Consider the following 210812-nt stretch of genomic DNA (forward strand, 5'->3'; position numbering starts at 1 on the left):
CCCCTCTTTCTCTGTCCCCCCCCCCCAGAGGGATGGAGGGACAGTGGACAGGAGGGGGGGAACAGTGGACAGGAGGGGGGACGACAGTGGACAGGAGGGGGTGGACATGAGGGGGAGGCAGTGGACAGGACAGGAGGGGGGGGCAGTGGACAGGACAGGAGGGGGGGGCAGTGGAGAGGACAGGGGGGAGCAGTGGAACGGGGGGGGACAGTGGACGGGGGGCAGTGGACAGGAGGGGGAGGGACAGGAGGGGGGAGGACAGTGGACAGGAGGGGGGGGGGGGGGACAGTGGACAGGAGTCACCCTTACCGCACAATTTCAACTGTGCACCCCTCTTACCCTATAATAAATATAGCCTTCTCTGACCTGACCTGCAGCTTTCCTTCCCCCTCGGCACGCCTTCCCCCTTCAACAGGGGGGAGCAGGGCAGTGGCGGCCACGCGGGACATGCCCTTCCCTCCGAGATGGCCACGGGGGGAGGGGCAGAGCAGCCTCTTCCGATCGGCGCCCATAGGGGGGCACAGTTTAAATCGTGCGGTAAGGGTGACGACAGGATGGAGTAGTACGGAGCGCCATTTAAATATTGTGAGCCGGTGGCATAGGGGGGAAGGTGCGCCGAGGGGGAAGGTAGCGGGCAGGTGAGAGGGGGTGATGGTGGGGAGGGGAGCTGTAGGTGAGGGGGGGTGATGGTGGGAGGGAGCCAGCGGGGAGGGGAGCTGTGGGTGAGGGGGGGTGATGGTGGGGGGAGCCAGCCGGGAGGTGAGCTGTGGGTGAGGGGGGGTGATGGTGGGAGGGAGCCAGCGGGGAGGTGAGCTGTGGGTGAGGGGGGGGTGATGGTGGGGGGAGCCAGCGGGGAGGTGAGCTGTGGGTGAGGGGGGGGTGATGGTGGGGGGAGCCAGCGGGGAGGTGAGCTGTGGGTGATGGTGGGGGGAGCCAGCGAGGAGGTGAGCTGTGGGTGAGGGGGGGCGATGGTGGGGGGAGCCAGCGGGGAGGTGAGCTGTGGGTGAGGGGGGGTGATGGTGGGGGGAGCCAGCAGGGAGGTGAACTGTGGGTGAGGGGGGGTGATGGTGGGGGGAGCCAGCGGGGAGGTGAGCTGTGGGTGAGGGGGGGTGATGGTGGGGGGAGCCAGCGGGGAGGTGAGCTGTGGGTGAGGTATGGTGGGTGTGATGGGGAGAGAGTCTGTGGCAGTATGTGTGTGTGTGTGTCACAGTGGAGTAGGTGTGTCTGTGATGTCAGCGTACCTGTTGGCCAATGAGAGTCGTGGGGGAGGCGGGCCATGGGCGGGCAGACCCACGGACCAATCAGATTCACCAGATCTACTAACAATCTCACAAATTTCAATTATAATGATATAGATTGTTTATTATATATTTTATATCACCACCATATTAGTTTTATATCTATTAATGATATGTTTAAGCCATGTTCTTCTATGTTTTATAAATATTTTATAAACAATTTGTATAATAAGTGTGTATATGTTCTATTTGTTTTGATCCTTCTGTATTAGAGTCTATTGTATTAGGATTTTATTTATATGTGTATAACTATCATTATTCTCTGAGATCTCTTAGTCCCTTTGAACATTATGGTGCTCAAATTCTCTTAAATGTACAAAATTCTCTTATATGTACATTTATCATGTTCTCCATTACTCTTAAAATGTATTAGTATGATGCTCCCCGTTGTTGAGTAATCAATACTATCCCTTATGATACAGGGTGCAAATCCAGCACTGAACATTAACCCCCATAGTGCAGTAAGAACATTTGTTTCATATGAACTAATTAGTATCCAAGCTATATATAGACACAGTGTAGTACTAGACTTCGCACTCCTGATGAAGCCGACGTGATTACGTAGCGAAACGCGTACAGTGGGAGTCTTCTTTCATACGGAGCAGTCTGGAGAGGGATCACAGAAGGTCCAGCTACCACCGGAGAGCAAAACCGGATCTGACGCCAGACGCCAAGCCGTGCGGTGACGCGACGGAGCAGGGGCAGAGACAGAGGTGCACTGGGAGCCGCGGGACGGTGAGCCGGCTGGCTGATGATCTCCACCTACACTTATTCAGGGTGACATGCCCGATTTTATTTGTAACATTGTGAGTGCATTTTTTACTTAGATTAAATCGTTTTATATCTTGGTTGATCTGCGCTATGCAAGTTTTTCCTCTCTCTCTCTCTCCATACCTGGGCACCTGAGCCACCTTGATGATTTCTACATTGACATCCACCACTGACTGATTGTCCACACTGCTGTTTTTATTCTTACATCTTGTAAGTAGCCACTCTACAGGAGCCAAGGTTTCGGAAGCTCATTTTCCATTGCCCATTCATACTGCACTGAGATTTGTTTTGCTTGTGTTTCTTCCCTCATGCTCCCACTGGGTCCAGTGTAAACCTACCCCACCCTCCTATAGCACACCTAGCGCACTCCCCAATGGTAAACCTACCCCACCCTCCCATGGCAAACCTAACCCACCTACCTTCCCAGGGCAAACCTAAACCACTCCCCAAGGGCAGAGGAACAACACCCTTCCAGGGCATACTAACCCCACTCCCCAAGGGCAAATATACCCCACCTTCCCAGGTCAAACCTACCTTACCTTCTCAGAGTAAACCTACCCCACACTCTAAGGGAACAAACCACTCACCCTGAAAGCTATACCTACCCTAAACCAGAACAAAGCAGCTAATGCCCCGGGCGTGACACGCAGAGAGATTGCAGCAAAGAGACGGAACTGAAATCTGAAACTTAGAAGAAAAACACCAGAGAATGAAGTGACGTAGAGAAAAATCCAGAAGAGAGTGAAACAGAGCCGAGGTAGGGAGCTGTGATAGGGGGTGCACGGGGGGGATGCAGGGGGGTATACAGAAGGTACAGGTGAGGAAACGGGAGTATATGGAGAGACACAGGGAAGTATATGGGGGTGTATATGGGGGGAGTATATGGGGGTATATGGAGGGATACAAGGTGTATATTGGGGGATACAGGGGAGTATATTGGGGGATAGATGGGAGTTTACACGGAGATACAGAGATTATATGGGTGTGTATATTGGGGGATACAGGGGAGTATATTGGGGGATAGATTGGAGTTTACACTGAGATACAGAGATTATATGGGGGGGGTAATGAATATGTCAGAAATTATTAAGTATTTTATGCAATCTGGCACACACGAGGTTAACATTGGTTACAAATACATGACTTGCTGGTGGGTGTAACCTCTGCCCATGCCTAGTTATATCTGCTGGTCTCAGGATAAAATATATCTGCTTGTGTAAGCGGGGGGGGGGGGGGTTGCAGGACCCTTTAACATGAACCTTGAAAGGCATTCTCTTTGGGGGATCTGCCAATACCAGAGAGGGGGTGGGGGGGGGGGGGGGTTGGGCAAGAAAGTATTCCAAAAATGTTTGTGATGTTATTAAATATGGAATTCTGGATCTGGCAGCAATTCGCAAGAATAACAAATAGATATTTGTACCAATTACACAAATCAAATGCTACCAAAAACCGGGGTTTCTATGTATAACCTGATATCCAGTGGCGGATTTTGCTGTTCGCCAGCTGTAGGTTTGGGGGCGGCCCTGCTCCTCTGTGTATGACATCGCAGCAGCACATGACGCCATGTTGTTATAGCAACGGACGTCACGCGGCATGTGACGTCATGACCACACGACGCTACAGAAAAGGTAAGACACACATACAAACAAATTGGCTACCCCAAAAAATTGCCGCCCCCCCCAAAAAAAATTGCAGTTGTAGGCTATAGCTTACTCAGCTTAATCTGCCACTGCTGATATCTGTTTCTCATGCAAGAATAGAAGTTATGTGGTCATATTTCATATCTAGGCGAGTATATTAAGTACACGGACGCAACAGTGAAGATGGCGTTTGTCTAAGTATTGTGGAAACAAAGTTAGAATGTCTTTTATATATTGTTGCAAAGTTTCAACCAAGAAAACAGGGTTTTTTTTGTCTTTTAAAGCTGCAGACCAAGCAATATCCATGTGTTTTTTTTTTATAAATCAGTTCTGTACTTTGCGAAAATACTTGTTGCATTTAAAAAAAACACAAAAAAAACCCCCTCTGAATTACATTTTTAATGTATTATAATGTAACAAGCATTTTTGTTTCTATAACCATTTACAAACCATTTGTTTCTATAGCAACCATTTACAGGCTCTGGCACACCCCTTTCTGAGCCCTGCCCACTCTCTAGCAGTGCACCAATTGTATCTAGTGACTGCCTGGTCACATGATCTTCCCCACAGAACTTTGCATCTTTGGTCCTCTTCTGCTGCACTGACAGCCATTTAGTGAACCCCCGAGCCGAATCTTCAACGATCGATCACAGGAGAACGGATCGATCAGCAACTTAGCTAATTACTCATCATTGTGTGGATTGTATTAATGTGCATATTAATGGGGAGGAGAAAACAAATGGCAGCTTGGAAAACTATCATTAGAGATTGATGAATGGGGTGGATTGAAAACACAGGAAGGTGGGCTTCTCTTGTTCTCATTGAAGGGCACTTAGTTTATAAAGTCGTACATTTGAATGAGGTGTGTTTTAGGATCAGACACGTACATTCTCATATTTCCTACGCCAGTGATCTCTCTTGGAAGAACCTATTACATGTTGTGACATAGTCCCAGGATCGTAGGCAGCTTTCTGTCTGATCCATAGCAGAAAGTGCAGATATAGTGTGGATGTAATCCACCCCACAGATTCACAGTCACGAAGGCTGGTGGATTGGAAATCCATACCAGACTTTACAATGGTTCTGGTTTCCCTCACCTGCTCTCCTAATTACGAGAACGGGTATTTACAGCAGAGAGGGTTGCTTCTTCAGTCTCTCTCCTGGAGCATGGAGGCTGAGAGGATGCTGCTCCCCAGGATCCAGTTCGGGGTAGACGCCCCCCCCCCCCCTCACGTGTGGCAGCATCTGAGAATCTATTGGGACGCTGCCCCCATCTGACAGTTAAGGATTCAATGTTATATCTGTGTGTTATTTAAAGTTGGTAACTGGCTTACCCAGCCAACATTGCAGATAGGGATATGTGGTGCGTTAGACTCCTGATAGGAGTAGATGTTATTTTTATGATTTCATTTGTTTCTTAAAGTGACAGTGTTTTAAATGTTTAGTGTCACTAATGGAAAAATTAACCGCTAAAGGTTGAGGGGTGAGTGCCTCTTGTGTGTATACACGTGTTTGTCCTCCTTTTCTATAAATAAATCCTAGAAGACTGCGTCGCGAAGAGCCTGGGGAAACGGCAGCAGTACACAAAGGGAGCCGTTTGCCACAATGTGGTAATGTATAGAGAATTCTGCTTTTAAGAAACGGTCTGCATTTATTATAACTGTAGTTTCTTGTAACAACCTTTTTCTGTAACCTATGCACTGTATTTTTGAATATTGAAGCTAAACTTTATTAAGTAATACTTTGGATTCTGATTGAACTGTTGCACGATTTGTAGCGAGTAATATGCATTTTTGGACACATTTTGCTACAACAGATTTCTATGTTAAGTGCATAGCTTTCTTAATAAACAGGAACCGAAGACTCTGTACGTACTTTTAATTATTCTTCGGTGGTGGAAGCGGGGCAAATATATATTGTAACCGTGTACAGGTAAATAGTAACTCATTGAAAGTTCTTTGCGCAAGAGAAAGGTGTGTTGGCTAATGTAGCCGTGTGTATTAAACCTGGTTGCATATATGTCACAGACGGTGTGCCGTTCGTAACAGATGGTATATTGGGACGGATTGAGGGGGAGATGTTATTCATTTGAGGCACCTTGCAAGGTGAAGATTGGATCAGCTAGAGAGCTGTCAACTGTATTAACCATTGTCCCATATACAGGTCACGTGTTGAAGTGTGCCATACGTGAAAAAGGGAATATGGGGGGGACACAGGGGTAAATGAAGTGTACTTTATTTCTTACCCTCACAGTCTTCCCATCCCGGGATAGAGTAAAATGGCCGATGTATCAGTGATTCACTGCTCTCATTCCCACCTTCTCTCTTCCCTCAGTTTGACCTCTGACGCCAGTGAATGAAAGATGGGGAAAAGCAAGAAATCTGCCACCCCTGCTCCCCCTACCCGGCACGCCCCGACTCTGCTTCAGATGGCTGCCTTCCTATCCTGCCCAGCAACCCACCAATTACCCCTCCCAGCAACCCCACAACTACCCCGCCCAGCAACCCCACAACTACCCCTCCCAGCAACCCCAAAACTACCCCGCCCAGCAACCCCACAACTACCCCTCCCAGCAACCCCACAACTACCCCGCCCAGCAACCCCACAACTACCCCTCCCAGCAACCCCACAACTACCCCTCCCAGCAACCCCACAACTACCCCGCCCAGCAACCCCACAACTACCCCTCCCAGCAACCCCACAACTACCCCTCTCAGCAACCCCACAACTACCCCTCCCAGCAACCCCAAAAATACCCCGCCAAGCAACCCCAAAAATACCCCGCCAAGCAACCCCAAAAATACCCCGCCTAGCAACCCCAAAAATATCCCGCTTAGCAACCGCAAAAATACCCCTTCTAGCAACCCCAAAACGACTCTGCTCGGTAACCCCACAAATACCCCACCCAACAACCCCACAAAAGCCCCACCCACCAACCACACAACTACCGCACCCAGGAAGCCCACAACTACCCCATCCACCAATCCCACAACTACAACTCCTACCAACCCCACAACTACACCTCCATCCAACCCCACAACTACACCTCCATCCAACCCCACAACTACACCTCCATTCAACCCCATATCTGCCCCACCCACCCAGGGGAATCCTCCCTCATCCAGCACCCACTTACCTTCCCCATATGGATACATCCTACCTATTCCTTCCTGTGACAGCAAGCCCATCCAAATCAGCAACAGGGAGCCTAATCTGCCCGGCAACAGGGAGCCTATTCTGCCCGGGAACAGGAAATTTTTTCTACCTGGCAACACCACACTTGCCCCTACACTGCAACATCCAACCCACCTCCCATGGCATACCTTCCCTGCCCACCCATGGCAAACATGTCCCACCATCCCAGGGCGGACCTATCCCACCCTCCCAGGGTAATTCTACAGCACCCTCACATGGAAAACCTACCCCACTCCCCAAGGGCAAACCTACCCCACACTCTCAGGGAAAACCTACCTCACCCTACCAGGGCAAACCTACCCCACTCCCCAAGGCCAAACCTACCCCACTCCCCAAGGGCAAACCTACCCCACACTCTAAGGGCAAAATGAAAGAAAACCAGAAGGCCATACCTACCCATAACCAGTGCAAAGCAGCTAATGCCCCGGGTGTGACACGCAGAGAGATTGCAGCAAAGAGACAGAACCGTACGCGAGTGAGAACTGGGAATTACCCCAGCATCTGGAGCATAGTTACCCCCTTCAACCGCAAGAAGACCCCTCCCAAATCCCACCGTAGGCCTCTGAAGGTCCCCTACTGGAGTATGCGCTGCAAGAACCGCATCACGGCGTCCGCGGTGCACAACATCATACATAGCGGGTTAACAAATCGGCCAACCAGGCAGGCGTCCCTCCCACAGCTCAAAGCCGCGCTGAACTCGGGCGGCAGAGAGTGGCGGACAGCCCGGGCCTGGACCCTGAGCATGGAGGAGGAGGCCCTACACAAGTACAGGCAGCTGAAGTTAGCCCAGGACAATCAGAGGGTGAACGTGGGAGACTGGGACCTGCTCACCCACCCTGACAAACACTGGCTGGTGAGCCTCAGCAGGCTGGTGACAGACAGACGCACCAAGGACAGGTGGCCCCTGCTGGTGAAGTGTCTGCACAAGCACCCGGATAGCACCCTGCGCCAGGCCTGCAAGCACCGCTCGTTCTGCCTGAGGAGGAGCGGTGAATCCTATCTCCTGAGGGGGGACCATGCTTACTACACCGAGATACAGTGCCACATGGCCGTCACCGACGCGGTGTACGCGGAGCTGCTGGTGCACACGCACAAGGAGACCGCCATTCTCCCAGTCTGGTTCGACTTCAACTTTTGGGAAGAGATAGAACCCAAACTGGACAGATTCTACATGGAGACTGTGCTGCCCCACTTACAGGAGAGGGGTTGGGGGTTGTAATGTTGAGGGCAGACAGCAGCCAACTGCTCCACTCCAATGCTCCAGCGACTCATTGCACTCCCACTGCACGCTGGGCACTAGCTAAACTCACTCTAATGAGGTTCGTAGGCAAGACTTGCAATGACAAAAAAAGGGGGTATTGTAAAAAAAGTGGTGAAATAGTTACCATGTGTCTGTCTTATACCCTCCCGTCCTCTTCCTATCCTGCTCCCCTCCTCCAATACAGGTGGCTCAGTCGTTGATTGAGCCACCTGTGCTGAAGCAGGGATATCCTGGAAATCCGACCTGTTGGTGGCCCTTGAGGACTGGAGTTGCTTCCTGCTGACATACACAGACAGGTGCACACAGGTTTACAGGCACACAGATATACAGGCACACAGATATACAGGCACAAAGGTATACAGGCACACAGGTATACTGGTATACAGGCACACTGGTATACAGGCACACAGGTATACAGGCACACAGGTATACAGGCACACTGGTATACAGGCACACTGGTATACAGGCACACTGGTATACAGGCACACAGGCACACAGGTATACAGGCACACTGGTATACTGGTATACAGGCACACTGGTATACAGGCACACAGGTATACAGGCACACAGGTATACAGGCACACTGGTATACAGGCACACTGGTATACAGGCACACTGGTATACAGGCACACTGGTATACTGGCACACAGGTATACAGGCACACAGGTATACTGGCACACAGGTATACAGGTATACAGGCACACAGGTATACTGGCACACAGGTATACAGGTACGGTGTTCATGTCACCAATGTTCTCCCTTTTTAATCAGTTTAAAACACTGCAGTTGGAATCACCTCTGTCCTAGAAAGGTCTTTGCTTCTCTCCTCCTCAAACCCCTTTCCCGGCCCTGTCACATTCTGTAGGTTTTCTCCTCCTGTTCCTCAGAACATTACAATTCTCCGCCAGTCTTAGGCTGAGTCCCCACTGGCGCTGACCGCGGTTCAGCCAATGAGGGCGAACCTTCCAGGTGACGTCATGGCCGCGCCCCCGTCACGCCCCCCCCGGTCTTTCTTCCTACAGCTCACTGCAGACCGGGGAATCGGCTGCGCGCGCCGCCAGACTCGCGGGCGCGCGTGCAGCGGAGATACTGGGACCTTAGCCTTAGGCTGCGGTCCCAGTGCGTTCTGTAGCATGCGCGCCCGGCGGGGTGGTGGGGTGGGCGTCGGCGCGTGCACAGCGCTTCACCGCAGATCACGGTCCTGGGAGAGAGGGAGAGTTTGCGACGGGAGGGGGCATGCCGGGGTGTAGCCATGACCTCACGCGGCTGAACCGCTGACAGGTGCGTGGCCACGCCTCCGTCGCAAGTTCCACATACAAAAAAATTGTATGTGTGAAAACTTGCAATACAGCGCGGCTGCTACATGCGCGCCGACGCATGTACTGGGCCCGGATAGATTGGGGGGCGGTGCTTGTGCGCACAGCGCACGCCGAGGCGTGTGCTGTAGAACGCACTGGGACCGCAGCCTTAGGCTGCGCTCAGGGTGCCGGCGTCGCGACGTAGATTGTGCGCGCCCGCCCTTGTACTGGGCTGCAGGAGATTAGGGAGGGGGCGGGGGCATGGCGAACGCGTCACGGAGCTGGTACGCCCTCTCTGGCTGAAGCAGCTCACGCGACTGCAGCCTGCAAGACAAATTCACTTGTCTTGGCAAAATGTCGCAGCGTCAAGGCGCAACATGGCCGCCAGGAGAAGCATTTAACTTGCTATACCTCATTGTCTAACATTATAGAGTCCCGATCGTGCACGTAAGCGCGCGGACGTCGCTCACCGCTGGCACGCTGAGCGCAGCCTTATGCCCACGTTCTGCCTCTGAATCCCCCCCCCCCCCAATTTTGTATTATAATTGTAATGTGTGATACTTTGTAGAATATAATGCCCCGATCGGCTGCTTAGTCTGCATTATGGGCAGTGATCTCTGGGGGTATCTGTTTGTATTTCGGGGGGAAGTTGGGATAATAAAATATTTTATACAATCTACGAATGTATTATTTGGGCAAATGTAACCGCCAAACTGACCAGTGAGTTTCCTCAGCTAATGATCAGAGACTGGACACGGGGACCTCTATTTAGGAAGCTGTGAGTCCCTTCCCCACACTGGAGAAGATTTCAGTCCCATTGATTATTAGCTGATGACTTCTCCAGCCCGGGCAAGCGGGGTCACCGCTTCTCCAGCCCAGGGAAGCAGGGTCGCTGCTTCTCCAGCCCAGGGAAGCGGGGTCACCGCTTCTCCAGCCCAGGGAAGCGGGGTCGCCGCTTCTCCAGCCCAGGGAAGTGGGGTCGCTACTTCTCCAGCCCAGGGAAGCAGGGTCGCTACTTCTCCAGCCCAGGGAAGCAGGGTCGCTACTTCTCCAGCCCAGGGAAGCGGGGTCGCTACTTCTCCAGCCCAGGGAAGCGGGGTCGCTACTTCTCCAGCCCAGGGAAGCGGGGTCACTGCTTCTCCAGCCCAGGGAAGCGGGGTCACTGCTTCTCCAGCCCAGGGAAGCGGGGTCGCTGCTTCTCCAGCCCAGGGAAGCGGGGTCGTTGCTTCTCCAGCCCAGGGAAGCGGGGTCGTTGCTTCTCCAGCCCAGGGAAGCGGGGTCCCTGCTTCTCCAGCCCAGGGAAGCGGGGTCACTGCTTCTCCAGCCCAGGGAAGCGGGGTCGTTGCTTCTCCAGCCCAGGGAAGCAGGGTCGCTGCTTCTCCAGCCCAGGGAAGCGGGGTCACCGCTTCTCCAGCCCAGGGAAGCGGGGCCGTTGCTTCTCCAGCCCAGGGAAGCGGGGTCACAGCTTCTCCAGCCCAGGGAAGCGGGGTCGCTGCTTCTCCAGCCCAGGGAAGCGGGGTCGCTGCTTCTCCAGCCCAGGGAAGCGGGGTCGCTGCTTCTCCAGCCCAGGGAAGCGGGGTCGCTGCTTCTCCAGCCCAGGGAAGCGGGGCCACCGCTTCTCCAGCCCAGGGAAGCAGGGTCGCTGCTTCTCCAGCCCAGGGAAGCGGGGTCGCTGCTTCTCCAGCCCAGGGAAGCAGGGTCGCTGCTTCTCCAGCCCAGGGAAGCGGGGTCGCTGCTTCTCCAGCCCAGGGAAGCAGGGTCGCTGCTTCTCCAGCCCAGGGAAGCGGGGTCGCTGCTTCTCCAGCCCAGGGAAGCAGGGTCGCTGCTTCTCCAGCCCAGGGAAGCAGGGTCGCTGCTTCTCCAGCCCAGGGAAGCGGGGTCGCTGCTTCTCCAGCCCGGGGAAGCGGGGTCGCTGCTTCTCCAGCCCAGGGAAGCAGGGTCGCTGCTTCTCCAGCCCAGGGAAGCAGGGTCGCTGCTTCTCCAGCCCAGGGAAGCGGGGTCGCTGCTTCTCCAGCCCAGGGAAGCGGGGTCGCCGCTTCTCCAGCCCAGGGAAGCAGGGTCGCTGCTTCTCCAGCCCAGGGAAGCGGGGTCGCCGCTTCTCCAGCCCAGGGAAGCAGGGTCGCTGCTTCTCCAGCCCAGGGAAGCGGGGTCGCCGCTTCTCCAGCCCAGGGAAGCAGGGTCGCCGCTTCTCCAGCCCAGGGAAGCGGGGTCGCTGCTTCTCCAGCCCAGGGAAGCAGGGTCGCTGCTTCTCCAGCCCAGGGAAGCGGGGTCGCTGCTTCTCCAGCCCAGGGAAGCGGGGTCGCTGCTTCTCCAGCCCAGGGAAGCGGGGCCACCGCTTCTCCAGCCCAGGGAAGCGGGGTCGCTGCTTCTCCAGCCCAGGGAAGCAGGGTCGCTGCTTCTCCAGCCCAGGGAAGCGGGGTCGCTGCTTCTCCAGCCCAGGGAAGCGGGGTCGCTGCTTCTCCAGCCCAGGGAAGCGGGGTCGCTGCTTCTCCAGCCCAGGGAAGCGGGGTCGCCGCTTCTCCAGCCCAGGGAAGCAGGGTCGCTGCTTCTCCAGCCCAGGGAAGCGGGGTCGCCGCTTCTCCAGCCCAGGGAAGCGGGGTCGCTGCTTCTCCAGCCCAGGGAAGCGGGGTCGCTGCTTCTCCAGCCCAGGGAAGCGGGGTCGCTGCTTCTCCAGCCCGGGGAAGCGGGGTCGCTGCTTCTCCAGCCCAGGGAAGCGGGGTCGCTGCTTCTCCAGCCCGGGGAAGCGGGGTCGCTGCTTCTCCAGCCCAGGGAAGCGGGGTCGCTGCTTCTCCAGCCCGGGGAAGCGGGGTCGCTGCTTCTCCAGCCCGGGGAAGCAGGGTCGCTGCTTCTCCAGCCCAGGGAAGCAGGGTCGCTGCTTCTCCAGCCCAGGGAAGCGGGGTCGCCGCTTCTCCAGCCCAGGGAAGCGGGGTCGCCGCTTCTCCAGCCCAGGGAAGCGGGGTCGCCGCTTCTCCAGCCCAGGGAAGCGGGGTCGCCGCTTCTCCAGCCCAGGGAAGCAGGGTCGCCGCTTCTCCAGCCCAGGGAAGCGGGGTCGCTGCTTCTCCAGCCCGGGGAAGCGGGGTCGCTGCTTCTCCAGCCCAGGGAAGCAGGGTCGCTGCTTCTCCAGCCCAGGGAAGCAGGGTCGCTGCTTCTCCAGCCCAGGGAAGCAGGGTCGCTGCTTCTCCAGCCCAGGGAAGCAGGGTCGCTGCTTCTCCAGCCCAGGGAAGCAGGGTCGCCGCTTCTCCAGCCCAGGGAAGAGGGGTCACTGCTTCTCCAGCCCAGGGAAGCGGGGTCGCTGCTTCTCCAGCCCAGGGAAGCGGGGTCGCTGCTTCTCCAGCCCAGGGAAGCGGGGCCGCCGCTTCTCCAGCCCAGGGAAGCGGGGTCGCTGCTTCTCCAGCCCAGGGAAGCGGGGTCACTGCTTCTCCAGCCCAGGGAAGCGGGGTCGCTGCTTCTCCAGCCCAGGGAAGCGGGGTCGCTGCTTCTCCAGCCCAGGGAAGCGGGGTCGCTGCTTCTCCAGCCCAGGGAAGCGGGGTCGCTGCTTCTCCAGCCCAGGGAAGCGGGGTCACTGCTTCTCCAGCCCGGGGAAGCGGGGTCGCTGCTTCTCCAGCCCAGGGAAGCGGGTCACTGCTTCTCCAGCCCAGGGAAGCGGGGTCACTGCTTCTCCAGCCCGGGGAAGCAGGTCGCTGCTTCTCCAGCCCAGGGAAGCGGGGTCACTGCTTCTCCAGCCCAGGGAAGCGGGGTCACTGCTTCTCCAGCCCGGGGAAGCAGGTCGCTGCTTCTCCAGCCCAGGGAAGCGGGGTCGCTGCTTCTCCAGCCCAGGGAAGCGGGGTCGCTGCTTCTCCAGCCCAGGGAAGCGGGTCACTGTTTCTCCAGCCCAGGGAAGCGGGGTCGCTGCTTCTCCAGCCCAGGGAAGCGGGTCACTGTTTCTCCAGCCCAGGGAAGCGGGGTCGCTGCTTCTCCAGCCCAGGGAAGCAGGGTCACTGCTTCTCCAGCCCAGGGAAGCGGGGTCGCCGCTTCTCCAGCCCAGGGAAGCAGGGTCGCTGCTTCTCCAGCCCAGGAAAGCGGGGCCACTGCTTCTCCAGCCCAGGGAAGCGGGGTCACTGCTTCTCCAGCCCGGGGAAGCGGGGTCACTGTTTCTCCAGCCCAGGGAAGCGGGGTCACTGCTTCTCCAGCCCGGGGAAGCGGGGTCACCGCTTCTCCAGCCCGGGGAAGCGGGGTCACTGCTTCTCCAGCCCAGGGAAGCAGGGTCGCTGTGTATCGCGGAGCTCAGACCTCTCGTCACTTTGTATTCTCCAGCACAGCTGGCTTTTCTATCCCCTCTGGGTTCAGATTCATATCTTTGTTATGAGGGGGGGTACGGGGAGGGGTGTGAGGAGTGGTTAGGGGGGGATGGGTGCGGGAGTGTGACTGTGACTCACAGACCACAAAATGAAACTAACTTTAGAGAAACAAAACTCAGCCAGAGGCGTGGGAGTGTGTGTGTGTGTGTGTGTGTGCGTGTGAAGAGGGAGAGACATCGAGAGAGACGCACAGACGGAGAGATACCGAGAGAGAGAGAGACACCAAGAGACGTATGTATGTCTTTATTTATATAGCGCTGTCCATGTACACAGCGCTTCTCAGCAGTAACACGCGGGATATAACACTATAACACAGAATGGGAAGAAGCGCTTGAGACATAAAAGTAACATTAGGTAAAGGAGTCCCTGCCCCACAGAGCTCACACTCTAAGTGGTAAGGAGAACGTACAGTCAGTAGGAGGGTGATCTGGTAAGTGCGCTTGCTTATTCAGGTGCACGCGCTGCTCGTATGATCCGTCCTCTGCATGTCTCGCGTGTGATAAGTGAGGTCCTGCTCCTTTTGGGTGTGTTGTCACAACGGGGTCAGATCTGCAGCCTGAACCCAGGTCCCCGGGATTGTACAGGGTCCCCGGGATTGTACGGGGGCCCCGGGATTGTACAGGGTCCCCGGGATTGTACGGGGGCCCCGGGATTGTACAGGGTCCCCGGGATTGTACGGGGGCCCCGGGATTGTACAGGGTCCCCGGGATTGTTCGGGGGCCCCGGGATTGTTCGGGGGCCCCGGGATTGTACGGGGGCCCCGGGATTGTACGGGGGCCCCGGGATTGTACAGGGTCCCCGGGATTGTACAGGGTCCCCGGGATTGTACGGGGGCCCCGGGATTGTACGGGGGCCCCGGGATTGTATGGGGTCCCCGGGATTGTACAGGGTCCCAGGTCCCCGGGATTGTACGATCATAAAGAAGATGTGTCCGTTACCGTCAGTGTCTTAAGGCTGCGGCCATAGCGACGGAGCGCAAGGAGGCACGCGCGCCTGTCGCCAGAGCGATTTGTGGACTTTGATGATGCGCTCGACGGGGAGGCGTGGTCGTGACGTCACCAGGCTGGTTCGCCCTCATTGGTTGAACCGCTCACGTGACGCGGGCGTCATGTGAAAAATCTACATTTTCTGTCTCCAAATCCTGCCGCGCGCGTCACATAGCGAGCAGCATGGCCGGACTGGCGCACTTACATACATTTGTTCGTGCCGCGGCCGCCTGCTCTATCGCCGCAGCATTATGGTGCAATAGGAGAAGACGCAATAAGGACGAATATTTAATATGTGGGGGTGGGGGGAGGGGTGTGTGTGTGTGTGTGTGTGTGTGTGTGTGTGTGTGTGTGTGTGTTATTCTGGAAGCCAGGGGTCATGTGTAAGATGATTTAGCCCAGATAGTGTCAACTCGGCCCTCTTTTCCAAGCACAACAAGTTCTGTTTCTTTTCTTACTTTATTTGGGGAAAGCAGCATAAAATACAGTCACTTGTGAAGAGATGTTATGTATGAATAGTGTCTCTCTGTGGGTGCCTTGGTAGTTAAGGGCAGGTGAGAAGACAATCCTACCATACAGGAGTATACAGCAATGCTCACTCATCCAGAGGTAATGGTGGAAAAGGAAGTGGGGGGCAAGGGTCACACTAAAGGTTCAGTGAGACTGCACTAACTGTCAGCAAAAGACAGGGGGGAAAATGAGAAAGCCCAAAACTAGGAGGACTGGAGAAGTTGCCAGAGGAACCAGGGGTGTGACAGACTGGAAGGAAAAAGAGATACATAATGTATCCATTCCATCTGCACTGAGAGAGAACTGCAAGGAAAGTGACATCCTAGTGCAGCCAGCAGGGGGGACTGCAAGGAAAGTGACATCCTAGTGCAGCTAGCAGGGGGAACTGCAAGGAAAGTGACATCCTAGTGCAGCTAGCAGGGGGAACTGCCAAGGAAAGTGACATCCTAGTGCAGCCAGCAGGGGGAACTGCCAAGGAAAGTGACATCCTAGTGCAGCTAGCAGGGGGAACTGCAAGGGAAGGGACATCCTAGTGCAGCTAGCAGGGGGAACTGCAAGGAAAGGGACATCCTAGTGCAGCTAGCAGGGGGGACTGCCAAGGGAAGTGACATCCTAGTGCAGCCAGCAGGGGGAACTGCCAAGGGAAGGGACATCCTAGTGCAGCTAGCAGGGGGAACTGCCAAGGAAAGTGACATCCTAGTGCAGCTAGCAGGGGGGGACTGCAAGGAAAGTGACATCCTAGTGCAGCTAGCAGGGGGAACTGCAAGGGAAGGGACATCCTAGTGCAGCTAGCAGGGGGGACTGCCAAGGGAAGTGACATCCTAGTGCAGCCAGCAGGGGGAACTGCCAAGGGAAGGGACATCCTAGTGTTGCTAGCAGGGGGAACTGCCAAGGAAAGTGACATCCTAGTGCAGCTAGCAGGGGGGGACTGCAAGGAAAGTGACATCCTAGTGCAGCCAGCAGGGGGACTGCCAAGGAAAGTGACATCCTAGTGCAGCCAGCAGGGGGAACTGCCAAGGGAAGGGGGGCTGAGACAGAAAAGGCAGACAGGTATTTCTGTTCCATGACATGTATATATGTATATATGTTTTATTTATTAGTTATTTATACATGTATATTTAGGCACTTTACTGTATATAAGTTTTTCTGGATGTGCACTGAGCTTTGTCTGTGTTTTATGTTATGTCTTTGGTTTTAAATATATATATTGCCATGCTCAGTAGCACTCCTCTGTGAAACTTATATGCTTATATATATGTTGTGGGTATTTTGGGGGTTCAATATGAGCTTGTAGGTGTTCTGTATGTTTTATAATTCTTGTTCAGCTGGTCTTAGCTGATTGGAGGGTGGCAACCTCCTACCTAATTGAAGCTCACTCCCTCCCACATTTAAATGGTTAAAAGCTCACTCCATGGCATCTCCCACTCTCAGGGGAACTTGCCTGCATGCAGTGTGATTGTGACAAATCTAATACAGAGTGCTTTTCCTGGTAATGTACAGGTTAATAAAAGCTTCAATCAGACTTAGAACTTTGCAACTAATATTGACAGATTTATTATAAATCATTCTTCCTGGTAATGCACAGGTTATTAAGAATCTATATTAGTGTTAGGGACCCTTGAAACGTGGATATATGTATATATGTATATGTATGTGTATGTGTATATATATCTCTGTATCTAGTGTCCCTCTAACATGTCTGGACATATCTGCTATTTATACACTGATACTGAGTCACATGCAGGGCTGAGTGTTACTCTGATACTGGGCCACATGCAGGGCTGAGTGTTACTCTGATACTGAGTCACATGCAGGGCTGAGTGTTACTCTGATACTGAGTCACATGATGGCTGAGTGTTACTCTGATACTGGGTCACATGCACTGCTGAGTGTTACTCTGATACTGAGTCACATGCAGGGCTGAGTGTTACTCTGATACTGGGTCACATGTTGCGCTGAGTGGTTCTGATACTGGGTCCCATGAGGCGCTGAGTGTTACTCTGATACTGGGTCCCATGCAGTGCTGAGTGTTACTCTGATACTGGGTCCCATGCAGTGCTGAGTGTTACTCTGATACTGGGTCCCATGCAGTGCTGAGTGTTACTCTGATACTGGGTCACATGCAGCGCTCAGTGTTACTCTGATACTGGGTCCCATGCAGCGCTGAGTGTTACTCTGATACTGGGTCCCATGCAGTGCTGAGTGTTACTCTGATACTGGGTCCCATGCAGGGCTGAGTGTTACTCTGATACTGAGTCACATGCAGGGCTGAGTGTTACTGATACTGGGTCACATGCACTGCTGAGTGTTACTCTGATACTGGGTCACATGCACTGCTGAGTGTTACTCTGATACTGAGTCACATGCAGGGCTGAGTGTTACTCTGATACTGAGTCACATGCAGGGCTGAGTGTTACTCTGATACTGAGTCACATGCAGGGCTGAGTGTTACTCTGATACTAGGTCACATGCAGTGCTGAGTTACTCTGATACTGAGTCACATGCAGGGCTGAGTGTTACTCTGATACTGGGTCCCATGCAGTGCTGAGTGTTACTCTGATACTGGCTCACATGCTCTGCTGAGTGTTACTCCGATACTGAGTCACATGCAGGGCTGAGTGTTACTCTGATACTGAGTCACATGCAGGGCTGAGTGTTACTCTGATACTGGGTCACATGCACTGCTGAGTGTTACTCCGATACTGAGTCACATGCAGGGCTGAGTGTTACTCTGATACTGAGTCACGTGCAGCGCTGAGTGTTACTCTGATACTGAGTCACATGCAGGGCTGAGTGTTACTCTGATACTGGGTCACATGTTGCGCTGAGTAATTCTGATACTGGGTCCCATGAGGCGCTGAGTGTTACTCTGATACTGGGTCCCATGCAGTGCTGAGTGTTACTCTGATACTGGGTCCCATGCAGCGCTGAGTGTTACTCTGATACTGAGTCACATGCAGGGCTGAGTGTTACTCTGATACTGAGTCACATGCAGGGCTGAGTGTTACTCTGATACTGAGTCACATGCAGGGCTGAGTGTTACTCTGATACTGGGTCACATGCACTGCTGAGTGTTACTCCGATACTGAGTCACATGCAGGGCTGAGTGTTACTCTGATACTGGGTCCCATGCAGGGCTGAGTGTTACTCTGATACTGGGTCACATGCAGTGCTGAGTTACTCTTATACTGAGTCACATGCAGGGCTGAGTGTTACTCTGATACTGAGTCACATGCAGGGCAGAGTGTTACTCTGATACTGAGTCACATGCATGGCTGAGTGTTACTCTGATACTGGGTCACATGCAGGGCTGAGTGTTACTCTGATACTGAGTCACATGCAGGGCTGAGTGGTACTCTGATACTGGGTCACATGCACTGCTGAGTGTTACTCCGATACTGAGTCACATGCAGGGCTGAGTGTTACTCTGATACTGAGTCACATGCAGTGCTGAGTGTTACTCTGATACTGGGTCACATGCAGGGCTGAGTGTTACTCTGATACTGGGTCACATGCAGTGCTGAGTTACTCTGATGCTGAGTTACATGCAGTGCTGAGTTACTCTGATACTGAGTCACATGCAGGGCTGAGTGCTACTCTGATACTGGGTCACATGCAGGGCTGAGTGTTACTCTGATACTGGGTCACATGCAGTGCTGAGTGTTACTCCGATACTGAGTCACATGCAGGGCTGAGTTACTGTGATACTGAGTCACATGCAGGGCTGAGTGGTACTCTGATACTGGGTCACATGCACTGCTGAGTGTTACTCTGATACTTAGTCACATGCAGCGCTGAGTGTTACTCTGATACTGGGTCCCATGCAGCGCTGAGTGTTACTCTGATACTGGGTCCCATGCAGTGCTGAGTGTTACTCTGATACTGGGTCACATGCAGTGCTTAGTGTTACTCTGATACTGGGTCACATGCAGTGCTGAGTGTTACTCTGATACTGGGTCACATGCACTGCTGAGTGTTACTCCGATACTGAGTCACATGCAGCGCTGAGTGTTAGGTGCGTTCTCACGGGAGATCTCCCCACCGTGCAGCATCACCTCTGAGCGCTGCATTCCAGGTTTGTTAGGCCGAGTTCAGGGTAGATGCTACAGACGCTTGCGTCCATGGGCTCCTCCCCCTGCGTGCTCCTGAAGCCTAGCGATCTGTGTTCAGTCTGCAGGAGTCCGGTTGCGGCGTTTGGAGGCGGGGCAAACGTGTCACGGAGCTGGTTCGCTGAACATATTACACCGTGTCATGATTTATTTAACAAAAATAAAGCCAAAATGGAGAACCCCAGTTCCCCAGCTGTACGTGTGCGCGTGGGGTACCTGTGAAGCGTTGTGGATATTTATTTTTCCAATAAAGTAATTTTATAAACTCTAAATGATCCCTGGTGTGATAGTCCTGGTCCCCCATTACAGGACCCCCCCAATACTCCGTTCTGTTAATGGGTACATAACACGTCACCTAGTCCATGTGTAGCCCTCAACAGCCTTGTTTTCTGAGATACTGAACCCCAAAACGTCAGGTCACACATCCCAACTCCTTTCTACCCAGGTACCTACAGAAAGCTTCCCGTCCTATCGCTACCGGTAGGCAGGCGTAGTAACGTCGGGAACACAGTATTTCCAGGACACAAATGAATGAGATTTGGGGGATTTGGACTCCAGAGAGCAGTAACTCCATCCTGAGTGGGGCTCAGTCCTAAGGGATGGGACAGCCTTGCAATCAGTGACACTCACTGCACATGAGGGCGACTGTATTTCTCTGTTGATTTATACTCCACCCTCGCTCAGGCTGCACGGTGAAGGAACGCGGCATGTTCGGGGGTGGGGGGAGCTTACAATCTTAACGGTGGATGGAGCTCTATCTGACGAGTTGCATGTGTGTACATTTCATGTATGTATGTATCCGTCTCGGGTATTGGTGATCGGGGGGGTGTTTGGCGACTCAGAATTAATTTCCTTCTCTGTTCCCTCAGTTTGAACTCTGACCCCTGATTATTCAATATGGGACGACCCCAGAAATCATCTCCTTCCGAAGGGACCCCCGCCCATCCAGAGAAAGGGGTGTGCAGTCCGAAAACCAACCTTGTGTTAAGCAGAAACTCTTCTCCCGCCGCTTGCACAGCCCCCGCTGGACCTCCTCCCCAAGTGACGACAACCACGAGGGCAGCACGTCCAGTGACAGAGAAGGGGGGACGCAGGGCAACAGGAACCCCACTTCACACCGCGAGTACCCCACAACCAATCCCAAAGGTATCAGGCACCGAGCCTACAGCACCAAAGAGAGACAGCTCGGCCAATTCCCCAGGCAGCGCCTGTGCAAGGAGACCTGCGGTCAAGCAACAGTTCCAGAAAAGCTCACAGCGAGCAGGGGATGACCCCTCCAGCCCTCGCCCAGCTGGGAAGAGCCCTGCCCGCCCCATCGCCAGGAAGCTGTCCTTGGAAGATATAGCCAACATAGAGAGGGAGACGGTAGGGCAGAGTGAAAACCCAACCTGGCATGAATGGCGCCAGAACCGCATCACGGCCTCCCTGGCACATCAGATCTCGCACAGCAGATTCGCCAACCAGCAGAGTGAGGAGGTCCCCAAATCCTATCTGAAGGCCGTGCTGGGCACGGGGGCCAGGGTGCAGACGGCCGCCATGACTTGGGGCGTGAGGAACGAGAGAGCGGCAGTGCGGGCGTACGAGCGGCTGGCATCCGAGCGGGCAGGCGGGCCGGTGAAGGTGGACGATTGCGGCCTGTTCATCCACCCCGGGAAGAACTGGCTGGCGGCGAGCCCAGACGGGATAGTGAAAGACGGGCACACGGGGAAGACGCTGGGCATCCTGGAGGTGAAGTGTCCGTATAAACACAGAGAGAACACAGTACGAGAGGCCTGCGCTGACCGATACTTCTGTCTGAGGCTGGACGGGGAGTCCTACACCCTGCGGACAGACCACGCCTACTATACCCAGGTGCAATGCCAGCTAGCAGCCACAGGGCAGCGGGTGGCAGACTTCGTGGTGTACACAAAGAAGGAGACGGCCGTCGTTCCCGTCAGGTTTGATCCCAAGTTTTGGGAAGACACTGAGCCCAAGCTGGAGAGATTCTACACAAAGGGAGTACTTCCTCTCCTGCAGAAGAGGGGGGCAAGAGGGGAACAGGCAGCAGTGGAAGGAGGGGGGAGTGCAGGTAGCAGACGAGTGAGAGGAGATGTGGAGGAAGTGCGGGAACCAGAGGAGAGAAGGGTGTGGGTAGCAGAGGAGTGAGAAGTGCGGACACCAGAGAGAGGAAAGGTGCGGGCATCAAAGGGGGAGGGGTGCGGGTAGCAAAGGATTGAGGGGTGCAGGCAACAGAGAGAGGAGAGAAAGGTGCGGGCATCAAAGGAGGGAGGGGTGCGGGTAGCAAAGGACGGAGGGGTGCGGGCAACAGAGAGGAGAGAAAGGTGCGGGCATCAAAGGGGGAGGGGTGCGGGTAGCAAAGGATTGAGGGGTGCGGGCAACAGAGAGAGGAGAGAAAGGTGCGGGCATCAAAGGAGGGAGGGGTGCGGGCAACAGAGAGAGGAGAGAAAGGTGCGGGCATCAAAGGAGGGAGGGGTGCAGGCAGCTGATAGGAAGATGTAATAACAGGGCACCCCATATTTCCAAAACGCACGAGACACAAATGAGTGCGATTTGGGGGATATGGACTCGAGAGCAGTAACTCTATCCCGAGTGAGCTCAGGCCTAGGGAGTAGGACAGCCTTCCAAGCAGTGACACTCCATGAGTGACCCAGCGACGAGTCCTCTGCTGATTTATATTCCACCCCCGCTTAGGGAGCACGGTGAGGAACCCAGCCCGTTCATTCCATAGGATCTAGAACATGACCATGTAAGAGCCACAAACCTCACTCCCTCCATCATCACCCTCTGCTACACATCTTCGACTGAGCCACCTGTGCTGAAGCAGGGATATCCTTAAAACCTGACCTGGCGGCGGCGGCCCTTGAGGCCTGGAGTTGGCCGTCCCTGCACTATGCCATGGGAACACTATGAGCGCACTGTCCCACTGGATCATCACGTTCTCCCCGCGTTGTCTCCCCGGCGTGCATCAGAACACCACATTTCTGCAGAATACCTTGTCATTTCTACTGATACAAAGTCAGCGGCAGCGGCCCTGGGGTGAGAACAAGATGTCTGCCCTTACAATAAAACACCCCATGACTTTGTGCTGTTACACTCACAAAATTCACGAGACATTTGTAATTGTCAGGAAAACTTCTGCTCTTAAAATAAATTATAAAGTGTCGAATGTGTGAATGCGTGGTTTTAATAAATTGATTTTTCCTACTAACATCCCCCCCCCCACCCCCACGGCTCCTGTATAAGGATTGTGCGAGTCTGTCACACCACACAAAGGGATTCCACTTTTTATTTACACAACTTTTCTTAGTTTGACATCGCCCGACGCGTCCAATAACTTAACATTGGGAGGGGGAGTGAGAGATAGCTGTGCGCCCCGAGCAATGGGAGCAGGCGGACCAAAGCATAGGCAATCTGGCTGCCTCAGGAGTAGGTCACCCCGCTAGAGTATTCTGATTGGAACTGGGCAGTATGTTCTGCCTAACCGCAAATAAGAACGCCACACGTGAGCACATGCACGTGTCTCAAACAGGTTTGCAACGCTGCCTTTCCCCATTATCTCTTGGCCTACAGTGCTTCCACTGCAGCAGCAAGGGGTTCTGGGTAATGCAAATGAGCCATAACAGATCTAAGCCTTCCACTGACAGCCAGGAACGCGCACGCGTCTCATATGGGACTCCACTATAAAGGTCAGAGGTTACACATTAGAAGCGGGTAGCACTGCCACAGCCTGCACGGAAGTACCAGGGACCCAAGGGGGAGGGGCGAGGCCACGTCGCAGTGGGAGGTTCCTAACCTTTAACATACAATGTCAGTGGCACCATCTCCCCGTACAGCAGCACTGCGCGCCAGTCACCATTTTATTTTTGTAACAGATCTCTTCCCCCAACGCGTTTCTTATTTTTAAATTCACGAGATTAAACATTTGCCATATTAGTTGCCCGGGAGGTTAAAATGGCGTCAAAACCCCAAAAATCCAGCTTTTTGCACGAAAATTGTTTTTTTTTTAATTTATTTATGTATTTATTTTAAAGAGCAGGCCTGCTCCAGGTGCAAGATGGTGACAGTATACGAGTTAAACTCCATACGCTCCTGGGAGGGGGGCGGTTACTTTAATGCACAGGGTGGCTGGAGCAGAGGAAAGCGGACATTTAACCCCCATGCTGCCGGAGATTACAAGCCGTGCGTTGCATGGGGATGCGCTGCTTGTGATGTTCGTACACACAAAACCAGCAACTAGGGGTTAAATATAAAACGGACAGTATCATTAAAAATAGGAGCTCCCCGGAGACCCCCGATAAGTCTGTGATTAGTTAATGCCGCGGGGCTGACTGATGCCGGGTATCACACAATCACGTTATATAAACACATACAACTCTGCTCCGTTTGGATTATAAATATATTTCCTCTCGTGTTTCACACGCGGTTACTCAGTCATTTCTTTGCCCGCGGGGTATCCGGGACCTCCGCGGGGGTACCCCCTCTCCTGGGGTCAGGTCCTCCCCGGCTCACCTCTCGCTCCCCCTCACATCTGACAGTATGCGCAGGACACAAAGCAGGGGGAGGGGGCAGGGGCGGCGCCAGGCTCCCGCGGTGCCGCCCCTTTATAGGAAGCCCTCTCTGCGGAACTGCTCGTGCAGGATATCCCGGTACTCGTCGAATCCGCCCTCGATCCGCGTCACCCCGCCGTTCTCGCACACCCACATCTCCTGGCACACCAGGCGGATAAAGCGCTCGTCGTGAGACACCAGGATCACCCCGCCCTGCAAGGGAGGGGGGTGTCAGGCAGAAGTCGGGAGAGGGAGTAAGGGAGAAGCCAGGAGGGGGGAGAAGGGAGTCATGGGGAAGGCAGAAGTAAAAGGGGGGGCAGGGAAGAGACGGGGCAGGGGGGTGTGAGGAAACGTCCCGTGGTTAATAGTCACGGGCATTTGGATGGAAGAGACTAGAGCGGGAAATGACAGACCACAAAAATTAATTGGTAGAGGGAGCAGAGGGGGGGTGTGGGAGTAGAGGGGGGGGTGTGGGAGCAGAGGGGGGGGTGTGGGAACAGAGGGGGGGGGGTGTGGGAGCAGAGGGGGGGGTTTGGGAGCAGGGGGGGGGTGGGAGCAGAGGGGGGGGTGTGGGAGCAGAGGGGGGTGTGTGGGAGCAGAGGGAGGGGTGTGGGAGCAGAGGGAGGGGTGTGGGAGCAGAGGGGGGTGTGTGGAGCAGAGGGGGGGTGTGGGAGCAGAGGGGGGGGTGTGGGAGCAGAGGGGGGGGTGTGGGAGCAGAGGGGGGTGTGTGGGAGCAGAGGGGGGTGTGTGGGAGCAGAGGGGGGTGTGGGAGCAGAGCTGGGGTGTGGGAGCAGAGGGGGGGTGTGGGAGCAGAGGGGGGTGTGGGAGCAGAGGGGGGGTGTGGGAGCAGAGGGGGGGTGTGGGAGCAGAGGGGGGTGTGGGAGCAGAGGGGGGGTGTGGGAGCAGAGGGGGGTGTGGGAGCATTACCCGGAATTTGTTCAGCGCTCGCCCCAAAGCTTCAATGGTCTCCATGTCGAGGTGATTGGTCGGTTCATCCAGGATGTAAAAGTTGGGACTGAAAGATTGAGAGACAATCAGAGGGCAGGAGAAGACTTTTCCCCCTCCCAGCCAATCAGAGGGCAGGAGAAGACCTTTCCCCCTCCCAGCCAATCAGAGGGCAGGAGAAGACCTTTCCCCCTCCCAGCCAATCAGAGGGCAGGCCTTGCTCTCCTTCCCAGCCAATCAGAGTGCAGGAGCAGACCTCTCTCCCTCCCAGCCAATCAGAGGGCAGGAGAAGACCTTTCCCCCTCCCAGCCAATCAGAGGGCAGGCCTTGCTCTCCTTCCCAGCCAATCAGAGTGCAGGAGCAGACCTCTCTCCCTCCCAGCCAATCAGAGGGCAGGAGCAGACCATGCATTAGCCCAGCACAGATTTTGGGATACATAACCCATCTGTTGGGGGTAATTTGTGCTCTAACAGGCACCGCGGCTCACCAGGGCATGGTCATCTGGGCAAAAGCCACGCGGCTCTTCTGGCCTCCAGACAGACTGACCACCGGCCGCACCGCCAGCTCCCCCGAGATCCCGTAGCTGCCCAGTTGGTGGCGATATTCTTCCTCTGTCTTACCTGCAGGGGGCAGAGAGGAGAGGGGGCGCACATCAGGGAGGGAGGAGAGGGGGCGCACATCAGGGAGGGAGGAGAGGGGGCGCACATCAGGGAGGGAGGAGAGGGGGCGCACATCAGGGAGGGAGGAGAGGGGGCGCACATCAGGGAGGGAGGAGAGGGGGCGCACATCAGGGAGGGAGGAGAGGGGGCGCACATCAGGGAGGGAGGAGAGGGGGCGCACATCAGGGAGGGAGGAGAGGGGGCGCACATCAGGGAGGGAGGAGAGGGGGCGCATCAGGGAGAGAGGAGAGGGGGCGCATCAGGGAGAGAGGACAGGAGGCGCATCAGGGAGGGAGGAGAGGAGGCGCACATCAGGGAGGGAGGGGAGGGGGCGCACATCAGGGAGGGAGGGGAGGGGGCGCACATCAGGGAGGGAGGAGAGGGGGCGCACATCAGGGAGGGAGGAGAGGGGGCGCACATCAGGGAGGGAGGAGAGGGGGCGCACATCAGGGAGGGAGGAGAGGGGGCGCACATCAGGGAGGGAGGAGAGGGGGCGCACATCAGGGAGGGAGGAGAGGGGGCGCACATCAGGGAGGGAGGAGAGGGGGCGCACATCAGGGAGGGAGGAGAGGGGGCGCACATCAGGGAGGGAGGAGAGGGGGCGCACATCAGGGAGGGAGGGTAGGGGGCGCACATCAGGGAGGGAGGGTAGGGGGCGCACAACAGGGAGGAAGGGTAGGGGGCGCATCAGTTAGGGAGGGGGCGCATCAGGGAGGGAGGGGAGGGGGCGCATCAGGGAGGGAGGAGAGGGGGCGCATCAGGGAGGGAGGGAGGGGAGGGCGCATCAGGGAGGGGAGGGCGCATCAGGGAGGGAGGGGGCGCATCAGGGAGGGAGGGGGCGCATCAGGGAGGGAGGGGGCGCATCAGGGAGGGAGGGGAGGGGGCGCATCAGGGAGGGAGGGAGGGGAGGGCGCATCAGGGAGGGAGGGAGGGGAGGGCGCATCAGGGAGGGAGGGAGGGGAGGGCGCATCAGGGAGGGAGGGAGGGGAGGGCGCATCAGGAAGGGAGGGAGGGGAGGGCGCATCAGGGAGGGAGGGAGGTGAGGGCGCATCAGGGAGGGAGGGAGGGGAGGGCGCATCAGGGAGGGAAGGAGGGGAAGGCGCATCAGGGAGGGAGGGAGGGGAGGGCGCATCAGGGAGGGAGCGCATCAGGGAGGGAGGGGAGGGCGCATCAGGGAGGGAGGGAGGGGCGCATCAGGGAGGGAGGGGATGGGCGCATCAGGAAGGGAGGGAGGGGAGGGCGCATCAGGGAGGGAGGGAGGGGAGGGCGCATCAGGGAGGGAGGGAGGGGAGGGCGCATCAGGGAGGGAGGGGAGGGCGCATCAGGGAGGGAGGGGAAGGCGCATCAGGGAGGGAGGGAGGGGGCGCATCAGGGAGGGAGGGAGGGGGCGCATCAGGGAGGGAGGGAGGGGGCGCATCAGGGAGGGAGGGGAGGGCGCATCAGGGAGGGAGAGAGGGGAGGGCGCATCAGGGAGGGAGAGAGGGGAGGGCGCATCAGGGAGGGAAGGAGGGGAGGGTGCATCAGGGAGGGAAGGAGGGGAGGGCGCGCATCAGGGAGGGAGGGAGGGCAGGGCACATCAGGGAGGGAAGGAGGGGAGGGCGCGCATCAGGGAGGGAGGGGGCGCATCAGGGAGGGAGGGGAGGGAGGGGAGGGCGCGCATCAGGGAGGGAGGGAGGGGAGGGCACGCATCAGGGAGAGAGGGAGGGGAGGGCGCACATCAGGGAGGGAGGGAGGGGAGGGCGCGCATCAGGGAGGGAGGGAGGGGGCGCATCAGGGAGGGAGGGAGGGGGCGCATCAGGGAGGGAGGGAGGGGGCGCATCAGGGAGGGAGGGAGGGGGCGCATCAGGGAGGGAGAGAGGGGAGGGCGCATCAGGGAGGGAGAGAGGGGAGGGCGCATCAGGGAGGGAAGGAGGGGAGGGCGCATCAGGGAGGGAAGGAGGGGAGGGCGCGCATCAGGGAGGGAGGGGGCGCATCAGGGAGGTAGGGGAGGGCGCGCATCAGGGAGGGAGGGAGGGGAGGGCGCGCATCAGGGAGGGAGGGGGCGCATCAGGGAGGTAGGGGAGGGCGCGCATCAGGGAGGGAGGGAGGGGAGGGCGCGCATCAGGGAGAGAGGGAGGGGAGGGCGCGCATCAGGGAGGGAGGGGAGGGCGCGCATCAGGGAGGGAGGGAGGGGAGGGCGCGCATCAGGGAGGGAGGGAGGGGAGGGCGCGCATCAGGGAGGGAGGGAGGGGAGGGCGCGCATCAGGGAGGGAGGGAGGGGAGGGCGCGCATCAGGGAGGGAGGGAGGGAGGGGAGGGCGCGCATCAGGGAGGGAGGGAGGGAGGGGAGGGCGCGCATCAGGGAGGGAGGGAGGGAGGGGAGGGCGCGCATCAGGGAGGGAGGGAGGGAGGGCGCGCATCAGGGAGGGAGGGAGGGAGGGGAGGGCGCGCATCAGGGAGGGAGGGAGGGAGGGGAGGGCGCGCATCAGGGAGGGAGGGAGGGAGGGGAGGGCGCGCATTAGGGAGGGAGGGGGCGCATCAGGGAGGGAGGGGGCGCATCAGGGAGGGAGGGGGCACATCCGGGAGGGAGGGGGAGAAAGGGGGTGCGTCGGAGGGAGGGGGGGGAGGGGTGGGGAGAGAGGCATGCAGGAAGGGAGGGGGAGAGGCAAGTACCAGGGAAGCGTTTTGCGAGCAGCTCCACAGCGCAGATGTTCAGATCTAACTGGTCCACGTGATGCTGACTGAAATAACCGATCTTCAGGTTCCTGCAAAGAAAGAGGCAGTGAGACGAGGAAGGAAGGAAGGGAGGAAGGGTGATCTGAGGGAGAAGGAAGCGTGATCTGAGGGGGAGGGGAGGCGAGGAAGGAAGGAAGGGTGATCTGAGGGAGAAGGAAGCGTGATCTGAGGGGGAGGGGAGGCGAGGAAGGAAGGAAGGGTGATCTGAGGGAGAAGGAAGCGTGATCTGAGGGGGAGGGGAGGCGAGGAAGGAAGGAAGGGTGACCAGAGGGAGAAGGAAGCGAGGAAGGAAGGAAGGGTGATCTGAGGGGGAGGGGAGGGGAGGCGAGGAAGGAAGGAAGGGTGACCAGAGGGAGAAGGAAGCGAGGAAGGAAGGAAGGGTGATCTGAGGGGGAGGGGAGGCGAGGAAGAAAGGAAGGAAGGAAGCGTGATCTGAGGGGGAGGGGAAGCGAGGAAGAAAGGAAGACAGAGAAGAGAAGGAATAAGGAAGCGTGATCTGAGGGGGAGGGGAGGCGAGGAAGGAAGACCAGAGGGAGAAGGAAGCGTGATCTGAGGGGGAGGCGAGGAAGGGAGGCGAGGAAGGAAGACCAGAGGGAGAAGGAAGCGTGATCTGAGGGGGAGGGGAGGCGAGGAAGGAAGGAAGACCAGAGGGAGAAGGAAGCGTGATCTGAGGGGGAGGGGAGGCGAGTGGTCAGAGGGAAGATACCCCTAGACGTAGGGAGAGGTAACAAAACAGATGTGCCCCCCACCCCCTCACACACCTGTGTGCGTTCCGGACTCCCTGCACCGGTGAAAGTTCCCCCATCAGAAGCTTCAACATAGTGGATTTTCCAGCTCCATTTTCCCCCACCTGTAAGTTAGAGATGTGAGACGGATCCGGCCCCTCTAACACCCCCTGTCACCAGCCTCCCCCTCTGTGTTTCCCAGAACCCCCCCCCCCCCCCCGCACTCAGATCCCAGCACTCACCACACAGATGCGGGACTCCAGGTCTGCGGACACAGAGAGGTTTTTGAAGATCGGCCGGTCAGAGGAATATGTGAAATCAATTTCATCCAACTGCAGAACCGGGGGGGAGAACTTCTCAAACCCATCAGGGAACCTTGGGGGGGGGGGGGAGGTGAGAGAGAGTCAGAGAGCAGGGGGAGGTGAGAGAGAGTCAGAGAGCAGGGGGAGGTGAGAGAGAGTCAGAGAGCAGGGAGAGGAAAAAAGGGAGGAACAATTAGAGATCAAAAGAACATAAGAGCGAGTGCGCGGTCAGCCGGGCCCGGGGTGAGAGCAAGTGCGCGGTCAGCCGGGCCCGGGGTGAGAGCGAGCGCGCGGTCAGCCGGGCCCGGGGTGAGAGCGAGCGCGCGGTCAGCCGGCCCGGGGTGAGAGCGAGCGCGCGGTCAGCCGGGCCGGGGTGAGAGCGAGCGCGCGGCCAGCCGGGCCGGGGTAAGAGCGAGCGCGCGGTCAGCCGGGCCGGGGTGAGAGTGAGCGCGCGGCCAGCCGGGCCGGGATGAGAGCGAGCGCGCGGCCAGCCGGGCCGGGGTGAGAGCGAGCGCGCGGTCAGCCGGGCCGGGGTGAGAGACACCCCGCACACCGATCCTTACCTTAACACCACCTCCGTCTCCTTCTCCAACGGCTTCAGCTCCGGCCTGGAGGAGAGAACGAGATTAGAGCGTCCCACCTACCCCCCAAAGGGAACTCTGCAGGGAGGGGGGGCTCGGTACGGGCAGTCGGCGATGTGGGGGTGGATGGGGGTGGGGTTGTGGATTTGGGGGGTGGGTTTGGGGTCAGGGAACTCACAGCTTCTCCAGCAGTTTGAGTTTGCTCTGCACCTGGGATGCGCGGTTGGCGTTATACCGGAACCGATCGATGAAAACCTTCAGGCAGAGAAGAAATAATTACTCAAATCCCCCCCCGGGCTTTCATGGAATGTACACATCGCCCCCCCCTATCCCCCGTCACCTGCCACTTACCTGTATGCGCTCGCAGTAATAATGCTGCGCCTCGCGTTACCTGTATGTGCTCGCGGTACCGATGCTGCGCCCCGCGTTACCAATATATGCCTGCAGTACTGATGCTGCGCCCCGCGTTACCAATATATGCCTGCAGTACTGATGCTGCGCCTCGCGTTACCTGTATGTGCTCGCGGGTACCGATGCTGCGCCCTGCGTTACCTGTATGTGCTCGCGGTACTGACGCTGCTCCCCGCGTTACCTGTATGTGCTCGCGGTACTGACGCTGCTCCCCGCGTTACCTGTATGTGCTCGCGGTACTGACGCTGCTCCCGCGTTACCTGTATGTGCTCGCGGTACTGACGCTGCTCCCCGCGTTACCTGTATGTGCTCGCGGTACTGACGCTGCTCCCCGCGTTACCTGTATGTGCTCGCGGTACTGATGCTGCGCCCCGCGTTACCTGTATGTGCTCGCGGTACTGATGCTGCGCCCCGCGTTACCTGTATGTGCTCGCGGTACTGATGCTGTGCCCCGCGTTACCTGTATGTGCTCGCGGTACTGATGCTGCGCCCCGCGTTACCTGTATGTGCTCGCGGTACTGATGCTGCGCCCCGCGTTACCTGTATGTGCTCGCGGTACTGATGCTGCGCCCCGCGTTACCTGTATGTGCTCGCGGTACTGATGCTGCGCCCCGCGTTTGACGCTGCGCCCCGCGTTACCTGTATGTGCTCGCGGTACTGACGCTGCGCCCCGCGTTACCTGTATATGCTCGCGGTACTGATGCTGCGCCCCGCGTTACCTGTATGTGCTCGCGGTACTGACGCTGCGCCCCGCGTTACCTGTATGTGCTCGCGGTACTGACGCTGCGCCCCGCGTTACCTGTATGTGCTCGCGGTACTGACGCTGCGCCCCGCGTTACCTGTATGCGCTCGCGGTACTGACGCTGCGCCCCGCGTTACCTGTATGTGCTCGCGGTACTGACGCTGCGCCCCGCGTTACCTGTATGTGCTCGCGGTACTGATGCTGCGCATCGCGTTACCTGTATGCGCTCGCGGTACTGACGCTGCGCCCCGCGTTACCTGTATGCGCTCGCGGTACTGACGCTGCGCCCCCCGTTACCTGTATGCGCTCGCGGTACTGATGCTGCGCCCCGCGTTACCTGTATGCGCTCGCGGTACTGACGCTGCGCCCCGCGTTACCTGTATGTGCTCGCGGTACTGATGCTGCGCCTCGCGTTACCTGTATGTGCTCGCGGTACTGATGCTGCGCCCCGCGTTACCTGTATGTGCTCGCGGTACTGATGCTGCGCCCCGCGTTACCTGTATGCGCTCGCGGTACTGATGCTGCGCCCCGCGTTACCTGTATGCGCTCGCGGTACTGATGCTGCGCCCCGCGTTACCTGTATGTGCTCGCGGTACTGATGCTGCGCCCCGCGTTACCTGTATGTGCTCGCGGTACTGATACTGCGCCCTGCGTTACCTGTATGTGCTCGCGGTACTGATGCTGCGCCCCGCGTTACCTGTATGTGCTCGCGGTACTGATGCTGCGCCCCGCGTTACCAATATATGCCTGCAGTACTGATGCTGCGCCCCGCGTTACCTGTATGTGCTCGCGGGTACTGACGCTGCGCCCCGCGTTACCTGTATGCGCTCGCGGTACTGATGCTGCGCCCCGCGTTACCTGTATGTGCTCGCGGTACTGATGCTGCGCCCCGCGTTACCTGTATGTGCTCGCGGTACTGACGCTGCGCCCCGCGTTACCTGTATGTGCTCGCGGTACTGACGCTGCGCCCTGCGTTACCTGTATGTGCTCGCGGTACTGACGCTGCGCCCCGTGTTACCTGTATGTGCTCGCGGTACTGACGCTGCGCCCTGCGTTACCTGTATGTGAGCTCTGCGGGTACTGACGCTGCGCCCCCGCGTTACCTGTATGTGCTCGCGGTACTGATGCTGCGCCCCGCGTTACCTGTATGTGCTCGCGGTACTGACGCTGCGCCCCGCGTTACCTGTATGTGCTCGCGGTACTGATGCTGCGCCCCCGCGGTTACCTGTATGTGCTCGCGGTACTGACGCTGCGCCCCCGCGTTACCTGTATGTGCTCGCGGTACTGACGCTGCGCCCCCGCGTTACCTGTATGTGCTCGCGGTACTGACGCTGCGCCCCGCGTTACCTGTATGTGCTCGCGGTACTGACGCTGCGCCCTGCGTTACCTGTATGTGCTCGCGGTACTGATGCTGCGCCCCGCGTTACTGTATGTGCTCGCGGTACTGATGCTGCGCCCCGCGTTACCTGTATGTGCTCGCCGGGGTAACTGACGCTGCGCCCCGCGTTACCTGTATGTGCTCGCGGTACTGACGCTGCGCCCCCGCGTTACCTGTATGTGCTCGCGGTACTGACGCTGCGCCCCGCGTTACCTGTATGTGCTCGCGGTACTGATGCTGCGCCTCGCGTTACCTGTATGTGCTCGCGGTACTGACTGCTGCGCCCCGCGTTACCTGTATGTGCTCGCGGTACTGATGCTGCGCCCCGCGTTACCTGTATGTGCTCGCGGTACTGACGCTGCGCCCCGCGTTACCTGTATGTGCTCGCTGGTACTGATGCTGCGCCCCGCGTTACCTGTATGTGCTCGCGGTACTGATGCTGCGCCCCGCGTTACCTGTATGTGCTTCGCGGTACTGACGCTGCGCCCCCGCGTTACCTGTATGTGCTCGCGGTACTGACGCTGCGCCCCTGCGTTACCTGTATGTGCTCGCGGTACTTGACGCTGCAGCCCCGCGTTACCTGTATGTGCTCGCGGCACTGACGCTGCGCCCCTGCGTTACCTGTATGTGCTCGCGGTACTGATGCTGCGCCCCGCGTTACCTGTATGTGCTCGCGGGTACTGACGCTGCGCCCCGCGTTACCTGTATGTGCTCGCGGTACTGACGCTGCGCCCCGCGTTACCTGTATGTGCTCGCGGTACTGACGCTGCGCCCCGCGTTACCTGTATGTGCTCGCGGTAGACGCTGCGCCCCGCGTTACCTGTATGTGCTCGCGGTACTGACCGCTGCGCCCCCGCGTTACCTGTATGTGCTCGCGGTACTGACGCTGCGCCCTGCGTTACCTGTATGTGCTCGCGGTACTGACGCTGCGCCCCGCGTTACCTGTATGTGCTCGCGGTACTGATGCTGCGCCTCGTACTCCCGCTGCTGGTTCTTCAGTCGCTCGTCCTTGATCTTCAGGAAGCTCTCGAAGTTCCCGCGGTACCCCTCCAGCCGCTGGCTGTGCAGGTGCACAATATCGGTGGCCACCGCGTTCAAGAAGTTGCGGTCGTGGGAAACCACGAGAATTGTGGAGGGCCACGTCTGTGCAAGGGGTGGGGGGGGGGGGGAGGAGACCCACACAGGGGAGAGATGGGAGAGGACAAAAGGTGAGATGAGGGGAACATGGGGGGGTGAGAGACAGGATTGCAGAGATGGGGCCAATGCATCCACACTGACCTGCAGGTAAGTCTCCAGCCACAGGATCGCTCGGACATCCAACATGTTGGTGGGCTCTAAAACACGAAAAACAGTCAGAGGGGGAGCGAGAAGGAGGGGAGGGGGGAGCGAGAAGATGGGGAAGGGGTGCAAGCAAGAGGAGGAGCGAGCAAGAGGAGGAGGGGGGGAGCGAGCGAAAAGATGGGGGGGGGGGGGGGAAGAGGAGAGCGAGTGTGACAAAACACCGAAATACTCACCATCCAGCAAGAGGAGGTCCGGCCTGAGAGAGGGGGAGTGTGTGAGTGTGACCAGTCTATAACCAACCGCCCCAAAAATTACCACCCCACCAGCACCCTATAGTGACACTATAGATCAGTCCCAATAACCAGCTGAGCTGCAGGAACGACACTCACCTGGCAAAGAGGGCCCGAGCCAACGCCAACCTCATGCGCCAACCACCTGAAAACTCCCTGCGGGAGGAGAGGGACGTGAGTCAGGCGGCACCCCCAAAACCGAACCCAATTGCAACTACCTAAACCCCCCCCCTCTTAACCTCACAATTAGATTGTAAGTTCTTCAGAGCAGGGACTCCTCTTCCACAATGTTACTTTTATGTCTGATGCACTTATTCCCATGATCTGTTATTTGTACTATTTGTTATTTATGATTGTCACACGTATTAGTGCTGTGACGCGCTATGTGCATTAATGGTGCTAAATAAACACACACACACTTACTTGGTCATCTGCTGCTGCATCGTGTGTTTAAACCCTAATCCAGCCAGGACCACAGAAGCCCTGCGAGGGAAGGGGGGGGGGGGGGAGAGAGAATAAGTAGGTATAAGGTCACGCGGAGCGGTTGGGTCGGCGGGGACGACACGCGGAGCGGTTGGGTCGGCGGGGACGACACGCGGAGCGGTCGGGTTAATGGGGGGGGGGGGAGACGTTATACTGCACCTGGCAGGGGCCTTATCGGCCTCTATCTCCTCCAGTTTCGCGTAGATCTCAGTCAGACGGGTACTCTCTGAGCCGTCACCTCTGCGGACACAAACAGGGGACACTCATCAGGCGCGGCGCCATCCGGAAACAGCGTCCAACTTACTGTATGTGCGCGAGAGGGAAGGTACATCCACACTTTCGTGTGCCCATGCATATACAAGTGTACACACACACACACACACACACACGTACACACACACACACACACGTACACACACACACGTACACACACACGTACACACACACGTACACACGTTAGAGTATGAGTGTATACTAGATAAGAGTGTTGCGTGAGATAGATACACACAGTGAATATAAAGTATCACACGATATCTTCTCTCTCATCCCTCCTGTGCACTCTGCAGTTTTAATGCCCCCGCTATCCCCCACAATGATCCTGGCGGTCAGCGCCCCACTCACTTTCCCGCGCTGATCCTGGCGTTCAGCGCCCGCTCCTCTTGCAGGAGGCTCTCCCGCAGGGTGTCACACTCCAGCACGCTCTGCAGGGCGGGGGTGTCATCCCCGGCCACCTCCTGTTCCACGTGCAGGATGCTGAGGTGCGAGGGGACGCGCAGGCTGCGGCTCGCAAGCATCTTCAGCAGGGTGGTCTTACCAAGCCCATTCCGGCCCACCAACCCATAGCGGCGGCCTGAGGCCAGGTTCAGCTCTGCGCCGGTCAGCAGGACTCTAGGGGGGAGAAGCGTTACCGATATGCAGAGGGAGGGGGAAGCGTTACTGTGTAGTTACCGGCGAGTTGGGGGATAGTGGGCGAGTAAGGGGGGGGGCAGTGTATGAGTTGGGGGGGGGAGGGGGTCAACGCACTCACCTCTCTCCGAAGGACACGTCGAAGTTCTCGATGCGAATGTCGTACGACTTGTTCTTCCCGGAAGATTCCATGCGATTCTCCTTCTTACTGGCAGCCTGACTCGCTGAGGCCTCCTCCATCACTCTGCGGGGAGAGGGCGGGGTCAACACGAGGAGGGGGGGTGGGGAGGGAGAGCCGAGGGGGAGGGTCAACACGGGGAGAGGGGGGGTGGGGGGGGAGAGCCGAGAGGGGAGGGGAGAGCCGAGAGGGGGGGTGGGGTCAACACGGGGAGAGGGGGGAGCCGAGGGGGGTGGGTCAACACGGGAAGAGGGGGGGTGGGGGGGGAGAGCCGAGAGGGGAGGGGAGAGCCGAGAGGGGGGGTGGGGTCAACACGGGGAGAGGGGGGGTGGGGGGGGAGCCGAGGGGGGGTGGGTCAACACGGGAAGAGGGGGGGTGGGGGGGAGAGCCGAAGGGAGGGGTCAACACGGGGAGACGAGGGGGGGGGGTCAACACGGGGAGAGGGGGGGGGGCAGAGGGCGGGGTTAACACGAGAGGGAGGGCCGGGGTCAACACAAGGGGAGGGAGGGGCGGGGTCAACACAAGGGGAGGGAGGGGCGGGGTCAAAACAAGGGGAGGGAGGGCGGGGTCAAAACAAGGGGAGGGAGGGCGGGGTCAAAACAAGGGGAGGGAGGGCGGGGTCAAAACAAGGGGAGGGAGGGCGGGGTCAAAACAAGGGGAGGGAGGGCGGGGTCAAAACAAGGGGAGGGAGGGCGGGGTCAAAACAAGGGGAGGGAGGGCGGGGTCAAAACAAGGGGAGGGAGGGCGGGGTCAAAACAAGGGGAGGGAGGGCGGGGTCAAAACAAGGGGAGGGAGGGCGGGGTCAAAACAAGGGGAGGGAGGGCGGGGTCAAAACAAGGGGAGGGAGGGCGGGGTCAAAACAAGGGGAGGGAGGGCGGGGTCAAAACAAGGGGAGGGAGGGCGGGGTCAAAACAAGGGGAGGGAGGGCGGGGTCAAAACAAGGGGAGGGAGGGCGGGGTCAAAACAAGGGGAGGGAGGGCGGGGTCAACACAAGGGGAGCGAGGGCAGGCTCAACACAAGTTGGGGGGGCAACACTTGGGGTGGAGGGGTGTATGCGCTGGGGCTCTGCCATTGCCCCCCGTTTGTCACACTTGCATGGTCCCGCCGACTTTCTGCGAGCCTCGCTCAGTTCGTCTCTCCTGTTTAGCTTTTATTTTGGCTTCCGCTTTCTCCAGCTTCTTGGTGTCAACAAACTGAGAACAAACATAGGGGACAAAACAGGTCACCCCAGGGTGACAGCCAGGGCCAGGACGGGACACCCCCAGGGTGACAGCCAGGGCGGGACACCCCCAGGGTGACAGCCAGGGCCAGGACGGGACACCCCCAGGGTGACAGCCAGGGCCAGGACACACCCAGGGCCAGGACGGGACACCCCCAGGGTGACAGCCAGGGCCAGGACGGGACACCCCCAGGGCCAGGACAGGACACCCCCAGGGCCAGGACGGGACCCCCCCAGGGTGACAGCCAGGGCCAGGACAGGGCACCCCCAGGGTGACAGCCAGGGCGGTACACCCCCAGGGTGACAGCCACAGCCAGGACACCCCCAGGGTGACAGCCAGGGCCAGGACAGGGCACCCCCAGGGTGACAGCCAGGGCCAGGACGGGACACACCCAGGGCCAGGACAGGGCACCCCCAGGGTGACAGCCAGGGCCAGGACGGGACACCCCCAGGGTCACAGCCAGGGCCAGGACGGGACACCCCCAGGGCCAAGACGGGACACCCCCAGGGCCAGGACGGGACACCCCCAGGGCCAGGACGGGACACCCCCAGGGCCAGGACGGGACACCCCCAGGGTGACAGCCAGGGCCAGGACGGGACACCCCCAGGGCCAAGACGGGACACCCCCAGGGCCAGGACGGGACACCCCCAGGGCCAGGACGGGACACCCCCAGGGCCAGGACGGGACACCCCCAGGGCCAGGACGGGACACCCCCAGGGCCAGGACGGGACACCCCCAGGGCCAGGACGGGACACCCCCAGGGTGACAGCCAGGGCCAGGACGGGACACCCCCAGGGCCAGGACGGGACACCCCCAGGGTGACAGCCGAGGCACCCCCAAGAACCAGTCTGTGTTTCCTACAGCTGACACTATCCCTGCTCCTCTCTTGGGTACATAACATACTACAGGGGAAGCTCCCTTACTTTACTGAAGATGTTAAATGGCCCTACATAACAACATGCAACACCAACTTTGTAACCCAATCAGGGACCTGGCTCCTGGGTGCAGAGAGAAGGTGACCTGTATAGTCTGGGAGATGCGGCTATCCTAACACTTGGGAGTGCCTTATCGTGGAGAATCTCCTAGGTGGGAGCAGCGGGCAGAGCTTACTCAGCGCCACTGAGTCTCCCCCCGGGTGGGTTAGAAGTTCTTACCGAAGACTGGTCCTTCTTCATCAACAGCACGTTCAGGATCTCCGGGTCTGCATCTGGGGGCCGAGACAGGACGGATCAGAGTGCGCTGGGGGGGGGGGGGGGGGGGAGCAGAGACAGGAAGGATCAGAGTGCGCTGGGGGAAGTGGGGTCAGAGACAGGAAGGATCAGAGTGCGCTGGGGGGGGAGAGCAGAGACAGGAAGGATCAGAGTGCGCTGGGGGAAGGGGGGTCAGAGACAGGACGGATCAGAGTGCGCAGAGGGGGGGGGGGGGGGAGAGCAGAGACAGGAAGGATCAGAGTGCGCTGGGAGGAGGGGGGGCAGAGACAGGAAGGATCAGAGTGCGCTGGGGGGAGGGGGGGCAGAGACAGGAAGGATCAGAGTGCGCTGGGGGAAGGTGGGTCAGAGACAGGACGGATCAGAGTGCGCTGGGGGGGGAGAGCAGAGACAGGAAGGATCAGAGTGCGCTGGGGGAAGGGGGGTCAGAGACAGGACGGATCAGAGTGCGCTGGGGGGAGGGGGGGAGAGCAGAGACAGGACGGATCAGAGTGCGCTGGGGGGGAGAGCAGAGACAGGACGGATCAGAGTGCGCTGGGGGGGAGAGCAGAGACAGGACGGATCAGAGTGCGCTGGGGGGGGGAGCAGAGAGGACGGATCAGAGTGCGCTGGGGGGGGAGAGCAGAGACAGGACGTATCAGAGTGCGCTGGGGGGGGGGAGAGCAGAGACAGGACGGATCAGAGTGCGCTGGGGGGGGGGAGAGCAGAGACAGGACGGATCAGAGTGCGCTGGGGGGGGGGGAGAGCAGAGACAGGACGGATCAGAGTGCGCTGGGGGGGGGGGAGAGCAGAGACAGGACGGATCAGAGTGCGCTGGGGGGGAGAGCAGAGACAGGACGGATCAGAGTGCGCTGGGGGAGGGGGAGCAGAGACAGGACAGATCAGAGTGCGCTGGGGGGGAGAGCAGAGACAGGACGGATCAGAGTGCGCTGGGGGGAAGTGGGGTCAGAGACAGGAAGGATCAGAGTGCGCTGGGGGAAGTGGGGTCAGAGACAGGAAGGATCAGAGTGCGCTGGGGGGGGAGAGCAGAGACAGGAAGGATCAGAGTGCGCTGGGGGAAGGGGGGTCAGAGACAGGACGGATCAGAGTGCGCAGAGGGGGGGGGGGGGGGGGGGGAGCAGAGACAGGAAGGATCAGAGTGCGCTGGGAGGAGGGGGGGCAGAGACAGGAAGGATCAGAGTGCGCTGGGGGGAGGGGGGGCAGAGACAGGAAGGATCAGAGTGCGCTGGGGGAAGGTGGGTCAGAGACAGGACGGATCAGAGTGCGCTGGGGGGGGGAGAGCAGAGACAGGAAGGATCAGAGTGCGCTGGGGGAAGGGGGGTCAGAGACAGGACGGATCAGAGTGCGCTGGGGGGAGGGGGGGAGAGCAGAGACAGGACGGATCAGAGTGCGCTGGGGGGGAGAGCAGAGACAGGACGGATCAGAGTGCGCTGGGGGGGAGAGCAGAGACAGGACGGATCAGAGTGCGCTGGGGGGGGGGGGGGGGAGAGCAGAGACAGGACGGATCAGAGTGCGCTGGGGGGGAGAGCAGAGACAGGACGGATCAGAGTGCGCTGGGGGGGAGAGCAGAGACAGGACGGATCAGAGTGCGCTGGGGGGGGGAGCAGAGAGGACGGATCAGAGTGCGCTGGGGGGGGAGAGCAGAGACAGGACGTATCAGAGTGCGCTGGGGGGGGGGGAGAGCAGAGACAGGACGGATCAGAGTGCGCTGGGGGGGGGGAGAGCAGAGACAGGACGGATCAGAGTGCGCTGGGGGGGGGGGAGAGCAGAGACAGGACGGATCAGAGTGCGCTGGGGGGGGGGAGAGCAGAGACAGGACGGATCAGAGTGCGCTGGGGGGGAGAGCAGAGACAGGACGGATCAGAGTGCGCTGGGGGAGGGGGAGCAGAGACAGGACGGATCAGAGTGCGCTGGGGGGGAGAGCAGAGACAGGACGGATCAGAGTGCGCTGGGGGGAAGTGGGGTCAGAGACAGGAAGGATCAGAGTGCGCTGGGGGAAGTGGGGTCAGAGACAGGAAGGATCAGAGTGCGCTGGGGGGGGAGAGCAGAGACAGGAAGGATCAGAGTGCGCTGGGGGAAGGGGGGTCAGAGACAGGACGGATCAGAGTGCGCAGAGGGGGGGGGGGGGGGGGGGGGAGCAGAGACAGGAAGGATCAGAGTGCGCTGGGAGGAGGGGGGGCAGAGACAGGAAGGATCAGAGTGCGCTGGGGGGAGGGGGGGCAGAGACAGGAAGGATCAGAGTGCGCTGGGGGAAGGTGGGTCAGAGACAGGACGGATCAGAGTGCGCTGGGGGGGGAGAGCAGAGACAGGAAGGATCAGAGTGCGCTGGGGGAAGGGGGGTCAGAGACAGGACGGATCAGAGTGCGCTGGGGGGAGGGGGGGAGAGCAGAGACAGGACGGATCAGAGTGCGCTGGGGGGGAGAGCAGAGACAGGACGGATCAGAGTGCGCTGGGGGGGGGGAGAGCAGAGACAGGACGGATCAGAGTGCGCTGGGGGGGGGGAGAGCAGAGACAGGACGGATCAGAGTGCGCTGGGGGGGGGGAGAGCAGAGACAGGACGGATCAGAGTGCGCTGGGGGGGGGGGAGAGCAGAGACAGGACGGATCAGAGTGCGCTGGGGGGGGAGAGCAGAGACAGGACGGATCAGAGTGCGCTGGGGGGGAGAGCAGAGACAGGACGGATCAGAGTGCGCTGGGGGGGAGAGCAGAGACAGGACGGATCAGAGTGCGCTGGGGGGGGAGCAGAGACAGGACAGATCAGAGTGCGCTGGGGGGGAGAGCAGAGACAGGACAGATCAGAGTGCGCTGGGGGGGAGAGCAGAGACAGGACGGATCAGAGTGCGCTGGGGGGGGGGAGCAGAGACAGGACGGATCAGAGTGCGCTGGGAGGGAGAGCAGAGACAGGACGGATCAGAGTGCGCTGGGGGGGGGGAGCAGAGACAGGACGGATCAGAGTGCGCTGGGGGGGGGGGAGCAGAGACAGGACGGATCAGAGTGCGCTGGGGGGGGGGAGCAGAGACAGGACGGATCAGAGTGCGCTGGGGGGGAGAGCAGAGACAGGACGGATCAGAGTGCGCTGGGGGGGAGAGCAGAGACAGGACGGATCAGAGTGCGCTGGGAGGGAGAGCAGAGACAGGACGGATCAGAGTGCGCTGGGGGGGAGAGCAGAGACAGGACGGATCAGAGTGCGCTGGGGGGGAGAGCAGAGACAGGACGGATCAGAGTGCACTGGGGGGAGAGCAGAGACAGGACGGATCAGAGTGCGCTGGGGGGGAGAGCAGAGACAGGACGGATCAGAGTGCGCTGGGGGGGAGAGCAGAGACAGGACGGATCAGAGTGCGCTGGGGGGGGAGCAGAGACAGGACGGATCAGAGTGCGCTGGGGGGGGGAGCAGAGACAGGACGGATCAGAGTGCGCTGGGGGGGGGGAGAGACAGGACGGATCAGAGTGCGCTGGGGGGGAGAGCAGAGACAGGACGGATCAGAGTGCGCTGGGGGAGAGAGCAGAGACAGGACGGATCAGAGTGCGCTGGGGGGGAGAGCAGAGACAGGACGGATCAGAGTGCGCTGGGGGGGGAGCAGAGACAGGACGGATCAGAGTGCGCTGGGGGGGGAGCAGAGACAGGACGGATCAGAGTGCGCTGGGGGGGGAGCAGAGACAGGACGGATCAGAGTGCGCTGGGGGGGGAGCAGAGACAGGACGGATCAGAGTGCGCTGGGGGGGGAGCAGAGACAGGACGGATCAGAGTGCGCTGGGGGGGGGAGAGACAGGACGGATCAGAGTGCGCTGGGGGGGAGAGCAGAGACAGGACGGATCAGAGTGCGCTGGGGGGAGAGCAGAGACAGGACGGATCAGAGTGCGCTGGGAGGAGAGCAGAGACAGGACGGATCAGAATGCGCTGGGGGGGGAGCAGAGACAGGACGGATCAGAGTGCGCTGGGGGGGGGAGCAGAGACAGGACGGATCAGAGTGCGCTGGGGGGGAGAGCAGAGACAGGACGGATCAGAGTGCGCTGGGGGGGAGAGCAGAGACAGGACGGATCAGAGTGCGCTGGGGGGGAGAGCAGAGACAGGACGGATCAGAGTGCGCTGGGGGGGGGAGCAGAGACAGGACGGATCAGAGTGCGCTGGGGGGGGAGCAGAGACAGGACGGATCAGAGTGCGCTGAGGGGGCAGAGACAGGACGGATCAGAGTGCGCTGGGGGGGCAGAGACAGGACGGATCAGAGTGCGCTGGGGGGGCAGAGACAGGACGGATCAGAGTGCGCTGGGGGGGGGAGCAGAGACAGGACGGATCAGAGTGCGCTGGGAGGGGGAGCAGACACAGGACGGATCAAAGTGCGCTGGGGGAGAGCAGAGACAGGACGGATCAGAGTGCGCTGGGAGGGAGAGCAGAGACAGGACGGATCAGAGTGCGCTGGGAGGGAGAGCAGAGACAGGACGGATCAGAGTGCGCTGGGGGAGAGAGCAGAGACAGGACGGATCAGAGTGCGCCGGGGGAGAGAGCAGAGACAGGACGGATCAGAGTGCGCTGGGGGGGAGAGCAGAGACAGGACGGATCAGAGTGCGCTGGGGGGGGAGAGCAGAGACAGGACGGATCAGAGTGCGCTGGGGGGAGAGCAGAGACAGGACGGATCAGAGTGCGCTGGGGGAGAGAGCAGAGACAGGACGGATCAGAGTGCGCTGGGGAGAGAGCAGAGACAGGACGGATCAGAGTGCGCTGGGGGGAGAGCAGAGACAGGACGGATCAGAGTGCGCTGGGGGGGGAGAGCAGAGACAGGACGGATCAGAGTGCGCTGGGGGGGAGAGCAGAGACAGGACGGATCAGAGTGCGCTGGGGGGGAGAGCAGAGACAGGACGGATCAGAGTGCGCTGGGGAGGAGAGCAGAGACAGGACGGATCAGAGTGCACTGGGGGGGGAGCAGAGACAGGACGGATCAGAGTGCGCTGGGGGGGGGAGAGCAGAGACAGGACGGATCAGAGTGCGCTGGGGGGGGGGAGGGAGCAGAGACAGGACGGATCAGAGTGCGCTGGGGGGGAGAGCAGAGACAGGACGGATCAGAGTGCGCTGGGGGGGAGAGCAGAGACAGGACGGATCAGAGTGCGCTGGGGGGAGAGCAGAGACAGGACGGATCAGAGTGCGCTGGGGGGGAGAGCAGAGACAGGACGGATCAGAGTGCGCTGGGGGGGAGAGCAGAGACAGGACGGATCAGAGTGCGCTGGGGGGGAGAGCAGAGACAGGACGGATCAGAGTGCGCTGGGGGGGAGAGCAGAGACAGGACGGATCAGAGTGCGCTGGGGGGGGAGAGCAGAGACAGGACGGATCAGAGTGCGCTGGGGGGGAGAGCAGAGACAGGACGGATCAGAGTGCGCTGGGGGGGAGAGCAGAGACAGGACGGATCAGAGTGCGCTGGGGGGGGGAGCAGAGACAGGACGGATCAGAGTGCGCTGGGGGGGAGAGCAGAGACAGGACGGATCAGAGTGCGCTGGGGGGGAGAGCAGAGACAGGACGGATCAGAGTGCGCTGGGGGGGGAGCAGAGACAGGACGGATCAGAGTGCACTGGGGGGAGAGCAGAGACAGGACGGATCAGAGTGCGCTGGGGGGGGGAGCAGAGACAGGACGGATCAGAGTGCGCTGGGGGGGAGAGCAGAGACAGGACGGATCAGAGTGCGCTGGGGGGGAGCAGAGACAGGACGGATCAGAGTGCGCTGGGGGGGAGAGCAGAGACAGGACGGATCAGAGTGCGCTGGGGGGGAGAGCAGAGACAGGACGGATCAGAGTGCGCTGGGGGGGCAGAGACAGGACGGATCAGAGTGCGCTGGGGGGGCAGAGACAGGACGGATCAGAGTGCGCTGGGGGGGGGAGCAGAGACAGGACGGATCAGAGTGCGCTGGGGGGGGGAGCAGAGACAGGACGGATCAGAGTGCGCTGGGGGGGAGAGCAGAGACAGGACAGATCAGAGTGCGCTGGGGGGAGAGCAGAGACAGGACGGATCAGAGTGCTCTGGGGGGAGAGCAGAGACAGGACGGATCAGAGTGCGCTGGGGGGGGAGAGCAGAGACAGGACGGATCAGAGTGCGCTGGGGGGGGGAGCAGAGACAGGACGGATCAGAGTGCGCTGGGGGGGAGAGCAGAGACAGGACGGATCAGAGTGTGCTGGGGGGGAGAGCAGAGACAGGACGGATCAGAGTGTGCTGGGGGGGCAGAGACAGGACGGATCAGAGTGCGCTGGGGGGGAGAGCAGAGACAGGGCGGATCAGAGTGCGCTGGGGGGGAGAGCAGAGACAGGACGGATCAGAGTGTGTTGGGGGGGAGAGCAGAGACAGGACGGATCAGAGTGCGCTGGGGGGGCAGAGACAGGACGGATCAGAGTGTGTTGGGGGGGGAGCAGAGACAGGACGGATCAGAGTGTGTTGGGGGGGGAGCAGAGACAGGACGGATCAGAGTGTGTTGGGGGGGAGCAGTGCGTTCTGGGTGATCTCACCGTAGTTGTTGGAGATCTGGGAGAGCTGGATGGGATTCTGCAGCAATACCTGGCTCCTCCCGCTGACATGATGGGACCTAATGAGAGAGAGTGTAATTACTTTACTAATCTCCCACACTGCGACTGTCAGGCGTCGCCCGCTTTATACAGAGCACCCAGGAAGTGCAGCCGGGGAGGGACAGCACGGACACTCACAGGCACATGGTGCTGTACATGCGCTGACAGATATCCCTGATGTCCTCGTCATCCTTGGTGTCTCCGGAGACGTCCTGCAGGAGCTCCCCAACCGCTTCAAACAGATCGTTCTCCGACTCGAAGTCCAAGCGTCCACTATCAAGGACATCTGGGGGGAAAGAAAGAGTAGTAGGTAGCAGACCGGGGATGACGCTGACCAGAGAGGGGGGGATGACGCTGACCAGAGAGGGGGGGACAACGCTGACCAGAGAGGGGGGGGGACAACACTGACCAGAGAGGGGGGGATGACGCTGACCAGAGAGGGGGGACAACGCTGACCAGAGAGGGGTTGGGGCGACGCTGACCAGAGAGGGGTTGGGGCGACGCTGACCAGAGAGAGGAGGGGGGATGACGACGATGACGAGAGGAGGGGGGATGCTGACCAGAGGGGGAGGGGGGATGCTGACCAGAGGGGGGGGGGATCCTGACCAGAGGGGGGGGGGGATCCTGACCAGAGGGGGGGGGATCCTGACCAGAGGGGGGGGGACGCTGACCAGAGGGGGGGGGGGACGCTGACCAGGGGGGGGGGACGCTGACCAGAGGGGGGGGACGCTGACCAGAGGGGGGGGACGCTGACCAGATGGGGGGGGGGGACGCTGACCAGAGGGGGGCGACACAATGACCGAGTACCGCTATATACAGGCAGGTTTCGCTATACAGTGCTCTGGCTGCCCCGCTCTCACCGGTCACGTATTGGAAGAGCTCGCCGTCCAGCTGCGGGAACTCGCTCCTCAGGATCTTCTCCACGGTCGCCATGTTGGCCGGCCGGCAACGGGCATGCGCAAAGAAGGAGGACACGCAGCGTCAGCGCAAAGGCTGCTGGGAGCTGTAGTCCACCGCCCAACACGCGTACGGGGCACGCTACGGGTCACGCGCATGCGCATAGCAGAGAGAGCGGCCAAGTGGCGTCCAGACAGCACGGTGCATGCCGGGATCTGTAGTTCTTTTCCGTTACATGATGTCACCGTCCTCTCTCCGCATGTCGCAGGGCGGACACCTGTCACAGAGCTGGGCTCAGTTATTCTCCGGTGCCTGAGCTCAGACCCTTCTCAGCAGCCATTGTCATGTTAATGTGTCTTTAGAGGCCCAAAGCCTCCTGTAAAGTGTCCACATGGCAGGGCCTGCTGCTCTAGGGAGCACAGGGCTGTGTTCATTTTTTGGTGTAAAATTACCGCTGCAGGGGTCAGGGCTGAGCTGCAGAAAGGTCAACAGTGCGCAGGGTGTACGGTGTGCAGGGTCAGCGGTTCAATGCATTGGGTCAGCGCTGAGCTGCAGAGGTGTCACAGCGTAACGCAGGGTCAGCGATGCGATGCGTAGGGTCAACGCTGAGCTGCAGAGGTATCACTGCGTAACGTAGGGTCAGCGGTGCAATGCATTGGGTCAGCGCTGAGCTGCAGAGGTGTCACAGCGTAACATAGGGTCAGCGGTGCAATGCATTGGGTCAGTGCTGTGCTGCAGAGGTATCACAGCGTAACGCAGGGTCAGCGATGCAATGCGTAGGGTCAGCGCTGAGCTGCAGAGGTGTCACAGCGTAATGCAGGGTCAGCGATGCGATGCGTAGGGTCAGCGCTGAGCTGCAGAGGTATCACTGCGTAACGTAGGGTCAGCGGTGCAATGCATTGGGTCAGCGCTGAGCTGCAGAGGTGTCACAGCGTAACATAGGGTCAGCGGTGCAATGCATTGGGTCAGTGCTGTGCTGCAGAGGTATCACAGCGTAACGCAGGGTCAGCGATGCAATGCGTAGTGTCAGCGATGTGATGCGTAGGGTCAGCGCTGAGCTGCAGAGGTGTCACAGCGTAACGCAGGGTCAGCGATGCGATGCGTAGGGTCAGCGCTGAGCTGCAGAGGTGTCACAGCGTAACGCAGGGTCAGCGATGCGATGCGTAGGGTCAGCGCTGAGCTGCAGAGGTGTCACTGCGTAACGCAGGGACAGCACTGTGCTGCAGAGGTGTCACAGTGTAACGCAGGGTCAGCGGTGCGATGCGTAGGGTCGCAGAGGTGTCAGCGTAACGCAGGGTAATCGTGTGATATGTCGGGTCAGCAGTGCAGCGCAACAAATACCAAGTATTGCACTAAAACCTCTCCCAGTGTCCCCCTAAATCCCTCACAGTGCATACATTCTAATGTATACATATAGAACTCTAATCCACAGAGCGTACACTCGAATGCAGTAGTAGATGTGTGTGTATATATATATATAGTTTGCTGCAGTGGAAGTGCTGTATGCTGGGTGATAATGGGGAAAGGCGGGGTTGCAGACCTGCCTAAGACATGCAGATGAGCATACAGCTATATTTGCATATTTGCTTTCCTGTGGAGGGTTTTTGTCACTTTTTTTATTCACCATAACTTAACTCAGTATTATGGTATACCCTATCCCATAGCCTCTCATGCATACCCAGTTAAAATCAACCCCACACTGATGAGACCCATCAAGGTCGAAACAGCTGTCTGTGGGTGGTTTTCTGGGTATGCACCTTAACCCTGGCTGTGCTCAAAGCTGTGACCATGCAGCAAGCTTAAGCCTATAGGGAACCATGTTAAAAATGGTTATTGAGGCAAAAAGTGACACTGTGTGCTCATTTGCATGTCATTTCCCAGAATCCCTTGCTGCAGTGGAAGTGCTGTATGCTGGGTGATAATGGGGAAAGGCGGGGTTGCAGACCTGCCTAAGACATGCAGATGAGCATACAGTTATATTTGCATATTTGCTTTCCTGTGGAGGGTTTTTGTCACTTTTTTTACTCACCATAACTTAACTCAGTATTATGGTTTAGCCTATCCCATAGCCTCTCTTGCATTCCCAGTAAAATCAACCCCACACTGATGAGACCCATCAAGGTCAAAACAGCTGTCTGTGGGTGGTTTTCTGGGTATGCACCTTAACCCTGGCTGTGCTCAAAGCTGTGACCATGCAGCAAGCTTAAGCCTATAGGGAACCATGTTAAAAATGGTTATTGAGGCAAAAAGTGACACTGTGCTCATTTGCATGTCATTTCCCAGAATCCCTTGCTGCAGTGGAAGTGCTGTATGCTGGGTGATAATGGGGAAAGGCGGGGTTGCAGACCCGACTAAGACATGCAGATGAGCATACAGTTATATTTGCATATATATATATACACACACACACACACACACACACACACACACACACATCAGCGCAGGAGAGGAGCGTGCAGTAATGTATCAGCACATGAGAGGTGCGGGCAGTACTGTATTTATCTCTTGCGCTAATAAATACAGTACTGCCCGCTCCTCTCCTGCGCTGATAACAGTACTGCCCGCTCCTCTCCTGCGCTGATACATACAGTACTGCCCGCTCCTCTCCTGCACTGATAAATACAGTACTGCCCGCTCCTCTCCTGCACTGATAAATACAGTACTGCCCGCTCCTCTCCTGCGCTGATACATACAGTACTGCCCGCTCCTCTCCTGCACTGATACATACAGTACTGCCCGCTCCTCTCCTGCACTGATAAATACAGTACTGCCCGCTCCTCTCCTGCACTGATACATACAGTACTGCCCGCTCCTCTCCTGCACTGATAAATACAGTACTGCCCGCTCCTCTCCTGCGCTGATACATACAGTACTGCCCGCTCCTCTCCTGCACTGATAAATACAGTACTGCCCGCTCCTCTCCTGCGCTGATACATACAGTACTGCCCGCTCCTCTCCTGCACTGATAAATACAGTACTGCCCGCTCCTCTCCTGCGCTGATACATAAAGTACTGCCCGCTCCTCTCCTGCGCTGATACATACAGTACTGCCCGCTCCTCTCCTGCACTGATAAATACAGTACTGCCTGCTCCTCTCCTGCACTGATAAATACAGTACTGCCCGCTCCTCTCCTGCACTGATACATACATTACTGCCCGCTCCTCTCCTGCGCTGATAAATACAGTACTGCCCGCTCCTCTCCTGTGCTGATACATACAGTACTGCCCGCTCCTCTCCTGCACTGATAAATACAGTACTGCCCGCTCCTCTCCTGCGCTGATACATACAGTACTGCCCGCTCCTCTCCTGCACTGATAAATACAGTACTGCCTGCTCCTCTCCTGCACTGATAAATACAGTACTGCCCGCTCCTCTCCTGCGCTGATACATACAGTACTGCCCGCTCCTCTCCTGCGCTGATACATACAGTACTGCCCGCTCCTCTCCTGCACTGATAAATACAGTACTGCCCGCTCCTCTCCTGCGCTGATACATACAGTACTGCCCGCTCCTCTCCTGCACTGATAAATACAGTACTGCCTGCTCCTCTCCTGCACTGATAAATACAGTACTGCCCGCTCCTCTCCTGCGCTGATATATACAGTACTGCCCGCTCCTCTCCTGCGCTGATACATACAGTACTGCCCGCTCCTCTCCTGCACTGATAAATACAGTACTGCCTGCTCCTCTCCTGCACTGATAAATACAGTACTGCCCGCTCCTCTCCTGCACTGATACATACAGTACTGCCCGCTCCTCTCCTGCACTGATACATACAGTACTGCCCGCTCCTCTCCTGCGCTGATACATACAGTACTGCCCGCTCCTCTCCTGCACTGATAAATACAGTACTGCCTGCTCCTCTCCTGTGCTGATAAATACAGAACTGCCCGCTCATCTCCTGCACTGATACAGTACTGCCCGCTCCTCTCCTGTGCTGATAAATACAGTACTGCCCGCTCCTCTCCTGAGCTGATAAATACAGTACTGCCCGCTCCTCTCCTGTGCTGATACATACAGTACTGCCCACTCCTCTCCTGCGCTGATACATACAGTACTGCCCGCTCCTCTCCTGTGCTGATACATACAGTACTGCCCGCTCCTCTCCTGTGCTGATAAATACAGTACTGCCCGCTCCTCTCCTGTGCTGATATATACAGTACTGCCCGCTCCTCTCCTGTGCTGATACATACAGTACTGCCCGCTCCTCTCCTGTGCTGATACATACAGTACTGCCCGCTCCTCTCCTGAGCTGATAAATACAGTACTGCCCGCTCCTCTCCTGTGCTGATACATACAGTACTGCCCGCTCCTCTCCTGTGCTGATAAATACAGTACTGCCCGCTCCTCTCCTGTGCTGATAAATACAGTACTGCCCGCTCCTCTCCTGTGCTGATATATACAGTACTGCCCGCTCCTCTCCTGTGCTGATACATACAGTACTGCCCGCTCCTCTCCTGAGCTGATAAATACAGTACTGCCCGCTCCTCTCCTGTGCTGATACATACAGTACTGCCCGCTCCTCTCCTGCGCTGATACATACAGTACTGCCCGCTCCTCTCCTGCGCTGATATAAACAGTACTGCTCGCTCCTCTCCTGCGCTGATACATACAGTACTGCCCGCTCCTCTCCTGCGCTGATATAAACAGTACTGCTCGCTCCTCTCCTGCGCTGATACATACAGTACTGCCCGCTCCTCTCCTGCGCTGATAAATACAGTACTGCTCGCTCCTCTCCTCCGCTGCTCCCCTGCGCTGATATATACAGTACTGCCTGCTCCTCTCCTGTGCTGATAAATACTGGGCCATGGGTGCAAGTTGGGGTTCTCAGGTGCAGTTCGGGGGGGATCAGGGGCTGTATTTACTAACAAAATAATCTGCAGACAGCGGAGAATGTGAAGTTATACTCAGTACGGTTTTATATCACAGCACAAGCGGGGACTCCTTTTATTCCCAGGTCACTGGTGGTTACGTGACCCGGAGGTCCCACGCACTCCCTCTAAGGATCACTCTCCTCTGCCGCACCACACACGCGTACCGTCCCTGCGCCATCTTGTCTGCCCTCAGGACCAGACCGGCCGGAGTCAGGGCGAAGAATCCGACCGTGGAGGAGGAGACGCGGGATCCATCCTTGTACCAACTGCAGGAAGGCAGGGGGAGAGGGAGAGCGAGGGGGGCGGGGGAGAGGACAGGGGAGGGAGAGCGAGGGGAACGGGGAGGAGAGGAGGACGGGGAGAGAGAGGAGGGTAGGGGGTGAGGGAGGAGGGCAGGGGGAGAGGAGAGCAGGGGAGGGAGAGCGAGGGGGGCGGGGGAGAGGAGGGTGGGGAGGAGAGGGAGGGCAGGAGAGGTAGAGGAGGACGGGGAGAGAGAGGAGGGCAGGGGGAGGGGAAGGAGGGCAGGGGGAGGGAGATGATGGCCGAGGGAGAGGAAGGCGGGGGAGAGGAAGGGAGAGAAGGGCAGGGGGAGAGGGAGAGGAGGGGCGAGAAGGGAAGGGGGACCAGGGGAGAGAGGGAGAGGAGGGCCGGGGGCGAGAAGGGAAGGGGGACCAGGGGAGAGGAGGGCAGGGGGAGAGAGGCGGGCAAGGGGTGGGAGGCAGGGGAGAGGGAAAGGAGAAAAGTGGGAGGGGAAGAGAGAGAAGGAGGTCGTGTGAGAGGAGAGCAAGGAGACAGGGAGGAAAACAGTGAGAGTAGGGCAGGGAGAGGGGGGGGGGGGGTAAGGAGAGAAGAGAAAGCGGGCAGGGAGAGAGAGAAGAGAAAGTTAACCTGGAGGGAAGGTTGGGGGGGGGGGGGGGGGAGAGAGGAAGTAACCCTGTTTAGCTTTAAATCTATGGAATAGTATTTTGTTTGGTGCTGTTCCCAGGATACAGATAATGTAGGAACCAAAGAAAAACGAACCTGGTTATCAAAAGCCTCAGATACCCTAATATGAGATGTAAAGTTACATGCAAATAAATGTATTATTATTATTAATAAAATAAAGGGGTATAAACAGAGACACGACGAGTGCAAAATTCTGTGCCCATGGTCAGTGGTGGGGCTGATATTAAGAAGCAGAGGCTTCGCTTTGGGGCTATTGATTCTTTTCCTAAGAGACAGAGAAAGACAGAAGAGCAGGGGTTTGAGATGTTATATGGGGGGTTAGAGAGGGGAGAGGGGTTATATGGGGGGGTTAGAGAGGAGAGGGGTTATATGGGGGTTAGGGAGGGGTTATATGGGCGTTAGAGAGGGGTTATATGGGGGGGTTAGAGAGGAGAGGGGTTATATGGGGGTTAGGGAGGGGTTATATGGGCGTTAGAGAGGGGTTATATGGGCGTTAGAGAGGGGTTATATGGGCGTTAGAGAGGGGGTTATATGGGGGTTAGGGAGGGGTTATATGGGGGTTAGGGGAGGGTTATATGGGGGCTAGGGAGGGTTATATGGGGGTTAGGGAGGGTTATATGGGGGCTAGGGAAGGGTTATATGGGGGTTAGGGAGGGTTATATGGGGGATAGAGGGGTTATATGGGGGGGTTAGAGAGGTTTTATTTGGGGGTTAGGGAGGGATTATATGGGGTTTAGGAAGGGTTCATATGGGGGTTAGGGAGGGGTTATATGGGGGTTAGGGAGGATTATATGAGGGGTTTAGGGAGGATTATATGAGGGGGTTAGGGAGGGGTCACAGAGGTTAAAGGGAGAGGTTATATGATGGGGTTAGGGAGGATTATATGAGGGGGTTAGGGAGGGGTTACAGAGGTTAAAGGGAGGGGTTATATGATGGGGTTAGGGAGGGGTTATATGATGGGGTTAGGGAGGGGTCGGTTGTATGGCAAGGTTAGAGAGGTTATTATATGGCAGGGTTTGGGAGCAGTTATATAGGGGAGGTTATATGGCGGAATTAGGGTTTGGTTGTGTTTATGGGTGAGGTTAGAGAGGTTCTTTGGCGGGATTAGGGAGGGGTTATGGGTGAGGTTAGAGAGGTTCTTTGGCGGGATTAGGGAGGGGTTACGGGCAAGGTTACAGAGGTTATTTGGCGGGATTAGGGAGGGGTTATGGGTGAGGTTAGAGAGGTTAATTGGCGGGATTAGGGAGGGGTTATGGGTGAGGTTAGAGGTTATTTGGCGGGATTAGGTTAGGGTTATGGGCGAGGCTGGAGAGGTTATTCGGCGGGATTAGGGAGGGGTTATGGGTGAGGTTAGAGGTTATTTGGCGGGATTAGGGAGGGGTTATGGGTGAGGTTAGTGAGGTTATTTGACGGGATTAGGGAGGGGTTATGGGTGAGGTTAGAGAGGTTATTTGGCGGGATTAGGGAGGGGTTATGGGTGAGGTTAGAGAGGTTATTTGGCGGGATTAGGGAGGGGTTATGGGTGAGGTTAGAGAGGTTATTTGGCGGGATTAGGGAGGGGTTATGGGTGAGGTTAGAGAGAGTTTATTTGGCGGGATTAGGGAAGGGTTACGGGCAAGGTTACAGAGGTTGTTTGGCGGGATTAGGGAGGGGTTATGGGTGAGGTTAGAGAGGTTATTTGGCGGGATTAGGGAGGGGTTATGGGTGAGGTTAGAGAGGTTATTTGGCGAGATTAGGGAGGGGTTATGGGCAAGGCTGGAGAGGTTATTTGGCGGGATTAGGGAGGGGTTATGGGTGAGGTTAGAGAGGTTATTTGGCGGGATTAGGGAGGGGTTATGGGTGAGGTTAGAGAGGTTATTTGGCGGGATTAGGGAGGGGTTATGGGTGAGGGTAGAGAGGTGATTTGGCGGGATTAGGGAGGGGTTATGGGTGAGGTTAGAGAGGTTATTTGGCGGGATTAGGGAGGGGTTATGGGTGAGGTTAGAGAGGTTATTTGGCGGGATTAGGGAGGGGTTATGGGTGAGGGTAGAGAGGTGATTTGGCGGGATTAGGGAGGGGTTATGGGTGAGGTTAGAGAGGTTATTTGGCGGGATTAGGGAGGGGTTATGGGTGAGGTTAGAGAGGTTATTTGGCGGGATTAGGGAGGGGTTATGGGTGAGGGTAGAGAGGTTATTTGGCGGGATTAGGGAAGGGTTACACAGACTGTCACCGGGGGTGCTCTTACCTGACTCTCTGGTGTGGCCGAGACACACTTTGGCCGCAGCGGAAGGTGACAGACTGACCCATGGGGACATAACGAGTCTGAACTTTGACTTTCCGGGAAGAGGGACCACGTGGAGGGAACTCTGAAGTGACAAGCACAGGGATATTGGCGACACCATCAGTACAGAAATAATAGAGAATTGCTAATAGATCCAAACAGCGCTCCTAACAGGACAATGGCGGTGATGTACTGCGGGCTTCTTCTCACCGTCGGACTCGTCGGGGAAACCGTGGATTTGCTGTTTTTGCCACATTGCGATATTGGGGAATTTTTTCACGTTAGAGAGAATTGAAAGCGAAGCGCCACGTGAAGCACCACACGTGGGACCAGGCCTGAAGAAGGGGGTTATTCTCCCCCGAAACTTTGCCCCCTTGTTTCTCACATGTGTTCAGCCACAGCCACTGGGATACTTTCCACGTTTGGACACGGGGTGTCTGCCACGTAAGGATAGGATAAGTATCCTCACATTTGCTGCACTATTTCGGATATAGGAACATTATCATTATTATTATTCATACACTATTGTTCTTCATTTTATATTGATTTCTTCCTATATATCCTATATCTTTATATCCTTATACCCTATATATCTTTATATCCTATATATCTTTATATCCTATATATTTATATCCTTATATCCTATATATCTTTATATCCTTATATATCTTTATATCCTATATATCTTTATATCCTATATATCTTTATATCCTTATATGCTATATATATTTATATCCTATATATCTTTATATCCTTATACCCTATATATCTTTATATCCTATATATATATTTATATCCTTATATCCTATATATCTTTATATCCTTATATATCTTTATATCCTATATATCCTTATATGCTATATATATTTATATCCTATATATCTTTATATCCTATATATCTTTATATCCTTATATGCTATATATCTTTCTATCTTTATATCCTTATATGCTATACAGTTGTGTGAAAAAGAAAGTACACCCTCTTTGAATTCTATGGTTTTCATATCAGGACATAATAACAATCATCTGTTCCTTAGCAGGTCTTAAAATTAGGTAAATACAACCTCAGATGAACAACAACACATGACATATTACACCGTGTCATGATTTAACAAAAATAAAGCCAAAATGGAGAAGCCATGTGTGAAAAACTAAGTACACCCTTACTGCTTCCATATGAATTAAGATGCTAAGTAGCAGACAGGTGCTGCTAATCAAATGCCCTTGATTAATTGATCATCAGCAAGTGTGACCACCTCTATAAAAGCTGAAGTTTTAGCAGTTTGCTGGTCTGGAGCATTATGTGTGTGTTAACACAATGCCAAGGAGGAAAGACATCAGCAATGATCTTAGAGAAGCAATTGTTGCTGCCCATCAATCTGGGAAGGGTTATAAGGCCATTTCCAAACAATTTAAAGTCCATCATTCTACAGTGAGAACGATTATTTAAAAGTGGAAAACATGCAAGACACTTGCCAATCTTCCCAGGAGTGGACGTCCCAGCAAATTCACCCCAAGGTCAGACCGTGCAATGCTCAGAGAAATTGCAAAAAAAAACCAAGAGTTACATCTCAGACTCTACAGGCCTCAGTTAGCATGTTAAATGTTAAAGTTCATGACAGTACAATTAGAAAAATAGTGAACAAGTATGGTTTAAGTATGGTTTGTTTGGGAAGGTTGCCAGGAGAAAGCCCCTTCTCTCTAAAAAGATCATGGCAGCACGGCTTAGATTTGCAAAGTTGCATCTGAACAAACCACAAGACTTCTGGAACAATGTCATTTGGACAGACGAAAAGTGGAGATGTTTGGCCATAATGCACAGCGCCACATTTGGCGAAAACCAAACACATCATAGCACAAACACCTCATACCAACTGTCAAGCACGGTGGTGGAGGGGTGATGATTTGGGCTTGTTTTTCAGCCACAGAACCTGGGAACCTTGCAGTCATTGAGTCGACCATGAACTCCTCTATATACCAAAGTATTCTAGAGTCAAATGTGAGGCCATCTGTCCGACAGTTAAAGCTTGGCCGAAATTGGGTCATGCAACAGGACAATGATCCCAAGCACACCAGCAAATCTACAACAGAATGGCTGAAAAAGAAAAGAATCAAGGTGTTGCAATGGCCCAGTCAAAGTCCAGACCTCAACCAGATTGAAATGCTGTGGCTGGACCTTAAGAGAACTGTGCATAAACAAATGCCCACAACCCTCAATAAACTGAAGCAACGTTGTAAAGAAGAGTGGGTCAAAATTCCTCCACAGGATGAGAGACTGATATTCATACAGAAAACGATTACTTCAAGTTATTGCTGCTAAAGGTGGTTCTACAAGCTCTTGAATCATAAGATATATTTTGTTTTTTCACACATGGCTTCTCCATTTTGGCTTTATTTTTGTTAAATAAATCATGACATGGTGTAATATGTCATGTGTTGTTGTTCATCTGAGGTTGTATTTACCTAATTTTAAGACCTGCTAAGGAACAGATGATTGTTATTATGTCCTGATATGTAAAACCATAGAATTCAGACTGTGATGGCAGATACAATAGATTTGTTCAAAAACAGGTTGGACATCTTTTTAGATGGGAAAGGTATACAGGGATATACCAAATACGTATACATGGGAAGGATGTTGATCCAGGGATTAATCCGATTGCCAATTCGTGGAGTCAGGAAGGAATTTATTTTTTCCCTTATGAGATATCATTGAATGATATGACTCTGGGGTTTTTTGTTTGTTTCCTCTGGATCAATAAGTAAGTATAGATATAGGATAAAGTATCTGTTGTCTAAATTTAGCATAGGTTGAACTTGATGGACGCACCTCTTTTTTCAACCTCATCTACTATGTAACTATGTATCTTTATATCCTTATATCCAATATATCTTTATATTCTTATATCCTATATATTCTATAGATCTTTGTATTGAGGGTGTAGCTTTGAGTTATTTATTTTTCTGATTGCTACCCTTGCTCATGTCTGTATTTCTGTTTGATTTCGATCATACATACATGCTATATTGATTTATTTGCCTTTTTTAAACCAGTAACGTTGATTTTGACGTATTCTTGTTATACTTTTTTTTCTTTTTGAGTGCTGGGAACATCGCTTGTTCTTGTGACATCATCAGCATGCACATGTGAGGTCATCACCCAACCCGTTGTGCTCTCCAATCCCCATGGACCATTGTGACCTCGCCCCTTCCCTTATATCATGGTGACATCATAATTTCTCTCGATGTTCAGCATGGTGACATCACCATACCACACAGGAAGCTCTGTGACATTATCACCCCACAGTGACAGGGGCAGCTCTCACCGCTGCAGCCGTCACACTTCGGGGGACAGTGTGACCCGCAGGATCCCAACTCTTCCAGGGCTTCACAGCTAGAACCCAGAGGAACACAACCTGCGGGAGAGGGGGAGGAACCAGAGATGGAGTAAGAGACCGGGGTAATAATCCGAGATAGCGTAATAACCAGATTGACAGAATAATCAAAGACAGGATTAATACCCCGAGAGGGGCATAAATTAGAGGTCACGAGGGTGGGGCATTAGCCACGATGGGGTATAACAGGCATGGGGCAGTCAGTGATAATGTGTATAGGGGGGTTGCGGTTACCATAGAGACGCTGAATGGCCCTGACATCGTCCTGTGTCACATGACGTATCCGTGTGTGGGTGGCGTTGGGATGCATGAGCGCGGTGACATCACTAGAGTGCCACAAACCGAGGGCGTGACCAATCTCGTGAGCAGCCACCTGTACCAGGTCATTGTGCCACACACCTGGGGGGGAGCACAGAGAGGGAGGCGGGGGGAGGGAAGAGAAGGGGAAGAGAATGGGGGAGGGGGGAAGAGAAGAGGGTGGGGGAAGAGAATGGGGGAGGGGGAAGAGAAGAGGGTGGGGGAAGAAAATGGGGGAGGGGGAAGAGAATAGGGGAGGGGGAAGAGAATGTGGGGGAAGAGAAAGGGGGAAGATAATGGGGAGGGGGGAAGAACGGGGAAGGGGGGGAGAATGGAGATTTAATAATCAGTTGACCACATAATATCACAATTATTAGGATGACATCACTAATCGGGCCCCCCGGGTCAGAATCAATCTCAGAGCTCCCATTGGTCACAGTGTGACTGACCCGCTTACCCAGTGGTTTAAATGGGCGGTAGCAGTGGATGAAACAAGGTAAAAAAAAGTAGCAACCTACCCAACTATCACCCCTGTACCATTACACACTGTCCACTGGCCAGTAGGATGACCCCTCCTCCCTTAGAGGATAGGGCAGCTCCGTATACCCCAGGAGGAGTGGGGTGAAGGATGGGGTCATTCTCCCTCGGGTGGAGTGGGGGCAGTTACCCTGTTTCCAGCTGAAGCGTGATGGTCCGAGGACCCAGAACTCGTGGTTGTCAAAGTGAATCTCCCCTCGGGGGGGCAGAAAGGCGTGAGCCAGTTCGCCGTTCAGACCATCAAAGCAGGGGTGCAACGGGGACCCCCAACAATCGCTGTGATTAAAAGAGTAAAACCCTGAGGAGAGGCAAGAGGGAGAGAGAAGTGGCAGTTAGAGGTGGAGGGCACATCACGAGTGTGAGGCGTGTGACTGCTCAGTGAGTCAATACTCAGATTGACGGAAGTGGTATTACTCATTGGGAGGCGGTATTACTCACTGGGAGGCGGTATTACACATTGGGAGGTGGTATTACTCACTGGGAGGTGGTATTACACATTGGGAGGCATTATTTCACACTGGGATGCGGTATTACTCACTGGGAGGTGATATTACTCACTGTGATGTGGTATTATTCACTGGGAGGCGGTATTACTCACTGGGAAGCGGTATTACTCATTGAGAGGTGTTATTACTCATTGGGAGGCCGTATTACTCACTGGGAGGCGGTATTACTCATTGAGAGGTGTTATTACTCATTGGGAGGCCGTATTACTCATTGGGAGGCCGTATTACTCACTGGGAGGCTGTATTACTCACTTGGAGGCGGTATTACTCACTGGGAGGTGATATTACTCACTGTGATGTGGTATTATTCACTGGGAGGCGGTATTACTCACTGGGAGGCGGTATTACTCATTGAGAGGTGTTATTACTCATTGGGAGGCCGTATTACTCACTGGGAGGTGGTATTACTCATTAAGAGGTGTTATTACTCATTGGGAGGCCGTATTACTCATTGGGAGGCCGTATTACTCACTGGGAGGCTGTATTACTCACTTGGAGGCGGTATTACTCACTGTGATGTGATATTATTCACTGGGTGGCGGTATTACTCACTGGGAGGCAGTATTACTCACTGTGATGTGGTATTATTCACTGGGAGGCAGTATTACTCACAGGAAGTTGGTACAGTTTTACTCACTGGAAGTAGGTACAGTATTACTCACTGGAAGTTGGTACAGTATTACTCACTGGAAGTTGGTACAGTATTACTCACTGGAAGTTGGTACAGTATTACTCACTGGAAGTGGGTACAGTATTACTCACTGGAAGTTGGTACAGTATTACTCACTGGAAGTTGGTACAGTATTACTCACTGGAAGTTGGTACAGTATTACTCACTGGAAGTTGGTACAGTATTACTCACTGGAAGTTGGTACAGTATTACTCACTGGAAGTTGGTACAGTATTACTCACTGGAAGTTGGTACAGTATTACTCACTGGAAGTTGGTACAGTATTACTCACTGGAAGTTGGTACAGTATTACTCACTGGAAGTTGGTACAGTATTACTCACTGGAAGACAGTCTCACTTATGGACAAACTCCATTCATCATTAAGTAATTTCACTCCAGATATTCGTTATCTGACTCATTGGGGACCCTGCCAGTTGTACCCCAGGAGAGGCCCCCGGCACCCTTACCTATGCTGAGATCGGACGCCTGCTGTAGCTGCACTCGCTGGAAGGTGAGTGGGGACACTTTGCTCCACATGCGGAACGCGACGGACAGAGCTCTCTCTGTGTCACCTCGATTCAGGGTGCTCGGGAACTGGACGATCCTGCAGGGGGCAGTCAGTATCTGAGCTGTGGGGGAGCCTTGCGGGAGCACTGGACTGGGGAGGAGGGGGGTTTGCCCAGCTACTGGGGGGGCAGCGGGAGAGTGCTGGCTAAAAGGAGATGTGGGATGGAGGAGAGCAGGTTATGAGGGGTGAACAGGGCAAGCGAGTGAGCCAGCAGGGTACAGGAGAGCACTGCGCATCAGCAGCCAGGGGTGTAAGAGCCCTGGGTATGAGGGGGGGGGGGGGGAGAGCGCTGGGTATGAGGGGAGGGGGGTGTAAGCGCTGGGTATGAGGGGGGGTGTAAGAGCGCTGGGTATGAGGGGGGGGGGGGAAGAGCGCTGGGTATGAGGGGAGGGGGGTGTAAGAGCGCTGGGTATGAGGGGGGGTGTAAGAGCGCTGGGTATGAGGGGGGGTGCAAGAGCGCTGGGTATGAGTGGGGTGTAAGAGCGCTGGGTATGAGGGGGGGTGTAAGAGCGCTGGGTATGAGTGGGGTGTAAGAGCGCTGGGTATGAGGGGGGGTGTAAGAGCGCTGGGTATGAGGGGGGGTGTAAGCACTGGGTATGAGGGGGGGGTGTAAGCGCTGGGTATGAGGGGGGGGGGGTGTAAGCGCTGGGTATGAGGGGAGGGGGGTGTAAGAGCGCTGGGTATGAGGGGGGTGTAAGAGCGCTGGGTATGAGGGGGGGTGTAAGAGCGCTGGGTATGAGGGGGGTGTAAGAGCGCTGGGTATGAGGGGAGGTGTAAGCACTGGGTATGAGGGGGGGGGGTGTAAGCGCTGGGTATGAGGGGGGGGGTGTAAGCGCTGGGTATGAGGGGGGGGTGTAAGAGCGCTGGGTATGAGGGGGGTGTAAGAGCGCTGGGTATGAGGGGAGGGGGGTGTAAGAGCGCTGGGTATGAGGGGGGTGTAAGAGCGCTGGGTATGAGGGGGGGGTGTAAGAGCGCTGGGTATGAGGGGGGGTGTAAGAGCGCTGGGTATGAGGGGGGGTGTAAGCACTGGGTATGAGGGGCCCTTCTCGGGTTTATCGTGGGTCCAGCTGCAGGATTGCAGAGGCACAGGAACTGTAGGTTTGAAGTAAATGGGAAGATTGCTAAAGACTTACTTGTACGTCAGGTTTAAATGGTCCCACTTGTACCCCAGGGGATTTATGCTGTATCGCTTGTGTCTGACGGATATTCTGCCCTCGGGAGGGAAGGTGACCCCACACCTTGTATCCTCACCCTGCAGAGAGACAGGTTACAGGATGATGACCAGGTCACACATTATATGATCACAGGACCAGCGACCGGCGCCTGTTTTGACATTTCAGCGTCTCATCAACATTTAGAAGAATTACATCAAAAAGTTCTGAGAATAGCTAAATTTACACAGAAATGTCTATGAACCGTAAACCCAAAATGACACCCTCCCCTCCCCATGTGTCTAATGCTATGGACCAGGGGGGGCTCAACTCCAGCCCTCAAGACCCCCACCAACAGGTCAGGTCTTAAGGATATCCCAGCTTTGGGCCACCAGTGCTGAATCAGGGACTGATTGAGCCACCTGTGCTGAAGCAGGGACTGATTGAGCCACCTGTGTTAAAGCAGGGACTGATTGAGCCACCTGTGCTGAATCAGGGTTATCCTTAAAACCTGACCTGTTGGGGGGGGGGGGGGGTCAAGAGGACTGAACAAACAATGAAAGAAAAGACTGTCACTCACCTCTGGGACACTGAAGTTTGGGGATGTGACAGCTTCCCGCTGGTGCCAAAGGCAGCAAGTGAGGAGCAGGAAAAAGGCAGCAGCACCAACACACAGAGCTGTGTACTGGCCCCTCTCGTTGTCCGAGGGGCCACACTGGCCCCCGCCCATCCCTCTGCAGGCTCCGCAAAACCGGAGGGGGTCACGTGCCAACCTCACTCCTCACCACACAGAGCATCGCAGCAATACCGCAGAGCCCCTCTACTGAGCCCAACCACACGAGGGTCACCTGGAAGTGGCAAAGACAAGATGCATGGAAAGGTCCAAGGGAAGGAGGAGGAATAAAGAGAGGAGATGTCAGAGGAGAGTAAGGGCAGGAGAGAGGACAAGAACAAGACACATGCAACGGATTAAAGATATAGGAGACGTGTGAGAAGCGGTGCGGGGAGAGAGGAGGTGCATGTGTGTTTTGTTAGTGGACATGTGGGGAGGTGAACAGTTCTCTCTTTGTCCCAGGCCCCTGCCGGACCCCCTTTCCCATATGTGAGACAGCCTCCCCTTCAACTTCCTCCTAAGAGGATGCCTTGAGAGGGGGCTCACGCGAGCGTCCGCAGGCGTGCTGAGGCTTTGGAGTTTTCAGCCGAGCGCCAAGCGGCGGTTTTGCTTTCTCAGTTACACAGGACACATTGCCTTTATTATTCTTACCTGGTGTTGCTGTATCTAATGCTATAGAGCTGTGAGGGGGGGCGCTCAACCCCAGTCTTCAAGACTCCCCCCCCCCCCCAACATGTCAGGTTTCCAGGATATTCCTGCTTCAGCACAGGTGGCTCAATCACTGATTGAGCCACCTGTGCTGAAGCAGGCTCTTTGACTGAGCCCCCTGTGCTGAAGCATGGATATCCTTAAAATGACCTTTTGAGCGCCCCTGACTGTATATAAACGCACACACAGCAACTCAGTATAAGTCTCTTATGATGAATTAAAACGTTCAGACACGTTTGTCCTGCTTTGTTTGTTAGCGCTAAAGGTTTGCGTTTGGTCTCGATACCTTGTCATTCCGAGATCTCTGTGTAGATGATACAGAGAGAGTACAAAGCTTTAAGAAACACACATATCTCTTCTCATGGTCTGTAGCAGGGCTGGGGGGAGGAGGGACGCTTCCCCAAGGAGCTGTTATTCACTAATCACAAACAGAGTGTAAGATTGTAACGTGCACCATTATATGTAATACAGGGCCTAGTTTAGCCCGGTGAATACGTGTGTTACATGGCTGAAGGCTTCCACTTTCTCGCAAGATGTTGCTTAGTGGGGCTGCATCATTTCCACTCTCATCACTGGCTCCAAATATTACCGCCAGCCAGGGCCGCCAACAGGCGGGATCTGGCGGGGCGGGTGTCCTGGGTCCGCTGGCTGGGGGGGAGGGGGGGTGGCGCTGCAAATGTCCCCTGACCTCTGGCCAGTCTGTTCTGATGGTCGCGGCTGGACCCCCAGTGGGGTTCAGTCAGGCGCATTGGCGCTCCCCCCCTCCCCCCGGTTCCCCTGCCCCCGATCCCCACGGCTGCTGCCTGGGGCGGGACGTAGGCGCACGGGGGGAGGCGGGAGGTAGGCACGCGGGGGAGCAAGGCAAAGTTGGCGAGTGGGAGCTGGACACAGCGCGTCCCCCTCCGGCCCGCATTTCCCCTTGGTAGCCCTGGTGGGTTTGGAGATGGGACCGGGGGGGGGAGCAAAAACAAAGTCCGGCGGTTGGCTCACGCGGGGCTTCCCGCTCTTCTCGGGCGCTTCCCTTCCTGGGGGAGATGGGTGCGGTGATCCCATGGCCTGAGTGACACTGTCCCCCCTCCGCATCCACTGGCCCCCCTCTGCATCCACTAGCCCCCCTCCACATCCACTAGCCTCCCTACGCATCCAGTGCCCCCCCTCCTGACACCATCCCCAAGGTAAATCTGAATTTTATATGTATTGGGGTGGTGGGGGTTTTGTATATATATTGGGGAGATGGGGGTATTTTGTATATGTAATGGGGAGGTGGGGGTATTTTGTATATGTATTGGGGTGGTGGGGGTATTTTGTATATGTATTGGGGTGGTGGGGGTCTTTTAAAAATGTATTGCGGCCACACACCCGGGCAGTCACCCTGCCAGGCAGTCAGTCACCCACCCAGGCAGTCACCCATCCATGCAGTCAGTCACCCACCCAGGCAGTCAGTCAGTCACCCACCCAGGCAGTCAGTCACCCACCCAGGCAGTCAGTCAGTCACCCACCCAGGCAGTCAGTCACCCACCCAGGCAGTCAGTCAGTCAGTCACCCACCCAGGCAGTCAGTTACTCACGCACCCATTTTTTCGTGATAGGTGCGCTATGGGGGGATGGGTAGGCGGGGGGGGGGGGGGGGCTGGAAAGTACTGCACACCGTTGTAAAAACAATGAAAGGTATAGCACAAAGCTGTTCCTGAGAATTCCAGCTGACTCCTAGGATAAATCACGGTCACGTAAAAATAAAAAATAGGGCACGCTTATTCTTAGTGCAATAAGAAAGTGAGATTCATTTATAGCCATTGATCTTCATTAGGGTAACGAACATACGCCGTGGGCTTTCTGCCCATTTTCTGGGGGAGATCGTGTCCAGCGTTCATGGACATCTTCCGTTTGCCTCATTAGAGACGTGATCGCATCTCGACGAAGGATGGTCCTCTACACGCCAACAGTTACAGGAAAGCCACAGGCAATCATATGATCATTCAGGCCGACTCCTTTCATCCTGTTAGCCAAAACATGGTCTTCTCAGGATGATAAAGTGCATGTTTACACGAAACGCGTAGGGAGGGCGTTAACCTCCACTTTTAGATGGATTCAATAAAGAAGAAATTTTAAATACATATGCTTGGGACCCACTCTTGGCGGTGCGCTGGTTCTTTCTTTACCTTGATGATAAAGAAGGCCGCGACCAGGACCAAATGGATCCCAAGCATCGCGTCCGTCAAAGGGGTTAATGAGGAGTCTCTGTGACATGTCTATGGCTAAAGCCAGACAAGCTGTGCCCAGTAACAGGTCAGCCATTCCCACCACCGTCTGCAGTTTCTCACCCTCGGGAGACACTGGCACATTTTGCAAACTGATCCGCAGTGAAGCCATGTTTGTAAGGCTGCGTTCAAACAGAATGCGATGTGCACGTGCGCCACTCTTGCGCTTTGGTGTGTGTGAGGCTAAGGCCCCGCTCCCTCAGTCAGCGTGCCCGCACTGCAGACAGGCGGCAATTGACAGCGATATGCGGTGTGTAGGGAGCCGAGGGCGGGAGTGGGAAGGGGGAGGGCGTGGTAAAACTTTGCCAGGTCTGAGATCGTGGTGCCGTGGTGCCGTCCACCCCCCCATCCCCACACACAACACATACAACACATACATACATACACTCACATTTTTCCCCGCAGCTCCTACCCTACTCCCCTCCCAAGCCGCCTCTCATCCGAAGGTCCTTCCCTCGTTGGCTGTCTGCCGCACCACGTGACGCGTCAGAGCTGCAAATCACTAGGAGCTTGCAGCATCGGCCGGCTGACGCGTCACAGCACGGAGTCAGCCAAGTAGTAAGGAGCCAGCGGGGACCTCCACACTGGAGGAAAGGGGCTGGGGGTCCGCTGAGACACCCGGCGGCGAAGTACAGCGTTGACGCCGCTGCACTTGGAGACAACTGAAGTTGTGATTTGAAGTGGCAGCCGCGTCACGTGTACTTCGCCAGCCAATCACAAACACACACACTTTGTTTAAAAATTAAATGGCTGAGTAGTCCCGCCTCCAAGTCGGTTCATTCTGTCTGCTGGGCATGAGCACACATCGCCGGCAGACAGAGGCGCGGACGCAACGAACGTGAACTAGCCTGAACTCAGCATAAGGAATCCCCCTGGTTAGGCGACTGTAGGGCTAAGAACCTGAGACCCACTAGCAGATTCTTTTATGAAATACAAGTAAAAGGTTATTTTGTCCTCCCGTATAGCTGCTAGTTTCAAACGAGGAAATGGCACGTGTGGGGCTAGTCAATATATTATTGACGTATTTTGCACTACTTGGTGTAGTTTCTGCTCCGTCCTCTCATAACTGTCGTGGCCTCTTCCCGTAGGTCTCGTTAATTGATCTGTTGCATGTACATCCCTCCAGGTTGGGTTGTTATGGGGATTGCATAGGGGGAGCCGGTAATCCCCTTACATCCCACTAGCTAACATGACCGTGGCCCTGATAACGCACGCATGCGTGTTTTATCTCAGCCGTTACTGCAGCTAATTGGGAGATGGTCTTTTTATGAATATATCATTCATCGTTTTCCATAGTGAGCTTTGCTGCTCTATCCAGGACTTCACCACATGTGGAACATATGTTTGCAAATTTTAATTCTTTACTGTTCTAGTATCCATGATTTTGCATTCAGTCCTTGTCTCACTCTGCCTTTTATTCTCCCCCCCCCCCCCATCATCATATAGTTACTGATTTTCACATAATACACAGGATACAAAAAGATGTCATTAGCAGTATCTAAATCATGCAGACATACAGTATATCAGAATAATTATTATGTTACCAAAATCTCCTGGTGTAGTAGTCAGCTTTCAATTTCATCATCTAATAGTGTATGATATTACCCTACTGTCAATATCATGTATTTAACTACCCCTATAAGACAAAGGTAAACATAAATAAGCACAATCATGAAATAAATCATAACCAGGAAGGATTTTGGGAGGGTAATGAAGGGATGACCCTTATTTTCTCCTTTTTTATTCATAGTTACGACGACTCAGTGCCCGTTTTCCTCTAGCGAGTAGGGACTGTAAGCATTTGACTCAGTCTTATCCCAGTGTCCCATTCCATACCTTTAGGCACTTTTCCCTGGTACTGTTGGTTTATACTAGTTAATTTGTTCCTTAATAGCACATCCCAAACTATTAATAACCTGCGCGGCTCAAAGCGTTTCCAAGCTGCCGCTGTTGAGCATTTAGCCGTCGTAAGGCTATGATGCACCAACATCGTTTTAACATGGTGATATTTCCCAGAACTATCCATCCACGGGTGACAAGGCCATCCCGTACCCCTCATTTAATCCACCAATACTATTTTTCCTAAAGGTTTGTATGTTTGGGCACAGCTACCATGTGGCACATGGTCCCCACCTGGATACATTGTCTCCACCACCTGTCCAATGAGATGAGGTCTCTATTGTAGAACAGAGGGACCCGTAGCTCTCCGTCTTCCATCTCCAGGGTTGACCCAAACTGTCCCAGTTACTCATACTGTATTGCAATTTAGTTTCTGCAAAAGATTGTGAGCACCTTGTATTTTTTCCCCATCCATAGTAACATCCGGTATGTGGGGATTACTATATACCATCTTGTGTTATATTCTGTATGTCGTTGGTGCCCAACTCCAGTCCTCCCCCAACAGGGCAGGTCTTAAAGGATACCCCTGCTTCAGCACAGGTGGCACATTTTGACTGATGCAGATACCCTTAAAATCCAACATGTTGGGAGGACTGGAGTTGGGAACCAATGTCGTACCAGTTTTGCACGCCTCCATGTTGATGCCCTGCTGCCATTGTCACCCTGGGGACACTCACTGGAGGAATGTCTCCTTGGTGGAGGGATCGCGCCGGTGATGTCATCACCATGTACCCCAGCAACACTCCCTTTCACTTGGTAGTTTCTTGGGGGATTTCGGTCAGTATTACACGTTCTTCTCAGTGATAAAAGGTCAATTGCCGTCTGAATAGTTGGTCATTTGTCACAAAATAAATAAAATCTTACTTTCTTTTAGCAAGAAGTGTGCGTCCGATTTGTCTTTCCAAAAATAATTTAGAGACCACATCAGCGCACTCACCATTCTCCAAGAACCCTGTTATAAAGACGTCTGAGTTCAGAGAGCGCAGTGCAGACCTCTCTGCAGAGCATTTGCACAGGGACGGACACAGACTTTGGTTCTATATTGTTTATTAGGTCAATAACCATCACAAAGAAAACAGAGTAAGTCACAGCACGAGAAGCACATGGATGTGAGGGAGAAGTCACAGCACGAGAAGCACATGGATGTGAGGGAGGGGTCATAGAGATCAAGCCTTACAAACGAACAACCACCAATGCGGGTTCAGTACTAGTGACTGCTCTCTGGCAGTGATAGGGTTAACCCAACACACCCTGACAAAGGTTACAATGAGGGACTGCGCGGGTGGGGTGTCCGTTTCATGATCCAGTCACCATCTTGTAACATGAGGAAAGCAGTGGTGACACAAAGGCTCAAACTATTCCCAATTCCTTCATTTAGTCAACAAATAATCGCAATACAGAATTATACATCTAATGCAGTGTAGTACCCCTCCAGGGATAGAAACGTGGAGGATGCCGCTTTACCCTCTCCCCCCCCCCCCCCCCGACACTGCTCTGCTCCCCCACCCTCTACCCCAAATCCTTCTCTCCGAGGCGATAGCTGGAGATGCTGCGCGGGTCTCCGTGTGTAACGCTCTGTCAGGACAAACAAATACTCGGGGAAGGACACAGTGACCACGAGGCTGCTACCTATAATAGGGGGGGGGGGGGGGGGGGGAGGAAAGCATGAGGACAGTACTATATACTGGGCCAAAGAAGCCCGAGCATGGACAGCAATACTATCTGCCAGCGATAATCACGGCGGGAGGGAGATGAGAATACAGGGATAGGTCTGGATGTGAGGTGGACACCATGGATTCAGAAACCACAGTAAGAAGAGGGACCACCGGGCTGTCTCCTCACCCACAGGGGGGGCTGAAGGGACCCCACATCCTTTAGAGATGCCTACATGTATGGTTAACTCATTTAGTGCTGAAGGGGTGTGCAGCAATGGTCCGGCGGATGAAGGAAGGAGCATCCTACACACCCCACCTCCAGGCTTCCTTCCCTTTTCTGACACTAGGGTCCGTGTGCTGATCCCCTTTAGAAGGAGGGGGATAGCTGGAAGGGGGGTAGGTTTAGTGGTGGATGCTGCTCCTTTCTTTCCTCTCAGCACGCTAACACCGCGTCTCGTATATCCCGCTGCGCCCGATGTAGCGCACCCATTTTATCACGTCGTGGTCGCTGTAGTTCAGCTTCGGCTCAAACACCTTCAGATATCGAACTTTGAGGCCGGACGGAGCGAAAGGAACCTGAAGGAGGCAGCGATATAGTGTTAATGGGATATCCCCCCCCCCCCCCATCCATCTGCAGCCACACGAGAAGAGACATTTATTTATATTCGCCCCTGGGGTAGGACCCGGGCAGCCCAATCCTGCTGTGTGATTATAGGGAGGTAACAGGATTTCCCAGAGACCACGCAGAGTAAGTGACGGGCAGGAATTCAACTCAAACTTCTGTATAGAAGATTAAAAAGTAATACCACAGGTTAGGAGAATGTGATAGAAGGAGTCCTATCCCCCTAACTGCTCCCCAGGACTCTTCTCATAGCGCTCCCAAAGCATCCTCCTACCCCACAATCAAATACTTAATGGTCTAGAGCAGTGGTCCCCAACTTTTTTTTTTGGTTAAGGAACCCCATGTGAAATTCTGAGGAACCCCAAACCTCTCTAATAGCGTGTTTGAGATCAGAGGCATTGTAAGGAACCCCGACCCTCTCTAATAGCGCGTCTGAGATCAGATGCATAGTAAGGAACCCCGACCCTCTCTAATAGCGCGTCTGAGATCAGATGCATAGTAAGGAACCCCGACCCTCTCTAATAGCGCGTCTGAGATCAGATGCATTGTAAGGAACCCCGACCCTCTCTAATAGCGCGTCTGAGATCAGATGCATTGTAAGGAACCCCGACCCTCTCTAATAGCGCGTCTGAGATCAGATGCATAGTAAGGAACCCCAACCCTCTCTAATAGCGCGTCTGAGATCAGATGCATAGTAAGGAACCCCAACCCTCTCTAATAGCGCGTCTGAGATCAGATGCATTGTAAGGAACCCCAACCCTCTCTAATAGCGCGTCTGAGATCAGATGCATTGTAAATTCTTCTGTATTTCGTACAATTTAAAAATTACCTGAAAATTTAAGGGAATCCTGGTTGAAAAACACTGATCTTGAGATCTGTATATTGCCCTGACATGCTTCTTCCGCCCTCCCCCGACCTCCCCTGTCTCTGCTCCCACCATACTATGTGAGCTCTAAGGGGCGGGCAGGCAGTCCCTCCGGTCTGATGTACACAGCTGCGACCACACCCACCCCAGGCCCCTCCCGCACAGCTGCGACCACACCCACCCCAGGCCCCTCCCGCACAGCTGCGACCACACCCACCCCAGGCCCCTCCCGCACAGCTGCGACCACACCCACCCCAGGCCCCTCCCGCACAGCTGCGACCACACCCATTCCCAGGCCCCTCCCGCACAGCTGCGACCACACCCATTCCCAGGCCCCTCCCGCACAGCTGCGACCACACCCATCCCTGGCCCCTCCCGCACAGCTGCGACCACACCCATCCCTGGCCCCTCCCGCACAGCTGCGACCACACCCACCCCTGGCCCCTCCCGCACAGCTGCGACCACACCCACCCCAGGCCCCTCCCGCACAGCTGCGAACACACACCCATTCCCAGGCCCCTCCCGCACAGCTGCGACCACACCCATCCCTGGCCCCTCCCGCACAGCTGCGACCACACCCACCCCAGGCCCCTCCCGCACAGCTGCGACCACACCCACCCCAGGCCCCTCCCGCACAGCTGCGACCACACCCATCCCAGGCCCCTCCCGCACAGCTGCGACCACACCCATTCCTGGCCCCTCCCGCACAGCTGCGACCACACCCATCCCAGGCCCCTCCCGCACAGCTGCGACCACACCCGGCCCCTCCCGCACAGCTGCGACCACACCCGGCCCCTCCCGCACAGCTGCGACCACACCCGGCCCCTCCTGCACAGCTGCGACTCTTCCCTCACCTCGAAGTTCATGGAGATGGGCGGCCGAGCCCACTTCTTCTTGTCATTGGTTGGAAGGAGCTCAATCTCGGCGCTGATCTGGGACTCCTTCATACCGGCCATGCGCTTTATCCTGAGGCGGAGACAGAAGGGTCAGAGAGGGGAGGACGAGACCCCAGCACCCTGCTAACGGGAAGGCTCACACACCTTTCCCCCAATGCTGGAATAACCCCCGCCTTGCCATGCTGGAGCGAAGGCCGAGGGAAAATGTGAGGAACTACTTCAAGGAAAGGGGAGGAGGGGGGAGGAGGGGGGGGGGGGGGTGGATTCATGGAATAGCCTCCCAGAGGTGGTAGGGGCAACAAGTCAGGCAATTAAACTAATTATTGGGCTAGACAAATCAATCGTAAATATGAGAGAAAGACAAGGATCAAATGGAGCCTGAGATCTTAAAAGTACGTAACTGGTTCTCATCGGTCATCAAATTCAATGTCGCGACCCAGTGTCACCTCAGACCTTTGCTCTGTGGAGTCGGGCAGTGAGGACATTAAACTCCCATCTCCTAGCAGAACCTCCCCCACTCTCCCCCCCACCATCTGCTGTGGGTACAACACCCCCTGCCCGGGTGCACATCTCCACAGCACGTCCTTCTCTCGGACGCCAGGCATGTCTCTGTTTTACCTGCGGATTATATTCTAACCCTTGGGGAGTTGGCTGCAGCCGGTCAATTATCAGCCAAATAGTGTTATTCTGGTTAGCCGCATGCTCAATATCTTCCGCACTGCACAGCAGAGTTTCTGGGTCAGTTAAAGGGTTAAGCAGGCATCTGATGCAGAACGCGTTCCCCGGTGCAGCCGTTAATCTCTTCATGAGAGCGCACACAGCCAATTAGAGGCCCTTACTTCCACACAATGGCGTTCTCGCTGGCCTTGTACTTGGCTTTGCCCTTCATACAGATGACCTGCACCCCGCTGGTGTTGAGTGGAGTTGGTATCCGAACCTACACGAGACGACGGAGGATAGAATTGGTCACAAAATCCCAAGTTTTTACCTCTCCAACCCCTCAATAACAAGCCATTGTTCAGGCTTGCGACACAAGATAATAATGTTCTCATCAGCAGACTTCACTACCCCCCTCCCCCACAATCCCCCCAATCACCTCTATCTTCTGGGCCAGTAGGGAGGGCTTGAAGTTGGATTTAATCACCACCTTGACCTCCAGCTTGGTGCGTCCCACCTCGCGCACGAGAGGGATGACCCGGAACGGCAGGATGATGTCCTTTGTGGTGCGGTACCTTCAGGGTGAGGGGAGAACAACTTACATTTATATGGCGTCAACCACCACTTGACTTAGGAAGAATTGAACGCGTTCAGCCACAGCCTACGCTACACCGGACAAGGCAGGCGGCAATGCCAGCGATGAAGGGGAATGCCCTTATTCCCATATGTATTGGCTCAATGGCAATAATGGCCATTTTTATAGCTCAGATGTGGTCAAATCTCTCAAACTTGAGTTGTGCTCAGTCTGGTGACAAACCGGTGAGGGCGCGGTAAGGAGGAGAATGTGGCTTTAGGGAGATAAGTACCCTCCTCAAGCCAACATGAAGCTGCGTGGGTTAAGTTGTTGCGCCTTTTGGTGGGTTCCATGGGTAAAAAAGCGTCAGGCTGCCCCGCCAAAACAAAACACAGGCCGCAGAAAACGTACCTCATCAGCTCAAACTCTCCGTCCGGGGGGATGAAGCTAATGCTGCGCTCCGAGTCAAACTTGCTGAGCCGGACGCACTGGTGGAATGTACAGTCATCAATGGCGATGGATTGCTTCCCCCTGAAACGCAGAGGCAGAGTATTACACCACCCGCACGGCACGTACGCACACACACCACCCGCACGGCACACACACAGCAGGAACGCACCCCCGGCACGCACACAGCGGGAACGCACCCCCGGCACGCACACAGCGGGAACGCACCCCCGGCACGCACACAGCGGGAACGCACCGCCGGCACGCACACAGCGGGAACGCACCGCCGGCACGCACACAGCGGGAACGCACCGCCGGCACGCACACAGCGGGAACGCACCGCCGGCACGCACACAGCGGGAACGCACCGCCGGCACGCACACAGCGGGCACGCACACAGCGGGAACGCACCGCCGGCACGCACACAGCGGGAACGCACCGCCGGCACGCACACAGCGGGAACGCACCGCCGGCACGCACACAGCGGGCACGCACACAGCGGGAACGCACCGCCGGCACGCACACAGCGGCAACGCACCGCCGGCAATGCACCCCCGGCACGCACACAGCGGGAACGCACCCCCGGCACGCACAGCGGGAACGCACACAGCGGGAACGCACCGCCGGCACACACACAGCGGGAACGCACCGCCGGCACGCACACAGCGGGAACGCACCGCCGGCACGCACACAGCGGGAACGCACCGCCGGCACGCACACAGCGGGAACGCACCGCCGGCACGCACACAGCGGGAACGCACCGCCGGCACGCACACAGCGGGAACGCACCGCCGGCACGCACACAGCGGGAACGCACCGCCGGCACGCACACAGCGGGAACGCACCGCCGGCACGCACACAGCGGGAACGCACCGCCGGCACGCACACAGCGGGAACGCACCGCCGGCACGCACACAGCGGGAACGCACCGCCGGCACGCACACAGCGGGAACGCACCGCCGGCACGCACACAGCGGGAACGCACCGCCGGCACGCACACAGCGGGCACGCACACAGCGGGAACGCACCGCCGGCACGCACACAGCGGGAACGCACCGCCGGCACGCACACAGCGGGAACGCACCGCCGGCACGCACACAGCGGGAACGCACCGCCGGCACGCACACAGCGGGAACGCACCGCCGGCACGCACACAGCGGGAACGCACCGCCGGCACGCACACAGCGGGAAAGCACCACCGGCACGCACACAGCGGGAACGCACCGCCGGCACGCACACAGCGGGAACGCACCGCCGGCACGCACACAGCGGGAACGCACCGCCGGCACGCACACAGCGGGAACGCACCGCCGGCACGCACACAGCGGGAACGCACCGCCGGCACGCACACAGCGGGAACGCACCGCCGGCACGCACACAGCGGGAACGCACCGCCGGCACGCACACAGCGGAAACGCACCGCCGGCACGCACACAGCGGGAACGCACCGCCGGCACGCACACAGCGGGAACGCACACAGCGGCACGCACCACCTGCACACAGCATGGCACGCATACCACCGTGCTACACCACACCACGCATACAGCCGTGCTACACCACCCACATAGCACACCACTAAGACACACGCCAGGGCGAACATAACTACAGAACAAAGGTTTGTCACAGAAACACACCCAGCACTGCACTATGCTCCGTCTCACCCCGAGAGCTGGGCCTGGGACCTGCCTTACTGTCCCAGGACACTGACAGCTCAGGTATACGAGAGGGGAAGTCGGAATATCCGACTTGTGTTTCCTGTCGCCCTCCATCCCACTCACGTTTTGCTCGTCTCGTCAGCGGTTCCTTTGCCCTGTTTCTCGATGACTATCTTGTCGTTCATGCCAAACTTGCACTCGGGCATCCCGCTCAGATAGCTCTTCATCACCACGCGGCCAGACACATGAGCGCTGAGCACCTGACCTGAGAGCAAGGAGGGGATGGAGGGTTCATAACCTGCGAGGCGTCACTCACCCGACACCACACACCCATATGCGTCATATCGGCGCTCCTCCAGCCATGTGACGCAGATCTTAAAGGTGCTTTTACTGTAAAGGTTTTCAGTTCAATACCAGTTTATTAGACAATCCCCTGAAATGTTCTATTCTGCTAAATTAATGTAAAAGAACAAAAAACAAATGAAAAAAGTTGTGTGGTATCTTAAAGCAGCAATGCGGGTTGCAGTTTGTTTCTTTACTTTTCATTGTTTAGTTGTAGTGTTGAAGCAGGGGGGCTCTGAAGCTGAAATGCTTTAATTTCAGCTACGGGGAACCCCTGCTTCAGGAGATACTTACCTCAGCAAGGGCCACCGCTATCTCCATTTTAAAATGTCCTGCGTCATGCCCCCCCCCCCCCCCCCCCGCGTGCGCAACTGGCTGCCGGAAATCGGTCGAGCAGAGCAGACCTCACGGCGCGCGCACTCCCAGCCTGGGCGCAGCGTGTGGCCGCGTGCAGGGTAAAAGCAAGCGCGCTTGTGCTCGAGCGCTGTGACGTCAGCCGCTCGTCGTTTCTTGGCCCTGCTAGTTGCGCGCGTAAAGGGGCGTGCCCGTGACGTCACGTGAGCGGTTCACCCTTATTTGCTGAACCGAGCACGAGACCAGGGCAAGCGCGACACGCGACAAAAAAAAAAAAGGTCTCTGCATTGTGCCTCACGCACGCGCACAATATGGACGCTACAATTGATTTTCATTTTCTGATGGCGAGCGCGCCCTCACCCTGGACGAAGCCTTATACACACAGCGCATGAAGACGACAGATCAGCCGTTATGTACGCCCCCTTGTTAGCCCTTGATGTACCCAGCACTCACCCTGTGGGGACATCAGCAGGTTGACGCTCTCCAGCACGTCCAGGAATAGCTCATTACGTCGATACTTGATCCCCTCACGCCTCCAGCCGATCTGTCCGGTCACCTGGCTGGTGATCTGAGACTGCTCCTCCTTGGTCTGCGAGGGACAGAGGATCGTATGAGTAGCCCCCCAGTCAGTGAGGAAGGTACACTCCAATGGAGGTCTTCTATAGTACACTATAATGCACACCGACACCTTTATACTAATGAGCAGGGCATTTAACATGTAATATTTTCCCTACTTGTGGGAATACGCAGCTTCGTTTAGGCTGGTCCATGTAAAAGAGAACAAAATGGGGTCACTCTCTAAATATCTCAAGTGCTGTATGGTCCAAGCACTGACGGGGTTAACCTATTTACTGCCAGAGGGGTTTGCTTGTCAGTGAGTTGCTAGCTCTTCTGCCAGCAGAGCTGTTGCACTATGTTGGAATCCTTAACCCGAGTCAGAAGTGTTCGTTATTAACACCCAGTGCGATGCAGGAGGAGAGTTAGATGGGTAATTGGTTAGTGCAAAATAGCGCTGGTGTCACAATGCAATATAATATTCCGATACAATACATAAGTGAATAAAGTCCTGTAACTTGAGGTCCAAAACGCAGCCTAACTGTCTGACAACCAGTTGGAATTAGTTCTGAAAAGCAGACCTTTTTGGTACTTGGATAATGAAGCTGAAAACCTCCCTTAGAGCATGGATCTTTCCCGGTGTAGATACTTCCGGATTTCTTCAGATCGCATGAAGTCTTCATCACCTCAGAGAATAGGAGAAAAGAAAACGCTGCATGCTACCATAGAGTATTATCCTTAGGGTGAAAACAATAGCTGCTAATGATCAGGGATGAACGGCAGAGGGTACATTGAAGCATAAAATTTAATAATCCATATGGAAACAAAATAAAATAAAAAACATGTACACTTGTACATTTAGACACATCTCTCCTCCACCGAGTAAAAATTAGAATCCTACTCACGAACAGTAACTAGGACATAAGCCTTAGTGTGTGGATTCCACTGGCGCTCCGGTCCCAAGGTGAGGGGGCGCGTGCACGTGCCTCTTCCCCCAAGGAAGAGACCCGCAATCTGAGTCTTGAAACGCGTAGGGTGTTGTGGCACAGAGGACCCCATAACTGGAAGCATTCGGAAGTGAGGAGCCGAAAGGCGACGAGTCGGAGGGGTCGGGACTGATCTCCAGCTACAAAGTTGGGACCAGAGCACCAGTGGAACCCACACGTCCTAGTTACTGTTCGTGAGGATTCTAATTTTTACTCGGTGGAGGAGAGAAGATGTGTGTCTAAATGTACATTTTATGTTTAGATTGTGTTAACAATCTTTTATTTTGTTTCCATATGGATTATTACATTTTATGCTTCAATGTACCCTCTGCAGTTCATCCCTGATCATTAGCAGCTATTGTTTCACCCTAAGGATAATACTCTATGGTAGCATGCAGCGTTTTCTTTTCTCCTATTCTCTGAGGTGATGAAGACTTCATTCGATCTGAAGAAATCCGGAAGTATCTACACCGGGAAAGATCCATGCTCTAAGGGAGGTTTTCATCTTCATTATCCAGGAGCCAGAAAGGTCTGCTTTTCTGAAGGAGGAGAGTTAGAACTGCAGGAGCCCACAGATAAGCACCAGCGCCGCACCCTGTTCCATCCGCTCCTACCTGGTGCTACAGGTCCAGACACGCGCAGCGGAGAGAGAGTGGAAGCAATGCGGAGCGACACGGGAGGCACACGCGGGGGAGAGCGGACAAGCGGGTCAGGAAACACAGGAACAAAAACAAGAGAAGTCCAGTTAGAGCTGGGAGAGGGGAGGCGGGATGAGGGAGGCAGAGGGGGGATAAAGCATTTAGTACCCAGGGCAAAACTAGCCGAGAAAGGCCCTTATGATGAGCAGGCTGAGCATCTGATCACTTATTACTTACAGGCACCTGACAGTGGACACACTGGCATTTCTTCGTAACATTGTAAACATTCACCCCTCCGCTGCCGAGGTGCCTGCTACACATTGCTTTCCATGCTGTGGATATATTGCTTTGCTATGCACTGCAGGCTTCTCTGAGACATTAAGTTCTCTCCTTAAATTGATCCCATGCGCTGAAATATATTTTCCTGTCACCTATTCTTTATATGCGTATGGGAATTGAAGACTCCCTTCCAATATACCTCAGCAGCAGGCGCCATTCCTTTTGTATAGTGATAATAATACCATTACTTACATTGCTGCAAGCTCATTTAGCGCCATCTTTTTATTTTCTACGTCCATGCTCCACAGCAAGAGAGGACAGGACAGGCCTCAATATGTGAGCATCCCAATAGCAAAGCAGCATTTAGCAGCAATGTGCTCAGTCCCAGGCAGCGCGGGGAGAAGGGCGCGCCGCAGCCATCAATACAAACTGTCACACGGACTGAAGACCAAAGGGGAGACCTGGAGGGGCCTCGTTAGTACGGGCAGGGTGTTACTACTGGGTATTTTCCTCAGTACGGGCAGTGCAGGGTGTTACTACTGGGTATTTTCCTCAGTACGGGCAGTGCAGGGTGTTACTACTGGGTATTTTCCTCAGTACGGGCAGTGCAGGGTGTTACTACTGGGTATTTTCCTCAGTACGGGCAGTGCAGGGTGTTACTACTGGGTATTTTCCTCAGTACGGGCAGTGCAGGGTGTTACTACTGGGTATTTTCCTCAGTACGGGCAGTGCAGGGTGTTACTACTGGGTATTTTCCTCAGTAGGGGCAGTGCAGGGTGTTACTACTGGGTATTTTCCTCAGTACGGGCAGTGCAGGGTGTTACTACTGGGTATTTTCCTCAGTACGGGCAGTGCAGGGTGTTACTACTGGGTATTTTCCTCAGTACGGGCAGGGCAGGGTGTTACTACTGGGTATTTTCCTCAGTACGGGCAGTGCAGGGTGTTACTACTGGGTATTTTCCTCAGTACGGGCAGTGCAGGGTGTTACTACTGGGTATTTTCCTCAGTACGGGCAGTGCAGGGTGTTACTACTGGGTATTTTCCTCAGTACGGGCAGTGCAGGGTGTTACTACTGGGTATTTTCCTCAGTACGGGCAGTGCAGGGTGTTACTACTGGGTATTTTCCTCAGTACGGGCAGTGCAGGGTGTTACTACTGGGTATTTTCCTCAGTACGGGCAGTGCAGGGTGTTACTACTGGGTATTTTCCTCAGTACGGGCAGTGCAGGGTGTTACTACTGGGTATTTTTCCTCAGTACGGGCAGTGCAGGGTGTTACTACTGGGTATTTTCCTCAGTACGGGCAGTGCAGGGTGTTACTACTGGGTATTTTCCTCAGTACGGGCAGTGCAGGGTGTTACTACTGGGTATTTTCCTCAGTACGGGCAGTGCAGGGTGTTACTACTGGGTATTTTCCTCAGTACGGGCAGTGCAGGGTGTTACTACTGGGTATTTTCCTCAGTACGGGCAGTGCAGGGTGTTACTACTGGGTATTTTCCTCAGTACGGGCAGTGCAGGGTGTTACTACTGGGTATTTTCCTCAGTACGGGCAGTGCAGGGTGTTACTACTGGGTATTTTCCTCAGTACGGGCAGTGCAGGGTGTTACTACTGGGTATTTTCCTCAGTACGGGCAGTGCAGGGTGTTACTACTGGGTATTTTCCTCAGTAGGGGCAGTGCAGGGTGTTACTACTGGGTATTTTCCTCAGTACGGGCAGTGCAGGGTGTTACTACTGGGTATTTTCCTCAGTACGGGCAGTGCAGGGTGTTACTACTGGGTATTTTCCTCAGTACGGGCAGGGCAGGGTGTTACTACTGGGTATTTTCCTCAGTACGGGCAGTGCAGGGTGTTACTACTGGGTATTTTCCTCAGTACGGGCAGTGCAGGGTGTTACTACTGGGTATTTTCCTCAGTACGGGCAGTGCAGGGTGTTACTACTGGGTATTTTCCTCAGTACGGGCAGTGCAGGGTGTTACTACTGGGTATTTTCCTCAGTACGGGCAGTGCAGGGTGTTACTACTGGGTATTTTCCTCAGTACGGGCAGTGCAGGGTGTTACTACTGGGTATTTTCCTCAGTACGGGCAGTGCAGGGTGTTACTACTGGGTATTTTCCTCAGTACGGGCAGTGCAGGGTGTTACTACTGGGTATTTTTCCTCAGTACGGGCAGTGCAGGGTGTTACTACTGGGTATTTTCCTCAGTACGGGCAGTGCAGGGTGTTACTACTGGGTATTTTCCTCAGTACGGGCAGTGCAGGGTGTTACTACTGGGTATTTTCCTCAGTACGGGCAGTGCAGGGTGTTACTACTGGGTATTTTCCTCAGTACGGGCAGTGCAGGGTGTTACTACTGGGTATTTTCCTCAGTACGGGCAGTGCAGGGTGTTACTACTGGGTATTTTCCTCAGTACGGGCAGTGCAGGGTGTTACTACTGGGTATTTTCCTCAGTACGGGCAGTGCAGGGTGTTACTACTGGGTATTTTCCTCAGTAGGGGCAGTGCAGGGTGTTACTACTGGGTATTTTCCTCAGTACGGGCAGTGCAGGGTGTTACTACTGGGTATTTTCCTCAGTACGGGCAGTGCAGGGTGTTACTACTGGGTATTTTCCTCAGTACGGGCAGGGCAGGGTGTTACTACTGGGTATTTTCCTCAGTACGGGCAGTGCAGGGTGTTACTACTGGGTATTTTCCTCAGTACGGGCAGTGCAGGGTGTTACTACTGGGTATTTTCCTCAGTACGGGCAGTGCAGGGTGTTACTACTGGGTATTTTCCTCAGTACGGGCAGTGCAGGGTGTTACTACTGGGTATTTTCCTCAGTACGGGCAGTGCAGGGTGTTACTACTGGGTATTTTCCTCAGTACGGGCAGTGCAGGGTGTTACTACTGGGTATTTTCCTCAGTACGGGCAGTGCAGGGTGTTACTACTGGGTATTTTCCTCAGTACGGGCAGTGCAGGGTGTTACTACTGGGTATTTTTCCTCAGTACGGGCAGTGCAGGGTGTTACTACTGGGTATTTTCCTCAGTACGGGCAGTGCAGGGTGTTACTACTGGGTATTTTCCTCAGTACGGGCAGTGCAGGGTGTTACTACTGGGTATTTTCCTCAGTACGGGCAGTGCAGGGTGTTACTACTGGGTATTTTCCTCAGTACGGGCAGTGCAGGGTGTTACTACTGGGTATTTTCCTCAGTACGGGCAGTGCAGGGTGTTACTACTGGGTATTTTCCTCAGTACGGGCAGTGCAGGGTGTTACTACTGGGTATTTTCCTCAGTACGGGCAGTGCAGGGTGTTACTACTGGGTATTTTCCTCAGTACGGGCAGTGCAGGGTGTTACTACTGGGTATTTTCCTCAGTACGGGCAGGGCAGGGTGTTACTACTGGGTATTTTCCTCAGTACGGGCAGTGCAGGGTGTTACTACTGGGTATTTTCCTCAGTACGGGCAGTGCAGGGTGTTACTACTGGGTATTTTCCTCAGTACGGGCAGTGCAGGGTGTTACTACTGGGTATTTTCCTCAGTACGGGCAGTGCAGGGTGTTACTACTGGGTATTTTCCTCAGTACGGGCAGTGCAGGGTGTTACTACTGGGTATTTTCCTCAGTACGGGCAGTGCAGGGTGTTACTACTGGGTATTTTTCCTCAGTACGGGCAGTGCAGGGTGTTACTACTGGGTATTTTCCTCAGTACGGGCAGTGCAGGGTGTTACTACTGGGTATTTTTCCTCAGTACGGGCAGTGCAGGGTGTTACTACTGGGTATTTTCCTCAGTACGGGCAGTGCAGGGTGTTACTACTGGGTATTTTCCTCAGTACGGGCAGTGCAGGGTGTTACTACTGGGTATTTTCCTCAGTACGGGCAGTGCAGGGTGTTACTACTGGGTATTTTTCCTCAGTACGGGCAGTGCAGGGTGTTACTACTGGGTATTTTCCTCAGTACGGGCAGTGCAGGGTGTTACTACTGGGTATTTTTCCTCAGTACGGGCAGTGCAGGGTGTTACTACTGGGTATTTTCCTCAGTACGGGCAGTGCAGGGTGTTACTACTGGGTATTTTCCTCAGTACGGGCAGTGCAGGGTGTTACTACTGGGTATTTTCCTCAGTACGGGCAGTGCAGGGTGTTACTACTGGGTATTTTCCTCAGTACGGGCAGTGCAGGGTGTTACTACTGGGTATTTTCCTCAGTACGGGCAGTGCAGGGTGTTACTACTGGGTATTTTCCTCAGTACGGGCAGTGCAGGGTGTTACTACTGGGTATTTTCCTCAGTACGGGCAGTGCAGGGTGTTACTACTGGGTATTTTCCTCAGTACGGGCAGTGCAGGGTGTTACTACTGGGTATTTTCCTCAGTACGGGCAGTGCAGGGTGTTACTACTGGGTATTTTCCTCAGTACGGGCAGTGCAGGGTGTTACTACTGGGTATTTTCCTCAGTACGGGCAGTGCAGGGTGTTACTACTGGGTATTTTCCTCAGTACGGGCAGTGCAGGGTGTTACTACTGGGTATTTTCCTCAGTACGGGAAGTGCAGGGTGTTACTACTGGGTATTCACAGAGCGAGGCGCAGAGGAGAACTCCCTTTAGCAACATGTGCACAGCACAGGACTGGCCTCTCCCTGCCGCAACACAGGAACATCCTGTCTCCTCACCAAGGGTCTCTCCTCCCCCCACCCTCCTCCTAAAAGCAAAACGCAGTGTCAGCGTGCAGGAAGCAGCTGTGAACTTCCTTCCAAAGGGGGTCAGAGAGAGAACAGCCCCTCCGGCATCAGCAGGGAGCGGAACCAGGAGTGTAATACAGAGTATGAATCCACACAGCGCCGTGCCCAGCCTGACTCAGGAACTCACTGCTACCAATGCAATGCGGGGGAGGTTTTCTTGGAGCTATAGAAAAATGTGGGAGAAGTCACCTCCGCACCCTCGCAGGATGTTAAACGTGGTAATCCACCTGGTTACCCGTGAAAAACCGCTGGTGTCAACCTGCCAGTTGCACACCATAATAAATGTGGAGTAAAGAAAACAGCTGCAACAGGGCTATGTTACTAGAATTCGGAGTGAAACGTATTTTATTAATCGTCGGACACTTAAAATACGGGTCCTTCCGAATTGTGGTAACATACCCTTTTGCAGCCGTTTTCTTTACTCCAGATTGCTTGGAAAACACACACACACAACCACACACAACCACACACGAAAATGAGCAGCACTACAATCCTTGCAGTGGGGACTGGATGTAGGAAGGGAATATTACAACACAGAGCATTTCAATCTGCAGCCTGCGGGATTAACTGGAAAGGTGGAAGATAAAAATGCAAAATCGGAAACGTATGTCTATCCCTGGATGTGCACAGCACAGAATAAAGTGGGATATATGGAGAATGCTGCATATAAATAACAGTGGACGACGGCTCAAACCAACAGACAACTTTACAATACGCAAAGGCAGAGAATAAAAATTCCTTTCAATGTTATGGTGTGAGAAGTAAATGGCTGCTTTAGTGGCAGTTGGTGTGTGTTATATTTGTGTAGAGCGGGTGCAGTGAAACCCCAGCTGCGGTTACCTGGCTTTTAATCCCTTGTTGGGTGATGAAGGTTTTCAGAGCGCCGGTCTCCGAGTTCTGAGGGTAACCAAAGTCCAGGATCTCTGTGTAAGAAGAACAGAGGTTAGTGTCCAACAAGAGGCAGAGATAACCATGCATCAAATGCAGCGGACCAGGACATCACCACCGCGAGTTACACACTCCTCCATACTTTATCTTAAAAAAGCATGTTAGTTAATATCACCTTTTCCACAAGCTCTGTATGGTGACATCTCATTTTCATGCTGTAGAAATCCAGAGATATATATAGTTTTAGGAAAGTGTGTGAGAAACAGACACACCCCCTCCCCACCCCACGTAATATTGAGCTTTACCTGCCTACGACTTCCCAAGATGTGCTTAAAATAAAGGGCCTTTATCATTGAGCCCTTCCTCAAAGATATTGTGGGACTGCAGCCCCTGTGTGGCCTTGTTGCTCCCTGAGCTAGGCCCGCACAGTGAGGTGCATGGCACCGGCTGCGGCAGTCCCAGGACTCTCACCGTCTAGCAGCTCGTAGATGAGCACAAAGTTGTTCTTGATATTCTCCTCGCTGATCTTGCCGAAGTAGGCGGTCATGACGTCGCACATCTTGTACAGGAACTCGAACACCATGGCGGCGTTTACATTCTGCTTGGTGACGGCCGCCAGCCAAATGTTGGAACGTTTTACATGGAAGAAGCTGGTGCGGGCGATGTTGGTGACGGGGGAACGCACCTGCTGGCGGGCGTGGATGACATTAACACGGAAAGCGTCCACTGCGTTCCGCCTGCAGACAAAAAAAAATCAGGCTGTCATACGAGAAGCATTGTATGTTAACCCAGTCACACCCACAGAATTACGCTGCTGGCCTCTGGCATGGAATGGGTTAACTCCATAAGTAGGGGGATTCTTAAATTGTCATTTTTTTTTCTAGGGGGAGTTAAATTGTAAGCTCTTGAGCACTGGGTTGTCCTGCCAAAGTGCCTGCCTGACGGGATGACACCGCAAATTAGCTAGGAATGTCACCTTGTCCTTTATTAATCACAGAAATCGTACAAAAGGCGGCAGCAGTATTGTGCAGGGTATGGGAAAAACCTCCCTCTGCTGCAGTGCGTTTAGCCCTCAATATACAGAGATAAAGGGGAACAGGTGGTGAGCGGGTTAGAGAACGCAGGCTGTTTGCAGCTACAGCACATGGCGTTTTATAAACCCCTATCGGCTTGTGTGATGCACTTCATACGTGTGTACGTGCGACACGAATATGCAGCATTTATATCACACTTGTGAAGGCCAAACCGCAGGTTATAGTTCATAAGTTTTAGAATGTTTACCATCTCTAAACAGTGCCAGATTAACCCATTCCTTGCTAGAGACCCACAGTAAATTACAGGTGTGTAACTCGTAGCTCTTGCTTTGCCGACACACAGGTAGTGAGTATCACAGCTCAGTATTGTTCTTTTAAAGCTGAAACAGGAGTAGGGCCTGCGGAAAGTACATGTTGAACTACGTTAAACCCATGTTTTCATGTTAGATTAGTATGACCCAATCACAGTGACCAAATCGCAGGACTGCTAGTGCCAGAACCAGCCAGAGCAGGAGGGGTCGGTTCTGCTGCTCAGCGCGTCTAGCAGTGATGAGAGAATTAATACATTCTTAGTTAGTACAAAACATTTGACATCTAAGCAATGCCCTGCAGGTCAGGAGGCATATACAGAGAAGAAGTGCCATGTTTTAATATGTTATAACACAAATACCCTTGTGAGAAGACAACAAAAAGGTCAGAGGTCAGGGACCCAGCGGGGTCAGCAGAAGCACAGGCAAACAGCGGCCACTACAGAGCAAGACGTGAGAGGTTGAGTGATCTTACCTATTGCTACAGCAGCCAATGAGGAGATGAGATGGAAAGATGGCACCAGCGAGGGAAAGGACAGTGACAGCAATGAGAGAAAGGGTTAGAAATAAAAATACCAAAAAATAATACAGCACACACACCAGAAGAGCCCGATAAGGCAGAAAACCTAGCAGGGGAACGTCACACCGGCAAATCTGACACCACAGCACCTTATAATAAAGCGTCACCAAGGTGCATGTGGGAGACGTGAAATAAACAGCGCTCACCCAAGCAACGCCTTTAAATGCTATATAGCTTTTTAATTCTGTGCCAAAAGCCAAGCGCAGAAGGGCAGCATGGACAATATCAGGGTACATGCAAAATATAGGACGATCACTCCGCTCAGAGGAAACCAGCAGGAGCCACTCAAAGCCCTGAAATGATGGTATACAAATAATAATAATAATAATAATAGCATGTTCTTGTATAGCGCTGCTAGTTTTACGTAGCGCTTTACAGCGACATTTTGCAGGCACAGGTCCCTGCCCCGTGGAGCTTACAATCTATGTTTTTGGTGCCTTTGTTATACAACAAAGTTTTCTACAACACAACCGCTGGCGAACTTCACAGCAAACATTTATACCAGCCGGACTGGAGCCACAACATTTCAGTTGTCATGCTGGATCAATACGATGGCTGGAGTATTCACAAAATCTCAAAACATGAGCAACAATATAAATAACTAACGCACAACATGATGCGGACGATATATGTATATACTACTAGCTGAGAGACCCGGCGTTGCCCGGGATGTAATGTTCCCGTTCCTCTCTCTCCTCCCCCCTCTCTCTGTTTGTCCCCCATTCACATCAATCCAGTCCCCCCCCTCCCTCCCTCCTTTACAGCTTCATGTAGCGTGTGTGCGTCAGTCACTGTGTGTTTGCTCGCGCGTCAGTGAGTCTGAGGCAGAAACACAAACACACACAGACTGACTGACGCACACACAGTCAGTGTGTGCCTCAGTCAGTGTGTGCGTGCGTCAGTCAGGCTTTGTGTGCGCGTCAGTCAGTGTGTGCGTGCGGCAGTCAGTCAGTGTGTGCGCGCGGGGCGTCAAAGGCAGGGGGGGGCGTCAAAGGCAGGGGGGGGGCGTCAAAGGGAGAGGGGGGGGCGTCAAAGGGAGGGGGGGGGGCGTCAAAGGGAGGGGGGGGGGGCGTCAAAGGGAGGGGGGGGGGGGCGTCAAAGGGAGGGGGGGGGCGTCAAAGGGAGGGGGGGGGGGCGTCAAAGGGAGGGGGGGGCGTCAAAGGGAGGGGGGGGGCGTCAAAGGGAGGGGGGGGGGGCGTCAAAGGGAGGGGGGGGCGTCAAAGGGAGGGGGGGGGGGCGTCAAAGGGAGGGGGGGGGGCGTCAAAGGGAGGGGGGGGCGTCAAAGGGAGGGGGGGGGCGTCAAAGGGAGGGGGGGGCGCCTCAAAGGCATGGATTCCTCCCCCTGCATTTCCTGCAGTGGACAGGAGGGGGGAGGCAGTGGACAGGAGGGGGGGGGGCAGTGGACAGGAGGGGGGGGGGCAGTGGACAGGAGGGGGGGGGGCAGTGGACAGGAGGGGGGGGGCAGTGGACAGGAGGGGGGGGGCAGTGGACAGGAGGGGGGGGGGCAGTGGACAGGAGGGGGGGGCAGTGGACAGGAGGGGGGGGCAGTGGACAGGAGGGGGGGGCAGTGGACAGGAGGGGGGGCAGTGGACAGGAGGGGGGGGGCAGTGGACAGGAGGGGGGGGGCAGTGGACAGGAGGGGGGGGGGGCAGTGGATAGGAGGGGGGGGCAGTGGACAGTGACACACACACACACACACACACACACACACACACCTCAGTTGATGCGCCCTTTCTCAGTTCCGTTTGGCGCCGGAGGTGGGGAGCGACACCTACCTGTACTTCCGGGCGCCGCCACCGTCTGACTCGGCGCCGCGAGGGAGGAAGGGGGTCCGCCATCTTACGCGCCGCGTGGCAGCTGCGGGAAGCTAGGTGATTTGGAGCGGGGAGGGGTGATTTGGAGCGGGGAGAGGTGATTTGGAGCGGGGAGAGGTGATTTGGAGCGGGGAGAGGTGATGCCGCTGGGGAGGGGGAAGAGGTGATGCCGCTGGGGAGGGGGAAGAGGTGATGCCGCTGGGGAGGGGGAAGAGGTGATGCCGCTGGGGAGGGGGAAGAGGTGATGCCGCTGGGGAGGGGGAAGAGGTGATGCCGCTGGGGAGGGGGAAGAGGTGATGCCGCTGGGGAGGGGGAAGAGGTGATGCCGCTGGGGAGGGGGAAGAGGTGATGCCGCTGGGGAGGGGGAAGAGGTGATGCCGCTGGGGAGGGGGAAAAGGTGATTTGGAGAGGGGAGAGTGTGTGAGTGTGTGAGTGTGTGAGTGTGTGAGTGTGTGAGTGTGTGAGTGTGTGAGTGTGTGTGTGTGTGTGTGTGTGTGTGTGTGTGTGTGTGTGTGTGTGTGTGTGAGTGTGTGTGTGTGTGTGTGTGTTTTATTTATTTTTTTGGACCTTTGGCCCGTCACTCCGCCTCAGGCCAATGAGAGGTGTGGGGGGCGGGCCAAGGGGGTGGTGTGAGTGTGTGAGGCCAATGAGAGGTGTGCGGGGGCGGGCGGGCCAAGGGACCAATGAGATTGCCGCTAGGGACACCGGACATCCAGCAGGCAGGCATGCATGCAGGCATGCAGGCAGGCAGGCAAACATACAGTGCTTTCACTAATATAGTATAAGATAACAATATATATGTGATTTTATATACGTATGTGTGTATGTATACATCTACATAGATATTAATCAGGAGCAAACAGACACACAGATGAGCACTTGTAGCAGACACTTCCTGCCTTCATAGCCAGACACTCCATACTCAGACCCCTCCGACCTTACATTCTTTTAGCTTTCCTCAGGTGACTTGATGCAAGACTGTGTGAATTACTGTATGTCAGTGCCAGAACGGCAGTAAACCCTTTGTATAGCCCCTTCAGTGATGGGAGAAGCACGCAGGACAGAAGGCAGGATGGGGGAAATTATAACAGGAGACACACAAAAGGTCACAAAGTGGCAAAGTGCACACTAATCTCTCCTCACTCCCGTGTCGTTGATCTATGCTCATTACAACCCCCTCCAGTAACAGGCCTGATCACAGGGGGCGTTGGATACACCTATCCCTTCCCTACTACCAGGGGGCTGTTAGCAGAATAAAACATGCCATGTATAGGGGGAATTCGACTTGCTGTAATCCTCCCTTCAGCCCGCAACACAGCAGTGCATACCAGGGGTTAATTAGCACTTGCTCCCGTGTAGAAGCGGCCCGCTCCCTTAATGAATACCCACTCTATCCCTGTGTACAGTAAGTAGTGTATTGTCAAAATAATCTTACATTTTTAAACTCACAAGAAAAAAAACACAAACAAAAACAAAAACCCTGCACTGCCATATTTGGGCTAAAGGAAGAGACAATCTTGGAACGTCCGTCATAATACTCCTTCCCTCGACGCCCTTAAACAGCAGCGCAAACCATGGGACATGCCAAAGCAAGCAACACAAGGGAGGGAAGAGACGGAAAGAAAAGATCAACTACTGTCCACCACAATTCCCAGAACTTTCCTGCCATGAGAGGACCCGGCTAATAAAGGTACTGAGACTGGACCTGATGAAACCCATCTTGTGGATTCCACAGTCTTTTTTTCCTCTACTTGCACCCACATAAAGAACACAAAAAGGTCATACAAACCGATACATGCTGCCGACCTTCCATGGCTGTTCCTTTTCAACAGACCTTGGCCGGGCCTTTCCAAAACAGGTAATAAACTGATTATGCGTTTAGCAACAGCCACGAGGTGCGAGATCGCGGCACTGTGGAAACAAGCAGATATTCCAAATATCCCCCAGATCAGGAATAGAATGTGGTATGTTTGCCAGATGGAAAAATAAACGCGTTTAGTTAATGACACTGGCGCCAAATTTATAAAAGTCTGGACGTCGTGGTTGGCCCAGACAGGCATCCCAGGAGTAGAGAGAACCACAATCTGGCAATGATGGAGATAAATGCGTTCTCGTTTGAAATATGGGTAAGAATATGAGTAAGAATGAGCTATAGGTCACCTTTTAATTAGACTAGCCAGGCCTTCAAGGGTGAAATAAGAAATATAGAAATAGAAAAATAATAAGGACGTTAGTCATCCACAAAGGAGTAATAGTAAAATAACAAAAGCAGAGATCTCACACCTGTTATCCCCCCTCCCCACACCTCTTTTTTTTTGTTTTGTTGTGTCTTTTATTTTTTGTTTGTTTACAAACAGATAACATGTTACAATTTTGATAAGAATATTTTTATTCCACGTTTGAAATTTCTGAATATGAAATGTTTTATTTGATATGGAAAAATGCAATAAAAATTTGAAGATGGGAAAGAAAAAAAAACAAAACAAAAAAAAAACCGCTGCCGACCTTCCCAAATATGATTATATAAAATCTCTCCCCATCGAAGCTGCGCGACTGGCTTTTTTCTTTCTTTAATTGTTCCTAGGATTTGGGCAGGAAGAGGCTAAAATCTAACTGAAGTAAAAATGTCCAATTTTAGATGGGAATTACGGGGGTGTTCTTAAAACAATTTTATTTTTGTGAATAACCAGATATGGTCGATTATGAGACATGGCTTGCAACTAGTTTACCTGCTGGGCTGCAGTTATTGCCACGAAAAATACGTTGTGCGCGTGCATGCATATCTATTCCCCCCCGCCCACCAAGGATGTGCTGCTATATACTCCCCTCTTACAACACTCAAGACCGACGGCTGAACTTTTATAGATTTTGATTTTAAACATTTCTTCTTGCTTTCCTGCAAGAAATCCAATACCTGCAGGCTACCTACCTTCCTTGTTGACAACCCTTTTGGTGTACACCAAGATTGGAACACCTTCCATACCCTGAAGTATACTTTATATGTGTCGTTTTGTTTTATTGCTTTTGATAAAGTTCCTCACTGGTTCCAAGATTCCTTCTCTTTATAATAGTCCTGTCCAGGTTAACTGACCCAGAATCGGGCAGTATCCATGGAGGCATCTCTGCATCAAGATAGAGAGGGTGATCTCGTCTGGACGGAAGGGCTTCACGATCAGATTTTCTCTGGCTGTCATTGAAGCCATCTGAGGGTTACTCCATCTTGCTTTTATCTGCTGGAAAACATCCCGATTTAACGGTCGCCCTCCTCGGGGATTTCCTGCTGGTTGAGATAATCTGCTTTCACATTCCCGTCTCCTGGAAAGTGAATTGCACTTATGCTCAATAAATGAACTTTTACCTATGATAAAATCCATTCTGCTTCTCTCCATAAACAGTTGTTGCCTGCCCCTTCACGCCTTATTTAAGCCTACGCCACTGCATTGTCTGATTTAGATCTTTGCCGTTTATCCAAGTTCAATATTCCTGGAAAGACCCCCAAAGCTCTTGCTTCCAAAATGTCACTGGGGAGATTTCCTTCTTGCGTACACCATGTTCCTTGCATATATTTGTGTTTTAGGCCACACAGTCTGAGGCTGGCAGCGGTGGTATTTCGCCACTGGATAGGACAATAATTCCCTTGCCTAAAGGGTATATCTGCTGCCGACATCTCAGACTTGTCTGTGTTCTGTAACAACCTGACTAGGTGATCCAGGATCTGTGTCCCCATATGGACAAAAATATTCTCTGTAGATCCTTCATATGAAACACTGCCAAGGGATAGCTTTTGTTGTTGATGACAGACCTACAATTTTCATATAAATTCTCTGCTAAACACGCAATGTTTTTCCTGCTGCTGTGCCAGCATTTGTCCTTTCCCCCAACGGGAGCCTCACCTACCTGATGGTATGAAATACCCGACTCAATAAGGGTATCTGTTGGGATGAAATTCATTTACTTTTTGACCCATTCACAATCAATCTCGTTGCTCAAGACAACAATTCACCCAGGACAGGTGTTGCCTCAACTTGTCTGGTGATCTTTCTACTACCAGCCAAATCACCCAAGTATTAAACAATTGATTCTTTCCTGTCTCAGGGCTGCCACAATGACCACCAAGGTAATGGGAAAAACTCTGATTAATAAGATCAGACCAAAAGGAAAAAACGTTATAAATTGAAAGTGCTGGATCTTTTCTGGAGTCTGGATTTTAAACACGAGAAACATTGGATGAGGCTTGAATATCGGGACATGCAAATATGCATCTTTTAAATCTATAGCTGCCATGAAGTCTCCTTTTTCTAGAATGTTGACTGACTTCACCGATTGGATTTTGCTGAATAATAAAAAGTTATGAACTTCAGATCTAAAATCTCCTGAAGTCTTTGGAACTACAAATAGATTTGGACCAACTCCTGAGGGAGATGCTTCTTTTGAAACCGGAACCATGGTTCTTGCAGACTGAAGACCCTGGGGGATGACGTGATGAAATATCAATTCTTAGTTCCGTGGAATTATAGAAAAAACAAACAAAAAAAAAAAAACACACACAACCTTTGTGGTGGAAAGCAGTGGAAATTGACAGCATAGTTCTTTTGGATTAACCTGAACACCTATTTTTCTGAGGTAATTCCGGCAGCCCATGTTTGAAGAAAAATAGGAAATTGCAATCTTCTGATGAGAATGGATAAAATCGGAGAAAATGCTTTTGACATGTTTTTGATCTGATGTTTCACATTCTTTTCCCATTAAAAAAACTTTTAACCAGATTGTTTTTTTTTTCTATTATCCCCCATCCCAAGATTTTATACCCAAGGGCAGGTGAGCATCAGGACCGTCTCCCCGGAGACACGTCCATGCGCACTCTTTTTATCCTCATTTCCCCCCCCCCCCCCCCCTTTTAGTTACTTTCTCCATCCCTCCCATACCCCCTAGCCCAGAATAGCCAGCAGCGGATTACAATTTCAGACATACGCAGTCTAAAAATTGGTCCTATAAATGTTGGACGTGGTGGGCCTCTCTCATAAGGTCATTTTTGGAACTCTTATTCAAGTTTGTGTAGTACCGATCTAAAAGGGGGTAAACGGTAAAGCCGGATGTTATGGAGCATGGGGCAGGTATTCCCTTTAAATTTTAAATCTATTTAAGCCCCCTAGCCGACCCAAGCTTCCTAGATGGACTTTACATTGATGTGAAAAGGTCTAATTAAGCTATAATCGTTGCTCCGAATTAAAATAATTCTAAATCTTCCATTTTACCTCCACTACACTAGAACGTATCTGTACTCCTTAACAAAATCTGTACTCCTTGTTTTCCACAACCTGGACCCTTTAAAGTGTACCCCCATAGCAGACTCAGAAGATATCCTATACAGACACCTCACTCTAAGTTATAATCTTGCTAAATATTATGATACTGTATATGGATCTGTGACTGGGTTGTTTTTTCCCTTCTCTTCCTTTTTGATGGTGCCCACCCCTACCCCCTTTCCCGAAAAGGTTTTACCTCTGTATTTCTCGCCAAAATCTGTTTATATATTTTTGTACTTTTCCTCCCCCCAACCCCCCTAACCCCTCTTGCTTTATGTAGCCTTAGCATTAGGATCTACTTACCAGACCTAAATCTGCTATTTGGCGTTACTCTATAGGGCAGTTTTGTCAAACTGATCACTTAACCCCTTAGATAACACAGGTGCACTATCGTATCAAGATTGATATTACACTTCACTGCTAATACTAGGCTGTATATATCAATCAGCCACATGCAGTGTCATCTCAACACTAATGCACCAATTGCACAACTAGTATACCTGGCACAACATATAAGGGTTGCATTAAATCCCTCATACAAGCTTTCCCCAAGGCTTCCTGGATTAAGGATACTTGGGGCTTGTGTTTTCAAGCAACACTAACAATACCTACCAACCCAGGGATCATCCTGTCCCCAAGGGATATCAGCGTATTGTCAATTGTTTAATCCTATTTTATATCCCATTTTTTCACTATGTTTCTAATAAAATCATATTTTTAATCTAACAATCATCTCAACTTAGTGCAAGAGTGCTTTACTTGGGGTTCTTTTCTCCAAGTACATTAACACACAAACTCTGAAAACAAACCTATATTTAAGGAGTCCAGGTTCTTCAGAACCAAACGGCGTGAAACTCAGTAAATTCTGGTTATGTACGGACACTGAATAGCAGAGAATGCCGCCCACCATCGTCGCACTCCTCGTCTTCCGGGAGCCTGATGGTGCGGTAGATGCCGAGCCCAATACCCAGAAGGGGGCATTACAATATGCCTTGCACTGCTAACAATTGGGGCCGGCACTCCCAGAGGAGGACTCGTGTTAGCATCAAGAGCCCCCCCAATTGCAGTCAACAAAAACAACGAGTTCAGAGCACCCATGTTGTCCCACTCCAGGAGGACCACAAAAGGCTACTGAAGCAGTGGGGGAGCGGGTGCAAAGGGGGGGGGGGGGGGAGCGGGTGCTAAGGGGGGGGAGCAGGTGCTAAGGGGGGGGAGCTGAAGAAAACTGGGGATCAGTCCTATATGGGGGAAAGTGGTAATTAACCCTTGGTATGCACGGCCATGTAAGGGCGGCAGAGAAAAAGGTAACGCGTCACCATGATGTAAACATAACACTAAGGCCGAGGCCCTGCTGCCTCAGTCAGCGCGCCTGCACTGCCTACTGGCTGTAAGGGGCTGGTGGCCAGCGCGCACGCGGCCGCCTGCCCGCAGCGGGTCCTCAGCCTAAGGCCCGTTCTATAGTGTCTGTGCTTGCTGTGCGGCATTTATAGTTGGCTGATTTTAGTCAGCCTTTCTATAATGGCGCAGAGCGCGCGGCAGGGAGAGTGGAACCAGCCGACATGGGGGGGGGGGGGGGGGGAGGGGGGGGGAAAGATGAAAAAAGAAAGAAATCGTGCTGCTACTGCCGCTGTGTGTGTGTGCGTGGTGTAATGTTATTAAAAAAAAATATTAAAGGATTTATTTATTTGAACACACACAAAACGTGTGTGGCACGTGCCTTCGCACAGGCACAGCCGTACAGCCGTACACACTATATAACAGCCCTAACAGGACACACTGAATCTACACACTGCATAATAAATATGGAATATACAGAGATCAATATGCAGCTGATTTGGCAGACTGAAGCAGACTGAAGCAGCCTCTCTCCATCTCTATAGGGTGTGACCTATACTGGCTTTACTGTAGCTCCTGTGCATATTATCTTTTATAGTTTGAGGGTACCTCCAAAACACAGCAATACAGAAATCAAACGTCTCAGTGCAGAGCTAAAAGCAGCAACCACATACCATAGAAAAATAACACCTGCCCATGATTAGCTCAGGCATTGAGACTTCCCCCATTGTGACTGACAGTGTCACCCCTTCCCTGTCATGCAGTGGCGTCAGCCATGTGTGAATGCTTAGTGGCTCCGCAGAGTTGATCCAGGAGTGAAGCACACATCACATGCCAGGAGTCCCACGCATGCTGCAGGAGCGTGCAAGGCCGCGGCTCACCTCTCCATCGGGCAGTAATAGGAGAACAGAGGTCTGTGATACAGGCAACAGGGCAAACTATGTTACTCACCCAATGTCATCTCTGTACACCCGGGAGATAAGGACCTCCCCCTTGTGATTATAGATGAATAGTCCCCCGATCATGGTGGAATCGGTCTCAGTTTTCCCTTCCCATCGTTCTTAAACCAAACCTGTGAGAGAAGAAAAAAAGCCGTGTTACCTACACAGCATCTCGTGATGGTTCAATAAACATCTGCTCGTTACATCTTTAAACATAAATCTCACCGCGCTCAGGAGAAAAGGCAGATAACTTTGTTTAATGTTTCAGGAGCGCGTACATTTTGCAACTTGCACTGCATGGAAACACGGGCACAGAGCGCAAGTCACTGCACATGCTGAAAACAAGGTGTATTTTCAAACAAGATAACTATTTACTGCAAACACTGCCAAACCTGGTATGTTAAAATAGGACTAAAAAGAAATGGAAGACTTGCACAAAAGATTAAAAAGGTGGCAATTTGTTTAGGACAAGATCACGGGTTTATTAATAATTTACCCTCTTTATTGCTGTGCCCTGCAGACTGTCACAAGCAGAGAAATGTGAGGGCATGAAATGTAGGAAACAAATATCCCTACAAAGGCCAAATAGAACACAAGCTAATCCGCACACATTCTTGCACAGAGCGGGAGAGGGAACAGGGGCACCCCAGGCCACTATCAGATGTCCAAAACACCTCATGCCACAGATGTGAAACTCCCGCTCTCCTTTAACATGGCTTGCTATACAGAGGTGAACTGCTTGCATGCCAAAGGGGCATGCAAAGCAACGGCTGCCATGGGATAACTCAGGGGTGGGCAACTCCAGTCCTCAACGGCCACCCACTAGTCAGGTTTCCAGGATATACCTGCTTCAGCACAGGTGGTGCAGTCTTTGACTGATCCTGACCTGTGGGTGGCCCTTGAGGACTGCAGTTTCCTACCCCCGAGTTAACTGCAGCCTTCTCTCCCATCCCCTGCTACAGAGGCAATCTGAAAATTTATCTTACAACTGCTAAGGCTGTGATGGAAACCAGCACGTTCTGCAGGATACTCCCAATACACGCCACACAATGTATACACAGTTCGGAGATAACGGAGGGTCATCAATATTATCAAATTAAAATGGTTCTCAGAATGATATCTACTGCTCATTAAAAAAATAAAATACATATTCCACGACACCTGTTTATAAATAAGATGCTTACATCTCACTTCTTTTGTATGTCTCAGCAGGCAGCATTTAAGCCCCTTACGCATGTAACAATACAGGAAAGATACAACCGTGACACACAGATCATAAATAAGAATGAATTTAGTGCATTTAGCCACAGAGTGAAAATTCCTTGCCCATTGTCTCACATGTTACAGATTAGTGCCAGGCCCGAGTTCCTCACTGCAAATACAGCATGCATGAAACAACCTGTATATTTCCAGGGACATTCACAGCCTGCACCGGATGCCATGTGAGGAAGGAAGAGGCGGGATCAGCAGAGAAGGAATTGTAAGGAATGTGCTGAACCCACTAAGGATGAGAGTGGGCTCTGCAGGGGACATATCCTGCTCTCTCTGGAAGGTGACTGATAACTGACCTGGTTCTTCATAGAATCCAACAAAATATGGCACCCTGATAAAGAACAGGCTGTATGCATGTTACATATATCTGCAGACCCTTGGAGAAGATTAACTAACATTTTCAAAGCCAGAGACATATGCAGCAGCTATTCTACAAGCTGCCAGTTGAAAGGGTTGTTGTATATACCATGAGTTTACAGTTCCATATGCAGTTGGCAGTAGTAATATGTATAAACATGCTGTCAGTGTGACCGACCCCAGAGGGTCAGCAATACATTGCAGAACAACGGAGGTATTTCTGCACCAAGCAAACAATATTATTCACACTAATATCTGCTTCAGAACACCCCCCCCCCCCCTCACATTCTCAGAAATAGGCTTCACCTGACACCATAAGAAACCAAATGTTTGCACACAGAGCACATCTAGTTTACAAACCTGCTGTATACATTTATTCCACCTTGTACTCCATCTGACCAGCTAAGCTGCTCTGAAACAGATCTTGCTTCTCTATAGAACATAATTAATAAGCAACTACTCGAGCAATGGACAGTAATCCCCCCTCCCCCATCCAGCACTGGAAGGGATTAGGAAAGGGAAAATATGTACCGGTAATATATATATTTAATCACAAGCCCCTTTAGTGGCAGATACCTGCACTTAATGGAGCAAAACAGAGGGGCATGGCAGTAAAATGAAAGAAAAATCAGATTTGGCGAAGAGAGCTGCGAACATAGCACATGAAAGTCTCCACCAGCCTTATTAAAACCCATCCTACGGGCAGCTTTCATCTACATGCATGGTCACAATGTGCACAAAAGGATTCCAGCAGTTCTACTAAAGTACAACGCCGATCACCAGGATGTCAAAGGAAGGAATAAAAACGCTCTGCAAAACCAGCACAGAGGGTTAAATATCTCACTAGCCACTCACTATCCCTCTCTAAGCGGTCCGTGAGGAAAATGATGAAATAACCGCTTTATCAATACAACCAGATGTAAGAGAGATCACCACTGTACAGCAGCACAGCTGCCGGCCTGTTCTGCAAGATAAAAAAGGTGTGTGTGGAGGAGCGGAGCAGCCATTGCTCGGGCAGTAGGAAGGCTAAGAAATCAGCACTGTGGGAAAGAGAAGACCGAGGCCAGGGTGAAATAAAACAAGACCGTCTGATCAACAAGACGCTTACACAATCTCTCTTTTGCACAAATTATTTTTGGAAGGTTTAAGAATGTTAATTATTGTTGTAGAGATTAACTGGTAAGTCAGAAGATAGAAAGCATTTCCTCATATGAATCAGAAAGCGCATATTTAATATGAAATCACTCATTTTAAGTGTGCTTTGCTTCCTGTGACCGTGTTGGTGAAGTTCTGTACATAGATGATCAGATGGAATAAGCAAACTTCAGTCATTTGTAAACAGTCAGGATGGGAAGAGTGTTTCTTAGAAATTGCCATGTTTGGAATCACTCTGCCCGCTCACTGGATGCCACAGTACAACTTTCGGTGATATGGTTCAGTTTAAACAGTAATCCTGCTCTCTATTTCTTGTTCAGCTGCAGTTCTAATCAATATGTTAAGCATCGTTTGACAAAGCAGAGGCACAATTCTCATAGTATATCCAACTATAGTACAACATCGTACAAAGCAAACAGACAAAGTAAAGTCCACAGTGATCTGTAAAGCGTTTTCAATAAGACTTGTGTAACCAGGCGCCCCCAGCACGCTGACTCACTGCTCTGAAATCTTCCAATAGGGAGATATTTTGCCAGACAGCAACTGCATCTCTCAATCTCCCCCACACACGCAAAGTGCAATAGGCCAAGAAATATTTCACTGCACATTATCAGTCAAAAACAAAAAGGGTCCTGGAATTGACCTGCCCTTGTGTGCGGTGATTTTAGGTGATGAGGCCATAACATTTGCTAGCCTACCACAATTCCCAAACGGATCCACAGCTGCCGCACACGCCAGGAATACTGCTTTTTACACCTACACCAACAGAAAGCCAACACATTCCATGACCCTGCGATGGCTCCCAATGCAGAAGGGTGTGTATCCTACAAAAACATTTCCTGTCCTCACTGCCATCTGAGCAGAGTGAAGCACAAGCCAGAAAACAGAGGAAGTGGAATTATTCATACCTCAGAGCCATTCAATCTCCCAGCTGACTGCCCGGCAACCACAGCTGTTATCTCTTTCCTGCTGAAGATGAGAAGTCTGATATGCACATTGTCTATGTGCAAACGGGATAAAAACCTCTACACTGCTAGAAACAAAACCCCTCATACATAGCATATTAATGTTGCATGTGATTTACATGTACAGGGTTCCTGCAGGGGCCGTGTATCCCACGTCCCAATGTATCCATGAGCTTTACATTCTCTTCTTTAGGAGGATGAACAAGTACCAGAATGTGTTGGGTTGGAACTTAAACAGTGATAGTGGTACCCCCTGTGCAGTCTCTCAAAACCATCTCCTCAGGGAACAACAGAGATCAGAAGTTAGGCATGACAGACTATTACTAGGCTCAGATGTATGTAAATCACAAAATAACATATAAATAAACCTGACTACAGAAAAAGACAGATTTAGGCTTCAAGCCAGTGGCTTAAGGGGAAGGGAAAATCTGTTGACAAAGAAATATATTAATACCCCATTAATTTTCTTTAAAAGCAATAAACAGTACAGAGGGTTGATATTTAACCAATTCAGCACAGGAGCTGCACATTGTAAATCACAATACCCATTTCTGGGTTATATCAGAATTTTTGCCCCTGATGTTCCAAAATATGGAGATTTGTCTAACCAAAGAAAACCACTCTCCTCTCCCCTTTCTGTTCTTTCCAGTGACTGGCAACCAGACAATGTCCAGATATACTTGGTTAATCCTGAGAGGGTAACTATTAGCTGTAATTATGGGCTACAGGGGCAGTTTATGGCCCAGGGAGAGGGCCCTGTGAACCAGTGTCTGTATTGTCACAGGGTTAGGTTCTGTCACTTTACCACATATCAGGAGGTTAAGCCTCTTCCTGCACCTCACAACAAACTACCCTAATAATTTCCCAGTAGCACAGAGCTGAGCTAGGAGTCTCAGACGAGACAGCACCCACTCTAACGGTCTGATTTACAGTGTTACTGTGAGGTTACTATCCTTCCACGCAGGAATACTTTGCCCTATTAAAGCGATCAACCATGACTCAGATATTCAGAGGTTAGAGAACACACTGCTCCTATGGTATGTATATTTTTATTCATATAGCGCTCGCAGTGCACAAGACAATACAGTACAGGGAATTATAATACAATAAGTGCAACAAACAAAATCAGACAATAGGAAAGGAAATCCCTGAACCAGTGAGCTCACAATTCAAGTTGTTAGGAGACAGGCAGCAGGTGAGAAAGTGCAGTAGATGGTAGTGCTTGGCCACACTGGTTGGTTGGAGTGACTGTGGGTGTGGGATAGTAGCCATGAGTCTAGGTCAGTGGTCTCCAAACTCTTCAGTACGAGGGACACATCGTATATTATACACATTTTCGCAGGCCAAAAGAAAAACTATTTTTATATATTTTATAAATGAATTAATACGTTTTATTTGGATCTTTTTTGGGGTTACTAGTATCATATGATAATGAACAAGAGAGACATGTGACAATTACAAAGATAGGATGCCATGCTTTCACTGGGAAATGATATATAATGAGCAAATTATATATATATATATATATATATATATATTTCAAGTTGCTGCGAGCTGGCTAAAATCTTGTGGGGGGGCCTGATGTGGCCCCCTGGCCGTAGTTTGGAGACCCCTGGTCTAGGCTATTGAAATGTTTCATATGGTGAGAACTTCCCTCTGCATTTCCCTGCACATAACCACCTAAGCAGAAAAGTGTTGCAAAATGTTTAGCACAAAAAAAGTCCAATAGCTCAATAAATAAGGAAAGCAAAAAAAAAGGTCCATTGTGACTTCATGTCTATTCTGGAATAATTAGAGTAGAATAAGCATAAAATGGAGGATGTCTATACTTACAGTAACATGAAATTATTAACTCAAGGTCTTGCACCCAGAGGAAGACCTGGTCTCATACAGGACAGAGATGAGAACAGTGCCAGGCTGTACCAGGGAAGGTCGGACCCTGAGAACATCCAACGGGACTGTGGGAGGATGGATAACCTATCCCATGATGTGCTCGCACAGGAGCAGACTTGGGATACAGAATCTATCTATCCCTGTAGGATTGGCTCAGCAATCACACAGTGCGGCCCGACAGTGGTTAAGATGTGATAGAGATTGAGATATCTATATAGATCTAGAATAAATGAGTTCTTCAGTATTAGGTGATAAATTGTTAATCCAAATAACAAAAGGTATGTCATAGGACAAGCTCTCGAGAGTTCTCCTCTCTTCCTCAGGTCAGCAATACCGATTGACAAAGGTTTCTATGGCTAAAACAGTGTAAGGGAGAGAAAAAAATAAATAAAAAGAGATGTTCTGTAGATAAGGTGGGGTGAAAAAGTGTTTGAAGCCATGGAAGGGTGACTATTGCAACTGGACTAACACGGCTATTTCCATTATATACACACACACACACACACACACACACACACACACACAGTAAATTGTCCCTTCCTGACACCAAGGACCGATAGTCTCATAATGAGCTGCTCATCGTTACCACAGCCCCGCATGATGACATTATTACATTCCCCAACATTAATTACTACAGGGGATACGCTTCCTCAGGGACACACACACACACACACACACACACACACACACAATGTAAGTGTCTATGTATATATAGATAAAGCAGAAAGTAGCCGTGTTAGTCCAGTTGCGATAGTGCAGAATAAATGAGTTCTTCAGTATTAGGTGATACCTTTTTTATTGGACTAACAATTTATGTCATAGGACAAGCTTTCGAGAGTTCTCCTCTCTTCTTCAGGTCAAGCAATACTGATTTACACAGGAATCAATATATATCTATATATATATATAGATATATATTTACACTCATCAGAAATGTAGATATATATATATATATATATATATATATATATATATATATAACATTTATGCTCATGGCTCAGACAGATATACTATATAGTATATATACTATAGTGTGTATATATATATATATATATATATATATATATATATATATATATATATATATATACACACACACACACACACACACACACACACACACAAATATATGGATATAGCCCTCCTGCTGGTGCAGCTAGTGCACAATAAATGAAAAACTCGGTATTAAGCAAAACCGTCTTAAATATCAACCCCAAAAAAAAGGTGTCACCTAACACTGAGGTGTATGTAATAACTCATATGTCCGGTAGATACACTGTATATAATATATAGGCGCCCCCCGGTACCTGCTCCTCCCGGTACCTGCTCCTCCCGCCGTCTGCGCCTCTCTGAGGAGAATCCAAGATGGCGGTCGCCTCCTCCCTCCCGCTCCTTTCCGCAGTGCCGACGTCAGCGCGCAGCAGCGTCACGAACCTAGAGTAGAACCAGAGAGGGCGCGTGCCAGAGGAAGTGCGCTTGTGTAGGGAGGGCGGATCGTCGTGTCACGTGACTGGTTGTCAGTGAATGGATCCCACGTGACCTACTGACTGACAGCTGGGGCAGACGTAGCCACGTGACCCGACCTCAAGGTAGCACTGGGAGAATGACGTAACTATGCATGAGATTAACCCCTTTATACCCAAGGGGCTGCTGTGCATTATATATCAGTGTGATATAAATATACAGATCTATTATATCTGTGTGCTATACATACACATAGCGCTGTGATATAAATATATCAGTTATAAATATATCTGTAATAGTTTTATAGATTTATATCGCTGTATTATAAATATATAGATCTATATCTGTGTGCTATAGATACACATAACGCTGTGTTAGGCATATATATATATTTCCCAGAATCCCTTGCTGCAGCGGAAGTGCTGTGTGCTGGGTGATAATGGGGAAAGGCGGGGTTGCAGACCTGCCTAAGACATGCAGATGAGCATACAGTTGTATTTGCATATTTGCTTTCCTGTGGAGGGTTTTTGTCACTTTTTTTACTCACCATAACTTAACTCAGTATTATGGTATAGCCTATCCCATAGCCTCTCATGCATACCCAGTAAAATCAACCCCACACTGATGAGACCCATCAAGGTCGAAACAGCTGTCTGTGGGTGGTTTTCTGGGTATGCACCTTAACCCTGGCTGTGCTCAAAGCTGTGACCATGCAGCAAGCTTAAGCCTATAGGGAACCATGTTAATAATGGTTTTTGAGGCAAAAAGTGACACTGTGTGCTCATTTGCATGTCATTTCCCAGAATCCCTTGCTGCAGTGGAAGTGCTGTATGCTGGGTGATGATGGGGAAAGGCGGGGTTGCAGACCTGCCTAAGACATGCAGATGAGCATACAGTTGTATTTGTATATATATATATATATATATATATATATATATATATATATATATATATGTATACACCTATGTGATATGCCTATATATAGCTCTGTAGTAGGTTTATATACAGATATACACCACTGTTATAAGTATGTAGCGCACTTTCCCCCACCATAGGGAAGATATGGCGGCTACGGTGTGAGGTGCATTACCTGCAGCTCACAGGAGGCCCGAGCCTCTGCTGCTAGGAAACTGGAGTCAGCCTGATCTGTCTGGTGACAGCGCCTCCAGCTGGATGGGATCCTAACTAGGTGGGATAACCCCGCCACAGGACCAAAGTAATAGTATACGCACACAGTGAAAGATAAGTTTACTATAGGCAACAAACAGCATAACAATACCCACACACTAATGTAGGCCACGCGCAGCCGTATCACCACCATGCCTGCCAACTCAGCGCCTACACCCGGAATGTCCCCCACAGTACTGGGGTGCTCCTGGGCACCTAACCTCTCCGGTGTCCACAAGAACTAACCCATCCCAAAGGTGTGCGACAGCGCTGCCCACAGAAGTGTGTATAGTTGCTGCACTTGGTGAGATGACGGTACCTACCAGCTGCTCCACACACGGTAGCGCTGACACTAACGAAGGATCCACTGATCCAACGACGATATACGCGAAGCCTCCGCCTCTACGTTGGGTGGTGTCCCGCATGGATGGTGCCACCATGAAGAATGTCTCTATATTGGTAGGGTGATGATCTGGTCCCAGATCACCACGTGCCAGGTTGCAGCCACGTCCTGGCTATTCCCCTCACACTGGTACTACAGGGGCAGTGTCCCTATCTCATGGGCCTGTCCCTGCAGCAACCACAAGCTGAGGGGAATCGGGGCCTAGGTGGCTCCTAACAGGGGGGTCTCTGGCCTAGTGTAGGTGCCACAGACACACTGCACATACAACCTACCCTGATCTTGTCCCAGCACCGACTGGCGTGTCTCCCAGCGCGCAAAATGTATCTCTTGTTGCAGGGGATTCCGACAGCCCTATTGGCTGTTGTGCACCCGGTGATGTCCGTCCCCGTCTATGAACTTTTCCCTATTGGCCTCCACTTTGCGCTCCTCCATTGCCGCCGCACTCAGGGCATATCAGCGCATGCGCAAAATGGCAGCTCCCTGCACTTGTAGCCTTTGCAGTACTCTGGCTACATGATCGCCATTCCGGAACACCGGCACTGCCTCAGGTCCCTCCTCGCGATCACAGATGTGCGCGCCCCCGCAACACTCTCGACACAGAGATAAGAGGGGGAGGGGCGCTAGAGGAAGACCTGGCCACAAGTATATAGATATATATTGTAGTGTTATAAATATTGTATTGTATGTCTTTATTTATATAGCGCCATTAATGTACATAGCTCTTCACAGTAGTAATACATGTGGTAATCAAATAAATAACAGATAATATAAATAGCAGATTATGGGAATAAGTGCTTTAGACATAAACGTAACATTAAGGAAGAAGAGTCGCTGCCCCGAGGAGCTTACAGTCTAATTGGTAGGTAGGGAGAACGTACAGAGACAGTAGGAGGGAGTTCTGGTAAGTGCGTCTGCAGGGGGCCAAGCTTTATGTATCATGTGTTCAGAATATCCACAGTGCTATTCATATGCTTCTTTAAGCAAGTGTGTCTTAAGGTGGGTCTTAAAGGTGGATAGAGAGGGTGCTAGTCGGGTACTGAGGGGAAGGGCATTCCAGAGGTGTGGGGCAGTCAGTGAAAAAGGTTTAAGGCGGGAGAGGGCTTTAGATACAAAGGGGGTAGAAAGAAGACATCCTTGAGCAGAACGCAAGAGTCGGGATGGTGCATAGCGAGAAATTAGGGATGAGATGTAAGGAGGGGCAGAATAGTGTAAAGCTTTAAAAGTGAGGAGAAGAATGGAGTGTGAGATGCGGGATTTGATCGGAAGCCAGGAGAGGGATTTCATGAGGGGAGATGCTGAGACAGATCTAGGAAAGAGTAGAGTGATTCTGGCAGCAGCATTTAGGATAGATTGTAGGGGAGACAGGTGAGAGGCAGGAAGGCCGGACAGCAGGAGGTTACAGTAATCAAGACGGGAGAGAATGAGGGCCTGAGTCAGAGTTTTAGCAGTCGAGCAACAGAGGAAAGGGCGTATCTTTGTGGAGGAAAAAGTGACAGGTTTTAGAAATGTTTTGAATGTGAGGGGCGAATGTGAGAGAGGAGTCGAGTGTGACCCCTAGGCAGCGTGCTTGGGCTATTGGGTGAATGATCGTAGTTCCAACAGTAATGTGGAAGGAGGTAGTAGGGCCAGGTTTGGGAGGAAGTATGAGGAGCTCTGTTTTAGCCATGTTGAGTTTAAGGCGGCGGAGGGCCATCCAGGATGATATAGCAGAGAGACATTCAGAAACTTTGGTTTGTGCAGCAGGTGTAAGGTCGGGTGTTGAAAAGTATATTTGTGTGTCGTCATCATAGAGGTGATATTTAAACCCAAAAGATGTTATTAGGTCACCTAGAGAGTGTGTACAGAGAAAAGAGAAGAGGTCCCAGGACAGAGCCCTGGGGTACCCCCACAGAGAGATCAATACAGGAGGTGGTGTTAGCAGAAGAGACACTGAAAGTACGATGGGAGAGGTAGGATGAGATCCAGGATAGAGCTTTGTTCCGAATACCAAGAGTATGGAGAATATGAAGGAGAAGAGGGTGGTCCACGGTGTCAAATGCTGCAGAGAGGTCGAGTAATATGAGCAGAGTGTATTGACCTCTGTCTTTGGCAGCATGGAGGTCGTCAGTTATTTTAGTGAGGGCTGTTTCCGTGGAGTGAGCAGTGCGGAAGCCAGATTGTAGAGGGTCTAGGAGAGAATAGGTGTTGACAAAAATGGAGCAAGCGAGAGAATACAAGACGTTCAAGGAGTTTAGAGGCAAAAAGCAGGAGGGAGACAGGTCGATCGTTAGAAATATATAGATCTGTTGCTCTGTGAGAGATATTAGTGTTATAAATAGATGTATAGATATCTATATTAAATCTATATATCAAGCTGTATATATCTATATCTGGCAGTGCATTAGAGATCTATATTACTGCATGGTATACATCTATTGCATGTTATAGCCCTTTAAGTGATACAGGCAGTCCTCAGTTATCCAATGGAATCCGTTCTGGAAGTAGCGTTGGATAGTGAAACCGCTGTAAAGTGAGTCCCATGTTAATCAGTGGCGGTGAGCGTTGGATAACGCATTCAGGCGTCGGATAACGCATTCCGGCGTCAAAAAAACGGCCCATATGTTGTAAAGCGCTGGATATGCCATTCGCTGTAAAGTGAAACATTGGATAGCGAGGACTACCTGTACATGAATCTTTTACATCTTGTTCTCCGCTAACATTGATCTGCAGCATTAATTCATTCAGCTTCTGTTCTGACGCAGCAGGTAACTTACATATGCCATGCCCCCGTTCCCTCCCGCCTGGTCTCTTGTAACCTCCACCACACCCGCTCTCATTTGGAACATCTTGTAAATGTTGCTTTTAGAAACAGTTCTCATACATGGTCTCTGCTTCTCTCTTTTTTACACCAGGGGTGTTCATCTCCAGTCCTCGAGACCCCCTGCAAGATTTAGGGTGAAGCAATTAACGCTAACGAGGCAGCAGGTAATTAAGCAGTGACCTAATGGGAGTGATGTGTTTAATGCAGGGGTTCTCAACTCCAGTCCTGAACACCCCCCTCCCCCCCAACAGGTCAGGTTTTCATATAATCTCTGCTTCAGCATGGGGGGGTGCAGTCTTCAACTGAGCCACTCTATGCTGAAGCTGGGATATCCTGAAAACCTTACCTGTTTGGGGGTGGGAGGTCTTCAGGACTGGAGTGGAGAACCCCTGATTTAATGGGTTACATTTAGGTGACTGACACCTTTTGAAGACAAGTATTTTGTTTAGGTCTTTACATTCAAGGTTTCCATGGTAACGAGATGATTTTGCCGATCTAATCTCTTCATACAGCTCCTGTAATCTACAGGTAAATATTCCATGTTCACTTATATTCTGTCCAGTATTCATGATGCCAAACAGCAGAATGAGGAAAAAAAAAAAAAATGCATTAGTTTAGCGCTTACTGTGATTCAATCTCAGGAAGTGGATTACAGAGCAGGGGCGCTGAACTCCAGTCCTCACACCTCCCAGGTCAGGCTTTAAGGATATCCCAGCTTCAGCAAAGGTGGCTCAATCAGTGGCTCAGTTGACTGAGCCACTGATTGAGCCGCCTGTGCTGAAGCATGGACTGGTTGAGCCATCTGTGCTGAAGCAGGGAAATCCTGACCTGTTGGGGGTCTTGAGGACTGGAGTTGAGCCCCCCCCCCTGGATTACACCATCTTCCAGACGTGGGACACACGCTCACGGGTTCAGACACTGTGTGATCTTCTGTAAATTCCCCCCCGTGTCTCCCCCCAGGACACGTTTACAAGCAGAGTGAACGTAAATTGCACCGAGTAGCCCATGAATAAAGCACGAGAGGTAAAATGTGTGGAGATTTATTGCAGCAGTAACATATCTCAGTGCAACAAAGCGATTAACAGAGCCCAGGCCGCCCCCCCCGTGTGCCGCTGCGTAGCTGCTCCCGAGCGGCAGAACCGCAGCACTGGAAACGCTTCCAGTCGGACACTCTGCAGTGACGGAGCTGGAAAGGGAGCCGTGGGCAGAGTGGGAGACTGGCGTGGTTATTGGGCAGTGGGAGACTGGCGCGGTTACTGGGCCGACGTGGGAGTAAAGCAGAGTTACTGCTCCTGTGCTGTGTTCATTCCTCCCGGTCCTCCTGAGAGCCGAGTCTGAGACAGGTGACAGGGCTCACGCAGCCTCCTTCTCCCAAGTCTGAGACAGGTGACAGGGCTCACGCAGCCTCCTTCTCCCAAGTCTGAGACAGGTGACAGGGCTCACGCAGCCTCCTTCTCCCAAGTCTGAGACAGGTGACAGGGCTCACGCAGCCTCCTTCTCCAGCCCTCTTTGTGCCTTTAATGGATTTGTGTTTTCGGGGGCGGATACAGGAGGCTCACGGAATAGGATTGTTTTTTGGGGATTTTTGGGGATAAATATCATTGCTAGCACCATTCCTGGGGGAGGGGGGAAATTTCCCCGGGCTACTGGGGAAAAGACCTCCCACCGCGGAGACGATGCAATGTAACAGCGGCAGAAAATGTACCTGGAAACAGGAAGAAACCCCTTCCCTGCCCGGAGAGCCTGCTACGGCTATGAATACGATATTATAGCCTGCGTAGCAACACGTTGCAGACCCATCTGACAGCGGCGGCGGCGGCTGTAGGTTCTGTTATGTCAGTCAACTTAATGTTCAAAATACACTCCAAAAATAGGCACCTTTTCTAAAGCGCAGAGCCGTGGGCGCAGAACGCGGTATAAGAATAGGAGATTGTGTTTGTATATTTTTTTTTGTTCTACGTCGGTTTATAGGCGGCAGCGGACAACGTGAAGCTTCCCGGCACTCCGTGGCACTGGTAATGTTCATTCTTCTATGGCGCATGAATAAGGCTCGTGGTGATCCCACTATCCTTCCTGTGGCGTGTGATCCTCATCTACACCGTGCCGCCTTGACACGCTCACAGGAAGTGACACGCTCCGGCTGGGGGGGGGGGGACCTTGCACTTCCTCTGGCAGCATGCTCAGAGAAAGTCAAATACCCCAGAATTCTTTGCTGCTTAATGGGAAAAAAAAAAAAAAATGTAAAAAATAAAAACCTCCAAAAAAAAAAAATATATAAACAAAAAGCACAAGAGGAATGGTTAGATCTGCTCCACTGTCAGCGTCTCTGATGCATTATTAATTTGTTAAAATAAAATCTTTGTTACTGAAGCCAAGCAGTCAGGCAAGATTGCAGCCCGCCTCCTCCCCCTGCACAATCACACCGTGCACAGCGCGAGTCACAGCGCGAGTCACAGCGCGAGAGATTAGGTGCACAGATTAGTTGCAAGTGGGAGGGTCCGTGCTAATATCACACACACAGCTCATCTGGTCCGCACCGGGCCCCCAGTCTCTTTCCTAATAATAATAAGATGAGGTTTTCTGATAAACACAAACTGCTATTATAAGACACGGCCGGGTGGGAGTTTCTTGCTCACATAACATCCACAAAGAACTCACTGGGGTTTCCCATCGCCATGCGGAAGGACTGTCTACTAGCGGTGAGTTCGGGGGGGACGGAGGCTAGGTCGCGGCCTGGGGGTGCTCCGGGGGGCCCCATGGCAGGGGGAGGTGCTGGCATCATCATCATCATGGGGGGGCTGTATAGAGGGGGCACTCCCGGGGGGCCGTAGGACTGGTGCGTGTGGTGGCTCCGGATGCTGTGTGCGATGGAGTGGTGGCTGCGCTCGCTGGTCGGGATGGAGCGCTCGCTGGCCGCTCGCTCTCGGCGCAGGTTGCTCCGCGTGGTGTGGTCCGACTCGCTCCCGCTCCCTCCGGACTTCGCGTCCCCTGCCTTGGGCTCGCGCTCTTTCCGTTTCTCGTTGCTGCTGCGGTTGGAGCCGCTACTTCTGCTGCCTGGGATGGGGAGAGAGGATAGCAAGGGATTTGTAGGTGTAAGCAGCGAGCCCCGACGCCCCCAGGACGCACCCCCCCCATCCCCCGTCCCGGTGCCTCCCCACTTGTAAATTTGCAGAACTGCCACTCCAGGATTAGGTCTCACAGGGGCATCTGCGGTACCCAACAATACTGCCGAGAACCTCACCTCCTCCTCTGTTCTGTCCTTACTTCTTGATACCGGACTCCAGGTGGAAACTCCGTAATAATATTTTAGGCTACATTCCCTACCTACTGCGGTCTGCTGGTAATCTCGCTCCCTGTATCGCTACATATCCTCCTCCGTTAGCTCTCTTGGCCACTTAAGATCATGAGATACGATCTTTACTTGGTCAACTTGCTATGAACCAGCCCCCTGCACATTAAAGATATTCCACACATAATTAGGATAAGCACAGGAGAGTACGTGTGATTTGCATAATGTCCCAGGTTTCCCGGGACGTGGGCGGGCCCCGTGCACTACGTCAGCTCTGTGTTTGTATCCCGCAGCGTTCGGCATTAGGACTCCTGTCGGTGTATGACCTGGCAGCCGCCTCCCTCCGGCTGACGGAGTTACGGACTCACCCTCACTGTGCTGGCTTCCGGCGCTACCCCCTCCGTAGATGTATCCGGGGTCCGGAAATCCCGGGTGGGGGCTGTATGGGTGAGGGAGCGGATACTGGTACTGAAATGCCATGGGCCACGGGGCAGCTCCAGGGTGCGGGAGAGGCGCCAGCGTGTCCTGATCAGAGGTCCCACTCGAGCCATCGTGGTCATTTAGAGAAAGGTTGGCCATGTCTGAGGAGAGAAGCACATGTCTAACTATCCTGCCGTTCTGGTGCTGAGAGAAGTCAGCGGTCAGCAGGTGACAGGGGGCATTGTGTCAGAAGGGGACACAGCGCCAGGGGGGAGGGGCACAGCGCCGGAAGCTGGTGGGGGGGAAGAAGGGACATAGCGCCGGCACGTAACAGGGGGAGGGGGGCACAGCACCGGAAGCTGATGGGGGGGGGGGAGGGGGAAGGGACACAGCGCCGGCAGGTAACAGGGGGAGGGGGGTACAGCACCGGTAAATGACGGGGAGGGGGGCACAGCGCCGGAAGCTGAGGTGGGAGGGGGAGAAGGGGCATAGCGCCGGCAGGTGACAGGGGGATACAGCACCAGCAGGTGTTAGGGGGCACAGCGCCAGCAGGTGACACGACGCAAAGCGCAGTGTGACAGGTACATACTGCCGCACAGGTCTCCGAAGATGTAGTAACACTGCTCCGAGAAGGTGATCTTGTTGACGGTGTGGCGGATGTATCCGGCTTTCAGGAGGTTGCTGGCGTATTTGCGAGCTTCCCGCCGGTCCGTGAATCCTTCCACGTGGTGGTACAGCCAGTCCACCACGTCAGAGCCTGCGGACAGAGCCACGGAAAGGCGGTGAAGAGAAGCAGCAGTCAGGAGGGGAACGTCTTCACGGCAAGGGTGGTATATTCATGCAATAACCTCCCAATGGCGGTGGGAGAAGTTAATGCAGGAATGCAGGGTGCTCAACTCCAGTCCTCAAGCCCCCCCCCCCCCCCCCAACCCCCAAGAGGTCAGGTTTTCAGGATATCCCTGCTTCAGCATAGGTAGCTCAATAATTCCCTGCTTTAGCACAGGTGGCTCAGAGGCTCAGTCTTCGTGCTGAAGCTGGGCTATCCTTAAAACCTGACCTGTGGGGGGCGCGCGGGAGGAGTGGAGTTAAGCCCCCCTGCAGTAAGGGATTTACAACAGCTTGGGATAGACAGACGTGGATCCTAAATATGAAGAAACTGCGGGATCCAAAAGGGTCCGAGGTTTCCCAGGGGAGCGGAGATTGGGCGGAGCGGGAGGGCAAGTGATTTTTATCTGTCACTCGGATTGGACCCAAGGGACACACTGATAGGCAGCTCCCCCCCTCACCTGTTCGGAATGGGCCAGTTGTGGAATTAGGGGGCGCTATCTGTTCCCCTGACAGCCCTCCTGCACTCACCGATGAAGGCGTTGGGGATGGTGATTTTCAGCCACATTCTGTCGCGCACCTCCAGGCCGGACTCCGGGGAGCTCATGGCCTTCACAATGGTCACCATGTCACTGTGTATGGACAGGTGAAAGTCATCGAAGCCTGGGAGGTGACAGGAGGGAGAGAGAGAGGAAGAAGGGAGGGAGAGGAAGGGGGAGGGAGAGAGAGAGAGAGAGAGAGAGAGAGAGAGAGAGAGGAGGCGGATGAGGAGGGAGGCAGAGAGAGGAGGAGGGAGGCAGAGAGAGGAGGGAGGCAGAGAGAGGAGGAGGGAGGCAGGGAGAGGAGGAGGGAGGCAGGGAGAGGAGGAGGGAGGCAGAGAGAGGAGGAGGAGGGAGGCAGAGAGAGGAGGAGGAGGGAGGCAGAGAGAGGAGGAGGAGGGAGGCAGAGAGAGGAGGAGGAGGGAGGCAGAGAGAGGAGGAGGAGGGAGGCAGAGAGAGGAGGAGGAGGGAGGCAGAGAGAGGAGGAGGAGGGAGGCAGAGAGAGGAGGAGGAGGGAGGCAGAGAGAGGAGGAGGAGGGAGGCAGAGAGAGGAGGAGGAGGGAGGCAGAGAGAGGAGGAGGAGGGAGGCAGAGAGAGGAGGAGGAGGGAGGCAGAGAGGAGAAGGGAGGCAGGGAGAGGAGGAGGGAGGCAGAGAGAGGAGGAGGGAGGCAGAGAGAGGAGGGAGGCAGGGAGAGGAGGAGGAGGGAGGCAGAGAGAGGAGGAGGAGGGAGGCAGAGAGAGGAGGAGGAGGGAGGGCAGAGAGAGGAGGAGGAGGGAGGCAGAGAGAGGAGGAGGAGGGAGGCAGAGAGGAGAAGGGAGGCAGGGAGAGGAGGAGGGAGGCAGAGAGAGGAGGAGGGAGGCAGAGAGAGGAGGAAGGCAGGGAGAGGAGGAGGAGGGAGGCAGAGAGAGGAGGAGGAGGGAGGCAGAGAGAGGAGGAGGAGGGAGGCAGAGAGGAGGAGGAGGGAGGCAGGGAGAGGAGGAGGGAGGCAGGGAGAGGAGGGAGGCAGGGAGAGGAGGAGGGAGGCAGAGAGAGGAGGAGGGAGGCAGAGAGAGGAGGAGGGAGGCAGAGAGAGGAGGAGGGAGGCAGAGAGAGGAGGAGGGAGGCAGAGAGAGGAGGAGGGAGGCAGAGAGAGGAGGAGGGAGGCAGAGAGAGGAGGAGGGAGGTAGAGAGAGGAGGAGGGAGGTAGAGAGGAGGAGGGAGGTAGAGAGAGGAGGAGGGAGGTAGAGAGAGAGAGGAGGAGGGAGGCAGTGAGAGAGAGGAGGAGGGAGGCAGAGAGAGGAGGAGGGAGGCAGAGAGAGGAGGAGGGAGGTAGAGAGAGGGGGGGGGCAGAGAGAGGAGGAGGGAGGTAGAGAGGGGGGGGCAGAGAGAGGAGGAGGGAGGTAGAGAGAGGGGGAGGGAGTTAGAGAGAGGGGGGGGCAGAGAGAGGAGGAGGGAGGTAGAGGGAGGAGGGGGGCAGAGAGAAGAGGAGGAGGGAGACAGGGAGAGGGGGGGCAGAGAGAGGAGGAAGGAGGTAGAGAGAGGGGGGGGCAGAGAGAAGATGGGACATGGGATTGAGGTGAGCGTTTAGATAGAAGATATGCACATTAACCCTTTCGTTGCCAGAGCCAGCAACGCATTGTAGAGCAATAGGACGTGCAGAACAATGTGTTACGAGCCCCTCAGCAGCGTAGGAGTTAGACACAGAGCAAGATGTGGGAATGTGGCGGCTTCTGCACAGCTTCATGCAGCAAATAAGCACAACGCTCCCCGTTCTCTCAGAACATCGCAATCAGTGTGAACGTGTGCAGCGCACAGACACGCGCCCCCCCCCCCCCCGCTACGGGAAGGTGAGGACACAAGGAAGTGCGTTCAAGTCTCCTCCCAGACACCGTGACTTTACTGACACTGCACCGTCCTCGGAGAAGCGAGCAGACGGTCCCCCCCCCCCGAGAGGTGGCTGCACGAATACCAGAACTACTACCCCCTGCCCCTCCCCACCCCCTGCCCCTCCCCGCGGTACAGGTAACAGCGCAGGTGAGGAAGCCGTGCGGCGAGGCCTTGCAGGCAGACTTACGTTCAGTCTCTGGGATGGAGCTGGTGATGGAGGAACTGGTAGAAGTGATTGTGCTCATGGAGGGACTCATACCGTACACTGGGTAGGTACCAGTCATCGCTGCCGTGTGCGAGACCCAGGCCGCAGGGTCGATGGGCCGGATGGGCTCACCTGGCGGTGGTGGGGGAGGAGATCAGCGTGAGGCACAGAGGGAGGAGGGGGAGAGCAGCACGAGGCACAGAGGCAGGAGGGGGAGAGCTGCATGAGACAGGAAGGAGGGGGAGAGCTGCGCGAGACACAGGGAGGGGGAGAGCAGCGCGAGGCACAGAGGGAGGGGGAGAGCAGCACGAGGCACAGAGAGAGGAGGGGGAGAGCTGCATGAGACAGGAAGGAGGGGGAGAGCAGCGCGAGGCACAGAGGGAGAGAGCAGCGCGATGCACAGAGGGGGAGGAGAGCAGCACGAGGCACAGAGGGGGAGGAGAGCAGCACAAGGCACAAAGGGGGAGGAGAGCAGCGCGAGGCACAGAGGGGGGAGGAGAGCAGCGCGAGGCACAGAGGGGGGAGGAGAGCAGCGCGAGGCACAGAGGGGGGAGGAGAGCAGCGCGAGGCACAGAGGGGGGAGGAGAGCAGCGCGAGGCACAGAGGGGGGAGGAGAGCAGCGCGAGGCACAGTGGGTGGAGGAGAGCAGCGCGAGGCACAGAGGGGGGAGGAGAGCAGCGCGAGGCACAGAGGGGGGAGGAGAGCAGCGCGAGGCACAGAGGGGGGAGGAGAGCAGCGCAAGGCACAGAGGGAGGAGGAGAGCAGCGCAAGGCACAGAGGGGGGAGGAGTGCAGCACGAGGCACAGAGGGGGGAGGAGTGCAGCACGAGGCACAGTGGGTGGAGGAGAGCAGCGCGAGGCACAGAGGGGGGAGGAGAGCAGCGCGAGGCACAGTGGGGGGAGGAGAGCAGCGTGAGGCACAGAGGGGGAGGAGAGCAGCGCATGGCACAGAGGGAGGAGGAGAGCAGCGCAAGGCACAGAGGGGGGAGGAGTGCAGCACGAGGCACAGAGGGGGGAGGAGTGCAGCACGAGGCACAGAGGGGGGAGGAGAGCAGCACGAGGCACAGAGGGGGGAGGAGTGCAGCACGAGGCACAGAGGGGGGAGGAGAGCAGCACGAGGCACAGAGGGGGGAGGAGAGCAGCTTACTTCTGGGTAACGTGAAGCAGCCACGGGGGGACGGGTCCCAGCACTTAGCGACCGTCAGAGTGATGGGCCTGAGGAAGAGCGAGAGGTGACTGTGTGGGGCAGAGAACCGCCATCCCGATGCGCCACCCCTATCCCCCCCCCGATACATTCGCGCCTCCCCCCCCCCGATAAACCCCTGTGTCACACTGTAATACACACCCTGGCTTGTGCACAATCTCCCTCAGGACTCGCACTGCGTCGTCGTTACTCATGTTCTCAAAGTTGATGTCGTTTACCTGCAAAGATTCAGCACCCGAGTTTAGTTCTCTAGCAGTCCTGTCCCCGCCCCCCTGCCTCCACCCCAGCCCCAACTCCTGTCCCCGCCCGGCCCCCTGCCTCCACCCCAGCCCCATCTCCTGTCCCACCCCGGCTCCTGTCCCCGCCCGGCCCCATGCCTCCACCCAGCCCAATCTCCTGTCCCCACCCCCTGCTTCCACCCCAGCCCCGGCTCCTGCCCCCACCCCATCTCCTGTCCCCGCCCCACGCCTCCACTCCAGCCCCCACCCCGGCTCCTGCCTCCACCCCAGCTCCGGTCCCCGCCCCCACCTCCTGTTAACCCACCACCCCCTGCCTCCACCTCATTCCCACCCCCTGCCCCCACCACCGGCTCCTGCCTCAGCCCCCCCCCTGCCCCTTAGTTGCCTCACATCCTGTCGTGCCTCTCTCTGGCACACACCTGCAGTAACATGTCCCCCGGCTCGATCCTTCCATCTGCAGCCACCGCGCCCCCTTTCATGATGGAGCCGATGTAGATGCCCCCATCCCCGCGCTCATTGCTCTGCCCCACGATGCTGATCCCCAGGAAGTTGTATTTCTCTGAGGAGAGGAGTAAATGTTCTGGATGAGGCCACATTACAACAAAGCAACCCGGAAATCCTGAGCGTGTCTGTGCAGAGGGGGCAGGCTGCAGGTATCTTTGAAGTGGGAGGCCGACCCCCTTAAGGAACCTTGCTCCCAGCTTCCCCGCGCACACGCTGCCCGTTTATGGATAAGGAGACGGCGTGGCTCTGATAACGGAGTGTGAATCAGGGGAGTCAAATCCCGGAGCCAGCTCCATGTGACCGTGGGCAAGTCACTCTGTGCCTTAGGCACCAAACAGATTGTAAGCTCTGCGGGGCAGGGAGTGTGTCAGTAACATTCCTATGTGCTGCGTGCCACCAATTGTGAAACGCGTCGGGAAAAGCGCTATATGCAATAAAGTTGTTATATTATTATTATTACGCGCAAACATTTACACAAAACTTCTTTATGCTTTCTACCGTGATTCTGAGCGTTGCTTTTTAGACTAAGTCTGGGGGTTCTGCATTGTATTTTGATCTTTTTCTGCCAGTAGAATAACCAGGAGTGGGGCGTGTGATTACAGCTGGGGTAACCATTACTAGACATGGATAGGAAGCCGGATGCGGAGTATTTGTCGGGAGCGCCTCACCTCCCCACACTCACCCATGTTCAGAGTGACGGTGATAATATTCAGGGACATGGTGGAGTCTGTGATGCTGCTGAAGGAAGAGGACTGCAAGAGAGAGAAGTTATAGGTCAATACCTGCTCCCCTGAGCTGGCTGCATGTCAAACCTCAGAGAATCCAATAAGAGATCAAGAGGAAGCAGGAGCTTCAGAGAGAGTTCTCCCCAAATAAGACCACCTCTTACTCGTATTAACCCATCTTACAGTATGTGACTGGTTCCCCCCCCCCTTACCCGCTCAACACGAGGGGCCTTGGGTTTCCTCCTCCGTCTCTTGTGCCTTCTCATCAGACGGGAAGCGCTGCTCTGCTCTGTGGAGTTACTGAACCTGCAAACAGGACAGGGGGTCAAAAAAAGACAGCGTCGGTCACAGCACTAAGCCAATATCACCAGGACAGCTCCAAATACACGGCACAGCCACTGTATCCTCCCTCTTGTAAATACAGAAGCACAGGGCACCCAACAGGCAGGATAAGAACACAGCACCCAACAGGCAGGAGAAGCACAGAGCACCCAACAGGCAGGAGAAGCACAGAGCTCCCAACAGGCAGGAGAAGCACAGAGCACCCAACAGGAAGGAGAAGCACAGAGCACCCAACAGGCGGGAGAAGCACAGAGCTCCCAACAGGCGGGAGAAGCACAGAGCTCCCAACAGGCGGGAGAAGCACAGAGCTCCCAACAGGCGGGAGAAGCACAGAGCTCCCAACAGGCGGGAGAAGCACAGAGCTCCCAACAGGCGGGAGAAGCACAGAGCTCCCAACAGGCGGGAGAAGCACAGAGCTCCCAACAGGCGGGAGAAGCACAGAGCTCCCAACAGGCAGGAGAAGCACAGAGCTCCCAACAGGCAGGAGAAGCACAGAGCTCCCAACAGGCGGGAGAAGCACAGAGCACCCAACAGGCGGGAGAAGCACAGAGCTCCCAACAGGCGGGAGAAGCACAGAGCTCCCAACAGGAGGGAGAAGCACAGAGCTCCCAACAGGAAGGAGAAGCACAGAGCTCCCAACAGGCGGGAGAAGCACAGAGCTCCCAACAGGCGGGAGAAGCACAGAGCACCCAACAGGAAGGAGAAGCACAGAGCACCCAACAGGCGGGAGAAGCACAGAGCTCCCAACAGGCGGGAGAAGCACAGAGCTCCCAACAGGCGAGAGAAGCACAGAGCTCCCAACAGGCGGGAGAAGCACAGAGCTCCAAACAGGCGGGAGAAGCACAGAGCTCCCAACAGGCGGGAGAAGCACAGAGCTCCCAACAGGAGGGAGAAGCACAGAGCTCCCAACAGGCGGGAGAAGCACAGAGCACCCAACAGGCGGGAGAAGCACAGAGCTCCCAACAGGAGGGAGAAGCATAAAGCTCCCAACAGGCGGGAGAAGCACAGAGCTCCCAACAGGCGGGAGAAGCACAGAGCTCTCAACAGGAAGGAGAAGCACAGAGCTCCCAACAGGCGGGAGAAGCACAGAGCTCCCAACAGACGGGAGAAGCACAGAGCTCCCAACAGGAGGGAGAAGCACAGAGCTCCCAACAGGAGGGAGAAGCATAAAGCTCCCAACAGGCGGGAGAAGCACAGAGCTCCCAACAGGAGGGAGAAGCACAGAGCTCTCAACAGGAAGGAGAAGCACAGAGCTCCCAACAGGCGGGAGAAGCACAGAGCTCCCAACAGACGGGAGAAGCACAGAGCTCCCAACAGGCGGGAGAAGCACAGAGCACCCAACGGGAGGGAGAAGCACAGAGCTCCCAAAAGGTGGGAGAAGCACAGAGCTCCCAACAGGCGGGAGAAGCACAGAGCACCCAACGGGAGGGAGAAGCACAGAGCACCCAACAGGCGGGAGAAGCACAGGGCTCCCAACAGACGGGAGAAGCACAGAGCTCCCAACAGACGGGAGAAGCACAGAGCTCCCAACAGATGGGAGAAGCACAGAGCTCCCAACAGGTGGGAGAAGCACAGAGCTCTCAACAGGCGGGAGAAGCACAGAGCTCCCAACAGATGGGAGAAGCACAGAGCTCCCAACAGGTGGGAGAAGCACAGAGCTCAACAGGCGGGAGAAGCACAGAGCACCCAACGGGAGAAGCACAGAGCACCCAACAGACGGGAGAAGCACAGAGCTCCCAACAGACGGGAGAAGCACAGAGCTCCCAACAGATGAGAGAAGCACAGAGCACCCAACAGGAGAGAGAAGCACAGAGCTCCCAACAGACGGGAGAAGCACAGAGCTCCCAACAGATGGGAGAAGCACAGAGCTCCCAACAGGTGGGAGAAGCACAGAGCTCTCAACAGGCGGGAGAAGCACAGAGCACCCAACGGGAGAAGCACAGAGCACCCAACAGACGGGAGAAGCACAGAGCTCCCAACAGACGGGAGAAGCACAGAGCTCCCAACAGGCGGGAGAAGCACAGAGCACCCAACAGGGGGGAGAAGCACAGAGCACCCAACGGGCGGGAGAAGCACAGAGCACCCAACAGGCGGGAGAAGCACAGAGCACCCAACAGGCAGGAGAGAGAAGCACAGAGCTCCCAACAGGCAGGAGAAGCACAGAGCTCCCAACAGGCGGGAGAAGCACAGAGCTCCCAACAGGCGGGAGAAGCACAGAGCGAGCAGAGCACCCGATATTAGGCAATTCTTAGGGACTGATGTACAATCCCACTGGTAAGACGTGCTCTGGTTGCGGCCATGTGTGTGGGATTCAGTGACCTTCCCCCTCCCCCTCTCACCTGCTGGTGGAATCGTCCTCATCAGAGTCGAAGAAACTGGTGGTGTCCAGCTCGCTGCTCATCAGGGTGGACGAGCTCTCGTATCCTCCTGCGTCCCTGCGCCGGTCCAGTTTGGACGTGCCATTTATCCTGGGAGCTGGGGCATGAAATGAACAGGTGTGAGATATGACCTAGTGTAACTCCGCAAAGTCACCTGACCAAGGACAGCTCCGAGGCCCAATAAACTGCCCCTCCTGCGATTATCAGAAGAGAAGGAGAATAAACACGGGTCCGTGTTCCCAGGAGAAGATGTCACTATAAACCCCCTTCCAAACTCATCTTATAGGGGCAGTCCCATGCCACAAACTAATGACACGTCTAGACGCTAGGTTGTTACAACAAGGGGCCCGATGCCGTTACCCGATACAGACTCACAGTTCTGTTTTACAAGAACAAATACAGGAGCACCTCAGTGGCCAACTCCAGTTCTCAAGGGCCACCAACAGGTCAGGTTTTCAGGGTATCCCTGCTTCAGAGAAGAGAAAACTTAAAGCTCAACCTTAATAAACTAGTTATATCAATAGTAGGTAATGTGGGGTGCATGGGGTAATGAACATATATATATATATATGGTGGGTAAAAAAAGTGACAAAAACCCTCCACAGTAAAGCATATAGCAAATGGAAATATTAGTGTGCGCTCATCTGCATGTCTTAGGCAGGTCTGCGACCCTGCCGTTCACCATTATCACCCAGCACACAGCGCTTCCACTGCAAGGGATTCTGGGAAATTACATGCAAATGAGCACACAGTGCCACTTTTTGCTTAAAAACCATTCAATATACACACACATAAATATACATAGACATGTAGAGGTATCAGTACCGTGTACACACACACACACACACACACACACACACACACACACACACACACACACACACACACACACACACACACACACACACACACACACACACACACACACACACACACACACACACACCCAAGTGAAGAAAAATAAAAGAATTATCCCCCGAATTGCTCTCATCCACAAAGATATATCTTATAGCTGAGACGCATTGTCTAATAATAATGTACCATAAAGGAACTAATGTGCTATGTCTGAGCTAGTCCAGTTCACAAATGACAGCATTTATGTACAATTTATCTAAATTCATCTAAATGCCTCCATGACCCACCATTGGGGATTTGTATCTGTTTTTACTAACACTGTATATATTTACACTGAGTGAGTTCAATTATTAAATTAAGCCTTTTTTTTAAATATTCTGGCATGATCACTTGTCTTATGGGCATAAATTTTGCTGCCATTTGTGAACTGGACTAGCCCAGACATAGGACATTAGTTCCGTTACTGTACATTGATAGGAGACTATGTGTGTCTGCTATAAGACATATCTTTATGGATGAGTGCAATTCGGGGGATAATTCTTTTTTGATCCCCTTGGATAATTTGTTGTGTATATATCCCTGCTTCCGCATAGGTGTCTTCGACTCAGCCACTGACTGTGCCACCTTTGCTGAAGCAGGGATATCCTTAAAACCTGACCTGTTCTTGGCCCTTGAAGACTGTAGTTGGGCACTCCTGAAATACAGTTTGATCAAAACATGTATAAACAAGAATGTAACAGTAGGGAGGGTACTAACGGCACAAGTTTGGGCTCAGTAAAGTAAAAAGTGTGTTCTGTTTCCAGAGCCTCTGGCTGCGTGGAGATGGAGAGGAGCACAGGAAGTGACAAATACAGACACAAACCAGATTGTACCCATTAGCGAGGACCAGGAGCTACAACGGGATAGTATTATAGAGGCGCCATGGTTCCCAGACCTTTCGAAAACGTTTTTGCGTCACAGAGAAAACTTGTTAGATTTTCTAGGTTCACGAACGAGCGCAAAGCTTTCTCCTGGTTTCAAGCCATTAAGGATATGGGCGATTAGGGTCATATTGCATACTATACCCTCCCCCCCCACACCAGTGGCTTACAAAGCTAAAATGCCAAGGGTACCGGGGTCATTCATTCTCAACACTCTCCCCAATCAGATGTGAAATTCTTCCCCAGAAATGTTGGGTTTTTGGGCAAGCCCACCAGACACGTTCTTCTGTACGCCTGCTTTACAGATCCATCAGCATAACAGGGGGTACTACGGTATAGTATATTAGGTTTAGTTTACACTAGGTACAACCTGTGTAGTATTTTATATGCGCTCCCTTCAATTAAAAATAAATAAATAATAAAAATATCGAGCTTTTGGAGGAACGAAGCCAAATTTCTTCCCAGCCATCAAGATTCGGGGCAGTGAATAGGTGCTGCTCCCACGGCGGTCCACCGCGGTCCAAAAGTTCGGAACCAAAAAAGTTACTGCTACAAAGCTGAGATAAGACCCTTTTTCACAGAGTTTCTAAGACATATGGTTGCGATTGCTTGAGCTCTTTGGCAAGTTTAGTGATCTTATGAAGCGAGTAATTTGTACGCAGTGGAACAGTAAATACAAATCCCACTTGGTGCATTTGCACGACTCAGACAGGTCTGCAACCCTGTCTTACCCCATTATCGCTTAGCAAACAGTGCTTCCAATGCAGCCAGGGATTCTGGGTAACGGCATGCAAATGAGCACTTGCAGTGAGTCCACTGTTTACCTTTTACCCACTTTAACATGGCCCCTATAAGCTTGTGTCTGCCGCATTACAGAGCTTTTCGGCGCAGCCTGGGGTAAAGGTAGGTATTGGAAGGAAACGTGTGTGGGAACAGAGAAGCCGTCCTGGCACGAAAGGATCATACGATTAAAAAAAAAAAAAAGAAAAGCTACACATTCTTGTAATGTTATTTACACCACAAACACAGCAGGACAGACATGTCTCTAGGAGTACGTTTTATGTAGGGGAGAAAAAGAGGTGAACTGTTTATCTGTGACGTTGGTGAGCCTCAAAGTGAGCGTTGTTTCAACAGGCCAGCAAGGGCTTTGGAGTGAGTCAACTGGGATCTGGCTTTATCTGGATGTGAACCAGGAGATTTATCTAAACAGGGGTCAGTGTCCCCAACAGCACCTCTACTGAGTACAGATAGCGTGCTAAAGAAGTCTACCGAGACTGGCCTTCATTGGGGACATTTATACAGAAACAATCAAGTTTCCACTTTTCTGTAATGGCCACGTTATCTTCCCCTCTTTGTGGTGGTATTCATTCAGCAGGGAGTAGGGGAAGTTTGTATTTCAGAAGACGGATACACCTTTTTTTTTTAACTCAAGCAGAGGAGAAGATACTTGGGCGAAGCTTTTGGTTGAATAATGTTTCTTGTAAAAGGATAACCCTTCATTCTCTTAAAAGTAGATGTAGAAATACTTGTTTTTTTCCCCCTGTGGTGAATGTAAGCCTTTGCCATGCAGTGTAATTATCATGGCTCAAAAGAGGATTACTCACGAAGGCTAAGCACATGCAGCAAAAACCAAAAACATCTTTAACTTTACAAAAAAAACAAGCATCTCTACAACCCATAGCGTCCACATATTAATACAGCTCAACCCCGTTATAACGCGATCCGTTACAACGCGAATCTGCTTATAACGCGATGCAAGCGTGGCTCCCAATTTTTTTATTTAAGTAATATTCCCCGAAGAACAGGACATTACTGGCCAGTAATGCCCTGGATAGAAGAGTTGAAGGCCCGAGACGAAGCCGATATTACTATTATAGGCTAAATGTAGACTTATTTCATAAATAATAGACACTTTTGTATAGTTATAGATTTTTTTATTAAAATAAAATGGTAAATACATGAAACCACCTCTATATATGCTTACACTGCAGATATCTATATCCACACACTGCCGCCCCCTCTGTACACACACACACAAGCACACCACACACACACTGGAGCTCTAGACACACAACAAAGCACCTCCCCTACACTCACAACACAGCACTTCTACACACACACACACACACACTGCTGACACTCTCACAATGGAGATATATATATATATATATATATATATATATACACACACACACACACACACACACACACACACACTAAAAAAATGCAGCCACTTACTAAACTTTGCACTCTCCCCGTGGCTGATACTTCCTGACTAATCCCCTGCCCTGTCTCAGAGCGGTTACTTCATTCTAACCAACCCCCTGCCCTGTCTCAGAGCTGTTAGTTCATTCTAACCAATCCCCTGCCCTGTCTCAGAGCTGTTAGTTCATTCTAACCAACCCCCTGCCCTGTCTCAGAGCTGTTACTTCATTCTAACCAATCCCCTGCCCTGTCTCAGAGCTGTTACTTCATTCTAACCAATCCCCTGCCGTCTCAGAGCTGTTACTTCATTCTAACCAATCCCCTGCCCTGTCTCAGAGCTGTTACTTCATTCTAACCAATCCCCTGCCGTCTCAGAGCTGTTACTTCATTCTAACCAATCCCCTGCCCTGTTTCAGAGCTGTTACTTCATTCTAACCAATCCCCTGCCCTGTCTCAGAGCTGTTACTTCATTCTAACCAATCCCCTGCCCTGTCTCAGAGCTGTTACTTCATTCTAACCAATCCCCTGCCATGTCTCAGAGCTGTTACTTCATTCTAACCAATCCCCTGCCCTGTTTCAGAGCTGTTACTTCATTCTAACCAATCCCCTGCCCTGTTTCAGAGCTGTTACTTCATTCTAACCAATCCCCTGCCATGTCTCAGAGCTGTTACTTCATTCTAACCAATCCCCTGCCCGGTTTCAGAGCTGTTACTTCATTCTAACTAATCCCCTGCCCTGTCTCAGAGCTGTTACTTCATTCTAACCAATCCCCTGCCCTGTTTCAGAGCTGTTACTTCATTCTAACCAATCCCCTGCCCTGTTTCAGAGCTGTTACTTCATTCTAACCAATCCCCTGCCATGTCTCAGAGCTGTTACTTCATTCTAACCAATCCCCTGCCCTGTTTCAGAGCTGTTACTTCATTCTAACCAATCCCCTGCCCTGTCTCAGAGCTGTTACTTCATTCTAACCAATCCCCTGCCATGTCTCAGAGCTGTTACTTCATTCTAACCAATCCCCTGCCCTGTCTCAGAGCTGTTACGTCATTCTAACCAATTTTTGTTTTGTTTTTTTTAATGGATTATTACAATGATCACTTGTTTTGTATCGAGCCTCTTGTTGCAAAGGGAGATGCTCAATGAAAAGTCCGACCAGCCTGTACTGTTCATATTTACCAGATCAGGGATTTTGAGACTTGCATGATTTTTGACAACCATGTCTCAATTACTTGTTTAAAACAACGAGGAGCTTATTCCCATGCAGTGTGTGGTTCTACCTGTATATGACTGGATCATTTTTGTGTCTCTCTTCGACCCATGCAATGATTAAAAAGGCCACCTTCATTATAAAACATAATAAAAAATAAATAAAATAATACATACACTTATGTAACTATTTCTAACCATGTATTATTTGTCATCATAACTAAATGCCCAGGACATACTTAAAAACGAGAGGTAACTCAATGTATTACTTCCTGGAAAAATATTTTTAATAAATAAATAAATAAATCCCCTGCCCTTTCTCAGCTGTTCTGAAAGCTGATTGGCTGGAAATAAACACATTGAAAACTGCCCTTTGCAAGCTGCTAAAATTCCGGGCATTACCGATTGGATAATGCCCGGAATTTTAACCAATCAGAGAGCAGGGTTTTCAATAATGCCCAGAATTTTACTGCTTTAGCCTATAATTATGAATACTTTGCAACACAATTATTGGTGTCTTAAATACTTTATTGTACAGTGCCTCAATAAAAGATTGAAACAATACATTTGTACATTATTTCTATATTGTTATTCTATAGTATTACAATTATCGCGCGCAAAAACGAGACATCCGAAATTGATAGCATGTACAGTATAAGTTAATGGCTAGAATTTTCTAACGCGATCCGCATATATCGCGGTGTGATTCTTTGGACCCCATGCACTGCGTTATAACAGGGTTGAGCTGTAGTACTACATGAACTTTTCATAGAAGGGGAGCAGGAAAAAAAAGGATCAATTCGCTACAGAATGACCTTAAACCGGCGAGAAAAGTTGGGGAAAGAAGTTCAAAACGAGGAGCATGACGGATCTAATGCGAGTCATGGAAAAAACTAGGCCCAGCACAGATTAGCAAGGAGCACTGAGCATTTAAACGTAATTAAGCAACGCCGGGTTTGAGAGTAGGGAATGAATAGTAGGATGATCTTGGCTCAACAAAAAATGCCTTTTTTTTTAATAAACCAATTAAACCTTTAAATGTAACCAGATCGTTCGTAAATAAGTGGAAATAACTTTGCTTGCAGAGAAAAATAATAAGTCTCACAAGTATGGCCTTGTTTCTTTGCTCTGACGCAGCAGAGGGACTTGAGCGCCGTGTCGGGTTAAGGCGGGAGGGACACAGCAGTTAATGAGGGACTAAAAGGGAGTCAACAAACCGGTGCCTGGGACAGGGCACCACCCCCGTCACCCAGGCAAAGGTATACACCACGTTGCACCCGGACAGCAGTACGAGAAGTGCCAAGGTCTCAGCTGTGTTCGGTCCAAGTCAGGTCTTTGCCCATTATTTGGCCAGCGTTCAATTAAGTGAAGGAAATCGCTGTTGTGGTGAAGCGGGCAAACTCTGGCACAGCGATGCAGTAGGAGTGGATTTCCGGCCAATGTTGGCAAACACAGAGGGTCACTCTTCTGGGCTGGGTATGGAGAACTGGATACGGTTGTCAGTGACAAGAAGCATAAAGGGAACCTCACCCGACCAATTACAGCTGATGCGGTTGTCTCTCAAGTTCTTGGTGACGTGCTTTTGCTCTAAGTTTTGCGATTGTGATGGGCGCCAAGTCATTGAAGACCTGAAGATTAGAGCTCCAAATCGTAAATCAATACAAGCCATAACCGCTGAGAAAATGTGAAAAAATAAAATTCGGGCCATGGCATCTCGGAAGAGAGCCCCTGGCTCTGGGCAGTAAAGCTCTATGAACTCTAACCAGAATTTAAGGAGACATCCATACATTTCTTACCCAAAGGTTATTCCACTGGGCCCACTTGCTCCATGTCTTTCAGTTCCTTCTTCGGGTCTTTCAGATCTCAGCAACAGGAGGTCAACGACATGCTGGAAGTCGGCGAATTGGTCCGTCTTGATCTCCAAGGACGGCCACATCTGATCTAATCTCAGTGATCGATCTCCATAATTCAGCGTGCAGAGGAGATCTGATCTTGGCTAGCAGCCTCTGGATGTCATAGTTAAGGGGCCCTGATCCTCTTCCAGCTCTGAATCCAAAGCTAAGCTGGCCATGTGGCGAGGCCCCAGGAGTCTGGCTCATCGCGCATTTACCACGCGTTTCAAAAAATTGGGACACCTCGAGACCCAGGGGTTTTCTTACACTTTTGTAGCTTCTTAACCGTGATCAACAATAAAAGGGACCGGAATAGACATTTTTTTTTGGTTTGACAAACAATGTCATCATATTTACTCTGAAAACAAAAGGACAGACTAAAGCTACCAATTCACCTGGGGCTTGGAAAACTGACATCTGATCATCACGAGACACTAGAGATTGTAACACCCTCCCCTCCTCCCCCCTCCAATAAAACGCATGTTATCACGCAGGACACACGCCGCCCTTGATGTTCCGTTCCGGAAATCCCTGCGATGTTTTGGTATCTTTCCCGGCTGAGGACCACGGAAAGATCTGATGTTAACGGTGGGAAACCACGAGTGATACAAGGTTTAAAACCTCGCTGGTAAATACCCAACGCGCGTCCCGAAACGGAGAATGTGAAACACACATTTGCCAGAGATATTAACACAATCATTTACTCATCTGAAATACTCTGTATGCCTTAAAGCTTCACCAACAAGTATCGGTGCCTGCCTTATTAAACATAAACACCCCAGTGAAGCACACGCCTGGGGGTAATATTTGTGATCTAGGGCTAATGCCTGGAAATAAACAAATATCTGCAAAAAATGTGCAAGGCCTTTAACCCCCATGATGCTGGAAGAGTCTGTCATTCATAGACAAGTAACATGTTTCAGGCAGTGGAGTGGCAGCGAGAACGTGAATGTTTAAGCAAAACCTTTTATTTGGCCGCGGTTCAGCTGCTTCAGCGACGGGCGGCCTGTAACGTTCTGCTGCGCTGGCCTTCCAAGCACTGATGGGGTTAATGGTCGCTGTCTGTACCAGGCAGGGATGTGCAGTTATAGGGCGTTTCAGATGAATTAACACAGCGCCACCCCCTCTGGTTCAGCACCACCTCCCCTCTCTCTCACCCGACAGGCTCAGCCACCGGCCCACACCGGTCTCTCAGGCTGGCGCCCGCTCTGGTTCAGCACCACCTCCCCTCTCTCTCACCCGACGGGCTCAGCTACCGGCCCACACCGGTCTCTCAGGCTGGCGCCCGCTCTGGTTCAGCACCACCTCCCCTCTCTCTCACCCGACGGGCTCAGCCACCGGCCCACACCGGTCTCTCAGGCTGGCGCCCGTTCTGGTTCAGCACCACCTCCCCTCTCTCTCACCCGACGGGCTCAGCCACCGGCCCACACCGGTCTCTCAGGCTGGCGCCCCCTCTGGTTCAGCACCACCTCCCCTTACATACACCTGAGCTCAGTGTACAAAGCTGCACGGTGCCGCATGCGAAGGCCCGAAGGCTCGCTAGTGAACATGAGGAAGATGAGCAGTGCTCTCCTCTGCATGCGCACGCCTACAAGCTAGTGTGCAAGACACAGAGCCAGGGAGACCCGTGTGAGAGGCCCGGAGCCCGGCAGAGCCAGGGAGACCCGTGTGAGAGGCCCGGAGCCCGGCAGAGCAGATCCGGGGAGACACGGAGCCCTGCAGAGCAGATCCGGGGAGACACGGAGCCCGGCTGAGCAGATCCGGGGAGACACGGAGTCCGGCAGAACACACCCGGGGAGACACGGAGCCCGGCAGAACACACCCGGGGAGACACGGAGCCCGGCAGAACACACCCGGGGAGACACAGAGCCCGGCAGAACACACCCGGGGAGACACGGAGCCCGGCAGAACACACCCGGGGAGACACTGAGCCCGGCAGAACACACCCGGGGAGACACGTGGGGGAGACACGGAGCCCGGCAGAACACACCCGGGGAGACACGGAGCCCGGCTGAGATGATTTGGGAGACACGGAGCCCGGCTGGGATGATTTGGGAGACACGGAGCCCGGCTGGGATGATTTGGGAGACACGGAGCCCGGCTGGGATGATTTGGGAGACACTGAGCCCGGCTGAGAGGATTTGGGAGACACGGAGCCCGGCTGAGAGGATTTGGGAGACGCGGAGCCCGGCTGAGAGGATTTGGGAGACGCGGAGCCCGGCTGAGAGGATTTGGGAGACACGGAGCCCGGCTGAGAGGATTTGGGAGACGCGGAGCCCGGCTGGGATGATTTGGGAGACGCGGAGCCCGGCTGGGATGATTTTGGAGACACGGAGCCCGGCTGGGATGATTTGGGAGACACGGAGCCCGGCTGGGATGATTTGGGAGACACAGAGCCCGGCTGAGATGATTTGGGAGACACGGAGCCCGGCTGAGATAATTTGGGAGACACGGAGCCCGGCTGGGATGATTTGGGAGACACGGAGCCCGGCTGAGATGATTTGGGAGACGCGGAGCCCGGCTGAGATGATTTGGGAGACGCGGAGCCCGGCTGAGATGATTTGGGAGACACGGAGCCCGGCTGGGATGATTTGGGAGACACGGAGCCCGGCTGGGAGGATTTGGGAGACACGGAGCCCGGCTGGGAGGATTTGGGAGACACGGAGCCCGGCTGGGATGATTTGGGAGACACGGAGCCCGGCTGGGATGATTTGGGAGACGCGGAGCCCGGCTGAGAGGATTTGGGAGACACAGAGCCCGGCTGGGATGATTTGGGAGACACGGAGCCCGGCTGGGATGATTTGGGAGACACGGAGCCCGGCTGGGATGATTTGGGAGACACGGAGCCCGGCTGAGATGATTTGGGAGACACGGAGCCCGGCTGGGATGATTTGGGAGACGGCCTTTTATCCTCACATGCCAATGTAAAGGGGGACCTGGGAGAGTGGGGGGAAACGCATATCATTGTTATCCCCACGGAGGTGACCACGCCGGCCGTGAATCTGGAAACCACGAGACTGCAAGCCAGCTCCTTCCGACTCCGGGGAATAGATTTGTATTCTCTCCGTGCTCAGGCACTCGATTGCAAGCTCTTTGGCACAGGGGCTCCCCGTTCTCCTGTGCACACGCGGCTGCAATGTCACAGACTCTGACAGCAGCCAGGTAACCGGTGAGAGGCTCCCAGCGGCTGAGCCCTAGGTGGAGACCGCTGACGAGCAGAATAATGGCAGCAATTAACCTGCAGCCCACGCCTTGCACATTACACAGCTCACTGCAGGAGGCCACTGCTCAGCCAGGGAGATACCAGCCCTGCCGGCTGCTCAGCCGCACCGGTGACTTCTCCCAGACACGGTGTTGGCCTTTCTGTGCTCGAGGCCAGCCTGTCTGCCTGAAATAAAGATGTCTGACTCTTAAACACTGTGCCTTGCGCAGAGAAAACAACCATCACTGGAACGTACAGAACAGAAAATCCGAGGCAGCCCGTGCAGCCTTAAATACTAATGTAATTTACTACAATTACAGTTATGCTAAATAATACATAAATAAGGCTTTTCCTATGAATAAATGTGTATTTCACGATTTTGGAGGAGAATTTTCAATGAGAAGTTGGGTTCCCAGCACAGCGCGTAACCAGGCCTCTCCCCAGAGAGCGTTCTGCCAGGTAACACCGTGCGGGGATACTGCCGCTGAACAGTACGCCTGAGATAATGTTACTAAATGATGCCCAGATCCAAATTCCCGAGTATAAAAAGCTGGGATCAGAAGAAATATATACAGGACTATTTCATTCACATCTTACAATACTCACCGCAGCCAGAAAATACCCAAACTATATTAAATTGTCTCAAACTACAGGCCAATCTCCCTTCTCTCAATTCTATCCAAAGTCATGGGAAAATGTGTCCACTCCCAATTAAGCGATTACTATACCAAGACAAATTTCCCTAGCCAATTCCAATCTGGCTTCCACCCCAAATCCAGTGTGGAATGGAACGGGGACAACTCACTGGTGCAATATTCCTAGATTTTGCAAAGGCTTTTGATACTATTGACCATGTTATCTTGCTTAAACTCCAGAGCTCTGGAATAGGGAAGCATGCTTTAAACTGGTTTCAGTCCTACCTATCAGGTAGATCCCAACATGTGTCCATCTAAGGCTCTAACTCCAACCCCCTGGATATCACACCTGTAGTGTCCCGCAAGGCTCTGTTCTGGGGCCCCTACTCTTCTCAGTGTTCATCAATGATCTTCCCTCAGCTTGTAAGGAAGCCTCAATACACATGTATGCAGATGCACAATCCTATATGCACACAGCCATAGCCTCTCCGACCTTCAACACATACTTCAGTCTGACTTTTTGAGACTCGAAAAATGGATTTCCCAAAACAAACTGTTTTTAAACACTGACAAGACTGTAACAATGGTATTTGGGACCAAGACTACATTTTTAAAGCTTCCAGTGACTGAGCTCCAGATCAGAACAAAAGCTAACACCACCCTAACCCCTGTCACTAGTTTTAAATACCTGGGCATATGGTTTGACTCTCACTTAACATTCGGGATACACATTGATACCCTGACATCCAAGACCTATGCCAAACTAGGTGTACTTTACAGGAACAAATCCTCCCTAAGTCTGCTGGTCAGAAAACGTATCGCACAGCAGATGCTAATGTCAATTATCGACTATGGGAACATAGTATACGGCTAGGCACCCCAAACACACCTTAGCAAACTTGACACCCTCTACAATTCAATATGCCGTTTTGTCATCCAATGCAACTACAACACACATCACTGCGATATGCTCAAAGTACTAGATTGGTCGTCACTTGAGTCTAGGCGCAAAGTTCACCTTTCCGGTCTTGCCTTCAAATACTTTCTGGGCAAGCTACCCAGCTACCTGAACAAGCTCCTCACCCCTACCACACGCAGCACCTATCACCTGAGATCAGACTCCAAAAGACTGTTCATGGTCCCAAGGCTCAGCAAAGTATCCGGCCGTTCCTCCTCCTCTTACCGTGCACCCCAAAACTGGAACAACCTACCTGAGACTCTCACATCCACCACCAGCTTAAGTTCTTTCAAATCTAAGGCTGTCTGACACTTTAATCTGGTCTGTAACTGTTTCATACGACCATAATATATATTATCTCTTATTGTGCACGCAATGTCTTGTATATAATGTTTACCCTGTTCACTTATGTAACTGTATTTGTAACCATGTATTATTTGTCTTAACTCTATGCCCAGGACATACTTGAAAACGAGAGGTAACTCTCACTGTGTTACTTCCTGGTAAAACATTTTATAAATAAATAGCAGGAGTGGAGCGCGTGCAGGTCGCAGAGCATGAGCTGCGTGTATGTGGGAAGGACAGAGTGTGAGCTGCGTGTAAGCTGCGTGTACGTGGGAAGGACAGAGTGTGAGCTGTGTGTACGGGGGAAGGACAGAGAGTGAGCTGTGTGTATGTGGGAAGGACAGAGTGTGAGCTGCGTGTATGTGGGAAGGACAGAGTGTGAGCTGTGTGTACGGGGGAAGGACAGAGTTTGAGCTGCGTGTACGGGGGAAGGACAGAGTGTGAGCTGTGTGTACGGGGGAAGGACAGAGTGTGAGCTGCGTGTACGGGGGAAGGACAGAGTGTGAGCTGCGTGTACGGGGGAAGGACAGAGTGTGAGCTGCGTGTACGGGGGAAGGACAGAGTGTGAGCTGCGTGTACGGGGGAAGGACAGAGTGTGAGCTGCGTGTACGGGGGAAGGACAGAGTGTGAGCTGCGTGTACGGGGGAAGGACAGAGCGTGAGCTTTGTGTACGGGGGAAGGACAGAGCATGAGCTGCGTGTATGGGGGAAGGACAGAGTGTGAGCTGCGTGTACGGGGGAAGGACAGAGCGTGAGCTGTGTGTACGGGGGAAGGACAGAGCGTGAGCTGTGTGTACGGGGGAAGGACAGAGTGTGAGCTGCGTGTACGGGGGAAGGACAGAGTGTGAGCTGCGTGTATGGGGAAGGACAGAGTGTGAGCTGCGTGTACGGGGGAAGGACAGAGTGTGAGCTGTGTGTACGGGGGAAGGACAGAGTGTGAGCTGCGTGTACGGGGGAAGGACAGAGTGTGAGCTGCGTGTATGGGGGAAGGACAGAGTGTGAGCTGCGTGTACGGGGGAAGGACAGAGTGTGAGCTGCGTGTATGGGGGAAGAACAGAGTGTGAGCTGTGTGTACGGGGGAAGGACAGAGTGTGAGCTGCTTGTACGGGGGAAGGACAGTGTGTGAGCTGCGTGTACGGGGTAAGGACAGAGCGTGAGCTGTGTGTACGGGGGAAGGACAGAGCGTGAGCTGCGTGTACGGGGGAAGGACAGAGTGTGAGCTGCGTGTACGGGGGAAGGACAGAGTGTGAGCTGCGTGTACGGGGGAAGGACAGAGCGTGAGCTGCGTGTACAGGGAATACAGCATCTCAGCACTGGCTGCGAAAGTTTTCACACACTGATATCTGATCTGTAACCTGGATTCTCAGACGCCTGTGAAGTCTCCTCCAGCAACCAAAACAACCGGTTTATCAGAGCAAACAAAGAGAAAGAGGGGGGGGGGAAGAGAAAAGAGAAGAGAGAGGGGGGGAGAAGAGAAAGGGACGGGGAGAAAGAGAGAGGAAAGGGGGGGAGAGAGTAGAGGTGGAGGAGAGGGGGAGAGGTGGAGGAGGGGGGGAGAGGAGGAGGAGGGGTGGGGGAAAGAGGAAATGGAGGGAGAGAGGAAGGGGGGAATTGAGAGGTGGGGGGAAGAGTGAGAGGAAGGGGGGAGGTGGGGGAGAGAGGAAGGGGTGGAGGGAGGAAGGGGGGAGGTGGGGGAGGGAGGAAGGGGGGAGATGGGGGAGAGAGGAAGGGGGAGGTGGGGGAGAGAGGAAGGGGGAGGTGGGGGAGAGAGAGGGGGGAGGTTGGGAAGAGAGAGGGGGAAGAGAGGGGGGAGAAAGGGAGGGGGGTGAGGACAGACAGTTGTGTAGGAGACAGAGGGATGAGGGGTGGGGGGGGGGGGGGGAGAGAGAGGGGGTGTGATAATGTGCTGCGCTTGTTACGCAGATACAAAGCGGGGCGAAGAGGGGAGGGGAGGCGGAGAGAGAGAAGAGGGTGACCTGACACACTCACAGTGAGGGTGATCCGATCTTGGGTACCAGAAGTCAGGCTGCAAGCTGAGGGGGTGTCTGTCCCTCTGGTTGTCCAGCCGGGTAGATGTCTGCGCCCTGGACCCTGAATGATTCCTCTCCCTGTTCCCAAAGCACAGAACCACGACCATCCTGCCGGGGCTGTACGTCCGCTCAGGGTCACGTGTGATAGCAGCGGAGACCCGCTACGCCCCCCGACTGACACCCCTCCTCATTACGGGAACCCACGGCTGCCCCACTCCCACGGAGAAACCAAACCACAAAGTGTCTTCAGACCCTGCGATGCTCGGGGGTGGGAGTGACCCTCCTGAGGGCCTGGCTGCAGGCACTGCCCACTCCTGCCGGCTGCTCCCACTTCAGGTACCAGTGGTGTGTCCTGCAGTTTACAGGTCACCTTGAGCCACCTGGGATGAATTCCTCTGGTTCTCGCTGGGCTCCCCTGAGCTCTCACTGCTGCTCCTGCCTGTCCCGATGCTGTGAATCTCTTCCCTCCCACGCTCTCCCTTTACAGGAGGATGGGAGGGGGAGACAGGGCCAGGGAGGTGGGGGGAGAGAAGGGGGTGGGGGGGAGGAGGGCGTTTCTCAGCAACAAATCCAAAACAGTGCAGCTACCTGCAGGGCGCGGGCTCCCATACACCTGTGTCACGTGCTGTGTGACAGGCAGGGAGGAGGGACGGCCGCCTCCATTGTCCTGACTGCCTTTCATGTGGGATATTCGGCATACACCTGACGCAATCTGAGCTTAGAGTACAGACAGAATAATCCTCCCGTAGACACCGGAGACTAACACGGGAGCAGCCTCTGTTCACATGATCCCATTACCAAGGCGCCAAACCGTTACCCAACTGCTACACGCAAAGAACTGGTTGGGAATTGAAGTACCTAATTACTAATACATTATATTTACAGTCCTATTATCAGAATTACGTACCATGCTAAATATTTCATCAGCTACACCCTGCAGTAACACTGGAGTATGTTTGTTGATGTAAGGGCTCCCACCCCTGCACGATCATTCAGGTCTCCTTGGGCATCAGGCTGTCTTTTTCCACTCCAAAGCAGGTCTGATGCCGCACCCCCCCGGACGTCTGACGTCATCGCGTCACGTCGTGAGGGCACGCTGACGTCACCAGGGGAGCCTCTGCTGCCAGTGAGGGGGCTGCTCCCTGAGTGTCCAGCATCCTGCAGGACAGCCATCTTTGCCTGCTACAGGCATTGGGGAGGCTGCCTCCTCGTGGAGCCCTGGGATCCTCCCCTGGTGGCGCATGACGTCATCACGCCACGTCGCGCTGGTGCTCTGACGTCACGATGGGGGCGTCGACATCAAGGAGCAAGGCAGCAGTGATCGTGGGGGGCGAATACCCATTTGTGTATAAATAGTGGTATGTTTAGTATGTTCTGTAGCCCTCTCTTTGATAAAGGCAATCTATTGCCGAAACGTTGGACCTTTGGTGGCACAATAAACTGCACCTTTAGAAAGACCGTGTGCCTGCTTCCATTCCTTTGCTCAAGTACCTCTGGGATGTCTGGACCTCCGTGGACCCAGCGCACCGGCAGATAAGTACCCCCCTCCAGCACCTACCAGCGGTGTGCATGTGCTTCTATATATGACTGTAACACTGGAGTATCCCTGAGCTGGTCTTTTAAGTGGGAACCCCCACTTTGTTATAGTGTTCGTTCTATGTGATGCCTGTGACATTAGATTGTAAGTTCTGCAGCTCGGCGGCCCTTGTAATAATCTCTGCATGGTGCGGACACAAAAGAAAGGATCCATTTCCCAGAAGCGGGGAAGTGAATTATTTCACTAACACAATGCCCAGTTGTATGTGCTTTTTAACCATTTAATGCCACAGATTGCAGGGCTTGTCCCTCAGCACAAAAGGGGTTAATGAGGATTACCTGGCGGTTTTATCCAGCAGTTGAACGGTTATTTCATGGATTGCAGAGATAAGGCTGGTTTCAGGACACAGTTACAGTTAGAATAGACACAGGCGGTGTGTGAGCCAGGGCGCAGATGCAGGCGGTGTGTGAGCCAGGGCGCAGACGCAGGCGGTGTGTGAGCCAGGGCGCAGGCGGTGTGTGTGAGCCAGGGCGCAGGCGGTATGTGAGCCAGGGCGCAGACGCAGGCGGTGTGTGAGCCAGGGCGCAGGCGGTGTGTGTGAGCCAGGGCGCAGGCGGTGTGTGAGCCAGGGCGCAGACGCAGGCGGTGTGTGAGCCAGGGCGCAGGCGGTGTGTGAGCCAGGGCGCAGATGGTGTGTGAGCCAGGGCGCAGGCGGTGTGTGAGCCAGGGCGCAGGTGGTGTGTGAGCCAGGGCGCAGACGCAGGCGGTGTGTGAGCCAGGGCGCAGGCGGTGTGAGCCAGGGTGCAGATGCAGGCGGTGTGTGAGCCAGGGCGCAGACACAGGCGGTGTGCGAGCCAGGGCGCAGGCGGTGTGTGAGTCAGGGCGCAGACGCAGGCGGTGTGTGAGCCAGGACGCAGGCGGTGTGTGAGCCAGGGCGCAGACGCAGGCGGTGTGTGAGCCAGGACGCAGACGCAGGCGATGTGAGAGCCAGGATGCAGACGCAGGCGGTGTGCGAGCCAGGCGCAGACGGTGTGTGAGCCAGGGCGCAGGCGGTGTGTGAGTCAGGGCGCAGACGCAGGCGGTGTGTGAGCCAGGACGCAGGCGGTGTGTGAGCCAGGGCGCAGACGCAGGCGGTGTGTGAGCCAGGACGCAGACGCAGGCGATGTGAGAGCCAGGATGCAGACGCAGGCGGTGTGAGAGCCAGGATGCAGGCGGTGTGAGAGCCAGGGCGCAGACACAGGCAGTGTGTGAGCCAGGACGCAGACACAGGCAGTGTGTGAGCCAGGACGCAGGCGGTGTGTGAGCCAGGGCGCAGACGCAGGCGGTGTGTGAGCCAGGACGCAGGCAGTGTGTGAGCCAGGACGCAGGCGGTGTGTGAGCCAGGACGCAGGCGTGTGTGAGCCAGGACGCAGACGCAGGCGGTGTGAGAGCCAGGACGCAGGCGGTGTGAGAGCCAGGATGCAGGCTGTGTGAGAGCCAGGACGCAGGCGGTGTGAGAGCCAGGGCGCAGACACAGGTGGTGTGAGAGCCAGGGCGCAGGCAGTGTGTGAGAGCCAGGGCGCAGGCGGTGTGTGAGAGCCAGGGCGCAGACGCAGGCGGTGTGAGAGCCAGGGCGCAGACGCAGGCGGTGTGTGAGCCAGGGCGCAGACGCAGGCGGTGTGAGAGCCAGGATGCAGGCGGTGTGAGAGCCAGGGCGCAGACACAGGCAGTGTGTGAGCCAGGCGCAGGCGGTGTGTGAGCAGGACGCAGGCGGTGTGTGAGCCAGGGCGCAGACGCAGGCGGTGTGTGAGCCAGGACGCAGGCAGTGTGTGAGCCAGGACGCAGGCGGTGTGTGAGCTAGGACGCAGGCGGTGTGTGAGCCAGGACGCAGACGCAGGCGGTGTGAGAGCCAGGACGCAGGCGGTGTGAGAGCCAGGATGCAGGCTGTGTGAGAGCCAGGACGCAGGCGGTGTGAGAGCCAGGGCGCAGACACAGGTGGTGTGAGAGCCAGGGCGCAGGCAGTGTGTGAGAGCCAGGGCGCAGGCGGTGTGTGAGAGCCAGGGCACAGACGCAGGCGGTGTGAGAGCCAGGGCGCAGACGCAGGCGGTGTGTGAGCCAGGGCGCAGACGCAGGCGGTGTGTGAGCCAGGGCGCAGACGCAGGCGGTATTTCTTCTCCATTTTGTCTGCACCTCCCAAATACAGGTCACATTGCCCATGTAGAGATTATGGGTGCGGCTGTACAAATTAGCGCATTACCTGCAGCACTTATATCTTCTTTAATTTAAACCGGGATTTTCCCAAAACTTTCACCCAATGCATTAAACCGCTTGTGCTGCACTCAAAATAAATGCAGTGATCTCTCTCCCATCTCATGCATCCCCCCTCCTCTCTTGCAGCCCCCTCCCCCCTCCTCCCTCTGTTCCCTCCCCGTCACCTTCTACCCCCCAGTCCTCCTCCTCCTCTTCTCCCCCCCAGTCCCCCCCTCCTCCTCTTCTCCCCCAGTCCCCCCCTCTCTTCTCCCCCAGTCACCCCCCCTCCTCTTCTCCCCCAGTATCCCCCCATCTCTTCTCCCCCCAATCCCCACCACCTCCTCTCCCTTCCCCAGCCCTTCCCCAGCCCTTTCCCTCCACATCTTCTTCCCAGCTGCCCTCCAGCTCTTTCTTGCAGCCGCAGTGTATGAGTCGACTGGCCAGACCCCACCTTGGTGATTTGGATGTTCCTGCTGTTACAAAGTGTCTGTTCCTGGAGATACAATCTGCACACACATAACACTGTCACTGCTGCACCTCTCAACACTATACACAAGGGCCTCTCTACAGCTCTCTGTATACACTAACTGCCTGATTATCTGTCTGATAATCCGCACAGAACAGCTGTAATTACCGTGCAAAGAAGGGGTGGGGAAGCCCTACGGATCCTTTGTTCCATACCACCTACTCCTCCCTCATTTGTTACCTTACTAATTACTGACATAGATTTATCTATTAGGAGACACAAATTTATGAGAGAGAGAGAGAGACAGAAGAGAGCACCCCCGTCACTACGTCCTAACCCCCTGAGCGCCCCCCGTCACTACGTCCTAACCCCCTGAGCGCCCCCCGTCACTACGTCCTAACCCCCTGAGCACCCCCCGTCATTACGTCCTAACCCCCTGAGCACCCCCCCGTCACTACGTCCTAACCCCCTGAGCGCCCCCCGTCACTACGTCCTAACCCCTGAGCGCCCCCCGTCACTACGTCCTAACCCCCTGAGCACCCCCCCGTCACTACGTCCTAGACCCCCTGAGCGCCCCCCGTCATTACGTCCTAACCCCCTGAGCGCCCCCCGTCATTACGTCCTAACCCCCTGAGCGCCCCCCCGTCATTACGTCCTAACACCCTGAGCGCCCCCCGTCATTACGTCCTAACCCCCTGAGCGCCCCCCCGTCACTACGTCCTAACCCCCTGAGCGCCCCCCCGTCACTACGTCCTAACCCCTGAGCGCCCCCCGTCATTACGTCCTAACCCCCTGAGCACCCCCCCGTCATTACGTCCTAACCCCCTGAGCGCCCCCCCGTCACTACGTCCTAACCCCCTGAGCGCCCCCCGTCATTACGTCCTAACCCCCTGAGCGCCCCTCAGTCATTACGTCCTAACCCCCTAAGCTCCCCCCGTCATTACGTAATAACCCCGAGCGCCCCCCCGTCACTACGTCCTAACCCCCTGAGCGCCCCCCGTCATTACGTCCTAACCCCCTGAGCACCCCCCCGTCATTACGTCCTAACCCCCTGAGCGCCCCCCGTCATTACGTCCTAACCCCCTGAGCACCCCCCCGTCATTACGTCCTAACCCCCTGAGCGCCCCCCGTCATTACGTCCTAACCCCTGAGCGCCCCCCGTCATTACGTCCTAACCCCCTGAGCGCCCCCCGTCACTACGTCTTAACCCCTGAGCGCCCCCCGTCATTACGTCCTAACCCCCTGAGCACCCCCCGTCATTACGTCCTAACCCCCTGAGCGCCCCCCGTCATTACGTCCTAACCCCCTGAGCGCCCCCGTCATTACGTCCTAACTCCCTGAGCGCCCCCCGTCATTACGTCCTAACCCCCTGAGCGCCCCCCCCGTCATTACGTCCTAACCCCCTGAGCGCCCCCCCCGTCATTACGTCCTAACCCCTGAGCGCCCCCCGTCATTACGTCCTAACCCCCTGAGCGCCCCCCGTCATTACGTCCTAACCCCTGAGCGCCCCTCCGTCATTACGTCCTAACCCCCTGAGCGCCCCTCCGTCATTACGTCCTAACCCGAGCGCCCCCCGTCATTACGTCCTAACCCCCTGAGCGCCCCTCCGTCATTACGTCCTAACCCCTGAGCGCCCCTCCGTCATTACGTCCTAACCCCCTGAGCGCCCCCCGTCATTACGTCCTAACCCCCTGAGCGCCCCCCCGTCATTACGTCCTAACCCCCTGAGCGCCCCTCCGTCATTACGTCCTAACCCCCTGAGCGCCCCTCCGTCATTACGTCCTAACCCCCTGAGCGCCACCCCGTCATTACGTCCTAACCCCCTGAGCGCCCCCCCCGTCATTAGTTCCTAGGTGGGACTGACCCTTAAGTAGGTGAGTTGAAGTTTATTTGGTTGCCAGAGTTCTCCGACGTGCAAAAGGACCGTGTTTTTAATCCAATGTGGAATGTTTCGGGGGAAACTCCCTGTCCTCGTTTGTTCCTCGCTCACATAAGACTCAATTTAAAGGAGAGTGGAGGCAGAGTGAGCGGTCCTGATTCCCACAGGCAGGCACAGCCTCAGGCCTCAGGCCCCAGACGCGACACCCGACCTCGCAGACCGATGTACACTGCGATACCCGCCCAGGTGCAGACTGAACCTGCCCATGCAACATTATGTCCGTGGGGAGAGGGAAGCGTTTTGCTCAAAGTTCTTAAAAAGCAACCCAAGCAATATCCTATGTGTGTGTTTTATAAAGAAATCAGTTCTGTGGTATTAGATAATACTTACAAACATTAAAAAAAAATGTATTCAACTTTTAATGTTATTTTAAATGAGTTTTAATATACCGATAATCCTTTGACTTCTATAAAAGGTTTTTAAAACTTTCCCCAGCGGTGCGAGATCTTTGTAACACTTTCCCCAGCGGTGCGAGATCTTTGTAACACTTTCCCCAGCGGTGCGAGATCTTTGTAACACTTCCCCAGCGGTGCGAGATCTTTGTAACACTTTCCCCAGCGCTGCGAGATCTTTGTAACACTTTCCCAGCGGTGCGAGATCTTTGTAACACTTTCCCCAGCGGTGCGAGATCTTTGTAACACTTTCCCCAGCGGTGCGAGATCTTTGTAACACTTTCCGGTTTGTGATAATTTGTTGCCAATATTTTCAGCAGTCAGAGCTGCAAACTGTAACAATAAATAATATTACCTTAGCAATATAAGAATACATTGTAGCTGGTGAGTTACACTGACTCAAGGATTGATTGAAATGAAAAAAGGGTCCATTTAGTGAACCTGGAAGCAGAATCTTTGCTGATCGATCATGGTAGAACGAATCGATTGGCAGCTTAGGTAGTTTCAATAAAAGTAATCAAAGGCAGCATGTATTAAATCATAATAATAAAAGCTTTTTAGTATGGCAAATAAAATGTCAGAGTCCCCCTCTTGAAATAAACGGATTTGTGTAGGAGTAGCGATGTTTTTCAGGAGGGTCTCAGACACAGAATGATGAATACTAAGTACTTGGAGTTCATTCCTTTTGCTGCTTGGCGCGCTTGCTCACAACGCTGGGACACGGTCACTAACCATTAGGAAGAATTTATGAAGATTGCAATTGACAGCGCAGAAAAAAAAAAATATGGAGGAATCGCTAACAAAAAACAGGATAAGAAAATATTTGAAGACAAAACAATTAAATCGAGGAGACGAGAAATGAAGCAACCCCAAGAAGTGAATGCGCAGCGCTGTGCGAGACGAGCCACGTGCGTATAACTGAAGATGTAAGAGAGTGTGACTGTGATATGGCGAGGAAGACTAAAGACGACGAAGCAGCGATTTAGGATTAGCAATCATTGCCCACAAACAAGGCGATGGAGCAACAATAAAAGGGCTGAGCATTTATGACCCACCCACTCAGTCACCGACCCACCCACCCACTCAGTCACCCATCACACCACCCACTCAGTCACCCATCCACCCACCCACTCAGTCACCGACCTACCCACCCACTCAATCACCCATCCACCCACCCAGTCACCGACCCACCCACCCACTCAGTCACCGACCCACCCACCCACTTAGTCACCCATCCACCCACACACTCAGTCAACTGAGTCACCCACCTAGCTGTCAAGGGGGGGAAGCCCAACCCTGTCGCCCGCCCCTCAAAATTACATCCCGGGCAACGCCGGGTATATCAGCTAGTTTATCATAAAAAGAGTCGTTCACTTGTACATCACATTGTACGAGACCACAGATAACCCGGAGAATAATCCAGCAGAGAAACAGCCAGAAGAATCCATGACGTGTCCACGCGTCCTTCCAGAAGTGGCAAAAGCAACGGAAGCCACGAAGAACGGGAAGGCTCCCGGGGAAGATGGAACTACAGCGGAAATCTCGAAAGCAGCTGGGGAAGAAGTAGAGCAAATCCTTGCAGAACAGCTGCTTGAAGAACAGGAACGTTCCAGAACAATGGAGCAATACCAGTTATCCTCATCCACAGGAATGGAGACAACGACGACCCCAAGAACTACAGACCCATCAGTCTACTTTCCAACCACAAGATTTTTACCAAGATACTCGCTAAATCTGCGGCACCAGGCCCGGGACTTTGCCCAGGGTAGAGAACAAGCGGGATGGCGCAGTGGATATGGCACAATGGACCACATCCAAGCCGTACAAGAAGCGATTTCCGAAGTAATGAACACGCTCTCCCACTCGGTTTAGGATTCATAGATTACGATGAAGCATTTGACTTTGTCTACACCTCCGTGTCTCTAAATGCATTAAGGAAACACAGTGCTGAGGTTGTGTAAATTGATATTATCAGGAACATTTACGATAATGCCACGTCGACCATTAGATTACATGAAGATACGAGCGAGATAAGGATCGGTAAGGGAGTGCGGCAGGGAGACACCGTGTCACCAGGATCAGTAAGGGAGTGCGGAAGGGAGACACCGTGTCACCAGGATCGGTAAGGGAGTGCGGCAGGGAGACGCCGTGTCACCAGGATCAGTACGGGAGTGCGGCAGGGAGACACAGTGTCACCAGGATCGGTAAGGGAGTGCGGCAGGGAGACGCCGTGTCACCAAGATCAGTAAGGAAGTGGACAGGGAGACACCGTGTCACCAGGATCAGTACGGGAGTGCGGCAGGGAGACGCCGTGTCACCAGGATCAGTAAGGGAGTGCGGCAGGAGACGCCGTGTCACCAGGATCAGTAAGGGAGTTTGGCAGGGAGACACCATGTCACCAGGATCAGTAAGGGAGTGCGACAGGAGACGCCGTGTCACCAGGATCAGTAAGGGAGTGCGGCAGGGAGACACCGTGTCACCAGGATCGGTAAGGGAGTGCGGCAGGGAGACGCCGTGTCACCAAAGCTTTTCACATCAACACTGGAAAAATTGTTCAAAACATTGCGTTGGGAAGAAAAGGCCATCAAAATCAACGGTGTATTCGCCAGTCCCCTACGATTTGCAGATTACAGCTTATTTTTTTTACCCAAATCCAGAAGACCTCCAGCAACAAATGGGAGAACTTGCCGAAGCCAGTAAGAAAGTGGCCTCCATATTAATCTCAGCAAGAGCAAAGTGATGTTAAACAAATGTGTCATCTCTACAAAGTTCAAAATAAATGTAATAAAACTAGAAGTGGAAGACTATGTCGACCTTGGCCGGCGAGTAACAATGGGTGGGAACCTTCTGAATTAAATCAACAGGAGAATGAAGATGGGCTGGAGGCTCGTGGAAGAAACAGGACAATCTTTAAAGGAAACCTTCAACTGCGCCTAAAGAGGGAAGGCTTTCAACCAGTGTATTCTGCCCGCGCTCACGTATGTATGTGACACTTGGACCCTAAATGCGAAGACAATTCAGAAACTTAAGACATCTCAAAGAAGTATGGAGAGATGCATGCTGGGTATTACCCGACGTATGGAGAGATGCATGCTGGGCCTTACCCGAAGAGACAGAAAGAGGAACGAATGGGTTCGAAACTAAACAAAAGTCGGTGACTTCATCACAAGGGTGAAGAAATTAAAATGGCGACGGGCCAGTCATATCACAAGAAGAAATGACCATCGTTGGACAAAGACAAAACGATCAGTAGTAAGATGGATGAAATCAGAAAATGCGTTGGAGCAACATGGAGAAGAGGCTGTAACCGCAGTACCTGGGAGATCCCTGGGGAGGCTTCATCCAGCAGTGGGGAGACACGGGATGAAGATGATTGACACACACACACACACACACACACACACACAATACCGTAAATATGAGAAATGAGAAGTGAACGAGAGTATAGTGAATAAATGTGAGAAACTAAATATATTACAGTGAAATGTATTGATATAGTGTCTAAGAATAAAATCTAAACACTGGAATCCAAGTAACTAGAAAATACGTCAGCACATTTTTTTATCTTGTCGTTCTAGTGACCCGGTCAGTCTTAGAATTGTAGGATAGGAATCTATCCCTGCTTCCAAATTAGGAGCGGTTAGGCTCAAATGCCTGTGCATTCATGAATCGTTTTGTATTTATAATATGGGCACATTATCACCATCTGGTTTAAACAAATGCATGGACACAGGCATTCAGGATTAATAATCTGGAGGGACATTTCTTATTTGCCTCAATTACCAGTTTCGGTCTCTGAACTTTTCTCCATCTATGCAATGGATTGCATAAATTAACCCCATCATTGATAGGTCACATTAGCTCACCTGCTTGTAGGTCTGCATGTGGGGTGTATCACATATGTATTTATTTGTGTGTGGTTCAATTTAACATGTTGATTTAATTTTTATTCTTTTTTTAATTGCTCATTCCAACAATATATATTATAATATATTAAATGTTTTTTTATTGAATCAAGCATGGTCATATTGTGCGGATCCCTTTGTAGGTTGTATTCATACAAATGTTGCATTGTAGGCTTCTTACAATGTAATTAGTGTGGACTTGCAATGTTTCCTTCTGTGCTAGTTGATTGCTAAGCAATAGAATACACTGACTAGGCAACCGTGGGTAAACCCCCACCACGGACTATCCAAATCATTCACCCTGATGAAGTTACCCACGTGATGAAACGCGTTGGGACGTGGACAGGCGCCCACGTACCAGCTGATGTGCGGTTAGAGATTTTTGCGAGAGGCAGGATCTCGCTCAGCTCCAGACGCGGAACACCGCCGGATTACTTTTCCAGTGGGCATTTCAGACGGACTGTCCATCGTTGCCCGGATTGCCCTTGCGGTGTTCCTCCAGTAGATATCTGTCGTCCGGTCGGTGTACCGGTGCCGATCTACATCCCATCCACAGCGGGACGTCTGATGCAGCAGAGGATCATCTCCCCGACACGCAAGTATGCTACTTTTGTGAGTGCAGGCCCTCGTGCCTTTCTTTGTGTTATTAAGCTGTTTTAACAGAGTTACAGTAAGGAGCGCACACACACACACACACACACACACACACACACGAGAAGTGAATCAATAAAAAAAAATAGTGAATAAATGTGATGAACAATATCTGAATACTGGAACCCAAAGAACTAGAAATCCTGCCGGTAAATCGAATTCCCAATTCTTCCGTAAAGTTCACAGAAGGAGCCTAGACAATTCTTCTACTTATAAGTTAAAAAGAATGGAATCAACGTCAGCGCATTTCATTCACATATCTCCGCTATTTTATCTAGTTTGGGTCCCTCCTCTCCCGCCCGAGCTGCGCTCTCTCACCGTGTTCAGACGTCTCTTTTCTCCGCGGCCGCTCTCGCTGCGCTGATACCACAGAGTCAGTCTCGGTCTCATTGTCGAGGTTCTCCTGGCTGCCCCGAGTGTTTGGGCTGCACGGAAAGAGAGGTCAGAGGGGGAGATCAGCTACATATATACCCGTGTACCTGTGTGTTCATACCGGCACATACATTACTCACTGAAATACCTGTATACCTGTGTGTACATAGAGGCACATGCATAACTCTCAGCAATACCTATATACCAGTGTGTGTATAAATACAAGCACATACATTACTCACTGCAATACCTATATACCCGAGTGTGTACATAAAAGCACATATATAACTCACTGCAATACCTATATACCAGTGTGTGTATAAATACAAGCACATACATTACTCACTGCAATACCTATATACCCGAGTGTGTACATAAAAGCACATATATAACTCACTGCAATACCTATATACCAGTGTGTGTATAAATACAAGCACATACATTACTCACTGCAATACCTATATACCCGAGTGTGTACATAAAAGCACATATATAACTCACTGCAATACCTATATACCAGTGTGTGTATATACACATTAGTCACTGCAATACCTATAAACCAGTGTGTGTATATACACATTACTCACTGCAATACCTGTATACCTGTGTGTGTATATACAGGCACATACATAACTCACTGCAATAAATGTATACTGGTGTGTGTATATAAATACAGGCACACGCATTACTCACTGCAATACCTGTATGTGTATATAAATACAGGCACATACATGCATATAGTTATTTATTGGTATAATATTGTACTACGGATGCATACATGGATATACATATATAGATATACAGATTTGTACACACACAGATAACCAATGAGTGGGGGGAAGAGAGAGAGGGGGGGGGTGGGGGGAAGAGAGAGAGGGGGGGGGGGGAAAGAGAGAGAGGGGGGGGGAGAGGGGGAAAGAGAGAGAGAGGGGGGGGAGAGGGGAAAGAGAGAGAGAGGGGGGGGGAGAGGGGGAGAGAGAGAGAGGGGGGGAGAGGATAGAGAGAGAGAGAGGGGGGGGAGGGGGAGAGACAGAGAGAGACGGGGAAGGGAGAGAGAGACAGAGAGAGACGGGGAAGAGAGAGAGAGACGGGGAAGAGAGAGATAGAGAGAGACGGGGAGAGAGAGATAGAGAGAGACAGGGGAGAGAGAGATAGAGAGAGACAGGGAAGAGAGAGAGAGAGAGAGAGAGAGAGAGAGACGGGGAAGCGAGAGAGAGAGAGTAACACAGAGGAAATCAGAAGTAAAGGTAGGTCTCAGTTGTAGGTCTGGTATGCATGTCCTTCTTAGGTTCTTAAACGAGCTTTAGCACCGAGTTCCTTCGTGAGCGTGTTACAAAAAATGTGAAAAAATAAAGATCTGACAATATGACACTTACTGAAAAGAGGGGGGCCGCGAGTCTCCGATCCCCCCAGTCCTCTCAACTGGGAGAGGCAAATCGGACTGGTTATCAGCACAAACTGAGCCTGCATCCGACTGCGACCCTTCAGCAGATACGAGCTATCGGGAGGAGATAGGGCGAGGTTAGATAGGAGAGAGGCAGAAACCACAACACATCCATCAGTATCCACTGTGACACAACAGTGCTCACCGTGTGTGTGTGTGACCCAACAGCGCTCACCGTGTGTGTGACCCAACAGCGCTCACCGTGTGTGTGAGTGGCCCAACAGCGCTCACCGTGTGTGTGAGTGGCCCAACAGCGCTCACCGTGTGTGAGTGGCCCAACAGCGCTCACCGTGTGTGTGACCCAACAGTGCTCACCGTGTGTGTGTGACCCAACAGCGCTCACCGTGTGTGTGAGTGCCCAACAGCGCTCACCGTGTGTGTGAGTGGCCCAACAGCGCTCACCGTGTGTGTGTGTGAGTGGCCCAACAGCGCTCACCGTGTGTGTGAGTGGCCCAACAGCGCTCACCGTGTGTGTGAGTGGCCCAACAGCGCTCACCGTGTGTGTGAGTGGCCCAACAGCGCTCACCGTGTGTGTGTGACACAACAGCGCTTACCGTGTGTGTGACCCAACAGTGCTCACCGTGTGTGTGTGACACAACAGCGCTTACCGTGTGTGTGACCCAACAGTGCTCACCGTGTGTGTGTGACGCAACAGCGCTCACTGTCACTCTATATATTTAAAAAAAAAACAAAAAAAACACTGATTGGACCCGGGTTGCACGGCTAATTACTGGGCTGTATCAAACCTTCCTTTCCTAGGGAAGGTTATTGAAAAAGTAGTTGCCACCCAACTGGAAAGCCGTATATCACCCCATGATATGTATGACCCCTTCCAGTCAGGGTTCAGAAGACGGCACAGTAGTGTAACAGCTCTGGTTCGGGGGCTAAATGATCTCCTGGTGGCGAGAGACAGAGGCGAGTGTTCGATCCTAGCACTCCTTGACCTCTCTGCAGCATTTGATACTGTTGACCATGGGATCTTAATGGAGCGCCTGAAGGATCTCTGTGGACTGGGTGGCACAGTTCTCAGCTGGTACCGATCCTCTCTCACTGGCAGGTCACAGAGAGTATCTTCAGGAGTGTCCTCCTCTGCACCCGTGCCCGTCATGTGGAGTGCCGCAGGGTTCTGTCCTATCTCCCATGTTGTTTGCAGTGTACATGTGGCCACTGGGTGACATCAGACGACATGTCCTGGGATATCCCTGCTATGCAGATGACACTCAACTCTACTTGTCCTTTGCACCAGGCACTAATGACCAATTATCAACCATCAGTAGATGTTTATCTGAGCTCCTTGAGTGGATGAGGGCCTGTTGGTTGAGGTTAAATCCTGATAAGACAGGAGTGCTCATGGTGGAGGCTCATCGTCGGAAGACAACAAGACTGAAGCAACGACAACACACTGGCCTTAAACTTGGGGGCTCCCATCTGCTAAACTCTGTCCGTGTGCGGAATCTCGGTGTTGTCCTTGACTGTGACTTGACCCTTAAACATCCGGTGTCAGCCGTGGTCAAATCTTCATTATTCCACCTAAAGAACATAGCCAGGATTAAGCACTTAATCCCCCCCACCCCCATCGAGAATGTTACTACGTTGTCCATGCCTTTGTGTCCTCACGCCTGAACGCTCTCTACCTGGGTCTTCCGGAAAAAGAGCAGCGCCGCCTGCAGCTGGTGCAGAGATCCAGCAGCTTCCAGTACCTATTTTGTTCTTGTTCTTTCTGGGTAACTAACCAGACCCGTTCATGCCACACCACCTGTTCTCCGATGTCTGCACTGGCTGCCTGATTGTCTTGTTACATTCATAGGATACATTCCCAGGGTCTCAGTTATCTGAGAGCTTCTAGTTCCCTGCACTCCCATTCTCTCACTCCCATCTGCAGGTGAACGACTCCTAACAGTTCCCAGAATCCCCGTGACTTCCTCTGGCGCCCGAGCTCTTAGCCACGCTGCTCCCACTCTCTGGAACAGTCTGCCTCGTACAGCCCGAGAGACCCCCGCTCTGGGAATAAGAGGCTCAGGACCTATCTGTTTACCCGGGAATTTAATGAATGAACCACAACCTATCCGGCATTTAATGGCTACAGCACCGTCCCACCCTGTATTGTATCTTTCCTTGTTTGGTCTTGTTTATAACTTTAAATGTTTTCTTCTTCCCTTTTTGCAACAGTGAAGCTTCGAGTCCAATTGGGAGAATAGCGCTATATAAAGTTACCATCATCATCATCTCGCTCAGGATTGATGTCAAACAATTTGCTGCCACCATGTGGTGAAACTCTGTACTGTGCCCGTGGGTGTCCCCATGAGAACGCAGCGCACCACAGCGCCTTGACAAGAGACACTACTGTATAGGGAATCATAATACAATAACAGAAAACCGGGCACAAGGAGATCCCAAACCCAGAGAGCTGACAATCTAAGTGGGAGTGGGTATCATTACACAGCACGGTTATTATTAGAGTTGGGACGCAGAAACGGCGGCCACGAGGACAGTAACGTTTGTGCCTCGGAAGGATTAACACTGGAGGGGCTTTTGAGTGGGACCCCCAGCTTCCTGTTCTATGGGCTGCGGTATCTGCCGCCGCACCGGAACCGAGGAGAGTAAGTCTGGATCCACGTGTACGGTCACCACACACAGGATGTGGCTCGCAGCCGTGGCTGGTAAGTGGTCTCAGGACGGCTGCTGACTCCTCCAGATCATACCCTGTTCACCTGACCTCATTGACCAAATATTTTGGCACGGAGGACGTCTGGCCTGTAAACAATGGGGCTGCTTCCCCCCCCCCCCCTGTCCCTGTTGTGAGGCCTCCTGAGAGAGGGGGTCAGGTGGGGGAACTGCAGATAAACCAAATTACCCCAAGTGACCTGCGAGGTGACAGGAGGGAGGAGGCAGAGCTGGGGCTAACAGGAGCACCGCGTGCATCAACGCACTGCACTGGGGGGGAGGAGGGGAGGGGGAGCGGAGGGGGAGCGGAGGGGGAGAAGAGGGGGAGCGGAGGAGGAGAAGAGGGGAGCGGAGGAGGAGAAGAGGGGGAGCGGAGGAGGAGAAGAGGGGGAGCGGAGGGGGAGAAGAGGGGGAGCGGAGGGGGAGAAGAGGGGGAGCGGAGGGGGAGAAGAGGGGGAGCGGAGGAGGAGAAGAGGGGGAGCGGAGAGAAGAGGGGGAGCGGAGAAGGAGAAGAGGGGGAGCGGAGAAGGAGAAGAGAAGGAGCGGAGAATGAGAAGAGGGGAGCGGAGGAGCAGCGGAGGATGAGAAGAGGGGGAGCGGAGGATGAGAAGAGGGGGAGCGGAGGAGAAGAGGGGGAGCGGAGGAGGAGAAGAGGAGGAGAAGAGGGGGAGCGGAGGAGGAGAAGAGGGGCGGAGGAGGAGAAGAGGGGCGGAGGAGGAGAAGAGGGGGAGCGGAGGAGAAGAGGGGGAGCGGAGGAGGAGAAGAGGGGGAGCGGAGGAGGAGAAGAGGGGGAGCGGAGGAGGAGAAGAGGGGGAGCGGAGGAGGAGAAGAGGGGGAGCGGAGGAGGAGAAGAGTAGGAGAAGAGGGGGGAGCGGAGGAGGAGAAGAGGGGGAGCGGAGGAGGAGAAGAGGGGGAGCGGAGGAGGAGAAGAGGGGAGCGGAGGAGGAGAAGAGGGGGAGCGGAGGAGAAGAGGGGGAGTGGAGGAGAAGAGGGGGAGCGGAGGAGAAGAGGGGGAGCGGAGGAGAAGAGGGGGAGCGGAGAATGAGAAGAGGGGGAGCGGAGGAGCAGCGGAGGATGAGAAGAGGGGGAGCGGAGGAGGAGAAGAGGGGGAGCGGAGGAGGAAAAGAGGGGGAGCGGAGGAGAAGAGGGGGAGGGGAGCGGAGGAGAAGAGGGGGAGGGGAGGAGGAGAAGAGGGGGAGCGGAGCAGGAGAAGAGGGGGAGCGGAGGAGGAGAAGAGGGGGAGCGGAGGAGAAGAGGGGGAGCGGAAGGGGAGAGAGGAGGAGGAGCGGAGGAGAAGAGGGGGAGCGGAAGGGGAGAGAGGAGGAGGAGCAGAGGAGAAGAGGGGGAATGGAAGGGAGAGGGAGGAGAGCAGGGGGAGCGGAGGAGGAATGGAAGATGAGAGGAGGAGAGCAGGGGGAGCGGAGGAGGAACGGAAGGGAGAGGGAGAGGGGGAGCGGAGGAGGAGGAGAGGGGGAAGGGGAGAGAAGGGGGAGGGGAAGTGAAGAGGAGCGGGAGAGAAGGGGGTGGGGAAGGGAAGTGGAGGGGAGAGGAGGAGCACAGAGGAGGGGAGCAGATCAAGAGCCTTAATCTGGAAAACAATCAGACCCCCTGCGGCCTGTGCGAGTGAGCAGGGGGGGGGCTGCAAAGATGGCAGGAGAGGGGGAGTAGGGGGCCTTACAAGTATTTTAACCCTTTTGCTGCCTGAGGTGCCAGCTACATACTGCAGGAAGAGCTGAACAGGAAGAGCTGAACCCCATAATACAGCGCCGCCCGCGCCTGGGCGCCATCGGCGCGGTTTATTAGCATTACTGATGGAATGTGCTCCTGATTCCAACCACAGATGTCCGTGGTCTCCCACGGCCTCCGATTTCACGTCCCAGCATTATCGAGCTGTCACGTAGCGAACGCATTGTGTGCAGGATATGACAAGGGGATTCGGATCTCACTGTATGTGCGCATTTTCCTGTTCGGTCAGACGTCCCAACGCAACCCCGGCATACACTCTCGGCTTAAGCAGCCACCGCGTTTTCCTCGCTGTACCCCGCTCCGGAGGAACTCACCCAGCACACGACTCTTCCGTTAAAACACGGGAGCTTGGCATTGTCGTCAGAAATCTCTTCTTTCACCACCCTGAAAGAGAGGGAGAACGTTACTATACAACGAAGACTGGGTCCCACCGACACAAACAGCAGGGATATCGGAGCCGTCCACAACCAGCCCCGGGAAACGGTTCCAGAACCAGCCCCGGGAAACGGTTCCAGAACCAGCCCCGGGAAACGGTTCCAGAACCAGCCCCGGGAAACGGTTCCAGAACCAGCCCCGGGAAACGGTTCCAGAACCAGCCCCGGGAAACGGTTCCAGAACCAGCCCCGGGAAACGGTTCCAGAACCAGCCCCGGGAAACGGTTCCAGAACCAGCCCAGGGGAACGGTTCCAGAACCAGCCCTGGGAAACGGTTCCAGAACCAGCCCTGGGAAACGGTGCCAGAACCAGCCCCGGGAAACGGTTCCAGACAAGTACAGGGAGTATGTCAAGGGAAGTATTGGGGTTATATCGCGGGGAGAGTCCTGTGTCACAGACCTGTCACCCTCACAGTCACAACACTTTACACATTAGGCCGATTTCACAGTGGCAGGGTGTGACCTGGTCGTGTAACGCACACAATGCTGCGCTGTGGGTGTCCCCAGAACAGCTGCCGGCACAGCAGGGGGGGCACCACATTCGCACAAACACAAACTCTCTGCTTTTGGGGGAATGCAAGTTCCCAGACAGAGCGGCCGCCTCCAGTGCAGGCGAAGAGCGGGGCCATAAATCCTGTTTGGATAAGGGAGCAGTGAAAACGGATTATTGACAGAGCGCTAATTGTGAGTGGAGCTCTGCACAGGGAATATTACTCAGGGCAATAACGGCTGGCACAGCTGTGGAAACCTACGTGACAGTACAGGGGACTGCGCGCAGTGTAATGCGCCAAGCAGGATACCGCCGGCGACCAAAGAACTTGGGAAAGCAACACTGGGGGGGAGCGTGCTGAGGGGGAGAGAGGGAGCGTGCAGAGGGGGGAGAGAGGGAGCGTGCAGAGGGGGGAGCGTGCAGAGGGGGAGGGTGGGGGAGAGAGGGAGCGTGCAGAAGGGGAGAGGGAGCGTGCAGAAGGGGAGAGGGAGCGTGCAGAGGGGGAGGGAGCGTGCAGAGCGGGGAGAGGGGGAGCGTGCAGAGCGGGGAGAGGGGGAGCGTGCAGAAGGGGGAGAGGGGGAGCGTGCAGAGGGGGGAGAGGGGGAGCGTGCAGAGGGGGGAGAGGGGGAGCGTGCAGAGGGGGGAGAGGGGGAGCGTGCAGGGGGGAGAGGGGGAGCGTGCAGCGGACAGGGAGAGGGGGAGCGTGCAGCGGACGGAGAGGGGGAGCGTGCAGAGGGGGGAGAGGGGGAGCGTGCAGAGGGGAGCGTGCAGAGGGGGAGAGGGGGAGCGTGCAGAGGGGGAGAGGAGGAGCGTGCAGAGGGAAGCGTGCAGAAGGGGAGAGGGAAGCGTGGAGAGGGGGGAGAGGGAAGCGTGGAGAGGGGGGAGAGGGTGAGCGTGCAGAGGGGGGAGAGGGTGAGCGTGCAGAGGGGGGAGAGGGTGAGCGTGCAGAGGGGGGAGAGGGTGAGCGTGCAGAGGGGGGAGAGGGTGAGCGTGCAGAGGGGGGAGAGCGTGAGCGGGCAGAGGAGGGAGAGGGGGAGCGTGCAGAGGGGGGAGAGTGGGAGCGTGCAGAGGGGGAGAGGGGGAGCGTGCAGAGGGGGGAGAGGGGGAGCGTGCAGAGGGGGGAGAGGGGGAGCGTGCAGAGGGGGGAGAGGGGGAGCGTGCAGAGGGGGAAGCGTGCAGAGGGGGGAGAGGGAAGCGTGCAGAGGGGGGAGAGGGTGAGCGTGCAGAGGGGGGAGAGGGTGAGCGTGCAGAGGGGGGAGAGGGTGAGCGTGCAGAGGGGGGAGAGGGTGAGCGTGCAGAGGGGGGAGAGGGTGAGCGTGCAGAGGGGGGAGAGGGGGAGCGTGCAGAGGGGGGAGAGGGGGAGCGTGCAGAGGGGGGAGAGGGGGAGCGTGCAGAGGGGGGAGAGGGGGAGCGTGCAGAGGGGGGAGAGGGGGAGCATGCAGAGGGGGGAGTGTGCAGAGGGGGAGCGTGCAGAGGGGGAGCTTGCACAGGGGGAGAGGGGAAGCTTGCAGAGAGGGAGCGCGTGCTGTGTGGGTGGACTAAATTGATTGCGAGAGGATGGGATAAGGGGAAACATTTCAACAACAAAACTTTTGGGGGAGATACAGAAGCACCCAGAGCACCCGTGGATGCAGCCAGAATGTGTGTGGTAGGGCTGTGGGTAACAGGAGCTCCAGAACGTGCAGCCCTCATGCTGCTGTGAGGAGATTTTACACCCAGGCAGTGTCCTCACCAACCATACGGTCAGGTCAGAGCACACAGCAGGAGACTGATCTCCTCTGCCAGGCGGCACAGTGCTGGTGTCACCGTGTATCCGGTCCCACTGCGAGAAGGAATAACAGCGCGGCGGCTGCAGCTGGGAGGGTGCTGTGCCGCTCCCACACTAAGCCCATTGCTTACACTGGCCATTCCTAAAATAGACTGTATTTCCAGCTGTGCTGCATTGTGTCTCCTGCAGGAGTAACGTTACTGTGCCAGGTACCTGCCCGCTCAGTGCTGGGGGTGATGGACTAGGGCAGGGGTGCTCAACTCCCCCAACAAGTCAGCTTTTCAGGATAGCACAGGTGGCTCAGTCGAAAACTGAGCCTCTGATTGAGCCACCTGTGCTGAAGCAGGGAAAAGAATGGGGTGAGTGGCCCCCCAAATGACGAGTGCTGCAGAGTTAGTTGTCCAAAGATATAATGTCATATATCATACATTGGGTATTGCTGGAACATCCCGGTGTGAAACGGAGCTGTAATACATGTTACGAAACCAAGTATAGCAACTTGCACCCCTATGATAGGAGATAGCCTAGCAGAATCAAGTGGAGAGGGGTCAACTGAAGCAGGGACTGATGGAGCCACCTGTGCTGAAGCAGGGACTGATGGAGCCACCAGTGCTGAAGCAGGGACTGATTGAGCCACCAGTGCTGAAGCAGGGAATGATTGAGCCACCTGTGCTGAAGCCGAGATATCCTGAAAACCTGACCTGTTTGGGGGGGGGGGGCTTGAGGACTTGGGTTGAGCCCCCCTGGTCCTGGGGTTTTCCCCTGGGTGTATAAAGTCTTATTAATCTCTATGCACCACTTACTGCTGCCACCCTGTGCCTCGGTATTACATGGCACACAGCATATAAAGGGGCAGTGCCACAAAGCAGGGAGACATTTTGCAAACAACCTCTTATTCTGATAATTGCCGGTAACGTAAATATCTTACCTATTTGCAGCCTGCCAAAAATGAAATTCCTTTAGGTTTCCCTTCTCGTCCGATCCACTGAATTCAAGCATATCAGCACCGGCTTTCTAATTACTTTACGAAGAATGCTCCTGTGTCACACAATCAACATGGCTCACCTGGCAAGGGTCACATTGCTGGACTGTGGACGTTAGATTTTCTCCTTGACAAGTTTTCAAGGTTTAGAAGTATTTGGTGACACCCAGAATTAATACATAATGCAGCATATGTATTTCCCTGGTAGTGTATAAAGATACTCGGTATCATCATGGTGCTCCAGGGGAAGTCAAGCCTCGTTTCTCTCCTGCTCTGGCTCCCGGGAATGTCTCGCCTCAGCCCGGTTGAGACTCCCGTTCCCGGGAAGGTCTCGCCTCGTGCCCCTCTCACGTTCTAGCTCCCGGGAAGGTCTCGGCCCGCGCCCCTCTCACGCTCTAGCCTCGTCTCTCACACTCCGGCTCACGAGATGGTCTCACCTCGTCTCTCTCACTCTCTGGCTCCCGGGAAGATCTCGCCTCGGGCTATGTGACTCTCCCGCTCTGGCTCCTGGGAAGGTGTCACCCAGCCCGTGTGTCTCGTGCTCTGGCTCCCGGGAAGGTCTCACCCGGCCCTTGTGCCTCTCCCACTCAGGCTCCCGGGAAGGTCTCGCCCCGGCCAGTGTGACTCTCCCCGCTCCCGGGAAGGTCTCACCTAAGCCCGTGACTCTCCCCCGCTCCCGGGAAGGTCTCCCCTCAGCCCGCGTGACTCTCCCCGCTCCCGGGAAGGTCTCGCCTAAGCCCGTGACTCTCCCCGCTCCTGGAAAGGTCTCCGTGTGACTCTCCTCGCTCCCGGGAAGGTCTCACCTCAGCCCGTGTGCCTCTCCCTGCTCCCGGGAAGGTCTCCACTAAGCCCGTGTGACTCTCCCTGCTCCCGGGAAAGTCTCACCTCAGCCCGTGTGCCTCTCCCTGCTCCCGGGAAGGTCTCCACTAAGCCCATGTGACTATCCACCCTCCCGGGAAGGTCTCCACTAAGCCCGTGTGCCTCTCCCTGCTCCCGGGAAGGTCTCACCTCAGCCCGTGTGCCTTTCCCTGCTCCTGGGAAGGTCTCACCTCAGCCGTGTGACACTCCCCGATCCTGGGAAGGTCTCACCTCAGCCCGTGTGACTCTCCCCGCTCCTGGGAAGGTCTCACCTCAGCCCGTGTGACACTCCCCGCTCCTGGGAAGGTCTCACCTCAGCCCGTGTGACTCTCCCCGCTCCCGGGAAGGTCTCACCTCAGCCCGTGTGACTCTCCCCGCTCCCGGGAAGGTCTCACCTCGGGCCACGTGCCTCTCCCTGCTCCCGGGAAGGTCTCCACTAAGCCCACGTGCCCCTCCCTGCTCCCGGGAAGGTCTCCACTAAGCCCATGTGACTCTCCCTGCTCCCGGGAAGGTCTCACCTCAGCCCGTGTGACTCCCCGATCCCGGGAAGGTCTCACCTCAGACCGTGTGCCTCTCCCTGCTCCCGGGAAGGTCTCCACTAAGCCCGTGTGACTCTCCCCGCTCCCGGGAAGGTCTCACCTCAGCCCGTGTGACACTCCCCGCTCCCGGGAAGGTCTCACCGGGCCACGTGACTCTCCCCGCTCTGGCTCCTGGGATGCTCGCACCCTGGCCGTGTGTCTCATGCTCTGGCTCCTCTGCTGGATTTACCCCCAGCCAGGCAGAGAGACGCAGCTTCATATCCCCAAATCACTCAGTAATAACCTCTCACAGAGCATGCCTTGTTCCCAGGTGTGAACCAGAGCCCTCAGTACACACACAAAACGGGCCCTACCCAGGATTCCTCAGCAGCAGACAGGAAGTGGGCAAAGTGATGGAGGTCTAGCAGTGGTTGGAAGACAAACCATCAGACAGGGGTTTCCGTCTGGCCGGCTGCAGATCTCATGTCCAAAGCACTGTCCTTTTGGCTCTGGTACTGTATACTGTCTACATCACCTCTCCACTGAACCTAGACACACAGAGGATGGTAGGATGCGCACAGCCTGTGCAGGGGCACGCCGACACCTTCGCCTAAACGTCTCTGAAATCTCTATTTTCATTCATTTCACCGCTCGGACCTCTCAGATACGCAAGGGCTTCCTAACCTACTTCTTTCTGCAGAAGGAACCGGCTTGTAATTTTTGGGAACGGCTGCCTGGCTTTGAATCTGGGCGTATAACCGCGTATAATAGCTGTAAGGATGTGGAACACACACACACTATGCATTCCTGGGTTTCTCCCAACACATTTGAAGGGATATCGTACCTCCGGCCTGGAAACATGGAGCAGATGAGGTTAACCCCAGAACAGGCCGGACTGTATAATTAAACATGTGAAAAAATTATAATGAATTCAAAGTGAAGCCTCTGTATTGTGTGACCGTCTCTCCACATACTCCTTATAAACACGTGCTGAACAACCAGGGTAAAACCATGGCAGAGACACAAACGCTAAATGCCTCTAATTGTCCCTTTAAAACAGGGGCGGTTAACTCCAGTCCTCAAGGGCTACTAACAGGTCAGGTTTTAAGGACATCCCTGCTTCAGCACAGCTGACTCAGTGTCTCAGTCGAAGACAGCCACTTCAGCACAGGTAGCTTAATCAGTGTCTCAGTTATCAACAGCCACTGATTGAGCCACCTGTGCTGAAGCAGGGATATCCTTAAAACCTAACCTGTTGGGGGCCCTTGAGGGCTGGTGTTGGCCAGCCCTGATTTAAAGACACAATGTAGAGCCCATAACCTGCTAAACACAAGCTCCCCCACTATGAAAAGCACAATACGAAAAGCACATCATTACCCCCCATACACAGAGTAATCAATGTCAGCCACGCTCACAGCTGCTCCTCTAAGGGCTGCCAAACTCTCCCCCTCCCCCCAGTGACCAGGAGGGGGGGTGGCTATCAATACTGAAGTGTCACTCAGCCCCGTCTCTCCGTCCCCTGGGATGAAGCAGCTGTCAGTGGAGCGGATTATCCGGGGTATCGGGCCGCCGGTGGCGGTGTCCGTGGGCTCATGCCGTGCTGAAGTGGGGATAAGACGCAGCGGGCAGGAATAGATGGGCTTCCGCCCTTTAATTAGACTCGGCCTAGCGCTGTTTGTTATTGAGAGATACTCTATCAATATATACTGCCGCATGTTTGGGGGGAGACAGGAGATTCTCCCACTGTTGCAGGACATGTCTGCCCCTCGCTGATGCCCACACATGGAAAAGGGTGGGGGGTGCAGATCCCAGTGGGGGCACAGTGAGGAAAGGAGATCACGGCAGAGGGGGCTGAGAAACTGCACATATAAAGCCATGTCATTTTGTCCCTGGGGCTCCAATAGAGGCTGCGGTGCACGGAGATTCATTAACACTGCCCTCTGGCTCCAGCTCTGATGCAAATAACCCTGCTCCGCCCCCCGCGGCAGGAGAGAAGGCATGGAAGGATCCGGGTGAAATCTCAATGTCCTGCCGCCTATGTCCAAACAGCTTCCGTGCGTTTAAAGCAGCAATACTGAAAAAGTTGTATTTTTTATTACAGGATTGAAGCAGAGGGGGATCTGAACCCCGTTAATTTCAGCTCCGGGGAGCCCCTGCTTCCAGGGATACTAACCTCTGAAGTGGTGTCGGTGTCTCTTGCAGATATACTGTGCTCCCTAATCTAATGGCGGTGTTAAAACGTCCAGCGTCGCGCGGGCCAATAGGAAGCCGCGACGTCATCCGGTGCTCCTTCCTATTGGCTCGTGTGACCTGGACCTTCAAACTCTGCAGAGCTACCGGCACCTACTTATGGAGGTTAGGATCTCCGGATGCAGGGGGTCTCGGAGCTGAAATGCATGGGGTTCAGCGTGTGAGACCCTCTGCTTCAATCATGTATTAATACACACACATTTATTATGTGTATGTGTATACACACACACACACACACACACACACGTCGGCCTGTGACGTGCTCACTGACACACAGATATTAGTGCTACACCAGCACTGCCCTCCCCACTCCGTGTGACGAGAGAATGATCCCGTGTACATTTCCCAGCTCGGATCCCCGGCGCGTTCTACGTCTCAGTCTCCCGATGGACACTGACCCAGAACTGCAGCACAATGTTATAGGCGTGCAGCCCGGCTGCTCATACAGAGACGGAGGAGCTGGAACCCTTTATCCCGAGCTACACACAGAGGAAACATTCCCGCTGAGCTCAGGGGCCTGTCTTGTGCATGAAGTGGCGATTGAAATGAGTGTTATTTATAGGTTGCTATATAGCTCCATTCCCCCCTGGATCCCAGAGAGAGATTGGTGGAAAGCTGCCCGGCTCACGCGCTCCTCTCCTGCCAACACAAATCAGACCGAAAAATGCGCTTGTTAAGCAAAATAACCGAACCCACGAAAAGTGTTTATCTCTGCGGGAGAGCTGGGCTGCGCCTGCAGCACCTGGCTTACGAGTGCGTGAGGCCCGGTGCGGACCCTCTGCTAACGAAGGGGGAGGGAGCAGGGGGCCCCCACCCACACAAGGATTGCAACAGGAAAAGTATCCCGCGGTGATCGCGAGCGAGAGGAGACGCGCTGTATTCACGGCAGGAATTTTCCAGCACACGTTCAGTGTGGAGACGCTCGCATGAGACCTGCGCTGCCTGCCGTGCGCACATCTCGCCACAGGACACGTAGCGCGGGGCAGCTGCTGGAAACATTACTAGCTAGGAATAATGACTCCGCTGCAAACGAGAACAGGGGCCCTTTAACCGTGCCGCAGCTGACCGCACGGAGGAGCAAAGCGGATGTATAGGATCATGCAACATATGGGAAAAAACAAGCAGCTAAACGTTTACTGAGAATAGCAGCAGCAGGGATGCACACTCGCACAATAGGAAACACTGCACCTAGAATGGGTCCCAGGGCTCTGCGTTACGTGATATTACGCCACATATCGTGTTACTTCCACTGGTGTCACCTTGCAGAATAGATGTAGGATTCGGGCAGTGACTCCCACCTTACGTACATGCATATAACATGTTATGTTTGGGATTTTCCCTGTGTTTCCGTGTACAACAGGCTGGAGTATTTGCAAGCTTCCAGTGTCGGACGCGCCCTGACCTGCCGTGCTGCGACACTCTGGGCACTCGCGCATCTTGCAGAGGGCTGGATAGTGGGGACGGAAGAGAGCGAGCGCGGGGGGGGGAGGGGAGGGAGGAGAGCGCAGGAAGAGGAGGAGAAGAGCGCAGGAAGAGGAGGAGAAGAGCGCAGGAAGAGGAGGAGAAGAGCGCAGGTGGAGGAGAAGGGCGCAGGTGGAGGAGAAGGGCGCAGGTGGAGAAGAGCGCAGGAGGAGGAGAAGAGCGCAGGAGGAGGAGAAGAGCGCAGGAGGAGGAGAAGAGCGCAGGAGGAGGAGAAGAGCGCAGGAGGAGGAGAAGAGCGCAGGAGGAGGAGAAGAGCGCAGGAGGAGGAGAAGAGCGCAGGAGGAGGAGAAGAGCGCAGGTGGAGGAGAAGAGCGCAGGTGGAGGAGAAGAGCGCAGGTGGAGGAGAAGAGCGCAGGTGGGGGAGAAGAGCGCAGGTGCAGGAGAAGAGCGCAGGTGGAGAAGAGCGCAGGAGGAGGAGAAGAGCGCAGGAGGAGGAGAAGAGCGCAGGAGGAGGAGAAGAGCGCAGGAGGAGGAGAAGAGCGCAGGAGGAGGAGAAGAGCGCAGGAGGAGAAGAGCGCAGGAGGAGGAGAAGAGCGCAGGAGGAGAAGAGCGCAGGAGGAGAAGAGTGCAGGAGGAGGAGAAGAGTGCAGGAGGAGAAGAGCGCAGGAGGAGGAGAAGAGCGCAGGAGGAGAGCTGGGGGGAGAAGAGGGAGAGAGTGCGCCGAGGGGGCGGGAGAGGCTGCGGGGTCAACATTAAAAAGCAAACACAGCAGCACTTACATGATCTCTATGTATATACTTCTGTGCCATTTATATCTGTTTAAACTATTCCAGGGGAGCAGTAGCCGTGCAATTACTGCTATCCTGATATATTACAGACTATTTATGCAATAACAGCGGTAATGGGGAACGTCTGAATCTGTTATCTGAGCAGCTGTAAGGTTACCCGACACACACACACACACACACACACACACACACACACACACACGCACGTCAAGTGTGTTACACGTCATTCTCAGGTATCTGGACATAGAAATTCAGAAGTAAAACCAAGGAGTCACCAGTATGAAGCAGAGCCGCTGTGAACACAACACTAGTTCCCATTAATGCCTGCGCTGGTCACAGGGAGGTCACTGGGAGGTCAAAGGAAGGTCACCGGAAGGTCACAGGGACAGGACATGGAATCAATTGCGTGTTTTTTAGTTTTTATTTATGAGGCTATTTTATCATGAACACACAAACATTACTCCTTCACTGCCCTGCCCTGCCCCCTCCAACTTTTTTAAATCCCACTGTACAACCCCCCTGCACATTTCTTCCCCCCCTGCACGCCTCCCTCTCTCACAACCCCCCCCCCTCCAGTAAGGACTTTAACTTCCCAGCGTCAGTCTCCACTCCATAAACAGAAGCGGTCATTCAAACCTAAACCTGGCTACCTACAACTGCCGTACTCTCTCCAGTGAAGCAGAACGGCAAGATTCGGAAGACATACTTGAAAAGATTAAATGGGATATTGTTGGTCTTAGTGAAGTAATTAGAAAAGATGAAGACCTCTCTGAGCATTAAAGCGGGCACCTAATCTATTACAGAGGTACAGATAAAGGAAGAATCAGTGGAGAAGGCTTCATCGTTAACAAGAGATGGAGAAACGGAAGTATCAGTGGAGAAGGCTTCATCGTTAACAAGAGATGGAGAAACGGAAGAATCAGTGGAGAAGGCTTCATCGTTAACAAGAGATGGAGAAACGGAAGAATCAGTGGAGAAGGCTTCATCGTTAACAAGAGATGGAGAAACGGAAGAATCAGTGGAGAAGGCTTCATCGTTAACAAGAGATGAAGAAATGGAAGAATCAGTGGAGAAGGCTTCATCGTTAACAAGAGATGGAGAAACGGAAGAATCAGTGGAGAAGGCTTCATCGTTAACGAGATGGAGAAACAATAGTAGAGTATGAAAGCTCATTGGAAACAGCGGCCAGAACCGTCATACAGTTGACAAACATACAAGTTTTAAATAATTCAAGTGTATGCCCCAACATAAAGTCACACCGACAGACAATCAAGTAACAGACTTCTACCATGAAATCAACCAACTTAACAACAAAGGAAATTCTCATCTGACTGATTCCAATACAAAGACTGGGGCCCAGCAGAAAGACGAAGCATCAGTTGGTAAGAATGGTTACGGTAACAGAACTGAAAGTGGGGACAGATTGGTTGAACTGGCAGAATGTGAAAACCTCTACATCATGAATTCATCCTTCAATTAGAATCCAAACAGAAAATGGACATGGAGTGGGCCCAATGGAATGAAGAATGAAAAGGACTAGAACCTAACTAACAAGAAACACGTGATTCAGAACTGCAAAGTCCCTAACCATTTCACACAAGGGGTGATTTGCTGAAAATTACATCGGAATGCAAAGATGGGAAAAAGAAAAATGATTCAGACAAAAGCAATCAACATCAATAACCTCAAGGATAACAGCAGAGAATTTCAACTAGAGCTGAAACATCACTTCAGCTTGTCTGAAATACAGGGGTACACCTTAAACAATTATGAAGAATTTATGACGATTGTAGTTAAAAGGGCAGAAAAAACTGGAGGAACTAACAAAAAAAGGAGAAGGAAATATCTGATGAGACAAAGCAATTACCAAGGAGACAAGAAATCAAGCAACACCAAGACACGAGAATTGAATATGCAGAGCATTGCTAGACTCTGCCGCAAACGTTTAACTCAAGATAAGAGAATATAGCTGCGATACGATGAGGAATGAGGAAGACTATCGAAGAAGACAAAAGCTTAAAGAAGATGAAGCAGTGACTTAGTAGTATTTGTAGTGCAAATCATTGCACTCAAACTAGATGATGAAAAAACAATATATAATCACTTATCATACACAGGGCTGAGGATTTCTACAAGAAATTGGATGAGAACACAGAGCATAATCCAGCAGAGGAAAAGCGAGAAGGAAACAGCAATGAGGTCCCACGCCATACCATACCACAAGAAATAAAGTGGCAAAAGCCATAACATCCACGAAGAACGGGAAGGCTCCCGGGGAAGATGGAATTACAACAGACATCTTTAAAGCAGCTGGAGAAGAAGTAGAGCAAATCCTTGCAGAACTGCCGCTTGGAGAACAGGAACGTTCCAGAACAAATGGAGCAATACCAGTTATCCTCATCCACAGGAAAGGAGACAACGACGACCCCAAGAACTACAGACCCATCAGTCTACTTCCAATCACTGTATTTGTATGAAGATACTCGCTAACCGGCTGCAAAATGCATTAAGAAGACCGTGCTGCAGCGTACATCGATATTATAAAAACATTTACAAGAATACAACATCAACCAATATATGACATTGAGATACAAGCGAGATAAGGATCAGCAAGGGAGTGCGACAAGGAGATACTACGTCACCCAAGCTTATCACATCAACACTTTAAGAATAGTTCAAGGCATTGCACTAGATCCAAAATCAACGGTGAATACTTGAGTCGCCTACGATTTGAAGAGGACTTATTTTTGCCACGAGTCCAGGGAAACTCCAGCAACAAAAATGGGAGAACTTGCTGAAGTAAGTAAGAAGGTGGGCTTCAAAATGAATCTCAGCAACCAAAGCGACGCCCAACACATTTGACAACTCGGCAAAGATCAAAATAAATGGAATAAAACCACAAGACAAAGACTATGTCTAGCTTTACTGGCAAGCAACAATGGACTGAAACCTTTTGAAGGAAATGAATAGGAGAATGAAGATGGGATGGAGCACATTTGAAAGAAAGAAACAGGACAATATTTCAAGATAACCTCCCACTTGGAACGTTTTTGACCAGAGTATTCTACCTGCGCTCACATATGGATGGGAAACTTGGACCCTAAATGTGGATAGAAAAAAGAATGAATGGGTTCCTAACCAAAAAAAATTCTGTGACATCATCACATGGGTCAAGAAATGAAAATGGCGGTGAGCCGGACCCAACGCAGGAAGAAATTACCATAGTTGGACAAAGATGGCACTCCACTGGATTCCAAGGGGAAATAAAAGACTACGGCGATGACCAAAAGTAAGATGGGAGGATGAAATGAGAATAAGAGAGGCTGTAATCGCAGCACATTGAAGATCATTAGAGGCCTTCATCCAGCAATGGAGCGACAAGGGCTGAAGAAGATGATGATTATGATACACACACACACACACACACACACACACACACACACACACACACACACACAGTTCCCTTGGTAACCTGCGACCTGTGCAGAGTTTTAGAAAGAGGGGCGAGGAGGGGGCGGCCACCTCGTTAACCTCTTCCTGTCCGAACCTGCTGAGTCATACACAGGGTTTAGTGAAAGGTGGTGGGAGGGCAGCCCCGGGACACGCGCGGGCAGGCCGGAAACACGCGCGGGCAGCCCCGGGACACGCGCGGGCAGCCCCGGGACACGCGCGGGCAGGCCGGAAACACGCGCGGGCAGGCCGGGGACACGCGCGGGCAGCCCCGGGACACGCGCGGGCAGCCCCGGGACACGCGCGGGCAGGCCGGAAACACGCACGGGCAGGCCGGGGACACGCGCGGGCAGGCCGGGGACACGCGCGGGCAGCCCCGGGACACGCGCGGGCAGGCCGGGGACACGCGCGGGCAGGACGGAAACACGCGCGGGCAGGCCGGGGACACGCGCGGGCAGCCCCGGGACACGCGCGGGCAGCCCGAGAAGAGATGACCATGCTCACATCTTATAAAAAACACATGCAAAGCCCCCCACCCTACACAGTGACACTGCTCGAGCGGCAGCGTGCCTCCCCCCACCAACGGTGCCCTCCCCCTGTGACCCTGCCCCCCACACTGTGACCCTGTAACACCCCCACACACACTGTGACCCTGTAACACCCCCCCACACACTGTGACCCTGTAACACCCCCACACACACTGTGACCCTGTAACACCCCCACACACACACACACACACACACACTGTGACCCTGTAACACCCCCACACACACAGTGACCCTGTAACACCCCCACACACACTGTGACCCTGTAACACCCCCACACACACACACATACACCGTGACCCTGTAACACCCCCACACACACAGTGACCCTGTAACACCCCCACACACACAGTGACCCTGTAACACTCACCAACACACACACACTGTGACCCTGTAACACCCCCCCACACACACACTGTGACCCTGTAACACCCCCACACACACACACTGTGACCCTGTAACACCCCCACACACACACACACTGACCCTGTAACACCCCCCCACACACACACACTGTGACCCTGTAACACCCCCACACACACACACTGTGACCCTGTAACACCCCCACACACACACTGTGACCCTGTAACACCCCCACACACACACACTGTGACCCTGTAACACCCCCACACACATCGTGACCCTGTAACACCCCCACACACACACACTGTGACCCTGTAACACCCCCACACACATCGTGACCCTGTAACACCCCCACACACACACACTGTGACCCTGTAACACTCCCCCACACACACACCGTGACCCTGTAACACCCCCACACACACACACTGTGACCCTGTAACACCCCCACACACACACACACGGTGACCCTGTAACACTCCTACACACACCCCCACACACACACACACTGTGACCCTGTAACACCCCCACACACACACACACACACACACGGTGACCCTGTAACACTCCCACACACACCCCCACACACACACACACTGTGACCCTGTAACACCCCCACACACACACACACACACACACACGGTGACCCTGTAACACTCCCACACACACCCCCACACACACACACACTGTGACCCTGTAACACCCCCACACACACACACACGGTGACCCTGTAACACTCCCACACACCCCCCCACACACACACACACGGTGACCCTGTAACACTCCCACACACCCCCCCACACACACACACACTGTGACCCTGTAACACCCACACACACACACACACACACACACACACACACACACACACACACACACACACACACACACACTGTGACCCTGTAACACCCCCCCACACACCGTGACCCTGCACCCCCCCACACACCGTGACCCTGCAACCCCCCCACACACCGTGACACTGCACCCCCCCCACACACTGTGACCCTGCACACCCCCACACACCGTGACCCTGCACCCCCCACACACACCGTGACCCTGCACACCCCCACACACCGTGACCCTGCACCCCCACACACACACAGTGACCCTGCACACACCCACACACCGTGACCCTGCACCCCCCCCCACACACAGTGACCCTGCACCCCCCCACACACACCGTGACCCTGCACCCCCCCCCACACACAGTGACCCTGCACCCCCCCCACACACCGTGACCCTGCACCCCCCCACACACACCGTGACCCTGTAACACCCCCACACACACCGTGACCCTGTAACACCCCCACACACACACACACACACACACACACACACACACACGCACACACACACACTGTGACCCTGTAACACCCCCCACACACACACCGTGACCCTGTAACACCCCCACACACACTGTGACCCTGTAACACCCCCACACACACACACACACACACCGTGACCCTGTAACACCCCCCCACACCCCCACACACACTGTGACCCTGTAACACTCCCACACACACACTGTGACCCTGTAACATTCCCCCCCACACACACACACACACACTGTGACCCTGTAACCCCCCCCCCCCCCCACACACACCCCCCCACACACTGTGACCCTGTAACACCCCCCCACACACCGTGACCCTGCACCCCCCCACACACCGTGACCCTACAACCCCCCCACACACCGTGACACTGCACCCCCCCCACACACTGTGACCCTGCACACCCCCACACACCGTGACCCTGCACACCCCCACACACCGTGACCCTGTGTCGTCTTCCCACACACACCGTGACCCTGTAACACCCCCCCACACACCGTGACCCTGCACCCCCCCACACCGTGACCCTGCACCCCCCCACACACCGTGACCCTGTGTCGTCTTCCCACACACACCGTGACCCTGTAACACCCCCACACACACACACCGTGACCCTGTAACACCCCCACACACACACACGGTGACCCTGTAACACTCCCACACACACCCCCACACACACACACACTGTGACCCTGTAACACCCCCACACACACTGTGACCCTGTAACACTCCCCCACACACACACACTGTGACCCTGTAACACCCACACCCACACCCACACACACACACACTGTGACCCTGTAACACCCCCCCCACACCGTGACCCTGCACCCCCCCCACACACCGTGACACTGCACCCCACCCACACACTGTGACCCTGCACACCCCCACACACCGTGACCCTGCACCCCCCCCACACACCGTGACCCTGCACACCCCCACACACCGTGACCCTGCACCCCCCCACACACAGTGACCCTGCACACCCCCACACACCGTGACCCTACACCCCCCCCACACACAGTGACCCTGCAACCCCCCCACACACAGTGACCCTGCACCCCCCCCACACACAGTGACCCTGCACCCCCCCCACACACCGTGACCCTGCACCCCCCACACACCGTGACCCTGCACCCCCCCACACACACCGTGACCCTGCACCCCCCCACACACAGTGACCCTGCACCCCCCCACACACAGTGACCCTGCACCCCCCCACACACACCGTGACCCTGTAACACCCCCACACACACCGTGACCCTGTAACACCCCCCCCACACACACACACACACACTGTGACCCTGTAACACCACCCCCCACACACACCGTGACCCTGTAACACCCCCACACACACTGTGACCCTGTAACACCCACACACACCATGACCCTGTAACACCCCCCACACCCACTGTGACCCTGTAACACTCCCACACACACACTGTGACCCTGTAACACTCCCCCCCCACACACACACACACACACACACACACACACACACACTGTGACCCTGTAACACCCCCCCACACACCGTGACACTGCACCCCCCCCACACACTGTGACCCTGCACCCCCCCACACACCGTGACCCTGCAACCCCCCACACACCGTGACCCTGTGTCGTCTTCCCACACACACCGTGACCCTGTAACACCCCCCCCACACCGTGACCCTGCACCCCCCCCACACCGTGACCCTGCACCCCCCACACATCGTGACCCTGCACCCCCCACACACCGTGACCCTGCACCCCCCCCACACACAGTGACCCTGCACACCCCCACACACCGTGACCCTGCACCCCCCCACACACCGTGACCCTGTGTCGTCTTCCCACACACACCGTGACCCTGTAACACCCCCCCCCACACCGTGACCCTGCACCCCCCCCACACCGTGACCCTGCACCCCCCCACACATCGTGACCCTGCACCCCCCACACACCGTGACCCTGCACCCCCCCCACACACAGTGACCCTGCACACCCCCACACACCGTGACCCTGCACCCCCCCACACACCGTGACCCTGTGTCGTCTTCCCACACACACCGTGACCCTGTAACACCCCTACACACACCGTGACCCAGCACCCCCCCCACACCGTGACCCTGCACCCCCCCACACATTGTGACCCTGCACCCCCCACAGACCGTGACCCTGCACCCCCCCACACACAGTGACCCTGCACCCCCCCACACAAAACCGTGACCCTGCACCCCCCCACACACACCGTGACCCTGCACCCCCCCACACACACCGTGACCCTGTAACACCCCTACACACACCGTGACCCAGCACCCCCCCCCACACACCGTGACCCTGTAACACCCCCACACACACTGTGACCCTGTAACACCCCCCCCACACCGTGACCCTGTAACACCCCCACACACACCGTGACCCTGTAACACCCCCACACACCGTGACCCTGTAACCCCCCTACACACACACACACCGTGACCCTGTAACACCCCCCCACACACACACACCGTTACCCTGTAACACCCCCCACACACACACCGTGACCCTGCACCCCCCCACACACCGTGACCCTGCACCCCCCCACACACCGTGACCCTGCACCCCCCCACACACCGTGACCCTGCACACCCCCATACACCGTGACCCTGCACCCCCCCACACACCGTGACCCTGCACCCCCCCACACACCGTGACCCTGTGTCGTCTTCCCACACACACCGTGACCCTGTAACACCCCCCCACACACCGTGACCCTGTGTCGTCTTCCCACACACACCGTGACCCTGTAACACCCCCCCACACACCGTGACCCTGCACCCCCCCCACACCGTGACCCTGCACCCCCCCACACATTGTGACCCTGCACCCCCCACAGACCGTGACCCTGCACCCCCCCACACAAAACCGTGACCCTGCACCCCCCCACACACACCGTGACCCTGCACCCCCCCACACACCGTGACCCTGTAACACCCCTACACACACCGTGACCCAGCACCCCCACACACACCGTGACCCTGTAACACCCCCACACACACTGTGACCCTGTAACACCCCCCCCCCACACCGTGACCCTGTAACACCCCCACACACACCGTGACCCTGTAACACCCCCACACACCGTGACCCTGTAACCCCCCTACACACACACACACCGTGACCCTGTAACACCCCCCCACACACACACACCGTTACCCTGTAACACCCCCCACACACACACACCGTGACCCTTTAACACCCCACCACACACCGTGACCCTGCACCCCCCCACACACCGTGACCCTGCACCCCCCCAAACACCGTGACCCTGCACCCCCCCCCACACACCGTGACCCTGCACACCCCCACACACCGTGACCCTGCACACCCCCACACACCGTGACCCTGCACCCCCCCACACACCGTGACCCTGTGTCGTCTTCCCACACACACCGTGACCCTGTAACACCCCCCCATACACAGTGACCCTGCACCCCCCCCACACATCGTGACCCTGCACCCCCCCCACACACCGTGACCCTGCACCCCCCACACACCGTGACCCTGCACCCCCCCACACACCGTGACCCTGCACCCCCCACACACCGTGACCCTGCACCTCCCACACACACAGTGACCCTGCACCCCCCCACACACACCGTGACCCTGCACCCCCCCACACACACCGTGACCCTGCACCCCCCCACACACCGTGACCCTGTAACACCCCCACACACCGTGACCCTGCACACCCCCACACACCGTGACCCTGCACCCCCCCACACACCGTGACCCTGTGTCGTCTTCCCACACACACCGTGACCCTGTAACACCCCCCCATACACAGTGACCCTGCACCCCCCCACACATCGTGACCCTGCACCCCCCCACACACCGTGACCCTGCACCCCCCACACACCGTGACCCTGCACCCCCCCACACACCGTGACCCTGCACCCCCCCACACACCGTGACCCTGCACCCCCCCACACACCGTGACCCTGCACCCCCCACACACACAGTGACCCTGCACCCCCCCACACACACCGTGACCCTGCACCCCCCCACACACACCGTGACCCTGCACCCCCCCACACACCGTGACCCTGTAACACCCCTACACACACCGTGATCCTGTAACACCCCTACACACACCGTGACCCTGTAATACCCCTACACACACCGTGACCCTGTAATACCCCTACACACACCGTGACCCTGTAACACCCCTACACACACCGTGACCCAGCACCCCCACACACACAGTGACCCAGCACACCCCCACACACACCATGACCCTACACCCCCCCCACACACCGTGACCCTGCACACCCCCACACACCGTGACCCTGCACCCCCCCCACACACCGTGACCCTGTAACACCCCTACACACACCGTGACCCTGTAACACCCCCCCACACACCGTGACCCTGCACCCCCCCACACACCGTGACCCTGCACCCCCCCCCCACACCGTGACCCTGCACCTCCCCACACATCGTGACCCTGCGCCCCCCACACACCGTGACCCTGCACCCCCCCCACACACCGTGACCCTGCACCCCCCACACACACAGTGACCCTGCACCACCCCCACACACAGTGACCCTGCACCCCCCCACACACACCGTGACCCTGCACCCCCCCACACACACCGTGACCCTGTAACACCCCTACACACACCGTGACCCTGTAACACCCCTACACACACACACACACACAATAACCAGGCTGGCAGCAAGGGCCGCAGTCCTGCACACATTGACACAGGAAAACTGATGTGCAGGTGGCGCGGTTTTTTTATTCCGAAACTATGAAACCACAAGGGAAGGGACACGGGGACACGGCCGCATCTGCTCAGGAATTACAGCGTCCGACAGGAATTTTTATCCTGGTGCCATAAAAAGCCGAGCGCAAACCTGAAACAGATCAGGGCAGGCTGGTACCCACAGCATCGCTCCTGTAACGCTGCATCATCACGCCTGCGACATAGGGTGTATGTTCAAGGTTTATAGAGCGTCAACAACCGCCACACACACCTTCCCTAAACCAGAGGAGCAGGCAAGGACTAAGATTCCACTCTGACAGCCAGCAATGGGGGAGGGATGGGGCACCAGTGGGGGGGGGGGGGGGGCAGATACTTACTCGGAAGCAAATCTGGGATATGTCATACACAGCCCCTCTCTGGCATCTCCCTGCCGACTCCCAGGCACGGGCAGCTTGTGATAACGGCGGCGCTGCCAGGGAAGAGCCAGCGTGGTGTATAAACAATATAGGAGCGTAATAAATCTCTCCCTGCAGGAGTCATGTTTTATTGCGTCTGACCAATCAGGAGAGGCGTCTGTTATACACCTCACAAAATGCTCAGCGCCATTAACCCCTTGGAAGCCACAAGGGCCTGCGAGGCAGCGCACAGCAGGATACCGATGTATATCGCCGTGTACGTGGCCGATTACACTGCGCCAACGTGAGGTTTCAACCAGGGACAGAGGATACACCAGCCAATGGGGAGGAAGATTTCACAGTGACATCACACTGGGTGATCTCTGCCGGTCGCAGCTGAGGACACTCCGTGCATTACGTTCCCGTGTTTGGGGGCAGGGGGGTAAGTTACAGCAGGGGTTCCCAACTCCAGTCCTCAAAAAGCCCAGCAGGTCAAGTTGTCAGGCTATCGTTGCTTCAGCACAGGTGGCTTAATCAGTCCCTGCTTCAGCACAGGTGGCTCAATCAGTCCCTGCTTTAGCACAGGGAGTTCAATCAGTGGCTCAGTCTTTGACTGAGCTACTGATTGACCCGCCCCCCCCCCCCCCCCCCGTGCTGAAGCAGGGATATCCTGAAAACCTGACTTGTTGGGGGGAGGCACCTTGAGCCCCCCCGAGTTCCAGGATTGCACTGGATTCCCCCATATAAATAGCCCGTGTATGCCGGTACACACAGATGTGCGCCCGCCCGCTGCCCCCGCTGGGTGTGTGCTTCTCCTCTCACTGCATACTCCACATTCATGGTATTAATAGGCTCTCCTCTCTCCACCTCCCAAAACAAAAGGGGTTAGTACTCTGAGAGCGAGCGGCAATCCAGAGTGTCACTGAGCTCAGCCCCGGCCAGCGGATCCATAATCGCTGGAAAGCCTGCCATGTTTACAGGGTCACGCAAAAGCACAGCCACCACATGACACGCGCAGTCACCAGCCGGCAGTCCCTAATAATGTCACGCAAAAGCACAGCCACCACATGACACGCGCTGTCACCAGTCGGCAGTCCCTAATAATGTCACGCAAAAGCACAGCCACCACATGACACGCGCTGTCACCAGCCGGCAGTCCCTAATAATGTCACGCAAAAGCACAGCCACCACATGACACGCGCTGTCACCAGCCGGCAGTCCCTAATAATGTCACGCAAAAGCACAGCCACCACATGACACGCGCTGTCACCAGCCGGCAGTCCCTAATAATGTCACGCAAAAGCACAGCCACCACATGACACGCGCTGTCACCAGCCGGCAGTCCCTAATAATGTCACGCAAAAGCACAGCCACCACATGACACGCGCTGTCACCAGCCGGCAGTCCCTAATAATGTCACGCAAAAGCACAGCCACCACATGACACGCGCTGTCACCAGCCGGCAGTCCCTAATAATGTCACGCAAAAGCACAGCCACCACATGACACGCGCTGTCACCAGCCGGCAGTCCCTAATAATGTCACGCAAAAGCACAGCCACCACATGACACGCGCTGTCACCAGCCGGCAGTCCCTAATAATGTCACGCAAAAGCACAGCCACCACATGACACGCGCTGTCACCAGTCGGCAGTCCCTAATAATGTCACGCAAAAGCACAGCCACCACATGACACGCGCTGTCACCAGCCGGCAGTCCCTAATAATGTCACGCAAAAGCACAGCCACCACATGACACGCGCTGTCACCAGTCGGCAGTCCCTAATAATGTCACGCAAAAGCACAGCCACCACATGACACGCGCTGTCACCAGCCGGCAGTCCCTAATAATGTCACGCAAAAGCACAGCCACCACATGACACGCGCTGTCACCAGCCGGCAGTCCCTAATAATGTCACGCAAAATCACAGCCACCACATGACACGCGCTGTCACCAGCCGGCAGTCCCTAATAATGTCACGCAAAAGCACAGCCACCACATGACACGCGCTGTCACCAGCCGGCAGTCCCTAATAATGTCACGCAAAAGCACAGCCACCACATGACACGCGCTGTCACCAGCCGGCAGTCCCTAATAATGTCACGCAAAAGCACAGCCACCACATGACACGCGCTGTCACCAGCCGGCAGTCCCTAATAATGTCACGCAAAAGCACAGCCACCACATGACACGCGCTGTCACCAGCCGGCAGTCCCTAATAATGTCACGCAAAAGCACAGCCACCACATGACACGCGCTGTCACCAGCCGGCAGTCCCTAATAATGTCACGCAAAAGCACAGCCACCACATGACACGCGCTGTCACCAGCCGGCAGTCCCTAATAATGTCACGCAAAAGCACAGCCACCACATGACACGCGCTGTCACCAGCCGGCAGTCCCTAATAATGTCACGCAAAAGCACAGCCACCACATGACACGCGCTGTCACCAGCCGGCAGTCCCTAATAATGTCACGCAAAAGCACAGCCACCACATGACACGCGCTGTCACCAGCCGGCAGTCCCTAATAATGTCACGCAAAAGCACAGCCACCACATGACACGCGCTGTCACCAGTCGGCAGTCCCTAATAATGTCACGCAAAAGCACAGCCACCACATGACACGCGCTGTCACCAGCCGGCAGTCCCTAATAATGTCACGCAAAAGCACAGCCACCACATGACACGCGCTGTCACCAGCCGGCAGCCCCTAATAATGTCACGCAAAAGCACAGCCACCACATGACACGCGCTGTCACCAGCCGGCAGTCCCTAATAATGTCACGCAAAAGCACAGCCACCACATGACACGCGCTGTCACCAGCCGGCAGTCCCTAATAATGTCACGCAAAAGCACAGCCACCACATGACACGCGCTGTCACCAGCCGGCAGTCCCTAATAATGTCACGCAAAAGCACAGCCACCACATGACACGCGCTGTCACCAGCCGGCAGTCCCTAATAATGTCACGCAAAAACACAGCCACCACATGACACGCGCTGTCACCAGTCGGCAGTCCCTAATAATGTCACGCAAAAGCACAGCCACCACATGACACGCGCTGTCACCAGTCCCTAATAATGTCACGCAAAAGCACAGCCACCACATGACACGCGCTGTCACCAGCCGGCAGTCCCTAATAATGTCACGCAAAAGCACAGCCACCACATGACACGCGCTGTCACCAGCCGGCAGTCCCTAATAATGTCACGCAAAAGCACAGCCACCACATGACACGCGCTGTCACCAGCCGGCAGTCCCTAATAATGTCACGCAAAAGCACAGCCACCACATGACACGCGCTGTCACCAGCCGGCAGTCCCTAATAATGTCACGCAAAAGCACAGCCACCACATGACACGCGCTGTCACCAGCCGGCAGTCCCTAATAATGTCACGCAAAAGCACAGCCACCACATGACACGCGCTGTCACCAGCCGGCAGTCCCTAATAATGTCACGCTCCTATTCTCTCTGCCGTCACCTATTGTCTGACGCGGTCGGTGTGGTAAAGCAGCAATACCCCCAGAACCCTATATAAAAGGTGCCCGTCTATACTGGTAGTATATTCCCCACGGAGATTATAGCGATAGAGAGCGGAGAAAGAGAGAAGGAGAGAAGGAGAGAAGGAGAGAAGGAGAGATGGAGAGATGGAGAGATGGAGAGATGGAGAGAAGGAGAGAGAGAGCGGAGAGAGAGAGAAAGGGAGAGAGAGAGAGAGAGAGGGCGCAGAGAGAGAGCGCGAGAGAGCGCAGAGAGAGAGAGCGCAGAGAGAGAGAGAGCGCAGAGAGAGAGAGCGCGCAGAGAGAGAGCGCGAGAGAGCGCAGAGAGAGAGCGCAGAGCGCGAGAGAGACGAGAGAGAGACGAGAGAGAGACGAGAGAGAGAGAGACGAGAGAGCGCAGAGAGAGACGAGAGAGCGCAGAGAGAGAGAGACGAGAGAGCGCAGAGAGAGAGAGACGAGAGAGCGCAGAGAGAGAGAGACGAGAGAGCGCAGAGAGAGAGAGACGAGAGAGCGCAGAGAGAGAGAGACGAGAGAGCGCAGAGAGAGAGAAACGAGAGAGCGCAGAGAGAGAGCGCAAAGAGAGCGCAGAGAGAGAGCGCAGAGAGAGAGAGAGAGCGCGCACAGAGAGAGAGAGAGAGCGCGCGCAGAGAGAGAGAGCGCGCGCAGAGAGAGAGAGCGCGCGCAGAGAGAGAGAGCGTGCGCAGAGAGAGAGAGCGCGCGCAGAGAGAGAGAGAGCGCGCAGAGAGAGAGAGCGCGCAGAGAGAGAGAGCGCGCAGAGAGAGAGAGCGCGCAGAGAGAGAGAGCACGCAGAGAGAGAGAGCGCGCAGAGAGAGCGCGCAGAGAGAGAGAGAGAGCGCGCAGAGAGAGCGCCTGCTCAGAGAGAGAGCGCCTGCTCAGAGAGAGAGCGCCTGCTCAGAGAGAGAGCGCCTGCTCAGAGAGAGAGCGCCTGCTCAGAGAGAGAGAGAGAGAGAGAGAGAGCGCCCGCTCAGAGAGAGAGAGAGAGAGAGAGAGAGAGAGAGAGCACCCGCTCAGAGAGAGAGAGCGCCCGCTCAGAGAGAGTGCCCGCTCAGAGAGAGCGCGCCTGCTCAGAGAGAAAGAGAGAGCGCTCGCTCAGAGAGAGAGAGAGCGCCCGCGAGAGCCCGCTCAGAGAGAGAGAGCACGCACAGAGAGAGAGCGCGCGCAGAGAGAGAGCGCGCGCAGAGAGAGAGCGCGCGCAGAGAGAGCACGCGCAGAGAGAGAGCACGCGCAGAGAGAGCGAGCGCGCAGAGAGAGAGCGAGCGCGCAGAGAGAGAGCGCCCGCTCAGAGAGAGAGAGCGCCCGCTCAGAGAGAGAGAGAGCGCCCGCTCAGAGAGAGAGAGAGCGCCCGCTCAGAGAGAGAGAGCGCCCGCTCAGAGAGAGAGCGCCCGCTCAGAGAGAGAGAGAGCGCCCGCTCAGAGAGAGAGAGAGCGCCCGCTCAGAGAGAGAGAGAGCGCCCGCTCAGAGAGAGAGAGCGCCCGCTCAGAGAGAGAGCGCCCGCTCAGAGAGAGAGAGCGTCCGCTCAGAGAGAGAGCGCCCGCTCAGAGAGAGAGCGCCCGCTCAGAGAGAGAGCGCCCGCTCAGAGAGAGAGCGCCCGCTCAGAGAGAGAGCGCCCGCTCAGAGAGAGAGAGCGCGCCCGCTCAGAGAGAGAGAGCGCGCCCGCTCAGAGAGAGAGTGCGCGCCCGCTCAGAGAGAGAGAGCGCGCCCGCTCAGAGAGAGAGAGCGCGCCCGCTCAGAGAGAGAGAGCGCGCCCGCTCAGAGAGAGAGAGCGCGCCCGCTCAGAGAGAGAGAGCGCGCCCGCTCAGGGAGAGAGAGCGCGCCCGCTCAGAGAGAGAGCGCGATAGAGGTATTTTTTTTTAAGGTTTTTTAGTGTTTAAATTGATGCTTTTCTTAGTTGTCATGGTAACCTTTAGACTGCACTGGGCTCTACAGAGAGCTCCATTTTAACCGCCCGGACACTTAATACGTCAAACACTTACATCTCCTGATGGGAGCGTTGGGTTTTAATAATAAATGTGTGCATGTGTGCATGTGTGCATGTGTGCATGTATGCATGTCTTTATTTATATAGCACCATTAATGTACATAGCGCGTCACAGCAGTAATATACGTGACAATCATATAAATAACAAATAATACAAATAACAGATCATGGGAATACGTGCTTCAGACATAAATGTAACATTGTGGAAGAGGAGTCCCTGCTCCAAAGAGCTTACAATCTAATTGGTTGGTAGGGAGAACGTATAGAGACGGTAGGAGGGAGTTCTGGTAAGTGCGTCTGCAGGGGGCCAAGCTTTATGTATCAGGTGTATAGTATCAGCTACGGAGCTACTCATATGCTTCGTTAATCAAGTGTGTCTTAAGATAGATCTTAAAGGTGGATAGAGAGGGTGCTAGTCGGGTATTTAGGGGAAGGGCATTCCAGAGGTGCGGGGCAGTCAGTGAATTGTGTTGGAAAAAGCAAGAAAGGATATCTAAAAAATCCTAAACCAAATATATCTATTGTTCCCTTTGGATCTCTTTACTCCCTCCCAGCTCCCCTTTCCCCCCTCCCTTCCAGATCCCCTCGCCCCCCCCCCCCATCCCTCCCAGATGCCCCCTCCCATTATGCCCACTACCATGCTATGCGCTCCATGTTCTCCTCCTGTGTCTGTAATTCTCCCGACACCAACTCTGATGGCAAGCTCTTTGGGCCAGAAACTTCTTCGCCCAATGTTTAGTTTTATACATGCTGCACTTGTACGTATATATGGCTCCCGCAGTGTACGCATGGCTATACCCATCTGTATGAGATCGCTAAAGTGTAGGTGACATAATTAGTGTCCTACAGATAAAACACATTAACAAGAAGAAAAAACGAAGGGAGAAAGAAATGTTCGGCCTGTAATTGGCACAGAAGCTTAAACAGCTTTTTGGTGACACAATATGGGAAGAGAAAAAGCCGCCGACGGCAGCAAACCCGGCGAGCCCATTAAATACCCAGAAGGGAGGTGCTGGTTCTGAGGCCGAGTCTGGGCCCTTATACTGCAGGAGAAAGCCTCGTCATTCAGGGGGGCAGGGTCCGAGCGGCCAGGGGAGCAGGGTCCGAGCGGCCAGGGTCCGAGCGGCCAGGGGGGCAGGGTCCGAGCGGCCAGGGGGGCAGGGTCCGAGCGGCCAGGGGGGCAGGGTCCGAGCGGCCAGGGGGGCAGGGTCCGAGCGGCCAGGGGGGCAGGGTCCGAGTGGCCAGGGGGGCAGGGTCCGAGCGGCCAGGGGGGCAGGGTCCGAGCGGCCAGGGGGGCAGGGTCCGAGCGGCCAGGGTCCGAGTGGCCAGGGGGGCAGGGTCCGAGCGGCCAGGGTCCGAGCGGCCAGGGGGGCAGGGTCCGAGCAGCCAGGGGGGCAGGGTCCGAGCGGCCAGGGTCCGAGTGGCCAGGGGGCAGGGTCCGAGCGGTTGAAGTAAACACGATAAATAAATAAAAAAAAACCCGGAGCAGATAGTCCAGGGTTGGGCAACTAGAGTCCTCAAGGGTCAGCACCATGTCAGGTTTTCAGGATGGCTCTGCTTCAGCACAGGTGGCTAAACTCAGAGGCTCAGTCAAAGTCTGAGCCACTCATTTAGCCACCTGCTGAAGCAGAGATATCCTGGCCTGTTGGTGGTCTTTGAAGTCCACCCTTGAGATAGTCGGATGTTTATAATGAATTTAGCAGCACGCTGGAGGGATTAGCGTCTCCTCACTAACAGGACCGGAAATATCGCAACCGTGGGAAGGAGACAAGATCCTGTGGATAGGCAGACGTGGGCTAAAGTGACAGCATCGTGCTCCAGCAGTGGCAGGTTCAAGTGGCACTGCTCACGGGGATGGAACGGGACATGTCCAAACCTAAAACTTCCCCCACGGGGACCGTCAAACGCTATTCCCCTCTTCAGAGACCATTAGAAGCAACTCTAAACCACTCCCCCATAAGCTATACGCACGGGTAGGCTCAAGCCCGGGTAAACAGGGCAGGCTCAAGCACAGGCTCAAGGACAGGTCATCATGTCCTACAGGATAGGAGCCCCGATTCAGGTAACGACGTATCAGTATCACAAATGCAGCATACAGCCGACTGCACAAGGTAACTGAACCCCAACAGTGCCAGAAGAGGCTCTACAAATAATGTGCAGAGCTAATTTAGCATGCAACATTTCAACTACCAGGAAGTCGTTTACACACCGTGGCTTTCCCACCACAAGCCTGACTCACACAGTGCCGGAGACTTTCTCCCCTAATTACAGTTATATTCCAAAAGCACAACTCCAGTCCTCAAGAGCCACCAACAGGCCAGGTTTTCACGATATCCCTGCTTCAGCACAGGTAGTTCCTGAGCCACTGATTATATACACCAGGGGTCTCAAACTCCAGTCCTCAATGGCCCCAAACAGGCCTGGTATTCAGGATATCCCTGTTTCAGCACAGGTGGCTCAATCTGTGGCTCAGTCTTGAGCCACTGATTGCACCACCTGTGCTGAAGCAGGGATACCCCAAATACCTGGCCTGTTGGAGGGCCATGAGGACCTGAGCTGCACCCCCCCCCCCCTGCTCTATGCACAGAATTTAAAAAGGCAATGTTGGACATATAACAACAAATAAACAAATGAAAGGTCATTCTGCTGGTATCAGGCCCGATGGGGATGCACTGACCAAACCCAACAGTACCGCTCTATGGAATATGCTGGCGCTTCCCCTGTACTATTAGGGTTTAGACTCGGGTACAGTCCGCCTGACGATCTAACGGTGCGGGAGTCCGAGTGGGATAGAGGTGACAAAATCCGACTGGCACCCTCTGTCTCTACCTGTGAGACCTACCTTAAAACCCACCTCCTTAGCCAAGCATATGGGTAGCTCCGTGGCCGATACTATACACCCATCAACCCACCGTGGCCCCTTGCAGACACACTTACCAGAACACCCACCTACTGTCTCCCTACGTAACACATAGAGTGTAAGCTCTTCGGGGCAGGGACTCCTTTTCCTAATGTTACTTTTATCTCTCAAGCGCTTATTCCCATGATGTGTAATATTGTTATATCACGTGTATCACTGCTGTGACTCGCTATGTACATAAATTGCGCTATATAAATAAAGATATACACACACGACAAACAAGCGAAACCAATTTGTGGTAGTTGGACAATCTCACGAGGCAGCATGCCCCCCCCCCCCCCCCCCCCCCCCAGGCGCGCTGAGCTGCCGGATACACAGGTTACAATGCCAGCAAATGTTCAGCAACCTTTGTCACTGTTTACACTGGGAAGGAGGCATGGTTACTTCCACCAAACGGTCCCTGGGTGTCTGTCACACCAGCGCTGATTGTCGGGCGCTGTCACACAAAGGCCTGGGCAGAGCTTTGTAATGACGGCAGAAGAGGAGACAGGACAAAGCCCAGCACGGACCCGGCTCTAGTATTAAGGCAGCAGCCAACGCAGCTTCAGCAGACGCTCGATACTCAGTATCCTGCTGCCTTGGCACATACCCACACAGATACCAACCGTCATCTCACACAGGCTAGTCCTCTAAAACAGCGGTTCTGAACTCCAGTCCAAGAGATCCCCCCCAACAGGTCAGGATTTAAGGATATCCCTGCTTCAGCACAGGCGTGCAGTCTTCGACTGTGCCGGAGCAGGAATATCCTGAAAACCTGACCTGTTGGGGGCACTTGAGGACTGGAGTTGAGCACCCCTGTCCTAAAACATTAACAGTACTGTGCCATCGTTTTAAGAAACACGCTTTACTTTTCAGTCTAATTGGAAACTTACTGTTAGATACTGTATCAGTTTTGACTTTTTAGGACATTTTTTAATGTAAAATAGAGTTTGAGAAGTTCAAATAAACACATAAATCTGCAGCTTTGGAGTAACTGCCGCATTATATCCGGATTCGGGAAGGTAGCCGCACTTATTGTGTACTTTGTACTGTTAGAGATTCCAGCAATTAGAATTTGGGGTCCAAATGTGAAAAGCAGCAATTAAAGATTAACCTACGAAAGAAATATTAAAAATGCCAGTCCGAGGGCGGGCAAGGCTGGCATTCCCTCATCTCTGCCAGGCCGAGGGTGGGCAAGGCTGGCATTCCCTCATCTCTGCCAGGCCGAGGGCGGGCAAGGCTGGCATTCCCTCATCTCTGCCAGGCCGAGGGCGGGCAAGGCTGGCATTCCCTCATCTCTGCCAGGCCGAGGGCGGGCAAGGCTGGCATTCCCTCATCTTTGCCAGGCTGAGGATGGGCAAGACTGGCATTCCCTCATCTCTGCCAGGCCGAGGGCGGGCAAGGCTGGCATTCCCTCATCACTGCCAGGCTGAGGGCGGGCAAGGCTGGCATTCCCTCATCACTGCCAGGCTGAGGGCGGGCAAGACTGGCATTCCCTCATCACTGCCAGGCTGAGGGCGGGCAAGACTGGCATTCCCTCATCTCTGCCAGGCTGAGGGCGGGCAAGGCTGGCATTCCCTCATCTCTGCCAGGCTGAGGGCGGGCAAGGCTGGCATTCCCTCATCACTGCCAGGCTGAGGGCGGGCAAGACTGGCATTCCCTCATCTCTGCAGGCTGAGGGCGGGCAAGACTGGCATTCCCTCATCTCTGCCAGGCTGAGGACGGGCAAGACTGGCATTCCCTCATCTCTGCCAGGCTGGCGCTGCAACCCAATCTCTCACAGAGGGCAGGCAAGATTGGCACTCCAACCCCATCTCTGCCAGACAGAAGGCGGGCAAGACTCCAACCCCATCTCTGCCAGAGCGGCCAGCAACACTTTGGGAGTTAAAACAATTGCTTCCCATTAAGATGCTGCCCCTAGCGTGGCAGAAGCTGGCTTGGCCTTTGGGCGTCTCTCTCACTTTCCATTTTGTCTCTCTTTTTTAACGAAGTTATTTTAAGATTTTACTCTGTGAGAGAGGGGGGTGTGTGCCTTTGCTTGGGAACACTAATACAAGGACAGACACCTCTTCCCCCCCCCCCCCATACATATCCTGCCAACCTATAAATGTACAGTCAATGATGTGAAAGACAGACTGTGTTCATAATACCGAGACTGCAGGAACCAGCAATCTCATAAGACAGACACTCTTTCCCCACCCCAAATTCCAAAATACACAAGCTAAAAACTGAACTCCAGTTCTGCATAAGAGGAGAGGTACAGAGAAAGGTGAGAGGGGGGAGAGAGTTCCAACAGGACATTCAGTCATCCATCCAAAGAATGATATGCCCTATAAAGAACAGTAACAGAAAATCGAGAACCACTGCACAGAATGGCCTCATCTAAACCTCGGGTTCTGCTTCGTAATCAGGCATTCAAGAATAAGCACACAAGACCCTAACAAGTGGCAATTCTCGATTGTATCATTTAGGGCAAGCCTGAGAAGGCTTTACGACCAGGTTGGGACTCTGGCCGTTGTATTATTGGGTTAGGACCCGGTTATATGACTGATTCCCTAAGCTGTATGGGTTTCAGTTATGGGCTCGGACTCCAGAAAGAGACTGAGTTGCTCCCGATTTCCCATCCCACCCTTTAGACACTGCCATATTCTTGTATCAAATAACCTCAGAGAACCAACAACATCCAAACCTCAGCGAGCACAAGGGAACAGTCCCCTACTGAGACCCAGAGCCTGTCTGTGTGTGAGGATATGGGGTTACATGTAAATAGTAAAGTATACAGTCTATTATTTCCATATTGTACTCCACACAGAACATGTTGGCATCTGATCAACAAATAACATGCACAGTAAACAGTTTGCTAAACTGGGCACAGGGCATATGGGTAACCACGAGCCATATTGCATGCCCAGTAAGTATGGCACACATATGACATGTCCCTTGCTACTGTCCTCCCCACATATTCTGTCACCACTGCAGGTAACTCACCCAAAGTCATCGTCCATGGACTTGAAGAAGAACTTGTAGTTGGGTTTGTTGAGGACGCCCTTGAAGTCACCCAGTGTCACCCGTTCGGAGGGCACCGGCAGTTTCACCAGGTACGGGGTCTCCTGCTCGTCCAGGTGGTAGATGACCTTGGTTTCCTCCATGGTGACCCGGCCGAGGCGAGGCGGTGAGGGGGGTGTGAAAGAATTAGAAGGACTATATACAGATGTGGGGCGGGCCCCAGGCACTCATACGTAGGGATCCATGGAGGCACAGAGGGGCCCCTAACTAGAGAGGAGGCAGTCTCACTAAGGGAAGAGGGAGAGCCTGTGTGACGTGGGGGAGAAAAGAAGAGACAGCCTGTATATGGAGGGGCGGGGGGGTGAGAGAGACAAGAGCCTGTGGTGGGTGGGGGGAGAGAAGATGGCCTGTGGGGGAAGAGGATGGCCTGGGGGAGAGAAGATGGCCTGGGGGGGGCGGGGGTCGAGGTGAGCCTGTGTGTGGTGGGGCAGCCTGTTGGGGGGGAGAGGAGACGGCCTGTTGGGAGGGGGGGAGAAAGACTGTCTGTTGGGAGAGGGGGAGAAAGACTGTCTGTTGGGAGGGGGGGAGAAAGACTGTCTGTTGGGAGGGGGGGAAGAGACTGTCTGTTGGGAGGGGGGGAAGAGACTGTCTGTTGGGAGGGGGGGAAGAGACTGTCTGTTGGGAGGGGGGAAAGAGACTGTCTGTTGGGAGGGGGGGAAGAGACTGTCTGTTGGGAGGGGGGGAAGAGACTGTCTGTTGGGAGGGGGGGAAGAGACTGTCTGTTGGGAGGGGGGGAAGAGACTGTCTGTTGGGAGGGGGGGAAGAGACTGTCTGTTGGGAGGGGGGGAAGAGACTGTCTGTTGGGAGGGGGGGAAGAGACTGTCTGTTGGGAGGGGGGGAAGAGACTGTCTGTTGGGAGGGGGGGAAGAGACTGTCTGTTGGGAGGGGGGGAAGAGACTGTCTGTTGGGAGGGGGGAAGAGACTGTCTGTTGGGAGGGGGGAAGAGACTGTCTGTTGGGGGGGGAAGAGACTGTCTGTTGGGGGGGGGGGAAGAGACTGTCTGTTGGGGGGGGGGGGGGAAGAGACTGTCTGTTGGGGGGGAGAGAGAGTGCCTGTTGGGGGGGGGAGAGAGAGTGCCTGTTGGGAGGGGGGGGAAGAGACTGCCTGTTGGGAGAGGGGTGGGGGAAGAGACTGTCTGTTGGGAGAGGGGTGGGGGAAGAGACTGTCTGTTGGGAGAGGGGGGGGGGAAGAGACTGCCTGTTGGGAAAGGGGGGGGAAGAGACTGCCTGTTGGGAGAGGGGGGGGGGGAAGAGACTGCCTGTTGGGAGAGGGGGGGGGGGAAGAGACTGCCTGTTGGGAGAGGGGGGGGGGGAAGAGACTGCCTGTTGGGAGAGGGGGGGGAAGAGACTGCCTGTTGGGAGAGGGGGGGGGGGGAGAGACTGCCTGTTGGGAGAGGGGGGGGGAAGAGACTGCCTGTTGGGAGAGGTGGGGGGAGGGGTAGAGACTGTCTGTTGGGAGAGGGGGGGGGAAAAGAGACAGCCTGTTGGGGGAGGGGGGAAGTGACAGTTGGGGTGGCGGTGGAGAGACTGCCTGTTGGGGGGGGGGTGTTAGATTTCCTTTTGGGGGAGGGTAGATGAGTGCCTGTGGGAGGGGGGGATGAGTGCCTGTGGGAGGGGGGGATGAGTGACTGTGGGAGGGGGGGATGAGTGACTGTGGGAGGTGGGGATGAGTGACTGTGGGAGGGGGGATGAGTGACTGTGGGAGGGGGGGATGAGTGACTGTGGGAGGGGGGGATGAGTGACTGTGGGAGGGGGGGAAGAGACTGTCTGTGGGAGGGGGGGAAGAGACTGTCTGTGGGAGGTATGGGAAGAGACTGTCTGTGGGGGGGGGAAGAGACTGTCTGTGGGAGGGGGGGGAAGAGACTGTCTGTGGGAGGGGGGGAAGAGACTGTCTGTGGGAGGGGGGGGGGGAAGAGACTGTCTGTGGGAGGGGGGGAAGAGACTGCCTGTGGGAGGGGGGGAAGAGACTGCCTGTGGGAGGGGGGTGAAGAGACTGGCTGTGGGAGGGGGGGGAAGAGACTGGCTGTGATAGGGGGGGGGAAGAGACTGTCTGTGGGAGGGGGGGAAGAAACTGCCTGTGGGAGGGGGGGGGAAGAGACTGCCTGTGGGAGGGGGGGGAAGAGACTGCCTGTGGGAGGGGGGGGAAGAGACTGCCTGTGGGAGGGGGTGAAGAGACTGCCTGTGGGAGGGGGGACACAGTCCGGTGTGAGAGAGCGGGGGGACAGATAGTCCGGTTTCAGGCCTCTCTGCCTCTGTCACACTGGATGTCCCCGGCTGTCTCTCTCGGCCCCGGTGTGTCTATCTCGGTTCCCGGTCTCCCTCCGTCTGTCGGCCTCTGCGCATGCGCACCACACGCGGGCAACCACGAGCCACCGCGCATGCGCCGACAATAGACACGCCTTCCGGCGCAAGCCCCACCCATGTGAGGACACGCCCCGAACATGTGTCCTGGCTGAACTCCCCATGTCAAAGCGCTCAGCGCTGTGACACCTTCCCCTGCATGTCATCCCTCACATGTGCAAAACAGGGCCCACGTGCCATGACAATCCCAGAGCTGCACATGTCCCAGCAAGAGCAGCCATCTTTAAAGATCCCTCTCCCAAAATGCTTCTATTTCTCGGGGGGGTGGGGGTAATATGGAGGAGGGTCTCAGTGTGATTCTAATGTATTTGAAGGTGCAATGCATAGAAACATGGAATCTGGCGACAGACACGAAATACGTGAGCCGTATGTCCATTTCCTATCTGCTGTAAAACCACAGACCGTATTAGACCCTTTCTTTTGTATTTAGGACGTAGCCTTATGTCTGTCCCTTACTGCAGAGCGGCGCAATCTTTTTTTATTAGTGTAAGTAATAATGTAACGTCTCCTGAAGTCTGAGCCAAGGCGAGTTAAGTTTACAGAGGCCTTCGCCGTTAACCCGGCTGTTCATTTAAATGCCTTTGAGAAGCGCGGGGGGCCTCTGTGAACCCCGCACCCCCCACCCCGCAGAGAATCTCACGCCCCCCAGTTTGCGCACCCCTGCCTTACTGTATCATCCGCTAACGTTCAGGCTTGGATTATCCGTTGGGCACAATGGGTACAGTCCCCGGGGCCTGGATTTCCCAAGGGCCTCGGCAAAAGTTTTAGGCTAAAAAATTTTTTTTCAGAATTCTCAAAAATGAGAAAGGCTGCTAAATCAAACTTATTAATTTACTTTAATTGAATTACTTTACAAAACCTTGTTATTATAATAATACGTCTACAAATGTTGAAGTATAAATACACACGCATGTAACGTTAAATAAAATTGTGAGATATTACGGAAACTTGAATAATCAAGAATTAATAATAAGTAGTGTAACCAGCGTTGGATATCTGAATTAAGTTTAATGATATTAGCTCTGACTTAAGTAAATGTACATTAAACATTAAGTTTGGGGCTCTTTTTGTTAGCAAAATCATGGGCTACATCTTCCAATTTCCTTTTATTGCAAAAGCTCATTCTCAATTGGGAGCAATGCGAGTGAAGATTGCCTCTCAGTATCCGCACGCCGGTTCTAACACGCAGGTATCATGACAAAGCTCTCCTGCGCACTCCATCATCTTCTCCAACCTTCTCCCCACCAACTCGTGGCCACCCCGGACATTAGAGCCGGACAGTTACATAAGGCAATACTGCTAACGGTATCAGACACAATTTCAGTCATCTATTACTGTATATATATCTATGATTATATTATGGGACCTATACATTGTATACAATGCAAACATTTATCTATAGATCTATCTAGGGGGCCTACGATTATGAGAGTGCCCAGCACCTACAAATACTTGAATTTGGCCCTGCTACCTCCTTTCTTGGGGAGCTATTCCACAAATCCACCACTGTTTCCACGAAGAAGTCATTCCGCATTTCCTGAGCCTTTCACCCTCCAGCGTTGGAGCACGCAACGGGACCCCCTGAACAATCTGATTGGCTTCCCTAACCTCAGTTTGCTGCTCTATAAGCAAATGGTACTGGGAGTAAAAAGTGATAAAAACCCTCTATCGTACAGTAATCCTAAAGAACACTTGGTTCTTCCTTGGGTTCCCCGGGCATCCGTAAAATATTCCCTGCAACTTTCAAGTCATTTTAAAATTGTACAAAATACAAAAGAATTTACAATGCATCTGATCTCAGACGCGCTATTAGAGAGGGTTGGGGTTCCTTACAATGCATCTGATCTCAGACGCGCTATTAGAGAGGGTTGGGGTTCCTTACAATGCATCTGATCTCAGACACGCTATTAGAGAGAGTTGGGGTTTCTTACAATGCATCTGATCTCAGAGGCACTATTAGAGAGGGTTGGGGTTCCTTACAATGCATCTGATCTCAGACGCGGTATGAGAGAGAGTTGGGGTTTCTTACAATGCATCTGATCTCAGACGCGCTATAAGAGAGGGTTGGGGTTCCTTACAATGCATCTGATCTCAGACACGCTATTAGAGAGGGTTGGGGTTCCGCAGAATTTCACAATATAATTATAGGGTTCCTTAATCAAAAATGTTTTGAAAACCACTGACTTAGTAGCACATTCACACATCTCATACAGGTCCATAAACCCACTGTACCCTCCAATCACAAAGCGCTTCCACTGCAGCGAGGGATTCTGGCTAATGATATGCAAATGACCATGTAGTGTCACTTTCTGCTGCTTATCAACTTAAAGTTGGTTCCGCTTACGCTCCGGCCTGCCGTATTACACGTTCACAGCAACGCATGGGTCACGGAAGTGCATATCCAGTAACCCTACACACAGCCGCGCCAACCATCAGGGAGGGGGTGGGAACTGGCGCTGCCTTGTGAAGCTGGTCGTGGCTACAAGCCACGAGAAATGGATAAGAAGCAAAAAGTGAAAACAAGAGTGCTCATTTGCATATCTTTACCCAGAATCCTGGGCTGTGGTGGAAGTGCGCTGTGATTTGGGGGTGAGGTAGGTGTGGGGACCTGTCCGAGACATGTGATCCATTAGCATGTTTTTCATTTTTGGGGGGGTCGTCTGAATGAAGAAGTGTGTGACAATCCAGTGTTTTTACCCTGATCTGACCCTGTCCTTATCAGGGAGATCGGGGACTTTCCCTGTGCAAACTCTTGTTAAACACAGTGACATCAGACGAAAGGGAGCGGCCAGAGGAAATCAACCCCCTTCCGAGCCTCCGCTCACCACTTTTACTAAGTAATAATGTAACAATACTTCTAGGTGCCAGATTTGGGTGTCACTCACGTATCAGCCCTTAAACATGTCACTGCCGTTAGTACACTTTGCTCTGCGGGGTCTCCCAGTGGGTCACCGTTACAGGGCGGCCGTGGGTCACTGGGCCATTAACCCTTTGTGCTGCGGCGATCGTTACCACGGCGAGAAGCAGAGAGCGCGTGTACCAGCGAGGTCGGTATACTCTTTATTTGTTCCCTGAAATAAATATTTGCGCTCTCACACGCGGCAGTTTGTCAGTCAGTGGGGGGGAGTGTTCAGTGTCACAACCTTTCCACAAGCGCGGGTCCTTCCTCGGACAGAACGGCCCGGTCAGTCCTCATGTAACCAGCAGATTGGAAGAGGTGAGGGACATACAGGGAGGGGTTAATAGTGGTTACAATGTCACTAACAAGGCGGAGTGCTCAGGAGTTAGGTTATCCCGTGTCCAAACTCAGGAACTATAACACCCTCCGGAAAAAGGAAGGGGGATCTCAGCACCTCTATGTAACAATTTAGGGAGCGGGTGGCTGGACCCCCCAGGCTCTGCTTGCGGATGAGGGGGGGGGGGGTCAGAGCGGAGAAGTCGGGACAGTGGTGTGGTAGTGTGAGGGGAACTGGACTGGACACACTACCTCCGGTCACCTCTCGTGACAGAACGTGGCCACAACACTGCAAACAAAGTTGTAAAAGACCATACTTTATTTAGACATCTTCAGATCAGAAAGAATGGCAGAACACGGATAGAAAATGACATTTTGGGCCTACACAGCCCTTCATTTAATCCAGAATGCGGCCCGGACACCCAAACGCCATCAAATCAGATTTTCTCCTTCATCCAGTCTTTGTTGTAGGACCGACATGTCGCTGTGTCCGCACGGTATGGCAGGCCCCTGCGGTCTCACTGTAGGACAAACCGCTGGCTGATCTCGTAAGTGATGGATGTGTTGGGGGCTCCTCCTCGAGAGGTTCCAGCTCGTACACCTTACCGATGCTCTACATACGTTCACTGGTCAGAACAGGCGGAGACATCTCCCGGATGACAATAACCCACACAGGAAGCGATGCCACGTGTAAGTGCACCTGCGTGCCCCGCACAGGAAGTGATCATGCGCATAATAAGCGCACCTGCATGTCCCACCCCGGAAGTGATCACAGACCTTGTAAGTGCACTTGTGGGACCCACACAGGAAGTGATCAGACGTATAATTGAATGAATTAAGAGCGGTGGGTAATAGAGACAAAGTTCAGGACTAAAAGCAGCAGGGAGGCCAGAGACATTCCCGTGTTCTGCAGTACTCTCTGATCTGAAGATGCTTTCAGAATAAAGTTTATTTTTACATTGGAGTGCAGTGGCCACTTCCTGTTAAACTTCCGGATCGTTCCGCTGGTGAACACCGGTGCCGCAGGCACCTTGATAAAGCTCCGGTACCAAACGGATCGAGACGATTGGCGAGTGCTGTCCACGTGGCCTTCACGTGTGATTACTCGTCACCATCCGACGATTCCTCTTCTGCTTCCTTCAACCACTGAATAAACTTCTGCAGCTGCCGGGGAAGAAAGAAAGCGCAGGTTAGAGGTGAAACGACGTCTGGGATCAGAAGGGGTTAAGACGAGTAGTATGTCTGCAAGGCAGGAGACGTCTAGACTTTCTGGGGCAGAGGTCAGTGCAGGGGGGGGGTCACGCTCCTGTTGCTGCACTTACCCCCTTACGCAGCTGCCTGCCCCTCTCTGTCACCTCGGGGTCCGAGAACCAGCGCAGAATCATCTCCTCAGCCAGCACTTCCTGCTGGTAAAAACCCATCAGCACCTGCGTGTGGCAAGAGGGGCAGAGAGAGGGTCAGAGAGAGGGTCAGAGAGAGAAGGTCAGAGAGAGAGAGAGAAGCAGCGAAAGAGGGTCAGGTGGTGTCAGAGAGAGGGGCAGGAGAGAAGGGCAGGAGGTCTCAGAGAGAGAGAAGCAGAGAAAGATGGGCAGAGTGAGGGGCAGAGACCCCATCATGTGACCACACAGAGTCCGGGGCACTCGGGCAGGACATGCACTTCATATAAATGTGTATGCATATATACAGTGTTCGACAAACCTATACATTTGCTCGCCCCGGGCGAGTGGATTTAACCCCCGGGCGAGTAAATATTGGCCCAAGCAGCACACGTTTGGTACTAGGTGGCGAGTAGATTTTTTTGTGTGGCAAGTAGATTTTTTGGTGATTTGTCAACCACTGCATATATATACACACACACACACACCTCTTTTTACATACACCACGTCACTTAGTGACTAACACATAATCAACAAGTAACACATATAATTTTTTTTTACACGTAACAAATGGAGCTATATTGGACTATGAACGAATATATTCCCTTTTTACATGTATTGTGACGTCTTACGGCATGTATAAGAAGGGGTGTGTGATGTAAGGGCTTGTGAAAGCATGTGGGGGGAGAAACAAGTTACGTGACGGCGCACTAATTTTTATATATACTTTTACATTGCAAAAGATAAAAATAAATAAATCTTGCAGACAGTGCTGGAAATTATTCTTGTGCTTGGTCTGCCAGCAGTTCGTACGCAAAGCATTTATCAAGACACACAGACACCAATGTAAAGAGGATTTTTAAAAAGGATATTTTATATGACAAATAAATACACTTTAAAGCTGCAGTTCAGTCTTTTTTTATTTTATTTATTTTTTTACTTCAATAGTTTCATGTGGGCAATCTCTAATCACCTAAAGAACTGTATAGCTGCCGGTCAATTCGTTCTCCATGTATTGATAGGTGAAATTTGGTGACAATTAGTGAAGGGATCTGTTTTTCTTCTGCTTCTGTCTCAGTGGAAGCTCATGAATATTCATGAGCACTCCTGCACTGACATGTGCTAGAGGGAGGGCAGAGCTGAAAAAGGGGTGTGCCAGGGCTTGTGACAGGACATGAAGGGGCAGTGCCTTAGCAAACGGCTGTTAAAATAGAATACAAGAAAATTGGTCTTTCAAAGTTGTTTTTTTAAAAACAGAAAATGCTAAAAGTATTTTTTCTTACTACAGAACTGATTTATTAAAAAACCCCATATGCAGGATATTGCCTGAACTGCGGCTTTAATGGAACAGTTTGTAGATTAAACAAACAGTGAGTTTTTCAACACAAGTAACTCTAATAACTTGAACTTCTCGTTCATTTACTGCCCAGGCCTCAAACCCGACGGGGCACTTATTCTTCATTCACGAGGAGTGTGTAAGGGGGACCTCCAGCTTGCAGTGCGTAAGGGGGACCTCCAGCTCGCAGTGCGTAAGGGGGACCTCCAGCTCGCAGTGTGTAAGGGGGACCTCCAGCTCGCAGTGTGTAAGGGGGACCTCCAGCTCGCAGTGTGTAAGGGGGACCTCCAGCTCGCAGTGTGTAAGGGGGACCTCCAGCTCGCAGTGTGTAAGGGGGACCTCCAGCTCGCAGTGTGTAAGGAGGACCTCCAGCTCGCAGTGTGTAAGGAGGACCTACAGCTCGCAGTGTGTAAGGAGGACCTCCAGCTCGCAGTGTGTAAGGAGGACCTCCAGCTCGCAGTGTGTAAGGAGGACCTCCAGCTCGCAGTGTGTAAGGAGGACCTCCAGCTCGCAGTGTGTAAGGAGGACCTCCAGCTCGCAGTGTGTAAGGAGGACCTCCAGCTCGCAGTGTGTAAGGAGGACCTCCAGCTCGCAGTGTGTAAGGACCTCCAGCTCGCAGTGTGTAAGGGGGACCTCCAGCTCGCAGTGTGTAAGGAGGACCTCCAGCTCGCAGTGTGTAAGGGGGACCTCCAGCTCGCAGTGTGTAAGGGGGACCTCCAGCTCGCAGTGTGTAAGGAGGACCTCCAGCTCGCAGTGTGTAAGGAGGACCTCCAGCTCGCAGTGTGTAAGGAGGACCTCCAGCTCGCAGTGTGTAAGGAGAACCTCCGCTATATCGGTTCCCCCTGCAGATATCACCTATGCCTTCTTTGTTGTTTTCTGTGATCCGTCCTGCGGCGGTCAGATTTCCTGATTTATTCCCTTCTTTCGGGTTCCTGAGATCATTACAAACAGACTATTTATAACTCTGAAATCTGCTGCCCTGTCTTTACACACAAGGTATAGGTATGCCATCTCCTCTCGATTTGGACAGAAAGTGAAATTATCTCCCGATAGAAGTGAAAACTCGTTATAATTTGGGTTCTGAATTGTGGAGATATTCCCAAGACAAATGTATCAATGATGTGAATGATTAGATATGGTTGTCTTCAAGATAAGGCCAGTAATTCACCTACTCACCGTGCTAAGGTTATTGCCACCAAAAAGTTTGGTTTTAGTATTAAGACTTTTTTTAAGCTGCTTATGATGGCTCAAACAGACTTTCACAAAGCCTTCAACATCCTATTCAAGTCCCACTATGGAACCAGATATTTGATGCCAGGATCCAGTTTACACACTGCAGTCATATACTTTCCACCAATGGTCCTTGGAGGAGTTCCCTTATGGATCCGCTTATGGATCCTAAGGCTGATTCGCTGCCCTTTGAAGGATCTTGCAAAGAAAATCACAGATCTGTGGAACATCTCTGCTGCCATCACTTTTGATTTACACCAAGACACATATCTTCCATATTCTAGAATTGATGTTATTTGTAGAGTTCTTCCTGGCTTTCAACAGCGTCTCTATAACTGGCCCTGAGATTCGCACTCCTTCCGCTCAAATCTCCAGACAGCCAATTGGACACTCTGAACCTGCCCAGGCTGATAGGCCTTGAATCAGAAGATCCTCACTGTGTGGTAACACCTATGGTTGTTCCACCCCCATGTTCAAGTGTTGAGAACCAGGTCCTTCTGAGCAAATTAGGTACTTCTGTTAAAACTTCCCCTGGTCGATCTTGTTCTATTTTCTTTCAAATACTTGGTATTAGTGGATAGGATGGAAAAATATACATTTTCCAAGGGTCACTAAAGGCATCAAGATGAAGAGGATGGTCTTGCTTGTATATTGCACAGAAGCGAGTTACTTTCCGCTTTTGTCTAGTTGCTGTTAAATCTGAGGGACCCCCCCATTTCATCTGAGGGACCCCCCCCCCCCCCCCATTTTGCTGCGATTTGTTCCAAAACGTCCCGATTCCCATTCTCCTGTATGTACTGGTTGTTCGCATCCTGGAATAGGAATCACAGATAGACTTGTTATCTGGCTTTCTGCCCTTGGGAACATCTCCTTCGCTTCGCCCCAGTGGCTTCTTGTTCCACCCGGCCAATTTATGTCACCACGGACGTGTCTGATTGCACCGACAAAGCTCCGCCGCAACACTATTCTTGGAATTCCACTAATGCCAGAGTGATGGCTTCCAAGTCAAGTATATTGATGGACAGAATCGTCTCTTGCACACTCGTTTTCCCTTGTATACATTGCCTAAGTGGGCTCCCCTACCTGTCGTGTGGGTATCAGCAGTAAGAATGACTGATATTCTACTGAATAACTTTGTTTAATATGGACTTGCACCATCTTGGATTCGGCATGGTCTTCTATGATAAGATACCAGTCAAGTCAGAGCAGGGATGCGTGTCCTGGAAGCACAAGAAACTTCTCTTTGCAGATCCGACATATTAAATGTACCTGAAGAATGGCTTCTAGTATTGATAGAACTAATTCTAATATCTCCATGCACTCGGATTGATACAGTAGTACTTCTTCAAAATAAATCTCTGCTGTGCCATTTCCTCCTGTTTTTCCAATGGATGCCTCACCAGGTACCCAATGGTATCAAAAAGATCACACTCCGAGTGCCAAAGTTAATGAGAAAGGGTGTTCCGTAAACAATAATGTATGGATTTTGCCCTGACTTTGCAATACAAACCTGAGCAACTTCTCATGACTTTTGACGAGAATTTGTATATATGCGTATATTAGTTCAATAGCCGCCATGATGTCAGCTTGTTCCAGAACGTTGATGACGGACTTGACCGATTCCATTGGGAAAGGTTGCGGAATGATTAAGTAGCCGAGAAATGTGAATCCAGAAGTGGACGAAAACCTTGCGCGTTTTTTTGTGGTTTCTGCAGCTCAAAAGATCTTGAATGATTGAGAATCTTAAAATTGTACATCCCCCTTCTGATTCAAATTCCAAACCCATCTGATGTCGCTCTGATCCCAGCTGCACAGAAATGGTGACTGCAGCTTTACACGGGTAGGTTTTCCGCTTGGTGATAACCAGTCATTTTTAGATTTTGTGAATGCCAAAGATTGAGTAAATCTTCCCCTGTAGAGACTTTTGCTCTAGAACGGGAAGAGTAAGTTCCTTACCCGTCTGTCCTGAAACGTCTGCCTCGCTTTGAAAAGCGCTGAAGGAACACAGAGATCCCGTTAGCGCTCATTCCAACATTTGCTTTTTCTTCCAGACATTTTGTATATTATTATTATAGCATCAAGTTATTTCCCCAAATAATAAAATATCTGTCAAAAAGGAATAGAACATAACCTGTTGTTTTGATGGAGAATCCCCTAACCAAGATTTTAGCCCCAACGCTCTGCGGGCTGTTACTGATAAAAGCCATGGGACCTGGCTAGAAGTTTGATAATATCTTACGAGGCGTCACAGAGGAAATCTGTAGCCGTATGCAAAAGAGTAAAGATCTGTAGTATATCCTTCCTGGGGACTCGGATATTGTGTTCCATGGATGCCAGCCAACCTTCCCCGGCTCTAGCCATGCACTCGGATGACGTAGCCGACTCACAGGCATGTCCTGTAGCCATGAATCCTTGTTTCCATATTCCTGTTCTTGGTTTCCCAAAGAACTACCGATCAGCCAGATGTAAAGTGGTTCTCTTTGCCCAATCTGGTTACTGCTGTGCCGACTCGCCGAGCGGTGCCCCGTACGTTGCAATCTTCTGACAAGGAAATACGTTGGATAAAATATGCTTTTTAGTTACAATGAAATTTGCAACGAAGTGGTGTGCAAGGAAATTAAGCCGTGGCTTCTGGGATCCCATAAACACCAAACCTTGCCTTTATCTTGGCATCTTATCTTCAAAACATCTTACAGCTTTAATTAGCTTGTACGTATCTGCCCGGGCAAAAAAGGAGGAAAATTCTTCTTTTCACCTTCTGCTAATGTTAAATATTTTTAAGCGGATCTTTGGAAAGACTGGATTTGCCTTTAGCCATGTCCTCCTAGTCCTGACATTGCGATGGCCGCCTCCGGAAAGGCTGGTTAGGTTTCCTGTGAATAGAAACCCAAACACCGTCTGTGTATAGGCTTAAAATGTGAGCGGAACAACTCCACGTACTAGAAGTGCATGGAATAAATACGATGTGTGTAATTAGCAGCGCCAGGATAGATGAGTCAGGATGAAACGATGATGAGCCAGATAATCTCACACGGGCAGAGATCCGAGCGCAGAGAGGTCAGCGGATTAGCGGATCCCGCTGATCCCAATCTTACTGCAAAAAAAAAGCTTCCGGGCATGACACCAGCGCAACTCACAGATCTTCCAAAATGCGTCCGTTACCAGACCCCGTGGTCACGCTGGGGGGAGCCACCGTACTCCCCTAAACCCTGCCTAAAACATGCCCTCACCCCCCAAAAGTGGATTTGCGGTGTCCGGCAGAAAGGCCTGCAATGGCAGGGAGCGGGTTGGAAAAACAAGAAACCGCAAGCGGAGAAACGAAAAGGCCGCCCCACGGACTAAAAAACACGGCGCCGGGGGCGGAGCTGAATCCGGGAGGAGGAGAAACCAAGGGGCAGGTTGGAGGTTTGTCCCAGAGGAGGAAGTAGTGATTAACCCTTGGTGTGCGCTGCTGTGTGATGGCACCTAGAGGATACGATACCACCCTCGTGATAGCCCCCCGGTACCTTGGCAGTGGCTGTCCAGAGGGTCTCATGATCTAGGAAGAAATCCTCAATGGCCACAAGGCAGCACAGGTGGTCCGAGGCACGCTTTATGTAATTCTTAAACAGCGGGGTCCATCTCTTCAGGAGCTGCAGGTGGGGGAGGGGGAGAGTGTGAAGAGACACGAAGGGACAGGGGGAGACACAGCTTTTATGGAGCGGTCCGGACAGTGTGAGAGAGACAAAGAGAGAGAGAGAGAGTGAAAGAGAGAGAGTGAGTGAAAGAGAGAGAGAGAGAAAAAGTGAAAGAGAGAGAGAGAGAGAGAAAGAGTGAAAGAGTGAAAGAGAGAGAGAGAGAGAGAGTGAAAGAGAGAGAGAGAGTGAAAGAGAGAGAGAGAGTGAGTGAAAGAGAGAGAGTGAGTGAAAGAGAGAGAGTGAGTGAAAGAGAGAGAGTGAAAGAGAGAGAGAGAGTGAAAGAGAGAGAGAGTGAAAGAGAGAGAGAGAGTGAAAGAGAGAGAGAGAGAGTGAAAGAGAGAGAGAGAGAGTGAAAGAGAGAGAGAGAGAGAGTGAAAGAGAGAGAGAGTGAAAGAGAGAGAGTGAGTGAAAGAGAGAGAGTGAGTGAAAGAGAGAGAGAGAGTGAAAGAGAGAGAGAGTGAAAGAGAGTGAAAGAGTGAAAGAGAGAGAGAGAGTGAAAGAGAGAGAGAGAGTGAAAGAGAGAGTGAAAGAGAGCGAGAGAGTGAGAGAGAGAGAGAGAGTGAAAGAGAGAGTGAAAGAGAGAGAGAGAGAGTGAAAGAGAGAGAGAGAGAGTGAAAGAGAGAGAGAGAGAGTGAAAGAGAGAGAGAGTGAAAGAGAGAGAGAGAGAGTGAAAGAGAGAGAGAGAGAGTGAAAGAGAGAGAGAGAGAGTGAAAGAGAGAGAGAGAGAGTGAAAGAGAGAGAGTGAAAGAGAGAGAGAGAGTGAAAGAGAGAGAGAGAGTGAAAGAGAGAGAGAGAGAGTGAGAGAGAGTGAAAGAGAGAGAGAGTGAAAGAGAGAGAGAGTGAAAGAGAGAGAGAGTGAAAGAGAGAGATCAGAAGGGGGAGATACAGACAGAATTACACAGAGGAGACGCTGCCCGCAGAGCGGACTCACGGGAAGCAGAGCGGTGCAATAAGTGTTCACATAAAGTGCTCCCTCCAGCTGCAACAGCGGGAACTCCAGGACCACCTTACACAGGACCTGCATCACCTCCGCCAGGGAGATGTTATATGCGTATCTACAGGAGAGAAACAGGGCCACGTCACAAAAACACAGGGCCACGTCACACACACAGGGCCACGTCACACACACACACAGGGCCACGTCACACACACACACACACAGGGCCACGTCGCACCAACACGTCGAACAAACGCACAGTAAGGGCCACTTCACCCACGCAGACAGGGCCACATCGAACAGACACGCCTTTGCTTACCACTTCCTCCCTGCCCAGCTCCCCTACATGACACTCACTTGAGGGAGTTTATTTCCAGCACCAGGTTGTCACAGGAAATGTTCTCCTCCACACCCCTCTGCAGGGTCCCCAAAACCTCATTCTGGAACACTGCCAGGAGGGAGAGAACACAGCGTCAGAGGAGCAGGGGGAGGGACGCGACATGCACAGCGCGTCAGAGGAGCAGGGGGAGGGACGCGACATGCACAGCGCGTCAGAGGAGCAGGGGGAGGGACGCGACATGCACAGCGCGTCAGAGGAGCAGGGGGGGACGCGACATGCACAGCGCGTCAGAGGAGGAGGGGGAGGGACGCGACACGCACAGCGCGTCAGAGGAGCAGGGGGGGGACGCGACATGCACAGCGCGTCAGAGGAGCAGGGGGAGGGACGCACAGCGCGTCAGAGGAGCAGGGGGAGGGACGCGACACGCACAGCGCGTCAGAGGAGGAGGGGGAGGGACGCGACACGCACAGCGCGTCAGAGGAGCAGGGGGAGGGACGCGACACGCAAGGCGCGTCAGAGGAGCAGGGGGAGGGATGCACAGCGCGTCAGAGGAGCAGGTGGAGGGACGCACGGCGCGTCAGAGGAGCAGGGGGAGGGACGCACGGCGCGTCAGAGGAGCAGGGGGAGGGACGCACAGCGCGTCAGAGGAGCAGGTGGAGGGACGCACAGCGCGTCAGAGGAGCAGGGGGAGGGACGCACAGCGCGTCAGAGGAGCAGGTGGAGGGACGCACAGCGCGTCAGAGGAGCAGGGGGAGTACTCCCCTCTAACCCCCCCTAAACCTCGGGCCACCTCGAAAACCCACAGTAACGCTGACCTCCCTTAACAGGAAACCCCCATGGACCCAGAGTAAAACTGGAACCCCATCCGCAATGAGGAATCCCTTCACCGCCCCCCCAACTGTTCCACCTGCATCCCCCCTCCTCCCCCAGCTCCTGAACAGCCGCTCACCTTTAATGTCGTCCAGGAGGGGGGAGGCCGTACGGCTGTCCATCTGCTCTGACCCTGCACTCTTCTCGCTCTCACTGTCGCTCTCCTCCTCGGCGGGCAGTGTGAGACCTGGAGGGGGGGGGAGGGGGGAGGAGAGAAGAGGAGCAGAGGCTGTGAGGTCAAACACCCACAAACACGAGAAAATGCCGCCCCAGCTATAGGACGGCGCAGAAGGTGTGTCCTTGTGATAACGGCGACGTCCTCTCATGTAGGAATGTTCCCAAGTCCTGCGACAAGTCATGGTACTGTGAGTGCCAAGAAAAAGATTGTAAGCTCTTCTGGTGAGAACTCGTTGGCATTGAGCAGGGGGCGCTGGCCCTGGGACCAGCACCGGACGTGTCGGGCCCAGCCGTCCTCACCTCTCGGTGGACTTGTGTTTAGCAGCTTCACACAACGGCGTTTACCGGAAGGATTTCATCATGAGGACAGAGCAGTCCCAGATACCCCTAATCCAGACAACAAGCTCACGTGGGACCCCAAAGACCCTGTCCCCCCCTCCATACTCCACGACTTGCTCACCCCACAGGTTCGTCTGCAGCTCCTCCTCCTCCTCTTCCTCCCCAGTCACCTGTACGGATTTCCACACGTAACCTTTGCCCTCTGACCCGACCACCACTTTGTTGTATCCTGTAGGGAGGATGGGGGGGGGACGGGGAGGGTGGAGGAGGGGGGGGGGGGGCTGTTATGAGGGATCCCCAGAGAAAAGATGAATACACAGGAAAAAAAAGGTGTTCTTCCCGCCCCGGGGCTGCGGACCCGAAGTATTAACCCTGTACATCCCATATCAGCAAATAGATTCATCCGCAACAGCAGAAAACACAAAGTAACAGACTAAAGGAATCAGATTATTATCCTGCGGAGCGGAGCCCACAGCAAGCACATGTTAATGTGTGACCTGTTCCGTGCCAGGACATGCAAAGCCAGGCACACCTGGGCCAGGTTAGCCTTACACAGGTGCTGCACAGCACCTCTGCAGGTACGGGGCAGCGACAGGCTCTGCAGCTACGCGGCGCGGCGACAGGCTCTGCAGCTACGCGGCGCGGCGACAGGCTCTGCAGGCACGCGGCGCGGCGACAGGCTCTGCAGCTATGCGGCGCGGCGACAGGCTCTGCAGGTACGCGGCACGGTGACAGGCTCTGCAGGTACGCGGCGCGGTGACAGGCTCTGCAGGTACGCGGCGCGGTGACAGGCTCTGCAGGTACACGGCCCGGTGACAGGCTCTGCAGGTACGCGGCCCGGTGACAGGCTCTGCAGGTACGCGGCGCGGTGACAGGCTCTGCAGGTACACGGCCCGGTGACAGGCTCTGCAGGTACGCGGCGCGGTGACAGGCTCTGCAGGTACGCGGCGTGGTGACAGGCTCTGCAGGTACGCGGCACGGTGACAGGCTCTGCAGGTACGCGGCGCGGTGACAGGCTCTGCAGGTACGAGGCGCGGTGACAGGCTCTGCAGGTACGCGGCGCGGTGACAGGCTCTGCAGGTACGAGGCGCGGTGACAGGCTCTGCAGGTACGCCGGGGCGGTGACAGGCTCTGCAGGTACGCGGCGCGGTGACAGGCTCTGCAGGTACGGGGCAGCGACAGGCTCTGCAGGTACGCGGCGCGGTGACAGGCTCTGCAGGTACGGGGCGCGGTGACAGGCTCTGCAGGTACGCGGCGCGGTGACAGGCTCTGCAGGTACGCGGTGCGGTGACAGGCTCTGCAGGTACGCGGCGCGGTGACAGGCTCTGCAGGTACGCGGTGCGGTGACAGGCTCTGCAGGTACGCGGCGCGGTGACAGGCTCTGCAGGTACGGGGCGCGGTGACAGGCTCTGCAGGTACGCGGCGCGGTGACAGGCTCTGCAGGTACGCGGCGCGGTGACAGGCTCTGCAGGTATGCGGCGCGGTGACAGGCTCTGCAGGTACGCGGCGCGGTGACAGGCTCTGCAGGTACGCGGCGCGGTGACAGGCTCTGCAGGTACGCGGCGCGGTGACAGACTCTGCAGGTACGCGGCACGGTGACAGGCTCTGCAGGTACGCGGCGCGGTGACAGGCTCTGCAGGTACGCACCGCGGTGACAGGCTCTGCAGGTACGCGGCGCGGTGACAGGCTCTGCAGGTACGCGGCGCGGTGACAGGCTCTGCAGGTACGCGGCGCGGTGACAGGCTCTGCAGGTACGCGGCGCGGTGACAGGCTCTGCAGGTACGCGGCGCGGTGACAGGCTCTGCAGGTACGCGGCGCGGTGACAGGCTCTGCAGGTACGCGGCGCGGTGACAGGCTCTGCAGCTACGCGGCGCGGTGACAGGCTCTGCAGGTACGCGGCACGGTGACAGGCTCTGCAGGTACGCCGGGGCGGTGACAGGCTCTGCAGGTACGCGGCGCGGTGACAGGCTCTGCAGGTACGGGGCGCGGTGACAGGCTCTGCAGGTACGCGGCGCGGTGACAGGCTCTGCAGGTACGAGGCGCGGTGACAGGCTCTGCAGGTACGCCGGGGCGGTGACAGGCTCTGCAGGTACGCGGCGCGGTGACAGGCTCTGCAGGTACGCGGCACGGTGACAGGCTCTGCAGGTACGCCGGGGCGGTGACAGGCTCTGCAGGTACGCACCGCGGTGACAGGCTCTGCAGGTACGAGGCGCGGTGACAGGCTCTGCAGGTACGCGGCGCGGTGACAGGCTCTGCAGGTACGAGGCGCGGTGACAGGCTCTGCAGGTACGAGGCGCGGTGACAGGCTCTGCAGGTACGCCGGGGCGGTGACAGGCTCTGCAGGTACGCCGGGGCGGTGACAGGCTCTGCAGGTACGCGGCGCGGTGACAGGCTCTGCAGGTACGGGGCGCGGTGACAGGCTCTGCAGGTACGCGGCGCGGTGACAGGCTCTGCAGGTACGAGGCGCGGTGACAGGCTCTGCAGGTACGCCGGGGCGGTGACAGGCTCTGCAGGTACGCGGCGCGGTGACAGGCTCTGCAGGTACGCGGCACGGTGACAGGCTCTGCAGGTACGCCGGGGCGGTGACAGGCTCTGCAGGTACGCACCGCGGTGACAGGCTCTGCAGGTACGAGGCGCGGTGACAGGCTCTGCAGGTACGCGGCGCGGTGACAGGCTCTGCAGGTACGAGGCGCGGTGACAGGCTCTGCAGGTACGAGGCGCGGTGACAGGCTCTGCAGGTACGCCGGGGCGGTGACAGGCTCTGCAGGTACGCGGCGCGGTGACAGGCTCTGCAGGTACGGGGCAGCGACAGGCTCTGCAGGTACGCGGCGCGGTGACAGGCTCTGCAGGTACGGGGCGCGGTGACAGGCTCTGCAGGTACGCGGCGCGGTGACAGGCTCTGCAGGTACGCGGCGCGGTGACAGGCTCTGCAGGTACGCGGCGCGGTGACAGGCTCTGCAGGTACGCGGCGCGGTGACAGGCTCTGCAGGTACGTGGCGCGGCGACAGGCTCTGCAGGTACGCGGCGCGGCGACAGGCTCTGCAGGTACGCGGCGCGGCGACAGGCTCTGCAGGTACGAGGCGCGGCGACAGGCTCTGCAGGTACGCGGCGCGGCGACAGGCTCTGCAGGTACGCGGCGCGGTGACAGGCTCTGCAGGTACGCGGCGCGGTGACAGGCTCTGCAGGTACGCGGCGCGGTGACAGGCTCTGCAGGTACGCGGCGCGGTGACAGGCTCTGCAGGTACGCGGCGCGGTGACAGGCTCTGCAGGTACGCGGCGCGGTGACAGGCTCTGCAGGTACGCGGCGCGGTGACAGGCTCTGCAGGTACGCGGCGCGGTGACAGGCTCTGCAGGTACGCGGCGCGGTGACAGGCTCTGCAGGTACGCGGCACGGTGACAGGCTCTGCAGGTACGCGGCGCGGTGACAGGCTCTGCAGGTACGCCGGGGCGGTGACAGGCTCTGCAGGTACGCGGCACGGTGAAAGGCTCTGCAGGTACGGGGCGCGGTGACAGGCTCTGCAGGTACGCGGCGCGGTGACAGGCTCTGCAGGTACGCGGCGCGGTGACAGGCTCTGCAGGTACGCCGGGGCGGTGACAGGCTCTGCAGGTACGCGGCACGGTGACAGGCTCTGCAGGTACGCGGCACGGTGACAGGCTCTGCAGGTACGCGGCGCAGCGACAGGCTCTGCAGGTACGCGGCACGGTGACAGGCTCTGCAGGTACGCGGCGCGGTGACAGGCTCTGCAGGTACGCGGCACGGTGACAGGCTCTGCAGGTACGCGGCGCGGTGACAGGCTCTGCAGGTACGCGGCGCGGTGACAGGCTCTGCAGGTACGAGGCGCGGTGACAGGCTCTGCAGGTACGCGGCGCGGTGACAGGCTCTGCAGGTACGCGGCACGGTGACAGGCTCTGCAGGTACGCGGCACGGTGACAGGCTCTGCAGGTACGCGGCGCGGTGACAGGCTCTGCAGGTACGCGGCACGGTGACAGGCTCTGCAGGTACGCGGCGCGGTGACAGGCTCTGCAGGTACGGGGTGCGGTGACAGGCTCTGCAGGTACGGGGTGCGGTGACAGGCTCTGCAGGTACGAGGCGCGGTGACAGGCTCTGCAGCTACGCGGCGCGGTGACAGGCTCTGCAGGTACGCGGCACGGTGACAGGCTCTGCAGGTACGCGGCGCGGTGACAGGCTCTGCAGGTACGCGGCGCGGCGACAGGCTCTGCAGGTACGAGGCACGGCGACAGGCTCTGCAGGTACGCGGCGCGGTGACAGGCTCTGCAGGTACGAGGCGCGGGTGACAGGCTCTGCAGGTACGCGGCGCGGTGACAGGCTCTGCAGGTACGAGGCGCGGTGACAGGCTCTGCAGGTACGCGGCGCAGGTGACAGGCTCTGCAGGTACGCGGCACGGTGACAGGCTCTGCAGGTACGCGGCACGGTGACAGGCTCTGCAGGTACGCGGCACGGTGACAGGCTCTGCAGGTACGCGGCACGGTGACAGGCTCTGCAGGTACGCGGCACGGTGACAGGCTCTGCAGGTACGCGGCGCGGTGACAGGCTCTGCAGGTACGCGGCGCGGTGACAGGCTCTGCAGGTACGCGGCGCGGTGACAGGCTCTGCAGGTACGCGGCGCGGTGACAGGCTCTGCAGGTACGCGGCGCGGTGACAGGCTCTGCAGGTACGCGGCGCGGGTGACAGGCTCTGCAGGTACGCGGCGCGGTGACAGGCTCTGAAGACCGAAAGCGTTGCGCGATTGGCAGGAAGCAGGAACCTGCGCAGCCTGTAACAATACAGCCATGACCCCGCCTACCCCCAGAGCTGTGACCCCGCCACCCCCAGAGCTGTGACCCCGCCTACCCCCAGAGCTGTGACCCCGCCACCCCCAGAGCTGTGACCCCGCCACCCCCAGAGCTGTGACCCCGCCTACCCCCAGAGCTGTGACCCCGCCTACCCCCAGAGCTGTGACCCCGCCACCCCCAGAGCTGTGACCCCGCCACCCCCAGAGCTGTGACCCCGCCACCCCCAGAGCTGTGACCCCGCCTACCCCCAGAGCTGTGACCCCGCCTACCCCCAGAGCTGTGACCGCCGGCGAGTCAAGAGTGTTACCAGCCTCTGTTTCTCCCCCCCCTCACCCCCCCCCGCCCGGTGCGCTCAGTTCTTCTCTTCTACCGTGCACTCTGCTCTTCCCCTCATACACCCTTCCCCCCTTGCGCTCTCTGTCCTCTCCCCCCTCCTTGAATAAGCCCAAACACTTGCGTGAAACGCGTGGGAGGACTATTTTGTCATTCTTTTGCCACTCACTAAAGCCTTTTTTATTTTTCCATACCTGGGTACCCTATTTCTCTTACTGTTCCTGCTTAAGGATTGCCCGTTCACTGCCCGAGTGCCCTGAATCTACACTAACCTTGTTCCTGCTGCTCCCCCCCCCCCTCACTGCCCTCTCCTCACCCCGATATATGACATTTTATGCTCTGTCTAGACTCTAGTCTATAGCTCCGCCCTGTTACCTTTAACCTTTGACCTCTCCTCCTCCTTGCTAGCTCCAGGGTCGTCACTAAACTCGTCTTCGTCGTCCTCATCCTCCTCTGGGTGATGCAGAGAAATCACCGTGCTCTCTGGGAGCTGCAAGTCAGGGCCGACAACCACCTGCGGGGAGACACGGGGGAGAGTGAGGGCCCACAGCGACCAGGGGAGGGGAGAGCGAGGGGCCACAGCGACCAGGGGGAGGGGAGAGCGAGGGGCCACAGCGACCAGGGGGAGGGGAGAGCGAGGGGCCACAGCGACCAGGGGGAGGGGAGAGCGAGGGGCCACAGCGACCAGGGGGAGGGGAGAGTGAGGGGCCATAGCGACCAGGGGGAGGGGAGAGTGAGGGGCCACAGCGACCAGGGGGAGGGGAGAGTGAGGGGCCACAGTGACCAGGGGGAGGGGAGAGTGAGGGGCCGACAACCACCTGCGGGGAGACACGGGGGAGAGTGAGGGCCCACAGCGACCAGGGGAGGGGAGAGTGAGGGGCCACAGCGACCAGGGGGAGGGGAGAGCGAGGGGCCACAGCGACCAGGGGGAGGGGAGAGCGAGGGGCCACAGCGACCAGGGGGAGGGGAGAGTGAGGGGCCACAGCGACCAGGGGGAGGGGAGAGTGAGGGGCCACAGCGACCAGGGGGAGGGGAGAGTGAGGGGCCACAGTGACCAGGGGGAGGGGAGAGTGAGGGGCCGACAACCACCTGCGGGGAGACACGGGGGAGAGTGAGGGCCCACAGCGACCAGGGGAGGGGAGAGTGAGGGGCCACAGCGACCAGGGGGAGGGGAGAGCGAGGGGCCACAGCGACCAGGGGGAGGGGAGAGCGAGGGGCCACAGCGACCAGGGGGAGGGGAGAGTGAGGGGCCACAGCGACCAGGGGGAGGGGAGAGTGAGGGGCCACAGCGACCAGGGGGAGGGGAGAGTGAGGGGCCACAGTGACCAGGGGGAGGGGAGAGTGAAGGGCCACAGCGACCAGGGGGAGGGGAGAGTGAGGGGCCACAGCGACCAGGGGGAGGGGAGAGTGAGGGGCCACAGCGACCAGGGGAGGGGAGAGTGAGGGGCCATAGCGACCAGGGGGAGGGGAGAGTGAGGGGCCACAGCGACCAGGGGGAGGGGAGAGTGAGGGGCCACAGCGACCAGGGGGAGGGGAGAGTGAGGGCCCGGGGAGACACGGGAGAGAGTGAGGGCCCACAGCGACCAGGGGAGACAGACACATGGGGGAGAGAAGGGCAACAGCGGGGGTTATGGGTGGCCAGAGCGAGGGCCGACAATGAGCTGCAGGGGGAGGATCAGGGACTGGCCAGTGAAGGCCGATAATATGGGTGATTGGAAAGCACTTCAGATCAGTGGCTAATGCCCCCCTAATTCTGTCCCCAGGTCCCCCTCCTCTCGCTGTTACCTTTGAAGTCAGGACACAGTGTGGATTTATTTGCACCCTTTCCTTCACCACGACCTCATTGCAAACTATCGACTCTCTGATGATGACGTCGTCTGAGATCTGCGCTCCGTCCCAGATATACGCGTTCTCCAGCACCACCCGATCACCTGCAGGAGGGTGCGACAGTGGCAGGCAGGAGGGCGAGACAGGGGCAGGCAGGAGGGCGAGACAGGGGCAGGCAGGAGGGTGAGACAGGGGCAGGCAGGAGGGCGGGACAGGGGCAGGCAGGAGGGTGAGACAGGGGCAGGCAGGAGGGTGAGACAGGGGCAGGCAGGAGGGCGAGACAGGGGCAGGCAGGAGGGTGAGACAGTGGCAGGCAGGAGGGTGAGACAGTGGCAGGCAGGAGGGTGAGACAGTGGCAGGCAGGAGGGCGAGACAGGGGCAGGCAGGAGGGTGAGACAGGGGCAGGCAGGAGGGCGAGACAGGGGCAGGCAGGAGGGCGAGACAGGGGCAGGCAGGAGGGTGAGACAGGGGCAGGCAGGAGGGCGAGACAGGGGCAGGCAGGAGGGCGAGACAGGGGCAGGCAGGAGGGTGAGACAGTGGCAGGCAGGAGGGTCAGACAGTGGCAGGCAGGAGGGTGAGACAGGGTGACGCTTATGCACAGCTGCACAAAACCACACAGCTCACACATTCACATCTACCTTCTCGTGCTGGGTACTCCCCAATTCTGCCTCTCCCCCCCCAATCCATCCTGCTCACTCTCCCCCCTTTCTCCTCCACCGTTCTCAGGGATCCTGCAGCCCTCATCCCCACCGCCGCTGCAATCTCACCCAATCCCCTCTCACCAATGCTACGACCTTGCTACTCTCACCCTCAACCATTCTGCGCCTCACAACCCTCACTACGCCCCACAACCAATGCTGTTGCAAATCTGTCCCCCCTCGTCTCCCACTGATGCTGCAGACCCTCCCCTTACCAATGCTTCCCCATTCCCCAGCCTATCCCTCCCTCACTGATGCTGCCCCATCCCCCACCAATGCTACCCCCCTCCTCTCACCGATGCTGTCCCTCCTCCCCCCCTCTCACCGATGCTGTCCCTCCTCCCCCCTCTCACCGATGCTGTCCCTCCTCCCCCCTCTCACCGATGCTGTCCCTCCTCTCACCGATGCTGTCCCTCCTCCCCCCTCTCACCGATGCTGTCCCTCCTCCCTCCCTCTCACCGATGCTGTCCATCCTCCGCCCCTCTCTCACCGATGCTGTCCCTCCTCCCCCCCTCTCACCGATGCTGTCCCTCCTCCCCCCCTCTCACCGATGCTGTCCCTCCTCCCCCCCTCTCACCGATGCTGTCCCTCCTCCCCCCCTCTCACCGATGCTGTCCCTCCTCCCCCCCTCTCACCGATGCTGTCCCTCCTCCCCCCCTCTCACCGATGCTGTCCCTCCTCCCTCCCTCTCACCGATGCTGTCCCTCCTCCCCCCCTCTCACCGATGCTGTCCCTCCTCTCACCGATGCTGTCCCTCCTCCCCCCTCTCACCGATGCTGTCCCTCCTCCCTCCCTCTCACCGATGCTGTCCATCCTCCGCCCCTCTCTCACCGATGCTGTCCCTCCTCCCCCCCTCTCACCGATGCTGTCCCTCCTCCCCCCCTCTCACCGATGCTGTCCCTCCTCCCCCCCTCTCACCGATGCTGTCCCTCCTCCCCCCCTCTCACCGATGCTGTCCCTCCTCCCCCCTCTCACCGATGCTGTCCATCCTCCCCCCCTCTCTCACCGATGTTGCTCCCAGCCCCCCTCTCTCACCGATGCTGCAGCTCTGCCCAATGCTGCTGTTGCTGATGCTGCAGTTGGCCCCGATGGTCGTGCCCCTCCCGATCAGCACGTTCTCCCGCAGGGTGCTCCCGTGGCCCCGGCTGACCTCAGACCCCCGGTAGATGTTGTGGCGAGAGTGGGTGTAGCTCTGGCCCTCCTGGTCAGTGAAGTTGGTCTCGGGGGTCAGGGGGTAGAGCCAGCGGCGTAGGATGTCAGAGGTCACAGCCTCGTACATCAGCAGGTTGGAAATGCGGGCGCCGTACTCGTCGCGCGTCACGTGGAGGTGGATCTGATTACCCAGGATCTGCGCGCACAAGAATGCCGAGTCACACGGTGCGCTCTAAGCGGCCATGTGCCACGCTCTAACCGGTTGCCTGCCGCGTGGTGCGTTCTAACCTGCTACATGGAGCACACTCTGATATCGTACACAGGACATTGTACTTCAGTGTGACACGTTAGGAATCATCAGAGTGAATAAAGTGCCTGCTTCTCCCTCTCAGGTTATCCCAGTGTTACTCCAGCCCTGTATCTCCCCTCCCTTCCCCATCTCCCCCCTCCTCATCCTCACCTCCTCGTTCACCAGGATCCCGCGGACAAAGTCATCCCTCGTCTGGTAATCAAAGTTATCTGTGAACAGCTCCGCTACCTGTGAGGAGAGAGGCACGCACAAGCAGACCGGACATGGTGAGAGAGCGAGGGGGCGCAGGAGAGGCAAGAATGCGGGGGGGCGCAAGAGAGCGAAGGGGTGCAGGAGAGGCAAGAATGCAGGGGGGGGGGAGAAGCAGAGGCGAGAGTGAGGGGCGGCAAGAGAGTGGGGGGGTGGAAGGCAAGAGAGCAAGGGGGGGGCGCGAGAGGAGGAAGAGAGCAAAAAAAGAAAGCAAGGGAGCACTGCACATACTTCTACACACGAGAGAGAAACGGAGAGACGCGGCGCTGCACATAGACGCGGCGCTGCACATAGACGCGGCGCTGCACATAGACGCGGCGCTGCACATAGACGCGGCGCTGCACATAGACGCGGCGCTGCACATAGACGCGGCGCTGCACATAGACGCGGCGCTGCACATAGACGCGGCGCTGCACATAGACACAGCACACACTCAGACACAGCACACACTCAGACACAGCACACACTCAGACACAGCACACACTCAGACACAGCACACACTCAGACACAGCACACACTCAGACACAGCACACACTCAGACACAGCACACACTCAGACACAGCACACACTCAGACACAGCACACACTCAGACACAGCACACACTCAGACACAGCACACACTCCTCCATCACTCACCTGTGGGGAGCAGATGCTGATGTGACAGTCCAGAAGGTCGTGCCGCATCTCAACCTCATCCGCCTTACTCTGGAAGATGCTCTAACAAAGGGGACAGGTCAGAGAGGAGATTAGCGCAGGATTTCTTAGGGATTTAGCGCCACACAGGTTACACAGGACCGCTACCCTCCAGGTGCGTTAACCTCCCCGTGCCACAGGACCGCTACCCTCCAGGTGCGTTAACCTCCCCGTGCCACAGGACCGCTACCCTCCAGGTGCGTTAACCTCCCCGTGCCACAGGACCGCTACTCTCCAGGTGCGTTAACCTCCCCGTGCCACAGGACCGCTACTCTCCAGGTGCGTTAACCTCCCCGTGCCACAGGACCGCTACTCTCCAGGTGCGTTAAACTCCCCATGCTCCCTCCTGATGAAGTGGTGGGGGGGGGGGGGGGGGGTGATTACTGACCGTGGGGAAGTGGTAGCGTTTTAGGCCCTGGGTTTTCTGGTATAGCAGCACGCGCTTCGTCTTGCTGTCCACGGCGATGATTACGTCATCCTCCAGACACCGCGTGCGGTGACCCGGGGACGACTCCTTGAGGATCATTGTCATCACTGACACATTCTTGAACAGCTTGCGACGTGTCCTGCGTGGGGAGATAGGGGTAAGCATGGGGGCGAGAAAGGGGTGAAAGTGGGGGCAGCCCAAGAGAATCCTGCCAAAACTCCTCTCCTACCAATCTTTCCTCCTGTTGATGTGGCTCCGCCTTACTAAACTCCCCTACCCTCTCTTTGTGGCTCCCCCTGACAGCTCCCAATGATGCCTCCCCTCACACCTCCACCTGATGCCTCCCCCTCACACCTCCCACTCACGCGTCGCGGCTCCCCTGGATGCCTCCCCTTCACGGCTCCCCCTGATGCCTCGTGGCTCCCCCTGTCTCCGCCTCACGGCTCGCCCTGGCACCTCACGGCACCCAACGGTTCCCCCTGTTGCCTCTCCCTGACTCCCCCTCACCTGTGCTCCTCCAGAGCTGCCTCAATATTAATGTTGGACACCACGTCCCCGGTAACCAGCAGGAAGTCTGAGCGCAGCAGGGACTTGGCGTCCACATCTCTCAGGACATCTCCCAGTGAGCGGTAAAGGTCAGAGGTCACCACCCGCACCACATTGGAGCTGGTTGGACGACACCACTTAGAATTCCTGTAAGGTAAAGAGGAATGGATAAGATATAGGAGAGATCTATATATACAGCCTCCTCCCACACTGCCAGATATATACACATACACAGCCCTCCCCTCACGCACTACCAGACGAGTGTGTGTGTGTGTGTGCACACACACACCAATAGTCCAAAAGACTGGAGCGGGTGTTACAGCTAATGTACTAAACTGTACTATGTAGAAACATATATAGCCCCATAACACACAACCAGACATCAACATATAAAGGCCCACCCCCACATTTATATATACAGTGCACACTTCCCACCCCACACACTTTTTTTTACACTTCCCAGTGCTAGCCCTGCTGTGTGCACCCTCTTCTGCCGTTAGGGGCACAGTGATGCCTGGCTGCTGCCCGCTGCTCACCTTAAGTGCTCCTTGATCTGATCTGCCATCCAGCAGCAAAACACAAAGGTTTCCTGGACGCCGGTGGCAGTGAGGAATTCCAGCGTGTAATCTATCAGGGCCACATTAGCCAGGGGGAGAAGAGCCTGCAGAGCACAGGGACACGGGACCCGTGTTACAGAGCATCCCACGGGAGAATCCTTCTCACTTATACCACCTACCTCACTTGCACCCCACGGCATGCCATTGCACGTGTGAACGGTGACATCACACAACGACATCGCATCCATGCACATACTGAAATGCTGTTTCATCACACATACGCTCTGACACGCTGTGACATCACGTGTGCACACACACATACATGTATCGGGCCACTCACACACAGTGACATGCTGCACACACACCGTAACATTGCGCGCGCACACACAGTGACAGCACACACAAACACAGTGACAGCACACACACACACACACACACACACACACACACACACACACACACACACACAAAGTGACAGCACACACATAGTGACAGCACACACACACACAGTGACAGCACACACACACACACAGTGAGAGATGTGAGTATTACCGGATAACCCTCCTCCTCTTACCCGGGGCCTGTCCTTGGTGATGGGGTAGAGCCTCCGGTTGAAGCTGTCCGCTATCAGCACAGCCTGCAGGGGGAGCTGCTGATCCTCCTCCCCGCTGCTCATAGCTTCTCGCTTCCCGGCCCGCGACGCCATGTGTCTCCCGTTCTGTCCCTTCGCGGCCACCGTCCCCGCGATCACCTGCTGCTTCATATGGTGCTTCATATGGTGGCCACGGAGGGACATGGTCAATCGCGCAGCACCGGAAATCGTCTTGCTGCTCACAGGTGCACTGCCCTCTTTCGGATGTTTGTGGGGGCCAGTTACCTTGGTACTCCCTTCCACTGCCAGAGCTTCTGCAAGTCTGGTGCAGGAAGAGCTGTCTCTCTCACTGCCTGCAGCACAGGCTAACAGGGATACATCTGTGTGACAGGGTTGGGGGTGACAGGCTGTGTGACAGGGCTGGGGGTGACAGGCACAGCCTGTATTATGAGGCACAGCAAGGTGTTTTGTGGCTGAGTGCAAATTTGTATCAAATATGAATTCCACCCTTGGAAACTGAATTCCTCTCTCTCCTCTCTCATATATATATATTCTAATTTCTAAGGGCATTAAGATGTGACCTGCTATTTGTTCTCAATTAGGAATGTGTCCTTTATGTAAGCAACAGTAGTAATGGCCCAAGATTGTTCTCACTACTGGAAAGGAAGAAGCATGCTTTTAGTTAGTTCTCGGTGGAGTAACTCTGGGTGTGTTTGGATCGGCCCAACCAGAAGGTCTGTAGTGCAATCCTGATCATATAGGTATGGACGAAGTATGCAGTACACAGCAAGACCCATCTGCTATGGGACATTACTAACTCAATGCAAGAGACTGTCAGTTTAACCCTTACTACGGGTAACAAGTATAAGGCTGGGATTATTGTCCCTGCACGGCCGCGTGAGAACGAGCGCGCCACTGCGCGCACCCCTGCAGCCCAAGCGATTTGTGAATTTATTTATAAAATATTTTACCAGGAAGTAATACATTGATAGTTACCTCTCGTTTTCAAGTATGTCCTGGGCAAAGGATTTAACTTGGTTGCGGGGGCGTGGCGGACGCGTCACAAAGCTGGTTCGCCCTCATTGGCTGAACCAGCTCACGTGCGCTGACGTCACGTGACTGCAGCCTGAAAAGACATTTGTTGTCTTTTCAAAACGCTGCCGCGTCAACGCGCCTCTTTGCCGGCAAACGCGCCGGCACTGGGTTAACTTGCATAGCCCACAACAGAAAGAGTGCTTGCCGGGCGCACACAGCGACGCCGGCACGATAATCTCAGCCGAGGTACCTCCCCAGCGTAGGAGGGAGAGCTACCGGGGGGATGAAGTTCAGAGTAATTATTTAACCACGAGTTTGTCAAGTGAGATGTCTGCTTATTCCTATCTGCTTATTCACACCCAGCCTGCACCTACCCAGCAAAGGTATGAGACTGAGCACTGCCACTGTATGGCTACGGCCAGTGGTACCTGCACGTGCTGTGTACAGTTGAATGCCACATCGTGCGGTCCGCAGGCGAGCGTGGGGGGCGGGGCCATCACGGGGGGACATATCTACCCTTCCATTGGCTGCGCACTGACCACGTGCTGTGCTGTGGGACGCGTGCGCGCCGTAGCCTAAATCGCAGAACTGATGTGACCTCCTTTGGAGGTAAGGAGGGTTACACTTGTATCGTGTATATGTGTGTGACTATATAAGGTATATATTGGGATACTAACATAATACTCTTCAGAGCAGATATTTCCTTTCCTAGTCCATGTTCGCTGCACTAAGTGCATTAGAATTCCCTATATTGTCTCTTGCAAAGTGCTGAGCAGATTGGTGGCGCTATATACATACAAATATACATAAC

At 54.5% G+C, this 210812-nt stretch overlaps 6 protein-coding genes across 23 annotated transcripts; 1 reads left to right on the forward strand and 5 right to left on the reverse strand.

The window, feature by feature from the left end:
* The first annotated feature begins 1549 nt into the window (after window positions 1-1549).
* Window positions 1550-22571, forward strand: LOC142466116 (uncharacterized). 10 transcript variants are annotated; one of them, XR_012788059.1, is made up of 3 exons: window positions 2297-2826; window positions 6044-8831; window positions 8896-10164. XR_012788059.1 is itself a non-coding variant. In XM_075570868.1 (2 exons), exon 2 carries the CDS (start codon window positions 6065-6067, stop codon window positions 7100-7102), a length of 1038 nt encoding a protein of 345 aa, XP_075426983.1. In that variant the 5' UTR covers window positions 1550-2104; window positions 6044-6064; the 3' UTR covers window positions 7103-10163. The 10 variants fall into 10 exon arrangements, 8 of the variants coding, with proteins under 8 accessions (XP_075426983.1, XP_075426981.1, XP_075426979.1 ...); XR_012788058.1 differs by having other exon boundaries at window positions 6044-8855; window positions 8888-10163; XM_075570868.1 differs by lacking the exon at window positions 2297-2826 and adding an exon at window positions 1550-2104 and having other exon boundaries at window positions 6044-10163.
* A 1212-nt stretch (window positions 22572-23783) lies between these two features.
* ABCF3 (ATP binding cassette subfamily F member 3) lies at window positions 23784-45523 on the reverse strand. Its single transcript, XM_075570859.1, has 21 exons — window positions 45374-45523; window positions 44652-44799; window positions 44457-44533; window positions 37922-37974; window positions 36643-36740; window positions 35491-35613; window positions 35085-35351; window positions 34623-34703; window positions 34404-34463; window positions 34080-34136; window positions 33924-33946; window positions 33688-33743; window positions 33352-33552; window positions 30057-30133; window positions 29861-29905; window positions 29238-29370; window positions 29032-29120; window positions 28208-28299; window positions 25385-25517; window positions 24880-24967; window positions 23784-24165 (listed from the first exon to the last, which is right to left on the reverse strand). Exons 1-21 carry the CDS (start codon window positions 45444-45446, stop codon window positions 24007-24009), a joined length of 2133 nt encoding a protein of 710 aa, XP_075426974.1. The 5' UTR covers window positions 45447-45523; the 3' UTR covers window positions 23784-24006.
* Window positions 45524-50215: 4692 nt separating this feature from the next.
* LOC142466119 (matrix metalloproteinase-23-like) lies at window positions 50216-64650 on the reverse strand. Of its 2 annotated transcripts, none has more exons than XM_075570869.1 (9): window positions 64585-64650; window positions 61196-61463; window positions 60598-60716; window positions 59364-59500; window positions 57850-58017; window positions 57120-57284; window positions 56817-56906; window positions 53455-53575; window positions 50216-50551 (listed from the first exon to the last, which is right to left on the reverse strand). In XM_075570869.1, exons 2-9 carry the CDS (start codon window positions 61343-61345, stop codon window positions 50380-50382), a joined length of 1122 nt encoding a protein of 373 aa, XP_075426984.1. In that variant the 5' UTR covers window positions 61346-61463; window positions 64585-64650; the 3' UTR covers window positions 50216-50379. The 2 variants fall into 2 exon arrangements, with proteins under 2 accessions (XP_075426984.1, XP_075426986.1); XM_075570871.1 differs by lacking the exon at window positions 50216-50551 and adding an exon at window positions 52216-52535.
* A 2472-nt stretch (window positions 64651-67122) lies between these two features.
* On the reverse strand, window positions 67123-100625 carry AP2M1 (adaptor related protein complex 2 subunit mu 1). Of its 3 annotated transcripts, none has more exons than XM_075570873.1 (11): window positions 100489-100625; window positions 93534-93654; window positions 82677-82942; window positions 82158-82240; window positions 74613-74748; window positions 73587-73728; window positions 71773-71892; window positions 71227-71362; window positions 70970-71067; window positions 70089-70200; window positions 67123-68323 (listed from the first exon to the last, which is right to left on the reverse strand). In XM_075570873.1, the coding sequence occupies exons 2-11, from the start codon at window positions 93605-93607 to the stop codon at window positions 68189-68191; spliced, it is 1302 nt and encodes a 433-aa protein (XP_075426988.1). In that variant the 5' UTR covers window positions 93608-93654; window positions 100489-100625; the 3' UTR covers window positions 67123-68188. The 3 variants fall into 3 exon arrangements, with proteins under 3 accessions (XP_075426988.1, XP_075426987.1, XP_075426989.1); XM_075570872.1 differs by having other exon boundaries at window positions 100473-100625; XM_075570874.1 differs by lacking the exons at window positions 82677-82942; window positions 93534-93654; window positions 100489-100625 and adding exons at window positions 82381-82420; window positions 82511-82573.
* A 5803-nt stretch (window positions 100626-106428) lies between these two features.
* Window positions 106429-181361, reverse strand: DVL3 (dishevelled segment polarity protein 3). 4 transcript variants are annotated; one of them, XM_075570876.1, is made up of 16 exons: window positions 180835-181361; window positions 149439-149508; window positions 144647-144768; window positions 143217-143323; window positions 117497-117632; window positions 115028-115121; window positions 114773-114842; window positions 114006-114145; window positions 113489-113565; window positions 113291-113358; window positions 112127-112276; window positions 110065-110196; window positions 109298-109465; window positions 108657-108869; window positions 107658-108053; window positions 106429-107211 (listed from the first exon to the last, which is right to left on the reverse strand). In XM_075570876.1, exons 1-16 carry the CDS (start codon window positions 180993-180995, stop codon window positions 107180-107182), a joined length of 2136 nt encoding a protein of 711 aa, XP_075426991.1. In that variant the 5' UTR covers window positions 180996-181361; the 3' UTR covers window positions 106429-107179. The 4 variants fall into 4 exon arrangements, with proteins under 4 accessions (XP_075426991.1, XP_075426990.1, XP_075426992.1 ...); XM_075570875.1 differs by having other exon boundaries at window positions 106429-107214; XM_075570877.1 differs by having other exon boundaries at window positions 106429-108053; window positions 180835-181360.
* A 4958-nt stretch (window positions 181362-186319) lies between these two features.
* EIF2B5 (eukaryotic translation initiation factor 2B subunit epsilon) lies at window positions 186320-209185 on the reverse strand. 3 transcript variants are annotated; one of them, XM_075570879.1, is made up of 16 exons: window positions 208949-209185; window positions 208354-208478; window positions 207779-207964; window positions 207233-207410; window positions 206788-206868; window positions 206054-206131; window positions 205477-205789; window positions 203702-203847; window positions 202292-202430; window positions 196911-197018; window positions 196353-196460; window positions 195421-195511; window positions 195058-195181; window positions 193956-194081; window positions 187830-187934; window positions 186320-187671 (listed from the first exon to the last, which is right to left on the reverse strand). In XM_075570879.1, the coding sequence occupies exons 1-16, from the start codon at window positions 209168-209170 to the stop codon at window positions 187609-187611; spliced, it is 2193 nt and encodes a 730-aa protein (XP_075426994.1). In that variant the 5' UTR covers window positions 209171-209185; the 3' UTR covers window positions 186320-187608. The 3 variants fall into 3 exon arrangements, with proteins under 3 accessions (XP_075426994.1, XP_075426997.1, XP_075426996.1); XM_075570882.1 differs by having other exon boundaries at window positions 208927-209042; XM_075570881.1 differs by lacking the exon at window positions 193956-194081.
* Window positions 209186-210812: the final 1627 nt, after the last annotated feature.

This window comes from Ascaphus truei, chromosome 14, assembly GCF_040206685.1.
Source record: "Ascaphus truei isolate aAscTru1 chromosome 14, aAscTru1.hap1, whole genome shotgun sequence".
NCBI classification, from domain to species: Eukaryota; Metazoa; Chordata; class Amphibia; order Anura; family Ascaphidae; genus Ascaphus; species Ascaphus truei.

Coding starts and splice junctions, on each gene's coding strand:
- LOC142466116 (XM_075570864.1), top strand. CDS start 20,303: ATGGGACGACCCCAGAAATCATCTCCTTCCGAAGGGACCCCCGCCCAT.
- ABCF3 (XM_075570859.1), bottom strand. CDS start 45,446: ATGGCGACCGTGGAGAAGATCCTGAGGAGCGAGTTCCCGCAGCTGGAC. Junction 36,741..37,921: donor TGAAGAAGGACCAGTCTTCG/GTAAGAACTTCT, acceptor GTTTGTTCTCAG/TTTGTTGACACCAAGAAGCT. Junction 29,906..30,056: donor CTCAAACTGCTGGAGAAGCT/GTGAGTTCCCTG, acceptor TCTCTCCTCCAG/GCCGGAGCTGAAGCCGTTGG.
- LOC142466119 (XM_075570869.1), bottom strand. CDS start 61,345: ATGGGCGGGGGCCAGTGTGGCCCCTCGGACAACGAGAGGGGCCAGTAC. Junction 59,501..60,597: donor CATTTAAACCTGACGTACAA/GTAAGTCTTTAG, acceptor TGCCCCCTGCAG/GATCGTCCAGTTCCCGAGCA. Junction 53,576..56,816: donor GAAGTGTGACGGCTGCAGCG/GTGAGAGCTGCC, acceptor TTGTCACTTCAG/AGTTCCCTCCACGTGGTCCC.
- AP2M1 (XM_075570873.1), bottom strand. CDS start 93,607: ATGATCGGGGGACTATTCATCTATAATCACAAGGGGGAGGTCCTTATC. Junction 82,241..82,676: donor CATCTACGAGCTGCTAGACG/GTGAGAGTCCTG, acceptor CTTCTTACACAG/AGATCCTGGACTTTGGTTAC. Junction 71,363..71,772: donor GGAGAGTTTGAGCTGATGAG/GTACGTTTTCTG, acceptor CTCACCCTGAAG/GTACCGCACCACAAAGGACA.
- DVL3 (XM_075570875.1), bottom strand. CDS start 180,995: ATGGAGGAAACCAAGGTCATCTACCACCTGGACGAGCAGGAGACCCCG. Junction 117,633..143,216: donor AAAAGAGACGTCTGAACACG/GTGAGAGAGCGC, acceptor TTCATGCCCCAG/CTCCCAGGATAAATGGCACG. Junction 114,146..114,772: donor CACCGTCACTCTGAACATGG/GTGAGTGTGGGG, acceptor TCCTCTCCTCAG/AGAAATACAACTTCCTGGGG.
- EIF2B5 (XM_075570879.1), bottom strand. CDS start 209,170: ATGTCCCTCCGTGGCCACCATATGAAGCACCATATGAAGCAGCAGGTG. Junction 202,431..203,701: donor ACTGTGTCCTGACTTCAAAG/GTAACAGCGAGA, acceptor GTCTCCCCGCAG/GTGGTTGTCGGCCCTGACTT. Junction 196,461..196,910: donor GCTGCAGACGAACCTGTGGG/GTGAGCAAGTCG, acceptor CCCCCCCTCCAG/GTCTCACACTGCCCGCCGAG.